Source organism: Pecten maximus, chromosome 19 (genome assembly GCF_902652985.1).
Source record: "Pecten maximus chromosome 19, xPecMax1.1, whole genome shotgun sequence".
In the NCBI taxonomy this organism is placed as follows: domain Eukaryota; kingdom Metazoa; phylum Mollusca; class Bivalvia; order Pectinida; family Pectinidae; genus Pecten; species Pecten maximus.
In genome coordinates, this window is record NC_047033.1 from 9,364,381 (window position 1) to 9,595,824 (window position 231,444).

At 36.9% G+C, this 231,444-nt stretch overlaps 10 protein-coding genes and 2 long non-coding RNA genes across 14 annotated transcripts; 5 read left to right on the plus strand and 7 right to left on the minus strand.

The window, feature by feature from the left end:
* Window positions 1-9,538: 9,538 nt before the first annotated feature.
* Window positions 9,539-24,449, minus strand: LOC117317803 (medium-chain acyl-CoA ligase ACSF2, mitochondrial-like). 2 transcript variants are annotated; one of them, XM_033872738.1, is made up of 2 exons: window positions 24,336-24,449; window positions 9,539-11,293 (listed from the first exon to the last, which is right to left on the minus strand). In XM_033872738.1, the coding sequence occupies exons 1-2, from the start codon at window positions 24,339-24,341 to the stop codon at window positions 9,581-9,583; spliced, it is 1,719 nt and encodes a 572-aa protein (XP_033728629.1). In that variant the 5' UTR covers window positions 24,342-24,449; the 3' UTR covers window positions 9,539-9,580. The 2 variants fall into 2 exon arrangements, with proteins under 2 accessions (XP_033728629.1, XP_033728628.1); XM_033872737.1 differs by lacking the exon at window positions 24,336-24,449 and adding an exon at window positions 18,576-18,676.
* LOC117317804 lies at window positions 22,191-23,767 on the minus strand. Its single transcript, XM_033872739.1, has 2 exons — window positions 23,418-23,767; window positions 22,191-22,929 (listed from the first exon to the last, which is right to left on the minus strand). The coding sequence occupies exons 1-2, from the start codon at window positions 23,653-23,655 to the stop codon at window positions 22,760-22,762; spliced, it is 408 nt and encodes a 135-aa protein (XP_033728630.1). The 5' UTR covers window positions 23,656-23,767; the 3' UTR covers window positions 22,191-22,759.
* A 6,391-nt stretch (window positions 24,450-30,840) lies between the features above and the next one.
* On the plus strand, window positions 30,841-31,938 carry LOC117317909. Its single transcript, XR_004530271.1, has 2 exons — window positions 30,841-30,951; window positions 31,268-31,938. It is a non-coding gene; the product is annotated as an uncharacterized LOC117317909 (long non-coding RNA).
* A 3,800-nt stretch (window positions 31,939-35,738) lies between these two features.
* On the minus strand, window positions 35,739-37,923 carry LOC117318211 (medium-chain acyl-CoA ligase ACSF2, mitochondrial-like). The gene has a single exon (XM_033873244.1). It carries the CDS (start codon window positions 37,875-37,877, stop codon window positions 36,444-36,446), a length of 1,434 nt encoding a protein of 477 aa, XP_033729135.1. The 5' UTR covers window positions 37,878-37,923; the 3' UTR covers window positions 35,739-36,443.
* Window positions 37,924-47,777: 9,854 nt separating this feature from the next.
* LOC117318107 (long-chain-fatty-acid--CoA ligase FadD13-like) lies at window positions 47,778-58,721 on the minus strand. The gene is made up of 2 exons (XM_033873109.1): window positions 58,584-58,721; window positions 47,778-49,493 (listed from the first exon to the last, which is right to left on the minus strand). Exons 1-2 carry the CDS (start codon window positions 58,719-58,721, stop codon window positions 47,778-47,780), a joined length of 1,854 nt encoding a protein of 617 aa, XP_033729000.1.
* A 62-nt stretch (window positions 58,722-58,783) lies between these two features.
* On the minus strand, window positions 58,784-60,055 carry LOC117318108 (acetyl-coenzyme A synthetase-like). The gene has a single exon (XM_033873110.1). The coding sequence runs from the start codon at window positions 60,053-60,055 to the stop codon at window positions 58,784-58,786; it is 1,272 nt and encodes a 423-aa protein (XP_033729001.1).
* Window positions 60,056-71,256: 11,201 nt separating this feature from the next.
* On the plus strand, window positions 71,257-73,680 carry LOC117317912. The gene is made up of 4 exons (XM_033872878.1): window positions 71,257-71,717; window positions 72,002-72,228; window positions 72,457-72,944; window positions 73,111-73,680. Exons 1-4 carry the CDS (start codon window positions 71,671-71,673, stop codon window positions 73,327-73,329), a joined length of 981 nt encoding a protein of 326 aa, XP_033728769.1. The 5' UTR covers window positions 71,257-71,670; the 3' UTR covers window positions 73,330-73,680.
* Window positions 73,681-75,539: 1,859 nt separating this feature from the next.
* Window positions 75,540-183,720, plus strand: LOC117318008 (alsin-like). The gene is given in 35 exon segments (XM_033872980.1): window positions 75,540-75,691; window positions 122,315-122,559; window positions 123,461-124,746; window positions 124,891-125,299; window positions 127,514-127,625; window positions 130,219-130,315; window positions 133,292-133,366; window positions 135,110-135,222; window positions 135,644-135,707; window positions 136,090-136,261; window positions 136,599-136,681; window positions 137,535-137,577; window positions 137,579-137,708; window positions 138,401-138,566; window positions 139,358-139,492; window positions 139,942-140,070; window positions 142,316-142,389; window positions 146,291-146,357; window positions 146,766-146,959; window positions 147,507-147,572; window positions 148,194-148,289; window positions 148,643-148,809; window positions 148,990-149,099; window positions 149,349-149,426; window positions 149,982-150,127; window positions 152,949-153,122; window positions 154,748-154,868; window positions 169,128-169,285; window positions 171,701-171,838; window positions 171,930-172,106; window positions 173,062-173,107; window positions 173,576-173,637; window positions 179,041-179,104; window positions 179,487-179,669; window positions 182,875-183,720. Coding segments are annotated over 35 exon segments (5,445 nt in total). The 5' UTR covers window positions 75,540-75,671; the 3' UTR covers window positions 182,920-183,720.
* LOC117318009 lies at window positions 101,089-103,140 on the minus strand. Its single transcript, XR_004530287.1, has 2 exons — window positions 101,995-103,140; window positions 101,089-101,962 (listed from the first exon to the last, which is right to left on the minus strand). It is a non-coding gene; the product is annotated as an uncharacterized LOC117318009 (long non-coding RNA).
* LOC117318007 lies at window positions 103,420-115,747 on the minus strand. Its single transcript, XM_033872978.1, has 2 exons — window positions 114,998-115,747; window positions 103,420-106,009 (listed from the first exon to the last, which is right to left on the minus strand). Exon 2 carries the CDS (start codon window positions 105,949-105,951, stop codon window positions 104,050-104,052), a length of 1,902 nt encoding a protein of 633 aa, XP_033728869.1. The 5' UTR covers window positions 105,952-106,009; window positions 114,998-115,747; the 3' UTR covers window positions 103,420-104,049.
* A 22,569-nt stretch (window positions 183,721-206,289) lies between the features above and the next one.
* Window positions 206,290-214,237, plus strand: LOC117317878 (phosphonoacetaldehyde hydrolase-like). Of its 2 annotated transcripts, none has more exons than XM_033872847.1 (2): window positions 206,290-206,404; window positions 213,112-214,237. In XM_033872847.1, exon 2 carries the CDS (start codon window positions 213,112-213,114, stop codon window positions 213,949-213,951), a length of 840 nt encoding a protein of 279 aa, XP_033728738.1. In that variant the 5' UTR covers window positions 206,290-206,404; the 3' UTR covers window positions 213,952-214,237. The 2 variants fall into 2 exon arrangements, with proteins under 2 accessions (XP_033728738.1, XP_033728739.1); XM_033872848.1 differs by lacking the exon at window positions 206,290-206,404 and adding an exon at window positions 209,885-209,986.
* A 4,895-nt stretch (window positions 214,238-219,132) lies between these two features.
* Window positions 219,133-227,065, plus strand: LOC117317898 (mitochondrial inner membrane protease ATP23 homolog). Its single transcript, XM_033872867.1, has 6 exons — window positions 219,133-219,376; window positions 220,593-220,638; window positions 222,511-222,586; window positions 223,915-224,046; window positions 225,730-225,816; window positions 226,813-227,065. The coding sequence occupies exons 1-6, from the start codon at window positions 219,199-219,201 to the stop codon at window positions 227,002-227,004; spliced, it is 711 nt and encodes a 236-aa protein (XP_033728758.1). The 5' UTR covers window positions 219,133-219,198; the 3' UTR covers window positions 227,005-227,065.
* The last annotated feature ends 4,379 nt before the right edge of the window (window positions 227,066-231,444 follow it).

Below are 231,444 nucleotides of genomic sequence, written 5' to 3' on the forward strand. Positions count from 1 at the left end.
CTGTGGTAGTGTTAAAATTAGATAATTCAGTTTAATGAGGTATATTGGTTTTAAGAGTTAGTAATCATGTCATGGGTCTAAAGCGAGATTCTCATGTGCTTAACTGTAACATTGTATACACGTGTCACAGTATACGTACTAGGCTAGCTAGTTTTATCACCTTGAAAAGACATTAATTTCAATTAGAACTATCCCCGAATAACATTCCGGGCTAGTGGTGTCAAGATACGTTAAATCAAAACTCGTGACGGTGTACGATGTCAAGGCTACAACTGCACAGTGTATGAAACTTTTCCTACAGCGACATAAATAATATATGTAATTATTGATAAACTATTTGTCAATTTAAGAAATCGGTGAATTGTTAATATTCTTTTTATTTAATTATGTATTATTGATCAGGTAATAAGTAGAGTATAATGTAATAATACAACTACATATACACGTATTTTGGTGAAGTTTGCTAGGTACAATGTACATGCATTTGAACCACATGAAAAGCATTTCCTCCATTTCAAATAACAGCAACAATTTATTAAATTGACATGTGCTTATATGATAAATCACTAGGATATAAATACTGCATTCTTTATTCAATTCAATTTAATGCAAAAAGGCAATTGTGAAGCAAAGCATATTTGGAACTGGTGGTTGGATATTATATACATGTATATAAATTATCAAGACTGTATTGGATCTTTGAACTTTTAAGGATAATTAATATATGCATGTATAATAATCCGTTTTGATGCATCTCTTGTTATTGAATCTAATGTCTTGATTATCTATATAACTTTCATTAAATAGAGCAGTCATTGCCCATTCATTCTTTACAAGTTTGTCATTTCGAATTGGAATTGTGAATTTCTGTTACCATAATTCTGAGTGTTGTTCGGAAGTTTTGTGAAGTTATATCAACAGCTGACGTCATTTTAGTTTTTCCGACCAACAGGCCTTTCAGGCCTTTGCTTTATGTATGCAATGGATACCGAGAAGCAATAATGCTTTAGCAGATTAGTTGTTGAGAACGTAAAATATAAATGTATGTTGGTTTCCGGTTGTTTGTGATAACCCAGTAGGGTTAATACTAGGCCAGTACCTTATGACCCGAATTTAAATTGGACCTTATCTCGGCTCAGAGAAGCGTGTAAAGAACGTGGGATTCATGCTCCTGGTAACGCCTGACGCTTTGACCTCGTTTGTTTGTTACGTACAAATGAAAATGTCCCCGTACGCGCGCGCGTGGCGAGCCTTTCACTGGAAAGAGGTGCGCGATCCCATGATTCTCAGCGCAGCGGAAGTGTCAACCAAGATGGCGGCCCCCATGCCTCGGGTATTAAAAACCTTGAAAACAGCTTTCTGCAAGTATTTAATTCCTAACCTCACAACGAAGCATTTCGACTTTAAACAGTAAAGTGGAGACTAATATGAAACAGGCAATGCCTGAAAAGAGCGAAGCTAGCTACATGTAGTTTGCCAATGTAAAACATAAAAATATAGTGATAAACGTTTCGCCGTTTTATTACGAGAATGTGACCTTATATGACATGACCTTTGACCGTCGTTAACTATCGGTAATTTTCGACATACCGATTCTGCAACCGGGAACTGTCGGTACTTTCCGTCCAAATGCAATCACAACATCTCGGTTAATTTCCGGCAATCTTCGGAAATATGCCGAATGTTCCAAGTTCCGTCCTCGAAACCATAACTCGAGCTATATTTTATTCGCACGCTATTAGAGATACTTTTTTTTTAAATAATTAGTCAGCATTATAAACACACCAACTGGATTGTACGTTATATAGACGTTTATGTTAACAGTTTCTGCAGACATCTGCACCGGGCTCCTAACTGTTTCCGTTTCCGGCAGAAATTTGTCTGGCTGTACCATCCCACAGGACGTTATGCGAAGATGGACTAGAATATTGTACATACGTGCACGTTAACGGTAAAGAGCTTCGATCTTATTAGCCGGGGAACACCTCATTCGTATGCCGTGAGGGGTGATAACACCCCATCAATAGGTCACGTTCCTACAGAACGTCCGAAGAGTTCCACTACTTCCAGTCCCGGGGGGGGGGGGGGGGGGGGGGGGGGGGGGGACGTTCACCCCTGCGTCTGCATATGAGCATTTTCAAGCTGGAACCGCTACTACACCAGCTATCCCCTCGGCTGCTGCGGGGAGCGCAGATCAACTACTTAATTCTGGATTAAGAACACCGGTGACAAACGCCACCTGCACAGCATTCGGATACTCGGCACAGACCGTTCCCTTGATTGAAACAGTAACACCTACCATAAGGAAAATATTTTAGAAGGTAGGGACATAAAATTGCCAAGCCTGATCACAGATTAAACATAGTCCTAACTTTGGGCGAGTTTATTAAGGCGTTTGTCTCGTTCAAACAAATTACGTGTTCCTCCTTTCCGCATAGACTAATTGAACTTGACCTTTATGAAAGGGACGTAATCGAAATGGCCACTTCCTATCAGGATAGTGTGTTTTACGACTATCATTGCCAGTTTTCTTTGCGCGTTGCAGCCAACCTACGTTACAACCTTTGTGTGGACTGGTCTGTTAGGAACAACAACCTATAAAGCCAAATTTTCACCAACAAAACTCCAATTACATGCCAGTACTGCAGCAGTACACTACATCGATCATGTTTCTGCCCACTTTCACCAAATAATACTCCCTTATCAGTCTCAGATTCCTATAAACAGAACCCTTCTGGTCAAAAGGGGAGCCGTGATAAGGCAGTCCCATCGTCAGACACCTACGGTCGTGCACACATTTTTCATGATGGAAAGGAATTATGTAACAATTTTAATGGTGAGAAAGGGTGCTTTTCTACACACTGCAAAAAGCTGCATGTTTGAAATGTAAGGGAGGTCACTCCCAGGGCAAGTGCCCTTTAGGAAAGGCTTCCTACCCAAATCGAAAGACTTAACCATGATCGCTTCTACACCTATCAATGTAGAGATGTTGAGAAAGGAACTTGTGGCCCATCCTAACCGGGTATTTGTTAACGACCTATTTCATGACCTTACAGCCGGCTTTGACACTGGTTTTCAACTCATTCCAGAATCTTCTTTCTGGTGCAAGAACCTAAGGTCAGCGCTTAAGGATGTAGATGCTGTCTCGACACTTATTCAGAAAGAGGTTGATAAAGGGTTTCTACTAGGCCCCTTTTCACAGATTCCTTTCAAGCCAATCCAATTGGTTTAGCAGACCACAAATATACGGGGAAACAACGGTTGATCGTCGATATGTCCGCCCCACATAATGATACTGACAACCCAATCCTTAATAGCCTTATCGTCAAAGACGAATTTTCACTTCAGTATGTGCGATTAGACGATGCTATTCGAATGATTAAGGAATTAGGTGAATGATCTAAGTTAATTAAAACAGACATATCCGGTGCTTTCAAGCTGATTCCTATCAACCCCAACCTTTGGCCTTTTCACGGAATTTCTTGGCAGGACAGTTTTTATTTCTTTGTGAGACTAGTGTTTCCAGCCCTAAAATCTTTGACAATCTTTCTAGTACTATCTGCTGGATTGCTGAGAACAACTACAACATCAAATATTTACTACACCTGCTGGATGATTTTTTAGTTGTCGTGCCACCTGGTGAAGATGCCAATAAAGTTAGGCAGGTTTTTCTGTCAGTCATTATTTCAGAAAATCAACGTGCCCCTAGTTGTACATAAAACTGACGGTCCGTCTACCTGTCTGGAGTATTTAGGTATCTGCCTAGACTCGTTCAAAATGGAGGCAAGACTTCCTGATGTGAAAGTAAAAAGAATATGTGGTATTGTTGTTCTCTAAGAGTTCTCTAAGAAGAAAAAGTGCTCCAAACGTGAACTGCTGAGTTCGTTAGGTCATATGAATTTCGCGTTTCGTGTTATTCGGCCAGGCCGATCTTTCATTTCCCATCCAATTAAACTTTCTACGTGTGCCAAGGAGCTCAATCATTATGTAGCACTAAATGCGGCGGTCCCATCAGATTTGGCCATGTGGTCTATTTTCCTTAGTTCGTGGAATGGTGTTTCTTTACGGATGACAACATAACGAAAGCAGCTGACATGCATTTGTTTACCGATGCTACCCCAAATGCTTTTGGTGGTATTCTTGGCTACAGATGGTTTATTTTCCTTCTGCTATACTGGAGGAGGACCCATCAATTGAACTCTACCCCATTGTGATGGCATGTGTTTTGTGGGGTCATTTGTGGTCGCGAAAGAGGATCTTATTTCACTGTGTTAACCTTTCTACTGTTGACATCATAAGAAAAGTTCGATCTAAGATTCCCAGTATTATGAAACTTATGAGACGTTTAACTTTCCATTCAGCTACATACAATTATATTGTTCATGCTGTTCATATTGAGGGCAAACGTAATAATGCGGCCGATTCACTTTCTCGTTGGCAGATGGACCGATTCCGTGCTCTGGCCCCACACGCTAACCTGCAGCCTACTCCGTGCCTACCAGTCCACCAGGTTATGATGTCATGAACTTTGATTTTTGGTGGGACAATGCCTTGAGTAGCACTACCTTGTCTACCTACAAGTCAGCATTACCTTGCTTCTTGACGTTCCATTAATTACTATGAACTCTCTAGTTATGCCATGGTTGTCGGGAACACTACCTCTTATTCACGAGGACATTCATTTCATTTGTGACCTACATTCAAACAGTGTTGAACTTTCGTTTTGATACCATTTAGCTTTATCTTGCTTCAATTCGCTTTCATTATATTAAGAATTATATTACAGAGCTCTCAAACTACCATATATTTCGAGAGCACTCAAATTTCTATTTTTAGGTCATCTGACCCAAAGGCCATCGTGTTCCGTCCGTCGTCGTCCACCGTCCACCTTGCGCCGTGCGTAAGACTTTTTCTTTCAAAACGCTACTCCTCTTTAACCTTTTGGTGGATTACTTCCAAATTTGGTTTGAAGCATCATTGGGGGAGGGCAATCATATTTTATATAAATGAGGCTGGTCTGGCCCCTGGGGCCCGAGGGGCGGGGCCCCAAAAGGGGAACTTTGGTGAATATTACTATAAAATCCTATTCCTCCTTTACCCTTGGGTGGATTACAACTAAATTTGGTGTGAAACATCATTGGGGGAGGGCGGTCATATTCTATATAAATGATGCTGGTGTGAGCCCTGGGGCCAGAGGGGCGGGGCCCCAAAAAGGGAACTTTCGTGAATTTTTGCTATAAAATCCTACTCCTCCTTTACCCTTGGGTGGATTACTTCCAAATTTGGTTTCAAGCATCATTGGGGGAGGGTAATCATATTTTTAGGTCATCTGACCCAAAGGGTCAGGATGACCTATAGCCATCGTGCTTCGTCCGTCGTCGTCCGCCGTGCGCCGTGCGTAAACTTTTTCTTTCAAAGCGCTACTCCTCCTTAACCCTTGGATGGATTACTTCCAAATTTGGTTTGAAGCATCATCGGGGGAGGGCAATCATATTTTATATAAATGAGGCTGGTTTGATCCCTGGGGCCCGAGGGGTGAGGCCCCAAAAAGGGAACTTTGGTGAATATTTGCTATAAAATCCGACTCCCCCTTTACCCTTGGGTGGATTGCAACTAAATTTGGTGTGAAACATCATTGGAGGAGGGCGGTCATATTTGATATAAATGAGGCTGGTGTGAGCCATGGGGCCAGAGGGGCGGGCCCCAAAAGGGAACGTTTGTGATTTTTTGTTATAAAATCCTACTCCTCTACCCTTGGGTGGATTACAACTAAATTTGGTGTGAAACATCATTGGGGGAGGGCGGTCATATTTGATATAAATGAGGCTGGTGTGAGCCCTGGGGCCAGAGAAGCGGGGCCCCAAAAAGGAAACTTTTGTGAATTTTTGCTATAAAATCCGACTTCTCCTTTACCCTTGGGTGTATTACAACTAAATTTGGTGTGAAACATCATTGGGGGAGGGCGGTCATATTTCATATAAATGAGGCTGGTGTGACTCCTGGGGCCTGAGGGGCTGGGCCCCAAAAGGGGAATTTGGTGAAGTTTTGCTATAAAATTCTACTCCTCTCTAACCCTTGGTTGGATTAATACCAAATATGGTGTGAAACATCCTTTGGGTAGGGCGGTCATATCTTATATAAACGAGGCTAGTGTGACCCCTTGGGCCTGAGGGACGGGGCCCCAAAAGGGGAACTTTGGTGAATATTTGCTATTAAATCCTAATCCTTCTTAACCTTTTGGTGGATTACAACCAAATTTGATGTGAAACATAAGGTGACAGCAATCATATTTTATAATGAGACAGGTCTGACCACTGGGGAAAGAAAGATGAGGCAAAAGGAGCGCTTAGGTTAAACATTTCTTAAAAATGCTATTCCTCCTTAATGCCTTAATTGATAACAACCATATTTAGTATGAAACATCATTGGGGAAGGGCAATCCTAATATAAATGATTCTTGTCTGACCCATTGGGACAGAGGGGCATGCCCCAAAAAAGGGAACTTGGCTAAAATTTTCTTTTATGATGCTGCTCTTCCTGGATAAGCTAAATGGATCAAAACCAAATTTGATCTGAAACATAACTGGCTGCGTATAGATAATTTATGGTAATAATGCTGGATTGAGGGGTGTGTCCCTGCTGTAAGTGTTTGTCAGATGACCGTTAAGGCCCATGGGCCTCTTGTATATAAATGAGGCTGGTCTGACCCTGAGGCCAGAGGGTAGGGGCCCCAAAAGGGGAACTTTGGTGAATTTTTGCTATAAAATCCTACTCCTCCTTTACCCTTGGGTGGATTACAACTAAATTTGGTGTGAAACATCATTTGGGGAGGGCAATCATATTTTATATAAATGAGGCTGGTGTGAGTCCTGGGGCCTGAGGGGAACTTTGGTGAATTTTGCTTTAAAATCCTACTCCCCCTTAATTCTTTTGGTGGATTTCATCCAAATTTGGTGTGAAAAATCATTGGGGGAGGGCAATCATATTTCATATGAATGAGGCTTGTGCACGTGTGAGCCCTGGGGCCACAGTGGCGGTGCCCGGAAAGGAGAACTTTGGTAAATTATTGCTTTAAAACCATACTCTTCTTTAACCCTTGGTTGGATTACATCCAAATTTGGTTTGAATTATTATAAGAGGATGGCAATCATAATTTTTATAAATGATGCTTATGGGGCCCCTTGGGACAGAAGGGCGATCGAGGCCCCAAAAGGAGAACTTACCAAAAAAATTGCTTTAAAATTGTACTCTTCTTAATGCCTTTATTGATTACAACCAAATTTGGTTTGAAACAATTTAAGGGAACAGCAATCATACTTTATATAAATGAAACAGGTCTGAGCCCTGAGGAAAGAAGGATGGGACGCCCAAAAGGAGCACTTAGGTTAAATATTGCTTTTAAATGCTACTACTGTTTAATGCCTTAATTGATTAAAACAATATTTAGTATGAAACATCATTGGGGCGGGAAATCCCTAATTGATATAAATGAGGCTTATTCGACCCATAGGGACAGAGGGACAGGCCCCAAAAATTGAAACTTGGCTGAAATCTTGCTTTTAGATGCTGCTCCTCCTTTAAGCCAAAAAGGATAAAAACCAGATTGGATCTGAAACATAACTGCCTGCATATACATAATTTATGGTAATGATGCTGGATTGAGGGGTGTGTCCCCGCTGTAAGTGTTTCAGATGACCGTTAAGGCCCATGTGCCTCTTGTTATATATAAGATTGAGCAGCCCCAAGAATGCCAAACTTTAGTTATAGTGTATACTACCTGGATAATCTGAACACGTCACTAGTTTTTGAACCTTTAATAATTTTTTATTTACTATATCTACATTTGTTTGTTTTATATCAATGCAACACCTTCTACACTGTGTTCACTATTCAGTGCGTCGTTTCTTTCCCTTTTCCCTGTTGTAATGTCGCAATTATAAAGCATTTTTTAACTTAAACAGTTACGTTGTATGCCAATGGTCCATGTTTGTCTATTTTGATGTTTATGGAGAAGGTGTATTTTGTTGTGACCTGTATTCTATCCTCTGGTCCAGTTTTGACAACTAAATGTTCACTTTTATAACTAGAATCTATGAATGATATACGTTATCAAATGTATCAAAAGTCAAACCCCAAGACAAAGTGTATCAATTTTTGTTACAGATATATTTCCATATTTATATTAGTTTCAAATACAGCAAATATCATTATTACGGTCGAGTATATCGAAACTGGCTGTGACGGACCAATACTAATTACCACATATCATCAGTATTTCCTGCTGATCAAAATATCAATATTTTGTAAAACTTCGAGGATAGACAAAGGTATATATAATGTGCTAATTGAATTTCGCTTGGGTAGTCTACGCTTTACATACGGCATTAAGCAAAATGTATTTATCTACAGGAATTTTATCAAAATAAGTCAATATATCACCATTTTGCAAAATAAAGTCTTCTTCACTCCATCGAGGCTCTAACCAGCGTTACGACTATACACGGGATTTCCTAGTGAAATAGCCTGCATGAATCCGGATAAGTCATACAGATCTGTGTAAATACGTTTGCTAGATTAAATTATATTTCAGAACGAGTCAATCAAATATAAGGGCTGATAAATACCTCAGTTCTCATTACACTAGCTTCAGTGCTTCGTTTGTACGCCGTATAAATACATACGGGTTTATAACCCTATATTTACATTCCTAATGTGGTTTGCTGATATGAACATACCAAGTGAAAACAACAAACATATGACCATGAATACACTATGAAAACCGTATGAAAACATTGTCTCTCGTGCAAATCACCTGATTAATCGGGTCATATTAATACGCCATCAAAAAAATAATCCGCCTTTCAATTATGAAAATATTGTGTTTTTGTTGCAATTTGTTCACATAAAATAAATATGATTTGAATTGAATGATTGTATTTAATATTATTTTTACTTTAATACTTCTTTCTTTTTGTTTTATACAAAATTAAACAAAAATTCCCGGAAAATGCGGAACGACATTAAAACAATGGCGTGGTGCATAGGCGGGATCTCCCGGCTGTTCTAATAATTTGGCGTTTCGTCGTATACATGACAATTTTTTCTTTTTAATAAAATTTCTCGTTTTCTCGATATAAATTTTTTAAATCAAGGTTATGTAATTATATGAATTGAATAGATTTTTTTAATTTTCATTGCGGCTATGAATACCAGTAGCTAGCTACATATCCTCGGAGGCGCGCTACCGCGCGCCACAGGATATGTAGCTAGCTACTGGTATTCATAGCCGCAATGAAAATTAAAAAAAATCTATTCAATCCATATATAACGCCAACTAGATTAGATTGCCAAATTGTGCCGGACAAAAAGTTAATAATAGGTATTCAGAGAGTATCGGTAAAAGCAGCCTATACCAAATTGTGTTGCAATATGTTATGTTTGATACAAGTGAAAATGGGTTACACTCCTTACATCAATTCTTGTTAAAATGATTTAAGGCTAAAAGCTAAACTATAGTTAAAGATCTGAAAAAACGATATACTGTACTGATCTTTACTCAAGTTCATCAGTTTTGAAACAATCAAGCCATGACCTGTTCACGCACTTCAGTTAAACCTAGCCTCAGTGTAGCTTCCATTGCAACAGCTCTTTTGTTTGTTTTTCCGTTGGCTAATTTGGGGAATTCTTCAAACAGCAAGAAATAAGTTGGCATTTCCCCAAGGCTGTCAATGGTGCTTTCTTTGAAAAGGGTCTGCTGACAAAACTGTTGTACATCATCTCTTGTGACTTTCCCAGAGAATGTAAAGCATACACATATCTCCTCGTAAAGTCTCTTGTCTGGGACAGGTACGATGCAAACATCCTTAACCGACTCCATCTGTTTGACCAGTTGCTCCAACATAGCTGGGTAAACTTTGCGCGTTCCTCTAGATATGGCGTCAGATTCCCTTCCATGGATAATGAGGTTACCCATCTTTGAAATTTTACCGACATCGCCTGTTCTAAACCACCTGTCGTCAGTGAATACATCCTTTGTCAACTTTTCGTTGCCAAAGTAACATTTCATCAAGTACGGTGAGCGGACCTGAACCTTACCCACGGTTTCCAAGGGCACAGTCGTTTCTTGAGCGTCGACTACCCGTATTTCTACACCATAATATGGTCGTCCCACGTCTCCAGCTGGTAGATTCTCGCCTTGCGTCACGGGTCCGTTCCAGGCGACAGGGATGCATTCTGTCGTTCCGTACACAACTATGAGTGAGTGACAGAATCGGTTTGTGATTTGTGTATAGAAGTTATCAATTATTTGTCCCCCAGTAGCTACATGTTGGAGTCTGAACCCATCTTCTGTGACAGCCGGTGGTAACCCGAGGAGGTCCTGCATTATGTATGTGAAGAAAAGTGCATCCGTACATCGTTCTTCCTTCACCACTTGCCAAAGAAAATCTGCATTATTTCCGCCCATGGTTATCGCTACATCCATAAAAACCCTTGTCATGCTCCTGAGAATATTTAGGATGGGAGATCCTCCACCCCAACTGAACGGACGGTCGTTGTACATTATGATTTCATAATCCACCGAAGTAGGGGTCCAAGAGAAGGGGTAACTCGAAACATTGAAATTGGAATGGAGAACCGTTTTTGGAAACCCTGTGCTTCCGGAAGTTGTGGATATTATAGCGGGATCGTCTGGATAAGTAATTGGAAGGTCAACCTTTTTCATATCCTGTGATAGTATTGTATGGAGGGTGTCCGTCATCGTGAAACCCTCGACGTCAGTTTTGCGGAGAAAGATCACCTTAATCAGACCATCTTCTTTCCTGTCATCCTTTTGCACATTGCAATTATCAAGCATTGCCTTCACAGGATCAAGAAGAGAGTTATTATTTCCAGGATCCACTAAAATACACTTTGCGTCGGTGAGCTGAAACAGATTCCTCACATCTAAGGCTGTTTTCATATTAATGGTGCAATTCAAGACAACAGCCCCAGCTGTAAGGATTCCTAACATTCCTACAACCATCTCGAGGGTGTTGGGACCCATGATGGCCACTATGTCGCCTTTCTTAATGCCTTGTGACACTAAGTACCTCCCCAGATGGGCAGCCTGTTGATACAAACTGGCATTGGTCAGACTGAAACGTGATCCATCCAGTTCCCGAAGGACAAATATCTCTTGGTTAGGACGTAAACGAGCATTTTCGCTAGCCACCCTGACCACTGTTGTGTAGTTGAAGGTTTCAACAGCCGGGGTATGCAGGTAACTGAGGTCCATATTATCAATTTTGATGCTCTGTAAGGAAAAAAGAAACTTATTTACTACTTGTTTTTAATATATCAAAGTCATTGCCACTGATTGAGTGAAAATTTGCCCCCTGTGAGGAAGGCCTTGGATTCCTTCCCCAGGCCGAGAGTCTTTAAAACGGTAGTTGCTACTCTTGCTTAACGCTCCGCATATTAAAAGGGGAACGACTGGTTCGCCTGTTGTCAGTATAATGTGACCGTGTTGGGTGTCCTGCTGGGTATCTGCGGCAGTATGCTTCAGTGAGGTAGCACTGTAAATCAGCAAAAGTTCCGGACAACCACAAGGAGACATAAGGATCTGCTTTTCTGAGGATTCAGTCACGTTGGCGTCTCTTCGATCTATTATAAAAAGGTTATGTAATGTATAACATTAATGGCGGTCATTTTGAAAATTGCTGTTTCTTGCATTTGGTACAAGGCTCAAATTTCATATTTTTGGACTATTTTGACTGTTTTCACTAAAACATCATTGCATTGGCAATTTTGAATGTTTCTAAATCATTTTTGCTGTAAAAAATTGCAATGTTCAAAACAATGCAAATAGTAACCAACAAAGTGGAAAAAATTACACAGGTTTTGCATTTTATTTTCACATTTAAGTGTAACTGGAGCTTTAGAAATATTTTCCCGAAAAAAACCTGAAAAATAACAGTATAAGAAGAGGACGAAAAAAGAAAGCACGCTGACCCCGGCAATTTTGTTTCAGTTTTAGAAAGTAAAACATTTTTTCATTTGATCTGTAAAATGTGTTAAAAAAATTTCAGCAGAACCTTTTATATTAAGCGTAATATCTAACAAAATTGGTGAAAATTGGGTGTTTTATACTTCAAAAGTTAGGGGTAGGGGTTACATAAATTGGTATTCCGATTAAAGATAATTGGCTAGATCAATTTTAAAAAAATATGCTTGTTTGGTCAATTCCAAGAATATTCATACAAATCTGAAAATACACTTTTAAGGTATTGCTTGGATTTGTTGTGTGTATGGTCAAAACAGCAGAATTCACGTAAAAGCACATATCATGTCAAATTCTACCCTTTGATCAACAAAAGCTTAAAGAACAAGAACACCGACATATGATTTTCTTCTTTTTTTTTTATATATATCTCTGTTTTCTCCCCTTTAAAATAAGGTATAATATTTAAAAAGCTAAGTCTTCAGAAAATTTTGACTTTTCACCAGAGCGGAACTTTAACACACATCGCAGCCTCCAAAATACACATTCGCATTTACCACACGTATTCATGTCACTTGCATTGGAAGCCGTCCTAGGTGACATTGGCTGTTGATAGGACGTTAAACAATAATGAACAAATGTTTTACTTTTTTAACTGGAAATTAACGATTTTGTTATGGTAACTGGTACGCCTTCTGTCCAGTAGCTCTCACTTACTGCATATCTAATCTCTCGGGCGCATGATAAAGGCTTATATAGTATTTAGACTCGAATAACATCGTAATATCACTTCAAAGCTACTTTAGATATAAAAGAGGTACCAACGATCATTTGATTAGACCTTAATAATCTTTGTGTGATATTTCTTTATTAAAATGGAGCACGTCATGCAGTATTTTTTTTATTTGAAAATGGCTTACGACACGGCTTGGGAACACGGCATTATGATCTGCATAACGTATTGTAGGTGTTCAGGCAAAATGCCAAATTTTACGTCAAAGTTCCTATCTGAACATCCATAAACAGGAAATTGGTGTACCACAGGGAAGTATTATCTGTTACAATTTATGGATGGAAATATTTTGAAAAAACGTTACTCCCATTAGTTCGCGATTCTCTATTAGTTGATGACTTCCTTATCTGTAATAGATGGGAACAAACAAAATATGAAATACAATTACAACCCTTCATGAATAGACTCCTTTTGGCTGACGAAAACGATTTCTAAGTATAAGACGGTGTGCATGTTTTTGCCATATACGCAAAACACACGACGAACCAAATATTTCCCTCAATGGACTCCCATTCCTGTAGTTGAACAGAATTAAGTTTCTAGGCATAATATATGACAACATATAACATATAAAGCACATTAAAGCTAAACGCCTTAAACAATTCATATTCTAAAGGTACATATTAGTTGTCCCACACTGACTGGAGTACTAAGAGCAAAGTTATGCTTAGACTTTACGGAATACTCCATCACACCATTTGCGAGTTTCTACGCAGAGGCACACGAATCATCACTATATAAACTGTCCTTGCAATACACATATGTTGGTCAATTATGAGAAAAACTCCAACGAATTTGCGTTTCAGATTGGTTGGGACCATTTTCGTAGAAGAAAATTATATTTTTTTCGCGTTACGCGTATTACGCGAAACTAATGCGTTAAATCGCAAAACTTTTGCGTTATATCGGAAACTAACGCGTATAATTATATGACTGTGATTTCCCCCCTTTCCTGATTCTAAAATTTTTACTTTGCTCAAATATTATATAAACCCCGAATCCGCGCTACATAGATATAACCATCCAACAGCTCGAGTTCGTACCCAAATATAATAACAGGGACTGTACCATTTTTTATTACAGAATGATTCTCATTACCTGTCATAGGATTGAATAAATAATAGTGATCGACTGGAGAAAAGTTCAAAATGACAATTAATAAGTCAAAGTCAGCAATGAATTCAAACTTGCTACAACATTTATGAATTCAGTCTACTTAACTCTGTCCGGGATCACATACCTACATGGACATGTAAGCATACATTTTTTAGTCAGGCATGTGGGTTAATGTTGTATATATAATTAAAAAGAACTAAAATCGTGATGTTTTTAATAAAAAATGTTGCAGTTTTGTCATTTAACAAAGCCGTTATCGACCTGTTTTCGGGTGAATACGATGACCTTCGGCCTCGGGAAATATCATTTTCTCGAGTTTAGAAATCATCATATTCACTTGAAAACAGGTCGATAATTGCATAATATCGCGTTATTTTAGGATTAAAAAACAGAATTATTTTGTCAAAATAGAAGTATTTAGCATATCTGGACTTTCATAAAATACAAGAATTCATTATAAATTTGATAATTTTAACAATTATTCCATGTTTATAACAACAATGTAGAAAAAGTGAAATCGTTCCACGGAAGGATTTGTCTAGATATTCATACGCACTGATCAGTGTTAATCTGGTCAAATTCATGAGCAAATGAAACAGATTAAGTTTGGTAGTTTCACCCAGTCCAACTTGAGTAGAAATTGAAATATTAAGTGTTGAATCGCTTAGAACAACTCTATCTACTATTGCTAAAAAAAATCAAAATTTCAGCTTGGGATAGGCCAAGCTCAAAATAAACTCTCACTAAACTGTCATGTCTTATTTCAAAAGTAGCCGATACTTCTTATATCTCTATATATTGTTTCGTGATATAACGCGAAAGTTTCGCGATATAACGCGAAAGTTTCGCGATATAACGCGAAAGTTTCGCGATTTAACGCGTTTGTTTAAGAAATAATTAACGATGATTCGTGTATTGTTGCAGGATATACAACTCGGACGAGGATATTTTGCAATTAAAATTGCAAAATATCCTCGTCCGAGTTGTATATCCTGCAAGTTCAGAGATCTACCTCTTTCTAATAGAAAAACGCCAAAGAAACCCCGGGAAAACCTTGTAATTTATTTCTGGAGTTTTGCATTATTTCTTGATAAAATATACATTTCTTTATACAGGCACTACAGAACTACGATCAAGAACATCTATCATACGCGTCGTGATAAAAAAACAATGAGAGGCCAACCCATTAGCCCACTCAGGAAAGTAACCGTATTACCAATTGGGTGAATATTAGAAACATAACATTGTAACAGCCTTGACTCACGAGCGTGTATTATTGGAAAATAATACATGGTTTTAAACCAATCAAAATTTTTTTTTTTTGCATAGCAAATATGTTAGAATTCGCGATGTAAATGAAGAATCTGGACAGGCTGAGGGAGCTGTTTGAAAAATGGCGTTCTGAGCGAGGAATTCGGCGATGTTTTCACGGATTATTGTGTTTTGGATGTAACAATTCGTATTGAGTGGCACGGTAGGTTAAAGATGAATGTTTTCTGATGACGGTCGCATATAGTGTGCGCCGTGTTAGTTTGAATAAATGTGTTTTGTAGTCGATTGAAGTGAGATGGGGTGTCGTTTCGCTCGTGGCGTTGTTGCCAACCTTCAGCTTAACAGATTACACATACCACTGTCATATAATCAAAAAAAAATTGAAAGTAATATTTTCTATGCAAGCGCCTGTGGGATAAACAGGACGAGGCAATTAGGGATATGCACCTTAAGTTTACAGAATTATGGGGTAAGCTAGACAAATTCATTGTAGACAGGGAGACAGCGGATCTCTTAAAGGAGGAATCCGTTGATACCAGGTCAATTCCTGGTAAGGTTTTACAATCGGGGACTGTTCAGCTGACTACTCCTAGTGGGATGCAATACATTATTGAGCAGTTACCACCAGAGTCCCAACCCTCGGGACCTACAGTGCCTGACTTTCAGTCATGCGAGAGCATGTCCCTTCAGGGCCTCAACGCTCCCAAGCTCCCCTTCATACCATAAACGGGGAATACAGATGCAACCCCAACAACAGGAATTTAAAACGTCTTGGGGTTTTACAGAAACCCAGAACAACATGAATAGTTCTGTGGACCAGCCAACAGTATCTAGGGATACGATGGGCATTTACAAATCCCATTTAGGGGATAATTTACCAAGTCACGGTATTCAAACCATAGGCAATGACATACCTGTAGGTTATGCATATCAACTAGGTCCCCAAGTACCAGGCAGGCACACAGTATCCGCTGGAGTCCAAGCGTTCGCTGACTTAGACCCTCTGTGTTCCAGGGACCTGGGTGGTAATGGTGGTAACATTACTACCAATCTACCACCAAATGATTATGGGGGGTCTACGCCCATGTCACACCGACAGATACATGAATTAGCCACAGCCCCTGTATGTAGGCCTAAGGTGGAAATCTCCCTTATTAGGGTACATAGATGGCCTCGCAATACCAAATCCTATTAGACGGGATAACTATGGGGATAGTAAACCCCTCCCAATAGGGGAACAGAAACCCACATAGGAGAGACTCCAACTAGGTATACCCATGGGGGATCAGTAGACAGACAGTCAATATACCATAGAGACCCGGAAGGGGGGGGGGGGGGGGGGGGGGGTCACTCATATGAAAGGCATAATCGTGACCACCACGGTTCTCGGCGCGGCTCAACTGATCGAGGGCCCGTTGACAATCGGCATGCCCTCAATCCGCGTCGTGTCCGAGTAGGAAACCGTCGTGCCAACTCATCGGATAGTGAACCATCTGACTTTGATTTCTGGAGTCAGGAGGAGGCTAATGTGGAGTCCTCCAGTGACAACTCCAACCGACATCGGAGAGATGGACACCGCCACCACCGACACCGCAGTAAAAGCCCGCAGCGCCACAAGATGCCAACATTTACTGGTAAGGATAGATGGGAACCCTTCATCCTAAAATTTGACCGCGTCGAAGCGGACAATGCATGGTCAGAACGTAAGACCATTATCAGGTTCTTTGATTGTTTAAGCGGGGACGCGTTAGAATATGCAGACAAACTTCCCGGCGCGCTCTCCCTTTCATCGTCTAAAAAGAAGATGAAGAAAAGGTTTAGTGATAAGGATGTACCGGTAGTAGCTAGGCGCGAGCTCCACTATGCCAAACAAGAGGAATTAGAGAGCTTGGTCGAATACGCGCAGCGCATTCAAACGCTTACCAATGACGGGTATGCTTATGCGGACAAAACTACCCTGGACCAAATCGCGACAGAGTCCTTCTTAAAAGGATGCCTAGAAAAGGTGGCAGCCCAAAAGGCTATGGAGAAGAACCCTAAAACGGTTCATAAGGCCCTTAAATAGATAAAAGCCTCGGTAGCGAATCAGCGCGCTTTGTTTGGTTCGCGCTCGTCCCATTTTCCTTGCAGACAAGTGGAGTTCGTTGAGGGCACCAAAGCTGGAGACGGGGAATCACAGCAGGAGGTTATTGAAATGCTACGTGATGAGGTTAACGATCTCAAACGATCGCTCATGCATGGTGGAACAACCGGAACACCGTAATATCAGCCACAGCCCCCACCTCCGTACCACAAACAGGGTGGAGGTGAGGTGTTTCCTTATTACCCGCCTGCGGGGGACCCACGTTGGTACCCTCCTTATCACGAAGGGAATCGTAACACCGATAGGAGACAGTCGTCAGGTAATGAAGGTCGACAATTTCCCTCTAGGAAACGAGATTGTTTCCCTACTGCTCAACGGAAGACGTGAGACCAAGGACGTAACTCCACGCCACCAGGATGGGGTAATGGTAAGAGCCAGGGCAGCACGGACAACAGCCGCGTCCAGGTGAACAACTCCATGTCCCCAGACCGTCAGAAGGTTTTTCCTAGTCGGTCCTATGACATATGACATGTTGCTCGGCGTGGATTTCCTAGCCAAGAACAGCTGTATCCTGGACATGAACTCTGGGAGGCTACTAATGGGAGATCAAGTAACCCCTCTCGCACCTTCCAGGGAGAACCAACAGGAACCACTCATGGTGCCCACTGCTCGGACAACTATTCCCTCAAGCTACATAGGATTTTGTGATGTCAGCTGGAACGAGACCACCCGGCAGCCGGCCATGGTCCAGCACAACTCCAGTGCAGTGGGGCCAGTATTTGGCAACACATTAGTATCTTCTGGGGTGGATCATGCCATTATGAAGGTGGTCAACGACTTCAAAATTGCAATGGGGAAGGACGTCACGAGACTAGAGACAGTGGAGCCCCGTATGCCCCTTCCTGTCAGGGAACCACACACTGAGCCCCCAGGAGAAGCCCATTCCAACAGAGACGTGTCTTGGAAGACCCAGAATGATCCGAACCCAGGAGGTGGATCAGAGCTTCTTAAGAATGTGACGGTAGTACCCATACGCGTTATACGCGAGAACGCGCTGAAGGGACCGCTGTCCGCAGTGTCGTGGGGTTTCGCGCCAACAGAACCAGGGTCTGCTGAGTATGTCTGTCAAACCATGGAAGGTTGACCCCGGGGGTACCTACTCATGCAGTCTAGGGGAAGAATGGGGGCCCTATGACACTCTTCTATACAGGGAGACAAAAACTCCCCATAAGTTGGACATTAAGGTCCATTGGGAATGGGCTGATACAGGACAAGGGGGTAAGAAAACATCAGATACAAGGGTTAAATCGATTAGTGTTTAGCTCCCTTACACCCGTCAGGCAACATATCTTGATCATCATTCTGTTTCAGCATGGATGTCCAGTAAGAGGGGTTTGACGACCTTCTATGGGAGGTCGAAGGATTGGCCTCATCCTCGCTAGCCAAGGCTTCTGATTACGTTACACTACACGAACCCTTGGCGGATATAGTCGTCAGTTCTGGCCCTCTAGCGGAGATTCAAAATTACCACTCTTTACGTATGGAATTTTCGACCAATCAAAACGAGCGTTACCGATTTACTTCATCTGAGATGTTTACAAACACACATGGAGGCTTGTGTCATTTTGATGAGATATGTGATCAATGACTTAAATAGATTGATCAAACACTGCGAATGTTTCCCTAAAGATAGTTCGTCTCTGTATATAGGTAAAATGCCATGACATAGTCGACTTTGTAGCTCTGTACTAATTTTTGTTTACTGCGAAACCAAGCCTGAACGTAAAACGCGATTTGATTGGGTGCCCTGGGATTCCAGGGCGCGACGGTTTGAACACGACTATATCCGCCAAGGGTTCGTGTAGTGTAACGTAATCAAAAGCCTTGGCTAGCGAAGATGGATTGGCCTCAGCAAACACCAAACCCGATATCCACCTTGCCACCGCTTTCTAGGAGCTAGAGGTGACGGTGGATCCCCTAATATCTAAAATAGAGAAATGCCTTCTAAGGTTCAAAATTATTGGTCTTAAGTCTTGAAGTTTATTTTGTAACCAGTAATGTGCACCGCGGGGAACTTCAAGTCCCTCAAGGGGGCGTGCAATTGGCCAGAGAGATCTCCTCAATTTGTGGATCGGAGAGCCTCTGGGGGTGTGCACGCTGCCACAACACCAACGGATTGATAAGGTGTGAGGTTCTATACCTCCACTGTAAGTTCTCGAGGTCACCGCAGGCTCCTCCCTCGAGTGTTTAGGTGGAAGGGGGAATCTGTGGAGACTTGCTGCATTAACTGGTATATGTATAGCTTGCATGCGAGAACTTCGCCTGAGAACTAATACATAATTAAAAAGCGATCAGGTTATCAGGTAGCCATTGGTCACAGAGACCACACCTCCTAAGAGAGGGGGTGAGGAATGGAGTACACTTCTAGTATAAGTAGTGTTTTTATCAAGAGTGCTCTCCAATAAAAAGGGGGGGGGGGGGGGGGGGGGGCGGGGTGGAGGTAATGGAGTGACTACACTCCTAGTATTTTTATCCTATGAAACTATCAGTTTTGGTTTAATTGGTTAAAATACATATAAAGTATATAGGATCAGTTATGGCTTAAGTGTTGCCCATAGAACCGTCGGGTACTGGGACCTAGCACTTAGTAGTGGAACCCTCATCTAAACTGGGTCTTAACAAGCAACCTAAAGCCTTTCCTCATATAGGGGAATAGTTATTACAAATAGTTATTCCTCATCTCAGCAAATCCAATTTTGTGAAGTAAGTTGCATTAATCCCAATAAAAATCCCTCCACATAAACTTAAATGGTTGTTCAAGGAACCCCTGGTTTTTCTCAGGTTGCGGCCTTCGGAACCCCAACTCCCTTAAGTTTGGATATTGAGATATATACTCAGTTAGGGTTAAATGTTAGGAAGTCTGAGGAGGAAAACCCTCTGACGTCGTCTAACAACAGTTATATACATAACTGCTAATAGGAAAACAAAAAATAGAATTTTAGAAACTAGGATATCGGCTATTCTGAGATAATCATGTGATTAACGGTTCCAAAGTGCACCGTTTCCAGTCATGGGGGGTAGACAACAGAAATAGGATTAGATCTAGCTTAAGGAGGCCCACACCCTCGTCGTCCCTCGGAAGATCATCAACCCTTGAATCTGGAGCCCTCAATGTCATTGGATCCATGAATGCTAGGACGCCCACCAATTCTTCCCAGGGAGTGCAGGAGGGGGGCCTTCATAAAACAGGGAGGAGTGTAGTGAAAATCGGGGGAGTTATCTCCCTTGGTTGGAACTCATTCCGCACATGAGCTAGTATATAATCCCTCGGGGTGTCAGAGAGCGGTCTCTTTGATCCTGAACCCAGCAATGTGTGCGTGCAGCCACTAAACGTGAGTACTTGTCACCGCATTGTTTGGGTTTTGGGATACGGGAGCATTCATTAGTCTTTTAGTGAATGCTGATGAGAACCCACACCAGTTTTCTCTACAATGTTTTCTTTTAAACGCCCTAACAACAGATATGGTCATTCATAGACAGCCTCCCCAGTGTGCGAAATGCATGCTTGTGTTGTACATGTATGTGTATATTTTCTTGCTTTGGGAGAATGCAATATATTCATGTTTATTTTCTTGCGATAGGTCACTGTTGTCATTTGGAGAAAATCTGTTGTCATTTATGAAGCTACTCCCTTTTTTTTTTTAAAGAACTTTGATCAACCTTCATATTTTGAACAAGTATGCGAATATTTCATTTATGTCGCTTATCTTTCAATGTAAAACTTGAGGAAATAATGTAGTTTGTAACAGAATAATCTCTTGTGACCTTGACCACATAACAGTACTCTTATGAATCGCAATAGTTACAGAGGGTGATGTATGCTGGGTTAGTTGTTAACCGAACTTGGAAGTATTTGTTCCGTTAGCGTTGTCGTACTAGAAGTGGACTTAATGTTGATTAAAGGTATTTATTTATTCTCAGATATCTCTTAACCAAATATAACTACTCAGTTCTTTAAAATGTTTAAAACGTTGACATGGGGACAGATTATTTACAATCTAATTAAAATATAGATTTGAATTCTTACTACGTTACATGTAACGTAGTGAGAATGACCATCTCGATTTGAATTAGATTGGATTCTTTACCACAATACAAAAAAGAATACCGACCATTTTGGAGATAAATAAAGGCAAAAACTCCACTTCTGTAGTTTCCCCACCTTTGTCATTGACATAATCGCATAGTTGGATATTATCTCCTAATGTAACTTCAGGGCAAATTTAAGTCCTCTCTTCAGATACAGCGTAATAATCTACGTGCTAGGAACACGGGGGCTTGGCACGATTTTCCAAATGATGGTCCATATATATATGTATTATAGTGTCCTTGTGTCCTGTGGCTAGGAATACATCATAAAATCATTATGAGAAATGAACCCCAACACACCCACCCCATCCCCTCTGTCGAATCTACAAATACATGCCATATCTTTATCATAAGTTACATCTGTAAATAAACTTCTCGACGGACGTTATCGAGAAGATGTATTTTGGTATATTTGCAGCGGTAAATGCAAAATGCAGACGTGCAGTTAAAGACGAAACAAAATTGAGATTGAATGCAAGCTTAATAAGTGGATGTATCTATTCAAATGACACATTAATAGAATCACATTCCTGATTCAAATGCAGTCTTATTATCACCAAAAATGATTCAAACTTATCCGTGCCGAAACTGCGCATTTATTAATTAGTTCGTTAATTTATTTCACCAGCTGTTTTACAGTATAACGACCAGCATTAAAACTATGCCGTTTATCTTTTTTTAAAGATATTTCTTGTTATGTCATATGTAGGATATTCATTAATATATTTTAATGGTCAATAGAGAGAGAGGGATGTTATTCTGCCGAAAGCTAACTCAACATCCCACCCCCCCTCCCAGATAGCATGACTACGTTGGGCCAACGTTGGCCCACAGATGTTGACTACGTAGGGCCAATGTTGGCAAACTACGTTGGCCCAATGTAATTTTGCTCATCGGCCCATCGTTGGCCCAACGTGTTGGCCCATCGTTGGACCAACATTGTATGTCAGATAGCCAATGTTGGCCCATCGTTGGACCAACATTGTATGTCAGATAGCCAATGTTGGCCCATCGTTGAACCAACATTGTATGTCAGATAGCCAACGTTGGCCCATCGTTGGTTTCAAGTGTGTATTTCCAACTATTGGTTTCACCTGCATAGGCCCAACATTGGCCCAACGTAACAAACAGTAGATAAAGTGATGCTTATGTGTAATGCTTGCAACATAAAAATTAATCAGTTGTCATATTGGCAAGTGCTTTACAATTTATTTGTATATGATGACAATACAGTGATTAAATGTACATTATTCTCTTTTACAATCAACAGTTTTAAATACAGTATGTTATGTATCATTATAAAGAGTCAAAACTGATAAATGATTATCAGATGTTAATTTTAGTTATCTGTCCCAGATCAGTCCTGTTAAGCACAGCATTGATAGTTGCAGTAGCTGCCTGTTGTGTCCTTTTTTTGTTCCTCTCTCCTTTTCCTGCCACCATCGCGATCACAAGAAAATCTGAACCAATCTTTTGCAATTGCTGCAATTTCCGAATCTGTTGCTGTCGCACATAGGCGGTTCTTCCTTACTGTAGCTGTTGGAATAAATAAACAATATATCAAATCTACACAGAATGTAAAAATCAAGCGGCACAGATGGCCTGAATCGCTAACCTGGACATTTCTACAGTTATGGCATTATGGCATTAAAGTCATTTACATTATTATATATAGATTATATATATATATGAAATTTGTCAAGTAGTAATAACGACAGTACAGACAAGTATTTTCAAGGCAATCTGCCCCTTTATCAAGAAACAAGGGAATTACAAACGATCTGACATTGAACATGGAACAGCTACACACATTTTGTAGATAAATATACTTAGTATATATGTGTGTGTGTGTGTAAGAAATGAAAAATAAATTCTGAAAACTTTATTACCCCGATATCTAGCAAGCAAAAGTGTGCGTACGGAGTGTACGTACGGCAAGTGGTCTTGTGGAATTAATTAATATACTAAAATTACTTCAGGAATTGAAACATATAATTAAAAAGCAAATCATATAGCCTACTTACATTGTCTTTTGATCAAAGAAATGCTCTCTTTCTTCTTCGTGATTAATCCAAATATCGTCTGTGTAAGTCGAAATAGCACGTGTACAACCAGTTGAACAGCTCGGACAAGGTCCCTGATAAGAATGTAACATCTGCAGGCAGCTTGACCATCCCTAGTATCAGATGTCACGGTTACCAAGGGAACTGGTCCGACCCTTGCTGTGAGAAGCGCTGACCCAGTTTTGTGGGCAGTAAACATGCATAGAAAATGGTATCCTTAAACCGGCCACTAAAATATTTACCAAAACATTAATGTCCTTGTTCCTGTTTTACTACAGTATAAAAGACTTTAATTTATGATTAGTTATTCTCACGCAAACAATAGATTTTATTATATAGTGATTTTGAAAAAAAAAAAAACACTATTAAAAAATCTTATGAAGTGTATTTTTAAAAATGATTGATAATATATATATCAAGTTTGATTACAGATAATCACTTTTGTTTGAATTTGTTGTAAACCTGCTTGGGCTTACAACATCGGGTCAACGTAGGACCAACGTTGGACCAACCTAGGTAATTTAGCACTGAAATGTACTACAGGGGGGCCAATGTTGGGCCAACGTAGTGTTCCCAACTTATCTTCACTTGCTGTCGAGTAAAACAAGTTGTTGTTGGGCCAACGTCGGGCCAACGTTGTATGACCAACGCCAACCATTGGCCAACCGTACAACCATATGCCAACGTTGGCCCAACGTAGTCATGCTATCTGGGCTATACATATTAAAATATACTGTACATATCAGGTAATGTGCAAATATGCAGACTTTAACGAATTCTTTGGTCTTAATATCCATTGTTATTGCAGTATCGATATTTTAAACATGATCTTAGCATACCGCAAATGTTTTGTCTACTATGGCCATTGTTTCCACTTACCTTCATAAGACTGATGTGCAAGGAAATCACTGTTTTCGTTGCAGCTATTCTGTAGCTCGATCAGAAGGCTGTGTACGTAACCACACACGATACGTTGCATCTTGGCTATTGGCTTACTTTTTTAACCTACAGTTTTGTGTAAACATCTACCAAACAAAGTTACGTAAGATCATGTATCTACGATGGCCGATAGCGGCCGCCAAATAACAACTACAGAGTAATAGATTTGTGTACATGTACATTTTCTACACGTACAGTACAACTACTCAATATTGCAAAATGCGTACATGTACATTTTGCAACATGTCATGTACAGTACAACTATTTAATATCCATTAACATTCCTAACATTCGAATCCAACATTCCACGATTTGACAGCATGAAATTGAGGTTAGTTGGTGTTGCAGGCTACGTGTTGTATTGGGTAGAGCACGTGGTGATACGCTTATATTCCGAAGGCCCAATAGTCCAAAGGACCGATAGTCAACGGCCCAATTTTCCGAAGGCCCGATAGTCCGAAGGACCGATAGTGAACGGCCCAATTGTCCGACGGCCCGATAGTCCGAAGGACCGATAGTTAACGGCCCAATTGTCCGAAGGCCCGATAGTCCGAATTATGTAATATCGTTATGAGAATAAATGTTTATATGAATGTATAAATGGTTTCCCGTTGAGTGTAATATGTGTATATGAGTATGTGCATCACGAGTATGACAGAATATATATACGAAAAAGTATAATTAAAGACAAAAATAAGCAAACCAAAAATTTGAATGGACTGGTCAATGCAATTTCAGTGTTTTCTGATAAAAAAAATGCCTCCAAGTGAGCATTGTAGGAAAATATAAACATTGATATTTAAGCAAAATAACCACATCTTTAAGATTTGAATCATTGAATGTTTATCCAAAGTTGTCGTTCCTTATATTCACATGTTGATGACGGTGGTTAGTTATACGGTCATTTGAGATGCGTTAAATTAAGGAGCGATTCTACTGTTGCGTTATCCTTCGTCGAGTTTTTGTGTTTACGCGACAAAAACTCTTTCTGTGCATGCCACGCATGTTTTTTATTCTGATTATTTCTGTTGATTTTTTGGTTCTAAATGTTTATCTGTAAAAGTTTGTTTTGAACCATTTGACATTTAATCCGTAATTACCTAATTTCTGATTTTTAAAAATGAGATTCTGAACAATTTCGAGTAATGCTAACATAAAACTATACATCAACATTACTGTACAATGAGTTATAATTAATTTTTACCTATTTTCGGACTATCGGGCCTTCGGACTATTGACCCTTCGGGCTATTTGGCATTCGGACTATTGGGCCTTCAGACTTTCAGATCTTTGGACTATTGGGCCTTCGGACTAAACGGCCTTCGAAATAAAAGTGAATCATCACGTGTTCTACCCGATACAACACGTAGCTGCCTACATCAACTAACCTCAATGTCATGCTGTCAAATCGTGGAATGTTGGATTCGAATGTTAGGAATGTTAATGGATATTAGGTAGTTGTACTGTACATGACAAGTTGCAAAATGTACATGAACGCATTTTGCAATATTGAGTAGTTGTACTGTACATGACAAGTTGCAAAATGTACATGAACGCATTTTGCAATATTGAGTAGTTGTACTGTACATGACAAGTTGCAAAATGTACATGTACGCATTTTGCAATATTGAGTAGTTGTACTGTACATGACATGTTGCAAAATGTACATGTACGCATTTTGCAATATTGAGTAGTTGTACTGTACATGACAAGTTGCAAAATGTACATGTACGCATTTTGCAATATTGAGTAGTTGTACTGTACATGACATGTTGCAAAATGTACATGTACGCATTTTGCAATATTGAGTAGTTGTACTGTACATGACAAGTTGCAAAATGTACATGTACGCATTTTGCAATATTGAGTAGTTGTACTGTACGTGTAGAAAATGTACATGTACACAAATCTATTACTCTGTAGTTGTAATTTGGCGGCCGCTATCGGCCATCGTATGTATCGGGGTTATCTCGACAAATTACCGGTCTATTAAGCATACTGGCTGACAATTTATCATGTGTTAAACATGCAGGGCACGCTTGATGAAGACAAACCTGTATGGCTGGGTAAAATTAACGTTACATTTATACTATCTCATATTGTTTGGCAGACGAAATCTTTGAACTATGACATAAGGATCTCGAGTAAACATCCTGATAGGATTATGTAACAGTAGCACAAGGTAATAGGCACACGGGGCAGTTAGTGATTGGGTACATGTAGTTGACAAAGGGGATAAGAAGACAGTGGTTATATTGTTCAAAAAGAAAAACAATAGAGGGAGAAGGAGAACCCTTCGGTACACGTATATAGGAGAATAATGTTGAATTTCAAACATAAATAAACATCTACAAATTTGCACAATGATGTTATGCTCAAGACTGTCGATAACACACGATAGGATCATATTTTTGATCGGATTTTAATTGAGGTACGTAACAACACTTATTTTGTTTCTGCAATTAAATGCAAATCGCGGCTGTAAATGAAATTACATAAATATGATATAAAGAGAGGTACTTCCATCTATAATAATGCTCCTATATTATACTTTTCAGACATCTGATCATAGTAAGAAGGATTTTTTAAGACAAACTGTTAAACTGGTAAGTTTGGGGCCTTTTTCAGAAATATGCATCTTTTACCCCGAAAGTCTTCTTGGCACGTCTAGAGGTCTTTATGGCGTATAATAAGACCATTTTAATGTGTGTTTTTTTTTTAAATACATCCTTACAAGCCATGTTTTGTTATTATTTGTCCATCCGAGAAGTGCTGTCACCCGAGGGCGTAACCTCAAGGGTGGGCAAATATTCATGTCAACCCAGATACAGGGCAATAATTGTTTTATTATACCGAAAAAAAAATAAAGAAAGAACTTTATTACATTTTTACCAGTGAAATATCAAAAATTATTTATTCTATAAAAGTGATATTTTTCATATCACTAGTGAAAAATATCACTTTTGCTGATTTGACCAATCAAATTAATGATTAGAAAATACCAAAATAATTGACCAATCAGAAAGCCCGACATATATGTCAGCACCTGGACAGGGGAAACTACTTTTTTTGTATGCAAACTTTCGTTGTAGGCCTAATTAGCATACGGGGTAGGTTTTTCGTTGATTAAAAATGTAATAAACAGAATATCTAACAGTGTCTTCAGTAATACCAAATATATTTCACTCGTGTGGCTAATATTTTGATATTTTTCACTCGTGCTAAGCACTCGTGAAAAATATCAAAATATTAGCCCCACTCGTGAAATATATTTGGTATTATTGAAGACACTGTTAGATATCCTCTATATAATCAGTAACTTACATATTTTATTTAACACAAAATGTAACAAAATAAATTGTCCATGCATATGTCAAAAAGGACAAATGTTTAGAAACTAATAGCTGGTTGTCTATTTTAGTTCAATTCATTTATAATAGTTGTTGAAAAATGATCGTTATATTGCAATTGCCTTCAAACTTTGGATAAAATCTTATGTAGCCCTGATTGTTTTGGTCATTTGCGGGGATATTCAGCATGTGGTTGTGAATATTGGCCGTGTCCAATACATGGCTAGGTTGTGTTACAGACTGCGGTATAGCTTCAATTAACTCAAATGGTTCGTCAAAAACGTCAAAATCTCATTAATCAACGTCACCGGAATTTACATTGTTATTTGAGCTTCCGGTAGGCGTAACTGATTTCTGAGGAGCTACTGGAAGAGGAACATCAAATTTATATTGATATATGTGGCATTGTCTGAAGTAGACGCTGACACAACAGATGGCTCTGTGATAGACAAACGGGGAGGCTTTGCCACTACAGGAAGAAAACGTCTGTAGACATATATATAGAATAAGGTCTATAGTAGCAGGTTTTTGGTTTCAATGGCCGAATGTGAGTAGTGATGAGCAGGATGTACGGATGTGTAACTGGGCCGCTCTCTCCAAAAGCTACCATGATCACTACTAGGCTGTCAACAACAAACAACAGGTCGTGTCATTCCCTGAGACATTGTCAACTTATTACACAATGCTAGCACTTAAAGGTAACATGACTATCGGAGGTGTCCTCCCCTTCCGTCTGTCTGTCCGTCAACTCAGTTTTCTGCACTTTTCACAGCCATGCTTCAAGGTATGTTGGTAAAAGTGTGCATGTAATTTTAGTATCAGGATCAAGCTGCGGGGATTTTGGGTAGAATGTGGCATTCTTATTTTTTTTCCCAATTGATTGAGTTAAAATGAGCAGTATCAATTTTCTTTTTTGAACTTTGACCTTCACGTGACCTTGACCTTATTACCTACTTTCATGTTTTATAGCTAAAACCTTATGCTTTATTTAACTATTGTGTTATAGATTATAATGAACTACAATATTGATTAGAAAACAAAATACAACGAATTTAGTTTCCTTACCCCTATCAATATGATGCAATATTTCTTTGTAAGGGTCATTTCATAAATGAGTAAAAAAAATATTTTCCCCACATTAGATTTTTTTAGATTTTTTTTATGTTGTACAGAACATTTTAAAGGTGACAAAAATGCAAAGATACTTTCTGTTGCTTTTTGTTTGTGGTTTGGCGATTTTTTTGCCAGAATGACTGGTGTTCCTTAACTAAGTAATAATAATAGTATTAAAGGAACAAAAATTAGCCTTCACTGTCACAATCGGTGTCTACCTCGAAAAGTGCCTGTACATTAGAGCAACTGAACCCGTGGCACTCTTTGCATGCCAGTGAACATTCCAGGCCATGTTTCCGACATGTACAACGTTTAGAGTCGCAATTAGTCTTGAAAGTGCAAGGATGATTTTAATCAAGTTTTCTGGCGCAGGTGGCAAATCCGTTTTTGAGGGCGAAAGCATACCATTATGAAGATACCATCCCCTTCCTCGGCTAAAAGTCTATCGTTTCCCATCCATACTTGAGTTTGAAGATATACCCGCTTGCTGTGATACGTTGCGGCCGCTGATGTAACTGGGGGGAGTGTTTGGACCTGTACACAAGATTTACCACAAGTAACCTTCTCTACAAATCGTATCGTAGAGTGTCAAGTCCTTCTGTTGTCTCTCCGTTGTAGAGGGAAACGACTACCCTCTCACCCGCAGAAACAACGTCCTCCGGTAAAGCAGAGCTGTCACAAAACACCAGAATTTGTTGTTTGAAATGTTCGTTATTTCTTAGAGCTTTTTTTAGTGCTACCGATTTACCGATTCCATAATTACGTGACGTTGTGTCGCATCCTGTTACCGCGTGAAGGAACGGAAGATAATAGCATATGTGTGGTCCGAGCAACTGCTTGGTTTTATGTATATCCCAAATTTTCAGTTTTCGATATCCGGATTCAACAGAGTGAAGGAAGACGTTGTAAGACTCCAAACTTGTGTGGGAAATCAGCTTTACAAGAAGGTCGGTGTCTTCTCATAACAATTGTAGTCCTGTTGAGGGCGTTTTCTGTTGACTCTTTCGCAATAAGGAAATCCGCGTCACTCTCTGCATGGATAACCTTGCAACCACTGTCTTCCAATGACTGCGCAAGCATGTAAATGAAGGACTGTTTGTTTTCGTTGTTTAACAGAAATGTCTCCTTTTTTTTATCGAAATATGGATGTTTCGGATACATCAAATCTAGTTCCAGTCGGACCTCCGCTACGGCGAAGATGAGTTACATCGTACATAGACGTCATGTAAAAATAAATATGGTTTTCATAGGTAAATCACCAAAATGCCGCTATCAAATTATATAGTATACATATATACGATATTTTATCATTATGCCAAAAAATGGGATTTTAAAATGGTGGTCATGGCCGCCATCTTGAAAATTGGACTGACTTTTGAAAAATTATTGTACATTTAGACATCATGGTGTAGTTACATTGTTGTTGGCCTTCTGGTTTCTTCTTCTTTTGTCATTCGGCCTCCGTCAAAAAATGACGATTACGGCTAATGGGAGGCGTTGCCAATGCTCTTACAAGAAAAAGTGCAGGGATTTGGGTACAGTGAGACGGGTTTTTTAAAAATTTTTAGTGGAAACTATAAGATAAAAGCATTTGATGGTGTGTTTATGGTGTGTGTTTGAGATCATCAAGGGCTGCATTGTGTATATGTGCCTTGAAGATCTCTAGTGTAGTGCATTGTACTGCTGCCACCGGGAGGAGGTTCCATTGTGTTATTGTGTGTGGGAAAAAGGAGTATTTATATGTGTCATTGGTGGCAGATAGGTGTCTGAATGTGTTTGGATGAAAATGCCCGGAAATTGCATAATATTTTCACTAGATACATTGCAATTATGAACCGACACCACATTCTCAAACACGGGTGTCACATGCCATATCTAGTGTATGTAAGTATTTGTAACTTGTATGTATTTGTTTTAGTCCTTAGTATTGTTTTTAAGAGTTTGAAATTGCGCGCCGTTTCTCAACTGTTGAGACCGCGGCAGGGTGTGTGCACATGAGCAACAGGTAAGCGGGAGTACAGGTGGACCGGTAAACAACCTAGCAGCGGGTATTTGGAACGTGGCCCTGTTCGACGCCCAAACTACAGATTGGGGTAAGTATTTCCATCAAATATAACCCAATATTACCCCATAACGTTATCAATAGGTTGTCTGTTGTTACATATATTTGCCAGTTTGAGTGCGTTTATAGTGTTTTATAGTCGCTAAATGTTACCTGTATTGTTAGGCGTGACCTAGTACTATTGAGGCACGTGCGGTGTATTGTGTGTCGTCGGTAAATGAGTGCGAGTCTCTAGTATGTTTACAAGTATGGTTTTGCTTATATGTAGTGTGGAATAGATAATGTTTAAATAGTTTATTACATAAAATATAACTGTAAAGTAAATTGTAATTACTATATTGTTGTAGCTTGATGGGCCTACACCGTAATTGATGAGACCATGATCACTACCCACCTATTGTATGGAGGCCTAGAGCCGAGGGCCGAATAGCTGTACTGGTTTATGTACTCCGAGATCCTACTCGTCCTATGAACTTTATGCCTATTGTGTACCTTTTCTGGTTTGGAAGGATGGGCTGACATAACCTGCGTGGTATGTCTAAGCGGTGATACACATCGGGGCAGAGATGTGACATAGTTATTGATGACGTCACAGTTGTTGAGATATTCAACGTCTTGGGATCATCATTACAGACGTAGAGATTCTGTTCTACTATAACGTTGATTCCCTGTTGTGGATGCTGACCATGTTCAGCACATGTATATTGAGCACTGCGTGTGTGACTTTGTTCTGCTGTATAAGACGGCACTGATGAGATCCCGAGGGACCTATGACGGAGACATTGTTGTTCATGTTCATCTGGAGCTTAACAACCTAACTGTGTGGACTCGGTGTTCAACTGTGGTGGCCTTTGAGAGACTTGTAGGGAATAGGGTGTCTATGTTCATGTGTTTATGCTTATATATCTATGAATGTATCAGAGTGTGTTGTATGTAAGGTTGTGTGATGAGCGTGTTTATAAATAAATTTTAATATACATGCTTGTACAAATTGTAAATAAATATTGTATCAATTGTAGTCTGTCTTCTCGTGCAAATATCAGCAATCACGCTCAGTTTACGTTACAACGGGAATATGGGCTTCCATAGATTTTATTTTTGGTCAAACTGAGGGTTTTATAGTATCAATACGCCCCCCAACCCGACAAATGCCTCTAATATTAAATACAATAGTTCATTTTTATCATTAGTTTTAATAAACATAACAAGTTATAATCAAATAAACAAAATTACGTATAAAGTATGATACGCGGGAACACACGGTAGTGTCGATAGCAGACGATGAATTGGGAAAGAGTAACATTAAGGCTTTACAACAAGAAATCTTCATTTCAGTATTTCTATGTATCAAGATAAGACCAATGAGTATTTAAGTCGCTTACCATTTCTGATGAAAACCGCCAAATGGAACCAATAAGCTTTGTTTTGATTTCGTCATTTCTGGTTACATTGTGCGGAAATTCGACGTAGTTACCGCCCTTTGAGAGCTCTTTTGTCCTACCTGCAAGGTCAACAGGTAATTACATAAGTAAATCAATACACTTTGGCCAGGTAAGCACAAGGGTCAGACAGCTTATATATTAATCAATTTCACTTATTATACTACTATATGACATAACGCAAGGTCGGGAATAACACTATAATAATCCGAATAGGATCATAGGAAGTGGTACAAGTTAAATATTGATAGTATTGCCAAAGGTTTGTGTTTGGATAAGTAGGTAGAGCAAGTGTACGTCTAAGTTGAGATAGCGAAAACGTGCTTGGAGATAGAAGATTTAATTAATGGATATTTCGTTTAAGTTTTAGATTTTGCATGTGCATAACTACTTCTTCCAAAATTAATCTGACATGAGATATAAAAGAAGATGCATGGGCGAAAGTCAACATAAAGCAGTAATTATTTGCTGATGTTTTGTGTAAAAGGTGAGTTTCACGATATACAATATCTTTAAATAATCGAAAGGAATCCATTAACGAATTTATTTCTTGGCGGTTGGCTTTGACATCAAATCTTGTTGCCTAAATTTTCTTCTACGACATGTTTGATTTTTTGTTGATTGTTAGATACTACACCTATATTGTTTCGAATTGAAGCTAGGTCACTTTCTGAAGTTGCATCAAAAAGAAAACTTAAGACACTGCCAACAAAGGGAAGGATAGATCTTTTGGAAATATGTAAGCATTGCTAGTCTGAGGGGATTGCTTTCAATGAGGAATGTTCCGAATGAAAGAAATCAATTTGTTGTGGAAGATTTCGGGGGCATCGTTTGTTATGTTGTTTTTGAGGGAAGTTTCTATCAGTGTATAAGCATTTAAGATTTCATCATAGACATCATAAAATGTTTCATAATCGTGAAAATGAGGGAATACGTAATTATCCATCTTGATTTTGTAGTTGACAGCGTATTACTGTCTTGAAAAATGACATTTTCGTTTATCTTAATGCCAACTATCATTAAAATTAAACAACATAAACATCTCATTGTGACTTTCTGTGGCTTCTGTAACAAGGAATAAAATAGCATGCTTAGTATTCAAAATTATTAACAAATTAATTGAACAACAGGAATATAACAGTAAAGTGTATTGTATTTTTAACAATTGTTGTAGTGCTGCTTTGTATGATTCTTCTGTCCTGCTGTCATATGTATTAGTTTTGGCATTTTCTGTCTCTTGCATAGTTTGCAATGTTTGTCGTGATATGTATTGTTATCTCCTCGCGACGAAAGTCGGGTAGGGGATATAGCGTTCCGTTCGTACGTAAGTACGTACGTACGTACGTATGTTCACTTTTTGTCAGCGCTTTTGCGACTTCATTTTTGAACGGATTCTGACCAAACTTCATATATGGGTCCAGCATGGGAATACCTCGAACGAGTTCGTGTTTCAGGGTGCCAAGTACAAGGTTAAGGTCACCGTTACTATTTATAGAAAATCTGCATTCTGTATTTTTCTTGAATGGGACTCCATCCAAGAAAATAATCATGCACTTTGCCAATTAAACCTTCTGAACAAAGGAAAATGCTTATATATGCATTTAAATACACACATAATTATAATAACTATCAGGAAATGAAGTTGCTAGTGTGATGCGTAACCAGATACTGTTGGATGCATACCAATATATATCATATTTATCTGGCAATGAGCCCATGCCTGATAATAAGCCCATCCATGTCTATTGCAGTTCAGTGCCAATGACAACTGATGTTATTTCAATGTCCTGCAATAACCCCACCCCCCCATTTTGCGTCAGAGTTCATGTGTAAGCACGCGAGGGGATTTGTATCGTTTGCGATGCCTTGTTGTTTTGGCAATTATCAACCGAGTTTGTGTTTTGAGCGTTTTGTTGTTTTTTGTGTCTGTGACTGCGAAGTTCCATATGAGGGACCGGTTCAGCGTCAGATGAATCATTGCGAGTTTGCCCGGTACGGTTTACAATGTTAGGTTGTGCTTTGCGAATTTCTGTTTTGTACGAGGGTGAGGAGGGGGTGTTGATGCCAACATCTGAAACGCTGTCACTACCATCATCGCTGGATGTTGGACAAGCATAGTGTGTTTTCCGTGTAGGTCTATCTGTAGTGCTTGGTGCGGGAATGTCCCATTCAAGTTGGGGCGGTTGTAGATGACGAGCATGAGTTTTGTGTGTTTTCCCATCTAACTGTTTTTATGATGAATGTGGATGGTGATGTTTGCTCAATGATGCGGTAATGAGGTGTCCATTTCGGTTCCAGTTTTGTGTTGCGTTGGTGATTTCGCAAATATACCGCGTCATTGACTTGCTTGCTTTGTGTATTGGTGTTTGCTTGTTCTTTGCGTTTAGCTTTAACAGCTTTGAGAACTTTAACTACCCTTGTCATGGTGATGTGTTGATTCTGAATGACATGTTTATGGAACTCCTCTTCTAAGTATTTCCTACGCGGTTTCAAAAGTGTGTCAATGGGTAAAACTGGGTCTCTATGATAAATCAGATAAAAAGGACTAAATTTGGAAGTGTCATTCACATGGAATCTCATACTAGCTAAAGCATGAGGTATATTTTCATACCAGTCATTTGGAGTTTCAAGCTTTTCAAGGAGTTTGGAGAGAATTCTATTCAAGGTTCTTTGACTCCTTTCAATCATGGTGTTGTCAGCTGGGTTGTAAAAAGAAGTTTTGATGTGGTTGATTTGAAGTCAAAATGATATGTGCTACATTAATAGCTTCTTTTGTGGGTAATGGGAAAGCTTCAACCCATTTTGTGAGACAACACACAGAGCTTAGAATGTTTTTGGTTGTTGCTGTGTGTTGTATGATGTGGACCTGATATGTCCATTTGTACCTTTGCGAAAGGACATGCTGGTGTATCTGTTTCCTGTTGTGGAACTTATGTTGCTGTCTGTCGACATGGTATACATGCTTTTATATATTTGTCTAGATGTTTGAACAAGTTTGGCCAATAATATTTTCTTTTAATGGCTAGGTACGTTCTGTCAATACCTTGGTGCCTTGTACAATTATGGTACTGAGTAATGACAGCCTTTGTCAAATGTTCAGGATGTAGAGTCTTGAGCTCAGCTTCAGAGTCTGACATTTCAATCTTCATTTGCTAATCATATTGTTATTTAAAAACAGGTTACGCAGTTATATTGTATGTCCATGTTATACGTTTGTCGTGTTTGTCAACTTTACGTGTATGGAGAGGGTGTTGATATGTTGTTATAACTTATATCCAATCCTCTTGTCCTGTTTAGCCACAAGATATGTTCATTTTTGCAACCAGATTATATGTTAAGTACAAGAATGTGATCAAAAACATCAGTCAAACACCTAAGACACAGTCAACTAATTTTAATTATGAGTATTGTTACATATCTATTTCTGTATTTATTTCATAGTACAGCAAACATCCTAGATATTATGCCATCATATCGAAACTGGCTGTGATGGACACATATTAATTCCCTGCTACTTTATTAATATATCAATGTTTTTGCAAAACTTGGAGGATACAAGAACGTGATGATTTTTAACTGGATTTCGCTTGTAAAGTCATTTATATCTATCGAGTGAAGTAAGTATACGCTTTGCATACAGTGTTGGCCCCGATGCATATCTTGACATGGTTTATACTCATATAATCCGATATATCACTATAAAATAAAGCCTTCTCCGCTCCGTCGAGCCACCAACCAGCGTCAGGATACGCTGATTTCCCTAAATAGCAAAGTCTGCATAAATGCGCTTGTAAGAATAAACCGTATGTAGGAACGTGTTAATCAAATATGGGCTGATACAATCTCTCAATCCTCACTACACTAGCTTCGGTGTCGCGTTCGTTTAGCCGCATTTAATACTGGTATACATTGTACAACTAAACACTTTATAACGCCATATAGCTTAGATTGCTGCAATATGTATATGTTTGAACAAAATAATTATTTTCTAAACCGCTTACATCAATTCTTGTTAAAATGTTTAAAAGTTAAAACTAGAGTAAAAATTTGAAAAATCGATATACTGATCTGTTCATACCATGACCTATTCACGCACTTCAGTTAAACCTAACCTCAGAGTAGCTTCCGTTGCAACAGCTATTTTGTTTCTTTTTCCGTTTCCTAATTTGGGGAATTCTTCAAACAGCAAGAAATAAGTTGGCATTTCTCCAAGGCTGTCGACGGTGCTTTCTTTGAAAAGGGTCTGCTGACAAAACTGTTGTACATCATCTCCTGTGACTTTTCCTGAGGATGTAAAGCATACACATATCTCCTCGTAAAGTCTCTTGTCCGGGACAGCTACGATGCAAACATCCTTAACCGACTCCACCTCCACTCCAATCAGATGCTCCAACAAAGCTGGGTAAACTTTGCGTGTTCCTCTAGATATGGCGTCAGTTTCCCTTCCAAGGATAATGAGGTGACCTTTCTTTGAAATTTTACCGACATCGCCTGTTCTGAACCACCTGTCGTCAGTGAATACATCCTTTGTCAACTTTTCGTTGCCAAAGTAACATTTCATCAAGTACGGTGAGCGGACCTGGACCTTACCCACGGTTTCCAAGGGCACAGTCGTTTCTTGAGCGTCGACTACCTGTATTTCCACACCATAATATGGTCGTCCCACGTCTCCAGCTGGTAGATTCTCGCCTTGCGTCACGGGTCCGTTCCAGGCGACAGGGATGCATTCTGTCGTTCCGTACACAACTATGAGTGAGTGACAGAATCGGTTTGTGATTTGTGTATAGAAGTTATCAATTATTTGTCCCCCAGTAGCTACATGTTGGAGTCTGAACCCATCTTCTGTGACAGCCGGTGGTAACCCGAGGAGGTCCTGCATTATGTATGTGAAGAAAAGAGCATCCGTACATCGTTCTTCCTTCACCACTTGCCAAAGAAAATCTGCATTATTTCCGCCCATGGTTATCGCTACATCCATAAAAACCCTTGTCATGCTCCTGAGAATATTTTGGATGGGAGATCCTCCACCCCAACTGAACGGACGGTCGTTGTACATTATGATTTCATAATCCACCGAAGTAGGGGTCCAAGAGAAGGGGTAACTCGAAACATTGAAATTGGAATGGAGAACCGTTTTTGGAAATCCTGTGCTTCCGGAAGTTGTGGATATTATAGCGGGATCGTCTGGATAAGTAATTGGAAGGTCAACCTTTTTCATATCCTGTGATAGTATTGTGTGGAGGGTGTCCGTCATCGTGAAACCCTCGACGTCAGTTTTGCGGAGAAAGATCACCTTAATCAGACCATCTTCTTTCCTGTCATCCTTTTGCACATTGCAATTATCAAGCATTGCCTTCACAGGATCCAGAAGAGAGTTGTTCTTTCCAGGGTCCACTAAAATACACTTGGCGTCGGTGAGCTGAAACAGATTCTTCACATCTAGGGCTGTTTTCATGTTAATGGTGCAATTCAAGACAACAGCCCCAGCTGTAAGGATTCCTAACATTCCTACAACCATCTCGAGGGTGTTCGGACCCACGATGGCCACTATGTCGCCTTTCTTAATTCCTTGTGATACCAAGTACCTCCCCAGATGGGCAGCTTGCTTATACAAATTAGCATTGGTCAGACTGACACGTGACCCATCCAGTTCGCGATGGATAAATATCTCCTGGTCTGGACGTAAACGAGCATTCTCGCTAGCCACCCTGACAACTGTTGTGTAGTTGAAGGGTTCAACAGCCGGGGTATGCAGGTAGCTAAGGTCTGCCGCATTATCCATCTTGATGCTCTGGAAAAAAAATCTTGTTTACTACTTGTCTTGATAATACCAAAATCGTGTAGATTAATAGGTTGCTCTCTCTAATATTTAAACTGAAAATAACCATTTTGTTATGGTAATATGTTACGTCTTCTACCCAATAGCTCACACTACGCTGCATATATGATCTTTCGAGCGCATGATAAACTGCTGTATAGATTGGTATTTAGAATCGCATAACATAATTTAATCATTTGAAAGTTGTTTAGATCTAAAATAGATACCAATGATCATTTGATTAGATTTAAAATCTTTGTGTGTGAGGCTTTTCTATAGAGAATATCTATATAACAGCCTTGTTGCCTCCGACTTGAAATAATCTTACGACGTTACATAGAGATACGACATAATGAAGGATCTGTAAGACATACAATTTAGATATTAGAGGTAATTTGCAAATTTCTATGTCAAACTTCCTATCATATCATTTCAAATACGAAATGTACCATCCATGAACAGGAAATGGGTTAAAACTTTTCGACAGAGAGTAGTCTGAACGGTACGCTCTTGGGAGCTTTCAAAAACCACACTGTGAGTCTCTAAGTAGAGGCAAACGAATCATCAAAATATATACAAGACCAGGGACGTCCAGTTTGTTTATATTTCGTCAACATTTCCCATGTACGTTTGTAAACATATCACTGAAATCGCGGTATCAAATGTTTATGTCACTTGTTATTAGAATTAAGTGTTTCAACTGAAAACGACACAATATTTAGAACATGATATTGAGTTGTTTTCCCCTTAAAAGTAAACTTCAATAATATGGCCAGCCAAGTTGTAATTTATTCACGGAGCAACGTTGGTCCAGGATTTTACCAAATTATATAAGATATCTTATATAGTTATATAAGATATCTTACAAACTCTACAAGATATCTTATATAATAAATGAGAAATCTTACATACTTTTCTTTATAAGATATCTTATATAATATATAAGATATCTTTAAGATATCTCATAAAAGATATGATATATTATATAATATACAAGATATACAAAATATATAAGATATAAATATCTTGTATATCAAATGAGATATATTATATATAATATATAAAGGACATTATATCAGATATATAATTCGATTATAAGGTATCTGAGAAAGAACGAGATTTGAATTTGAGATAATGAACTTTCTTCCACTCGATTAAGGAGCCGAGATGAAGCTGAAACTACGTATAATGGTTTGAAACAGATTTATAATTGCCATATCTGCTCCGTTCCTAGCCAATCGTGATCGCGACAGAGGGTTGATTGTGTATGTTCCGCGAACCTTCCAACAAAACGGAAGCTAACTTACAGAGGGAGCAGTCATTCTCGAACTTTTAGGTTTTGTCGGTCTCACGAGAGTCTCGTTCTATATAAGATATCTTATACACTAATTATATAAGATATCTTATATCTTTTATGAGATATATTATATACTTTATAAGATATTTCATAAAGAAAAGTTTATAAGATATCTTATATATTTTATAAGATATATAATAAAAGATATAAGATATCTTATATCTTTTATGAGATATCTTATATATTATACAAGATATCTTATAAACTTTTTGAAATAAGATATTTAATAAACATAGAAGATATCTTATATAATTTGGTAAAATACTGGATCAACATTGCTCCGCGAATAAATGACAACTTGGCTTGCCATTCAATAATGTCCTTAAAATGACATTCATTAATATTTTGTTTACAAAAGTTTACCGAGTCTATGGAGTGGTATTGTTTCTCAACGCAGTGACTTTGAATGAGATGAAAGTTTGGTTGACTAACGTGCATACTTAAGTTTTAACTATGTTCTCGGTTAAACTAATATATACTGAAGTCGTGGAGAACGAATTTCGCATCCAATGTCCTATTTGGCATTATGTGCAGGATGTCATAGAATATGTGAATTTTATAGCTTGCAGCTAAGAACAAATTTACATGTTTCTTATTTTTCAATCGCCGGTATTCTGTGTCATAATGGTTCATGGACATATCCAATCTGATAAACACCATCTCGTATGCCTACTGAAGAGATGCATTTTGATAAGAATGTTGACATAATCGTCTCTGATAATCCATCCCCTTTATATTAAATACCGTACTTACCAGGGTGTGTGCAGTAAACGAATGCTTTGGTCTGATGATCCAATATGTTTTGCAGTCAATACACCAAGAATACGTGTCTCTAAACATAGGCCTATCACACGAATTAAGCTCTTGTTTCAATTAATTGTTTTATCCTAGTGTGTATAAAGCATGTTAGGGAACTAAAGTTATATAAATTAATTAAATTAGATAGCCAACAGAGATATGAGTGTTATTCTACCGAAAGTTAACCCCCTTTACATAATAAATATATACTGTACATACTAGGTTATGTGCATATGCAGACTAAGCAAATTTTGTGTCTAATGATATAACATGTTATCGCAGTCAATGCACCAAGAAATGCGCCCCTCTAAACATATCACACCGAATACGAGTTAAAGATCTTGTTCCTTTTCCAACAATATTTCAAACACGAGCATAGCATACCGCCAATAATTTCACCTACCTTCATATAACGTCGATAAGTAAAGAAATCGCCCTGTTTTTTGTTTCAGCTATCCTGAAGCTGGATCAGTAGGTCAACGCCACGAAATACATTGTATCTGGGTCACTTTCAAAAATTTCTTTAGTATTGCGTAATCTACCCAACAGTTACGTTGGAGTATGTACAGGGGCTTGTAGCACAAAACATTACCGCTCTATTAATCATACCGACCTACTGACTGATATGTAAACGCCGAATAAGATTTAAAAAGGCAGAATTTATGCAAACAAAGGAAGTGATGCATGGTGGCCCACAGTCCATTCTAATTTTAGGTTTGATATCATGGTAGACTAATATCAAGAACATTTCATTTTAGACACTAAAATGAATCAGCAAACACTATAAAAGCAGCACCACCTGAAAGGTTTCTGTAAAAAAAAAGTGTACTATCTCTGTTAAATCCACAGGGGGTAGGCGCCTCTGTTGAGTATGACCCGTCCCACGACTACATATCCTTGATTGTAGTCGTGGGACGGGCCATACTCGGGATAGGCGATTTTTTTTTTATCTTATTATTTTTTTTATGTTTTTATTTTTTTTCTGACGTAGGTCCGCGCCTTCCCCCTGTGGTAAAATTCAATATATTTCTCGAAAAAGTACTTTATCTCTGTTGTTCTATCTTACAAAAATATGTTTTTATAGTATAAATGCATACAGTTAAAACTGTAAAAATAATAAAACCACCCAAAACGGAAAATATACATAGAGAAATGGAAAATGATTCCTTCCACTTGATCGGGGATATTGTGATGCTTTTGACAACAAATGCTACCAGGGAGAAAATCAGGGTGGGCCGATTCAGCCGTCCAATACACCTTCTCCGTCATATTTAGAGGCAGTAGAATATGTCGGTATAATTATTTTATATTTATCTAGTTGCAGTTAATTTCATTTTCATATCTCAGTCACGCACTTGGGAGACAGTAGTTCATTTGAACGTACAGAAGTTCACCGCATAGTCAGCTTAGTTGAAGTAGGATGCAATATTTTCGAAGTAGGAAAAAGCCCAGTTCCCAGTTTGACTCTATTCGTCCGTAGTATAAAACCGTGAGTGTAAATCGTGATGTGATGTCAGTACAGTCAACTACGACCAAGTAGGGCAAATTACGGTAAGTCCACATACGTATATAAACTATATGTATAGTCACACAAATGTCTTAGCATCCAATCTGACCGTAAAAGGTATTTTGAATATGTAAGGATTTTGATAATACATGTACAACCAACGGCTGTTTATACGTGACGTTTGGATCACAGGCGCTTGCATAGAAAATGTGATTTTTTTATTTATTTTTTTTTATTTGACAGTGGTATGTGTAATCTGTTAAGCTGTTAAGTTGTCAAATAAAAAAAATTGAAAATCACGTTTTCTATGCAAGCGCCTGTGGTTTGGATGACGATTACGGTAATGTACACAGTCACCTTCATCAGACTGTACTAGTCATCGGAACGTCACATACATGTATACAAACATTCATTGGTTTTGTTTCGAAAATCCTTACATAAACCATACTTTCAAACCCGAAGAAACTGTTTTGAGATAGAAATATTTTGAATATGTCGGAAATATTTGGGCGAGCCAAGGTTATATCATTGGTTGTTTGAAGTTCAAACAATGTTTACAACTACGATGGACAACAATTTATGTTTAACGAAAGATTTAATGCTTTGACTAAGATCAACAACGTGCATGCCCGTAAGATGTGTCGACGTATATACGCTTGACAACGAAATAAAAAAAATACATAGAACCAGGTCCATCAACGTTCTATTGCGTCCTCTAATTTTAAAATGTAAAAATAAAGGTTTTGGCTTTAAATTTGATAATGCTACATTATTGGAACTTTAAGTTAACGTTGGTGAAACCCGGGGCCAGACTTTATGAAATCTTAGGACGTACATGTACATTCATTAATTTGGCATACTTTGTAATGTACTATTGATAGGCAAAGCACTTCATCGTGTTCTGTTTTCAAATTTCACATCTTCGATATTAAGTATATTATTAGCTCAACTAGCCCAAATGGTCGGTGAGCTTATGTCATAGCCCGTCGTCCGTTCGTCAACTTTTCCTATAAAACGATACTTGTTATAAACGACTGAGTGGATTTTAATCAAATTTGTTCTGAGGCATCCTTGTGGAAAGGGGACTACATATTGTATAAATGGCGGGTCTGAGACTCCAGAGGCCTTTGAGGATGGGATTCAATAGGGTAGATATAGCAAGATCTTAAAAATCCTTCTTCTATAGGAATGAAATAATTTGGTCTGGAGCATCCTTGGGTAAAGAGGAACCAACTTTGTGTAAGTTTTGGGTCAGACCCTCGTGGGGCTGAATATGGGAAAATGGGTTTAATCCTTTAACCGCTACTCGTCCAGGATATATTTTGATGTTATATAAACAGATGGCGTGGCTCTCCTGGCTTTGAGGGGCGTACCCAATAGGAGAAATATAGCATAAAACTTTTAAATACTTTTTCTTCTTTAAGAATGACAAAAAATTTGGTCCACGTTTCGTTTGTATCATTGTTGAGATGTAGCTCTTTTTTTCTTTTTTTTTTGCATTATAATTTAGATAAGAGTAATCATCCATGCTTACTGAAATAATCAAGGTGAGCGATGCAGGTCCTCTTGGCGTCCCGTTATTTTTATTGTACGTTTTAAAATCACGATTTGTTGAAAAGACTTGATTATAATTGATCAGGTTAGTCGTAGCCCGTTGTCAGTATAATGTGACCGTCATCGCAATAGTCAGGGTCATATGAGAACGGATATCAAACAGAAACCTACAGAAGATAACAAAGCACAGAAAGAAAAAACAGCGTGGAAAGAAAGGAAAGATTAAAGACCCGAAGTGTTGCAATGGGGACAGAAGATACATTTTTGTCTGATTAATGCCCCCTGAATAGAAGACATGGAAAGAAAATCTCCGATTCTTCAGGGGGCCACTTGAAGTCACCTTTTAGACAACATGCAAAGGGATACATCGGGCTCCCAAGGGCTCCCAAATGCCCTATGAACAGAATCCATTGTCGATGTGTTCGCAGGACACCAACATAATTTACAAGAATAAGTAGATGCTGTTTAAGGAAACAATATGGAGTCAAGTAAATACTGTTAGTATAAGCTGTCTTACATGTATAAACACGAACATACCGCAGCCAAAACATACAGACATGCACTATACTCATGTGGTCATAGCTGTTTATAGAACATGCGAACCAAATCTTTAGTTTGAAAGTGTAGTCCCCGAAACTCTGAAAATATGGTATACTGTCAGATGGGTAGTATTATAAAGACTGTGATTAATTTCAATTCCCCATGGGTTCGTCTATGAAATCGCCCGACCCTACACAGGCAAAATGTCTTCATGTCAATTCAGGTTAAATTCAGGTCATTTTCAGGTTAATTTCAGGTCAATATCAGGTCATTTTTTCAGGTCAAATTGATATGAAGACATTTTGCCCGTATACAGGAAGACCTCACATATTTCGAAACAATTCACATATAAATGTTCCACTTAGTCCCTTTACTAATTGTTCCCAACGAATTGTGAGTCTGATAGGGAAATAGAATGGCAGACGGACGGAAATGTTTGATTCTGACAGTCAAACATTGCTATCGCTATTTCTTGAAAAAAATACCCAAAAAATGGAGAGATATCACTCAAACTGCAAATGTTGGTTCCGTTTTATCTCTATGCTAGTTGCGGACAATTAAATTTTGAGTCTGATCGGGAAAACAAAATGGCGGACAGGTGGCAATCTTAGATTCTGACAGTCAAAGTTTGTTGTCGGTATTTCCTGAAAAAGTACGAGAAGGATATTCCTTAAACCTCACATTTAGGATCCCCTTGGTCCCTAGTTGTGCCATTCACTTTTGATTCTGATCGGGACAAGCACCCATATTGGATTATTACAGATGAAATTTGTTTCAGAAAGTTCTTCTTAGATCTTAGATGTACAATGAAGGTCCACATGTTGTCAAATACTTTAGAGATTAAGTGGAATAACGGGTAGAAAGGAAAAGAAGAGAAAAGATGAGTTGTTCATATATAACTGACATGGATTCGTCAATGGACATATAACAAGATATAAAAAATAATGTGCCAAAGATATCCAATGCATGTACATACAGTGGGGGGAAACGAGTGACCTGTAACAGATATGGGAACACTAAAAGTCCGATAATGGCGGAAGAAGGTGCCAGCTTGCGGTAAGTTTGATGCTTTTCAACTCATTTACTGTATCGATATCAACAATATGTCTGTTTTACAAAGGGCCTGTTTCCAGTAATGTTAATTCTCCATATGAGCCTGCCCAATTCTCCATATGAGCCTGCCCCCGTATAATTTCTTATCTAGCTCAACTACAGTTTTTTTCTTTTCCGAAGAATAATTTTACACCTTTCCGACACCCAGATTTCATAATGTCAGTGAAAATGTATTTTTATAAAGTTGTCATTTTGAGTATCAAAGACATAAGGTCGTAAATAAAAGAAGGTTATCTCGAAATTGTAATTCGCAACATAGTATAAATTTCTTTTGATAAATATTTCCAAAACATCGTGTTTATTCATAAAACATAAAACAAAAATTTTCTCGGATGAAAATGCACTTGCAGAGACACAATTATGAAGAAAAATGCCATAAAATTGCAATTTTCTCCCGTTATGTAGTTTTGGATGCAAATTTCCATCACAAAATCGGATAGAGCTTTACTTGTTTCATATGTGTACCAAAAATCAGCTAATTCCATGTGGTGGAACGTTCTCATATCGCCGCCTGAATGTGGTTGTAAATTGAAAGAAAACGGGAAATGAGTAACAACCTTGTCTGAAACCCTATTATATAGCTTATTATATACAAAATTTTATATTGAATATCAGAGCGGATATTTTCATGACAGTTTTATGATATCTAACGACTAAATAAACAGTATCGATATAAAGATTTACACTGAGGACACCCTGATACATGAATACTGTTCTATCTCAAGTTGTCCTCTTTTGAATTTTCTGATCGTGTGGCCTTGTACATTTATCCGTATCTTCTTGTCTTTGTCTATACGTTTACGGAATCATTGACTCGACTCTAGCTATTCTTGTCTCACTTTCCTTGTTTGATTGTCCCGTCTCCAAAGCGTTGTGGCTCTGTTTTGTTTGTTGTTCTGTCTATTTGTCTTCAACCACGGGGACTTGTGAAGTAGCCATCTTGGTTTTTTTGATGAAAAAGTGTTTGTCTCACTTTTTTTCATATCTGTGTACATATTCTCAACATTCCGAGCAAATACTCTCGTGTTTTTGTTAATTATCTAAAGAAAGTCGAAAATCGGCAATTCAACCATAGGCTAATTCAACCCAAGATTTGAAATGTTCCACCACTTACATGTTGATGATTTTTCCTCTCATCAATAGCATATTACGTACTCTTTAATAGGATAAACATTGGTTTGCATCCAACGCCCATAAAAGGGTGTATTCTCTAAAAAACACAGTTTTTGTGTCTAAAATGTTATCATCCAAAATGGAATTTTTGAGATTGTTTCTTCCATAAAACAGCCAAATGGCGCTATGGAAACATGATTTTTTTTGTCACAATCATGCCATGAATGTATTCTTTACGGTGACCATCATTTGATTAGATTTTCATTAATATTTTACATAACATGCACATTTTATCAACACTTAGACAGCTTCTGAAAGGTACAACTTTGAGGAGCCATAAAAAACAAACCAAGTGGCCTAAATCTTTATACTTTATAGATTTGTGACCACAACGGCATGGGCAATGCACCACCAACAGGAAATTTGAATCAGAGAAGGGGCCATTTTGGAAACAGGCCCTTTAAAGGGACAAAATGGTTAGATTGCCATATAAATAATTACCTATATGTAGCTATGCTGCAGCCGAGGCCATCCTTCATCGTGTGTTTCGACCCCTAGCTCGTTACTCTCTCAGGATGGGATGGAGGGGCACTCTCAGGATGGGATTGAGGGGCACTCTCAGGATGGGATTGGGGGGGGGGGGGGGAGGGGGGGGGGGTCCACAGTGATGATCAGTCACTGAGCGTCGGTGGTGGGAGTCCAACTAAATGTTCACTTTTACAAGTAGAATCTATGAATGATATACGTTATCAAATGTATCAAAAGTCAAACCCCAAGACAAAGTGTATCAATTTTAATGATTATTATTGTTACAGATATATTTCCATATTTATATTAGTTTCAAATACAGCAAATATCATTATTATGGTCGAGTATATCAAAACTGGCTGTGACGGACCAATACTAATTACCACATATCATCAGTATTTCCTGCTGACCAAAATATCAATATTTTGCAAAACTTCGAGGATAGAGAAAGGTATATATAATGTGCTAATTGAATTTCGCTTGGGTAGTCTACGCTTAACATACTGAAAATGTATTTATATACAGGAATTTTATCAAAATAAGTCAATATATCACCATTTTACAAAATAAAATCTTCTTCCCTCCATCGAGGCAGCGTTACGATACACGGGATTTCCTAGTAAAATAGCCTGCATGAATCCGGATAAGTCATACAGATCTGTGTAAGTACGTTTGCTAGATTTAATTATATGTCAGAACGAGTCAATCAAATATCAGGGCTGATAAATACATCAGTTCTCATTACACTAGCTTCAGTGCTTCGTTTGTACGCCGTATTAATACATACGGGTTTACAACCCTTTAACGCCAACTAGATTAGATTGCCAAATTGTGCCGGACAAAAAGTTAATAATAGGTTTTCAGCGATTATCGGTAAAAGCAACCTATACCAGATTTTGTTGTAATATGCTTATGGTTGAAACAAGTGAAAATGCGTTACACTTCTTACATCAATACTTGTTAAAATGATTTAAGGCTAAAAGCTAAACTATAGTTAAAGATCTGAGAAAAAAACCGATATACGTACAATACTGATCTTTACTCAAGTTCATCAGTTTTGAATAAACGTCATCACTGGTTATTATAACAATCAAGCCATGACCTGTTCACGCACTTCAGTTAAACCTAACCTCAGAGTAGCTTCCATTGCAACAGCTCTTTTGTTTGTTTTTCCGTTGGCTAATTTGGGGAATTCTTCAAACAGCAAGAAATAAGTTGGCATTTCTCCAAGGCTGTCAACGGTGCTTTCTTTGAAAAGGGTCTGCTGACAAAACTGTTGTACATCATCTCTTGTGACTTTCCCAGAGGATGTAAAGCATACACATATCTCCTCGTAAAGTCTCTTGTCCGGGACAGGTACGATGCAAACATCCTTAACCGACTCCATCTGTTTGACCAGATGCTCCAACAAAGCTGGGTAAACTTTGCGTGTTCCTCTAGATATGGCTTCAGATTCCCTTCCAAGGATAATGAGGTGACCTTTCTTTGAAATTTTACCGACATCGCCTGTTCTGAACCACCTGTCGTCAGTGAATACATCCTTTGTCAACTTTTCGTTGCCAAAGTAACATTTCATCGAGTATGGTGAGCGGACCTGAACCTTACCCACGGTTTCCAAGGGCACAGTCGTCTCTTGAGCGTCGACTACCCGTATTTCCACACCATAATATGGTCGTCCAACGTCTCCAGCTGGTAGATTGTCGCCTTGCGTCACGGGTCCGTTCCAGGCGACAGGGATGCATTCCGTCGTTCCGTACACAACTATGAGTGAGTGACAGAATCGGTTTGTGATTTGTGTATAGAAATCATCAATAATTTGTCCTCCAGTACCTACATGTTGGAGTCTGAAGCCATCTTCTGTGACAGTCGGTGGTAACCCGAGGAGGTCCTGCATTATATAAGTGAAGAATAGGGCATCCGTACATCGTTCTTCTTTTACCACTTGCCAAAGAAAATCTGCATTCTTGCCGCTCATGGTTATCGCTACATCCATAAAAACCCTTGTCATGCTCCTGAGAATATACAGGATGGGAGATCCTCCAACCCAACTGAACGGACGGTCGTTGTACATTATGATTTCATAATCCACCGAAGTAGGGGTCCAAGAGAAGGGGTAACTCGAAACGCTGAAATGGGAATGGAGAACCATTTTTGGAAACCCTGTGCTTCCGGAAGTTGTGAACATTATAGCAGGATCGTCTGGATAAGTAATTGGAAGGTCAACCTTTTTCATATCCTGTGATAGTATTGTATGGAGGGTGTCCGTCATCGTGAAACCCTCCACATCAGTTTTGTGGAGAAAGATCACCTTAATCAGACCATCTTCTTTCCTGTCATCCTTTTGCACATTGCAATTATCAAGCATTGCCTTCACAGGATCCAGAAGAGAGTTGTTCTTTCCAGGGTCCACTAAAATACACTTTGCGTCGGTGAGCTGAAACAGATTCTTCACATCTAGGGCTGTTTTCATGTTAATGGTGCAATTCAAGACAACAGCCCCAGCTGTAAGGATTCCTAACATTCCTACAACCATCTCGAGGGTGTTCGGACCCACGATGGCCACTATGTCGCCTTTCTTAATTCCTTGTGACACTAAGTACCTCCCCAGATGGGCAGCCTGTTGATACAAACTGGCATTGGTCAGACTGAAACGTGATCCATCCAGTTCGCGATGAATAAATATCTCCTGGTCTGGACGTAAACGAGCATTCTCGCTAGCCACCCTGACAACTGTTGTGCAGTTGAAGGGTTCAACAGCCGGGGTATGCAGGTAGCTAAGGTATGCCGCATTATCCATCTTGATGCTCTGGAAAAAAAATATCTTGTTTAGTACTTGTCTTGATAATACCAAAATCGTGTAGATTAATAGGTTGCTCTCTCTAAAATAACCATTTTGTTATGGTAATATGTTACGTCTTCTACCCAATAACTGTATGATCTTTCGAGCGCATGATGAACTCCTGTATAGATTGGTATTTAGAATCGAATAACATAATTTAATCATTTGAAAGTTGTTTAGATCTAAAATAGATACCAATGATCATTTGATTAGATTTAAAATCTTTGTGTGTGAGGCTTTTCTATAGAGAATATCTATATAACAGCCTTGCTGATGCATCCGACTTGAAATAATCTTACGACGTTACATAGAGATACGACATAATGAAGGATCTGTAAGACATACAATTTAGATATTAGAGGTAATTTGCAAATGTCTATGTCAAACTTCCTATCATATCATTTCAAATACGAAATGTACCATCCATGAACAGGAAATGGGTTAAAACTTTTCGAAAGAGAATAGTCTGAACGGTACGCTCTTGGGAGCTTTCAAAAACCACACTGTGAGTCTCTAAGTAGAGGCAAACGAATCATCACAATATATACAAGACCAGGGAGTGAGGGACGTCCAGTTTGTTTATATTTCGTCAACATTTCCCATGTACGTTTGTAAACATATCACTGAAATCGCGGTATAAAATGTTTATGTCACTTGTTATTAGAATTAAGTGTTTCAACTGAAAACGACACAATATTTAGAACATGATATTGAGTTGTTTTCCCCTTAAAAGTTAACTTCAATAATATGGCCAGCCAAGTTGTCATTTATTCACGGAGCAACGTTGGTCCAGGATTTTACCAAACTCTACAAGATATCTTATATAATAAATGAGAAATCTTATATACTTTTCTTTATAAGATATCTTATCTAATATATAATATATCTTTAAGATATCTCATAAAAGATATGATATATTATATAATATACAAGATATACAAAATATATAAGATATAAATATCTTGTATATCAAATGAGATATATTATATATGATATATAAAGGACATTATATCAGATATATAATTCGATTATAAGATATCTGAGAAAGAACGAGATTTGAATTTGAGATAATGAACTTTCTTCCACTCGATTAACGAGCCGAGATGAAGCTGAAACTACGTATAATGGTTTGAAACAGATTTATAATTGCCATATCTGCTCCGTTCCTAGCCAATCGTGATCGCGACAGAGGGTTGATTGTGTATGTTCCGCGTGCCTTCCAACAAAACGGAAGCTACCTTACAGGGGGAGAAGTCGTTCTCGAACTTTTAGGTTTTGTCGGTCTCACGAGAGTCTCGTTCTTTATAAGATATCTTATACACTAATTATATAAGATATCTTATATCTTTTATGAGATATCTTATATACTTTATAAGATATTTCATAAAGAAAAGTTTATAAGATATCTTATACATTTTATAAGATATAATAAAAGATATAAGATATCTTATATATCATACAAGATATCTTATAAACTTTTTGAAATAAGATATTTAATAAACATAGAAGATATCTTATATAATTTGGTAAAATACTGGATCGACATTGCTCCGCGAATAAATGACAACTTGGCTTGCCATACAATAATGTCCTTTAAATGACATTCATTAATATTTTGTTTACAAAATTTTACCGAGTCTATGGAGTGGTATTGTTTCTCAACGCAGTGACTTTGAATGAGATGAAAGTTTGGTTGACTAACGTGCATACTTACGTTTTAACTATGTTCTCGGTTAAATTAATATATACTGAAGTCGTGGAGAACGAATTTCGCATCCAATGTCCTATTTGGCATTATGTGCAGGATGTCATAGAATATGTGAATTTTATAGCTTGCAGCTAAGAACAAATGTTTCTTATTTTTAAATCGCCGGTATCCTGTGTCATAATGGTTCATGGACATATCCAATCTGATGAACACCATCTCATATGCCTACTGAAGAGATGCATTTTAATAAGAATGTTGACATAATCGTCTCTGATAATCCATCCCCTTTATATTAAATACCGTACTTACCAGGGTGTGTGCAGTAAACGAATGCTTTGGTCTGATAATCCAATATGTTTTGCAGTCAATACACCAAGAATGCGTGTCTCTAAACATAGGCCTATCACACGAATTAAGCTCTTGTTTCAATTGTTTTATCCTAGTGTGTATAAAGCATGTTAGGGAATTAAAGTTATGTAAAAGATCTTGTTCCTTTTCCAACAATATTTCAAACACGAGCATAGCATACCGCCAATAATTTCACCTACCTTCCTATAACGTCGATAAGTAAAAAAATCGCCCTGTTTTTTGTTTCAGCTATCCTGAAGCTCGATCAGTAGGTCAATGTCACGAAATACATTGTGTCTGGGTCACTTTCAAAAATTTCTTTAGTATTGCGTAAACTACCCAACAGTTACGTTGGAGTATGTACAGGGGCTTGTAACACAAAACATTACCGCTCTATTAATCATACCGACCTACTGACTGATAGGTAAACGCCGAATAAGATTCAAAAAGGCAGAATTTATGCAAACAAAGGAGGTGATGCATGGTGGCCCACAGTCCATTCTAATTTTAGGTTTGATATCATGGTAGACTAATATCAAGAACATTTCATTTTAGACACTAAAATCTAAAATGAATCAACAAACACTATAACAGCAGCACCACCTGAAAGGTTTCTGTAAAAAAAGTGTACTATCTCTGTTAAATCCAAAGGGTAGGCGCCTATCCCGAGTATGACCCGTCCCACGACTATATATCCTTGATTGTAGTCGTGGGACGGGCCATACTCGGTATAGGCTATTTTTTTTTATCTTATCATTATCTTTTTTATGTTTTTATTTTTTTTTTCTGACGTAGGTCCGTGCCTTCCCCCTGTGGTAAAATTCAATATATTTCTCGAAAAAGTACTTTATAAATTACAAATTGTATTAATGGTCATCTCTGATGTTCTATCTTACAAAAATATGTTTTTATAGTATAAATGCATACAGTTAAAACTGTAAAAATAATAAAACCACCCAAAACGGAAAATATACATAGAGAAATGGAAAATGATTCCTTCCACTTGATCGGGGATATCGTGATGCTTTTGACAACAAATGCTACCAGGGAGAAAATCAGCGTGGGCCGGTTCAGCCGTCCAATACACCTTCTCCGTCATATTTAGAGGCAGTAGAATATGTCGGTATAATTATTTTATATTTATCTAGTTGCAGTTAATTTCATTTTCATATCTCAGTCACGCACTTGGGAGACAGTAGTTCATTTGAACGTACAGAAGTTCACCGCATAGTCAGCTTAGTTGAAGTAGGATGCAATATTTTCGAAGTAGGAAAAAGCCCAGTTCCCAGTTTGACTCTATTCGTCCGTAGTATAAAACCGTGAGTGTAAATCGTGATGTGATGTCAGTACAGTCAACTACGGCAAAGTAGGGCAAATTACGGTAAGTCCACATACGTATATAAACTATATGTATAGTCACACAAATGTCTTAGCATCCAATCTGACCGTAAAAGGTATTTTGAATATGTAAGGATTTTCATAATACATGTACAACCAACGGCTGTTTATACGTGACGTTTGGATCACAGGCGCTTGCATAGAAAATGTGATTTTTTTTATTTATTTTTTTTTATTTGACAGTGGTATGTGTAATCTGTTAAGCTGTTAAGTTGTCAAATAAAAAAAATTGAAAATCACGTTTTCTATGCAAGCGCCTGTGGTTTGGATGACGATTACGGTAATGTACACAGTCACCTTCATCAGACTGTACTAGTCATCGGAACGTCACATACATGTATACAAACATTCATTGGTTTTGTTTCGAAAATCCTTACATAAACCATACTTTCAAACCCGAAGAAACTGTTTTGAGATAGAAATATTTTGAATATGTCGGAAATATTTGGGCGAGCCAAGGTTATATCATGGGTTGCTTGAAGTTCAAACAATGTTTACAACTGCGATGGACAACAATTTATGTTTAACGAAAGATTTAATGCTTTGACTAAGATCAACTACGTGCATGCCCGTAAGATGTGTCGACGTATATACGATTGACAACGAAATAAAAAAAATACATAGAACCAGGTTCCATCAACGTTCTATTGCGTCTTCTAATTTTAAAATATAAAAATGAAGGTTTTGGCTTTGATAATGCTAAATTATTGGAACTTTAAGTTAACGTTGGGGAAGCCCTGGGCCAGACTTTATGAAATCGTAGGACGTACATGTACATTCATTAATTCGACATACAGATGGTGTGGCTCTCCTGGCTTTGAGGGGCGTGCCCAATAGGAGAAATATAGCATAAAACTTTTAAATACCTTTTCTTCTTTAAGAATGACAAAAGATTTGGTCCACGTTTCGTTTGTATCATTGTTGAGATGTAGCTCAAAATGTTGACATTTTTTGCACTATAACTTATATCAAGGTATTATATCAAGGTGGGCGATGCAGGTCCTCTTGGCCTTCCGTTATTTTTATTGTACGTTTTAAAATCACGATTTGTTGAAACGACTTGATTATAATTGATTAGGTTAGTCGTAGCCCGTTGTCAGTATAATGAGGTCATATGAGAACGGATATCAAACAGAAACCTTCAGAAGATAACAAAGCACAGAAAACAGAACAGCGAGGAAAGAAAGGAAAGATTAAAGACCCGAAGTGTTGTATTGGGAACAGAAGATATATTTTTGTCTGATTAATGCCCCCTGAATAGAAGACATGGAAAGAAAATCCCCGATTCTTCAGGGGGCCACTTGAAGTCACCTTTTAGACAACATGCAAAGGGATACATCGGGCTCCCAAGGGCTCCCAAATGCCCTATGAACAGAATCCATTGTCGATGTGTTCGCAGGACACCAACATAATTTACAAGAATAAGTAGATGCTGTTTAAGGAAACAATATGGAGTCAAGTAAATACTGTTAGTATAAGCTGTCTTACATGTATAAACACGAACATACCGCAGCCAAAACATACAGACATGCACTATACTCATGTGGTCATAGCTGTTTATAGAACATGCGAACCAAATCTTTAGTTTGAAAGTGTAGTCCCCGAAACTCTGAACATATGGTATACTGTCAGATGGGTAGTATTATAAAGACTGTGATTAATTTCAATTCCCCATGGGTTCGTCTATGAAATCGCCCGACCCTACACAGGCAAAATGTCTTCATGTCAATTCAGGTTAAATTCAGGTCATTTTCAGGTTAATTTCAGGTCAATATCAGGTCATTTTTTCAGGTCAAATTGATATGAAGACATTTTGCCCGTATACAGGAAGACCTCACATATTTCGAAACAATTCACATATAAATGTTCCACTTAGTCCCTTTACTAATTGTTCCCAACGAATTGTGAGTCTGATAGGGAAATAGAATGGCAGACGGACGGAAATGTTTGATTCTGACAGTCAAACATTGCTATCGCTATTTCTTGAAAAAAAAATACCCAAAAAATGGAGAGATATCACTCAAACTGCAAATGTTGGTTCCGTTTTATCTCTATGCTAGTTGCGGACAATTAAATTTTGAGTCTGATCGGGAAAACAAAATGGCGGACAGGTGGCAATCTTAGATTCTGACAGTCAAAGTTTGTTGTCGGTATTTCCTGAAAAAGTACGAGAAGGATATTCCTTAAACCTCACATTTAGGATCCCCTTGGTCCCTAGTTGTGCCATTCACTTTTGAGTCTGATCGGGACAAGCACCCATATTGGATTATTACAGATGAAATTTGTTTCAGAAAGTTCTTCTTAGATCTTAGATGTACAATGAAGGTCCACATGTTGTCAAATACTTTAGAGATTAAGTGGAATAACGGGTAGAAAGGAAAAGAAGAGAAATGATGAGTTGTTCATATATAACTGACATGGATTCGTCAATGGACATATAACAAGATATAAAAAATAATGTGCCAAAGATATCCAATGCATGTACATACAGTGGGGGGAAACGAGTGACCTGTAACAGATATGGGAACACTAAAAGTCCGATAATGGCGGAAGAAGGTGCCAGCTTGCGGTAAGTTTGATGCTTTTCAACTCATTTACTGTATCGATATCAACAATATGTCTGTTTTACAAAGGGCCTGTTTCCAGTAATGTTAATTCTCCATATGAGCCTGCCCAATTCTCCATATGAGCCTGCCCCCGTATAATTTCTTATCTAGCTCAACTACAGTTTTTTTCTTTTCCGAAGAATAATTTTACACCTTTCCGACACCCAGATTTCATAATGTCAGTGAAAATGTATTTTTATAAAGTTGTCATTTTGAGCATCAAAGACATAAGGTCGTAAATAAAAGAAGGTTATCTCGAAATTGTAATTCGCAACATAGTATAAATTTCTTTTGATAAATATTTCCAAAACATCGTGTTTATTCATTAAACATAAAACAAAAATTTTCTCGGATGAAAATGCACTTGCAGAGACACAATTATGAAGAAAAATGCCATAAAATTGCAATTTTCTCCCGTTATATAGTTTTGGATGCAAATTTCCATCACAAAATCGGATAGAGCTTTACTTGTTTCATATGTGTACCAAAAATCAGCTAATTCCATGTGGTGGAACGTTCTCATATCGCCGCCTGAATGTGGTTGTAAATTGAAAGAAAACGGGGAAATGAGTAACAACCTTGTCTGAAACCCTATTATATAGCTTATTATATACAAAATTTTATATTGAATATCAGAGCGGATATTTTCATGACAGTTTTATGATATCTAACGACTAAATAAACAGTATCGATATAAAGATTTACACTGAGGACACCCTGATACATAAATACTGTTCTATCTCAAGTTGTCCTCTTTTGAATTTCTATCGTGTGGCCTTGTACATTTATCCGTATCTTCTTGTCTTTGTCTATACGTTTACGGAATCATTGACTCGACTCTAGCTATTCTTGTCTCACTTTCCTTGTTTGATTGTCCCGTCTCCAAAGCGTTGTGGCTCTGTTTTGTTTGTTGTTCTGTCTATTTGTCTTCAACCACGGGGACTTGTGAAGTAGCCATCTTGGTTTTTTTTTTGATGAAAAAGTGTTTGTCTCACTTTTTTTCATATCTGTGTACATATTCTCAACATTCCGAGCAAATACTCTCGTGTTTTTGTTAATTATCTAAAGAAAGTCGAAAATCGGCAATTCAACCATAGGCTAATTCAACCCAAGATTTGAAATGTTCCACCACTTACATGTTGATGATTTTTCCTCTCATCAATAGCATATTACGTACTCTTTAATAGGATAAACATTGGTTTGCATCCAACGCCCATAAAAGGGTGTATTCTCTAAAAAAACACAGTTTTTGTGTCTAAAATGTTATCATCCAAAATGGAATTTTTGAGATTGTTTCTTCCATAAAACAGCCAAATGGCGCTATGGAAACATGATTTTTTTTTTGTCACAATCATGCCATCAATGTATTCTTTACGGTGACCATCATTTGATTAGATTTTCATTAATATTTTACATAACATGCACATTTTATCAACACTTAGACAGCTTCTGAAAGGTACAACTTTGAGGAGCCATAAAAAACAAACCAAGTGGCCTAAATCTTTATACTTTATAGATTTGTGACCACAACGGCATGGGCAATGCACCACCAACAGGAAATTTGAATCAGAGAAGGGGCCATTTTGGAAACAGGCCCTTTAAAGGGACAAAATGGTTAGATTGCCATATAAATAATTACCTATATGTAGCTATGCTGCAGCCGAGGCCATCCTTCATCGTGTGTTTCGACCCCTAGCTCGTTACTCTCTCAGGATGGGATGGAGGGGCACTCTCAGGATGGGATTGAGGGGCACTCTCAGGATGGGATTGGGGGGGGGGGGGGGGGGGGGGGGGGTCCACAGTGATGATCAGTCACTGAGCGTCGGTGGTGGGAGTCCAACTAAATGTTCACTTTTACAAGTAGAATCTATGAATGATATACGTTATCAAATGTATCAAAAGTCAAACCCCAAGACAAAGTGTATCAATTTTAATGATTATTATTGTTACAGATATATTTCCATATTTATATTAGTTTCAAATACAGCAAATATCATTATTATGGTCGAGTATATCAAAACTGGCTGTGACGGACCAATACTAATTACCACATATCATCAGTATTTCCTGCTGACCAAAATATCAATATTTTGCAAAACTTCGAGGATAGAGAAAGGTATATATAATGTGCTAATTGAATTTCGCTTGGGTAGTCTACGCTTAACATACTGAAAATGTATTTATATACAGGAATTTTATCAAAATAAGTCAATATATCACCATTTTACAAAATAAAGTCTTCTTCCCTCCATCGAGGCAGCGTTACGATACACGGGATTTCCTAGTAAAATAGCCTGCATGAATCCGGATAAGTCATACAGATCTGTGTAAGTACGTTTGCTAGATTTAATTATATGTCAGAACGAGTCAATCAAATATCAGGGCTGATAAATACATCAGTTCTCATTACACTAGCTTCAGTGCTTCGTTTGTACGCCGTATTAATACATACGGGTTTACAACCCTTTAACGCCAACTAGATTAGATTGCCAAATTGTGCCGGACAAAAAGTTAATAATAGGTTTTCAGCGATTATCGGTAAAAGCAACCTATACCAGATTTTGTTGTAATATGCTTATGGTTGAAACAAGTGAAAATGCGTTACACTTCTTACATCAATACTTGTTAAAATGATTTAAGGCTAAAAGCTAAACTATAGTTAAAGATCTGAGAAAAAAAAACGATATACGTACAATACTGATCTTTACTCAAGTTCATCAGTTTTGAATAAACGTCATCACTGGTTATTATAACAATCAAGCCATGACCTGTTCACGCACTTCAGTTAAACCTAACCTCAGAGTAGCTTCCATTGCAACAGCTCTTTTGTTTGTTTTTCCGTTGGCTAATTTGGGGAATTCTTCAAACAGCAAGAAATAAGTTGGCATTTCTCCAAGGCTATCAGCGGTGCTTGTTTTGAAAAGGGTCTGCTGACAAAACAAACTGTTGTACATCATCTCCTGTAATTTTCCCTGACGATGTAAATCATACACATACTTCCTCGTACAGTCTCTTGTCTGGGACAGTTACGACACAAACATCCTTAACCGACTCCATCTGTTTGACCAGATGCTCCAACATAGCTGGGTAAACTTTGCGCGTTCCTCTAGATATGGCTTCAGATTCCTCTTCCATGGATAACGAGGTGACTCTTCTTTGGAATATTACAGACATCGCCTGTTCTTAACCACCTGTCGTCAATAAATGTATACCTTTGTCAACTTTTCGTTGCCAAAGTAACATTCCATCGAGTACGGTGAGCGGACCTGAACCTTACCCACGGTTTCCAAGGGCATAGTTGTCCCTTGAGCGTCGACTACCCGTATTTCCACACCATAATATGGTCGTCCAACGTCTCCAGCTGGTAGATTGTCGCCTTGCGTCACGGGTCCGTTCCAGGCGACAGGGATGCATTCCGTCGTTCCGTACACAACTATGAGTGAGTGACAGAATCGGTTTGTGATTTGTGTATAGAAATCATCAATAATTTGTCCTCCAGTACCTACATGTTGGAGTCTGAAGCCATCTTCTGTGACAGTCGGTGGTAACCCGAGGAGGTCCTGCATTATATAAGTGAAGAATAGGGCATCCGTACATCGTTCTTCTTTTACCACTTGCCAAAGAAAATCTGCATTCTTGCCGCTCATGGTTATCGCTACATCCATAAAAACCCTTGTCATGCTCCTGAGAATATTTTGGATGGGAGATCCTCCACCCCAACTGAACGGACGGTCGTTGTACATTATGATTTCATAATCCACCGAAGTAGGGGTCCAAGAGAAGGGGTAACTCGAAACGCTGAAATGGGAATGGAGAACCATTTTTGGAAACCCTGTGCTTCCGGACGTTGTGAACATTATAGCAGGATCGTCTGGATAAGTAATTGGAAGGTCAACCTTTTTCATATCCTGTGATAGTATTGTATGGAGGGTGTCCGTCATCGTGAAACCCTCCACATCAGTTTTGTGGAGAAAGATCACCTTAATCAGACCATCTTCTTTCCTGTCATCCTTTTGCACATTGCAAATATCAAGCATTGCCTTCACAGGATCCAGAAGAGAGTTGTTCTTTCCAGGGTCCACTAAAATACACTTTGCGTCGGTGAGCTGAAACAGATTCTTCACATCTAGGGCTGTTTTCATGTTAATGGTGCAATTCAAGACAACAGCCCCAGCTGTAAGGATTCCTAACATTCCTACAACCATCTCGAGGGTGTTCGGACCCACGATGGCCACTATGTCGCCTTTCTTAATTCCTTGTGACACTAAGTACCTCCCCAGATGGGCAGCCTGTTGATACAAACTGGCATTGGTCAGACTGAAACGTGATCCATCCAGTTCGCGATGAATAAATATCTCCTGGTCTGGACGTAAACGAGCATTCTCGCTAGCCACCCTGACAACTGTTGTGCAGTTGAAGGGTTCAACAGCCGGGGTATGCAGGTAGCTAAGGTCTGCCGCATTATCCATCTTGATGCTCTGGAAAAAAATATCTTGTTTAGTACTTGTCTTGATAATACCAAAATCGTGTAGATTGGTATTTAGAATCGAATAACATAATGTAATCATTTGAAAGTTGTTTAGATCTAAAATAGATACCAATGATCATTTGATTAGATTTAAAATCTTTGTGTGTGAGGCTTTTCTATAGAGAATATCTATATAACAGCCTTGTTGATGCATCCGACTTGAAATAATCTTACGACGTTACATAGAGATACGACATAATGAAGGATCTGTAAGACATGCAATTTAGATATTAGAGGTAATTTGCAAATGTCTATGTCAAACTTCCTATCATATCATTTCAAATACGAAATGTACCATCCATGAACAGGAAATGGGTTAAAACTTTTCGATAGAGAATAGTCTGAACGGTACGCTCTTGGGAGCTTTCAAAAACCACACTGTGAGTCTCTAAGTAGAGGCAAGCGAATCATCACAATATATACAAGACCAGGGACGTCCAGTTTGTTTATATTTCGTCAACATTTCCCATGTACGTTTGTAAACATATCACTGAAATCGCGGTATAAAATGTTTATGTCACTTGTTATTAGAATTAAGTGTTTCAACTGAAAACGACACAATATTTAGAACATGATATTGAGTTGTTTTCCCCTTAAAAGTAAACTTCAATAATATGGCCAGCCAAGTTGTCATTTATTCACGGAGCAACGTTGGTCCAGGATTTTACCAAACTCTACAAGATATCTTATATAATAAATGAGAAATCTTATATACTTTTCTTTATAAGATATCTTATCTAATATATAATATATCTTTAAGATATCTCATAAAAGATATGATATATTATATAATATACAAGATATACAAAATATATAAGATATAAATATCTTGTATATCAAATGAGATATATTATATATGATATATAAAGGACATTATATCAGATATATAATTCGATTATAAGATATCTGAGAAAGAACGAGATTTGAATTTGAGATAATGAACTTTCTTCCACTCGATTAACGAGCCGAGATGAAGCTGAAACTACGTATAATGGTTTGAAACAGATTTATAATTGCCATATCTGCTCCGTTCCTAGCCAATCGTGATCGCGACAGAGGGTTGATTGTGTATGTTCCGCGTGCCTTCCAACAAAACGGAAGCTACCTTACAGGGGGAGCAGTCGTTCTCGAACTTTTAGGTTTTGTCGGTCTCACGAGAGTCTCGTTCTTTATAAGATATCTTATACACTAATTATATAAGATATCTTATATCTTTTATGAGATATCTTATATACTTTATAAGATAGTTCATAAAGAAAAGTTTATAAGATATCTTATATATTTTATAAGATATATAATAAAAGATATAAGATATCTTATATATCATACAAGATATCTTATAAACTTTTTGAAATAAGATATTTAATAAACATAGAAGATATCTTATATAATTTGGTAAAATACTGGATCGACATTGCTCCGCGAATAAATGACAACTTGGCTTGCCATACAATAATGTCCTTTAAATGACATTCATTAATATTTTGTTTACAAAAGTTTACCGAGTCTATGGAGTGGTATTGTTTCTCAACGCAGTGACTTTGAATGAGATGAAAGTTTGGTTGACTAACGTGCATACTTACGTTTTAACTATGTTCTCGGTTAAATTAATATATACTGAAGTCGTGGAGAACGAATTTCGCATCCAATGTCCTATTTGGCATTATGTGCAGGATGTCATAGAATATGTGAATTTTATAGCTTGCAGCTAAGAACAAATGTTTCTTATTTTTAAATCGCCGGTATCCTGTGTCATAATGGTTCATGGACATATCCAATCTGATGAACACCATCTCATATGCCTACTGAAGAGATGCATTTTGATAAGAATGTTGACATAATCGTCTCTGATAATCCATCCCCTTTATATTAAATACCGTACTTACCAGGGTGTGTGCAGTAAACGAATGCTTTGGTCTGATAATCCAATATGTTTTGCAGTCAATACACCAAGAATGCGTGTCTCTAAACATAGGCCTATCACACGAATTAAGCTCTTGTTTCAATTGTTTTATCCTAGTGTGTATAAAGCATGTTAGGGAATTAAAGTTATGTAAAAGATCTTGTTCCTTTTCCAACAATATTTCAAACACGAGCATAGCATACCGCCAATAATTTCACCTACCTTCCTTTAACGTCGATAAGTAAAAAAATCGCCCTGTTTTTTGTTTCAGCTATCCTGAAGCTCGATCAGTAGGTCAACGTCACGAAATACATTGTGTCTGGGTCACTTTCAAAAATTTCTTTAGTATTGCGTAAACTACCCAACAGTTACGTTGGAGTATGTACAGGGGCTTGTAACACAAAACATTACCGCTCTATTAATCATACCGACCTACTGACTGATAGGTAAACGCCGAATAAGATTCAAAAAGGCAGAATTTATGCAAACAAAGGAGGTGATGCATGGTGGCCCACAGTCCATTCTAATTTTAGGTTTGATATCATGGTAGACTAATATCAAGAACATTTCATTTTAGACACTAAAATGAATCAGCAAACACTATAAAAGCAGCACCACCTGAAAGGGTTCTGTAATTTTTTTTTTAACTTATCATTATTTTTTTCATGTTTTTATTTTTTTTGTGACGCAGGTCCGCGCCTACCCCCTGTGGTAAAATTCAATCTATTTCTCGAAAAAGTACTTTAAAAATTACAAATTGTATTAATGGTCATCTCTGATGTTCTATCTTACAAAAATATGTTTTTTATAGTATAAATGCATACAGTTAAACTGTAAAAATAATAAAACCACCCAAAACGGAAAATATACATAGAGAAATGGAAAATGATTCCTTCCACTTGATCGGGGATATTGTGATGCTTTTGACAACAAATGCTACCAGGGAGAAAATCAGGGTGGGCCGATTCAGCCGTCCAATACACATTCTCCGTCATATTTAGAGGCAGTAGAATATGTCGGTATAATTATTTTATATTTATCTAGTTGCAGTTAATTTCATTTTCATATCTCAGTCACGCACTTGGGAGACAGTAGTTCATTTGAACGTACAGAAGTTCACCGCATAGTCAGCTTAGTTGAAGTAGGATGCAATATTTTCGAAGTAGGAAAAAGCCCAGTTCCCAGTTTGACTCTATCCGTCCGTAGTATAAAACCGTGAGTGTAAATCGTGATGTGATGTCAGTACAGTCAACTACGGCAAAGTAGGGTCAATTACGGTAAGTCCACATACGTATATAAACTATATGTATAGTCACACAAATGTCTTAGCATCCAATCTGACCGTAAAAGGTATTTTGAATACGTAAGGATTTTCATAATACATGTACAACCAACGGCTGTTTATACGTGACGTTTGGATCACAGGCGCTTGCATAGAAAATGTGATTTTTTTTTTTTTTTTTTTTTTATTTGACAGTGGTATGTGTAATCTTTTAAGCTGTTAAGTTGTCAAATAAAAAAAATTGAAAATCACGTTTTCTATGCAAGCGCCTGTGGTTTGGATGACGATTACGGTAATGTACACAGTCACCTTCATCAGACTGTACTAGTCATCGGAACGTCACATACATGTATACAAACAGTCATTGGTTTTGTTTCGAAAATCCTTACATAAACCATACTTTCAAACCCGAAGAAACTGTTTTGAGATAGAAATATTTTGAATATGTCGGAAATATTTGGGCGAGCCAAGGTTATATCATTGGTTGTTTGAAGTTCAAACAATGTTTACAACTACGATGGACAACAATTTATGTTTAACGAAAGATTTAATGCTTTGACTAAGATCAACTACGTGCATGCCCGTAAGATGTGTCGACGTATATACGCTTGACAACGAAATAAAACCAGGTTCCATCACGTTCTATTGCGTCCTCTAATTTTAAAATGTAAAAATAAAGGTTTTGGCTTTAAATTTGATAATGCTACATTATTGGAACTTTAAGTTAACGTTGGTGAAACCCGGGGCCAGACTTTATGAAATCGTAGGACGTACATGTACATTCATTAATTTGGCATACTTTGTAATGTACTATTGATAGGCAAAGCACTTCATCGTGTTCTGTTTTCAAATTTCACATCTTCGATATTAAGTATATTATTAGCTCAACTAGCCCAAATGGTCGGTGAGCTTATGTCATAGCCCGTCGTCCGTTCGTCAACTTTTCCTATAAAACGGTACTTGTTATAAACGACTGAGTGGATTTTAATCAAATTTGATCTGAGGCATCCTTGTGGAAAGGGGACTACATATTGTATAAATGGCGGGTCTGAGACTCCAGAGGCCTTTGAGGATGGGATTCAATAGGGTAGATATAGCAAGATCTTAAAAATCCTTCTTCTATAGGAATGAAATAATTTGGTCTGGAGCATCCTTGGGTAAAGAGGAACCAATTTTGTGTAAGTTTTGGGTCAGGCCCTCGTGGGGCTGAATATGGGAAAATGGGTTTAATCCTTTAACCGCTACTCGTCCAGGATATATTTTGATGTTATATAAACAGATGGCGTGGCTCTCCTGGCTTTGAGGGGCGTGCCCAATAGGAGGAAATATAGCATAAAACGTTTAAATGCTTTTTCTTCTTAAAGAATGACAAAAAATTTGGTCCACGTTTCGTTTGTATCATTGTTGAGATGTAGCTCAATTTTTTTTGCATTATAATTTAGATAAGAGTAATCATCCATGCTTACTGAAATAATCAAGGTGAGCGATGCAAGTCCTCTTGGCCTCCCGTTATTTTTATTGTACGTTTTTAAATCACGATTTGTTGAAAAGACTTGATTATAATTGATCAGGTTAGTCGTAGCCCGTTGTCAGTATAATGTGACCGTCATCGCAATAGTCAGGGTCATATGAGAACGGATATCAAACAGAAACCTACAGAAGATAACAAAGCACAGAAAGAAAAAACAGCGAGGAAATAAAAGAAAGATTAAAGACCCGAAGTGTTGCAATGGGGACAGAAGATACATTTTTGTCTGATTAATGCCCCCTGAATAGAAGACATGGAAAGAAAATCTCCGATTCTTCAGGGGGCCACTTGAAGTCACCTTTTAGACAACATGCAAAGGGATACATCGGGCTCCCAAGGGCTCCCAAATGCCCTATAAACAGAATCCATTGTCGATGTGTTCGCAGGACACCAACATAATTTACAAGAATAAGTAGATGCTGTTTAAGGAAACAATGTGGAGTCAAGTAAATACTGTTAGTATAAGCTGTCATACATGTATAAACACGAACATACCGCAGCCAAAACATACAGACATGCACTATACCCATGTGGTCATAGCTGTTTATAGAACATGCGAACCAAATCTTTAGTTTGAAAGTGTAGTCCCCGAAACTCTGAAAATATGGTATACTGTCAGATGGGTAGTATTATAAAGACTGTGATTAATATCAATTCCCCATGGGTTCGTCTATGAAATCGCCCGATCCTACACAGGCAAAATTTCTTCAGGTCAATTCAGGTCAAATTCAGGTCATTTTCAGGTCAATTTCAGGTCATTTTTTTTCAGGTCAAATTGACATGAAGACATTTTGCCCGTATACAGGAAGACCTCACATATTTCGAAACAATTCACATATAAATGTTCCCCTTAGTCCCTTTACTACAATTGTAATTGTTCCCAACGAATTGTGAGTCTGATAGGGAAATAGAATGGCAGACGGACGGAAATATTTGATTCTGACAGTCAAACATCGCTATCGCTATTTCTTGAAAAAAATACCCCAAAAATGGAGAGATATCACTCAAACTATTAAATTTATTTAAATTAAATTTTGAGTCTGATCGGGAAACAAAATGGCGGACAGGTGGCAATCTTAAATTCTGACAGTCAAAGTTTGTTGTCGGTATTTCCTGAAAAAGTACGAGAAGGATATTCCTTAAACCTCACATTTAGGATCCCCTTGGTCCCTAGTTGTGCCATTGACTTTTGAGTCTGATCGGGACAAGCACCCATATTGGATTATTACAGTTGAAATTTGTTTCAGAAAGTTCTTCTTAAATCTTAGATGTACAATGAAGGTCCGCATGTTACCAAATACTTAAGAGATTAAGTGGAATAACGGGTAAAAAGGAAAAGAAGAGAAAAGAGGAGTTGTTCATATATAACTGACATGGATTCTTCAATGGACATATAACAAGATATAAAAAATAATGTGCCAAAGATATCCAATGCATGTACATACAGTGGGGGAAAACCCGTGACCTGTAACAGATATGGGAACACTAAAAGTCCGATAATGGCGGAAGAAGGTGCCAGCTTGCGGTAAGCTTGATGCTTTTAAACTCATTTACTGTATCGATATCAACAATATGGTTGTTTTACAAATTCAAAGGGACAAAATGGTTAGATTGCCATATAAATAATTACCTATATGTAGCTATGCTGCAGCCGAGGCCATCTTTCATCGTGTGTTTCGACCCCTAGCTTGGTACTCTCTCAGGATGGGCTGGAGGGGCACTCTCAGGATGGGATTAGGGGAGGGGGGGTCCACAGTGATGATCAGTCACTGAGCGTCGGTGGTGGGCGTCCAGCTACTGGTGTCCTTTTTCATACACACCCAGCATGAAGATCTTTCTGCCTTGGTCATCCTCTGCACCACTGATCTTTTAGTCCTGCCAGGTACAGACTGTGCGGGGAAGCCTCTCCATGTCTACCACCCTCTCTCCATGCAATCCACCAGCAATGCTTCGTACTCGCTCACTTCCTTTGGTGGACACCTTTCCTCCTTTGTCGTTGATGAAAAAAGAACCATACCCAGTCTGAGGTTGGTTGGACCCATGTCCGGAAAAGTTAATCTCTGGTCAAGGTCTACAGTTCTCTCTGAGCTTGGTGTTGATGTTTCACCTTCTTTCATGAACCTGATCTTCGTATGTCTGGACCTTGTTTGGCTGCCCTTGCTCCTCCGTTCTTTTTCCATAGTGTCTGACAGTTCCCCTTAAGACTTGGTTGTGATACCATGTGTATCTCCCCTGTGCTAAGGCCATGCGACAAGAGGTAAGTATGCGCTGAAGGGTTCCTCTCTGTCCACACAGGAGGCGGTCTGATGTTTCTGCAAGGTCCCAATTATAGAGATTTGCTGGTGTTGGTAGCACGTCATACACAGTCTGAAGGAGATACTGCAGTTGGAATTGAGGGTACTTCCAGATTTCCGACCAGGACAGTGCACGCGGTTCTGTGTCCCACCTAGTCCATGCTCCCTGAACTCCCAGTTCAACTGCTTTGGTCTGCATTCTTTCATCCTCACTACTTATTTCCTTCTGGACCATCCTACGCCTGCGTCAGTTTTTGTTCAGAGGGTGCTTTTAGATGTTTCTAAGCCTTGTCTTTCTAATGCAGTTGTTCCGACGATGTCATTGTATTGCAACCTGCTCTCGGCCTCGTCAACTGCTCTTGATGCCGACCACTCCCTGCCAGTTCGCACTTCCACGATGGCTAGCCGAACCTTGTCATTCTTTTAAGGTCATGATGAGCCTTGTCTTGCCTGTCTTGAATTCTTCAACTAGTGACAAAGTTGGAGTTTTGCTGCCCTGCTGTATAGGCCTACTCCAGTGAAACTTTGGGAAACTCCCAGCCATCCCGGAGTCCGTATCTGTTGATTATGCGCTCCATTTTCTCCACAGTTGAAGTCGAAATCTCATAGAGCGTCAAGGGTCAGACTAAGCGTGGAAGGAGACCATGCTGATACGTCTGTCTTTTCTATATTTCTCATTCTCTCTCTGACCTGCTGTTCTATTCTTTGGATGTTGACCTTATCTCCGAGTGATTTGTCAAGTGACTTTCCCATGCATTTGATGGGGTTTCCAATAATTGATGGTATATCCTCCCCCTGTATCTTTAGTTGGAATGGTTGTATGACTCTGCCTTTCCTTATGATAAGGAATCTTGACTTTCTTGGTTTGAAGGTCATTCTTGCCCAGGATGCTGTTTCATCTAGGGCTGTCAGTATCCATCTTGCCTGAATATGGGTGTCAGAAGTGATGGTCAGATTATCCATGAAGCCTCTGTTTGGTGGCTGCCTGATGTTGCTTGATGTCTTTTGGCCTTTTATCTCTCTTTCTCCTGCTTTGACGATCATATTTATACCCATTAAAAGAGGATAACTGAGATGACATCCGGTCACAATACCCTTCTGCAATTCCTGTCAAGATGTTGTAAAAGTATTGGTTGTGAAGCGCAGATATATCCCGCTGAAGTAGCTCTGGATCAGTCTTCTGATCAGATATATCATAATGTTCCAAATCCTTTGGTACGAGCATATGTGAGATGGTTCTATATGCATTCGCTAGACCCAGCCATACTACTGTGAGATCCTTCTTGTTGACCTCGGCTTCCCTGATGAGTTACGATCGATGCTAGTATATTCTACGCATCCTGAGAATCCGGGTATTCCCCCTTTCTGCACTGATGTATCAGCATACTGGTTGTTTGACATATATGTTGTCAACCTCCTTGATATAACCGAGAAGAATATATTTCCTTCTACATTCAGCAGCGAGATGGTACTAAACTGCTTTATGTCCTCTGAGTTCTCCTCTTTTAGTCCGAAGCAGCCCTCTCAGCCTTCTGGCAATAAGGTTGAATGTTTCCTTTCCTCTATATATTTTTAAACAGCTTCCAGAGATGTTTCAGGATCTTCGGACAATTCTTGTAGAACTTATAAGGAATACCATTGGGCACAGGTGCTGATCCAGATCTAGCTTTATTGACAACCTCGTGAACTCCCTTCCATGATGGTTCCTTTTCGTACCCTTGGTTCTGGCTCTGCTTCTATCCTTTCACATGGCCCTAACGGTCTACACTGGTGCTCATCTCCATGTGTTTCTGATAGATAACACCACTTCTGCTTTTGAACTCATTGATCCTGACTTGGATCCTTCAAATGTAGATTTAACATATAAAAAGGATAAACAAAAATGTACATGTATTTGGTATCAGAATGGTTTAAAAGTAAAAGTGATAGAAAAAAACCAACAGGAGTGATTAATAAAGTTATTTCGCAAATACTGTAAAATAAATAAAGTTGATACAGTATCATAACAAAATGTAACATGACGCCCTGACGTATTCCGTAACAAGTGAAAAAATGGATTAAAACATATAATTAGACATATCCTAGAGATCAAAATTTTAAAGTTCAAATTTGATTATTATTATAATATTCTAGAGACAGTGGGCCAGTCTAACACTACAAAAACATCCCATGATTTATTGAAATTAAATAACATAATGTACACAATGCATTTGATTGTTTTAAGCAGTATCATCTTCGTATTGAAATCAACTAGAGAAAACGTTAATTTCTTAAGAATCTTTCTTCGTTTAGCATGGTTAAATGGATTCTTATAAAATTTGGTCGGGAGCATCCGTGGGGAACATGACTATTTCCCACAGGGGAAGAGGGGCTCAGCCCGATAGTACTGTTCAATTTGATTTACTTTGGAACCAGAAAGCTAAATGTTACTTACAGAAAAATGTCGACTCTAATGTACGAGACATGAGGCATATCCAAAGCTATTCGTAAACGGTCGTTTGATTCAGATAAACAACTACATTGTACATGCAAAGTTACAAACCAAGCTAAGAAAAATATATATGCACTGATAGCTTTCATCAGTGCATATGCACTATAGCTCATATTAAACAAGAAATATCTTTTAAAAAAGATAAACGGCATAGTTTTAATGCTGCTGGCTATAATGTAAAACTATTGGTGAAATAAATTAACGAACTAATGTGTTTCAGCACAGGTAACAAAATTATATCAGTTTGAATCATTTTTGGTGATAATAAGACTGCATTTGAATCAGGAATATAATTCTATTAACGTGTCATTTGAAAAGATACATCCACTTATTCAGCTTGCATTCAATCTTAACGTAGCATTTTGCATTTACCGCTACATTTGCCAATCACATACTTCATCTTGACCAGTAACGCCACCTGGCACGTCATATCCGGGGCCAAAAGAGTATTATACGGCTATGCCGAAAAACACTAATGATCACCTGTTTCTACCCGGTTAAAGTTGTTTCAAGGTACAATGGCGTTATTTGAATCACTGTTATTTCAATTTTACAATAATTAATAATTGATTCTGTTCCATCAAAATAAAAGACTGCTAAAAACCACGTAGCATACAAATAAATGAAACGTAGGAAAAGAACACTACGAGACATAAAACAATTTACTTTCTCACACACTGATGGACATATGATTATAAAACCAACATGAACATGGAGGCCTATATATTGCCGTAACGGTTGCAATTAATATTTACCAACAGCTACATTTAATGTCATACAGGTCTTACTGTACAAGGTGGCAACTACGCAATGTATGGTTCTTAAAATGGTAATTGTATAGTCCAAAATGTCATTGCTAAAATAGCATACATGTCTGTAATGTTTGCCGTCCAGTGTAAGAGTGACCAGTGAAATACACAGGTACACGTAATCACGTGGCAATACAATAATCATACATAACAAATCATGAAAACTAATATACACGACACGTGAACCGGTTAGACTAGTACAGAGAAAAATATAAAAATAGAGCATGTACAGAGTCAGAGAGTGTAAATGTAATGAAGTATGAATAAAAGTAAACAACACCAACACACATATATAAACGGCAGACGAAAACAATTCAGTAAAATTTCATATTTATTTTATGTGCATGTGTGTTTACAATCTGAACATTACTTTTACTCACTTCAGGAAAGGTTCGAAAAACATACAAACAAAGTGTGGGAACCGCGAAAATATTACCATGATTGCCTGCGGGAATGCCGCAGGGAGGATGCTGGCTCCCCACTTCATTGTGAAGGGGAAAACGAAACAGGCATTAAAGTCCTGGGACACGGATATGGCCCCGAAGGGATCGTTCATCAGCGTGTCCGATTCTGGTTGGATAAAACAGGTACAAATTAAAGGAAATGTTCTTATTTTCGGTATAACTTTGCACGAGAAAATGTTGCCTCCCTGCAAAAGATATTGCACTATAGTCTCAATTCAAATGATGCAAACATAGCATTGATAATCGTTTATAAAAGGTAACTAACTAAAAGTATCTCTGAATTTCCCTTAACGCAATTTATTCAGCTACGTATTTGAAGTACCGTATTCGACCTAATAATCCCCCCTCCCCCTCCGATGTTCATTTTCACTTGTTACGTAATGTTTTGTTTTAGTATACGTCGATGAGGAAAAGTTCACCATAAAAAACGTAAAATAAGTATAATTTCAATTCACAAAGACAGACAAATATGTTGCATGGAGTCTTGGAAGTTAACGTGATTTATGAATATGGTCAATTTTTCTGACATAGTCTAAATTTTGTCCTGATAAGCGCCCCTCCATTTTCTTAAGATTTTTTAAGCGCTCGGGCGGTTATTGGGTCAAATACGGTACTCTAACTATTCAATTTATTCGCATTTATAGGGACTCTCATCGTTGTGGTTTTTGGAGGTCTTCTTGAAGAACATCGGACCACATCGTCCTCAGATTTTAATTTTTGATGGCCACGATTCGCACCACCACATCGAGCTTATTGAATCGGCTCGTGAAAACAATATAGTTTTGATGGAGATGCCGTCACACTGTTCTCACTGGCTCCAACCCTTAGACAGGTAGAATCAATATCAAATAAGTGGTTCAATTTTTATCCAACCAATTGTTTGTGGACTATACGTTTATCGTTTGTTAATTAATTATCTAATTTCTAAATTGTAAATCACGGCGGTGAAAGGTCACTGTCCAGTTAAGCAGCATGACGTCACAGTCAAATAATTAAATTGTTTTTTTAGTGTCTATACATGCATATCCAATATTGTTACATATCCAGATTTTTTAACGTTACTTACAAAATGAATCTCTTTTTTGGTATTTCTTTTTGTATTTTCAAACTATTCAGAACTGTATTTGGGCCTTTCAAAAAATCTTGGAAAGAGACCACCACCTCATTCCTGGCTCAGACAGCATGCCCTGTCACCCATGCCAACTTTTTTCGGCTTGTAACGAAAGCCTGGAATCAGCTTAAACCAGAATACTTGGTGAACGGTTTTCGGGCAACCGGGATTTACCCCTGTGATGGAACCGTTATCCCTAAAGAGGCATTTCTTCCATCATCAGTGTATGCAGGTGTGTCATTTTATGTTTTCTTTGGCTATTTTACCATCAGCTATCCTTTGTGCACAATACTGCACATATATGACCCGATGCGACCTTAGAACAAGTCCCTGTGTTACTTTTCCGTACGTTTCTTCAAAACGGTATCTAAGTCCCTTTGTTAATTCTTGTCTGTTACATGCGGGGTTTTTTTCTTTTCCTTCTTCCTTTCTTATTCTCTTTATTGTGTTTACCCGATAGATGAAATGGAGAACCAGACACCCAAGCCATGCACACCCGAGCCATGCACTCCCAAGCCATGTACACCTGAGCCATGCACTCATACAGAGCCATTCAGTGACGTACGCGTGTCCGACAACACCGTGTCGTTAACGTTACAGGAACTGCCACAGCTGCATTATGATGAAAGGACAGAGGGTACCCTTGTCGATTTGGGGATCTCCATAACAGACAGTGGGGTAGTGGTGTCATCAGTGCCATTAGACGGCAGTCTCGACAGGGACATGGCAGATATTGCGGACAATATCGGGGCGTCACCACCGGATCCCTTGCTAAACGCGTCCTCATCCGACACGTGTCCCCCGGAGCTGGCATTAGCTGCCATTGAATGCAGTATAAGTCAGGCAAAAAAAGCCCAGTATGAAAAAGCTCTCTCTGCTGGTATTGATGTGGCTGGTGACCGTACGTTCCAGGCTTGGAAGACGTATAAAGTTAAAATGTGTCCACAGGTATTCGTCACGGTTACAGTTAAATAAAGATATAATATAATGTAATGACATTTATATTATGAGATACGTGTGATGGAATTGATAAGTACCTGTATTAGTATGTGTATGTAATCAATGTATTGTGTAATAATTGACTAATTCAACTATATCTTTCCTTTTCGTTTAGATCACACAGTCTTCAGATTCGTGGCTCCTGGAGGTGCCATCTGTACCGCTACATAAGAAACCAACAACCACAACAAAAGGCGGTTACTTTGTAATATCATGCGACAAGGCATTTGAAGAGAAAAAAATCGCGGAAAACAACAAATTGATAAAACTAGAGGAAAAAAAAGCGCGCGCTGCCAAACGGCTTGCGGCAAAGAAATCGACAACAGCAAAATAAATTATGAAATTGGAACCGGATTAAATATGTCTTATCTATTTTTTATGAAACCTAAATATTGATGACACCCTGTCTTTTTACATTATAATACAAACGGTAAAATTAATTTGAAACTTCCAATTATTTTTTTTAAATCGGATATGCATCCAAAATTTAATCATGTGATTATGACAACTTAACTTTAAGGTAAGGTAACTTCATTCAAGTATTCTTTGTGTTTGTAGAATGAGCAATGGTTGCCGATTTTCGTTCTGCTGTGTTTCAGTATATACAAATTTACGTCCCTAGTTTGAGCTTACAGAAGTTCATAAATGTTTTAGTGTGTTATAATACCATTGTTGAGGTGTTAAATTGAATATATTCAAAGAAATAATGGTGTGTCCGGTGTATGGTATCGGACTGTCCGATGTATGGTATGAGACCGTCCGATCCATGGTATACCTAGCGTATATTAGAAATAAGACGTCTTTCGTACACACTCTTGTCTCATTCGGCTTCTATGTAGTAGAAAAGTCATTCGGAACACATTCGCCTTTATTGTGTTGTATTGGAATGGGGTATAACGTACCAGCGAAGGAACGAACGTGCAACATCCGAGAGAGGTGTCCGATGCATGGTGAACTCACCCTATATATACAATCATACTTATCACATTGTAACGGGTTTCCTTGTCGAAGTCCAGATAATGCCAGATTCACGACTTCTCCCAATGTTTTTAAGTAGATAGAAAGCTGGGATACGTAATTTGTTATCTCTAGTTATAACAAATATGTCTCCTTGAGTGAAATTGGGTGCGTTATAGTCTTCCAGAGTGGCATCCCTTTACTGCATACGGAATAGTGTAGGGTTTGAAAGCAATGTTTGCAATTTTTACAAAATGCAATCAAATGAAATCAAATATTGAACCTATGCTTCATCTTTTCGCTAACACGGACTTACGGAAATGTGAAGCTTAAAATTGTGTTATCAGTTATAGTCAGTCTAGTTAATGCTAAATTAAAATATTTTAACCAGGACATCGGATGACCACTTTTTAAGAATAGGATTTCAGTTGTATTTTGTTAAATAGAATTTGAAAAGACATTATATAGGTTGGTCTTCCGATGCGTTCTATGTCAAAAAATGATTTGAAAGCTGGACAGGTTTGTATCCCAAAACTAGTTATCATCATTTATTATTTTATTTTGAAAACGGTCGCTGTTAGGTTGAAATAGGCCAATATGCATCATGTCTCTTTTTCTTGATAATGGTAGAGGAAACCATTATTTCTTTAATACTGGAAACGAGTTTTTGAAAATTTGGAACTTATCTGTGATTCATTTTATTCATGTCTTGATCGATTTTATCAGTTATATATACTCTACCTAGGCGTATACACGATATCTAGGTGGTAGGTGTTGGTTTTTTTTAAATACAATTATGTTAATGGTAGTTTTTTTATAGCCATCATGCTGCTTCGTCGTCGATCGTGAGTCGTGCGCCGTGCGCCGTTCGTAAAATACTCCTCAAGTTCCACCAGTAGGACTGAGCTCTAACTTGCTACTTGAAATTATCCTGGTCAAGTGTTGTTATTTTTCGGGTTGCTCATGATCAGCGATCCAAGATGGCCGCTATGACTGCCATTTTGAGAAAAAAAACACGTTTCAGAATTCAAACTTGCCTGAAATGATTGTGAGATTATGTTCCTAACCAAATGTTGTTATTTTTCGGGTTGTTCAGTAATCTAAGGTGGACGCATATGACCAACATACATTGTACAGTATTGTAAAATCACTGTAGTGAAACGAAGGGGAGTAAATCTGATAGATGAGAATGATGAGTACATTGGACTATATCATTATGTGTAGTAAATACTGAATAAAATTTGAACAAACTCATGCTGCAAGGAAAGGATTTAGGCAATATGTTAAAAATATGCATATCAGTTGAATAGCATTATCTCCCGCCAAATACGTACAGTATAAAAATGTAGTCTAACCAGAGACTCTGGTCTAACATTGTCTTACTTTTGAGATCTCAATTTTGATGTGTTAACCAGCTTATCATGCTTTATCATAATCTTTCGTATGTAATGAAAAGACTTTTTAATCAGTAATTTTATCTATGTGACATCTGCAGGTCCTGATCTGAGGTATAGACTTCCTGTTGTATATATTCCGGATGTGAGATAGGCCTACCGCATGCGTCAACTAAATTTAGAAATGACTTCAAAATATATCAAGTTCAACAACAATGGCGGCGCCCATGACTTGCTCGCCGTCCAAAGTCTCCTGATAAACAGACTTGGTTTTAGTCACACAACTAGTGCTTCCCGTGGTGGTAAAGGTGTCTCCGGACTGAGAATGGAGTTTTCAAAAGAACGGTAAATGCATTTGAAATTATTGAGTGTTGGTTAATAGCCAAATTGTATTCGTTTGACAGCTCATGTCATTGTTTTTGACTAAGTTTTTGACTAAGAAGTTAGAACAGCTGAATTCATGAAAAGTGTTTGATATTATACCTGTAATACGACAGTTCACAAAAAATTTATAGACCTCAAGATAGCTCTATACCATTCCCATACAGTTTCAAAGTATGTAAAACATGTAAATGCATTATAATAATGCCATTACTACTGTTAGACATATACAGATATTTACATACAATTATACGTATAGAACTGCTCATTTTTTGTGTATAGTAAATTCTCCGTGGTTAGCTCAAGACCCCAAAAGTAAGATTTCTGTAATGATATATATTACACTGAGTTTCCAGGTGCAGACAAGTGAGTAGCATGTGTTAACAAAATTCCTATGGATTTGGTTGAATACTAGTTCATCTACTTTCAGTTTCACTTTGTTAAGAGTTTCTGCGATCTTCTTCTTCTTCTTTGGTTATTAAACCCCCGTCAAAAAGGACGATTACGGTTACAGGAAGGATCATTGTATGCTTTTTAAAAGAAGTAAAAAAGTGCAGGGATTTGGGTACAGTGAGAGGGGTTTTTAAAAAAAAAATTTTTAGTGGAAACTATAAGATAAAAACATTATGAGGGTGTGTTTACGGTGTGTGTTTGAGATCATCAAGGGCTGCATTGTGTATATGTGCCTTGAAGATCTCTAGTGTAGTGCATTGTACTGCTGCCACCGGGAGGAGGTTCCATTGTGTTATTGTGTGTGGGAAAAAGGAGTATTTGTATGTGTCATTGGTGGCAGATAGGTGTCTGAAGGTGTAGGGGTGTGTTTGCCTTGTCCTAGGGTCTGCTGGGTGCATGATGCCGTGTGGGTCTATTGGATCATTAAAAGGGCAAACATCAACATTTTTTGTAAGAACAGTTTTTCATTTTTTTATGTTTTTCGTCAGTTCATCCAATTTTCAAATACCTCAGAAATGTTAACTGTACATGTGCATGTAGCGGAACTGGATGGGGTCGATCATGGGCGACCAGGAGGTAGCTTAGCTCAATAGTTTCGGTACCTAAAAAAAGTTGTTTCGGTACTTTTCGGAAGTCGGTTCGGCATTTTTTCAAAGTTGTTTCAGTACTTTAAGAGTTGTTTCGGTATTTCATTGTGATATTAAATAATGATAATTAACTGGTTGTTGGTTGTTTATTTAACGTTTACCTTACCGACTGATTTGTTTATACAATCACGCACATCGCACTTCAAACGTGATCTCGGTTGTTTTCTTAACTGAGTAGATCAGAGTAGCTCGAAATAATTACCAATGCAACTTGTCATAAAAATGAGAGTATCACTCTCAAAATTATCAATTATGTCATCATGGCATCGCCTGACATGTGCACCGAATGTGACACTATTGTTCGGCCAAGGCAAGAGGCCATACAGTGCAACTCTTGCAGCAGATGGCAGCACCGGATCTATGGAAGTGGTGAGTACAATTCGATAAATACGTCCCGATATACTTAGTAACTTGTTTTATTGGTTTTACATGTTATATATACGTCCCGATATACCTAGTAACTTGTTTTATTGGTTTTACATGTTATACATTAGTCCCGATATACCTAGTAACTTGTTTTATTGGTTTTACATGTTATATATACGTCCCAGTAATTTGTTTTACATGTTATATATACGTCCCAGTATTTTGTTTTATTGGTTTTACATGTTATATATACGTCCCAGTATTTTGTTTTATTGGTTTTACATGTTATATATACGTCCCGATATACTTAGTAATTTGTTTTATTGGTTTTACATGTTATAGTAATTTGTTTTATTGGTTTTACATGTTATATATATTAGTCCCGATATACTTAGTAATTTGTTTTATTGGTTTTACATGTTAGATATACGTCCCGATATACTTATTAACTTGTTTTATTGGTTTTACATGTTATATATACGTCCCGATATACTTAGTAATTTGTTTTATTGGTTTTACATGTTATATATACGTCCCGATATACTTAGTAATTTGTTTTATAATTTCAGGGTCTTCCCAATCAGTGATTGGAGCGTGTTCAAGACTAGCATCGGGACCAACAACGACGTGGAAGGGTGGCACCATCGCCTGAACAGTAGAGTCAACACGAAAGGTCTAGTGCCATTCTACCTGTTCATCCAGGAACTCTTCCGGGAGACGGCCTCCATCCCCCTACAACTTCGATTGGTGAACGAAGGGAAACTGAAGCAATTCCAGCGGAAGAGGGCCCAGAAATCACAAAGACGTCTATTCAAGCTTTGGAAAGAATACGAAAGACAGAACCTCTCAACATCGAAGCTTTTGAGGAAGGCCGCTTCCCTTCTTGGCTAGAAGTGCAAATGTGTCAATAGAAGCTATTTCATCTAAACGAAAACAATAGTAGCTAGTACGTATAGAAGATGAATGAGTGTTTACTGTTAACTGTTCTGTATTTATTGTTACATGTTTCTTAATAGGAATATGAAAATAAAAACATAAAATTGAATATTATATCTTTTTTTCATTTATAAAAGACCATTATACACAAAATGAACTGTTGACTATCCATTCTCGCCAGCACTTGCAAGTAACACTGCTCTAAATTTATATTATTTGCAAACAATAATTTGCTCTCATAATTTTCATTGGCAACAATCAAAACTTGTTCAAACAACCGAAATTGGTGGCAATAGACATATCAAATAGCCATGGCGCATGTCTTCAAACCCCTGACATTTATAGGGACTCTAATTGTAGATTGTGATGGATTTAAGATGATGATAATAGGAACCATGAACAATGAAGCAATTCTCTTTAGCTCTAACAGAATAAATAGAGTCATTCATAATACATACGTAGTCTATCTCAGGGACGTTTATTCTGTTTGACTGTTAGTGTTTTCTCCCTTTGTTCATTCAGGATACTTGGTAAAAATAGCATAACAATCGTCAAAACATGGTCTTAAGACGTTCATTATTGGTAAAAAATAAGACTTATATTCAAGTACCGAAACTACTTTTGTAAGTACCGAAACTACTTTTGTAAATACCAAAACGATTTCCGCAAGTACCGAAACAACTTCCGGAAGTACCGAAATGGCCGAGTACCGTAACAACTAGGTACCGATACGACTTGAATTCGAGCATCCTATATATATAGCTAGCTGTAGTGTTTGGAGGTGATCCTGGGTTCGAACCCTAGTCTGACCATGCATTTTTAGCTCATCTGGTCCGAAGGACCAAGGTGAGCTTTTGCCATACCGTTGCCTCCGTCGTCTGTCGTCCGTCGTCAGTCCGTCAACAATTGACTTCTTCTTCATAACCACTGATCAAAATTTGACGAAATTTTGTCAGAAGCATCCCTATGGAGTGTGGACTCAAAATTGTACAAATGGTGGGGCTGACCCCCCCCCCCCCCCCCCCCCCCCGGAGGTCTGAGGGGCGGGGCCAAAACGGGTCAATTTGACTATATTAATATAAACGACTTCTTCTCTGAAACCAAGCAAAGGATATCGCTCCTATTTGCCTGGTAGCATCACTATGGGGTGAGGATTCAAAATTGTACAAATGGTGGGGCTGACCGCTTGGGGGGCCTGAGGGCGGGGCCAAAATGGGTCAATATACCTATATTTATATTAACGACTTCTTCTCTGAAACCAAGCAATGGATATCACTCATATTTGCCTGGAAGCATCACTATGGGGTGGGAATTCAAAATTGTACAAATAATGGGGCTGACCCCATGGGGGACTGAGGGGCGAGGCCAAATGTGGTCAATTGGGCTATATTGATATAAACGACTTCTTCTCTGAAACTGAGCAATGTATATTGCTTATATTTGCCTGGTACCATCACTATTGAGTGGGGATTCAAAATTGTACAAATGACTGGGCTGACCCCCCAGGGGCCTGAGGGGCGGGGCCAAAATTTGGGCAATTGGGCTATATTGATATAAACGACTTCTCCTCTGAAATCAAGCAATGGATATTGCTCGTATTTGACTGTAAGCATCCCTTTGGTGTCAGGGTTCAAAATTGTACAAATGGTGGGGCCGACCTCCCTGGGGCCTGAGTGGCGGGGCCAAAAGGGGTCAATTTGGCTAAATTGATATAAACAACTTCTTCTTTGAAACTCACTCATATTTGCCTGGTACAACCCCAGGGGTAGGGATTCAAAACTGTAAAAATGACAGAGCTGACCCCCGGGGAGCTAAGAGGCGGGGCCAAAAGGGGTTATTTTGGCAGAATTGATATAAACAACTTCTTCTCTGAAACTAAGCAATGGATATCACTCACATTTGTATGGTAGCATCGTCATGGGGTGGGGATTCAAAATTGTACAAATTTTGGGGTTGACTCCCGGGGTGCAGAGGGCGGGGTCAAAAGGGGTCAATTGGTTCAAACAACTTCTTTTCTGAAACTAAGCAATGGATATCGCTCACATTTGTGTGGTAGCATCCGGAGTTGCGCCAAAAGTCAATTTCATTTCATGGATTAATGCATTTTTTGGCATAAAAACCTCATGTACCCATGTAAAATGCCTATGATATATTGACATAGCAATACCAGTGACAAATATACTTAGTCATCATTCTCGTTTCATATCTCATGAAATCCAGGTGTCTAGCGATACAGGCCCTCTGGGCCTCTTGTTTCACTCCTCTTACAACTGTGAATCAAAGTTGCTCCAAAAAATTTCAATAGAAATTAAAGTATATATCCATTCCTTAGTTATCTGGGAATTATTCAGGTTGAACATGAATTTTCATGCAACTAAAAAAATATATAAAAAGATCAGAAAACAACATGTTCCATTTCAGTGGAATGATATACCATTCATCAGTCAGTCATGAACATAGTCATTATTGTTTTCATTTCAAAACTATTTTAATGATTCAGGAAAAGAGTTGCGCAACAGAAAAGAAAAAACTGAAATTTCCTCATCCTGAATTACAATTTTCTGTTTTAAGTGAAATATTTTATTAGCATTTTAATGTTTTTATCTGTTCCTAAAAATTCTCTGCGGTCCGTTAAAACGTCTATATTCACATGGTCTATAATTAATATATACATAAATAATCAGGAAAAAAATAGCATTATACAGACATCCTTTTACATCTACCTATATTATATAAGTACTTAATTGTCTGATCAAACAATAAATCAGATTTTTATTGTTGATTATCTCCCTTGGTTCAATGAGTAGAATTATGACTGATCATGACAGTTAGTTATATAAGTAAAGAGTATTTAAAGATGCTCAATTGCCAACAGCCTACACCACTTCTTGTGAATATATACATAAAATGGGTCTCATAGAAATATATAGATTCTAAGAACACCAACAAATGAAAAAAAAAAAACTGTCTTGATAATGATCACTTGTACATGTATCACAAAGTATAGAGGTGAAACTTAATTGAATTTATTTGGGATGCTATGAATGATTTTTTATCCACTTTAAATCATAAATTGAAAATAAGAATCTCAAACTTTGTTGAGTGGTTATATCAATAGGTATAGAGTAACTTTCAATATGTAATTAGTATTATATAGAAATATATATATATATATGCACACAGCCAGTCTGTTCTTTTTTAATATCAATCATAATTACTCTTTTTCAGAGATGTAGCATATCTCTGAAATAAAGCAGTGTGAATGTGAATGTCTTCAAGCTTAAGGATAAAGACTGATACATCATGGAGAATGGGGCTCTTAGGATTCAAGACTTTTGGCCAACATAAAAACATTGTTTCAAAGAGAACAAGGAAAAGCATATACCGCTATCTGTTTTTTAATAAACTACAATAAGTATTTTCAGACTAAATACCAAAAATGGGGTTAATTTATTGCCCATCAACCATGTTTTTGCAGAAAATCTTATTGAAATTCTCAGAATGTGCTTTATATTTAAGCATTGAACGGCTTTCAGTTGGCATTCATATTGACTATGGATGCCAACTGAAAGCCGTTCAATGCTTATATTTACCATCTGCGATTTTTTATTTGTCGTGCAATTTTTTTTTTTTTATTTTCAAATTCAAATTTCAGTTGGCAGTTCATAAGCTGGTGAAATCGCAACTGAATTGGTAGGGTTATATAGTGGCAGTGCCATACAATGGTAAATATAGACATATACTGTATATGTTTTATCAGTGACTGTCAGTGTCAACGTCATATTAACTCGGTTTCTCCAAACTCTGTGCTTTGGCAATTGAAAATAATTTGGAATATTAAAAACTTCATAGCAAACAAAAGAATGCCTCTATGATAAACATAAATGATTTTAGCTGTAGTTGTCCGCGAGTCCTTAGATCGTATGTCAAATTAGGAACATGTGGATGAAACAGGGATGAATGGCCCCGAATTGAGGTGCTACTATTGTACTGTGTCATGAGTAAGAAACAAGCTGTATATATATATAAGGTTTTAGTATTTTAATACATGTATTTTTATACAATTAGTAATAGTAATCTGTCAATTTGACATCAGTAAAAGCACAAACAAAAACACTGTTTATTAACAATAATAATCACAAACATTTTCATCCAAAATTGACCCAAGTCTGACAACCATTACGAACCAAATCCAAGATGGCAACGTGCATTTCGGCTTATATAGCATAAATCGGTTAATCGGGTAAAAAGCCCCCGAAAAAAGGCAACCCAATTAAGTGGAATGCACTGTACTAGATCTATCCTCAAATAAAATACCGCCCCCAAGTGAACAAATTTTACATTGGGGAGGGCTTATTTGTGATTTACTTTTTGCTTACTACATGTATATATATGAATATATAATCAAATGTTGATGATTCTGCAAAAATGGAGAAAGACGGCTTATTTGTTGGCAGATACAGTTTAACATATTTGAAAAAAACTTTCCCATAAACCTAAAAACAGCACATAGTGTTAATGACCCAGAACTCCTGTGATATTTAAATATATGTATCGGGGAAACAATGGTATACCAGTCACTCATCAATTATTCAACAGTTAATGTTGGTGGACAGGACAATCATTGATTTGTTGGGGAATAAGTTAATGGTTCATATCTATATTATACAAGTCTTGCATTATTATCATAATTTCTATATTCAACCCTTCACAAGATAATTCATTGCCAGAACCCCATGAGACTTGATCTGCTCATTTATGTCAAAACAAAAACAACAGGCCAGTGTCTCCTGGGTTTCTGACAATGAAGCTAGGTTATGTTTTTTACATACCCATTTGCAAAGTCACTTGATAAGCAGCTGGTATATATACCCATAATGATACAGGTATTTTTAAAGCATTTCTATTTTTTTGTTGATAAATATAAAACTTATTCAAGCTAAACTTCATAATTAATCCTTTGTTGATTTATCTTCATTTAATACCATTCAAATATGTTCAGTTACGCCAACAATTCATAAGTAAAATATGTAATAAACATCTAAAATAGACTGTGAACCAACCCTAGACTGTACTTGTGTCCTGAAGCCGAGTTACATTCCCTGATAAAGTGATAATAAACAGAAAAGCATGGGTTTGTTTATTAAATGCAGAGAAGTTTCTTTGCCAATTCATGGTGTCGTTCCATATTTAACCTATCTTTTATACCAGATTCATGTTGACTCTGTAAGTTATAGATGATGTGGCATCACCCCTGCGAAACCATTATGAATAATTCATGAACATTCATGAACTTAAAACTTTATGAACATTTTTTTCAAATTATGTTCATGAATATTCATGAATTATGTAAGAAAGTTTTTCATTCATGAAATCATCATAGTTCATGAATGTTCATGAAATTTTTCATTCATGAAATCATCATAGTTCATGAATGTTCATGAACTTTTTCATTCATGACAATTCATGATTAGTTCATGAATATTCATGAACTTAAAACTATGATGAATACTCATGAACTTTTTCATTCATGACAATTCATGATTAGTTCATGAATATTCATGAACTTAAAACTATGATGAATATTCATGAATGAAATATTTCATGAACATTCATTAATCCTGAAATCAAAATTTTCATTCATAAAATCGTCATTGTTCATGAATATTCATGAACTATTCTATTCATGATAATTCATGATTAATTCATGAGTTATGAACTTATTAAGAAAATGAATTTGCATGTATTTTACCACTTAAATTTCATCAAAATTTTTCATGGACTGTATCACTATGCATCTTTGACAGTATCCTTGTAGTCCTTCCATTAAAGATTGCATTCAAATTGATCCATCACTTGTTTCAAAATTCATAACTGCTTGAAATGAGTATGTGTACACAATCATTTGGATGCAAAATCCTTTTAATATTCTTCAGATAAAAGTGACTTATGTTCATTATTGCATTAATTCTCATTGTACATGTGAGGTGTGTTTGTACAATTTAGTTAAATGGGCAATGCAATTTAAGAAATGCCAAATCTGTTTGAATATTATGCGCACTATATAAATTTAGGTCACATGCATGGTGATTGGTTTTATGTTAATTCTTACCTATAAACAGTTTGACATATTTCCAGAGTTGAATATTTCATTTCCTGGTAGTCTTGTATTGATCATGAACCAGGTATGAAAGATAAATACTTGCCTTCATTTGTAAAATAACATGTTATTTATCTCTGTGAAAAAAGCCTCATGGCTGCCATGTATTGGAACTCTCCTGCTAGAAGTTATTGGGCGGGAAAAATTTGGCGGGAAATTTGAAGTTTTCTTATTGTAAAGGGGTTTAGTAAGCCTGTACAGTTTCCTTATTCTTCTTTATAAGCCAACAACAAAATTGTTATAGACATGGAATTAAATTTAAAAACTTTTTAGATATTAAGTTTGTTATTCAATTTAAAATGTAAGGTATTTTTTTATTCAAGAAAATGTTCAATTTTAAAGTCAAATTATCATTCATTAAAATTCTTCAAAATTCATTACTATTTTATTCATTTTGATGAATTTTAATGAATATCATCAATGCATGAAAATTCATGAATAGTTCATAATCACATAAAATTCTCATTCATTAAAGTTCTTCAAAATTCATTATCAACTGTTCTTACTATTTCATTCACTTTGATGAATTTTAATGAATATCATCTATGCATGAAAGTTCATGAATAGTTCATAATCACATATGATGAACGATCATGAATCTTGATGAATTTGTAAAATTATTCATAAAAGTTCATGAAGAGTTCATGAGAGGTATTTGATGAATATTCATGAACATTTTTTCATGAATCAAAAACTTACAGTATTCTTGAAAGTTCATGAATGATTCATACAGTATTCTTGAAAGTTCATGAATGATTCATGAATACCATCTCGCAGGGGCAACCAGGGCATCTGATCGACCTTGGGCTTCTGGAGTGTGTGACTTTAATTTTCTTTACACTATTAATAGTATGACACATTTAAATTTTCTGGGGCTCATTTACATATAGAGAGTGGAGCACAGCATTAGAGAGTCACTGTAATCAGTGGATAGTTTACCGGTTTAATTGCAGGTAAATTACCAGGCATGAAAAAACATGGTATTGATTCTCACATCATGTCATCTTTAACGTTAGGTTGTATGTAGCCAGAGTTTCCTCTGGCCCTGACACCATGTCTGGTGTAGCCCCAGTTTCCTCTGGCCCTGACACCATGACTGGTGTAGCCTAGCTGAGTTTCCTCTGGCCCAGGCACCATGACTGGTGTAGCCCGAGTTTCCTCTTGCCCTGACACCATGTCTGGTGTAGCCTACTGTTGTCACGCTGTGAGAGGGGTGAATTTGGGCCTATGGGGGGAAAACATAAGGCCAGCTTCAATGTACGTGTCGACCATGTTTATTTTCTTCCTTTCTATCCTCTAAACAACAAAACATAGGCCGGACAGACTAATTCCGGAATCAAGTACAAACTAATAAAATAATAATGAAATGGAACTAAAATATCCGGAAAAAGAGTTATCTACCCTTTGACCGTACATGAAATAGATAGAGATCTCACCGACCAGTATTAGCATAAACATAACATGCCCCTCCCCCCCTTTAAAAAATTGAACCCAGTGAAATTTAAACTGGTCGTGAGAAATCTAACCATTACATGTCATCAATCATAACTGTAGACTATAAAGAAGACAATGTTCATACAATGACAAATCAAAATTTAGAACCTGGAAATGTTCTGATAAATGTACATGATAACTATAAATTGGCAATACATGATGATGAAGCAAAGAAAAATTGCTTTCCCTTGATTCATTGCAAATACAATTTTATCAAAATCAGTAAATGAACATTCAAGAAAAATTTGGAAGGTAGGATTAGAAAAATGTAAAATATTGTATTGAATCCTTTTCATACAATTCTATTTTAATTAGTAAAATATCTAACACTCGCACACCCACTTCCCATTGAGCTCATTATGGATCATACATTTAACTTTTATACAAAATAGCAAATACTGAAAATATCTCTACAAGTTATAGAATGAAAAGACTGGGAATAAGCATATTAAGAAAACATGGAAGTTTGTTTTCTGCATTATAAATGGTATTCATTATTAATATAGCTCACTTGTTCAAATCAATGCTACACCATGTTCTGACAGAGTAAAATAATTATGCATTACATCATTACTTAAGGCATTATATTATCAATTCAAATATGAACCTCACTAAATTACAATTTGTTACCAGCTCAGAACATCATATATGGTAACAACCTATCAAGTTCCAGATTTAATATATGTCAATAAATTTAAACAACAATGGTAAATGTGTTCAGGTAATACTCAACTTAACGCTTATAAAATGAACCGTATCATCATGCTGTGTCAATATGACCATGTGATTGCAATTTATATATGTTGAGTATTAAACCTTCACTAAACTTAGATATAGCTTTACAATGCAAAAATTTACTGCATTTGGATCTCCAAAAATAAATCTTCATTGTAAGACAAAAAAAATGAAATTATTCACTACAAAATTACAAATCAATTATGACATCATACAAACATAACCCTTGATCCATTTGGCAACACTATTCCATTTCCATTACTTGTTCATCAACAGAAACATCAGCAGAGATTGCGCTCTTTATTATTAGTGTATTTCTGACATATTACTCTGAAAAACCTTCTTAAGATTAGGAAAATACTGATGTTTTGCAATGTAACAAGTATAGTTAACCGAAAACATAACTGGAGGATTATAAACAAAGTGCATAAAATATACAATAGTCAACCTCAATACAAAGATTATGCCAAAATATTCCTTATGGAAAACAGTTCAATTCCACAATGATATAAAATTATTATTATTTTAAAAGTACCATCATAGAAAAACATAAATGAAGTTATTGATCAAATGAATGCATGGCAAGTCTGTAACCCCTATGGTAGAACAAGTTATATATTTGAATACATATTATGAGATGAAAGGTGGCGGCTTGCGTTTGATAACCAACTTAGTCTTCGCATCTATTTTCGAAAGTGGAAGCCACAGTGCATTTTGGGCAGGTTCCCCAACAAGATGAACCAAAAATTCACATTTGTTGTCCTGATTACGTTTTGCCAACACCCGCTTTACTTTCTGACAACTCGAGTCTGTTGAAGACAGCAAAGGAGTAATATGGTCGTTGTCCCGAAAACGAACAGGTCGCTGGATAACACGATGTGGACGGTTAAGGTTAGATGGTAAAGTTGGGAAAAAATTCTGAATCCGGCTATGGCCTGGGGGCTCATGGTTGGATTTGGGAATTGAGTTAGTGTGTTCATCCGTAGTCTCGTCGTTGTCTGTGCCATCAACCTCTGTGGTTTTATCAAAGACCGATAATTGATCTTCTACAGAATGGTCCGTTGGTGCCTGGTCAGAGGGTGTTTCAGTATCCAGGACAGTGGAGTTTGCAAAAACGGACTCCTCTTGACCTGTGTCCATCTCTGTAGTAACGTCAAAAAGGTTAGGATCTCCAACTGGATGATTGTCATTTGTAGTAACTGGACCCATGAAATAATCTGTAGGTTCAGGCACACGAATGTATGCCAGCTTAAGGCGATTCAAATGTACAGGGCGATGTAATGTCTTCCCTGAAACTTTGTTCCTAAGGATAACTGTGTGTGGCGTAGGGCAACTATCAATGACAAATGGACCAGTGTATTGATTTTGCAATTTCTGACCCTTGCCGGTAGGTTCAGTTTGTAAGTAAACATAGTCACCTGGTCCAACGTCCAGTGGGTTCAAATTGGTGTTCATCCGTTCCAGCATAGAACGTTTTGCATGTTCTGCATTTTTGGTCACCTCCTGGCGAATCACATCAAGACGTTTGCTGAAGTCCTTGATATATTGGTGAATACATGTAGGAAGTCTTGGATAGTCGGTGTCTTCAACGTGGTTCGAGAGTGGGAACCGAGGTCTGTAACCATACACAATTTCATACGGGGAATACCGTAGGGTTCCGTTCACAGTATTGTTCATCGAGAAGATCACAGATGGTAGGACATCATCCCAGTATGATCCTTTCTGTACGAATGGTGTCATACGTTCTGCCAATGTGCGATGTGTTCTCTCCACTGATCCTAAACAGTGGTGGACAAAACTTGGGGTGTATTGTTGTTTGATGTCAAGCTGTCGACAAACTTCCTGAGTACATCGCGAAATGAATTCCGAACCTTGGTCCGATATTAGGGTTATGCACACTCCATATGTTGTAAACAGTGTATACAGGGCATGTGATACAGTTATTGCATCTTTGTTCGGAATTGGTAATGCAAACAACAATTTGCTGAATTGATCTACTGCAGTGAAAATATATCTATTACCCTTCTTTGTGATGGGTATCGGTCCATATAGATCTACTTGCCAAACATCGAAAGGTTTGGACGGTGTAGGGTATGCCACAATACTGGATTTAGTATGAGCTCGTGTTGTTTTTCTTTCCTGGCATTGAGGGCAAGATCGAACATAATCCGCAACTACAGTGGCCAACCGAGGAAAGTAATAATGATCTTTTATTGAGTCCACCGTATGTTGAATGCCTCCATGACCTCCCATGGGTGTGTCATGATACAGCTCAATGACCGTTTTGATCATTACGTCTGGTAGAACAAGTTGGTAGTTGTTCAAGGACTTGGTTCTTGTAGAATTCGCTTTGCGCGAGTGAAACAACAGCCGGTCAATTATTAGGAAATCAGCACTTTCTATCAAAATCCTTCTCGAGTCTTTTTGAGATTTTGGCAGTAATCCGTGCTCCAGATAGTCAACCATTGATTTACACCGAATATCTGAATGCTGAAGAGCAGAAATGGTTTCTGGATCAAAATGTCCCCGGGAAAACAAATCAATAGATTTTATGTTGGCTTTGGCCGAATCAATTTCAACAGAGCTTGAAGTAGAATCATTAATTTCGGTGTTTGAAACAGTCAAAATAGTCAGCGCTGTGTCCTTTCCATTTTGGGCATCCCCAACAGAAAAGTCATCAGTTGCGAAATCAACTGGTTGTGAAATGGTTTCTGAAGAAATATCTGTTGAACCAAGTTTTGGTGATGACAGCAAAACATCAGATTCCTCATAATTGTTCTGGTCAGAGCTCAGAATTTGTGGTGGTTTAATTGTTAAATCCACAGTTTGGTTCTTGAATGGTGTCTGATCAGCTTTCAATTTGTTGTCCTCATTGAAACAGGAACAATGTTGGTGTCTTGAATGTGAGCGTCTTTTTCGCACTAGCTTTGGTAGTGTTCCGAACATGTCTTCGGAATCACCATCATATCCGTCATCATGATTGTCCAAACGTAACATAGAATTTTGAGATAGATCAGGCAACAAAGAAATAGCAGGACGTTGAAACTGGACATTATTGACTTCCTTAAGAGCAACACAGTCAGATGAAGAGTCTGCAAACACATTTTGTAATGTTTGTTCATCTGGAAGTTTTATAGTGACAGGTTCCTCCTTTGTGTATGGGAAGTAAATGTCGTCTTCATCTGGACTGTGGAAGGTTGTCTTGGAGTTGTCAGGGTTACATCTCGACAAAGCATCTGGTACTACCATTTGTGTCGCTGGTTTATAACGCAGTTCAAAATTAAACTGTTGCAAAATTGCGATCCATCGTTCATAAATGGCACCCTTAAGTTGCTTTTGAAAGAGCGGCCGGAGCGCTTGGTGATCACACTCAACTACAAATGGTCGTCCTTGTAGGTATGTCTTGCAATCTAAAATGGCTGTTACCATACCTAAAAGCTCAAGTTTTGTTGGTCCATAGGACCTCTGGTATCTGCTGAGTGATTTGGACCCGAACCGGACAACTCGTGCAACAGCGTCCATATTGCTGTCATCAGTTTGATGTTTCTGATATAACATATATCCGATCCCATGAGATGATGTATCAACAGCCAAATAAAATGTTTGTTGATAGTTCGGGAATGCCAGTACATCTGAATGCACCAAGAGATGTTTAAGTTTTTGGAAAGAATCTTCCTGATGTTTGGTCCAATGAAAACGTTCACCTTTCCGTGTTAGTCTAATTAACGGTTCGGCAACCGTGCTGAACATGGGAATAAATTTCCTGAACCAATTAAACATTCCAAGTGTCCGTCTCAGTGATTTGAGATCTATAGGAGCAGACATTTCCTCAATAGCTTGAACTCTGTCAGGAGGTGGGGCGATCCCATCTTTGGATATGTGATGGCCTAAGAAAATGCAGGAAGTTTGTGCAAATGCACATGCACTTCTTTGGGCCAAGTTTCAGACCGGCTTTCTCGAGTCGTTGTAGTACCTCTGCAAGATCTGTCATATGTTGCTGAAAACTACTTGAAAAGACTAGAATGTCATCAAGGTAACACAAACATGATGCAAATGTGAGGCCGTGGAGTATCTTGTCCATCAGGAGCTGGAATGTGCTGGGTGAACTACTCAAACCCATAGGTATTCGATGAAATTTGTAAGTCCCAAAACAGGTGTTAAATGCTGTATGTCTTGCTGATTCTGGGTCAATTTTCATTTGAAAAAATCCTGAGCTCAAATCAATAGATGTAAAGTATTTTGGAGAAGATTCCGAAAAATGATTCTGTAAGTTCCTGTAAATTTGGAATCTCATATTGGAAATGTTGTGTCTGCGTGTTGAGGTATCTGAAATCAACGCAGAAACGGAATTGTGATAAACTGGACTCCTTAGTTATAGGCTGGCTAGGTGTACTACTTTGTGACCGCTTTGTTACAAGTACTACAGGGCTAGTAATCAGAATTTCTTCTGCTTCACTAACGGGCGCAATAATGCCTTGACGAAGCAACTCATCAAGTTGGTGACGTAGTACCTCACGTTTATCCGGTGGCATGCGGTATGGGCGTTGATACTTGGGCTTAGCATCATGCTTCAGCAAGATCTTGTGCTGTACTAGATCTGTAAAACCAAGATCAGGATTATCTTTTGTCACAAATAAATTTGCATGTTGAAGTAGCAAAGATTTCAGCGAACCTTGTTCCTCCTCAGTCAAATGGTTTGGGATACTTATGTTTTCAAAGAGAGACTTGTTAGAACTAGAATCCGCTGACTCAGATTGTTTGTTGATGTCCGATTTGAGTTCCACATTTTGTACGAAATAGTCTGAAACATCAGTAGCTTCATGGTCCACAGATGTGTATTCAAACTGGGCTATGTTTCTCCCTGGAAGGATGGTAATTGCAGCATTAGTAGGGTTCAGTAATTTCAGTGGTACAGTGTTCTCGCGCGAGACAGTTACAAGACTCTTGGCGACAAGAAGATGTTGATGTAAGGTGTAACTACTACCAGAACAAATACCTTGTGATCCATATAAAACATGTTTTGGGAGTTTGCCCCAAACAATCTGTTCTGAATTGGCCTGAATGACAGTTCGGTGTGTACATTTCACTCCAATTGATCCAAAAGTATATGAATGATCAGAAAAATTCAGAATCACTTCATTTTCTTTCAGGTATTGAGTTCCTAAAATCAAGGGATGTGAAGTGTTAGGTAAAATATGGACTGGAACTCTATGCGTATTTCCACAAACAGTTATCTTAACAACAGCAGTACCAATAATAGAAATAGTTTGATTATTTGCCAGGACCACTTTTTCATCTGTCAAGCTTTGAAATGAAAATTTTGCAAAATTTGGGACATTTGAATAAAATTCCTCACTTATGATGTTCAATGAACTGCCTGTGTCAATGAGAGCTGATAATTTGGTTGAATGAATCTGTACCAGTAGGAATAGAAATTGTTGTTTACTCTGTTCAATGGCTTTGATCTCTATGTTACCATTTGAAGCAGACCCCGTGTTGATTGAAGTTACTGGTGTCCTGAGGGGAAGGGTCCTTGGCTCCTCAGGTGAAAAGCGTTTCCCTGGTTTGGTGGTGGGTGTTGTGCCAATAAACGGCATGAAAGTGCAGGGTGCCCAAATTGAAAACAAAGCTGGCATTTTAGAAAGGATAGGGATTCGCCAACTCCATTCCAATTACAATCTCTACGCATGTGTCCTTCTGCTCGACAGGAGTGACAGATGATGTTATTATTTTGAACTTGCCTCTGGAAAGGAGGCTGTGCTTGGTACTGAGGTTGCCTTGGCGACTGTTGTTGTCTTTTCCTCGCCTGGGGATTTTGCTGTGAATCTGAGCTGTTTATAATGGTTAACAGATAACCTAGAAACAACATCTGTTAGTTGTTGTATCTGTTGTTTGATGTCAGTAAGTTCAGATTTTTGTGGTTGTGGGTGTAGAGTACTAGTGGCACTAGCACACATCTCGGCGGACTGTTGAGTTGAGAAGGGAACAGTGTCAGTCCGAAAACCATTTGCTTCTCCAATTTTAGCAGCTGTAAGTGCTGTATCGAGATCTCGTGGTAAACCAGCACGTACAAAAAATGATAAGCCACGAGGTAATCCTGCTAAAAACCTTGCCAAGACTTCATGTTCCGCTTTATGTATGAGTTGTCCCTTTTCAACAAGCTGGCAATGATAATCCTCAATTGGCTGGTTTTGCTGAAGAGATATTTTCTGAAAGTTCTCATTCTCTAGCATCATTTGTGGGCTATGCCAGTCAAGGGAGACAAATCGTTCGCAAAATAATTTCTTCAGGCACTCCCAGGTTGTTTTGGCACCAGTGTCTGATATACTGTTGAACCATGTTAATGCCGGTCCTTGAAGATGTAAATGAAAAGCTGCTATTTTTCTGTTATCATTGTCAGCTTTCAGTAAAATTGCATAAGATTCAAATTCTGACAAAAACTTGTGTCCATCTTCATGAGGGTATCCAGAAAACTTTTTACATGTTAATTTTGCCATGGTGTGAAGATCATCAGTGGCTGAATCTGTTAATGGTTCATAATCAGAAATACCAGTACTGGAAAAAATACTTGGGACATCAGGCAGAGTTATATTGTCTGGAAAGTCTGTAAAAGATACTGGAATAGACCTAGAGTTTTTATCTGGTACAAAACTGAATTCATGTAAAGCATTCTTTGCCAAAAAGTGTTCATCAAAAATGTGTAAATCATCATTGTCATCAGAACTTAGGCTGTTATCAGTAATTTCACTCAGAATGTCTATAGAAGTGCTGGTACTAATTTGACGAGTTGACATATGTTGGCCGGGTGGATCAGCAATATAGAATTAGTAGATAGACAGGACATTTCATACATATGTTGGCCGGGGGGCTTTACAACATAAATTGTACATGTATGACCTGTTAATATGACTTGCAGAGTTTGTATACATCCTGTATAATGAAATACAAATATGTCGGCCGGGGGGCTTTACAACATTATTTGTATACATATATATAAACATACTTCACACATTGTTCATAAGTTGCCAACATCCCACATATTATAATTCTCATAACATAAGTTAATGACACTGTAAGATGATAAGATACAAATAAGTCGGCCGGGGGGCTTTACAACAGTATTTGTATACACATATCACAATTAATGTTTATAATACACATGTTAAGCTCATGACAGAGTCATATAACATTTACAAATATGTCGGCCGGGGGGCTTTACAACAATATTTGTATTTTTGTGAACCAGGCCATCTTCAACCTTTGGTCTGGATGAATTCCATCTCCCATCGCACCATAGAAGAAACGAGATGTCCTGCCTCTAGATCTATGTACCCACATGTCTGTGTGGAAAGGAAGATGCTGGCCTGTGTGGGTTTCATTGAAATTGTGAATGAAGTCATTGTTGATTCGCATAACAAATTTTTCAAATGCTTTCTGATGATCAAAAGTAATATTGTTTATGTGTAAATTTGATTTATGAGGAAAGGTGCTTGCACATTCATACAGATGTTTAGGGGCAATTGTTCCAATAACAATGCGAGCAGATGGAGACACAGCAGAAATTAATCTATGAAAATCATTTGTAATTTTTCTATACAGCCGATCTAAAACATGTGGGGGAAGATCGAAAATATTGTCAGGTACATCATTGATTCCAAGGCATATAATACATAATTTAACTGAAAACTGGCTGGTATGATTTGTAATATAAGTCAAATGAGAAGAAATCTTGGATCCTGGTACAATATTGCAAAAAACATTCGGTTTAACAACAGTTTTATTTAGTCCACGAAGACGCGAGTCTCCCAAAATGACTGTAGTCATAACGAGAAAAAAAAATGTCACATGGCATTACATGGCGCGAAAAAAAACGAAAATGGATCAGCTAACACACAAATTAAATTGAAAGAGAATCCAAAGCACCGTAAAGTTACCACTTTCCGTCTCGCTGTCCTCAATTTAGATTCTCCACCATGTTGTCACGCTGTGAGAGGGGTGAATTTGGGCCTATGGGGGGAAACATAAGGCCAGCTTCAATGTACGTGTCGACCATGTTTATTTTCTTCCTTTCTATCCTCTAAACAACAAAACATAGGCCGGACGGACTAATTCCGGAATCAAGTACAAACTAATAAAATAATAATGAAATGGAACTAAAATATCCGGAAAAAGAGTTATCTACCCTTTGACCGTACATGAAATAGATAGAGATCTCACCGACCAGTATTAGCATAAACATAACACTACATCAGACATGGTGTAAGGGCCAGAGGAAACTCGGGCTAGGTTATACAATGTATATATTCCATCATTTAACATATTTTTGTAATTTTGTCACTTTATATGTTATCAAAACATAGAGAGGATTTCAACTATATTTGTTATATACATACATTTGTTATATTTGGTGCAAAACTACCGAGCTAATTTCCCACAGAGGGTGTGGTAAAGGCCCAGGTTTCAAATGTAAAGCTGATCCTGAACTAGACTGAGCTAAACTCCGCAGGCCAGGTATGGATAGTGTAGATAGTTAGAGCTTCCATCTAGAGTCCTGATCATGATCGAGGTCCCAGGATGAGTCCAGGCCTGATTGTTACATGTTTCCTCTTCAGTGTTACATTTACATTTAGTACCCAACAAAACTACGACCCACTGAGTCAATATAGGGTCGTGTGTGTGTATTCAGGGTCACAGACTTTGTTGAAGGAGGGAGGATTGTAGTGGAACTGGACTGGGTTGAACTCCGATGTCCAGGTAGTTCAAATGGTTAAGGTGGCATGGTACTTAAACGGAGTTGGAGTTGGTGACCAAACAGTTCATGGTTATAGAGCAATTGTATGCTGGATAGTTGCTTAATTTTGCAGTGCTGATATATCTTAAAGTATTCTGCTGTGAATATCAGGGGATATTTATATACGATATCAACATTGTGTCCCAACACTTCATCACTATAGCCCTCCAACTCTAGGTTGTGAGTTGGGACAGTTGCCTGGTACCTTTAGGTACTCTGGTTTTTCTACATCTCCAAAACTAGCTGGCTCATCCTAAATGAATCTGTCTGTTAATAGGACATTAAATAAAAGAAACCAAACTAAACCAAAGCTCAAGTTATATATCTAACACCCACACATTATATCTACCATGAATACATGTTATTACCAACTACATTTGTAATAACAATATATATATATGTTAGTATGAGGATCATTTCCTGATCCTGTATTGGAGTCCCAGGCCATTCTATGGCATTTTCCCTTTCCTGTGACCAATTCTAGATCTTGTTTCAAGAAATGTGTGTACTTGACATGGAGATACCTAAAATTTTGCTGTAAATGCCTGAAATGATTTGAGATGGAAACTTAAAAAAGGAGGGAGAAAGCTGAACATAGCAGATCTGTTGGTGGCTCTATAGATCCTGATTAATTTCTTAATGTACATAGAGGAACGGCTTGGCTGATCTCAGATGGATAATTGATTTATATATCCATGTAGTACTTTTTAGTTTTATGTGATAGTCCTACTTTTGTAAAAAAAAAAAAAAAAAAATGGCTGTATAACATGTCCACCATGTGGAAATACAGGTGGAAATTGTATACGATGTATGATGTACATGTAAAAGGCTTAGCAGCTAATTATACATAAATATAAGTAATAGAGTCTGCTTGTACTGAATGTTTTAGTTATATGTAATTAGTAAATGGATTTTTGATGACCAATTAAGGTATTTCTGCAAATGAGGTGTAAAACGATATATGATGGATATGCATTATTAAAGTTGACAACGCAAGCTAGAAAGTTTGCATCCCTTAAATAAATATTTTTGTGTACATGTTGTAACATCGAAGATATGTCAAACATGCTGATTACCCGGGGTAAATGTTCTGAACTTTGGTTTTATTTATAATAATTGCAAGCAAGTTTAAATTCGTTTTGAGGGAAAGCTATTGAAATGTCTTGGGAGACTGCCAGAAATGTGATCTCATTCATGTACATACATTTCGTACATGTTGAGATTTTCTCAGAGGTCCGTCTGAATAATAAATTTTAATTGCTATTACTGTTTGTCTAAGTGTACTGGGGGTTTGTGGATTTAAAATTGTGTAGCATTCTTGTCTACAATGTACAGTATTGTTCCTTTAGAATTCAAAATAGAATATTTAAAAAGTGCAGAGCATTGTTGTGTTTTAGGTTCATTTGGGCTAACAAATCTAAATACTACTATGTATCTAGACCTACAGAAACATCTCTGGATTTTGCCAGGTTCAAATCCAGAAGTCTGCACTGCGAGTTCCAGATTTGAACCTGATAATGTTTTTGAAAGTCTAATCTTTTTGGGGAAAATACAGAACTCACACTGCAGACTTCCAGAAACACTTTCAAGTAGTTGTGCATGGGCAGGTGATTGAAATTAATCGAAAATTAATGAAAAAAAACAACAACAAAAACTGATCGCTGATTATGATTTAAAAATCAGGAGGTCAGACTCCCGATGTTGGACACTAAACCAGGTAATTAATTATCAGTAAAACTTAGTCATATAAATCTGAAAAATGCAATTAAATCGAAAAGAAGAAGAAATGACTAGAGGAAATCAAAGGACACCACCGTGGTTCATATTGTGTGGGGTCCTGTATATAGTGTATGGAGGGTGGCTCAACATGGCCTTTGTAGGGTGATGCAAGGTGGTGTAGGATGATGTAGGATGGTGTAGGGTGGTGTAGGATGGTGTAGGATGGTGTAGGGTGGTGTAGGATGGTGTAGGGTGGTGTAGGATGGTGTAGGGTGGTGTAGGGTGGTGTAGGATGGTGTAGGGTGGTGTAGGATGGTACAGGGTGGTGTAGGGTGGTGTAGGATGGTGTAGGGTGGTGTAGGGTGGTGTAGGATGGTGTAGGGTGGTGTAGGATGATGTAGGATGGTGTAGGGTGGTGTAGGGTGGTGTAGGATGGTACAGGGTGGTGTAGGGTGGTGTAGGGTGGTGTAGGATGGTGTAGGGTGGTGTAGGATGGTGTAGGGTGGTGTAAGAGGTGTAGGACTGGTGTAGGGTGGTGTGGCTGCATGTAGGCTGGTGTGCTGATGTCGGACTGGTGTGCTGGGTGTCAGGAGGTGTCGGCTGCTGTGGGTGGTGTCAGGCTGGTGTACGGTGTGGTGGTCGGTGGGTGTCGGTGGGTGTCGGCTGGTGGGTGGGTGGTGTCGGGTGGTGTCGGCTGGTGTCGGGGTGGTGTAGGCTGCTGTCGGTGGTGTCGGCATGCTGTAGGCTGGTGTCAGGGTGGTGTCGGTGGTGGCGGGGTGGTGTAGGCTGACTGTCAGGTGGTGTCGGCTGGTGTCGGGTGGTGTCGGCTGGTGTCTGGTGGTGTCGGGTGGTGTCAGCTGCTGTCAGGTGGTGTGGTGCTGTCGGCTGAGTGTCGGGTGGTGTCGGCTGGTGTCCGGTGGTGTCGGGTGGTGTCGGCTGGTGTCGGACTGGTCCCAGGGTGGTGTCGACTGACTGTAGGCTGGTGTCGGCTGATGTCGGGGGGAGTGTGGGTGGTGTAAGGCTGGTGTCGGGTGGTGTCGGACTGCTGTACGTGGTGTGGTGGTGTAGGGTGGTGTAGGGTGGTGTAGGGTGGTGTAGGGGTGGTGTAGGGTGGTGTAGGGTGGTGTAGGGTGGTGTAGGGTGGTGTAGGCATGGTACAGGGTGGTGAGGGTGGGTGTAGGTGGTGTCAGGGGTGGTTGTCGGTGCTGTAGGATGGTGCGGCTGGTGTCGGGGTGGTGTCGGCTGGTGTCATGGTGGTGCGGCTGCTGTCGGCACTGTGTCGGTGTTGGTGGTGGGTAGGGTGGTGTCGGCTGGTGTCGGGGGGTGGTCGGGTGGTGTGGCTGGTGGTCCTGGTGGTGTCAGGGTGGTGCGGCTGGTGTCGGCTGGTCCCGGTGGTGTCGGCTGTAGATTAGGACTGGTGTCGGTGCTGTGGCTGGTGTCGGGTGGTGTACGGCTGCTGTCCGGTGGTGTACGGCTGCTGTCGGCTGGTGTCGGCTGCTGTCGGCTGGTCCCGTGTGGTGTCGGGTCGTGTCGGCTGCTGTCGGTGTGTCGGCTGGTGTCGGCTGCTGTCGGCTGTCCCGGGTGGTGTCGGTGGTGTCGGCCGGTGTCGGGTGGTGTCGGCTGGTCCCGGGTGGTGTCGGGTGGTGTCGGGTGTGTCTGGTGGTGTCGGGTGGTGTCGGCTGGTTCCGGTGGTGTCGGGTGGTGTCGGCTGGTGTCGGCTGGTCCCGGGTGGGTGTCGGCTGCTGTCGGCTGGTGTCGGCTGCTGTCGGCTGGTGTCGGGTGGTGTCGGCTGGTGTCGTGTGGTGTCGGGTGTTGTCGGCTGGTGTCGGGTGGTCCCGGGCTGTGTCGGCTGCGTGTGTGTCGTGGTGGTGTCGGTGGTGTCGGCTGGGGTGTCGGCCTGGTGTCGGGTTGGTGGTGTCGCGGTGGTGTCGGCTGGTGTCGGGTGGTGTCGGCGTGGTGTCGTCTGGTGTAGGGTGGTGTGGCTGGTGTCGGGTGGTGTCGTGGTGTCGGCTGACTGTCGGTGGTACAGGGTGGTGTGGTGATGTGGCTTGGTGTAGGATGCTGTAGGGTGGTGTAGGTGGTGTCGGCTGGTACAGGGTGGTGTAGGGTGGTGTAGGATGATGTAGGATGGTACACGGGTGGTGTAGGATGGTGTGTAGTGGTGTTGGTGGTGTAGGGTGGGTGTAGGATGTGTAGGTGGTGTACGGATGCTGTAGGCTGGTGTCGGGTGTGGATGGTGTGCGGTGGTGGTGGGTGGTGTCGGATGGTGTCGGTGGTCCGGGTGGGTGTGGTGATGTAGGCTGGTGGTAGGACTGTGTGGCTGGGTGGGGGTGGTGTCGGCTGGTGTAGGGTGGTGTCGGCTGCTGGTGAGTGGTGTAGGCTGGTGTCGGGTGGTGTCAGGGTGGTGGTAGGATGGTCCCAGGGTGGTGTAGGGTGGTGTCGGGTGGTGTCGGACTGGTGTAGGTGGTGTAGGGTGGTGTCGGTGGTCCCGGGTGGTGTCGGGTGGTGTCAGGCTGGTGTGGTGTGGTGTAGGCTGATGTAGGATGGTGTGGTGGTTGTAGGGTGGTGTAGGCTGGTGTGGGTGGTGTAGGCTGCATGTGGTGGTGTCGGCTGCTGTCGGCTGGTGTCGGGTGGTGTCGGCTGGTGTGGGTGGGTGTAGGTGGTGTCGGCTGGTGTCGGTGGTGTCGGGTGGTGTAGGTGGGTAGGCTGGTACCCGGGTGGTGTCGGCTGACTGTCGGCTGGTGTAGGATGATGTAGGATGGTGTAGGGTGGTGTAGGATGATGTAGGTGGTGTAGGATGATGTAGGATGGTGTAGGATGATGTAGGATGGTACAGGGTGGTGTAGGGTAGTGTAGGATGATGTAGGTGGTGTAGGATGGTGTAGGATGATGTAGGATGGTACAGGGTGGTGTAGGGTGGTGTAGGACGGTGTAGGGTGGTGTAGGATGGTACAGGGTGGTGTAGGGTGGTGTAGGGTGGTGTATGGTGGTGTAGGGTGGTGTAGGGTGGTGTAAGGTGGTGTAGGGTGGTGTAGGATGGTGTAGGATGGTACAGGGTGGTGTAGGATGATGTAGGATGGTGTAGGATGATGTAGGATGGTGTAGGGTGGTGTAGGATGGTGTAGTGTGGTGTAGGGTGGTGTAGGATGGTGTAGGGTGGTACAGGGATGTGTAGGATGGTGTAGTGTGGTGTAGGGTGGTGTAGGATGGTGTAGGATGGTGTAGGGTGGTGTAGGGTGGTGTAGGATGGTGTAGGGTGGTGTAGGGTGGTGTAGGATGGTGTAGGGTGGTGTAGGATGGTGTAGGGTGGTGTAGGATGGTGTAGGATGATGTAGGATGGTACAGGGTGGTGTAGGATGATGTAGGATGGTGTAGGATGATGTAGGGTGGTGTAGGGTGGTGTAGGATGGTACAGGGTGGTGTAGGATGGTGTAGGATGATGTAGGATGGTACAGGGTGGTGTAGGATGGTGTAGGATGGTGTAGGGTGGTGTAGGGTGGTGTAGGATGGTACAGGGTGGTGTAGGGTGGTGTAGGATGGTACAGGGTGGTGTAGGATGATGTAGGATGGTACAGGGTGGTGTAGGGTAGTGTAGGATGGTACAGGGTGGTGTAGGGTGGTGTAGGGCGGTGTAGGATGGTGTAGGATGGTGTAGGGCGGTGTAGGATGGTGTAGGATGATGTAGGATGGTACAGGGTGGCGCATAGCTGCGATAACCTAGCTCTGGACGGACAATTTCTACAGATGCCTGGAGAGAGCAGTGTAGACAGGGTATGAATATTCGTTCCAGGTGGCGCAGTATAATATAAAGCTTCGGTAGTATGTTGCATTAAGAATCCATTGACGTTGGGTCATTTTGTAGTGAGCATGTGATATATTAATCATTAAGATACAATAGAATCAGTCTAATAGCAGAAATGTGGTAGTTATATAACTGGTTACCAACTTTGAGCCAGGATTGTGTGGCCTTTGATGACATAAACTGATCCTACTGATCATTCTTGATGTGCGTGTGTGCTGTAACGAGTTAACATATTGATAAAAGACAAATGACATAATGTGGGATTCATTTTCTTTTATTTGATATGTGCACAGGATAATATAATATACCACGTATGCTTAGAACCAGTTCTGCTCATCTTTGTTATAATATATATAAAATGTGCAAGCTTATATACTTAATTATCAATAATTATTCATATTGAATATGAACATCATACATATACCTATATATGATAGGTGAAATAAAACGAAGTGCTTGTGGAAGGATACAATATCTTTTGAAAGTTACCATTCTATTTTAATAAGATTTGATGTTACTGCAATCATGAAAAAATCTTATGTGTGACAAATAAGCTCAAATAAGCCCTGAACTAATATAATAAGCACTGCACTTTTGCTTATGGTAAGAAAATCAGAAGAGTGCACTTATCATAGTTTAGAACGTTATATAAAAGTTTTGTTTTTATTTCCATGTCTCTAGAACCAGCTTAAAGGGGCATGGTATATTTTTAATAAAAAAAAACAAACCAAACCAAACCTTTCACTTAGGCGGCAAGGATTTGATTCCTTGATCAGACGTGAAAGTTGTACATGTAGGGTCATGCACCTGCCCGATCGTGTGTTTTATCTGGGTTCTTCTGCTTCTTCCCACAGCTAGTAAGACCCCTCAAATGCTTAAATCCGGGCCGACAAGTGCGATTAATATAAGTTGATATACATGTAACTTGTTTTTACAATTGTTAAAATAAATAAAGTTTACATGGTAGTATAATTGCAGCTATAATATCTGTGAGGTAACAATTACTTGACTTTATAGTTAAGCAAAGTGGATATACATGTTTCCTCTCCAAGGTGCATGCAGATCTACATGTTTCCTCTCCGAGGGGCATGCAGATATACATGTTTCCTCTCCGAGGGGCATGCAGATATACCTGTACCCTCTCCGAGGGGCATGCAGATATACATGTACTTGGCACTGTACTGAACACTAGCTTGTACTTGGCATTTGTATGGGAAAAAACAACAAATAACAGTAAAACCTTTCCTTAATAATAAGGTTACACTGCAATTCTTACGTTATAATTGTTTTTCAAACTATTCAGGATTATATGGGAAGAGCACAAGAAGCGTTAGCTAGGTCTAATCTTTCAATTCTGAAATTTCAAACATACAGAAAAACATCAACTACCAATCAAGATTTAAATAATTTCATGTAAATTGTAATCAAAATTAAGGTACATGTGTATATGATCATGATGATATTTATTCATTTAAAGCAGTGGTATAGGCTGCAGGTCTTTCTGGCTAACGCGATAATGGGTGCCATAGATCATGAGTTTGAGGCCCGGTTGGGCATGAGCTAGGGTAGTCTTCCTCCGGTATTTGTGTTACTAATATATGTTATATCTAATTATTAGCACAATGTATCATACACTATGTGTTGTTGATCCAAAGGTAAAGATTTGAATTTACTGTCATAGTTAATATAATGAATATATATCTATATGTATATATATACATGTAATATACTGATTTTAAAAGTTAACTTTATTTAACTGTCAAACATGTATTAATATTTTTGTGTATTACATGGCAGAAAATGTGTCCCTTATATATTATATTTTAACAAGAATTTAGAATGGTGATGATTTGATATTCAGGTGTAGAAAAACACATTTCTTTCTCACGACATGACTATAGATCTACATACAGTACAACTTTCGCAGACTTTGCACAATCCACCCATCCATCACAGCTGTGGACTCTATAAATGTATATAATGCATTCTTGCATAAAGTTAAATTTATTTTCCGCACATTTGTGCAATTTTTGACACTTAATATGAGAAATCCTTTGTAAATTTCACTTATGAAATTGTATCTCGATCATTAAAGGTTCAAGTAAACTTAAATTTAATTATTTAATATATAATCGTTAATATGTAAACTGATACTGATATGTATTCCAATAATAGCACAAGATACCTATGTACTGTTCTACACAAGGGGGATACAGTATATATAAAAAGAGGTTACACAACGAGTGGTTGTTGGATATGGAATTTATTTCACACGAGTAAGTTATTTTTTAAAAGTTACAAAAGACACGAGCTTTAGCGAATGTTTTTTGCAACTTTTAAAAAATAACTTACGAGTGTGAAATAAATTCCATATCCAACAATTTCGAGTCGTGTGACCTGTTTCTACCACAATAATATCGGCTTGAATCAAAGGGAAACGTGGCCAAGTATAATTTCGCGTATGCAAATAAAGTGTACCGGTGACGTCCGGGACTCGGTGATGTGACGTCATTAAATTATTGATGACGTCAATAACAATTGCAGCTTGGGTCAAAGTTCACCGTGTTAGCAAATCGAAATGCGTACAGAGTTTAATTATACCAGGTGTGGTATAAACAGATTGTTAATCAACAGCTGTAATGATTAACTGATGGTCTTAGAGTTGAATAACACAGGGTATTGTGGTAGAATAGCATATATATAATTCTCAATCAGAGGGAAGTTGTAATTATCTTTATATCTTATTCTCTGAATATCCACAGCCAGATGACTATCCGTATAGCTAGTTCATGAAAGTTATCTTGCTCCCCAAATATCCAGAGCAAGATTGATAATAAAACACAATTGTGTGTTGCTATTGATGAACGGTAATCATATTCTTGTTCTTGAATGTCCAGAGCTGTATGCATGCATGATATTATCCGAAAAACTCATTCAAGGATTAAAAGTTATTCAAATGTCTAATGGCCTCTGAGTGTCCATAGTAAGCTATGACTTAAACACATTTCGATTTCTGCATCATAAATAATTTTGACCATGGAAATTTATCATAAAAAAGGTAATATTTTAGTCAGAAATACACATACCCAAGGATTGATTAAGCAAATTTAAGCTCCATTGCACAAGACATCAATGATTGTGTTTGAAAATTTGATAATTTAACACAAAATCCTAGGAAATTCATTAAATATAAATAGGTACAATCTGTATTTAAGCAATTCATATCAAAGTGTTGTCACCCCAACAACAGCAGAATCTACTTGAACATGCTCCATACGAGAACTTGGATGTCACTGGCGGCCCTGACACTGGTCGTTTCTGGACTTTTTGTGCGTCTCCATTGGCTATCCCGTTTGAATGTGGGGAGAAGTGCGGGAATCGAAGTGGTCTGTTGAAGAAGGGAACAGAACTAGTCTTATCTAGGTGTATCGGGTCGGTACACGGACCCAGATTTATTGGGACATACAGCATGAGTTTTCCTCCACATGTCGTAAATTTGACACTCACATTGAGACTGTAGGTGATCGTTACCAGTCGACAACCTGGCATGACACTGGGTAGAAAGTTTGTATGGGTGGGAAGGTGGATTTCATAACAAATAAGGTTACGTTTGTTTGTCTTTGTGATAGTGCCCTCTGGATATTTTTCCTCAACGTTGGCAATGTTGAATTGAGCTTTGGAACGAACTCCTTTGACAGAAACAGTCTGTCGCAGAACACATGTGATCTTTTTAATTCTATTTGCATAGCGGTTTTCTGTCTCCAGGTGAATTTTGATATCATCTCCGGCAAGAAAACAGGAGCGATCAAGAGACATTTGAATATTTGCAGGCTCTCGGATCGAGAAAATTGAACAGGTGATTGGAACATCTTCAACGTGAGATATCGGTGTCATCGCCATGGGAACAGAATGAATGTCAAAAGGTCGTTTCACATGGAAAATCTGTTTACGTGATACTAACACTTTGACGAAATTGTTCATGGAGTGTGTACTTCGTGCTGATGATGATGCTCCAACATCATCACAGATCCTTGCTTTGACAAGATACATAGTTTCCATGTTGAATCCATTGATTTTGTCTTGATAGTTGCAAGATGTTGGAATGCTTTCTGGCAACTGTAACCGGAAATTGGAGACATAGTGGCCTGGTGTAATGAGTGATGTCCAGCGTCCGTCCGGGGTACCAATAATGTATGAACGTTTACTGAGAAACACATCACGTTTCGTAGTAGAGACCCCAGACTCCTGTTGCACCAGAGTTGCAGTAGTCTGGCCAAGTATCAACAGTTCAATAAAACGAACATCCATTTCATTGCTTATGTCAAAGATAATCTTCCCTGTGAGCTCCTCACCAGGTAGAAATCGATGGCGTTCATGTTTATCAAATTCTATGTCAAACTGTGTAACATAATACTCCTTCCGCTCTGGATGATGTCTGCGAAACGCTACAGAGCTACCCTTAGTGTCAGTACTGGGCGTTCTCCGCCGGCTGTGCGTAAGGTGGCCGTTGGCTTTTGAGTAACCACGCACACTTCCCGGAAAGGTTGCACTTGCTTGCCCAGTCACATGCATATTGGTGTGAGGGACTGTTTTTCTGGACCCTGGGGATACAGGCATTCCTCTTACAGACCCCTGTGGTATCTGAATACCTTGTGTGGGGCTTTTATGGGTTCCTATGCCTTTTTGGGTTTCACCATGTGTCTGGCCACTTCTGGGGGTAGACGATTGATATTTTAAATGATTTTGGTCCTCCCCACCTGGGACTGTGATAATCTTGGCAAGTTTTGCCTTGGAGGAAGCTTCATTGCGATATTTAGCACTACGTGGACTATTTATGCCATTAGTATTGTTCTGTATATAATGACGGCGTACTTCTTCCGTATCCTGAAATGTCTTGTTTTGTATGTAATGGTGATGATGCTCCTCCGTGTCAGGAAAATTAAAAGCCAGATTAGTTTGTGAAACAGAGTCAAGATGACTGATTTGATTGTCTTGGTCCTGAAGAAGTTCACTGTTCATAGAGCGTGGACTGTTTGGGTCGTCATGTTCATAAGAATTGTGGGATTGATGATAATGGGCCATTCTGACATGTGCATGAGCAAATGTTTTCACAGGCTGCATTGTTTTTTTTTAATTTTAGTTCTATCGGATAGAGTGGTCACCTTGTCATTGTCAGCAACTGAAAAAAATAAAACAAATTATTGTATTATTTTCTGCATCAGTCTTTAAAATTATGTCTTTTTCTATTGATCATTTTTATTATGAAGAAGTGGAAAGAGGCCATGTTTTTTTCATTAATAGTTTAATATATATAAGTTATGCCATGAGTTCTTTGCTGAAATGATACTTTGTTAAATATGGTGGTTGGAAAAATTTATTTTCTGAGAACATGTATGGACGTACCCACTGTCCATATATATGTACTGATAAGTATGCGTTCATAAATTTATGCCATCCCTCTTGTATGTTATATATGTACATGTATGTATGTACCTATATTGTATGTAATAGTAACACCAGGTTTGTCATGATCAGCACTCTAGGACCATGATATCTTGGACAAATTTGAGTTTTGAGGTTTTTGGGTCAAGTTCAAGGTCACTGCTCCAATTTCTAGGGGGAACTGGTAGGGGACATGTTTTTGCTTTAGCAATAATGCAGTATGCTTGTCTCTCCGCTCCTTGCCTGTAAGTTTTTACTTTAACAATAAGCAGTATGTTTGTCTCTTCATCCCTGCCCTGTAAATTTTTTCTCCGGTTATCATATTGTAGCTATCATTTAAAAAATCCTAGGCTCTGATGTAGTAGAAGATACAATGTGCATGCAGCTTTTATATATATATGTATATGCTGGATCAAAGATCTAGTTTCTAGAATATAATATTGTCTCTTATAGGTTTTTTTAATTACCTATAAATAAATAATTTATGAAAATATTCAGCAGAGCATTACACTCTTTAGAATGCCATGAAATATTAAAAAAAAAAAATATGTAAATGTGTTTTTTGTAATTAGCTGTGGTGGGAAAAAACTATTGTTATGATATAATCACCTACCTTGTACAAATATAATCATTAATACACCATGAACTTCTTGTCATTAATCTTACATGGAACAGTTAAACAACTGAATGATTTCTCCATGATTATCACTGACTATCCCACGCTACACTAGTCCCGCATTATAAGTACAGGTGATTGTTATTGATCTATATGAACACATGCATTGTTAATGACCAGATGGAATGGTAGTTTTCCATAACTCGGGGCGGTATATGACATTGTTATACCCTTTGATAAGGTGGGGGAGGGTTTACATTTGCTGCACCGTGCTGCGTAGTCAATGTAGGATTACGCATAGGGCTGGGAATCGCGTGCCGCAATTACAGTACCGTGATTGCATGTGCTAATATCTGTGAACAACTATACCTAATAATGTTATATAAAAATGTATGTAATTACATGTCGTGGAGCAGGTATACATACAATTTCATGCCTATAGGTTCTGGTTTCATCAACATTCTTTAATATAGCTTCAGGTTTCTTAACTTAGAAATTTCCTTATGAAATCATAATTGGATTTATATAAGCATTTGGGGATCCCCAAGTGTAAAAGTTCAGTACCATATTTATCATCAAACAAGCCTCCTCCCCTAGAGGAAGGGCATGATAGCTGAGTCTATTAGAGCAGAGGCCACGTAAAGCAGCAGGCCTCCCGATATGTTGTTGGGTGAGGTAGTCACCAACTACTACAAGAAGACTCCTCCTTAAAATAACCCTGGCTGTTGATGGCGATAAAACTAATAAACAAACAAAGAAAACTCCTCACCTAGTTTAAAATATAATTCTCGGGAAATTTGGGGAGGGCTTATTTGTGAACTTATCTTTCTACTTATATTTTAATTAGTTTAAATTACAGAGGTTCACACACTTATCATCCATTGTATTTGATTTATTAAATGAATCTCATCTGTAGTCTTACATGTGATACATGTGTGGCCAGGGTTTGATTCACTGATTGGATAAGAAAAGATATGGGGTCACTGGCCCAATTAAGATGGGTTTTCTCTCGGTTTTTCCCCCACAGTAAAGACCCTTTTCTTGCTTCCATCCGGGCCAACAAGCTTAAGACCGATATATCAGTTGGTATAACTTGTTTCACAATTATTGTGAAATACATTAAGTTTTCATTTACATGTGTAAAAGGAGGCGGAAGAACATATTTCTGTCAAGTTCCTTAAATGAAATATGATAAACCTCTGACATCTTATTTATGTAATTTCACTGCTCCAGAGTAAACTGAGACTGCTAAAGGCTGGCTGATGCATATATACAAGTATTTAAAATATTTCAACACATATCTCACAGCAGCCTGCAGCTTAACACACATACACTTGAGTCTATACATTAAATGGTATAATTTATTACAAAATTCTGTAATGGGGAAATTCAAAGATGTCATTGAGAACTGTTTCCTTTTATTAAATAATTGAAATTAGGGCAAATTCCATATATGTCACTATGTTTTTAAAACCGCTTTAGATCTAGAAAATAAGATTTGGCTCCCCCATGCAGCTTGATCATGACCATGTGCTAATGTACTTTTAAGTTAAAAGACTGTAACATATATACAACAAAGATAGATTTTGTGAACTAACTTTTTAGGACCTGAATTCATGTCCTAAAAAGTTAGTTCACACAATCTATCTTTGTTGTATCGAAGGTGTAACATTACCCTGTGAAAATAACCTATAGTACCGACAATTCCCATCCCTAATTTGTATGTGTGCGTTTGTAGGAGTGTTTTGTACAAGTGTTTATCTGATTAAGTGTAATACCCTTCCATTATTTACCGCCGCTATATTTACATTCTCAAGTTTCTTTTGAATTTTAAATGTCAAAGCATTGTTAGGTTGCAGCGATGTGTTATTAATCTTTCCTATTGTCATTTTGCTTTTCGGAAACAAAAATGCAGTATGTTTAAAATTAATTTCATACCGACTAGGGAATATGGATGAAATTCATATATGTGCACTTGTTAAATTTATATCATATAGAGTGTAACTTGTTGCTTAATTTTTTTTTTAATTTCATGGTGAGTTGACAATTCTCAATGAACAGACACCTTTGCCGGATGTTAAATATAACTCATTGAGCAAACCTGTTCTGATATTTTTAGATCTCCTATAGCTTAAGGATATACAGACAATTATCTACTGGTGTTTAAGGAAAGAATTTTTATTTGTTGTTAAGTGTGTCTGACGATTAACAATAGATGTTGGTTTATCAACAGTGTGAATGCCAGAGGGGAATGTGTTTGTTTTCATATTTAGTCGTATTACCTGTACTAACACATTACTATTTGTAAGTTAAGATGTATATATAATTATGTTGAGGATTAATTTTGGCTAGATGGCAATACAAAAGTGGTATATTATAAAACTGCCTTTCATACATCTGTCCGGCCATCTGCCGACCTCCTAAATGACCCTCTATCTCAGACCGTCTGTCTGACATCATGATTAGCATTATATTATTAGTTTTGTTGGTTATATATTAAAGAGGCATTCCTTCATTCAGACATCAGAAATGTGGAAATTTATGTTGATAAAATATATGCCCAAATGAGGATTATATGAGTTTTTGTGCCTACCAGTTATAAAAGTAATGCCAAAATGTACTGAAAAATGGCGTTTCGTACACAAATAGCATCTGCCTTTGCGGTAATTATTGATACTTCGAGTTGAAATGAGAATTTTTTATGATTTAATACTTTAAAACTTTAGTTTCCCTTGAGAGTAACAATGCTATATTAATTCAAAGATTATAACTTTTACTATTTGGAAAAAATACATAGTTCGATTTCCAATTAAGTTTCATTTTGACGACATACACTCTATTCAAATGAAGGAATGTCCCTTTAGCTATACATTAAGCTGTCTCATATCCTAACCAATAATGGTATAATAGCAGGTCCACTGTCAACTTCTTCATTCAAATGACTTCCTCTCAATAACCAAGAGGCCTAGAGTCTTTTTATACGACGACCTTCCTGGGATGCTACCCAGTACAAAGATACAAAAAGACCTTGATCGTGACCCATCCTGGGGTCAGGGTCCTGGATTCGTGCAACTTTGCTAAGAACAATGTACACACAAAAAATTTCTTGTCATTTAAAAGGTTAATCTTCACTCTTAATTTTGCATAATGTGTTTGTGTATAACATGACGTAATTGTGATACAGAACCATTGGACCTCTTTTTAAAATTTTAATACAAATAGATACACAGAGTAAAAATTACAGCAATTTTTAAAGTTAATCTTATCGATTATTAAGCCTGCATCATCAGTCTTCAAAATGTTGAAAACAAGACAGTATTGGCAGTTTCTTAATCTACTTAAAATTTTTGAAATATTTTAACCTTGAACTGGAGTAAGAAATCAATTTGTCTATATAAGCTCTTTAATAATTTTTTTTGGCAGGATCAACTTCAAATATAATTCTATATATCAACTGTTTTAGCCTGATGCTTCCTCATAACATTGGATATAAGTTTTATCAATTTTAAAGCTGCCAAGTTGATTTAATTCAGGTGAAGAAGGACAGAATATCAGACTGGAATATTCAAGGTCTTCAAACAAGACAGCATGAACAGAAGATAATATATAATACACATGTCATGTGACCGGCAAACTACAAGTAATAATAACCAGTAAAACCTCTGTTCATGATATAGCTTGTCTGAGGCGAGGAGATCCGTGACTTTGAGTCATGAAATTACACAGAAATTAAAAGCGAAACTGAAATTTTTAATATAATATATGTTTTACTTAATAGTAAGTAATGGATGGTCAAAGGACATCCATCATTAAAAATTGAAGTTAATTTTTTTTCAGAAGTATAGATAGAATTCACCTAGATAAAGTGTATATACATTTGTACAATATAGTATATTTAATCTAAGAATACCACAGAAAATCTGCATGGATAAAAAGGTCTGACATAAGATCACATCATTTGGTTAAATGAAGATGACTTATCTAAATCCTTATTATTTTTATATGACTGATTTATATAAGAAAGCTTGTGTTTGACTAACCCCAATATGACTGTCTGAGGAGACCCCTGTATGACTGACTGAGGAGACCCCTGTATGACTGACTGAGGGATCCCTGTATGACAGACTGTGGAGACCCCTGTATGACTGACTGAGGAGACCCCTGTATGACTGACTGAGGGATCCCTGTATGACAGACTGTGGAGACCCCTGTATGACTGACTGAGGGGACCCCTGTATGACTGACTGAGGAGACCCCATGATGACTGACTGAGGAGACCCCTGTATGGCTGACTGAGGAGACCCCATGATGACTGACTGAGGAGACCCCATGATGACTGACTGTGGAGACCCCTGTATGACTGACTGAGGAGATCCCTGTATGACAGACTGAGGGATCCCTGTATGGCTGACTGAGGAGACCCCTGTATGACTGACTGAGGATATCCCTGTATGACTGACTGAGAAGACCCCTGTATGTCTGACTGAGGAGATCCCTGTATGACTGACTGAGGGATCCCTGTATGACTGACTGAGGGGACCCCTGTATGACTGACTGAGGAGACCCCCTGTATGACTGACTGAGGATACCCCTGTATGACTGACTGAGAAGACCCCTGTATGTCTGACTGAGGGACCCCTGCATGACTGACTGAGGAGACCCCTGTATGACTGACTGAGGAGACCCCTGTATGACTGACTGAGGATACCCCTGTATGACTGACTGTGGAGACCCCTGTATAACTGACTGAGGAGACCCCTGTATGGCTGACTGAGGAGACCCCTGTATGACTGACTGTGGAGACCCCTGTATGACTGACTGAGGGATCCCTGTATGACTGACTGTGGAGACCCCTGCATGACTGACTGAGGAGACCCCTGTATGACTGACTGAGGAGACCCCTGTATGACTGACTGAGGGATCCCTGTATGACTGACTGAGGAGACCCCTGTATGACTGACTGAGGAGACCCCTGTATGACTGACTGAGGAGACCCCTGTATGACTGACTGAGGGATCCCTGTATGACTGACTGAGGGATCCCTGTATGACTGACTGTGGAGACCCCTGTATGACTGACTGAGGGATCCCTGTATGACTGACTGAGGAGACCCCTGTATGACTGACTGAGTAGACCCCTGTATGACTGACTGAGGAGACCCCTGTATGACAGACTGTGGAGACCCCTGTATGACTGACTGTGGAGACCCCTGCATGACTGACTGAGGAGACCCCTGTATGACTGACTGAGGAGACCCCTGTATGACTGACTGAGGGATCCCTGTATGACTGACTGAGGAGACCCCTGTATGACTGACTGAGGGATCCCTGTATGACTGACTGAGGAGACCCCTGTATGACTGACTGAGGAGACCCCTGTATGACTGACTGAGGGATCCCTGTATGACTGACTGAGGAGACCCCTGTATGACTGACTGAGGAGACCCCTGTATGACTGACTGAGGAGACCCCTGTATGACTGACTGTGGAGACCCCTGCATGACTGACTGAGGAGATCCCTGTATGACTGACTGAGGAGACCCCTGCATGACTGACTGAGGAGACCCCTGTATGACTGACTGAGGGATCCCTGTATGACTGACTGTGGAGACCCCTGTATGACTGACTGAGGAGACCCCTGTATGACTGACTGAGGAGACCCCTGTATGACTGACTGAGGAGACCCCTGTATGACTGACTGAGGAGACCCCCTGTATGACAGACTGAGGAGACCCCTGTATGACTGACTGAGGAGACCCCTGTATGACTGACTGAGGGGACCCCTGTATGACTGACTGAGGAGACCCCTGTATGACTGACTGAGGAGACCCCTGTATGACTGACTGAGGAGACCCCTGTATGACTGACTGAGGAGACCCCTGTATGACTGACTGAGGAGACCCCTGTATGACTGACTGAGGGATCCCTGTATGACTGACTGTGGAGACCCCTGTATGACTGACTGTGGAGACCCCTGTATGACTGACTAAGGAGACCCCTGTATGTCTGACTGAGGGATCCCTGCAACCGTTTGACTAAGAGGATCCCAGTGTCTGACTAGAACTGAGGATATCCCTGTCTAACTTATTGAGGGGATCCCTGTATGACTTATTGAGGATATCCCTATATGACTTATTGAGGGGATCCCTGTATGATTTATTGAGGGGATCTCTGTATGACTTATTGAGGGGATCTCTGTATGACTAATTATTGGGATATCCCTGTATGACTTATTGAGGGGATCCCTGTATGACTTATTGAGGGGATCCCTGTATGACTTATTGAGGATATCCCTGTATGACTTATTGAGGGGATCTCTGTATGACTAATTATTGGGATATCCCTGTATGACTTATTGAGGATATCCCTGTATGACTTATTGAGGGGATCCCTGTATGACTTATTGAGGATATCCCTGTATGACTTATTGAGGGGATATCTGTATGACTAATTATTGGGATATCCCTGTATGACTTATTGAGGATATCCCTGTATGACTTATTGAGGGGATCCCTGTATGATTTATTGAGGATATCCCTGTATGACTTATTGAGGGGATCCCTGTATGACTTATTGAGGATATCCCTGTATGACTTATTGAGGATATCCCTGTATGATTTATTGAGGGGATCTCTGTATGATTTATTGAGGGGATCTCTGTATGATTTATTGAGGATATCCCTGTATGATTTATTGAGGGGATCCCTGTATGACTTATTGAGGGGATCCCTGTATGACTAATTATTGGGATATCCCTGTATGACTTATTGAGGGGATCCCTGACATATTATAACTGAAGGGATCTTTGTATGACTTCTATAAGGGGATCCTAGTCTTACTGACTGAGTGGATCTCTGTATGATGACTATAAGGGGATCCTAGTCTTACTGACTGAGTGGATCTCTGTATGATGACTATAAGGGGATCCTTGTCTTACTGACTGAGTGGATCTCTGTATGATGACTATAAGGGGATCCTAGTCTTACTGACTGAGTGGATCTCTGTATGATGACTATAAGGGGATCCTAGTCTTACTGACTGAGTGGATCTCTGTATGATGACTATAAGGGGATCCTAGTCTTACTGACTGAGTGGATCTCTGTATGATGACTATAAGGGGATCCTAGTCTTACTGACTGAGTGGATCTCTGTATGATGATGACTCATGTGTAGCAGTATCTTTATTTTGTTGAAATGTTTGCTTTCTTGGGTGGTTTTAGAAATACAAGTATTTTGGAATCCACCCATCTTGTATAAATATGCTAATTCATGCAGTATTTGTCAAGTTGTTATTTAATAGCATGTGAAATTTTATCTTAAGTTCTAAAACTGGTGTTTAGTTTTACACTTGAATGGTCATGAACTTAGAGCTTGAATGAAACTAGGAACCTGCCATGTTGTCTGCATATAAAAACATTTACTGAATTTAAATTTTCATGTGATTTATACACAATGCAAGTTTTCATCTGACCTTTCACCTCAGTTGAAGGTAGAGAGTATATCTAACTTTGTAACAATATACAATGTAGGCATACTGCAGTTAAATTTGTCAGCTGTCTGTCTCATTGCTGTCTGTGGTCTGACATATGTCTACTTCAATGATTCTATAGCAATAAACTACGATGATATTATTCCTCACACTTATATCAATGTAAACTTCGTAATATCTGTGAAACCTGAATGAGTTTTAAAGGCTTGTTGAGGTGATACATCTTTGCAATAAATAACCATAAAATCAAATGAAAATCCTATTAATGTTCTTAATTAATATGGCAGAGCGTAACTGTGATGTACACATGTCCTTTAATAGCTGTTCATTTCATTAAATAAAAATGGCGACCATTATCAATATAGTGACAACCAACTTGAATATTAATAATTGTCCAAGCAGTTAAATGTCTGGTAGAAAAATAAACCAAAAAAAATTCATATTTTGATATATTTTCTGAACAGTATATAATAGTTATTACATTTGAAATTTATTTATGAAATGACACTAATTATTTAGATTTGTATCTATAAATGAATGAATCACTTGCAATGTTAACATGGCTTATCCATTTTACAATTGTGACAAACAACTTTACATAAATGGACTGTTTTTACTTACTTCTGCTTGCATGTCGTTTGTCGGTTTGTTGTGTTCCGATGCTTAGCCATCCAGTGGCATATATTGTCGTACATATTGGTATAATTGAATCATGACAGCATTATCCCACTACGACAAAGGGTCCATGTTTTGGTCTGGAATAAAAACTACCACAGCGTCTGTATAACCTGGGTCCACGATGGCTCACCTGTTATAGATGTGGGGTTACCTGTAATATTACCTGTAATTACAGGTATATGTATTAAACTATAAAACACTCCCAGTCATGCGAAACGAGTCAATCCTGGCTTCCAATTCAGTAGAAGCACTTAACAGCACATGGTACTCCTCAGATCAGGTCTATAGCATTAGAGTATTAGAAAATTAATACACATGGATTCTACTGTACACAAGTCCACCACAAATAACTACCTGTGACACTACGAGTATTTCCTTGAGCTCAGTTTTGGTAGCTTCTAAATTTCTACCGCATGAATGTGATACATTGTATCTCCTAGAGTTTCCTCAGAGAACGTCTTCATTGAGTTTACGGTGTGGTTCTTTATATATCTCCTCTCGGGTATAATCGTTGGCACAGATCTGTTTCTACCTGAACATGAACACATTAGTCTTATGACAGATGTGATATACATAAAACGTTTGTCAGTGTGTCCTGTCTGATAGCAGGGATTCAAACCAAGTGCTCCAAAAGCGAAATTTAATTCTCTTCTATTTGTTCAGCGGAGTGCAGCCTTCCAATCAATGGCCATAGCTAGCACCGGGTACTTACAATGGAGGCCGATCACACTGAAGGAAAGATTTGTCAACATTTCAAATTAAAAGGATAAAATTCTGAAACTCAATATTTTTAATTCATTGGCCTTAATTTTAAAGATAATTACATTGACAAGTTATAAAGATGCTAACTTCTATACATGTATGTGATTTTCTAAAGTAAATTATGATACAGGTATACTATATAGGAATATCATTTCTGTTTAAATGAAAACTGTTTCAACTGCGGGATAGTTAAGCTGACAAGGTGATTGAGAAATGAGTTCGAGCTAATTTAGTTTCCTTATCTGGAATAGGTAATGTATTGTCCCCGGGTAGTTTGAATATTATGAAGTTCGCTGGGGCGTGACTCTACAGAAGTATTTCGTCATGCCCAATAGGAATAGACCTCTTATAGACAATCTCAGATCTATGGTATGCCGCGCTTGATGACTACTACACACTAGCTTACACCCCTCAGAAAACAAATAATGGATTCAACCTTCCATGATCTGGACTAATAGATTACCCCAATAGGGTGATTTTTTTGGCTGATTTACATTATTTTTTGTAGTATTTTTTAATTGATTTTCCTGCATGTCAATAAACCATTTCATTAGCAGTTGACTTTCTGTGGACAAGTAAATAATGATGTATATATATATATATTGACTATATCATTGTTTTTTTTTAGACTTTTGTAATGTTTTTAATGTTTAAATTGATAAACATTTTTATGATTGTAGACAGATATTGCTTCATGCCCTGTTGTTTGACCTTTAAGGTAACACACCCTTCATCTGAGAGAGAAACCGGTTTTTCTCTGGCTTTGTAAATCATTAATCTCGTCATTAGGTAGAAGTGTCTATACACACCATTAAACCCTTCTACCTTAAGTAATTACATCCATCCACAGTTGATGGTAATCAGTTTTTCTAGAATTATTAAATTCTATACAATGCTGTTGATGGTGTTTGAGAAAATAAAGCACAATTCGAAAAAAAATTCATTTTCTGTCTTTCTAAAATTTCCATCTTCAATATGTTTTGTGTCTCATGTATGTCTTTGCGCTATCTTGTCAAGACTGTGTGTATCTCCTACTCTACAGTGTCACTGGAACTCCATACTCAATTTGGGGAGATGAGTTCAACAAACATACCTACATTTTGACCTTTGACCTATACATTCAATAAAGAATTTGTCAGCGAGGGCTGTACCTCCTACACTACTTCACCTGCTCTGCTGGTAATTAAGGCGTAAGAATTGTACCCGCTGCCCCCATTGCATGATCGTAAGAGGCAACTAAATTTGGGATCGTATCTTTCCTCTTCTTCCTGAACAACTTGATTCTTCCTATAGTGTCTCCCTTGCTTCACTTTCGACTCTTAGTGGAGCGTTAGCCACTGTGAGGAAGGCTTGGGGTTCTCTCCCATGGCTGAGTCATATCGGAGTCAATAGAAATGGTAGTTGTGCTACTCCTTCTTTTATTATATTGCTCAGAATTTTTGGGAGTGTGACATCTGGGTTGCCTGTTGTCAATATTCATAATGTGACTGGGTGAGGTGTCCTGTTGAATGTCTTCGGCAGTATGCTTCGGTGAGGTAGCACTATAAAGTTGGCATCAGTTCCTTGCTGTCCCAAAGAGACAAAACATGAACATACCACAGCCTCCCAAAACAAACACATGTGTGTCTTTGCTCACAAGGGAGGCCGTCCTTAATAACTGTTGATAGGATGTTACTCTATACTAAACTAAAAAGTACTTCTTGTCATTGGAACCATATCACTCAGGTCATGGGTTCATTTTCATGAGGGTATGCGTCATGTGATCACTGACCTATGACCTTTGATCTACATCAAAGGAAAAGAATGTCCAGGCTCTATCTCCTACACTACTGTAACCTCAGACTTATAGCACGGGATCTTATTGGTGAGGGTGTGTGTCATGTATCAAAATTAGGTCACTGACCTACATTATGACCTTTGACCTACATCAAAGGAAAAGAATGTGCAGGCTCTAGCTAGCTCCTTCATTACTTATCACTGGAACTTTGTTCTTTAGGTATTGGTTCACCTGAAATACCTATCATATTTCTTATATGTCTATATACAGATCTATTTAGGAAAATATACATCATATCAGCACCAGCTTTCAATGCAAATTCCGATTTAGATACAAAAGAGCCGAACATCAATTCAACTGCATCATACAGCTGTTTTGTCATTTTAGGACTCGTCAGTTGTTCAAGAGCCTATAAAATAATGATACCTACTAGGAGACACAGGAAAATCAGAAAGCTTAAAATAAGGTTAAACAGATTTAATGTCAAAATCAGGATTGGGACGGGCATTTATAGTTGTCCCATGATTTGAATTTACAATTTATTAACTGATATTTTTCTGGATATATAGTTTATACCAGAGAATAAATTGATAGATAATGTATTGAATAATAACAGACTGCTTTTGTGTTATTGTATTTCCCACACTGTGGTACCCTGACAAGGTGACCTGATATAGGTCTGACAGGTGTAATATTACTCCAACAGACAGTACCAGGCATTCGTTGAAATTTTTAAAACATTTAAACTGTGCAGAAGACAATGAATACCTATCGCAGTGTTAATTTGTGTAGATATGTATCTACAGTATTGAAAGGACAGCCTGTATACACAGCTAGATATCTACACTGTAGATGTTAACAGGATCTATACACTGCACATGTAGATGTTCATCAGAATATACATTCTGTTGTAACATGTAACATTGTGTGTGTAGAAATATGTTTTAATTGATCTAAACCACTGTGAATAGTTATAATGCCACTATAAGAAAACCATGTCAGAACTTCTAAAATACTTTATTTTTTTGATTTATGTCATCACTTTAATTTTGGGATTCAACATTACCAAGATACCATATTCACTGCAATTACCGCCCTCCCCCTATAAGTACCCCTCCCCCTATAAGTACCCCTCCCCCTATAAGTTCCCCTCCCCTTTCTGGCATAGAAATTGAAATAATTTCAACAGCCCTTCTAATCGTGAAATAACTTCAAAATAAATCATATACTTACATTATATCTATCATGTAGAGACTTAAGTTTGGTGATCAAAGCTCGATTCCTGCTAATTCTTAAATATCTGGTCACAGCTAGTGCATCAAACTTTTTTCTTATCAACTTTCTAGACTTTCTAATTTAGGTCACCTGAAACAAAGTCTCAAGTGACCTATTCTAATCGCCTTTTGTCCATCGTCGTGCGTCGTGATCTGTCTGTAAACAATTTACATTTTCGACTTCATCTCCAAAACCACTGAACCTAATTCAATGAAATTTGGCAGGGAGTTTCTCTGGCTAAAAGTCGATGAAAATTGTGAATTATATGGTCCCGGGTTAATATTAACCCCCAGGGGCCTGAGGGGCGTGCATGACCTAAAAGTGCATGGTCAAATTGACTTTACTATAGTTTATAGTATAGGGAAATCTCATTATTGACTATTAAATTGTTGGATTAAATGTTCATGGGACGATAAATTAAACCCAGCAAACAAGCAAACAAAACAAAGACTAATTTAGACTAGACAGGTTATATTCACTGGTATATTGATAGAACCAGTCTATGAGAGCTTTTTCTGAGGGCTTTTTGGGGCTGTTAATGGGCCCCATTCCCAATAAGAATTATTTCATTTAAAGCCAAATTCCCAAAAATTTCTGTTTACTCCTGAAAAATCTTTCCCAATTCATAAATTTCTTCCCAAAATGAGAAAAAATTACTCCATCCCATACCAGTGAGAAAAAGCCCTGAGACCAATCAAATATATGATAATTAACACAAAATGATTTTACTAAAAGGTTGGAAGTGACAGTCGTAATAATATCATACTGATTACACACTATATATACCTACATGTGTACCTGATATCACTATCACTCCGGAACTTCATGTCATTAAAATTAGACCTCCAAAATATTGTGTAATTGTGAAATATTTTTAGAAGTGTGAATATTCAAGCTACACTTTCCTAACTACATGTACAGGTCTCCCCAAGAGATACGTCAGCCATCATGAATCATGAATATGAAAATATATCAGGCATGTATAGGTAGGTATTACAATGTAACTACATCTCTAAGGTATAATTACTATTAATTCCAAATTCTAGAAATATATTTAAGCTTCTAATGTTGATAAAAAAAGAATTTAATGAATGACTGGATAGATTTAAGAATAACCTATAATATATGTATGTGGATTCATGCATAGACCAAACAAATATATTCAGGAAATAAAATTGTATTTGTACAATGGAAGGGTGATACGCTGTTGGGCTATGTTTTAAACATATAGAGTTACTGCAATATGTAGTCACATGTATATGGTTTTTGTGTTGCCTTGAAAAGGTGTCATATAGGTATTAATTATTACTATGTGTAGTCGTCCGCACAATGGTTTCCGTGCAATAACTTGAGTTTCCTAGCCATTAATTGGCCAATCAAACTCAAACTCCATACAGTCCTTCCTTACCAAAAGTGCTTGCTTGGGATTGCTTTTCAGGTTCAAAGGTCAAAGGTCAAGGTCACTGTTAGTATTAATAGAAAATTGGTTTCCGTGCAATAACTCGAGTTCCCTTCATCCAATCAAATTCAAACTTCACACAGTGCTTCCTTACCAAAAGTGCTTGCTTGGGATTGCTTTTCAGGTTCAAAGGTCCAAGGTCCTTGCTACTATAAATAGAAAATAGGTTTGCTTGCGATATCCTGAGATCCCTTGGGACAATCAAACTCAAACTTGATGCATTGCTTTCTTATAGGAAGTGCTTGCTTGTATGTATTACTTGCCAGTATGCATAGCAGTATGATGACCTGTTCGGGGTAAGAAGTTCTGTACATAAATGTAGTTAAATGTCTTGCAATCAATAAATGCTATCAACGACTTCACTCATCATGTCTACAAAATCTCTTAGATCCACCACTCGAATTGATGTGTGTACATAACGTCTTTAGAATTAGGACTATAGGGTTAAATGTTAGTCATCAGATGAGTTGGCAACAGGTGAGAAATCTGAATACACAATTCACCTGTATATTCATAACACTGGTTTAGGAATAATCACTGCAATAATAATTAATTTACACAGGGTTTTGTGCAAAGATTGTATTTGATATCAATTTATTATTACTACTCAAATTTATTAAATATTGTGCATTTGTTGTTTTTCTGCTTCTAAATGTTTACCAGGGGAAATAAAATCAGATCCTGTGAAATGTTTTTATTTTTACTTAAAACTGATGGATCTATATATTTCCAATTTTTGTGTCACCTTTTTCTGAAAAAGGCGATATTTAGGTATTACTATCTTTCGTGAGTTCATGCATTGTATGGGAATCCATCCGGCAAATCATGCTTGGAATAATAGATACAAGGAATATCCAAGCTGTTTTTTTCAAAATTTGAATCCTAGCTTGCTGTGCAGACGACACATCCACTTCTGTGGAATTCTTGTATTATAAACTAGTCCTTTTATCTTATAATATGTATATTTAACTTATCTAGAGTGTAAATATTCAGGTAAGTGAGTGAAATCCAGTTTATCCATTAATTTATATTTTAAAATTAGTTATATTTAATATTTTAAGGATAGAAATTGTCTTCATTAATTTCTTGTCTTAATTATAATTAACTGACAAATGAACTGGTGAACCTCATATAACATGTCAAGGAATGTATATTCTGTCACCTTGTATGTTTTCTGGAAAAAAAAATTTATTTAGATGAACAATAAAGGTATAAGAGAAAAATAAATGTAAAAATAAAAAACTTGTACTATGAGTGTATATTTAGAATAATTATCAAGAGGCCGAAAATTAAAAATATTTGATTAATTTTTAAGTATTTCTTTTAAAATCTTGTTTTTTTATATTTCTTGTATAATAAATAATTCAAACTTATTATTGAATGGAGCCTACATGAAGGTGACTCATTCACTTCATTTACACAGTACCATAATAAAAAATGATATTTTTTTATGGCAAGTTTCTTATGTGGAAAAAAGCAGAAAATACGTCATATATTACGGTATTTCTGATCTATTAAAGCCGATGTCTGCAGTAATAACCCCTCCCATGTTTATGCAGTTCAGTCAAAAAGATAAATGCTTTTTCAATGTCCTGCAATTAACCCAATCTCAATCATTTGAGTCCAGAAAAAGTACAAAAGTTATGGCTGAACTCCAAAAAATGTTATCAAAAGATACATTGATAAATTCAAAGTTTTCAAAAAGGCACAAAATAGTTATAACTTTTTTGTACCTTTTGAAAAAGGTACTAAAATGGTAAAAAAAAAAAAAATTGTAACTTTTTATAACTTTATTGTAATATTGGTATTGACCTGCATTTATTATTGACCCCTAGCTGGAAAGAATTTACAGAATAAAGATAATGTTCATAGATGAAATTTTATACTGAATTCATGTTATTCTTAATCTGATAAATAATATTACTAAACACATCCAATTTTTCCATTATATTTTGTTTAAATTTCTGGGTTACTTGATATTTTTCAGTGAACAGGAAAAAGATGGAATTCTGAGTGTTTGGCAAGGTTACCAAGGAAACGTGGAATTGGTATCATTCCCAATACTGTCCCAAAAGCAAATCAGGAGAGTTGCGTTAGGGGGAAACCACTCTGTATTTTTGACGAGTGACGGGGAAGTTTTCTCCTGTGGGAAGAATAACTATGGACAGCTGGGTATTGGTAAACTGGATCCAGAATATGCCTTCGACCCAGTACCAGTAACAACTCTGGATGGTAAATATTCTTCCCACTAAAGGAACACTGTTATTCTGTCTACTTGAATCATAGATTAAAAAAAAAATAATAACATTTTCGGTTGAAATTAAAAAAAAAAAATTACTGGTAAGACTTTTTTTTCTTTTTCTTCATTGAAAGGTTTTGATAATTGGTGATGGTATATATTTATTCCATCATCCACATTTGTCTATCTATCGTTTCAAATGTTCAAGATTTCTCAGCTGTCACCCCTAGGGTATGACGTCAATTTCAACAATATATGTATAATGTTGGCAATACAATGACGTTATGGCATTACAATTCAATGATATCATGTCATCATTGTGTTGCAATTTGTTTGTAATATTGGAACAACTTGATCATTCATGTCTGAAATCATCCTCTAGCTATCTATAGGATAATGACAAAAACTCTCAAAGTTTCGGGATTATATCCTTGATTGTATAACCCTCGGCAGAGCCTCAGGTTAAAAACCTAGCTTGAATATCACCCCTCCATTGGAGATTTTTTTACTACACCTTCATAAGAAAATAGAAATCCGAAGATTCTATTAATCTTATAGAACAGATTATGATAATGGTGTAATCATCCTTTTGGGCTTAGGACAGTCTTAATTTGTACGGATATGTATATTATCTGTTCGTTTAATCTGGAATCAGAAATATCCAAGGAGTCCAAAATATAAATCTCAATTTTACATTTAATACATAATATTATAGATCATTTTGATGTAAATATTATTTATTTGATATGAACTAATTAAAGCTTATAATAAATATTTATACTCAAACAGATCGAAGATCATGTAAGATATATTCTAGATACAGGAACCAGTCTAAGAGTTATTTTGATATTAGGAACTTATTGAAGATTTCTCTCCTTAATTTTGGAATTGTAGGTCGTGGTGTGGTGGAGATTGCTTGTGGATCCAATCATTGTGCTGTTGTCACCAACGATGGCATCACTCTCTGTTGGGGGGACTCAACACAGGGTCAGTGTGGGCTTCAGCTGGACAAAGTTACCTCCCCTTATTCAGTTGTCATTCAGCAGGTGTCGGGAAACATTTGTGAACATGGAGTTCAAGCTGAAGCAGACAATATACAGCTTACTAAAGTAGCGTGTGGTGCAAATCATACTCTCGGATTGTCAGTCAACTCAGAATTGTGGGTATGGGGAAGCGGGCCTGGGATAGGAATAGAGGGCGCCACTGATATTACTCCGCCAACTCAGATAGAGGCTCTGTCTGGGAGAAATATCCTTGACATCTCTTGCGGTGATAGCCATTGCCTTGTGCTGGTGGAGAGGAGTACTATCGGGGATAGTGACAGGGATAAACGGCAGAGCACTTCCTCCAATATCGAGTTGAGGGCACATAAGTTTTATCCTTCAACCTGTGCGAAATGCCAGGCTGAAATTTATACCTATATGGAGACTAGTGATACATGCATAATTAGTAATGAACATAGCTGTGAACACTCTCAGCCAATCAAAGGAGATCTTACAGGAGACAGCACTTCAGACAACCAATCAGCAGAAGTGTTACTTAAGAATGTGTCATCAGGTCATGGTGAGGACCAATTGCATGGAAAAAGCAAGGAAAATGCTAAAAAAGAAAATGAAATTGAAAGTGTTGGTTTGATTCAAGAAAGAACAGAAAAAGATAACAACACAATCACGAAAAGTGAAGAAACCTCCAAAAGTCATCCTGATATTGTTTGTGATGATGTCTTTCCTCCCAGTAAATCTGAAGATACTGAATCACAACCCACAGAAGGTGTATCATTTACCGATGATCTACAAGCCAAGAATGATCAGGGCCCAACAGGTGAACCCAAAACACCTATCAATGACCCTCTTCAAGAAGACTCTGAAACATTGGATATCGTTCCCGAAAATAAAAATTCAAAATCAGATGAAAACAGCCTTAAGGTTAAAGAGACAGTTTCCACTGGTGACATGGCTGAAAATAAACTTAGTAGCAACATCCCTTTAGTTGGTAGGTCTACAAGTTTTATGGATGAGAATGAAGCCCTCGAGTTCTTGTCAAAACAGTATGAGGACAAGGATCTCGCTGAGATTCGTCCTAAGACTGTTGAGCAGCGGTCAGCCCTTGGTCATTTGTGGTCAGCCCTGCCTTCTAGTCCGAATAAGGTACTCATGCAGATGTCTGCTGTACAACAACAGGTAAGGGATTTAAAAATTTTAAAAAATTGATAGAATTTCATTCATGGAAATTTTTTTCGTTATATTTAAGTGCAGTGCAATTTTAATGCTGTCAGTAATATTAGATTTGCATGGGTTTAGTTATAATGTTTTTATACCAAATAGGTATCATCGATGACTAGTAAAGCAATCTCCACGGTTACAGACAGACTCCCTTTTACATCCAGCCAGGCTAGTAGGGACCCAGTAACCTGGGACCTTGGCGATGTTGGGAGGGAAGCCGATGTTCAAAATATTAACAAGGAGAGTGGACAGGACATGTCTGAATCTATCAGCTCTTTAGATGATCAGAGTGTGTCAACACCAAGTGGTGATGAAGAACAGGGCACAGAAAATACCTCAGTACAGATGGCGGAGTCCAGTTTTATAGAGAGAATCAATGAGCACACCCCTCTTGTTGATTCCAGTAGTGAAGATTTACGAGAAGGGGAGACAACCTCAGAAAGAAAGTCATTGTCTGTTAGAGCTCTTCAAGTCAAGGAAGAACAACTTGACAGGAGAGCATCTTTCTTAGGTAGATAATGATGTTGTATCTCATATATATGTGTTTTTGAAAATTTTGTTATGTTGAACTGAAAAGCATGTCTTTAGATTAAGAATTTTTTACACTTACAATAACATTTGACATGGGCAAATTGTGGTTAAATACATATGCCAAGCAGAAAACCAAAGAGGGATCTAATTGGGAGAACAAAGCTGTAGCTTGGTACCAAATTTAACTATATATCTAATTGATATATAATTAAAGACATGACATTTGTGTCACTGAAGAACCAAACAACTATATGATGCAGTTTGATTCATTTGTTGCAGTCCTGTATCTAACTTCCAATTTGTATTGAAAGGTGATAACACAAAATGTGCCAAGTGTCTGTTGTTGAGTGTCTGGTATGTTGAGTGTCTGATGTGTCTACTGTCTGGTGTGTCTAGTGTCTGATGTGTCTGGTGTGTCTAGTGTCTGATGTCTTATATGTCTAGTGTGATGTATTTAGGTTCTTGTGAGTCTGTTGTCTGATGTGTCTATAATATCTGGTATGCCTACTGTCTAGTGTCTGATGTTTCTAGTATGTTTAGTGTCTGATGTGATTATTTCTAATGTCTGATGTGTCAGGTGTCTGGTGTGTCTAGTGTCTAGTGCCTGATGTATCCAATGACTGGTGTGTCTAGTGTCTGGTGTGTCTTGTGTCTAGTGTATCTAGTGCCATGCATGTCTAGTGTCTTGTGTGTCTAGTGTCTGGTGTGTCTGGTGTCAGGTGTGTCTACTGTCTAGTGTCTGATGTGCCTTGAGTGTCTTGTATGTCTAGTGTCTGGTGTGTCTAGTGTCTGGTGTGTCTACTGTCTGGTATGTCTAGTGTCTGGTGTGTCTAGTGTCTGGTGTGTCTTGTGTCTGGTGTGTCTAGTGTCTGGTCTGTCTAGTGTCTAATGTGTCCAGTGTCTAGTATGTCTAGCATCTTGTATGTCCAGTGTCTGATGTGTCTGGTGCCTGATGTACCTTATGACTTGTGAGTTTAGTGTCTGACATGTCTAGGTTCTTAAGTGTCTAGTGTCTGGTATGTGTGGTGTCTGGTGTGTCTAGTGTAATGTATGTCTAGTGTCGATGTGTCTACTGTCTTGTATGTCAAGTGTCTGACGTGTCTTGTGTCTTGTGTATCTGTTTGGTTTAGGTTTATTTTTTTTAACGTCCCATTAACAGCAAAGGTCATTTAAGGCCTCCCGTGTGTGCGACATGCATGCGTGTGGTGAGTGCGTATGTGTGTTTTGGGAGGCTGCGGTATGTTTGTGTTAAGTCTTCTTGTCATAGGCTTGAACTTTTGCTGATTTATAGTGCTTTCTCACTGAAGCATACTGCCAAAGACACCCAGCAGGACACCCCACCCGGTCATATTATACTGACAACAGGGAACCAGTCGTCCCACTCCCAATATGCTGAGCGCTAAGCAGGAATAGAAACTACCATTTTTAAAGACTCTGGTATGTCTCGGCCAGGGGACAGAACCCAAACTTTCCTCACAGGGGCGAACGCTCAACTAAAGGCTAAAAGTGAGGCATTGTCAAGGAAGACATAAGGAAGTAAAATGTTGTTAAGAAAGAAGAGAAAAGATAAAATCCCAAATTTAGTCACCTCTTACGATCATGCAATGGGGGCAGCAGGTACAATTCTTACACCCTACCTGTAGGGCAGCTTGTGTGTCTAGTGTCATGTATGTCTAGTGTCTGATGTACCTAGTGTCTGGTGTCTGATGTGTCTAATGTCAGGTGTGTCTAGTGTCTGATATGTCTAGTGTCTTGTCTGTGTAGCATGGTGTATGTCTAGTGTCTTATGTGTCTAGTGTCTGGTATCTGATGTGTCTAGTGTCAGGTGTGTATAGTGTCGGATGTGTCTAGTGTCTTGTCTGTCTTATGTCTGATGTGTCTATAGTGTCTTATGCGTCTAGTGTATTATGTGTCAAGTGTATTATGTGTCTTAAATAAGTGTCAGGTGTGTATAGTGTCGGATGTGTCTAGTGTCTTGTCTGTCTTATGTCTGATGTGTCTATAGTGTCTTATGTGTCTAGTGTCTTATGTGTCTAGTGTCTGATGTGTCTAGTGTCTGGTGCGTCTAGTGTATTATGTGTCAAGTGTTTGGTGTGTCTTTGTATATATGATTATAATGATTGAAATTGAAAAAAAAATGTTTTGAAATATGTTGTTTAATAATTTTAAGGAATTATGAATGATTATTTCGCAGGTAGCAAGTCTGACATCGTTTTGCCTACCAAGGAAATTATACTGGATACAGAGGTGTGGGCGTGGGGGCGGAATTACAGATGCCAGTTAGGGACCGGGGATGCAATTGATCGGTATTTTTATATGTGGCTCTAGTGAAAAAGAAATGTTTAAGAAAATCATAATATGATGATTGTATTTTAAATCTTTATTTAGATATTTTTGGAAATTTATTTTTTCCTTTATTTTGATCATTTTATTGCGAGTCTTTGTGAAGAAAGATTTTATATGTATGAAATATGAAAAAAAAATGGTTTGTACCATGCATGAACATGGTATTTAATGCCTTTATATTTACACGTGTATATTTATTATATAAGCAGTTATATTAATTTGCTTTAATTTCTTATGACCTAGCTTGACTGTAAAAAGAATATGGTATTGGCTGCATTATTAAAAACAAACACAAGAAAAACTCAGTTTAGGGAGATTCTAAATTGTCGAATTACTGGAGAGGTTTTTTTTTATATATTCCACAGAATTTTGGATGTATAACAGGTTAGAAAATTTCCTAAAACCTTTAGATGTACGAATTTGATGTGGCCAATTCACCAAGATGGTTAACACTAGTGGAATGAGATTTTAATGAAAAATTATATAATTGTTTCATCTAAACTGACAAACGGCACCGTAACTGTCTCTTGGAGAAGTATAAAACAGCAGAGTATATAAGCTGTAAAGATAGTTGAGAGACTTATAGTAGAGAACCAACCAATTGTTTTACCATAGACTTTAGTCTTAATATTTTGGAGTATATCATTAAAATTCTTGAATTCAATATGGCAATTATGGTTTATAATGAAAGTTTAGGGTGTCATATTACACTTAATCAAAAAAAAAAAAGTTGGGTCCTTCAGCTCAAATTTTTTCCAGGGAAGCCATTTTGAAAATGGGTGGATTTCAATCAGACTTACGAAATTTATATCAACATTTCCTATGGATAGTTACCTATCAGGATATATTTCTATTTTGTTACTTCATAACATACTGGCCAATCAGTGGCTGCCAGACATTTTATCCCTGGCTCAACTTTCTATACAATACACAGGGGATGTTTCAAAAGTCTATTTTTTTTCAATTTGTTGGTTGTTCCCTATAATTTAAAAATTCATGAAACATGTTCTTCTGGTTTGAATATGAATAGAAAATTACATGCACGCTCAAACTATAACATGGTTGTGATAAACAAATGTCTATGCATGAAAATAATTAAAAAAAATTGTTAGGGGGCTCAGGAGTTGTCTCCCATTGATTTTGTGAAGAGTTACAAGGATATACATTGTACATAATCATGTAATGTGTTCTTATAAATGTAAAGTGTAAAAAAAACTTTCATATGATAACTCTGTCATTAAGGGAAAATACAAATATCATTTTTGAGTCGCTTGAAAAAAGGCAACATATCGGTCGATATCCGCACAATGGTTTCCGTTTGATAACGTGAGTTCCCTTCGGCCAATCAAACTCTAACTTCATACAGTACTTCCTTACCAAAAGTGCTTGCTTAGGATTGCTTATCATGTTCAAAGGTCAAAGGTTAAGGCCACTGTTACTATTGATAGAAAATTGGTTTCCTTGCAATAACTTGAGTTCTCTTGCGCCAATCAAACTCAAACTTTGTAAGTGCTTCCTTATCAAAACTGTTTGCTTGGGATTGCTTTTTGTGTCGCCTTTGAAAAAGGAGACATATAAGTATTACTTTTCGGCGTCTGTGTCGGCGTCGTCCGGAAAATGGTTTTCGTGCGATAACTTTAGTAGTTTAGAACGGATTAATTCGAAACTTCATGGGAAGGTTCATTACCATGATAGCTCGGACAAGTTCGATAACCAAAATTATTCGCACCTTTTTAAAAGAGTTAAAGCCCTTTAATTTTTTTGCGAAAATGGTTTCCACTCAATAACTTGAATAATTATTACAGGATTAATTTGAAACTTCATGGGAAGGTTCGTTACCATAATACTGTGGACAAGTTCGTTAACCAAATTTATTCGCACCATTTTAAAAGAGTTATGGCCCTTTAATTTTTTGCGAAAATGGTTTCCACTCAATAACTTGAATAATTATTACTGGATTAATTTGAAACTGCATGGGAAGGTTCGTTACCATAATACTGTGGACAAGTTCGTTAACCAAATTTATTCGGACCTTTTTAAAAGAGTTATAGCCCTTTAATTTTTTTTGCGAAAATAGAATGTTCGTTACCATAATACTGTGGACAAGTTTGTTATTGTTTTTTTTTATTCAAGTCCTAATTTTAAAGAGTTATCACCCTTTAATTATTCGCATACACAGGCGACACCTCCACTGCCGTGGAATTCTTGTTAGGTTTGAAGGTCAAAGGTCAAAATCACTGTCACTATAAATTGAAAATTTGCTTCCATGTGATAATGCTAAGTTTTTCCTTAGCCAATCAGGCTCAACCTTCAAACAGTGCTTCCTTACCAAAAGTGCTTGCTTTGATTGCTTTTCAGTTTCAAAGATCAAAGGTCATTGTTACTAAGAATAGAAAATAGGTTTTAAGATCCCTTGGGCCAATAAAACTCAAACTTGATGTATTGCTTTCTTACCATACTGTATATAAAGAAATTTATTATTAAAATTGAATTTCAGTCTAACAGCTGAATTATCCAGAATTATCATTAATCAGTATGAATCTCAAATTGCAGAAACAAACCATGCTTGATAAAATTGCTAAATGGAAAACAAGTTGTCAAGGTTACAGCAGGATCCCAGCATTCCCTAGCACTGACAGCAGATTCCCAGGTAAGGTCCCAAATACATATATACTTGGCAAAGTAGCAAACTATTATAAGTCAGCATATTTATATAATGCTACTTTAAGATGTAGTACAAATTTCAATGAGCTTATAATACTGATGTGTTTAGTATGATCACATTATAAATATTGGTAAGTTTAGTGTGCTCCTATAAACTGGTAGGTTAAGTGAGCTCCTGTATACTGGTAGGTTAAGTGAGCTCCTGTATACTGGTAGGTTAAGTGAGTTCCTGTATACTGGTAAGTTTAGTGTGCTCCTATATACTGGTAGGTTAAGTGAGCTCCTGTATACTGGTAGGTTTAGTGAGCTCCTGTATACTGGTAGGTTTAGTGAGCTCCTGTACACTGGTAGTTTTAGTGAACTCCTTTATACTGGTAGGTTTAGTGAGCTCCTGTATACTGGTAGGTTTAGTGAGCTCCTGAAAAACTGGTAGGTTTAGTGAGCTCATGTATACTGGTAGGTTAAGTGACCTCCTGTATACTGGTAAGGTCAGTGAGCTCCTGTATACTGGTAGGTTAAGTGAGCTCCTGTATACTGGTAGGTTTAGTGAGCTACTGTATACTGGTAGGTTAAGTGAGCTCCTGTATACTGGTAGGTTAAGTGAGCTCCTGTATACTAGTAGGTATAGTGAGCTCCTGTATACTGGTAGGTTAAGTGAGCTCCTGTATACTGGTAGGTTTTGTGAGCTCCTGTATACTGGTAGGTTAAGTGAGTTCCTGTATACTGGTAAGTTTAGTGTGCTCCTATATACTGGTAGGTTAAGTGAGCTCCTGTATACTGGTAGGTTTAGTGAGCTCCTGTATACTGGTAGGTTTAGTGAGCTCCTGTATACTGGTAGTTTTAGTGAACTCCTTTATACTGGTAGGTTTAGTGAGCTCCTGTATACTGGTAGGTTTAGTGAGCTCCTGAAAAACTGGTAGGTTTAGTGAGCTCATGTATACTGGTAGGTTAAGTGACCTCCTGTATACTGGTAGGGTCAGTGAGCTCCTGTATACTGGTAGGTTAAGTGAGCTCCTGTATACTGGTAGGTTTAGTGAGCTACTGTATACTGGTAGGTTAAGTGAGCTCCTGTATACTGGTAGGTTAAGTGAGATCCTGTATACTGGTAGGTTAAGTGAGATCCTGTATACTGGTAGTTTTAGTAGGTTTAGTGAGCTCCTGTATACTAGTAGGTATAGTGAGCTCCTGTATACTGGTAGGTTAAGTGAGCTCCTGTATACTGGTAGGTATAGTGAGCTCCTGTATACTGGTAGGTTAAGTGAGCCCCTGTATACTGGTAGGTATAGTGAGCTGTATACTGGTAGGTTTTGTGAGCTCCTGTATACTGGTAGTTTAATTGAGCACCTGTATTCTGGTAGGTTAAGTGAGCTCCTGTATACTGGTAGGTTAAGTGAGCTCCTATATACTGGTAGGTTTAGTGAGCTCCTGAATACTGGTATGTTTATATAATTAGCGAGCTCCTGTATACTGGTAGGTATAGTGAGCTCCTGTATAATGGTAGGTTAAGTGAGCCCCTGTATAATGGTAGGTTAAGTGAGCTCCTGTATACTGGTAGGTTTAGTGAGCCCCTGTATAATGGTAGGTTAAGTGAGCTCCTGTATACTGGTAGGTTTAGTGAGCTCCTGTATACTGGTAGGTATAGTGAGCTCCTGTGTACTGGTAGGTTTAGTGAACTCCTGTATACTGGTAGGTATAGTGAGCTCCTGTATACTGGTAGGTTTAGTGAGCTCCTGTATTCTGGTAGGTATAGTGAGCTCCTGTATACTGGTAGGTATAGTGAGCTCCTGTATACTGGTAGGTTTAGTGAGCTCCTGTATACTGGTAGGTTAAGTGAGCTCCTGTATTCTGGTAGGTACAGTGAGCCCCTGTATAATGGTAGGTATAGTGAGCTCCTGTATACTGGTAGGTTAAGTGAGCCCCTGTATAATGGTAGGTATAGTGAGCTCCTGTATACTGGTAGGTATAGTGAGCTCCTGTATACTGGTAGGTATAGTGAGATCCTGTATACTGGTAGGTTTAGTGACCTCCTGTATACTGGTATGTTTAGTGAGCTCCTGTATACTTGTAGGTTAAGTGAACTCATGTATACTGGTAGGTTTAGTGAGCTCATGTATACTGGTAGGTTCAGTGAGCTCCTGTATACTGGTAGGTTAAGTGACCTCCTGTATACTGGTATGTTTAGTGAGCTCCTGTATACTGGTAGGTATAGTGAGATCCTGTATGATGGTAGGTTAAGTGAGCTCCTGTATACTGGTAGGTTTAGTGAGCTCCTGTATACTGGTAGGTTTAGTGAGCTCCTGTATACTTGTAGGTTAAGTGAGCTTCTGTATACTGGTATGTTTAGTGAGCTCCTGTATACTGGTAGGTTTAGTGAGCTCCTGTATACTGGTATGTTAAATGAGCTCCTGTATAATGGTAGGTTTAGTGAGCTCCTGTATACTGGTAGGTTTAGTGAGCTCCTGTATACTGGTAGGTGAAGTGAGCTCCTGTATACTGGTAGGTTAAGTGAGCTCCTGTTTACTGGTAGGATAAGTGAGCTCCTGTATACTAGTAGGTATAGTGAGCTTCTGTATACTGGTAGGTTTAGTGAGCTCCTATATACTGGTAGGTATAGTGAGCTCCTGTATACTGGTAGGTATAGTAAGCTCCTGTATTCTGGTAGGTTAAGTGAGCTCCTGTATACTAGTAGGTTTAGTGAGCCCTCGTATACTGGTAGGTTTAGTGAGCTCCTGTACATGATTAGTGAGCTCCTGTATATATACTGGAATGGTCAGTGAGCTCCTCGTTCCTGGTATCTTATGTAGTTGTGGGATTGAGTATCTTATATGTACAGGTAAGTTATGGTTAGGTAATTATGCATATATAAAATTCCATTATTACAGTGAGAAAGGAAAATTTGTCTCATAGGTGCGTGTGATCCTTGTGGGTTATGTTTTTGGTTAGAAGTAAGTTTATTTTGTAGGTATACAGCTGGGGATCCAATGTCGCAAAGCAGCTTGGCCACATGGAGGAAAACTCAAAACCCACCAAAATTAAGGTAACTACATGTAATATATCAGTGTCATTATAATAGTATTCTGGAGAACCTAGTTGTGAATTAAACATGAAAATTATTTTAAACTTTACCAATAATCAGACAGATATCATGAGTATGGGAAGCTATTCTGTTGACACCATTTCAAATCCAAAACATGTGTAGTACACAGGATCTTAACACTACTGTATTTGTTTGTGTAATACGTGATGTCTGGATGTCATATTTGTTTGTGTGATAGGTGATGTCTGGATGTCACATTTGTTTGTGTAATAGGTGATGTGTGGATGTCACATTTGTTTGTGTAATAGGTGATGTCTGGATGTCATATTTGTTTGTGTAATAGGTGATGTCTGGATGTCACATTTGTTTGTGTAATAGGTGATGTCTGGATGTCATATTTGTTTGTGTAATAGGTGATGTCTGGATGTCACATTTGTTTGTGTAATAGGTGATGTCTGGATGTCACATTTGTTTGTGTAATAGGTGATGTCTGGATGTCACATTTGTTTGTGTAATAGGTGATGTCTGGATGTCACATTTGCTTGTGTAATAGGTGATGTCTGGATGTCATATTTGTTTGTGTAATAGGTGATGTCTGGATGTCACATTTGTTTGTGTAATAGGTGATGTCTGGATGTCACATTTGTTTGTGTAATAGGTGATGTCTGGATGTCGTATGTGTTTGTGTAATAGGTGATGTCTGGATGTCATATGTTTTTGTGTAATAGGTGATGTCTGGATGTCACATTTGTTTGTGTAATAGGTGATGTGTGGATGTCACATTTGTTTGTATAATAGGTGATGTGTGGATGTCACATTTGTTTGTGTAATAGGTGATGTCTGGATGTCACATTTGTTTGTGTAATAGGTGATGTCTGGATGTCACATTTGTTTGTGTAATAGGTGATGTGTGGATGTCACATTTGTTTGTATAATAGGTGATGTGTGGATGTCACATTTGTTTGTGTAATAGGTGATGTCTGGATGTCACATTTGTTTGTGTAATAGGTGATGTCTGGATGTCACATTTGTTTGTGTAATAGGTGATGTCTGGATGTCACATTTGTTTGTGTAATAGGTGATGTCTGAATGTCACATTTGTTTGTGTAATAGGTGATGTCTGGATGTCACATTTGTTTGTATAATAGGTGATGTCTGGATGTCACATTTGTTTGTGTAATAGGTGATGTCTGGATGTCACATTTGTTTGTGTAATAGGTGATGTCTGGATGTCACATTTGTTTGTGTAATAGGTGATGTCTGAATGTCACATTTGTTTGTGTAATAGGTGATGTCTGGATGTCACATTTGTTTGTGTAATAGGTGATGTGTGGATGTCATATTTGTTTGTGTAATAGGTGATGTCTGGATGTCACCTTTGTTTGTGTAATAGGTGATGTCTGGATGTCACATTTGTTTGTATAATAGGTGATGTCTGGATGTCATATTTGTTTGTGTAATAGGTGATGTGTGGATGTCACCTTTGTTTGTGTAATAGGTGATGTCTGGATGTCACATTTGTTTGTGTAATAGGTGATGTCTGGATGTCACATTTGTTTGTGTAATAGGTGATGTCTGGATGTCACATTTGTTTATGTAATACGTGATGTCTGGATGTCACATTTGTTTGTGTAATAGGTGATGTCTGGATGTCACATTTGTTTGTGTAATAGGTGATGTCTGGATGTCACATTTGTTTATGTAATAGGTGATGTCTGGATGTCACATTTGTTTGTGTAATAGGTGATGTCTGGATGTCACATTTGGGATGTAGCTGCTGGAGAGTGTTTCTCTGTGTTTCTGATGGACCGATCCGGCTTCCAACCCGAGGTTCACTATGTCGGGAAACACCCTTGGTATGAAGTGTAAATCTTACTTCAGTGTTGCTGTATATTAAAAATAAAGCATCATTTCAACACAAAAACACTGTATAAATATACTAATATGAAAAGAGATATCATTTAATATTTAATAAATTGATAATAAATTAGACAAAATATATTGATCATTTAATATTTAATAAATTGATAATAAATTAGACAAAATATATTGACAAGTCCCCTTAAACATTGGCTGAATATTGGAACAGAGAGAAATTGAGGTGTGCCCTTTTATAATGGGTATGTGATAGTTCCTTGAATATGTCCCAGCTGGTGTGGTATCCGTAGTTCATGATTTGGGGAAGCTCCTGTTCTTTATTGTCTGTAACATTCAGTGAATATGATATTTAAACAACATCATCATTATTTTTAAAATTGTAATCTTCTTTTATTACAGCCAGGACCTGTATGTGCCTATATACAAAACAGAGCGGCTGGTTGCTCTTAATTTCCTGAAACAGGTATTTAAAAATGACAGCAAGAATAGTCAAAATCAATATTAAGCAAACTGTGTTTGTGGTTAATAATAAATATAAGAATAAAAAGAAAAAAAAAGATAAATACAAAATATTCAGTAAAATGTAAAGATGATACATATATTTTGACAATTGGTAGTGATTGATGATAAAAAAATATTTACATTTTGATGATAAGAAAATATTTAAAATGTAAAAAACTTACATAAAAATGCACTGTATGACTTATTGTATGCTTTTCATTTTCAGGTAGGTAATTAATTAAATTCCTATCAGTAGTGTTTTTTAATTATCTTTTATGTTCTTAATTGAAAGTTATCCTGTTTACTGCTGTTAATTAAAATGAGAGCTTGTTTTGAAATTAAAGGCAGGATGGATCCGGGCATTATCAGCAGGAGGAGATAACTGTGCATGTCTTTCCTGTTGGAGCTTTTCTGGACACATCGGATCTGTATTTGAACTGCTGTCGCAAGAAAGAAGATTTTTCCACCATCTGACAAGGATACGAAAACTTGTAGTAAACACCCTTCAACGTCATCGTGAGTTGTTAGCAATATTCTGTCTCATTGTAATTAATATGCAAAAGTGTCTCATTGTAATTAATATGCAAAAGTGCCTGTATGTGAAGTTAAAAAAAAAAATAATGAATATTTATTTGAATAAATTAAATTAAATATAGGTGACTCTGATTAGATTTTATTTTAAACTCTAATTTATTTCAAAAGGAAAATTCCTGTTTATGTATGAAGGAAAAACTAGACTCACTTTTTTTGTAAAAAATTGTCAAATTTTTGTACTAAATGGTTTTAAAAAAATATTTGAGAAATGATTTATGAACGATTCATTTGATACAGTACATACATGTACTTGTTTCAGCATTTTATACCTCTCTGGATGTCTATCCGTACAAGTCAACACTACAGAATCTACTCTCCTCATTCCACAAACTCCACGAACAGGTATCATCGCATCAAACAATAGGTTAATTAAAAAATCTTTTTTTAAAGATGCTATGTCTTCAAATCTGTATACACTGCATCTTGCAAAAATACGTGTACAAAAATGGAATTTGAACTTGTGATATATAAAAAATAAATTATTTATTAGTCCTCTACCGGTGGAACAGGGAGGACTATAGGTTTTGCCTGCGTCTGTCCTTCCGGTTAAAGTTTTGGTTAAAGTTTTGGTTAAAGTTTTATAATCATGGCACACCATTCACTTAATAATGGTATAAGGATGCTGATTCTTTGCATAGAGGTTCTTCGGGTGTGTCGCATTACTTTTTGTGTCACCTTGAAAAGGTGACATATAGGTATTACTATGTCGGCCTCAGCGTCTGCGGCAGTGGCAGCGGCGTCGTCGGTGTCCGCACAATGGTTTCCCTGCAATAACTTGAGTTCCCTAGCCTTTGGCCAATCAAACTCAAACTTCATACAGTGCTTCCTTACCAAAAGTGCTTGCTTGGGATTGCTTTTCAGGTTCAAAGGTCAAAGGTCAAGGTCACCGTTACTATTAATAGAAAATTGGTTTCCGTGCAATAACTTGAGTTCCCCTTGGCCAATCAAATACAAACTTCATACAGTGCTTCCTTACCAAAAGTGCTTGCTTGGGAAAAGGTCTTACTACAGCCATCACAAACCAGTATAGATAGCACTATGATGACATGTTCGGGGTAAGAAGTTCTGTTCATACCCATGGAGTTTTTAATAGAAAAAGAAAACTGACAAATATGTTTTAGCTTATAAAAGAGAAAAACTTGAATTAAAACATATTTGAGGTCCCTCCATCAACAAATGTGATGTCCTGTTTCAGGTTGGGCGGTGCTATGTGGAAATGAATCGCATGGTCAGAGATGGTGAAAAGTGTGTTGGATTCTTCGTTTTTTCGTAACTATGGCAACTTGGCTGATGATATACGACGCTACACGATTGCATTTGGGGACATGCTTGGCATAAGTGGCTTTGAGTACTGTGGTAAAACAGGCAGGTATGGAAGATATACAAATTGAATGTACAGGAGTGACAGTGTTCTGTAATAATTCTGAATTCAGTATTACATTGTATGAGAAAAAGTTCTTCCATTGATCATTCTATTGTCAATAATTTTTTCTGGTGATTATTTGCTTTAGTACAATATTTACAACCAGAAGAGAACATTTACAACCAGGAGAGAAAGATCTCCAAATGGAACATTTCATTTCTTAAAGAACCAACTTACTGTTAGGTCCATATGTGTTGTGGTTTATATATTTAGGCTTCACATTGAATTAATGTACTTATGCATGTACATGAACATTGAAGGAATATCCATAACTTGTTCTAGAGCTACATATTCCGCCAAGTTACACATAGTGTACCATATACAATACAAAATCAGACGTGTTTTGTGCACATTGATTTGCCTGGTAGTTATGTTATCACTACCCTGGCTCTTAATTTGAGGAGGTGGCATAACCCAGATTTTATCTACATTTACATGGCAGATGTAGCTGGCGTAACAAAAGATGCTTAAATCTCCTGAACATGCAAGGTCTTAACTTCCTTGTACATACAAAAGTACAATGTTCTCCATGTAATCATTATCTATTTTTATTTGCTATCAATTTTGAGTTAAAATTACAATTACAATTACCTGTCAGTATTTTTTAATTGTCTTTGATGTGTATTTTCCTTTGCCAGTGCTTACTTTGAGAGTATAACTAAAGTGTTCACACTGATCCTTGAGGAAAAGAAAGTTGAGAAAGCCCAGTTTGGTAGCACATTCCGAAAATTAATGACAGCCCCACTCCAGCACATAAAAGAATACAGCAGAATGGCCGACAAATTAGCCGGCAACTATCTAACTGTAAGTGTTAGGGAAAATGGCCGACAAATTAGCCGGCAACTATCAAACTGTAAGTGTTAGGGAGAATGGCCTACAAATTAGCCGGCAACTATCAAACTGTAAGTGTTAGGGAAAATGGCCGACAAATTAGCCGGCAACTATCAAACTGTAAGTGTTAGGGAAAATGGCCGACAAATTAGCTGGCAACTATCAAACTGTAAGTGTTAGGGAAAATGGCCGACAAATTAGCCGGCAACTATCAAACTGTAAGTGTTGGGGATGTATGTTGTCATTATTTCTTTGACTTAAGATGAAGTGTTCCATTGATTTGTTAATTAATTGAATTTTTGATTAATTGATAGGTTAGTAATTACATTGTTAATTGATTTTATTGATTTGTTAATTAATTGAATTTTTAATTGATTTGATTGATTTGTTAATCAATTGAATTTTTAATTGTTTTTATTGATTTGTTAATTAATTGAATTTTTAATTACTAACAAGAAGTAATGGATGATTTATTTGGTAGATGTAATTTGTTAGTTAACTGTTTAGTTGATAAATAATTGATTTGTTTGTAAAGGAATTAGGTAAGTTATTAATTTGGTTAATTAACAATTTGATAACTCATTGATTTATTAATTGATTGATTTATCAATTTGTTAATTAATATTTTAAAAGTATAGAGAGACAGATGTAAGGTTAATTTCAGGAAAATGATATTGTAAGGTGTTCACTAGTATGATATAGTAAAATACCCATTTGGTGAAAATGTTGTTATAAAATGTTTAAATTCCTTTGTTTCCTCTCAGGGTTCTGAGGAATCAGATTTACTAAACAAAATCTCTGTCAAGTGGAACAGTCTACAGCATTTCATAGGAATGGAACAAACAATGGCGATCAATACTGGAGTATTCTGGGAGACCAGCAACCAACAGAAACTTGTGGTATTAAAGCAGTTCCGCCCCAGCTATATATCTATATATATTTCTATGGGCCAGTTGTAGAAAAGTGTTTAGATCTCCATTGAATTGACACTTTTAAACAACACATCTTAAGCTGCTTTTTCTGTGAAATTACATGGAATTTTAGATTTACAAACAAGAAGTAATGGAAGATTTATTTGGTAGATGTAATTTGTCAATAGAAAATTTGAATTTTACGTTTCAGGAGAGGTTGTTTTAGTGTTAAAATTAATAGTACAGTCATGATCAGCAATCCGAGTTATTTTTTCTGAATCACCAAAAAAGAAAAAAAAGAAAGAAAAAGGGAAAAAAAATAGTAAAAGTGATGTTAGCATAAGGATTTGTCTTCTTCCCATTTTCAGATTTTTTTCTCAGAGCAGATAAATGTAAGTGTGTATCCACAGTAACATACAATTTTTTTTTTATACCAGGATTCCCTGAAGATCCCGAGTCGGCGTTTGGTGCGGGACAGTAAAACACATCCACTTACCCTCCAGGGAGCTGGTCGATTCTCTGTCAATCATTTTATCCTCTTCAATGATTTGTTTGTCCATTCACAGGTGAGTGTTGCATGCTGGGTAGAATGGAATGACAACTCTGGAGAATTTGGTTTCTTATCAAATGTTCAGCTCTTAAAATATGAGTTTTTAGGTCACCTGAGACAAAGTCTCAGTTGACCTATTGCAATCGCATTTTGTCCGGCGTCGTGCGTCGTGCGGTGTGCGTCGTCCGTCATGCGTCGTAAACAATTTACATTTTCAACTTCTTCTTAAAAACTGCTGAACTAAATTCAATGAAATTTTACAGGAAGCTTCCATGGCTGAGGGTGAACCAAAATTGTGAATTATATGGTCCCCACCCCCCAGGGGCCTGAGAGGCGGGGCCAAAAAGGGTCAAATTGACTAAAACTTCAAAAATCTTCTTCTCTACTCTCAGATAAGGTGGAATCAAACACTCTTCATAGATGAAAAGGTCTTAAGGTGCTTTACCAAAATTGTGAATTTCATGACCCTGGGGTCTCATGTTCGCCCCTGGGGAGGGGGTAAACTTTACTATAGTTTATATAGGGAAATCACATTTTTGACTATTATTTGTTGGATTTGTATTGGAATTCATTCTAACTTGTATCAAATTATCAGCATGGGATGACACTTTGATGGTATGTACATGTTGGCCCTAGTTGACCCCCAGGGGCTGGTGGGCGGGGCCAAAAAGGGTCAAATTGACAAAAATTTCAAAAATCTTCTTGTCTACTCTCAGATATGGTAGAATCAAATACTCTTCATAGATGGAAGGATCTTAAGGTGCTTTACCAAAATTGTGAATTTCATGACCCTGGGGTCTCATGTTTGCCCCTGGGGAGGGGGTAAACTTTACTATAGTTTATATAGGGAAATCAATTTTTGACTATTATTTGTTGGATTTGTATTGGAATTCATTCTAACTTGTATCAAATTATCAGCATGGGATGACACTTTGATGGTATGTACATGTTGGCCCTAGTTGACCCCCAGGGGCTGGTGGGCGGGGCCAAAAAGGGTCAAATTTACAAAAATTTCAAAAATCTTCTTCTCTATTCTTAGATATGGTAGAATCAAATACTCTTTCATAGATGGAAGGATCTTAAGGTGCTTTACCAAAATTGTGAATTTCATGACCCTGGGGTCTCACGTTTGCCCCTGGGGAGGGGGTAAACTTTACTATAGTTTATATAGGGAAATCACATTTTTGACTATTATTTGTTGGATTTGTATTGGAATTCATTCTAACTTGTATCAAATTATCAGCATGGGATGACACTTTGATGGTATGTACATGTTGGCCCTAGTTGACCCCCAGGGGCTGATGGGCGGGGCCAAAAAGGGTCAAATTGACTAAAATTTCAAAAATCTTCTTGTCTACTCTCAGATATGGTAGAATCAAATACTGTAAATAAATGGAAGGATCTTAAGGTGCTTTACCAAAATTGTGAATTTCATGACCCTAGGGTCTCATGTTTGCCCCTGGGGAGGGGGTAAACTTTACTATAGTTTATATAGGGAAATCACATTTTTGACTATTATTTGTTGAATTTTTATTGGAATTCATTCTAACTTCGTTAACATTATCAGCTTGGGATGACAGTTTGATGGTATGTACATGTTGGCCCTGACTGACCCCCAGGGGCTGATGGGCGGGGCCAAAAAGGGTCAAATTAACAGAAATTTTAAAAATCTTCTTCTTACAGCCCAAATAAGGTAGAATTAAATACTCTTCACAGATCGAAGGGTCTTAAGGTGCTTTACCATAATTGTGAATTTCCTAGCCCTGGGGTCTTGCGTTTGCCCAATGGGAGGGGATAAACTTTACTATAGTTATAGGGAAATCACATTTTTGACTATCATTTGTTTTATTTGTTTTGAAATTCATTCTTTCATTCAAATTTACTGAAATATTTCAAAAATCAGGTGACCGTTAAGGCCCATGGGCCTCTTGTATAAATTAGTGAGTGGGTTACCATAAACAAAATAAATTACATGCATGGTTATATCATTAATGATTTATTTTCAGCTTATTTTATTATTTTTTATTGATTTTTGATAGTCTTACTTTAATGGTAATCTTAATTTAGTGGTATAATCTTATTTTAGTGATTTTTTGTTGGGATCCATTACACTAAATTCTCATTGCACTAATTACACATTTTTATGCTCTTTTTATAGCAAATATATATACAATGTAATGTGTTTTTACTGATTTGTGAATGTGCTTAAATTTTAGTATGCCAAAATTAGTATGTAGTAAGAAGTAACTTGTGTTTTTCAGTATTCAAACTTCCAAGTGTTCAAGTTAGAGACCCTGTGGGTTGAGGCACCATCTAACGACAGTGACAAAAAACAGTAAGTTCACTAACTCCTCACCAATCTGTCCTCATGGAATTATTAGTCCCCTTCACCGTTTTGAAAAACGGGGGGACTATAGGTTTACCCTCCCTCCGTCCGTCTGTCCGTCCATACAACTCCTCCTAAAGTACCACTCCGATCTTAACGAAACTTGGTATACATGATCAGTATAACATGTAGTTGTGCATCTCACATTTGGTTTTTTTTTTTCGAAAAACTATTTTTCAAAAAAAAATTGGAAATGAATAGGTGCACTTCTAGCTCAGGCAGGGGACTTTGTATTGCTGTTGCAATACTATCCATCCTTGTTGAATTGACCATTAATAATAGCTTTAGATTTCACACTTGTGTGATGATGAATTCGTTCTATAGATAATGAAATACATCATTAAATGTATCAAATCCTATTATAATAAATACATTAAATCTCATAAATATATTAATTTCGGTAAATGTATAATCAAGCCCAATAAATGTATGAAACCCCATTGAATGTATTACACCTGATAAATGTATTAAGCCAATTAAATATATCAAACCCATTGATTTTATTAAACCCATTAAATATATTAAACTTTGTTGAATATATTAACTCCATTGAATATACTACACCATTAAATGTATCAAACCCCATTAAATGTATCAAAACCAATTTAATGTATCAAAACCCATTAAATGTATCAAAACCCATTAAATGTATCAAAACCAATTAAATGTATCAAACTCCTTTAAATGTACAGTCAAACCTGTATTAAGCAGCCACCCATGGGACCGACAGATATTGGCTGTTTAAGACAGGTGGCTGCTTAAACCAGGTTGGCCAGAAACGGCCTGTTGCCCAATTCTATTTTCAAAAGTTTATTGAATTTATCATATTATAATGCACTTATTGATATTGATGACAATATACCATGTACAGTGTATTTTGAAATGAAAACCAACAAAGATCAAAGTTTTGATGAATTTGATAAAAATACCTGGTCATGTGATCATCACGGATGTCTACTTCCGGACAAAATGGCCACTTAATACAAGACGATACAACGACTTGGGTGCAAATTTTTGTGGCTGTTGGCCGCGTTAGACAGGTGACCGCTTATTTAAGGTTCATTGTATAGTGTTTTCCATTGGGAGGACCACAGACTGGCCACTTAAGGGAGGTGGCTACTTATTCAAGGTGGCTGTTAGAGCAGGTTTGACTGTATTAAACCAATGTAATGTATAAAACCCCATTAAATAGATAAATCCCATTAAATGTATAAAACCCCATTAAATACATAAATCCCATTAAATGTATAATACCCCATGAAATATATGAAACTAATTTAATGTATCAAACTAATTTAATGTATCAAACACCATCAAGTGTATCAAACCCCATTAAATGTATGAATTTAATTTAATGTATCAAACCCCATTAAATACATAAACCCCATTAAATACATAAACACGATTAAATGTATCAAATTCCATTAAATGTATCAAATTCCATTAAATGTATCAAACCCCATTCAATACATCAACCCCATTAAATGTATCAAACCCCATTAAATGTATCAAACCCAGTAAATGTATCAAACCCATTAAATGTATCAAAACACCATTAAATGTATCAAACACCATTAAATACATAAACCCCATTTAATGTATCAAACCCAGTAAATGTATCAAACCCATTAAATGTATCAAAACACCATTAAATGTATCAAACACCATTAAATACATAAACCCCATTAAATACATAAACCCCATTTAATGTATCAAACTCCATTAAATGTATCAAACACCATCAAGTGTATCAACCACCATCAAGTGTATCAAACCCCATTAAATGTATGAATTAAATGTAATGTATCAAACCCCATTTAATACGTAAACCCCATTAAATACATAAACCCCATTAAATACATAAACCCCATCAAGTGTATCAAAACCCATTGAATGTAACAAACCCCATTAAATGTATCAAACCCCATTAAATGTATCAAACCCCATTAAATGTAATTACCAATCCCTAGTGTTTTACATATACTTCCGGTATCACAATGATGTCACATTAGCTGGAGGTTTATAAATGTTTGAAGTTTGCCAAGCACATTTTTCTCTCCTTGCAGAAACTTTTTAGTCCCCCACCGGAATCCGGGGGGGACTATAGGTTTGCGTTGTGTCCGTCCGTCTGTCCGTCCGTCCGTCCGTCCCTCCGGCCGTCTGTCCGTCCGTCCTTCCGCACACTATTTGTCCGGGCTCTATCTCCCATACTATAAGACACTGGAACTTCATACTTAGTGTGTGGGTTCCCTGTGGGAAGGCGGTGTGTCGCATGTAAAAACCGGGTCACTGTGACCTATATTTTGACCTCTGACCTACATTAAAGAAAAAGCTTGTCCGGGCTCTATCTCCTACACTATAAAGCACTAGAACTTAATACTTAGTAGTATTGTTCTCTGTGGGAAGGCAGTGTGTCGCGTACAAAAACCGGGTCAATGTGACCTATATTTTGCTATTTTTTGACCTCTGACCTACATTAAAGTAAAAGTTTGTCCGGGCTCTATCTCCTACACTATAAAGGACTAGAACTTAATACTTGGTAGTATGGTTCCTTGTGGGAAGGCGGTGTATCGCGTACCAAAACCGGGTCACTGTGACCTTTATTTTGCTATATTTTGACCTCTGACCTACATTAAAGTAAAAGTTTGTCCGGGCTCTATCTCCTACACTATAAAGGACTAGAACTTAATACTTGGTAGTATGGTTCCTTGTGGGAAGGCGGTGTGTCGCGTACAAAAACCGGGTCACTGTGACCTATATTTTGACCTCTGACCTACATTAAAGAAAAAGCTTGTCCGGGCTCTATCTCCTACACTATAAAGCACTAGAACTTAATACTTGGTAGTATGGTTCCCCGTGGGAAGGCGGTGTGTCGCGTACCAAAACCGGGTCACTGTGACCTATATTTTGACCTCTGACCTACATTAAAGAAAGAAAAATTTGTCCAGGTTCTATCTCCTACACTATTAAGGATTAGAACTTTATACTTGGTAGTATAGTTCCCTGTGGGAAGGCGGTGTGTCGCGTACCAAAACTGTGTCATCTACTCTGCAATTCCCATCCAAACCATATTGGAAATCAACATACCACAAATAGAAGCAGTTGGAATCATCACTGGCAATTTGCTGCTTGGATGCATATATATACCTCCTAACACATCTTATAACCATTTAAATTCAGCTATATTACAGTTATTCAAGCTATGCACAACACAAGCAAAGTTACATAAGTGTACAAACATTCTTGTTGTTGGAGATTTCAACATGGACTTCGCAAAGATGGACAGCCTTCAAAAATCTTGTAAACTTCACCAACTACTGACCACGCCTACCCATTGCCTTGGAGGAATTCTTGACTTGGTCTTCTCATCCAAATTATTCCCAGTGACAAACAAACCTGTGTTCTTCTCAGATCACCATTTAATCAATATACAGTACTGTTGAATTCAATGTAAGCATAACAAACAACATCTTGTTATTATTATTACAATTTCATGTCTATTGCAGTAAAACCTGTCTATAAAGGATACCCAATAGAAAAACTAAAGGTGTCCTTCATAGACTTGTGTCCTTTATATAGAGATCATTTATAGAGTATACCTACAGTGTACATGTATTTAGTGAGAATGGGATGGTTCCTGTATAGAAGCGGGTCTCTGTAAACTACATCTTCACCTTTCAATACATTGAAGAAAATACATGACCTTATTGCATCTCGAGATTCACACTCATTGCTATTGGATCTCGAGATAACAACCCGGTGGGGGACTGTAATTCGTTGAATTATCTTGTTTTTTTTATTTTGTCTACAATGATGATGTTAATGTTATTTTTTTATTTCCACTAAACAGACATCTGATAACCATAACAGCTCCAGAAGACAAGTTGTTCCTCCTGGCGCCATCTACCGCCATCAAGGTATATTCTACTACACAGAGAGTATATCATGTCCAAACCATTCTCCAAAAGAAATTCTTTGTTACTGTAAAAATCTCTGTTTCACAGTTTGGACTTGGTGAAGCAGTTATTAAATATTCCCTGAAAATAGACAAGAATTCACCTTTTCTTTTCAACTTTAAAAATGAGGATGATAAATTAAAATGAGGCTTTAGCATTTATAACAGACAAGAAACACTGATGTGATGATTGTGTTTTACATGTTCACAATAGGCGAAGCATGTCGAAAGTTTCAATAAATATTTCGGATTATAAGGTTGATAAAAAATCGTTCAATTTGCTAATACATATTGTAGAGTTAACCTTATGATTAATTAGTTTCAGACAGGAAGTGACATATAAAGAGAAGGTAACTCTAATTTTTTGTAGACTGAGTGGATTATGGCCCTTAACTCAACTATAAACAAAGTGATCACAAGTCAGAAGTCTGTGACAAGACGCGGAAGTATGGAACGCATGTCGCCCCCTGGTGTTAGACAGGCAACACACGTGTTTAATAAACATAGTATTTATAAAGATGCCTGTTACACTGGTACATTTCTCAACGGTCTCGTCCACGGACAGTAAGTGTTTAAAAACTGTGCATTTTCAATACGCATATAATGCATTGTAATTATTATTCGTAACATTTGGTTTTCTTTTCATCTTTTATTTGAACAAAATTTTCCTGATGAATTAATTTTAACAAAGATTGGTAATGAAAACTAGAATAATTTTATTTCATCGGAAATTAGTTTTATACAACATCTGGATTTTATTTATTTCAACATTTGATAAAATCTTAAGACTAGTTTACATGTACATGCAGGCCAGATTGGAGAATTCTGGATTAAGGAGAGGCTAGTTTACATGCAGGCCAGATCGGAGAATTCTGATTTAAGGGGAGGCTTGTTCTGAGAGATTAAACTTAAATAATCCCACATTGAGTTATGAAGTGATAAATGTATTTAGAACCTAATACCTTATTTAACATATGAAATGTTTTGGGTCACCATTTAGTACAAAGTATGGCCATGAAAAAAGATGAGCTTATTTGCCTGATTATAATAAGTATATGTTACGGAGATGTTGTCTGTGTTAGTAATACTGACCTGTCTCATCACATTTCAGTGGAGAGATGAAATGGAGCGATGGAAGGAAATACACAGGAAGCTTCAAGGAGGGAAAACAACATGGGTAGGATATACAATCTAAACATCATTAATATATACAATCACTTGTTCCTCTACTTTATTTACTCTATACATATAATATACACTTTAGACATCTACTTTATATACTCTATACATATAATATACACTTTAGACATCTACTTTATATACTCTATACATATAATATACACTTTAAACATCTTTATTTACTCTATACATATAATATACACTTTAGACATCTTTATTTACTCTATATCAAGTAACTGGCTAAATATTTTTCAATTGTATCCCTCAGCTTCGCTTAATTAGCTGTGTTTTATTCCTGTGTGTTAGTCTGAGAACTAAAACACCCCTGCTGAGCTAAAACACACCTATACACTAGTCATATGTTTCTGCTGGGCCACAACAATCATGTAGCATATAGTTACAAACAGCTGTTCAGCTGTCCTGTGTTGCTGCAAATGTATATTGAAAGGTGTAGACAACCTTATTTCAGAATCTGTAATCTTAAATGCCATTGGACAGTGCTGTAAAGTATAGTTCTCTTTATTTCCAATATATTGAATTTTAACTGAAAAAAATCCATTGGTTACAAACTCTCAATTTTATACATAACTGATGTCTGTTGATTATTGTTGTTTTTCAGACATGGGCGTTTGTTGATTCTCCAAGATGATGGTAGGGAGCGTTGTCAAGAAGGATACTGGAGAGATGGCCGGCTGCATGGAATCGGCAAAGTCAAGTACGGGAACAAAACTACAGTCTCTTTCAAATAAACTGATATATGTATGATAAAAAAGTAAGATGAACTAATAACTAAAAGTAGTGGAGAGCTCATAGAGAGGGTAAAACAAGTTTTATACAACAATACCCTGTGTTATTCAACTCTCAGACCATCAGTTAATCATTACAGCTGTTGATTAACAATCTGTTTATACCACACGTGGTATAAACTCTGTACGCATTTTGATTGGCTAACACGGTGAACTTTGACCCAAGCTGCAATTGTTATTGACGTCATCAATAATTTAATGACGTCACATCATAGTATCTAAAGGTCATATCATTTCTAAAGATCAATATTTCCTATTATAGATATTCCAACGGGGATATATATGAGGGCTACTTTAAGGAAGGAATGCGCCACGGACATGGAACGTATCGTCATGGAGGACACAACAGTAACTCGGCCAGTATATATATCGGGGAGTGGAACATTGACCAGAAACAGGGATATGGGGTCATTGATGATGTTCTCAAAGGTGAGTACTGGTTAGAAGGTCAAGGTCATGGCAATGATAACTTATCTAAAGTTATATCTTTGATAAGTTCGGATTTGACCTGTTTAGGAGTCTTGTTTTAGAACCATCAGGTGGTCTACTTATATATTCAAGATAGGAAGTTATTACAACTGTAACAATATTGTTTATTATTTTATACAGGAGAGAAGTACATGGGAATGTGGAATGATGGGAATCGTCATGGAAACGGAATAGTTGTAACTTTGGATGGCATGTACTTTGAGGGAAACTTCACTGCAGGAAAAATGACTGTAAGAATTAATGTATAGAAGATTACAAGTATAAATATAAAGTAGACTTTTGATAATTTTCACACAGTGTGTTTAGTGACCCTGATCACACATCAATATTCTTTGTTAATGATGAAAAATTGAGTGCAATGCTAGTGATAGACTATTGTGACTATATCCTTCTGAATACCTGAAAGTGGAAATTAATTATCTTATTCAATTTCATGTGTAGGAATAGTACGTGTATCATGTCCAATTTTGTTTCCACAGGGATTTGGTCTGATGTTGACTGACGACAATAGTTGTTATGAGGGAGAATTCTCAGGCATCACACAGCTGCAAGGAAAGGTCAGCATCAGTATCAGAAAACTACGGGAATTTTTGACAATCTTGTTCTTTACCTTTACATAGTAATTCAGGGGCAGTATGAAACAATTGTAAGGGCATTTAAGTGTAAAATGGTGTCTTTATTCTATATTATGATTCTAAACATGACTGCTATAAATGAGCTAATTTTGGCGTCAATACTCAAATTTTAACACATAACAAAGTTTATCAGATTTCTACAATGATGAATTGTCTAGTGCATTATAGTATACAGGAACTGACCAGTCTATATCAAAGAAAGTAAAATTAGTACAGTTATAAATTGGTGAAATGCCTTTAACATGAAAAGTGATAATAATAAGATGACTATTGAATCATCAATTACAATATGCACATTCATGGTTAACGAGAGAAGTTCTGATAAAAATATCACTATTTTAAGACTTCAACTTCTGTATTTTGTTGATGCAAACATTAAGTTGGTTCTTTGAAAAATATTTTCTAATGCGGAAATAATTTTAGAATGAAGATACTGGTAGCTGTTCTAAAGTAGGTGATGTGGTTTAATTACTGTAGGGGGTGCTGACTTTACCAACTGGTGACAAGATTGACGGCACATTTAACGGGAGCTGGAACGAGGGACTGAAAATAAACGGCACATTCCATAAAACGGTGACACCAGATGACCGCCGATCCAATCATACCATTGGTCTTAACTCCAGGTAAAGTACTCTGTTAAGTGTTAGACAAAGTTCTATATTGTGTATATGAAAATAAATGAAGTGTCACTACTGCATACCCAAGCCCTTAAAATGGCCATTAAAAACCCCATTAAAATTTCCCATCATAAAACCATCAATCATGCTATTAATTTTGTACCTTTAATTGCTATTAATTGAAAAATTTTAATACAAGTTTGATAGTCTTTAAATGTGACAGTTTTCAATTTTAATGATCATCAAAGGGTTGAAACAAATCAATTAGTTCATGGTACTTAATTAATACATTTTAATGGCTATTAACAAAACATTTATAATGATCATTAATTATTTTAATAATGGCTTTTAATCTAACATTAATGACTATTAAAGGTACAAAATTAATGGGTCTGAAAAAAAACAATAAAATTTAAATGCATTTTAAGGATTTTAATGGTTTGACAAAAACATTAATAGTCATTAACTCTTATCACTAATGTCAAATTGCCCATTACAAACCCATTAAAGTTTTCACTAAGTAATTGCCATTACAATGTAATAGGGCCATCAATAATTAGTTTTCAATGTAATGGGCATCAAACCTTATGGTGTAATGGGCATTAAACATTTTTGTGTAATGTAATGGCCATTAGGTTTGGAGCAAAACCATTTTTGTAATGCCCATTAACGGTGTCATTACTTTCTGAAGTGTACTCTGTAATGGCCATTACATTTCGTCAGAAAAGGTGTAATGGCCATTAAAGGTGTACAAAACTAAAAGACCATTACAAGAAAATACACTTTAATGGCCATAATTTTTACAAATATAATGACCATTACTTTTAAAGTACAAAAACTGTTTAAAGATCAACACAATGGTAATGGCCATTACGTTTTTACAAACAAAAGTGTAATGGCCATTATATATATAAAGGTATACAAAATTAATGGACCTACATGTGACCATTACATTAGACGCATTCAGAAAATTTAGAAAATGCATTTTACCACTTAATTTCATCAAAGTTCATCATGAACTGTATCACTATGCATGTTTGACAATATCGTTGTACATGTAGTCCTTCCATTAAAAATTGCATTCAAAGTGATCCATCATTTGTTTCAAATTGATAACTGCTTCACAAATGGATATTCACAGTACACAATCATGTGGACCCAAAATCCTTTTAATATTCTTCAGATACATGTAAGAGTGATTTATGTTCATTATTGCATTAATTCTCAATGTACATATGATGTGTGTTTGTACAATTTGGTTGAATAGGCAATACAATTTAAGAAATGCCAAAGCTGTTTGAATATAATGTACACTATGTAAATTTAGGTCACATGCATGGTGATTGGTTTTAAGTTATTTCTTACCTATAAACAGGTTGACATACTTCCAGAGTTGAATATTTCATTTCCTGGTAGTCTTGTATTAATCATGAACCAGGTATTAAAGATAAATACTTCCCTTCATTTGTAAAATAACATGTTGTTCATATGTGTGAGAAAAGCCTCATGGCTGCCATGTATTGGAACTCTCCTGCTTGAAGTTATTGGGCGGGAAAAATTTGGCGGGAAAATTTGGCGGGAAATTTGAAGTTTTTTTTATTGTGAAGGGGTTTAGTAAGCCTGTACAGTTTCCTTATTCTTCTTTAAGCCAACAACAAAATTGTAATATAGACATGGAATTCAACAATAACAATATAATGAAAAATAAGATACTGAAATAATACATTAATTTAAGGTCAACAATTCATGGTAGTATATTAAACATTGTCATATATACATGTATTACAATATGATGTGATGATATTTGTAATATTTGTAATGGCCATTACAAGAAAAAAAATGTCACTTATGAGGAATTGCACATCGGAATAAAAAAATGTAATGGCATTACATAAAGGTACCATTAAGTAATGGCTATTGTATTGTGATCATAATTTGTTATGGCCATTAAATGGAAAGTGTAATGGGCATTACATGAAGGTACCAATAAGTAATGGCCATTGCATTGTGATCATAATTTGTTATGGCCATTAAATGGAAAATGTAATGGGCATTACATGAAGTTACCAATAAATAATTGCCATTACATTGTGATCATAATTTGTTGTGGCCATTAAATGGAAAATGTTATGGGAGTACATAAAATCCACAGTTAGTAATGGCCATAACATTATGATGACTCCACTCTAATGGCCATTACAAACAGAATAAAGGCCATTAAGAAAAATACAAAACATGAAGTAATGGCCATTATTTTGTTAATGACCATTACAAAGAAAATATTAATAGGAAAGTAACTGAAATTTAGAAAAATAATGCCCATTACATTACTTAACTCCAGGTTTGTCCCAAAAATGGAAACGAAAAATAATGGCCAATTTTAATGGAATCAGTGTTTTTAATGGTTTTGTAATGGGTTTGTAATATATTTGTAATGACTTTGCTGGGCAGTAGTGTGTATGGTGAATTACCTCTCATTTCTATCAAATACTGTTAATTAAGGTAATTGTCAAGGTGTTGTATTTTTCACTACTTTTAAAGAAAGAACAGATTCAGAAAAAGAAATTATTTAATTAATTATTAATTAATTAGAGACATTTATATAAATGTCTATTTTATAATTTCCATTAAAATACACCTTCTTAGCTTCAAACTTTTGATAAAACTGGGAAAATTTGAAACATCAGAAAACAACGACGACCTATAAAGTGTTTCTGATCCCATAATCCCAAAAATACATTTGATGTTGAACTGATTGTATGACATATTGTAGTATTTCTTTAAATTTGAATATATCCTTATGTAATTGAAAATGTTGTATTTGTAGCAATTTTACAAAGCTGTGTGTTCCTCCAGACAAGCGTTGGACCGATATGTTCCATCATTGTTCCTCAATCCTGGGGTTCAAAGGTCGAGGGAAGCCTGATACTGCTAAGGCCTGGGAGGCGGTGGCTGTCATGGTAACAAGGGGTCGTGAATCTCTGTGGGAGGCAAAACAAAGGTATGATATCGGTTCACAGGTGTGGAGATGTCTATAAGTTTGAATCTACTTTCAAGCGGTTTTTTTCAGAAGTATGAAGGGAAAAACACCATTTCTCTCTCATGTCCAAAATCTTACTGAAAAATTCAGTGTTCTTTTTGTATGTTGGCCATGACAGTGTATAACTTTTGCATTTATTTATCGAATTAAAATTAATTTATGGCAAGGTTTTCAGTGACCTATACATTTTGTATTAAGGATATTATGAAGTAAGAAGGCAGTGCCCCAACATGAATGATTAACTCACTTTACACCATTTAGTGACAACTTTATTCACTTAACACAATTTAGTGACAACTTTATTCACTTCATTCACACAATTTAGTGACAACTTTATTAACTTCACACAATTATTGACAACTTTGTTCACTTTACAGAATTTAGTGACAACTTTATTCACTTTACACAATTTAGTGACAACTTTATTCACTTTACACAATTTAGTGACAACTTTATTTACTTTACACAATTTATTGACAACTTTGTTCACTTTACACAATTTATTGACAACTTTGGTCACTTTACACAATTTATTGACAACTTTATTCACTTTACACAATTTAGTGATAACTTTATTAATTTTACACAATTTAATGACAACTTTATTCAATTTACACAATTTAGTGACAACTTTATTCACTTCATTCACACAATTTAGTGACAACTTTATTCAATTTACACAATTTAGTGACAACTGTATTCAATTTACACAATTTAGTGACAACTGTATTCAATTTACACAATTTAGTGACAACTTTATTCAATTTACACAATTTAGTGACAACTTTATTCAATTTACACAATTTAGTGACAACTTTATTAACTTTACAGAATTTAGTGACAACTGTATTCAATTTACAGAATTTAGTGACAACTTTATTCAATTTACACAATTTAGTGACAACTTTATTCAATTTACACAATTTAGTGACATCTGTATTCAATTTACATAATTTAGTGACAACTTTATTCACTTCATTCACACAATTTAGTGACAACTTTATTCAATTTACACAATTTAGTGATAACTTTATTCAATTTACACAATTTAGTGACAACTTTATTCAATTTACACAATTTAGTGACAACTTTATTCACTTCATTCACACAATTTAGTGACAACTTTATACACTTTACACAATTTAGTGACAACTTTATTCACTTAACACAATTTAGTGACAACTTTATTCACTTAACACAATTTAGTCACTGTGACAACTTAATTCACTTCACACAATTTAGTGGCAATTTCATTCACTTAACACAATTTAGTGACAACTTTATTCACTTAACACAATTTAGTCACTGTGACAACTTAATTCACTTCACACAATTTAGTGGCAATTTCATTCACTTAACACAATTTAGTGACAACTTTATTCACTTCACACAATTTAGTGACAACTTTATTCACTTCACACAATTTAGTGACAACTTTATACACTTTGCACAATTTAGTGACTTCTTTGTTAACTTTACACTATTTAACGACAACTTTATTCACTTCATTCACACAATTTAATGACAACTTAATTCAATTTACACAATTTAGTGACAACTTTATAATGTACAATATTTCTTTGTAGGGGTACACTACGGCGAGGAACCAAGATGGAACAGTTAGAGGATCTGGAGAAAATACCTCCTTTTAACACGGGAAAGATGACCATTGAAGTTTACACACAGATCAAGGTTTACCTCCAGAAGGTATTCACTAACTATCAACGACAATAGTCCAGGCTATATCCCTTAAACCAGTGATAGTTGAGTTATCTCCCTTGTTAAAATCATTTATTAGGGGAGGTTGGGATTTATGCATGTATGTCTCCTTGTGATAGCTTGAATCTGATGTCGACTTTACAGTGCTGCCTCACTGAAGCTTACTGCCGTTGACACCCTGCAAAACACCAAATTCGGTCACATCATACTGACAATAGTCAAACGCTTCGTCCCACGCCCGAAAACACTGATCACTAAGCATCAGTACAAAACAAACTGTTGGCATCTTTTAGATATTATACTGTTAAGGTGTTTATAACTTGTTATATATTATACTGTTAATGTGTTTGTAACTTGTTATATATTATACTGTTAAGGTGTTTATAACTTGTTATATATTATATTGTTAATGTGTTTGTAACTTGTTATATATTATACTGTTTAGGTGTTTATAACTTGTTATATATTATACTGTTAAGGTGTTTGTAACTTGTTATAATTTATACTGTTAAGGTGTTTGTAACTTGTTATATATTATACTGTTAAGGTGTATATAACTTGTTATATATTATACTGTAATGGTGTTTATAACTTGTTATATATTATACTGTTAATGTGTTTGTAACGTGTTATATATTATACTGTTAAGGTGTTTATAACTTGTTATATATTATACTGTTAATGTGTTTATAACTTGTTATATATTATACTGTTAAGGTGTTTATAACTTGTTATATATTATACTGTTAAGGTGTTTATAACTTGTTATATATTATACTGTTAAGGTGTTTGTAACTTGTTATATATTATACTGTTAATGTGTTTGTAACGTGTTATATATTATACTGTTAAGGTGTTTATAACTTGTTATATATTATACTGTTAAGGTGTTTATAACTTGTTATATATTATACTGTTAAGGTGTTTGTAACTTGTTATATATTATACTGTTAATGTGTTTATAACTTGTTATATATTATACTGTTAATGTGTTTGTAACTTGTTATATATTATACTGTTAAGGTGTTTATAACTTGTTATATATTATACTGTTAATGTGTTTGTAACTTGTTATATATTATACTGTTTAGGTGTTTGTAACTTGTTATATATAATACTGTTAATGTGTTTATAACTTGTTATATATTATACTGTTTAGGTGTTTGTAACTTGTTATATATTATACTGTTAAGGTGTTTATAACTTGTTATATATTATACTGCTAAGGTGTTTGTAACTTGTTATATATTATACTGTTAAGGTGTTTATAACTTGTTGTATATTATACTGTTAATGTGTTTGTAACGTGTTATATATTATACTGTTAATGTGTTTGTAACTTGTTATATATTATACTGTTAAGGTGTTTGTAACTTGTTATATATTATACTGTTTAGGTGTTTGTAACTTGTTATATATTATACTGTTAAGGTGTTTATAACTTGTTATATATTATACTGTTAAGGTGTTTATAACTTGTTATATATTATACTGTTAATGTGTTTATAACTTGTTATATATTATACTGTTAAGGTGTTTGTAACTTGTTATATATTATACTGTTAAGGTGTTTGTAACTTGTTATATATTATACTGTTAAGGTGTTTATAACTTGTTATATATTATACTGTTAAGGTGTTTGTAACTTGTTATATATTATACTGTTAAGGTGTTTATAACTTGTTATATATTATACTGTAAAGGTGTTTGTAACTTGTTATATATTATACTGTTAAGGTGTTTGTAACTTGTTATATATTATACTGTTTAGGTGTTTGTAAATTGTTATATATTATACTGTTAAGGTGTTTGTAACTTGTTATATATTATACTGTTAAGGTGTTTGTAACTTGTTATATATTATACTGTTAAGGTGTTTATAACTTGTTATATATTATATTGTTAATGTGTTTGTAACTTGTTATATATTATACTGTTAAGGTGTTTGTAACTTGTTATATATTATACTGTTAAGGTGTTGTAACTTGTTATAATTTATACTGTTAAGGTGTTTGTAACTTGTTATATATATTATACTGTTAAGGTGTTTATAACTTGTTATATATTATACTGTTAAGGTGTTTGTAACTTGTTATATATTATACTGTTAAGGTGTTTGTAACTTGTTATATATTATACTGTTAAGGTGTTTGTAACTTGTTATATATTATACTGTAATGGTGTTTGTAACTTGTTATATATTATACTGTAATGGTGTTTGTAACTTGTTATATATTATACTGTTAAGGTGTTTATAACTTGTTATATATTATACTGTTAAGGTGTTTGTAACTTGTTATATAATATACTGTTAAGGTGTTTATAACTTGTTATATATTATACTGTTAAGGTGTTTATAACTTGTTACATATTATACTGTTAAGGTGTTTATAACTTGTTATATATTATACTGTTAAGGTGTTTATAACTTGTTATAATTTATACTGTTAAGGTGTTTGTAACTTGTTATATATTATACTGTTAATGTGTTTGTAACTTGTTATATATTATACTGTTAATGTGTTTGTAACTTGTTATATATTATACTGTTAATGTGTTTGTAAATTGTTATATATTATACTGTTAAGGTGTTTGTAACTTGTTATATATTATACTGCTAAGGTGTTTGTAACTTGTTATATATTATACTGTTAATGTGTTTGTAACTTGTTATATATTATACTGTAATGGTGTTTATAACTTGTTATATATTATACTGTTAAGGTGTTTATAACTTGTTATATATTATACTGTTAAGGTGTTTGTAAATTGTTATATATTATACTGTTAAGGTGTTTATAACTTGTTATATGTTATACTGTTAATGTGTTTGTAACTTGTTATATATTATACTGCTAAGGTGTTTGTAACTTGTTATATATTATACTGCTAAGGTGTTTATAACTTGTTATATATTATACTGTTAATGTGTTTATAACTTGTTATATATTATACTGTTAAGGTGTTTGTAACTTGTTATATATTATACTGTTTATGTGTTTGTAAATTGTTATATATTATACTGTTAAGGTGTTTATAACTTGTTATATATTATACTGTTTATGTGTTTGTAAATTGTTATATATTATACTGTTAATGTGTTTATAACTTGTTATATATTATACTGTTAAGGTGTTTATAACTTGTTATATATTATACTGTTAAGGTGTATATAACTTGTTATATATTATACTGTTAAGGTGTTTGTAACTTGTTATATATTATACTGTTAATGTGTTTGTAACTTGTTATATATTATACTGTTAAGGTGTTTGTAACTTGTTATATATTATACTGTTAAGGTGTTTATAACTTGTTATATATTATACTGTAATGGTGTTTATAACTTGTTATATATTATACTGTTAATGTGTTTGTAAATTGTTATATATTATACTGTTTAGGTGTTTGTAACTTGTTATATATTATACTGTTAATGTGTTTGTAAATTGTTATATATTATACTGTTAAGGTGTTTGTAACTTGTTATATATTATACTGTTAAGGTGTTTGTAACTTGTTATATATTATACTGTAATGGTGTTTATAACTTGTTATATATTATACTGTTAAGGTGTTTATAACTTGTTATATATTATACTGTTAATGTGTTTGTAACTTGTTATATATTATACTGTTAATGTGTTTATAACTTGTTATATATTATACTGTTAAGGTGTTTGTAACTTGTTATATATTATACTGTTAATGTGTTTGTAACTTGTTATATATTATACTGTTAATGTGTTTGTAAATTGTTATATATTATACTGTTAATGTGTTTGTAAATTGTTATATATTATACTGTTAATGTGTTTGTAAATTGTTATATATTATACTGTTAATGTGTTTGTAAATTGTTATATATTATACTGTTAAGGTGTTTATAACTTGTTATATATTATACTGTTAAGGTGTTTGTAACTTGTTATATATTATACTGTTAAGGTGTTTGTAACTTGTTATATATTATACTGTTAATGTGTTTGTAACTTGTTATATATTATACTGTTAATGTGTTTATAACTTGTTATATATTATACTGTTAATGTGTTTGTAACTTGTTATATATTATACTGTTAAGGTGTTTATAACTTGTTATATATTATACTGTTAAGGTGTTTGTAACTTGTTATACATTATACTGTTAATGTGTTTGTAACGTGTTATATATTATACTGTTAATGTGTTTGTAACTTGTTATATATTATACTGTTAATGTGTTTGTAAATTGTTATATATTATACTGTTAAGGTGTTTGTAACTTGTTATATATTATACTGTTAATGTGTTTGTAAATTGTTATATATTATACTGTTAATGTGTTTGTAAATTGTTATATATAATACTGTTTAGGTGTTTGTAACTTGTTATATATTATACTGTTAATGTGTTTGTAAATTGTTATATATTATACTGTTAAGGTGTTTATAACTTGTTATATATTATACTGTTAATGTGTTTGTAAATTGTTATATATTATACTGTTAATGTGTTTGTAAATTGTTATATATTATACTGTTTAGGTGTTTGTAACTTGTTATATATTATACTGTTAATGTGTTTGTAAATTGTTATATATTATACTGTTAATGTGTTTGTAACTTGTTATATATTATACTGTTAAGGTGTTTGTAACTTGTTATATATTATACTGTTAATGTGTTTATAACTTGTTATATATTATACTGTTAAGGTGTTTGTAACTTGTTAAATGTTATACTGTTAATGTGTTTGTAAATTGTTATATATTATACTGTTAATGTGTTTGTAAATTGTTATATATTATACTGTTAAGGTGTTTGTAACTTGTTATATATTATACTGTTAATGTGTTTGTAAATTGTTATATATTATACTGTTAATGTGTTTGTAAATTGTTATATATTATACTGTTAAGGTGTTTGTAACTTGTTATATATTATACTGTTAAGGTGTTTATAACTTGTTATATTTTATACTGTTATGGTGTTTATAACTTGTTATATATAATACTGTTAAATGTGTTTGTAACTTGTTATATATTATACTGTTAAGGTGTTTATAACTTGTTATATATTATACTGTTAAGGTGTTTATAACTTGTTATATATAATACTGTTAAGGTGTTTATAACTTGTTATATATTATACTGTTAAGGTGTTTATAACTTGTTATATATTATACTGTTAAGGTGTTTGTAACTTGTTATATATTATACTGTTAAGGTGTTTGTAACTTGTCATATATTATACTGTTTAGGTGTTTGTAACTTGTTATATATTATACTGTTAAGGTGTTTATAACTTGTTATATATTATACTGTTTAGGTGTTTGTAACTTGTTATATATAATACTGTTAAATGTGTTTGTAACTTGTTATATATTATACTGTTTAGGTGTTTGTAACTTGTTATATATTATACTGTTAAGGTCTTTATAACTTGTTATATATTATACTGTTAAGGTCTTTATAACTTGTTATATATTATACTGTTCAGGTGTTTGTAACTTGTTATATATTATACTGTTAAGGTGTTTATAACTTGTTATATATTGTACTGTTAAGGTGTTTATAACTTGTTATATATTATACTGTTAATGTGTTTGTAACGTGTTATATATTATACTGTTAAGGTGTTTGTAACTTGTTATATATTATACTGTTAAGGTGTTTGTAACTTGTTATATATTATACTGTTAATGTGTTTGTAACTTGTTATATATTATACTGTTAAGGTGTTTGTAACTTGTTATATATTATACTGTTAAGGTGTTTATAACTTGTTATATATTATACTGTTAATGTGTTTGTAACTTGTTATATATTATACTGTTAAGGTGTTTGTAACTTGTTATATATTATACTGTTAAGGTGTTTATAACTTGTTATATATTATACTGTTAATGTGTTTGTAACGTGTTATATATTATACTGCTAAGGTGTTTGTAACTTGTTATATATTATACTGTTAAGGTGTTTGTAACTTGTTATATATTATACTGTTAAGGTGTATATAACTTGTTATATATTATACTGTTAAGGTGTTTGTAACTTGTTATATATTATACTGTTAATGTGTTTGTAAATTGTTATATATTATACTGTAATGGTGTTTGTAACTTGTTATATATTATACCGTTAAGGTGTTTATAACTTGTTATATATTATACTGTTTAGGTGTTTATAACTTGTTATATATTATACTGTAATGGTGTTTGTAACATGTTATATATTATACTGTTAAGGTGTTTATAACTTGTTATATATTATATTGTTAAGGTGTTTATAACTTGTTATATATTATACTGTTAATGTGTTTGTAACTTGTTATATATTATACTGTTAATGTGTTTGTAACTTGTTATATATTATACTGTTAAGGTGTTTGTAACTTGTTATATATTATACTGTTAAGGTGTTTGTAACTTGTTATATATTATACTGTTAAGGTGTTTATAACGTGTTATATATTATACTGTTAAGGTGTTTGTAACTTGTTATATATTATACTGTTAAGGTGTTTATAACTTGTTATATATTATACTGTTAATGTGTTTATAACGTGTTATATATTATACTGTTAATGTGTTTGTAGCTTGTTATATATTATACTGTTAAGGTGTTTGTAACTTGTTATATATTATACTGTAATGGTGTTTGTAACTTGTTATATATTATACTGTTAAGGTGTTTGTAACTTGTTATATATTATACTGTAATGGTGTTTATAACTTGTTATATATTATACTGTTAATGTGTTTGTAACTTGTTATATATTATACCGTTAAGGTGTTTATAACTTGTTATATATTATACTGTTAAGGTGTTTATAACTTGTTATAATTTATACTGTTAAGGTGTTTGTAACTTGTTATATATAATACCGTTAAGGTGTTTATAACTTGTTATATATTATACTGTTAAGGTGTTTGTAACTTGTTATATATTATACTGTAATGGTGTTTATAACTTGTTATATATTATACTGTTAATGTGTTTGTAACTTGTTATATATTATACCGTTAAGGTGTTTATAACTTGTTATATATTATACTGTTTAGGTGTTTATAACTTGTTATATATTATACTGTTAAGGTGTTTGTAACTTGTTATATATTATACTGTTAAGGTGTTTGTAACTTGTTATATATTATACTGTTAAGGTGTTTATAACTTGTTATATATTATACTGTTAATGTGTTTGTAACTTGTTATATATTATACTGTTAAGGTGTTTGTAACTTGTTATATATTATACTGTTAGTGTGTTTGTAACTTGTTATATATTATACTGTTAAGGTGTTTGTAACTTGTTATATATTATACTGTTAAGGTGTTTGTAACTTGTTATATATTATACTGTTAAGGTGTTTATAACTTGTTATATATTATACTGTTAAGGTGTTTGTAACTTGTTATATATTATACTGTAATGGTGTTTGTAACTTGTTATATATTATACTGTAATGGTGTTTGTAACATGTTATATATTATACTGTTACGGTGTTTGTAACTTGTTATATATTATACTGTTAAGGTGTTTATAACTTGTTATATATTATACTGTTAAGGTGTTTGTAACTTGTTATATATTATACTGTTAGTGTGTTTGTAACGTGTTATATATTATACTGTTAAGGTGTTTGTAACTTGTTATATATTATACTGTTAAGGTGTTTGTAACTTGTTATATATTATACTGTTAAGGTGTTTGTAACTTGTTATATATTATACTGTGAAGGTGTTTATAACTTGTTATATATTATACTGTGAAGGTGTTTGTAACTTGTTATATATTATACTGTTAAGGTGTTTGTAACTTGTTATATATTATACTGTTAAGGTGTTTATAACTTGTTATATATTATACTGTAATGGTGTTTGTAAATTGTTATATATTATATTGTTAATGTGTTTGTAACTTGTTATATATTATACTGTTAAGGTGTTTGTAACTTGTTATATATTATACTGTTAAGGTGTTTATAACTTGTTATATATTATACTGTGAAGGTGTTTGTAACTTGTTATATATTATACTGTTAAGGTGTTTGTAACTTGTTATATATTATACTGTTAATGTGTTTATAACTTGTTATATATTATACTGTAATGGTGTTTGTAACTTGTTATATATTATACTGTTAATGTGTTTGTAACTTGTTATAATTTATACTGTTAAGGTGTTTGTAACTTGTTATATATTATACTGTTAAGGTGTTTGTAACTTGTTATATATTATACTGTTAAGGTGTTTATAACTTGTTATATATTATACTGTTAATGTGTTTGTAACTTGTTATAATTTATACTGTTAAGGTGTTTGTAACTTGTTATATATTATACTGTTAAGGTGTTTATAACTTGTTATATATTATACTGTTAAAGTGTTTGTAACTTGTTATATATTATACTGTTAATGTGTTTGTAACTTGTTATATATTATACTGTTAAGGTGTTTGTAACTTGTTATATATTATACTGTTAATGTGTTTGTAACTTGTTATATATTATACTGTTAAGGTGTTTGTAACTTGTTATATATTATACTGTTAAGGTGTTTATAACTTGTTATATATTATACTGTTAAAGTGTTTGTAACTTGTTATATATTATACTGTTAATGTGTTTGTAACTTGTTATATATTATACTGTTAAGGTGTTTGTAACTTGTTATATATTATACTGTTAATGTGTTTGTAACTTGTTATATATTATACTGTTAAGGTGTTTGTAACTTGTTATATATTATACTGTTAAGGTGTTTGTAACTTGTTATATATTATACTGTTAAGGTGTTTATAAATTGTTATATATTATACTGTTAAGGTGTTTGTAACTTGTTATATATTATACTGTTAAGGTGTTTGTAACTTGTTATATATTATACTGTTCAAGTGTTTGTTTAGGTGTTTGTAACTTGTTATATATTATACTGTTAAGGTGTTTGTAACTTGTTATATATTATACTGTTAAGGTGTTTGTAACTTGTTATATATTATACTGTTAATGTGTTTATAACTTGTTATATATTATACTGTTAAGGTGTTTATAAATTGTTATATATTATACTGTTAAGGTGTTTGTAACTTGTTATATATTATACTGTTAAGGTGTTTGTAACTTGTTATATATTATACTGTTAAAGTGTTTGTAAATTGTTATATATTATACTGTTAAGGTGTTTGTAACATGTTATATATTATACTGTTAATGTGTTTATAACTTGTTATATATTATACTGTTAAGGTGTTTGTAACATGTTATATATTATACTGTTAAGGTGTTTGTAACTTGTTATATATTATACTGTTAAAGTGTTTGTAACTTGTTATATATTATACTGTTAAGGTGTTTATAACTTGTTATATATTATACTGTTAATGTGTTTGTAACTTGTTATATATTATACTGTTAAGGTGTTTGTAACTTGTTATATATTATACTGTTAATGTGTTTATAACTTGTTATATATTATACTGTTAAGGTGTTTGTAACTTGTTATATATATTATACTGTTAAGGTGTTTGTAACTTGTTATATATTATACTGTTAATGTGTTTGTAAATTGTTATATATTATACTGTAATGGTGTTGTAACTTGTTATATATTATACTGTTAAGGTGTTTGTAACTTGTTATATATATTATACTGTTAAGGTGTTTGTAACTTGTTATATATTATACTGTTAATGTGTTTGTAACTTGTTATATATTATACTGTTCAGGTGTTTATAACTTGTTATATATTATACTGTTAAGGTGTTTGTAACTTGTTATATATTATACTGTAATGGTGTTTGTAACTTGTTATATATTATACTGTTAAGGTGTTTGTAACGTGTTATATATTATACTGTTAATGTGTTTGTAACTTGTTATATATTATACTGTAATGGTGTTTGTAACTTGTTATATATTATACTGTTAAGGTGTTTGTAACTTGTTATATATTATACTGTTAAGGTGTTTGTAACTTGTTATATATTATACTGTTAAAGTGTTTGTAACTTGTTATATATTATACTGTTAAGGTGTTTATAACTTGTTATATATTATACTGTTAAGGTGTTTGTAACTTGTTATATATTATACTGTTAATGTGTTTGTAACTTGTTATATATTATACTGTTAAGGTGTTTGTAACTTGTTATATATTATATTGTTAAGGTGTTTGTAACGTGTTATATATTATATTGTTAAGGTGTTTGTAACTTGTTATATATTATACTGTTAATGTGTTTGTAACTTGTTATATATTATACTGTTAAGGTGTTTGTAACTTGTTATATATATTATACTGTTAATGTGTTTATAACTTGTTATATATTATACTGTTAAGGTGTTTGTAACTTGTTATATATTATACTGTTAAGGTGTTTGTAACTTGTTATATATTATACTGTTAATGTGTTTGTAACTTGTTACATATTATACTGTTAAGGTGTTTGTAAATTGTTATATATTATACTGTTAATGTGTTTGTAACTTGTTATATATTATACTGTTAAGGTGTTTATAACTTGTTATATATTATATTGTTAAGGTGTTTGTAACTTGTTATATATTATACTGTTTAGGTGTTTGTAACTTGTTATATATTATACTGTTAATGTGTTTATAACTTGTTATATATTATACTGTTAATGTGTTTGTAACTTGTTATATATTATACTGTTAATGTGTTTGTAACTTGTTATATATTATACTGTTAATGTGTTTATAACTTGTTATATATTATACTGTTAAGGTGTTTGTAACTTGTTATATATTATATTGTTAAGGTGTTTGTAACTTGTTATATATTATATTGTTAAGGTGTTTGTAACTTGTTATATATTATACTGTTAATGTGTTTGTAACTTGTTATATATTATACTGTTAATGTGTTTATAACTTGTTATATATTATACTGTTAAGGTGTTTGTAAATTGTTATATATTATACTGTTAATGTGTTTGTAACTTGTTATATATTATACTGTTAAGGTGTTTATAACTTGTTATATATTATACTGTTAAGGTGTTTATCACTTGTTATATATTATACTGTTAATGTGTTTGTAACTTGTTATATATTATACTGTTAATGTGTTTGTAACTTGTTATATATTATACTGTTAAGGTGTTTATAACTTGTTATATATTATACTGTTAATGTGTTTGTAACTTGTTATATATTATACTGTTAAGGTGTTTGTAACTTGTTATATATTATACTGTTAAGGTGTTTGTAACTTGTTATATATTATACTGTTAAGGTGTTTGTAACTTGTTTTATATTATACTGTTAATGTGTTTATAACTTGTTATATATTATACTGTTACGGTGTTTGTAACTTGTTATATATTATACTGTTAATGTGTTTGTAACTTGTTATATATTATACTGTTAATGTGTTTGTAACTTGTTATATATTATACTGTTACGGTGTTTGTAACTTGTTATATATTATACTGTTAAGGTGTTTGTAACTTGTTATATATTATACTGTTACGGTGTTTGTAAATTGTTATATATTATACTGTTAAGGTGTTTGTAACTTGTTATATATTACACTGTTAAGGTGTTTGTAACTTGTTATATATTATACTGTTAAGGTGTTTGTAACTTGTTATATATTATATTGTTAATGTGTTTATAACTTGTTATATATTATACTGTTAAGGTGTTTATAACTTGTTATATATTATACTGTTAATGTGTTTGTAACTTGTTATATATTATACTGTTAATGTGTTTGTAACTTGTTATATATTATACTGTTAAGGTGTTTATAAATTGTTATATATTATACTGTTAATGTGTTTGTAACTTGTTATATATTATACTGTTAAGGTGTTTATAACTTGTTATATATTATACTGTTTATGTGTTTGTAACGTGTTATATATTATACTGTTAAGGTGTTTATAACTTGTTATATATTATACTGTTAAGGTGTTTGTAACTTGTTATATATTATACTGTTAAGGTGTTTGTAACTTGTTATATATTATACTGTTTATGTGTTTGTAACGTGTTATATATTATACTGTTAAGGTGTTTATAACTTGTTATATATTATACTGTTAATGTGTTTATAACTTGTTATATTTTATACTGTTAAGGTGTTTGTAACTTGTTATATATTATACTGTAATGGTGTTTGTAAATTGTTATATATTATATTGTTAATGTGTTTGTAACTTGTTATATATTATACTGTTAAGGTGTTTGTAACTTGTTATATATTATACTGTTAATGTGTTTGTAACTTGTTATATATTATACTGTTAATGTGTTTGTAAATTGTTATATATTATACTGTAATGGTGTTTGTAACGTGTTATATATTATACTGTTAATGTGTTTGTAACGTGTTATATATTATACTGTTAAGGTGTTTGTAACTTGTTATATATTATACTGTTAATGTGTTTGTAACTTGTTATATATTATACTGTTAAGGTGTTTATAACTTGTTATATATTATACTGTTAAGGTGTTTGTAACTTGTTATATATTATACTGTTAATGTGTTTATAACTTGTTATATATTATACTGTTAAGGTGTTTATAACTTGTTATATTTTATACTGTTAAGGTGTTTGTAACTTGTTATATATTATACTGTTAAAGTGTTTGTAACTTGTTATATATTATACTGTTAAGGTGTTTATAACTTGTTATATATTATACTGTTAATGTGTTTGTAACTTGTTATAATTTATACTGTTAAGGTGTTTATAACTTGTTATATATTATACTGTTAAGGTGTTTATAACTTGTTATATATTATACTGTTTAGGTGTTTGTAACTTGTTATATATTATACTGTTAAGGTGTTTGTAACTTGTTATATATTATACTGTTAAGGTGTTTGTAACTTGTTAAATGTTATACTGTTAAGGTGTTTGTAACTTGTTATATATTATACTGTTAAGGTGTTTGTAACTTGTTATATATTATACTGTTAAGGTGTTTGTAACTTGTTATATATTATACTGTTAAGGTGTTTATAACTTGTTAAATGTTATACTGTTAAGGTGTTTGTAACTTGTTATATATTATACTGTTAAGGTGTTTGTAACTTGTTATATATTATACTGTTAAGGTGTTTGTAACTTGTTATATATTATACTGTTAAGGTGTTTGTAACTTGTTATATATTATACTGTTAAGGTGTTTGTAACTTGTTATATATTATACTGTAATGGTGTTTGTAACTTGTTATATATTATACTGTTAAGGTGTTTGTAACTTGTTATATATTATACTGTTAATGTGTTTGTAACTTGTTATATATTATACTGTTAAGGTGTTTGTAACTTGTTATATATTATACTGTTAATGTGTTTGTAACTTGTTATATATTATACTGTTAAGGTGTTTATAACTTGTTATATATTATACTGTTAAGGTGTTTATAACTTGTTATATATTATACTGCTAAGGTGTTTGTAACTTGTTATATATTATACTGATAAGGTGTTTATAACTTGTTATATATTATACTGTTAAGGTGTTTGTAACTTGTTATATATTATACTGTTAAGGTGTTTATAACTTGTTATATATTATACTGTAATGGTGTTTATAACTTGTTACATATTATACTGTTAAGATGTTTGTAAATTGTTATATATTATACTGTTAAGGTGTTTGTAACTTGTTATATATTATACTGTCGAGGTGTTTGTAACGTGTTATATATTATACTGTTAAGGTGTTTGTAACTTGTTATATATTATACTGTTAATGTGTTTGTAACTTGTTATATATTATACTGTTAAGGTGTTTGTAACTTGTTATATATTATACTGTTAATGTGTTTGTAACTTGTTATATATTATACTGTTAAGGTGTTTATAACTTGTTATATATTATACTTTTAAGGTGTTTATAACTTGTTATATATTATACTGTTAATGTGTTTGTAACTTGTTATATATTATACTGTTAAGGTGTTTATAACTTGTTATATATTATACTGTTAAGGTGTTTATAACTTGTTATATATTATACTGTTAAGGTGTTTGTAACTTGTTATATATTATACTGTTAAGGTGTTTATAACTTGTTATATATTATACTGTAATGGTGTTTGTAACTTGTTATATATTATACTGTTAAGGTGTTTGTAACTTGTTATATATTATACTGTAATGGTGTTTGTAACTTGTTATAATTTATACTGTTAAGGTGTTTGTAACTTGTTATAATTTATACTGTTCAGGCCTTTGTTTAGGTGTTTGTAACTTGTTATAATTTATACTGTTCAGGCCTTTGACACAAACTTTCACCCACTCGGACAACTAATGGAGGGACTTGTTGATGTGTTCCGTGCCGCCTACATTGGAGTTGGTGCGCATCCAAGACTACTCACTCACGCTGTACAGGAAGTGATGTCATTCATCAAAAGACTTTTCAAGATAGTCCGGTATTCATATTTATGTTTCTTTACTTAATGAACATAAATTACAGTTATAATTATCACTTATTTTGCAATAACTACATTTAACTGCAAATAAGTCCTATCCACAAATACGCCATGTCCACAAATACATGTAAGTCCCTGTCCACAAATAAGCCATGTCCACAAATAAGCCATGTCCACAAATACATGTACGTCCCTGTCAACAAATAAGCCATGTCAACATATACTATTAGCAGGGCTCCGATAAACCACTCGTCCACTCGTCTTGCCCGGGTCAAAACAGTCAAGTGCCGAGTGAACTGTTGGGTCAGACTCGTCCTAGTGCCGAGCAAAAGTTTAGAACACACAGTAATAACACTGTGTCGAATTGTTACTAATCCAAAGACATTTTTTAAAAAGATTTTAATATCATAATATGTCGATAAGATGAACCATACACATACCTTAGGCTAACGTGACATGTGTTTACAAATGACTTCACTAGTACGGGCCGGGTCGTTCAAACGCTTGTAATTTACTAAAGCATGCGTCTGATAATAAAGCATCAAAGAGATGCTGTTAACAAACCAGTGCGCATGCGGGCGTTTCTTCACAACTTCCTTTACAACAACGAGCGAGCGGCTCGTTGATTTCTTTTTCAAAACAATCACTGACGAACGTTAAATGACGGTAATGAGGAAGTCCGGCAAACTAGAGATCGAAATGACACAAGTGTTTGGTTTAGTTTGGTTTGATTCATTTAACATATGGACTGTCTCCTGTGCGTGCGATATGCACGATTGTGTGTGGCGAGTGCGTATGTGTTTTTTGAGGTTGCAGCGTATTCCTGTTTAGTTTCTTTACGACTGAAGTGAGGGTGAAAGGTGAAGGGTAATTCCATAAAGAATGGATGACGAAATCCGACATTTAATATATCATGTCATGAACTGTACTTCTATAATATAAGAGGCTGCTGGTCGGCCCTTTTTCTATCGGAAATGATTTTGCCGACTGCGCTGTGTACATGTAAAACCTATAACATTGTTGGAGTATCACGAACTGTTAATATTGTACAGAGTGCCCCAATCTTGCAGATACTTAGTTGACACTTTTTATAGGTACTGGTTCTATGAGATTAAAAACTTACAAAAGATAATTTTGTGATGTTTTCTTTCTTCTATAACTAAATATATTATTAAGACATGATAAGATGTATGCACTCACACAAGGACATACAATATAAAAGTCTTAACTTAAAACAAGATGAAATCACAAGTTAGCTATTTGGTGCCAAGTGGATTTCAAATAGTGCCGAGTGCTTGTACTATTGTTACTAGGCACAGTGCCTAGTTGTTCTAAAAATTCTATCTGAGCCCTGATATACATGTAAGTCCCTGTCAACAAATAAGCCATGTCCACAAATAAGACATGTCCACAAATAAGACATGTCAACAAATAAGTCATGTCCACAAATAAGCCATGTCAACAAATAAGACATGTCAACAAATACACCATGTCCACAAATAAGACATGTCAACAAATAAGCCATGTCCACAAATAAGCCATGTCAACAAATAAGCCATGTCCACAAATAAGTCCCTGCCCACAAATAAGCCATGTCCACAAATAAGCCATGTCCACAAATAAGCCATGTCAACAAATACACCATGTCAACAAATACACCATGTCAATATATACATGTAAGTCCCTGTCCACAAATAAGCCATGTCCACAAATAAGCCATGTCCACAAATAAGCCCCTGTCCATAAATAAGCCATGTCCACAAATAAGCAATTTCCACAAATAAGCCATGTCAACAAATAAGCCATGTCCACACATACATGTAAGTCCATGTCCACAAATAAGCCCCTGTCCATAAATAAGCCCTGTCCACAAATAAGCCATGTCCACAAATAAGCAATTTCCACAAATAAGCCATGTCCACAAATAAGCCATGTCCACAAATATGCCATGTCCACAAATAAGCCCCCACCAACAAATAAGTACCTGTCCATATGTCCCCCCTTCTTCAATTAATTTTGAAAAGTAAGTCCAAAAGTGGTTCCTTAAGAAGCCCTCTACAAAATATGATACTGAAGTTTCAGTGGATAGAGGCTTATCTGAGGGTAGATATGGTATTTACATATACCTCATTTAACTACATTAGACTTCTAATTACCATATCACCATATCAAATGAACCAAAAGAAGTATCTGAACCCTCCACCCTTTCCCCCTCCACCCTCCCCAACAATTATCTGGCGTTAGATATTTTCTAGATTTAATCTTTTGATAATTGATGACCTTGACTTGTAAACTGCTGTAGATTCATTGATTTCTTAATCACAAAAGAAAATGTTTTTTGCTGTGATGAAATAAATTCAATGTATGATACGTATACTTTTCAGTAAAGCAATCATTACCCTTTCTATTATACAGAATCCTATTTCCTGACCTGCCCGTAAATGGAGGACCATTACAAATTGTGTCAGAGGATGTGCTGGCAAGGCGGAAAGATTCCCCGCGTAGCGATACAGAGTCTGTTGATAGTGGTCTTCTGGACAGTGACGAGCAAATGTATGTATAACAAAAGGATTCATTTCAAAATTAGGAATATGATTGAATGGAATTTAATAAACATATATTATATTATGAATTTTATTTACAGAGAAATCGTGACAGCTGGAAGTCTATTACAACCGTTACTACTACCCAAGATTTATCCCCCTTTGTTTGACCTGTACGCCCTCTACAATGACAAGGAGGACGAGCGGTACTGGGAGAGAGTCCAGAAACTCAACAGACAGGGTGACATGGCGTTAATGGCGTACCTTGGTATAGATCAGTACGTTATCAGGCATCGAATGCCAATACATATTTACATAACTTGTTAAGGTATCGGACTTCAGTGGGTTGGTAGAGGTCATGTCTACAGAAGAGCATGACAAATTGTCAGTATGAAAAATCTTACCCTGTTTCCTTCTTTTGACTGATGTATCTGGGGCTATGGCCAAGTGTGAGAATATCTTGATCAAGTTCTTATTTCATGGTGCCAAGGTCAAGCTCACAATTATTATTTAACAAGAAATATCTTTCAAAGAAGATAAACGGCATAGTTTTAATGCTGGTGGTTATAATGTAAAACTGCTGGTGAAATAGATTAACGAACTAATCAATGTATGCGTTTTAGCACGGATAACAAAATTATATCAGTTTGAATCATTTTTGGTGATAAAAAGACTGCATTTGAATCAGGAATATAATTTTATTAATGTGTCATTTGAAAGATACATCCACTTATTCAGCTTGCATTCAATCTTAATTTTGTTTCGTCTTAAACTGCATATCTGCATTTTGCATTTACCGCTACATTGACCAATCACATACTTCATCTTGACCAGTAACGCCACCTGTCGCGTCATATCTGGGGCCAAAAGAAAATTATACAGCTATGCCGAAAAAAAAATCTTTGTCATCACTCCAGTGTCTTCATTTTTAAACAGAATTTGGTCACACATGTTGGTCCAGAATGCATGAGGATACCTAGAATGAGTTCATGTAGGCATGCCCGGGAATTTTATCTATTGTGATGTCTTGTTCATTATCTGACGCGAATTATTAGAAATATCTACGATGCAGCTATATATGGACCTAGTTTGTATTTCTATCATCAATAACGTGGCCCTGTATTGCTTTATTGCTGTTAATATTGCCATAAATTATCGAGAACTTCTTCATACTTATTGAATACAAGGGAGACAATTTGGTCCTCAACTTGGTCTTTTTTTTTATTCTCTCAGGAGATTCTGGTTGATAGAGGAGACCATGTTCCAAGATAAACGAAAGGTAATCCCAAGGCTTATTCTGGCTTTAAAAAATAAAAAGTAATCAATTATGATATTTTACAAAACTATGTCTTATTTTTTTATGGAAAAATCTAGATGAGTTCCTGAAAACTTGTACAATATATATCTGGATTATAATTTCTTTAATATTTAAATTTCTATAAATCGAAGCTGGATTTCTTTTTCATTTTCATTTTCTTTTGTTTCTTTCTTTATTTATTTATTTATTTATTTATTTTTTTTTTTTTGAAAGTTATGTTTGGTCTTATAGGCTTAACTGATCGAGATAGTTTTCTATAATAGAGCGGTTCGATTTGACTAGTACAGTGTATTTACCAGGGTTACAAAGTACATGTATATACAATATTTCAGAATAGAGAATCAGTAACTTAATGATATATAATGTAATTACAAATGCCTGATAATTAAACGCTATGGACTGATAGTAATTTTTTTATGTATATGACAGAGATTGTCCAGCCTCCGTGATCACTGCTACTTGTCTTCTGTGGACACTCTACAACAGATCAGGTAATTATACAATCCGACATTTGTATTGATGTAACTCAGATCTTGACAGTTTTCTGTCCTGCATTAAGGTCTTCCATCATCGTAAGTTGTAAGTGTTTGGGGTTATAAATCTAATGATATAAGTTTGAAATGTTGTTGTCAATGCATGACGGAGTTTAAATAATTTTGTGTTCTACTAGTATCAAACTCACAATTCTTTTTTAAATGTTTAGATGTCTTGAGTGTCTTTTGTGCAATACTTTCACCAAAAACACTTTATGAACATCTTTTTAGCTCACCTGCCCGAAGGGCAAGTGAGCTTATGCCGTGGCGCGGCGTCCGTCGTCCGTCCGCCGTCCGTCCACCGTCAACTTTTCCATTCAAGCAACTTCTTCTCAATAACCAAAAGGCCCAAAGACCTAATATTGGGCCTGTAGCATGCTGGGGTGAAGGGCTACCAAGTTTGTTCAAATGAATAAAGTTGACCTTCATTCAAGGTCACAGGGGTCAAAAAGGCTAAAATCTTAATCTTTAAACGACTTCTTCTCAATAACCAAGAGTCCCAGGGAGTTGATATTGGGTCTGTAGCATGCTGGGGTGAAGGGCTACCAAGTTTGTTCAAATGAATGACCTTGACCTTCATTCAAGGTCACAGGAGCCAAAAAGGCTAAAATATTTAAACGACTTCTTCTCAATAACCAAGAGTCCCAGGGAGTTGATATTGAGTCTGTAGCATGCTGGGGTTAAGGGCTACCAATTTTGTTCAAATGAATGACCTTGACCTTCATTCAAGGTCACAGGAGTCAAAAAGGCTAAAATCTTTAAACGACTTCTTCTCAATAACCAAGAGTCCCAGAGACCTAATATTTGGCCTGTAGCATGCTGGGGTAAAGGGCTACTAAGTTTGTTCAAATGAATGACCTTGACCTTCATTCAAGGTCACAGGAGTCAAAAAGGCTAAAATTTTTAAACGACTTCTTCTCAATAACCAAGAGTCCCAGGGAGTTGATATTGGGTCTGTAGCATGCTGGGGTGAAGGGCTACCAAGTTTGTTCAAATGAATGACCTTGACCTTCATTCTAGGTCACAGGAGTCAAAAAGGCTAAAATATTTAAACGACTTCTTCTCAATAACCAAGAGTCCCAGGGAGTTGATATTGGGTCTGTAGCATGCCGGGGTTAAGGGCTACCAAGTTTGTTCAAATGAATGACCTTGACCTTCATTCAAGGTCACAAGAGTCAAAAAGGCTAAAATTTTTAAACGACTTCTTCTCAATAACCAAGAGTCCCAGGGAGTTGATATTTGGTCTGTAGCATGCTGGGGTGAAGGGCTACCAAGTTTGTTCAAATGAATGACCTTGACCTTCATTCAAGGTCACAGGAGTCAAAAAGGCTAAAATCTTTAAACGACTTCTTGTCAATAACCAAGAGTCCCAGAGACCTAATATTTGGCCTGTAGCATGCTGGGGTGAAGGGCTACCAAGTTTGTTCAAATGAATGGCCTTGACCTTCATTCAAGGTCACAGGAGTCAAAAAGGCTAAAATTTTAAACGGCTTCTTCTCAATAACCAAGAGTCCAAGAGACCTAATATTTAGCCTGTAGCATGCTGGGTTGAAGGGCTCCCAAGTTTGTTCAAATGAATGACCTTGACCTTCATTCAAGGTCACAGGAGTCAAAAAGGCTAAAATCTTTAAACAACTTCTTCCCAATAACCAAGAGTCCCAGGGAGTTGATATTGGGTCTGTAGCATGCTGGGGTGAAGGGCTACCAAGTTTGTTCAAATGAATGACCTTGACCTTCATTCAAGGTCACAGGAGTCAAAAGGGCTAAAATCTTTAAACGACTTCTTCTCAATAACCAAGAGTCCCAGGGAGTTGTTATTGGGTCTGTAGAATACTGGGGTAAAGGGCTATCAAGTTTGTTCAAATGAATGACCTTGACCTTCATTCAAGGTCACAGGAGTCAAAAAGGCTAAAATCTTTAAACGACTTCTTCTCAATAACCAAGAGTCCCAGAGACCGAATTTTTGGCCTGTAGCATGCTGGGGTAAAGGGCTCTCAAGTTTGTTGAAATGAATGACCTTGCCCTTCATTCAAGGTCACAGCAGTCAAAAAGGCTAAAATCTTTAAACGACTTCCTCTCAATAACCAAGCGTCCAAGGGAGTTGATATTTGGTCTGTAGCATGCTGGGGTGAAGGGCTACCAACTTTGTTCAAATGAATGACCCTGACTCACATTCAAGGTCACGTCGATCAAGTATGCTTTAATCTTTAAATGACTTTTAGTGAATAGCTTAAGTGCCGAGAGACATTATATTGGTCATGTAGCATGCTTTCAAATAACTGCAGGATCCATATATGAAAAGATCACTGCATTGCGGGTGAGCGATTTGGGCCCATTGGGCCCTTGTTTAATTAATGTTTTGAATTTTTAGCCCACCATCATCAGATGGTGGGCTATTCAAATCGCCCTGCGTCCGTGGTCCGTCGTCCGTCCGTCCGTCCGTCCGTCCGTCCCTCCCTCCGTCCGTCAGTCCGTCCGTCCGTCCGTCCGTCCGTCCGTCCGTAAACAATTCTTGTTATCGCTAATCCTCAGAAAGTACTGAAGGGATCTTTCTCAAATTTCATACGTAGGTTCCCCTTGGTGCCTAGTTATGCATATTGCATTTTGGGACCGATCGGAAAACAACATGGCCGACAGGCAGCCATCTTGGATTTTGACCATTGAAGTTTGTTATCGCTATTTCTGAGAAAGAGCTGAAGGGATCTTTCTCAAATTTCATATGTTGGTTTCCCTTGGTGCCTAGTTATGCATATTGCATTTTGGGACCGATCGGAAAACAACATGGCCGACAGGCAGCCATCTTGGATTTTGACCATTGAAGTTTGTTATCGCTATTTCTAAGAAAGTACTGAAGGGATCTTTCTCAAATTTCATATGTAGGTTCCCCTTGGTGCCTAGTTATGCATATTGCATTTTGAGACCAATCGGAAAACAACATGGCCGACAGGCAGCCATCTTGGATTTTGACAATTGAAGATTGTTATCGCTATTTCTCAAAAAGCACAGAAGGGATCTTTCTCAAATTTCATATGTAGGTTCCCCTTAGTGCCTAGTTATGCATATTGCATTTTGAGACCGATCTGAAAACAACATGGCCGACAGGCAGCCATCTTGGATTTTGACAATTGAAGTTTGTTATCGCTATTTCTGTGAAAGTACGAAAGGGATCTTTTTCATATTTGTTATGTAGGATCCCCTTGGTGCTTAGTTATGCATATAGCATTTTGAGACCAATCGGAAAACAACATGGCCGACAGGCAGCCATCTTGGATTTTGACCATTAAAGTTTGTTATTGCCATTTCTGAGAAAGTACTGAAGGGATCTTTCTCAAATTTCATATGTAGGTTCCCCTTGGTGCCTAGTAATGCATATCGCATTTTGGGACTGATCGGAAAACAACATGGCCGAAAGGCAGCCATCTTGGATTTTGACCATAGAAGTTTGTTATCGCTATTTCTGAGAAAGTTTTGATTGGATCTTTCTCCAATTTCATATGTAGGTTCCCCTTGGTGCCTAGTTATGCATATTGCATTTTGAGACCAATCAGAAAACAATATGGCCGACAGGCAGCCATCTTGGATTTCGAAAATTGAAACTGGTTATCACTATTACTAAGAAACTAATGAAGGGATCTTCCTGAAATTTCATATGTAGGTTCCCCCAGGTGCCTAGTTATGCATATTGCATTTTGAGACCAATCGGAAAACAACATGGCCGACAAGCAGCCATCTTGGATTTTGACAATTGAAGTTTGTTATCACTATTTCTCAGAAAGCACTGAAGGAATCTTTCTCAAATTCCATATATGTAGGTTCCCCTTGGTGCCTAAATCTTAAATTTTATATATAGGTTTCCCTTGTTTGAAAAGTACTAGAGGTTTCTTCTGAGTTTACACAGATTAGTAAGACTTAGAAGAAGAGAAAAGTAGAGAAAAGATCAATCTGACATGGAACCTATGAAGAACATTCAATGGTGGGCGCCAAGATCCCTCTGGGATCTCTTGTTTTAATTTTAATTAATTCAAAATTGGGAATTTGACTAAATCAATTCTATTCATTTTTAGCTCACCTGGACCGAAGGTCCGGTGAGCTTATGTCATGGCGCAGCGTCCGTCGTCCGTCGTCCGTCCATCCGTCCGGCCGTCCGTCCTTCCGTCAACATTTGCTTCAAATCGCTACTAGTCATAAAGTTATGAATGGATTTGAACCCAATTTGGTCAGAAACATGTTTGGGGGAAGGGGAACGGAACAGATTTTGCATAAATGGTGACTCTGACCACAAAGGGGCCAAAGGGGTGGGGCCGAATAGGGGAAATAGAGGTAATTCCTTTAAATCGCTACTGGTCATTAAGTTATGAATGGATTTGAACCCAATTTGGTCAGAAACATCCTTGAGGGAAGGGGAACAGATTTTGCATAAATGGTGACTCTGACCCCAATGGGGCCAAAGGGGCGGGCCCAATAGGGGAAATAGAGGTAATTCCTTTAAATCGCTACTAGTCATAAAGTTATGAATGCATGTTCTAAAAACAATTCTTGAGGTTTTTCAGACCTTAGAGAGTCTGGACTTCATTAATCTTTAAAGCAGTTCGGATTCCCACACTATAACCATATATAGCATTGTTAGAGATTTACAAATAAACAAATTGAATATGAACATTATTTTGACATTTGGTCTAATCCAACCAGGTGAGCGATACAGGCCCCATGGGCCTCTTGTTTGATCCCAGAAACAGATTAGTTTTCTCAGCATTGGTAGTGGTAGCTATGTGTCACAATTAATTATTTAGTCAAAAATCATGTTTTGATGTCCCCTTCATGTTCAGGTAACATAAAATGAGAGCATGCAATCTGGTTGATGCCCTGCCCTGCAGATTTGATTTAGGAAAATATTTCAGCAGTATGATAGTGTATACTTGTTGCTGATGTGTTCCAGCGCTGGGCCAGATAGTTTTCCAATATGTTTTGTGTTCCAGCACTGGGCATATCGTTTGTCAAGGGCCGCGGTGGCCAAGTGGTTAAGGTGTCCCGACACTTTAACACTAGCCCTCCACCTCTGGGTCGCGAGTTAGAAACCTACATGGGGCAGTTGCCAGGTACTGACCGTAGGCCAGTGGTTTTTCTCCGGGTACTCCGGCTTTCCTCCACCTCCAAAACCTGGCACGTCCTTAGATGACCCTGGCTGTTAATAGGACGTTAAACAAAACAAACCAAAATAGTTTGTCAATATTTTTGTTCCTCCCGTTGGCCGGGTAGTTTATTGTCAATATTTTGAATTCTAGCTGTTGGCAAGACAGTCTGTCATAACTATGAGTTCCAACAGTGGGCAGCATAGTTTATTGTCAATATTTTGTGTTTCAGCACTGCATTCAGCCCAAAAGAGAAATTGATGGTGATACAACAGACATTCCTAGAAATATCAAAGGTAAGTTTTTTTTTTAAATGTTTACCGAGGAAAATATGTTGTTGAAAAAGTATAGTTCGAAAAAAATACTGAAGTTTTAGTGAGTTTTTGCTGTACTATACAGATAAACTGAAAGACTATACTTATATGTACTAATTAATATATAATTCAGTTTGTCGTCTAATGTTCATATGTAGGACTTTGCATTTCTGGCAGCTTCTCTAAATACTGATATTTGCATGCATACAGTTGTAGTACATACTTTTCAGAAGGAGGAATTTATGAAAATGAAGTGATGCAATTTTCAGCATGCCCTAAATGAGGACCTTCGATAAAATCCATTTTTGTTTTGTCACTTTGGATAAAAATCACTGTGATCATACACTTATTCTTTCAATTTCAGACAGTTCAGCAGGCACTGAATGAGGACCACATGTGGTGTATGGATGAACTGTTTCCTGTGTTCCAGTATGTTGTAGTCCGCTCAAAAATCCGACATTTGGGGGCGGAGGTTCACTTGATAGAAGACCTAATGGAACATCACCTTGAAAATGGAGAATTAGGAATCATGTTTACTACCCTCCATGTAAGTAGGAATATATCGGAGGTTAACAGGGGAAGACTTTACTACCCTCCATGTAAGTAGGAATATATCCGAGGTTAACAGGGGAAGACTTTACTACCCTCCATGTAAGTAGGAATATATCGGAGGTTAACAGGGGAAGACTTTACTACCCTCCATGTAAGTAGGAATATATCCGAGGTTAACAGGGGAAGACTTTACTACCCTCCATGTAAGTAGGAATATATCCGAGGTTAACAGGGGAAGACTTTACTACCCTCCATGTAAGTAGGAATATATCGGAGGTTAACAGGGGAAGACTTTACTACCCTCCATGTAAGTAGGAATATATCTGAGGTTAACAGGGGAAGACTTTACTACCCTCCATGTAAGTAGGAATATATCCGAGGTTAACAGTGGAAGACTTTACTACCCTCCATGTAAGTAGGAATATATCGGAGGTTAACAGGGGAAGACTTTACTACCCTCCATGTAAGTAGGAATATATCGGAGGTTAACAGGGGAAGACTTTACTACCCTCCATGTAAGTAGGAATATATCCGAGGTTAACAGGGGAAGACTTTACTACCCTCCATGTAAGTAGGAATATATCCGAGGTTAACAGGGGAAGACTTTACTACCCTCCATGTAAGTAGGAATATATCCGAGGTTAACAGGGGAAGACTTTACTACCCTCCATGTAAGTAGGAATATATCCGAGGTTAACAGGGGAAGACTTTACTACCCTCCATGTAAGTAGGAATATATCGGAGGTTAACAGGGGAAGACTTTACTACCCTCCATGTAAGTAGGAATATATCCGAGGTTAACAGGGGAAGACTTTACTACCCTCCATGTAAGTAGGAATATATCCGGAGGTTAACAGGGGAAGACTTTACTACCCTCCATGTAAGTAGGAATATATCCGAGGTTAACAGGGGAAGACTTTACTACCCTCCATGTAAGTAGGAATATATCCGAGGTTAACAGGGGAAGACTTTACTACCCTCCATGTAAGTAGGAATATATCCGAGGTTAACAGGGGAAGACTTTACTACCCTCCATGTAAGTAGGAATATATCCGAGGTTAACAGGGGAAGACTTTACTACCCTCCATGTAAGTAGGAATATATCCGAGGTTAACAGGGGAAGACTTTACTACCCTCCATGTAAGTAGGAATATATCCGAGGTTAACAGGGGAAGACTTTACTACCCTCCATGTAAGTAGGAATATATCGGAGGTTAACAGGGGAAGACTTTACTACCCTCCATGTAAGTAGGAATATATCCGAGGTTAACAGGGGAAGACTTTACTACCCTCCATGTAAGTAGGAATATATCCGAGGTTAACAGGGGAAGACTTTACTACCCTCCATGTAAGTAGGAATATATCCGAGGTTAACAGGGGAAGACTTTACTACCCTCCATGTAAGTAGGAATATATCCGAGGTTAACAGGGGAAGACTTTACTACCCTCCATGTAAGTAGGAATATATCGAGGTTAACAGGGGAAGACTTTACTACCCTCCATGTAAGTAGGAATATATCTGAGGTTAACAGGGGAAGACTTTACTACCCTCCATGTAAGTAGGAATATATCTGAGGTTAACAGGGGAAGACTTTACTACCCTCCATGTAAGTAGGAATATATCCGAGGTTAACAGGGGAAGACTTTACTACCCTCCATGTAAGTAGGAATATATCCGAGGTTAACAGGGGAAGACTTTACTACCCTCCATGTAGTAGGAATATATCTGAGGTTAACAGGGGAAGACTTTACTACCCTCCATGTAAGTAGGAAATTATCCGAGGTTAACAGGGGAAGACTTTACTACCCTCCATGTAAGTAGGAATATATCCGAGGTTAACAGGGGAAGACTTTACTACCCTCCATGTAAGTAGGAATATATCCGAGGTTAACAGGGGAAGACTTTACTACCCTCCATGTAAGTAGGAATATATCCGAGGTTAACAGGGGAAGACTTTACTACCCTCCATGTAAGTAGGAATATATCCGAGGTTAACAGGGGAAGACTTTACTACCCTCCATGTAAGTAGGAATATATCCGAGGTTAACAGGGGAAGACTTTACTACCCTCCATGTAAGTAGGAATATATCCGAGGTTAACAGGGGAAGACTTTACTACCCTCCATGTAAGTAGGAATATATCCGAGGTTAACAGGGGAAGACTTTACTACCCTCCATGTAAGTAGGAATATATCTGAGGTTAACAGGGGAAGACTTTACTACCCTCCATGTAAGTAGGAATATATCTGAGGTTAACAGGGGAAGACTTTACTACCCTCCATGTAAGTAGGAATATATCGGAGGTTAACAGGGGAAGACTTTGTCAAACCTCAACATGTAGAAGGCGTTAGGATCATGTTCAATACTCTCGACGAAACCTTGTCAAACCTCAACATCTAAAAGGAGTTAGGATCATGTTCAATACTCTCGACGAAACCTTGTAAAACCTCAACATGTAAAAGGAGTTAGGATCATGTTCAATACTCTCGACGAAACCTGATAAAACCTCAACATGTAAAAGGCGTTAGGATCATTTTCAATACTCTCGACGAAACCTGATAAAACCTCAACATGTAAAAGGCATTAGGATCATTTTCAATACTCTCGACGAAACCTGATAAAACCTCAACATGTAAAAGGCGTTAGGATCATTTTCAATACTCTCGACGAAACCTGATAAAACCTCAACATGTAAAAGGCGTTAGGATCACATTCAATACTCTCGATGAAACCTTGTAAAACCTCAACATGTAAAAGGAGTTCGGATCACATTCAATACTCTCGATGAAACCTTGTAAAACTTCAACATGTAAAAGGAGTTAGGATCATGTTCAATACTCTCGATGAAACCTTGTAAAACCTCAACATATAATGCCTTCATCATGAAATAGGTGAGGTGGGGGTGGGAGTTGGGAATATAGTGTCAGTTCTGTCCCGTCGCATTCCATCCCAATGCAATGTAACTAGCGAATCTCAGGGACTGCAAACACTGCAAACTGTGTTTTGGGGCATCAAGTGGTAGCTAGCAGGGGCATTTATGTCTAAAAGACTTTCTGTATTTTTTTTTTTTTTTTTACATGTTATTTGGCCTTTTTTCATAAATGGGAAATTGTGGTACCAAATTTGGTATGGTATGACAGTAGGCTGGTAGAATGGTATCCTGTATCAGAAATATGAATTCAATTTATCTTATGTTTCAGGCTTGTTACTATCAGATACAGAATGAGAAGCTACCAAGTCACTGAGAACTTCACCACCTTTTACCAATACCCGTCGCCGTAAAATAAAATCCATTTAATCCACAGCTGTGATAAAATGCAACACCAATGTGATATTTAAGTCTATTGTTCATTTGTCCAATGGAAACCTCTCAATTAGGAGAACTTGCACATTAAGGACATTGAACTTCATAATGGCAGTTTTAAACAGTAGATATTGGCATAATCTTACGCATGTATAATTATGCATCTTGGCAATATACCGTTTAAGCATTTGAATTATTTTCATTTTAGTTAAGGAGTCTTGAATTCTGTTAATGTGTCTCTAAAGGTCCATTATTGTCCCTATGGCATGCTGTAGTAATTAAATTAATATAATGTATGGAAAATGAGATACAGCCGTCAACAAAATTGTAAAATTATTGCTTTGGAAAAATAAGATTTAGGATATCACTAGACATCCATTTATTACATTGTATATCAATCTTTTGTAATGTTGGCGTCAGAAATACCATGAGGCTTAGAATTCTGATGTTTTGTTTTCATATTTTTGAAAGCCTCCCGATAAACTTCTGATGTTTATACCAATACTACCGGTAACTACCATTAACATATATATGAAATGTATGAAACAAACAAATGGATCACGGGTCTTTGTTCAGCTGAATCAGGTGAGGACCCGAGGTTAATAATTGTAAAATAATATTGTGTAACAGTATTAGAGGCCACAGTGGCCGAGTGGTCAAGGTGTCCCGACACTTTACCACTAGCCCTCCAACTCTGTGTTGCGAGCTCAAAACCCACATGGGGCAGTTGCCTAGTACTGGCAGTAGGTCGGTGGTTTTCCTCCGGCTTTCCTCCACCTCCAAAACCTGGCACGTCCTTTAATGACCCTGGCTGTTAATAGGATGTTAAACAAAATAAACCAAGTGTAACAGTATGCACTAGTGAAGTCAGTGTGGATCAGTTGGAGTGTAGATCTCCAGACTTCGTTTGTTAGTTACCTTTATGAATGAAGCTGAATGGGTTGTGTGGAATTTGTATATACAAATGTACATATATATAATGATTATGCTGTTGATGTAAAATTGTTTCAGTTAATGTGTTCATGCTGTTTTTAGTTTATGTGTCTAAACATTAATATCTACTGTAAACTTATTAAGTGATTTAAAACAGTATCTTTTCAATGTAATTTGCATAATATACAAGTCATTAGGGGAAACCTTTGAAACGTCTATATTTAATGTGATACAGTGATGAACGGCCAATTGTGATGTTACTAAGTTGTCATAATACAACTGTTTCCAATATATTATTTTTTAATTTTCTGAATAATAGATACCGGGTATGTATTGTTTATTTTTCCATTGCATGTTTAATTTTTCATCAATGTTATCATGAGAATGTTCATTGTTTCATTTAAAGCTGATGATATTGATGGACTTGAGAAAAAACACATTTCTTAATTCTTTTCAGCTGTTGCATCTTCTTATATTGAATACAATATATTTCCTGAACAAGTACATATACATGTATCTAAATATCAGTTAATCCAATGCCATTGTAGCTACTTGGCAAATAAATCAATTCTGATGTACATGTAATCATGCATATCCTTAAAAGCCTATCAACACTGCATTCAAAAGTATGGCATTTCAGTATGATGACACTATAAAGTGTTCGTCAATGGACTCATCATTTGAAAAAACCAGCTTGTGATGACCTTACTATATTAAAAAGACTTAAACAATATAAAACAAATTTATGTTTTTTTGCAGTCACAGTTTTTAAGTTCAGTATTCGGTAATTTATTTTTTTAGTTACTTCGGTTTTGAGTTTGATTTTGTATGCAGTATTTTGACGATGTTGTATGTTTCTTTTTATTATCTAATAAATAAATATATACTGCTGACTATTTCATTGATACACACAAAAGATACATACCTGATTGAAAATATGTCGGAGAACAATAACATACCATGTGCACTGAATAAACCTTAATACGTATACAGTATTTGACAAGTTATTAAAAGTCCGAAACAGCTGAACAATGTGATTTAATGTCCATATTTAAAAGATTATATTTACTCGTGATCATTTTACTGTCCAAATATTTTGTGTTCACGATCTTCCAAATGTATGCAAGGAAACATTAGGTAATATATATCCAAGTATCTTGTGTTATTACAATATTCGGAATATTTACTAATATTTGATGTATGTCATGATTTACATATCGGTATAAAATTTTGATATAGTACGATGACGTAATTTGAAGAGAGCGATTCACATTTTTCACCTTTAACACTAAGTTTGGTTTCCAGCGTTTTTAATATTTGTACTAATATATAGATTCTATTTAAGTATTTCAAAAGTTCGTTTGAAATCAGATGATCCATATGTCATTTTGGATATGTGATCCAATTAACAGCAGAGACATATATAGATATCTATATATGTCTCTTTTAACAGTCATATTTATAATATCAAGTTGGTGCAAGTGCATTAATTAGCATATGATTCACTAATCACAAATTATCTTGTGTTCAAATTAAAATGTAAGATATTATTTTATGAGATAATTTTGGAAGTCAATTATAATTATTCTGCTATTAGTCCCTTGATTTGTTCCATATAAACAATGATGACCAATTTCTTACATCACTGTACCAAACTTAACAAACCTTGCCTTAATGCTACCTTGTGGCTTCTGTATCTTGATCACAGCTATTATGCTTCCATAACAGATTCCAGAGTAGTCAACGTGTACTTTCTGCATGGTGCCATATCTTTTGATTTGCCTTGGAAAGCTTATACACTTAAATTATTATACCTTTTTTATATTTAAATTACAGGACATTAACTTGACCCTTGACTTCAGAAGTCAAATCACTATCTCTCAGAAATGTTAAGGGTCAAAACATTATGTAAAATAGACATGTTCCTTCAATCCCAAGAGTCAATTCGATTTTGGGAGATCAAAAACATACTATCAAGGGTTGACAGGATGCCGTGAAATTATTAAAAAAAATTATTGGAAATTGATTAATTTATGGGGATAAAGCACCCTTCTGGATTTGAAGATCTGTTCAGTTTCTTTTTACTGGGTTACTAAAGACGAAATCTCTTATGACGTATTGTGATCGCCTTTTGTCCTACGTCTTTCGTCATAAACAATTTACTTCTTCACAATAACCAAGATGCCTAGGGTCATGGTATTGGGCCAAATAGCATGTTGGGATGAAGGCTACAAAGTTTGTTCAAATCAATGACCTTGACCTTCTTTCAAGGTCACAGGGGTCAAATGTGTTAAGATCTTTAAACAACTCTCTTTCAATAACCAAGAGGACCAGGAGTCATGATATTGGACCACCAGCATGCTGGGATAAATGCCTACCAAGTTTGTTAAAATGAATGACCTTGGCCTACCTTCAAGGTCAAAGGGTTGAGATGTGTTTAATGTTGGTTTAAAATGCAGTTTTTAGCCCACCATCATCAGATGGTGGGCTGTTCAAATCGCCCTGCGTCCGTGGTCCGTCGTCCGTCCGTCCCTCCGTCCGTCCGTCCGTCCGTCCCTCCGTCCGTAAACAATTCTTGTTATCGCTATTTCTGAGAAAGTACTGAAGGGATCTTTCTCAAATTTCATATGAAGGTTCCCCTTGGTGCCTAGTTATGCATATTGCATTTTGAGACCAATCGGATAACAACATGGCCGACAGGCAGCCATCTTGGATTTTGACAATTGAAGTTTGTTATCGCTATTTCTGAGAAAGTACTGAAGGAATCTTTCTCAAATTTCATATGTAGGTTCCCCTTGGTGCCTAGTTATGCATATTGCGATTTGAGACCAATCAGAAAACAAAATGGCCGACAGGCAGCCATCTTGGATTTTGACGATTGAAATTTGTTATCGCTATTTCTGAGAAAGTACTGAAGGGATCTTTCTCAAATTTCATATGAAGGTTCCCCTTGGTGCCTAGTTATGCATATTGCATTTTGAGACCAATCGGATAACAACATGGCCGACAGGCAGCCATCTTGGATTTTGACAATTGAAGTTTGTTATCGCTATTTCTGAGAAAGTACTGAAGGGATCTTTCTCAAATTTCATATGTAGGTTCCCCTTGGTGCCTAGTTATGCATATTGCGATTTGAGACCAATCGGAAAACAACATGGCCGACAGGCAGCCATCTTGGATTTTGACAATTGAAGTTTGTTATCACTATTTCTGAGAAAGTACTGAATGGATCTTTCTGAAATTTCATATGTAGGTTTCCCTTGGTGCCTAGTTATGCATATTGCTTTTTGTGACCAATCCGAAAACAAAATGGCCGACAGGCAGCCATCTTGGATTTTGACAATTGAAGTTTGTTATCGCTATTTCTGAGAATGTACTGAATGGATCTTTCTGAAATTTCATATGTAGGTTTCCCTTGGTGCCTAGTTATGCATATTGCGTTTTGAGACCAATCGGAAAACAAGATGGCCGACAGGCAGCCATCTTGGATTTTGACAATTGAAGTTTGTTATCGCTATTTCTGAGAAAGTACTGAATGGATCTTTCTCAAATTTCATATGGAGGTTCCCCTTGGTGCGTCGTTATGCTAATTGCATTTTGAGATCAATTGGAAAACAATATGGCCGACAGACCGCCATCTTGGATTTTGACAATTGAAGTTTGTTATCTCTATTTCTCAAAGTACTGAATGGATCTTTCTCAAATTTCATAAGTAGGTTCCCCTTGGTCCCTTGTATTGCATTTTTGGACCAGTCTGTCCTGAAAACAACCTGGCAAACAAACAGCCATTATCGTTAAATCTCAAATTTCTTATATAGCTAGGATTCCCTTATTTGAAAAGTACTGGAGGGATGTCTCAATTTGCACAGATTAGTAAAATGAAGGGAAAAGTAGAGAAAAGATCAATCTGACATGGAACCTATGAAGATCATTCAATGGTGGGCGCCAAGATCCCTCTGGGATCTCTTGTATATTTATGATTCGGTATATACTGTAATCTATTTGAAGGTGCTACCCACTTGTGTGTCTTTTTATACAGTCCTTTGATGCCGTGGTGGCCGAGTGGTTAAGGTGTCCCGACACTTTAATACTAGCCCTCCACCTCTGGGTTGCGAGTTCAAAACCTACGTGGGGCAGTTGCCAGGTACTGACCGTAGGCCGGTGGTTTTTAGCCCACCATCATCAGATGGTGGCCTATTCAAATCGCCCTGCGTCCGTGGTCCGTCCGTGGTCCGTCCGTCCGTCCGTCCGTCCCTCCGTGTCCGTCCCTCCGTCCGTCCGTAAACAATTCTTGTTATCGCTAATCCTCAGAAAGTACTGAAGGGATCTTTCTCAAATTTCATATGTGGGTTCCCCTTGGTGCCTAGTTATGCATATTGCATTTTGAGACCAATCGGAAAACAACATGGCCGACAGGCAGCCATCTTGGATTTTGACAATTGAAGTTTGTTATCGCTATTTCTGAGAAAGTGCTGAAGAGATCTTTCTCAAATTTCATATGTAGGCTCCCCTTGGTGCCTAGTTATGCATATTGCATTTTGAGACCAATCGGAAAACAACATGGCCGACAGGCAGCCATCTTGGATTTTGACAATTGAAGTTTGTTATCGCTATTTCTGAGAAAGTACTGAAGGGATCTTTCTCAAATTTCATATGTAGGCTCCCCTTGGTGCTTAGTTATGCATATTGCATTTTGAGGCCAATCGGAAAACAACATGGCCGAAAGGCAGCCATCTTGGATTTTGATAATTGAAGTTTGTTATCGCTATTTCTGAGAAAGTACTGAAGGGATCTTTCTCAAATTTTATATGTAGGCTCCCCTTGGTGCCTAGCTATGCGTATTACATTTTGAGACCAATCGGAAAACAACATGGCCGACAGGTAGCCATCTTGGATTTTGATAATTGAAATTTGTTATCGCTATTTCTGAGAAAGTACTGAAGGGATCTTTCTCAAATTTCATATATAGGTTCCCCTTGGTGCCTAGTTATGCATATTGCATTTTGAGACCAATCGGAAAACAACATGGCCGACAGGCAGCCATCTTGGATTTTGACAATTGAAGTTTATTATCGCTATTTCTGAGGAAGTACTGAAGGGATCTTTCTCAAATTTCATATGTAGATTCCCCTTGGTGCTTAGTTATGCATATTGCATTTTAAGACCAATCGGAAAACAACATGGCTGACAGGCAGCCATCTTGGATTTTGACAATTGAAGTTTGTTATCGCTATTTCTGAGAAAGTACTGAAGGGATCTTTCTCAAATTTCATATGTATGTTTCCCTTGGTGCCTAGTTATGCATATTGCATTTTGAGACCTATCGGAAAACAACATGGCCGACAGGCAGCCATCTTGGATTTTGACAATTGAAGTTTAATATCACTATTTCTCAGAAAGTACTGAAGGGATCTTTCTCAAATTTCATATGTAGATTGCCCTTGGTGCCTAGTTATGCATATTGCATATTGAGACCGATCGGAAAACAAACATGGCCGACAGGCAGCCATCTTGGATTTAGACAATTGAAGTTTGTTATCGCTATTTCTCAGAAAGTACTGAAGGGATCTTTCTCAAATTTTCGTATTTAGGTCCAATTGAAGTTTGTTATCGCTATTTCTCAGAAAGTACTGAAGGGATCTTTCTCAAATTTCATATGTAGGTTCCCCTTGGTCCCTGGTGTTGCATTTTGGGACCAATCCGAAAACAACAGACAGCCATTATCGCAAAATCTTAAATTTTATATATAGGTTCCCCTTGTTTGAAAAGTACTAGAGGGCTGTTTCTGAATTTACACAGATTAGTAAGACTTAGAGGAAGGGAAAAGTAGAGAAAAGATCAATCTGACATGGAACCTATAAAGATCATTCAATGGTGGGCGCCAAGATCCCTCTGGGATCTCTTGTTCTCTGGGTACTCCGGCTTTCCTCCACCTCCAAAACCTGGCACGTCCTTAAATGACCCTGGCTGTTAATAGGACGTTAAACAAAAACAAACCAAACAAACCAAACCTTTGATGCCCAATATATCTAGACGTGAAGAAGAAAGATTTCTATGTTAAAACATGATTTTTAACTCGCTGGGACAAAGTCCAGGGGAGTCACAACTGTATGTGCATCTCATGGCTATACCCCCAGCGTTGAGATTTTAGTTTTTAGGTCACCTGAGACAAAGTCTCAAGTGACCTATTCTTATCGCCTTTTGTCCGTCGCCGTGCGTCGGCCGTCCGTAAACCATTTACATTTTCGACTTCTTCTCCAAAACCCCTAAACCAAATTCAATGAAATTTGGTTGGAAGCTTCTATGGCTAAAGGTCAACCAAAATTGTGAATTATACGGTCCCCACCCTCCAGGGGCATGAGGGGCGGTGCTAAAATGGGTCAAATTGACTAAAACTTCAAAAATCATCTCTCTTCTCAGATATGGTGGAATCAAACACTCTTCATAGATGGAAGGGTCTTAGGTGCTTTACCAAAATTGTGAATTTCATGACCCTGGGGTCTCACGTTTGCCCCTGGGGAGGGGGTAACCTTTACTATAGTTTATATAGGGAAATCACATTTTTGACTCTAATTTGTTTGATTTCGATTGGAATTCATTTTAACTTGGTTAATATTATCAACATGTGATGACAGTTTGATGGCATGCACATGTTGGTCCTGACTGACCCCCAGGGGCTGATGGGTGGGGCCAAAAAGGGTCAATTAAATTAACTAAAATATTTCAAATCTCAGGTGACCATTAAGGCCCATGGGCCTTTTGTTATAAAACAGTGTTGTGGCAATACTAATGAGGATACAGATGATGTATATGTATTTCACATGTGTGATCCTTGTGACAAGAACTTTACATCAGTAATACATTTGCGGACCTGCTGACCTTGACAGTGACCTTTGACCTCCTTTTAAAAAAACTAAATCTGAATTTCAACCCACTCTACATGCTTTTTTGTCTTTTGACATCTCGTTTTGAAAATAAAATGAACAAATGAATTAACATGTGAATGAGTTGGTCAGTTGTAATATATAACGTTTATCTCCTGTGTATTTTTATAATAAATCTGAAACAAAAGAAAACCCTTACGTTGTTTTAAACTTTCTCTATACATGTATCTAACCATGTATTTGGTTAATTAATATGTAGTGGTACTTGCTGTATCTTAACTTTCAATGTTCTATTCCTGAATCTTGAAAGTAAAGTTTACAATAATAAATAAACATTCAAATTAATTTGGTGTATATGTTAATTATTGCTACATTTATGCTGCCATATTTACCAACATTATATAAGCTTGTTTAACAATAAATTATTTGAAATATATCTTCCAACTTTTTGTTTTATTTTCCACATGATTTTTGTTAAATAAATATATATATATACTGTCGCGTAGCTGCCATGTACAAGCACATAAGCCGGTGTTTCCTAAAAATTATTAATTTTCAATAAGTCAAGAATGCTCACACTAGACATTTGTTCTGAATTCTTTGACCATTTTGCGTCATCTTACTTACTGACCAGTACCTTACACGTGTTACGTGTCTGCATATACATTGACTTATCCAAATGATTTTGTCTTATCAGATGTTTAAATAGTCCAAATACAACCAAATGGCACAATTTGATTTTAAAATATAAAACAAAACAAAATTGAAAATCCCCAGACCCCTGTTGCCAGTGCAATGTACTAACACAGTAAATATGGCCCAGCTATATGCCCCCCGATACAGTATTTTGTATTTAATACATACATCATTAATACTTTTAACATGTTTATCCACAATATACTGCTTTTCTACCCCATTCCTTTATATATAGCCAAGTTCAGTGTAACCTGATTCGCACGACTATAATTATAATGATTTTCAAGTTATATGTGTAAATATGTCGGTACCACCCTGTTCATAAAATAAACTACACTCCAAACACATCAATCATATACAAATGTTAAAATTGTCTTTTATTAATGCAGCAATATTTTAAACACGGTTCCATGTTTAGTTCACCATACCCATCTTTATCAAACCATTGGCACAGATGGCATTCATCTTCTTCCATCTAAAGCTATCCGCAAAGTGCAGCTTCACACCACATTCATACCTTTAAATGTTACAGTGACCAAACAGTCATTGGTCAGATCATTCATCCCGATATCTCATCATACACTCAAGGACATACAATTGTTACGCCATGTTGTAGAATCGGTTACGGGTACTCACAAAAATGTTAGAGGATTGCACGGTGAGAAGCTTGTGACTCGTTAGGGCCAAGTATCAAATCTCGCACTCTCGACCTTTGGTCGAAAAACACGAGAACATGAAAACACGACGGCAAGGGAGCGAAAATGCGAGAATGCGAAAACTTGACAGCGACAATGCGACAGCGCGTATTCGACCTAAGGTAGAGAATGCGAGATTAGGCCTTAACGGCCGTCCTCGCACTCTCGCGTAAAGAAGTTCGCGTATTAGGGGCATACATGATGTTGGATATATATATAAATATATATATGCGAGGAAGCGAGAGTGCGAGGACGGCCGTTAAGGCCTAATCTCGCATTCTCGCACTCTCGACCTCAGGTCAAAAACGTGAGAATGCGAAAACTCGACGACGAGAAATCGCGACGACGAGAAATCGCGACGGCGAGAGTGCGAGATTAATCTCGCGTTTTCGCATTCTCGCCGTCGAGTTTTCGCATTTTCGCTCTTTCGCATTTTCACATTTTCGCTCCCTCGCCGTCGAGTTTTCGCATTATTGCGTTTTCAACCTAAGGTCGAGAGTGCGAGAATGTGAGATTTGATACTTGACCCTAACGAGCAACCATACATACGCCCCATGTAGGTTGGCGTTGGAACTAAAAAAAATAGCCAGAGACCTTTAGCTACCTGAAGTACGGTTAAGGGCTATTGCACCACCAGCTTGCTGAAGTACGGTTAAGGGCTATTGCACCGCCATCTGTTCTGTTCTGTTCTTCTCAAATTCCTCTATTGACTTGTCAGAGCATCCAGAGCATAAGCTCTGGTTATAGGATTGGTGTGGCGTTGATTAAAGATACTTGGATAAAATCAAAAAGTTATCTATATAGACTGGAAATGTAATTTAAAACACATACGTGTCTCCATCTGGCGATGAAAATCAGGGGTAAGGGGAGATAATTCTTCTTCGCAGTTATCACAACATCTTAGAGAGGATTTGGACTCTGTTGGCATGTAGCGATTGTAGAAGTTCTCTGGTGTACAGTTCAAAGATTTCTATACTCTGTTGATCTGGTTGAAGAGTTGCAGGAACGTCGGGAAGTGTGCAGTCGAGAATAAGCTGTGTATATATGGGGTTCAATATCCGCAATGTCCTTTATTTTGAGCCCAAGATGGTTTGCTATTTTGACGTTGTATATGCTGCATATGTGATTGAGTTTGGTGCATACTGCAATAAAGTGTTCTCTAGTTTCTGGATTTAAGTTGCAGAGTTTGCAAGTTGGCTCTGTTAGACTAGTATTTATGTTCCTGTAAGGAGTCTAGCTTTGGTCTCAGCTCGTTGGACATAATAGATGTTTGGTCAATGAAGGTTTGGTTTTTGGTTTTTATTTCGTTTCACCAGTCCTCCTATACTTTACAGTTTATCGCTTCTCTTAGTAGTGTTTTCCATTCTGTTTCTGACGGAGTGGTTGAGATAAGTGTATTTATTACATTTTTACCAGTGAAATATCAAAAATTATTCATTCTATAAAATCACTTTTGCTGATTTGACCAATCAAATAAATGATTAGAAAATACCAAAATAATTGACCAATCAGAAAGCCCGACATATATGTCAGCACCTGGACATGTGTACAGGGGAAACTACTTTTTTTGTTTACAAATTATCGCTGTTGGCCTAGTTAGCATACGGGGTAGGTTTTTCGTTGATAAAAAATGTAATAAACAGAATATCTAACAGTGTCTTCAGTAATAACAAATATATTTCACTCGTGTGGCTAATATTTTGATATTTTTCACGAGTGCGCAGTGTGGTATGTGTGCCTTGAAGCCCTCTAGTGTGGTGCACTGTGCATGTACTGCTGCTACCGGGAGGAGGTTCCATTGTGTAATTGTGTGAGGAAAGATTTATGTGTCCTTGGTAGCAGATATGTGTTTGTAAGTGTAGGGGTGTGCATGTCTGGTTCAGTATATAGGTCTCTGATTCTATGGATACATGTTGGTGTATGATTTTGTAGAACAGAATGAGTCTTGTTTGTAGTCTTCTTGTTTGTGGTGATGGCCCATTTAAGTTGTCTAGCATGTCTTGTACCGAGCTTGTGTTGTGGTATCTGTTTTGTACGTATCGTGCTGCTCTGCGTTGTATCTTTTTTTTACTGGTTTATTTGACTTGTGTGGTGAGGGTCCCATATATGGAGGAGCAGTATTCCAGTTTGGGTCTAACAATGACCTTGAAATCATGTTCTTTGATGTGTTGTGAGTTTATTTTTAGGTTCCGTTTCAAAAATCCTAGGGATTTGTTTGCGTTTGATGTCATATTGTTTATATGCGTGTCCCATTTAAGGTTGTTCAGTAATGTTATGCCTAAGTACTTGCTGGAATCTACTTGTAATGTGTGGTTGTGGAGTTTGTATGGGTATTTAATTTTTGTGCGTTTATTGGATGTGGATATGATATTGCATTTGTCGGGGTGAAAGGTCATCAGCCAATCGTGTTCCTATTTGCCTGCTGTGTCTATGTCTTGTTCTAGATTGGTTGCGTCATTGATGTTGTGTATTGTTTTGTAAATGATGCTGTCATCTGCAAAAATTCTGAGGGTGCTGTGTTTAATGTAATCTGCTAAGTCATTTATGTAGATGAGGAAGAGGATGGGTCCCAAACAGGTTCCTTGGGGTACTCCTGATGTAACTGGTATTTTGTCCGAGTGTTTCCAATCAAGTACTACTGTTTGGGTGCGGTGTGTCAAGAAGTCTGTTATCCATGCGAGTGTGTTCCCTGTAATCCCATAGAATTTAAGTTTGTACTGAAGTCTTTTGTGTGGTACTTTGTCGAAGGCTTTGGCAAAGTCCATAATGATGATGTCTGTTTGTGTGTTTGTGTTAGCGTTTTGGGCAAGGGCATGGATGAATGTAGTAAGTTGTGTTTCACAAGATCTTGAAAAACGAAATCCGTGTTGTAGGTTGTAGGTTGACATGCTTCGGAGAATATACTGCTATCATGATGGAGCTTGACCGCGGCCTGTCTCGTTGTTACTTCGTATTCTATAGAGTTTGGTTTGAAGTAGTGCGCATGTGGCTACATTTGCTGTCCTATCAGGGAGATGTACGTTGTACTTGTTTGAGACATTTCGTTTGGAATTTGTCTTGGTCAGTCTCGTTCTTTAATGCTAATATTATTGTCTCAAGTCCATATATCAGTCTAGGAACTACATATGTTGACCATATGTGTGCTTTTATAGACTGAGCGAGTCTAGTTTTGCCGTGACATCCCGTTCTCATTAAGGAGTATACTGTATACTGTTCTTCTGCCTTGTGATATTTTCCCTCCGTGTTGGTCTTTCCATCTGCTGACCTTGTAATTCCCAGGTGGATAGTCCTTTGTTCTTTTGTAATCTTCTTTTCTTGTAATATTTGCGGTATTTCGAATGGAACTGGATGATTAAGCTCTTGGTTGGGTTAATCTTATGCCTATTTTCATTGCTGTACTGCTCTACTGATCTTATCATGTTTCCCATCTAAATTGTAGAGTTTGAGACCAAGGCCAAGTGATATGCACAAGTTACGTGTTGTATTCTTGTGGTACCTATCATCACTCCATCATGGTCATCCTTCAGCTGTAGTAGTAAGGGATTGTTATATCTTTGATAGTGATCAGTTGAGAGAATTCCTCCATGTCTTACTCCTTGCTGCAGGTCTATGGTATCTTAAATGTATCCTGACTAGCGTACGACTGAGGTCATCTCGTGGTACAGATCTTTTATGAGTGATCAGTCTTTGCCCTGAATGCCGTCAAAATACAGCTGTTGTAGAAGCAAGTCATGGTCAACCACATCAAATGTCCTCTGGGTATCCAATATGGTAATGAGCATTGTACCTCGTTTGGATTAGATTCTAGCTGGCACTCAGTCAGTAGGAAGGGCTGAGACAAAAGGTTATGTCCCTTTGGTGAACCCTGTTTGTAGTTTGGATTGTGTCTTTTACGGGTGATCTGCTCAAAAGTTTTGAGGATGATTGGAGTGAGATATGCCACAGTAGTTTCCAGGGTTGTCAGGTGTTCCCTTTTTTGTAGATAGGTGTGAGAATACCTCTTTTTATTGCTGGTGGAATTGTCTGGGTTTTGATAAATCTGTTAAGACAATTAATGTATAGGGCTGCTATCAGTGAAGCCTCTTTAATTTCTTTGTTGGTGGTTTTATGTTCTAGGTTTCTTTCTATTGCCTTGTTGCTTTTTTTCAGTTGGGAACGTTGTTGTTCAGCTGTCTTCAATACAGATGTAATCTGATCAATGACGTTGTCTATGGGGATGGTTGTAGAGACTGCTTCTAGATCCGAATTGTTTCTATATTTTTTTTTTAGTTGTACAATTTTCTGGTTGGTTTCAAGTCGGGAGATTCTCATTTCTAAGTGGAGATTTTGAATCTTCTCAGCTAAGTTTTCATTGTTAGAGTTGTAATTGCCGTGATGAAATTGTGGTGGACGATGGTGTACTACATCTTCACTGCATTTGCATTGACTTTGGTTTTTACGTATTAGGCTGTTTGTTTTTTCAAGCGCGATGACTTTCTACAATAATTAAGCGATCAAAGTGGTAGAATATTCAACTTTTTGCTTCAACTCCTCCGAATCAAGAATAGGGGCCGAGGTGGCCGAGTGGTTAAGGTGTCCCGACACTTTAACACTAGCCCTCCACCACTGGGTTGCGAGTTCGAAACCTACGTGGGGCAGTTGCCAGGTACTGACCGTAGGCCGGTGGTTTTTCTCCGGGTACTCCCGCTTTCCTCCACCTCCAAAACCTGGCACGTCCTTAAATGACCAAGACAAACTAAACCAATCAAGAATAGGTTCCTTTGTATACGTCCCTTTTTTGTTTTGTAGTTGTACTTGCTCGTTTCGTTGTTTCTCTTATGTTGTTAGAGAAAGGAAAAATCTCTTGCTATTTGATGAGCACGATCTGGGTTTTGAACCGCTATTTGATGGTCCTGGTCTGAAGCTAGGTCTGTATTGACAGAGTTAAGTGGGCTCAATAGTACTGATGGTTTGTCATTATAGGGGCTTGCGGAGCTGATTTTGGTATATAGACTTGCAGACTAATAATTCAAGGTTGTCGCTATAGCGTATAGTTCATCATTGTGTGGATTCAGGAGAGAATCAATATGGCGTGAAGAAGTAGAGTGCTGTTGAATACCCGAGAGAGTTTAGGTGACGGAATGCCAAACAGCTATAAGGTGCATCGTCATTGTAGAAGTCCACGAGTCTATATCTTCGCATACGTAGTGGAACTATCTATTACATACGTCGCATTGTATCCCTTCAGAGTTTACTACTACTTGGCAATGGGTACATATGTCATGATTGACTAGATCACCATCCATTTCACAGGGAGGGGGCCTGATCTATCATGCTTTGATTCCCTATCATGCTTGTGCATGCTGTTGGATTCTCTACACTCTTATGCTATGTGTCTATCTGGTTTACTCTTGTTTGGATTTCTCTGTATTGCCTCAATAATATCAGGTAGGATGTCATCTTGGAAGAGGGAAGCATTTCTTCCATTTATTAAGAGGGAGCAAGGAGTGTGGTACATATTGATAGTAAAGAGCCGCGTCCCCTTAGCTCCTGATGCTAACTTATTATAGGCCCTTATGATGTGTTCGGGTTTATTTCCTTTCATATCCTCGATATGCAGTTCCTCCAGAAGGCACCATCCTGGTTTAAAAAAAGGTCTGATCATAGCGGGCGAATCAAGATGGCGGGCGGGATAAAATGGCAAAACACATAAAAAAGTTCAAAAATCACAAATATCTCGCTTGCTAGCGAAGTTATGGTAAAATTGATGGAGATGGAGACACATGTAGATAATATCACTATCGGGAAGTATTAAATGTAACCTTCACCAAATGTTTACCAAACACCGTAAAATAAAAGTTAAGCTGTAAAAGACACGTCCTGCCTCTTCCGTCACCGTGCTAACATCATTGTATCCTTGCATCTTGTATGAGTGTAGTATACTCTGATCACCATGTCATGACGTCGGTGCATGAAAAATAGCAAATTTAACCGTGGCATTTCACAAATTCCTTATGTACTGTGTTAGCCTTTGGACATATTTACAAAAAAGTTTTGGTCAGAGTACATATGAAAATAAAGTTTTAATATGCCATTAGGCCAACTCGAGAAATATTCGCCTTCAAAGTCATTAGTCACTAAATTCCTGAAAACAACAGTTCATATGTTACCATCCATGAATAAACAATTACTTTTTGAATTGTTTTCACATTTCGATGCTTACGGGTCATTTCCTTCCCGTTCTGGTGTTGACTCCATTATTTCGGATATTTTTATCCACGGAGTCTCGCAGTCATCACCTGCCTTTCCTTCACCCTATAACTCTTCTTCGAATGATGACATTTTGAGCTTAAGTTTTTCCGATGTGCTATAAAGACAGACAGTTGTGAAACTACGCAGCGCTCTAAGCCACATACACAGGGACTTCTTGATTGCTCTCTCCAAATTTAAGTTCCCGCTGTTGTGGTAACTCGTACAATGTGAGAGGCCATGTCAGTCGAGGTAGTGCTACGCCATGAACTTCCCTTGTAGTAAGATCTTGTCAACTTTCTCCAGTTCTTCATGTACTTAATTGTGCTTGTAATCTCTTGGTGTTTGCATCGTTCAAACTTGATTACTGCTTTCCCAAACACTTTATCAGGTTATTCTCTATGGGTGGAATGTCATTTCCCTGGATCTTCATTTTGAACTTCTCTGTTACCTTGCCTCTTTTTATGACCTAGCTCCTTGACTTCCGAGGTTTGAACTGCATTCTTGCCCACCGAACAACATCTTCCATGGTTGTTAATATCCACCGCGCCCGGACAGGTGTTGTAGTCGTCACTGTAAAGTCATCCATGTGAAGACCCTGTTGGGAGGAAGCTGGTTCTCGGACCTCTTGTTTCTGTCTGCTGCCCTGATGATTAGATTCGTCCTCATCACAAGGAGTATCACAGAAATGGTACTTTCGGTGAAAAGTTCCAATTTTTACATGGTAACAATTCAAAACAGACAGGATAAAAAAAATCAACAACTGTCCATGATCAGATGTCTGATGAATCATCATTCCGGTTTCAAGCTTTATCGTTTTGATGCAAGTAATGTTAAAATTAGATGTTTCATGAACGTCTTTGCTCTCTTGTAAAGAAAGCTTTCGGCGAACGGCGAATAAGTATTGTGTTGTTTTATGACCATTTGAGTAATTTAGGGTCCAGCAATGCCAAATAAGAAGGACACCCGGAGAAACACATCAAAGTCAAACTGAAATTTTAGAAGATAAAAATTTGAAAATCACTGTTATTAATATGCAAGACAAATTGCATTACCTGATCAGATTGTACTGTCAGCAATTGCCGACACAGCCAGAAGGGTGTTCATTTTGATTGTTTGTCACACTAGAAACAGATTCATCCAAAATAAAATAATCTAATTCTAATTCTAAAAAGTCATTTGTATTATTATTACATTCTTAACGGCCTACCATATCAGAGAAATCACAAGAGCCAAAAATGGCGAATAGAATAAGGTATGAAACGAAATATAATCTAAAATGTTGATACACTAACGTTAACAGCTTTAAAATGATATGTGACTATGGCTACTCAAGACTTGTTTTGTTTAGGAACTCTCTTGCAGTTTGTAGATCAATACAATCTACTCAAATGTCCCATAGAAGATGATATTGATGTTTATACGTATTTTCATTAAAACTGAATACACAATAGTGAAATTATTTATAACATTTTTGCTCACACGGTGAAGAATTATGTGTTCAATTTGTGATATATCATATTGTTGATACCTTTGTAACTGACTTATATTACAGTTCCAGGGCTGGCTGATCCTAGCGGGTGTGGTCCAATGCCTGATTGGATGACGGGTACAGTTGGCTTCCTTCTCCAATTCGTGGGCCCGATCACCATAGTACCGACTATTTTACTCAGCGGTATATTTCTGTTCAAGCCGACTTACAAAATTGGCAAAAGTTCACTGGGGTTTATCGAGTGTGTAAGTGAATTTTAATGAATTTTGATTGAAATATTTAATGCATCATCATAACCCAATTCAACTACAACATAAAGAATTAATAATTGAAAAGTTTTTGATTTTAAAGGTACATTTAGAATTATTATTTAAGATGTTCTTGTGTTTGTTGTACAATTCTTCTGTGACTGTAAGGACGGTTAGAACAGCAATTCTGTTATCGCATTAAAAACACAAAAACCTTGGACACAAGAGATGCCGTGCCCAGCCTGGTCCAGACGGAGAGGTTTCTACTGGTGCTGGTATCCGTTTCATCAAGTCTTCTCGGTAAAGACTTATTAATTTTGGTAAAAATTCTTGTCCTCACATTGTTTACAAAAATAATTCGATTATGGTATCAAACCTAAACCATAAATAATCGACAGCATATACAGCAGGTTCATTTTTCGTTGTTACAGCTCAATATCTTCTCTCCGATTCATTTTACTCGCTTGCTACTGTGGTTTTCCGCTTTTGCATAACTACTTGTTATTTTCTATTGTCAATTTCATAAAAGTTTTCAGGAATAGTTTATTATGTTTTAATTTGGTTGCCTATAAGTTTCTTCACGCTTTCCTGGACTAATTGTTTTTTAAATACCTGGTCAAAACTCTATTGTTGTATGACGACAATAGAGTAAAAAGTTTTGATCAATAATTGCATTCATGAAATGAAATCAACGCTTTGTTAAAAAGCGAATATACCATGTTATATGCCATCCTAAAAGATTTACAATCATGGTACAATCTATTCCTTTTAGCCGTTAGATACTTAATCATTTCATTAAGTTGTTTTTGTGAAAGTGTCCCGAGTCGTTAAACTCATCAAACTCCTACTATGAAATATGTGTGACAAATATGAATAAACATAAAAGGTAAAATATGTGAAAAAGCTGTAAGTTTCAATATATATTACAAGTGTATTCACTAAAATTTGAGACTGTGGATTAAAGTTGTAGTGTCGTCGATGATTTAGAAGACCCTTATCTTCAGGAGCACCTGTTCTTATTCTCCAGGTACTTTGTCATGAGTCGCCATGTGGATCTATATATTTTGCCGCTCTTTAATCTATTTTTAGTTTGAATTGGTTTCGTTATTATGCCCGTATTCTTTTTAGGTTATCGGAATGGTCAGAATGACCTTTAGTCATCGCGCTTTGTCCGTCGTCATCCACCGTGCGAAAACTATTCACATTTCAAACTTCTTAAGTTGTACCAAAGGGATTCAGTTTTTTCGGGTCGGCTGTCCTGCTTGTAGGGCGAAAGAATTGTACCTGGTGCCCCCATTGCATGATCGTAAGAGGCGGCTAAATTTGGGATCTTATCTTTTCTCTTCTTTCTTAACAACTTTCTTCTTTTCCAAATTTTGTTGGAATGACCGGTACAATGTGGAGGTGTGCCTCCTGGAAAGATTTTGCATTTTTACCCCGTTTTCCGTGAGTTATGCCCCTTTTATGTAAAAAATTGATTACTCTCCGTAGACAAATTTAACTTTGTCCGGCTGTGCATTCGCTCAGTTTTCAACGGATCTTTTTCAACATTTTTAGGAATGACCAGTACAATGTGGAGATTTTCAATCTTTCCACTATCTCAAACTTTAAGTTCCATTTCCCAAATAAAGACACATACATAATTATATTTGATACCCACTTTACAGAGGTCTTCCTCCACAAAATATATTAAGTCAAAACAAACCTACCGTAGCAACGCGTGAACTTGCCACTCACATTTTGCCCATTTTGTGTGAAAATGCCATTGTACTCATGGCGTGGAGTATTCGTCAGACATCCTGGCGACAGTTTTAGTTTAAGGACGGCAACCCCTGTCTGCGAGATACATGCGTGATGTGTAGGCGAATGTTTGACTCTTTGTGATAGCACGGAACTGATACCTCACTAAATTATACTGCCGAAGACACGCAGCAGGCCACCCCACCCGGTCACATTATACTTAGCCCACTCCCATAAGGCCTAGCGCTAAGCAGGAGTAGCAGCTACCATTTTACATAGTCTGGTATGTCTCGGCCAAGGAACAGAATCAACCAAATGCCATGAATGAGGTAGTGTAAAGGAATACTTGCTGGCGACCAATTCTCGTCAACATTGTACAGAAATATCGTAAACTGACCCCGTGTGGCACCTCTTTATTTTGAATTATATCCTTAGTATCTTCATCTCTATGAAAAAAAATTCTGTGCGCCTGCGCTGGTAGGGGATACACCAAGGCAATTCCAGACCACAATTAAAATCAGTATGTCGTATTACTTACCATTCTGTTGTTAAATTTAAGTTAAAAATATCCTCCAAATTTCGCAACGTCCCCGCTAATCGACAAACAAGTGCATGCGGAACATTGCCATTGCTGATTTAAACCAACGGAATGTCTTGTCAAAAGCAGTCTAATCAAGGTTCCTACAGTAAAATGATATTGAAAAGTGTTAGGGTTTATGTTCAAAATTGGAATTAGCTGTATATACAGTATTACATTAAATGAAAGTATGCAGTTAATTAGGGTCAAAATTATTCCTCTCCTGCCTCCAAGCAAATGTTGCACTTATTAAACGAGCTCTCGCCTTCCCAATCTTCGGGAGACAGACCAACACATTCAGAGTGGAACCATCTTTCACAGATTTCACATTGGACCCGAAGTTGTCTCCGCTTTCATTGCCATCACACATTTACATATTTTGCATTTATATGGTTTTGACCTCCACATCCATCTTCTCCCTCATCTTTGCTTTCCTCTATTGCTGTTCTTCTGTATTTTTTTCCTCGTTTCTTCCCTTTCTAGTTTTCTTTTGAGGGTGGCCCCCTTTTTCAAAATATCATTCTCTAAAGGCTGAAAAATATGAAGTGCATTACATTGATTTTACTGCAACGTTCATGTATTTTCTTTCCTAGGTTATGCATTTCATTGGGTACACGTGCACTAGACTTTAAAGGTTAAAACAAATACTGATGAATTGTGCTAATTTGTTATCATAATGTGATATTTAAACTTGCATATCCAATTATCAATTATGGACCTTTGGTAAAATTAAATATGGTGTTATACTGACTGTGTGGAATCCAATTTTGACCGAAGGTGTCATTTTTTAAATTTTGGTTCTACCAGGTATATGATGGCTTAAAGATGACAGGTCGATGATGATAACCAAATTGAGTGTGAGCGAGTATGAAAGTTGTTTTATGTCCTTGATATCTATCATGTAAAATGTTCAGAAAAAAAGTTCTGTCGAATGAGTTGAGGCTTTTTTATACTCGTTTTTCAGAAACTGTACTTATACAATTAATTATACAGACATCTGGGTCATTACCCCTGGCTAATATGATTTTTTTCTATTTTGGAGTCAAATATGAAATCAATCGCTAAAATACATATCTTAATCCTGATTACCATAATCCTGACGAGATCTAATCATATATGAGGATCCAGTGAGCTTGCACCTGCCAATTCAGTGCACTACAGACTGCTTTTATCTGTTTTCATTTATCTCATGGGTGTCCTACTGGGTGTCTTCGTCAATATTGCCCTGCAGGTAGGGCGTAAGAATTGTACCTGCCGCATTGCATGATCGTAAGAGGCGACTTAATTTGGATCTTATCTCTTCTCTCTTAACACCTTTTTTCTCCCTAATGTCTCCCTTGCCAATGCCTCACAATTGACCTTTAGTTGAGCGTTCGCCCCTGTGAGGAAGGCTTTGCATGTGGGCTCTGTCCCCTGAGCGAGACATACCAGAGTCTTTAAAACGGTACTTGCTACTCCTGCTTAGCGCTCAACATACAAGGAGTGGGGCGACTGGCTCGCCCGTTGTGAGTATAATGTGACCTGGTGGGGTGTCCTGCTAGGTGTTTTCGGCAGTATGATTCAGTGAGGTAGCACTTTAAATCGGCAAAAGTTCCCGCCTATCACAAGGAGACTTAACACAAACATACCGCAGCCTCCCAAAACACGCATACGCACTCGCCACACGCATGCATATCGCACGCACGACAGGCCGACCTTAAATGACCTAAGCTGTTGATAGGACGTTAAACAAATAAAACCAAACCAAACATCTTCGTCAATATGCTTCAGTGAGGTAGCAGTATAAATCATCAAAAGTTCCGGACTATCACAAGGAGAGTTAACACGAACATACCGCAGCTTCCCCCAAAAACATAAAGGCACTCACAACACGCATGCATATCGCATGCACGCACGTGCGCACGTCGATAGGACATTAAACAAATAAAACCGAACCAAACCAATTGTACCATATGCATGTGCCATTCTACTTAGCATATACCAAGGAACAGTTCAATTTGCATATACAATTCTGCTTAATAAAGGTCAGAGCCTGAGGTGAGACAGGACAGTGACAAGGGAGACATTAGGAAAACTAAATTTGTTAAAAAGATAAGATTAGCTTAGTCGCTTCTTACGATGATGCAATGGTTACAGCAGTTACGCCCTGCCTACAACTATAGCGAAGTCAAATGGGGGGTATTGGCCTCCGATATGTATCTACATATCCGGAGAGACCAGCTGTTGGAAGGACTTCAAATTTATGCAGGCAAGCGAGTACGTATTGTGTGATATTCAGTGAAATCGTCGTATCCTTACTATATTATACATGCTATTCTGCACTGCGGCCTGTCTTTGCATATATGTATCCACATGTCCTTTATAAACGTATCACACTTCACACTTGATCTAATCCAAACATCACACATATTTACACTACGCGGTCATGTAGATTCACGCCAGTCAACAGATTAGCATCAAGGCCGACTTATTTGGTCATGCTATGTAAGGCAGCTCAGTACCTGCTTTTACCAACTAGTGTCATATGCAGAAACATATACGGTTTTTACAGAGAAAAATACCTACCATAGCCCTTTTAACAACAGACAATTTCTCTGGGCCAGAGATCAATTTGATGATTGCTTGTAATATTCCTAAATTTTCATGAGATATAATTACAGTTATAACTTTATTTTTTATTAATTGTGGAATGATACTTGAATTATATGTAAAATAATTTTCTATATCAAGTCTAGGTCAAATCTGGGTTAAATAACATTCGCAAAATCAGAACTAGGAGGTGACAACGGAACCCTTAGGAATATCGGCAAGAACACGTCTGGCTTCATATCGCATAAGGAATTTGGTTTGTTTGGTTTGTTTTTGTTTAACGTCCTATTAACAGCCAGGGTCATTTAAGGACGTGCCAGGTTTTGGAGGTGGGGGAAAGCCGGAGTACCCGGAGAAAAACCACCAGCCTACGGTCAGTACCTGGCAACTGCCCCACGTAATTTCGAACTCGCAACCCAGAGGTGGAGGGCTAGTGTTAAGGTGTCGGGATACCTTAACCACTCGGCCACCGCGGCCCCTCGCATAAGGAAATATAAGGGAATATTTCCAAATGAGATCGTGATATCGACTAAAAACTCTCCAAGTGAAGCCATGTTTTGATTCAATCAATATACAATATGTATATAAATAAGTTTATTTTATCCCATTCAGATTACATTTTGATTATCCTGAGTAGATTGATAAAGTTAAATTCTTTAACAGCTATATTTACTGATATGACACTACTGCCCAACGGTAAAGTTAAGTCGCGATACAGAACTAGTGGAGATAGCTGTCACTTTCTTTTCCGGTCAAAGTGCTTGTTTCCGGTTTAGGCGCTGGCGGAAAGACGCATACGTCTTTGAGAATTAGTCAAATCTGAACCATAAACAAGTATTCCATTAACCGTCAACCCCTTCTTCGGCTTCCCGTGTAACAGTTACTCATAACATGGCCACCCATGTAACCTTGTGAAATAGAAACAGAAACCTACCCATTGAACACTTGACATCAATAACAACTTGCATTTTTTCCGTCGTGTGCTGTTTTCCAACACAGCAATCTTTAATTAAAAGATCCGGCCTATCACAAGGAGACTTATCACAAACATACCACAGCCTCCCAAAATACACATACGCACTCGCCACACGCATGCATACGCACGGGAGGCCGTCCTTAAATGACCTAAGCTGTTGATAGGAAGTTAAGCAAATAAAAGCCAACCAAAAGACCCCAAACTAAAGCGAGCAAATGCTAGCTGAAGTATACTGCTGAAGTAATGATATGGCGATTATCAAGTGACCCCTCTGGGCTACCATATTGTTTAACCAGTACAGTCTATCCTGGGCAGCATACTAGACAAGAATTAGCCGAGGTATCGCAGAGGCCAGCAAGCGACACACAGTAAGTAATCAAATGATAGTTCATCTCAACGCAGGAAATAACACATCATTGTATATGGAAGATGTTTTATGGTAATAACTTTGATTTTTGTCTTATGCTTTTCAGTAAACACGTACATAGCTCGCAAACATATATAACGCATTTTGCTTATTGAAGCGCAAGTACCAGCTTCCTTGCATCTAATACAATGAACAACATGCAGTTAAACACAGTTCATTGGGTTACATTTATGTGCATGTAATAGTATAACAAGTCTTGTACTTCTTTTCGAAACTGTTAATGTATATGTATACAAAAAATCTGGTGTCTGTCTCTACCACAAGATATAAGTAACGCTGCCTCATTTATATTTTGAACTATATACATGTACGCGAGTGTAACAAAAAATATATATATAAATTTACATTTTTGGTTTGTTTGTAGTTTCGTTTAATGCCAATTTTATTTCTACATGTGTTTGTCCCTAATGACATTTAACGTGTTGATGGGCCGTTAACAATGTAATAACTAACTTGTCGCAGCAGGTCGGCATACATACACATGCGATGAATTTCCTATGATTCATAAATATATATGGAACAATGTACATTGTATGTACATCGTAGTGTATTAATTGACTCCCATAAAGCGCTTGATCATAGTGAAAAACGTTCGTATGTAGATAACTTCCCAACGCTATTGTAGTACCTGCAGAGTTTAAGCTAGCAAGTCATCCCACCTGGTCGCATTGTGAGCTATTTGGATCTCTATTCTTAACAACGTTTTCTTTCCTTCGGCTTTTCATGACAATGCCTCGCTTTCAGTTTAAGGGTTGAATCTTTTCTTTTTGACTGTCTGTCCCCTGCACACCTGTCATCTAAGGCAGCTGGTCACATAAGTACATTTTCATGATATTTTTTTTAATAAAGATAATCCTCGAGGATAAAATAATCCTGTTATTTGATCATCAGGTAGAATCTTACTTTTCGATAATGAAATATACATGTTTGAAACATTGAACACCTATCGCTCTCGCTCTCGGGGGAAGGTTATTTCGTTTTGTGTTTGTATTGTTTCATGGCCCATCGAGGTGAATTGGGGAGGGGGGGGGGGGGGGGGGGGGGTGAAAATATCGATTCGCTTGGAGAATTATGGATTTGTCGCCATGAGAAATGATGAAATAGCTATTTCCGTCAGCAAATTCAAATATTCTATTTCAGATACATACTGAAAATTTGCATTATCGAAAACGTGAATATTCATGTAATTAATACATGCCAGACAAGTATTCACACTTAAAATCTTTGTGTTAGCTTTAAATCCTCGCAACGGACGTTGGGGTTAATATTCAAGGGTCAGCTCAAAGTGTCATCACTCTTAAACTGACCCAATTTAAGTAGTCACCGTAAGTAAATAAACATATTATTTTGATGGGACCTAAGCAGTATCACCTAAATGATATCAGGATAACTTGGACACAACATACTGCATCCAACAAAAGTCGATTCTAAGGATGTACAATGAGTAGGATTTTCTTTAATGTATACTGAAATGTCAACCTTGTTTCAACACAGGCTGATAATTACTCCTTTCAAGGGAGGCTATGAGGTCAATGACCGAAATTCCATAAAAGTATCTCATTGTTGGACAGATAATTTAGTGATAATAAAGACCGCACCGAAATAACTCAATTCCATACAACTTTCTCGTTGTTTGACAATTCATCATGAAATGTGGTGGTGATTGCTGGTTAAGTTTCAGTATGGTCGGGTGGCATAGTGGTAATACACTTGCCTTTCTTCTAGGTGTCCAGGGTTCGAGGCCCTTTACAAGTTGCAATGTTAACATAAGAGCCCAAGTAGCGCTCCATTCTATCGTGTTTAAGTTACTGTTCATATTGGAAACATTATTAATCGGTCAACTATCATCCGTGAATAGTTTTCATGTCACCGTATCCGTATCAAGAAGGAATTGGCCACATCAAATGTAAACGGCTAAAATCAAGGATTTCTAATGTAAATAAATATGATGGTGTAGTGAGATAGGCCTTGACATACACGTAGATAAGATGCTATATCGGTCGATATTTGTCTTTTATCTAGAACATCTCGATATGGTTTTATCTTACCAAATACTAAGTGTCACAATGTCAAGGTGAAGATTTGACTGAAAGTCTCGTCCACAATGCCAGAAAGACTAAACGTGAATCAGGGACGGTAGGAACGTCGATATGAGCTCTGATATAATCACTAAACAATAAATATAATATATAGCATACAGATTTAAGACTGGAGAGCATTTGATTATCGCATGTCTTTACCTAAACAATAAAATCGAGGATTTAGCAGCACTTCTCCCCCAGCCTCTGGCATATACAATGCAAATCAACCTTTTTGGAATTTGCAGATCAGCAAAAATAAATGAACCCAACCTTATCTCAAAGCGAACCGGCAAATTCCATATCCTCGTTCACCCCATCCCTGAGAGGGGCATTTAGTTTAATTTACAAATTTAAAATCATCTTTAAAGTGTATATGAGCCCAGCACATTGTAAAGTATGCGGTGGCTGATTTGTGCCATTTCGTTATTTCGTCTTTTCGCCCCGAAAAGACGAAAATAAACTATCTAAATTCTCGTTCTTTAACAAACCTTAATTCTCGTCTTTTCGTGTTTCGGGGCGAAAAGACGAAAAGACGAGAATGGAAGTTTGTTAAATTTCGTCTTTTCGGGGCGAAAAGACGAGAATTAAGGTTTGTTAAATTTCGTCTTTTCGGAGCGAAAAGACGAAGAGACGAGACTTTTAAACCCGAAAAGACGAGAATTAGGGTCGCTAATTAGCGTGCATTAATTACGTCTTTTCGCGTATGACTTGTCGTCTTTTCGGGGCGAGAAGACGAAAATTAAAGTTTGTTAATTCTCGTCTTTTCGGGGCGAAAAGACGAAAGAACGAGAATTTAGATATTTCATTTCCGTCTTTTCGCCCCGAAAAGACGAAATAACGAAATGGCACAAATCAGCCACCGTAGTAGCATGAGAATAATTTCTAATTTTACGTATGATGAAAACTTGCTAACGAACATTTTGTTTTCCAAATCTTACTATTGTTTTTCCTCTGAAAGTCCGTCCAAGGTCACAGGACCAATCGCCTGACCGAAATAAGTCCATTTAACAGGGACGTAATGGTTGTTTGGCAGTTCGCCATGAAACTGTTAGCAATAATGGATGGTTATCCCGTTCTCATGATAACCAGGGTGGATGTCATATCATGTCCAGGCTACAATATTTTGTACTGGTTATAATTTTAATGTAGTCCGATCATCCATGTACAAATTTTACATCACCATCGCGGTGGCAAGAAGATAAAAATTAAAACAAAACATCAACATGATGTTGAAAAAAAAGCCTTGACATACGATGTACTAATAGATAAGCTTTATCGGTCAACAATTGGCAGTTAGGTAGAATGTCTTCACATAGTTTTATCTGATAAAATAGCGAGATGTCGCTATGTCAAGATAAAACCATGCAGACGTTTACTCAGTTAAGCTCCTATAACTAGTCTTAACGCAACTTCTCGACCTGAAAAGCGTGAAGCAGACAGCAGTAAGTACTGACTTTTGATCTCTGGTTTGTCTTTTGTCAGAATGATTCCTGCTGATTCCAATTAACATTTTGGGTGACCGTACACTGTATGCACTCGCAAATTATTCAGTTTGGTGTGTGGTTTAGAACAATTAAGCAATACTCGTTACGGATCGGATCAAACAGAATACCTGTGTACTTATTACCGAATCGAAACCATAGATGTATCAGTGTCAGCCTGCTAGGAAAGGTCTCTTGACATTAGCTGTTTTTGAAATACTATCTGAACCGGCGTTAAAGAGTCCTTAATTACACATATCACTAATTACGATGAATTTCTAACATAGATAATGATATCGGCTGATAATATGATTCGAAGCGAGACCGTAAACGTTATTGTAAACGGATATGTTTTTGTATTTTTTTTCCTTGTATGATCTTTGTAAACCCCAAGCGAAGAAATAACTTGACTTGAGTAGGCTTTATTTTCGTCAAAATGAAACGGATAATGCGATTTCTGACACGTTTGTGAGAGTATCCCTGTACTGGCAGTCCCACATTCATATGCATTTCGTGGTGTAATCAACCTGAACAACTTCACGTTTCAATGATCATTGAATTGAATGGGCGAGGCGTGACGATATTGTTGGGGCACCAGAAGGGGAAACTCTATTTGTATCATATCGACGGGAATTGTGAATCAACTTTCTTGATACTGTATAGGTAACAATGACCACATTGTATGAAATGTTCCATGGATTCCGTGCAGAGAAAAATATCTTTGATTGAGCCGTTATTTTTCTACTAAGCCATAGGACTGGTTGGTACGATAAAACAAATACCAGGTTGTGATTACATATGAAATGTATGTGTATACATTTTGTATAATAAGGTCTACGAGATATTTCGTGAAATAGAAAAATTATCATTGCATTACGGATGATCTGTTATGAGATGGTTGCTTTCAACATCGAACGTCGAATATGTTGTCAACAAAATTCTTGTTAGGTAGTCCCATAAGAATAAAATCGACAATATATTACTAAGTATATTCCCACCCAGAAAGCGTGGCGCCATTTTTTTACGTAACAGATGAAACATCTTCCCTAAATGTGTAAAAGTTATCACCATGTAAACATTGCAATCGTGCCACATGTCAATCAAGAGGCTATTAAGTTATCAATTTATTTCATCTGAGGTTCATATTTAAAAACACATTGGATAGGAGTTTTATACGCATGGTGTAACCCGCATACAAAATTATGTGATCGATATTCAGTCAGATTCATTCGATAAAGACACAATTAACATTTTTATGATTATTTATATAATGGTATGATTTCCAAAACCAGTCAAAACCAGTCAACCTTCGGTTGAAATAAGCAATTTTATAGCTTCGTTGACCTAACTATATAAATGATAAGATAAATTGCAATATGACTATGAATTTCTAACAGAGCAAATTAGGCATTTATTTCTTACTGCACTAGGGATACGGAGAATGACTTTGTCACTAACCTGAGTTGCACGAGTTAATATGATGCATGAACATACATGTGAGGACAATTATTTAATCAAATATACATATTGATATATTATGATATTCTTTAAAATTAAATTAATTTGGATATCAGTATGCTTCGGAGAGGTACCACTATAAAGTCAGTGTCTGTTCCGTGCTATTACAAGGAGACAAACACGAACTTGTCATGGCCTCCCATAACACGCCATTGATCGCATGCAAGCATCTCGCGCAAGGGATGTCGTATTCAAGTGACCTTAGATTTTGATAGGAGGTTTAACAATACAAAACATGCCTTGGCGAGAGAACTACGGGCGACAGGACTGGTACATCTATGCAGTGACATGTGTGTACATATCTCCTTGACGTAATTTTACCTTAACATATTTTATCCGCGAGACGCTACATATCACTGCATATCTACAGATATGTCTAATTGCGAACGCTCTATGCAGGATCGGTGTGGTTTCTTCTGTATCGAGTACTCTAATTTGGCCTACATCTCAACGATGGTGATCGTAGGAGGCCACTTGGGCCTGTACAGATAAGCTTCTTTTTCTTCTATAAAGGAGTGGGGCTTCAAAACACTAAATCATCAACATATCGTTCATGCTTCGTCCTGTGGACAGTGCATAGGAATCGTTCTTGCTGCCCCCATCGTTCGATTCGTTGGTGACTGATTGTGGGACCTTATCATTTTTCTTCTAATGATCGTACAAAAGACATACATGATATCAGCGCCTTCTAACATTTAGTGTTAGGTACTATTTGTTGTCTTAACGACCCATCACACTGAAAGGTTCATTATGGCCAAAAAATGTTTCCTACACTGACAGCTGACAGCTTTCATATAGTTCTAAATTGTGTTCATGTTAGCTGTTTTGAATGCAAATGTTATGCTTTCTCCTATAGGGTTCCAATTTAATTATGTCGGCATCAGGAGACAAACACGCCCATGCACCTCGCACACAGTGGAGATATTGTATTGTTTAACGGTCCAGCAGTAATTGGTCAGATATCAGATTACCATACTTGTTGATACAGTGACATAACGCAAAGTGAATGCGTTGGAATTGAAATATGACGGTCATTGATGGCCAGCTCAACGGCAAGCAATGGGCATCATATGTCAGGTTTACTTGCGGAGAAAGGAGTGATTAAATGTTTGTACAAAAAGCATATCAACCTTTAAAACAAGATAACAAAATTGACATGTAGGTAAATTGAAATCGCAGGTAAATAGAAACCATCCAAGAATGAGGGTTTTATTTTAAAATGGTACATGTAGTTGCTACTCCTACTTAACGCACAGCGTTTTTGGAGTGGTGCGGCTGGTTTGCCCGTTGTCAGTGTAATGTGACCTGGTGGCATATCCTGCTGGGTAAGCAGTATGCTTCATCGATGTATCACTATAAATCAGCAAACGTTCCGGACTCGCAAGGAGACTTAACACGAACATACTGCAACCCCCAAAACACACATCTGCACGCACCACACACATGCATGTCGCGCGCACGGGAGGCCGTCCTTAAATGACGGTAGCGGTTGAAAAAACGTTGAACAATAGTAAACAAAATCAAAAATGATGGTTATATTTAATGGTTTTCGTTTTATCTCTTTTCAGATGGCATACCGTTTCCTACGCTCATACCGAGGGCCAGTAAAGGGAGTCATTCTGGACTGGAGTGGTACTACGGCTGACAAGTATGTCTTGGCGCCAGCTGTCGTCTTTGTGGAGGTGTTCAATAAACACAAGGTACCGATTACAATGCCCGAGGCACGAGGACCGATGGGACTTCGAAAGGACCTTCATATCAAGGCCATCACAGAAAACGATGACGTGAGAAAAAGATGGTTCGATGTTTACGGAAAGTTTCCAGACCAAGGTGACGTAGACAACATGTTCAAAGACTTTGTCCCTATGCAGTTAGCATGCTTGAAAAAGTACACAACATTGATACCAGGAACAGCAGAAGCCTGCAAAACCTTGAAGAATGAATTCGGCGTTAAGATCGGGAGTACAACTGGATTTTTGCGCTCAATGGTGGATATACTATTGGAGGAAGGGCGAAAACAAGGATATCATCCGGATGTGACAGTTGCTGGAGATGAGGTTCAAAATGGCGCCCGTCCCAAGCCCCATATGGTGTATAAAAATATGGACCTTTTGGACCTTAATCCCATAGAAGCCGTTGTCAAAGTAGATGATACGATTTCTGGTGTCGGTGAGGCACTCGAAGCCGGATGCTGGGGAGTAGGTGTAGCCAAGTACAGTAACTACATGGGTGTCGATAGCTTGGAAGAAGCCGATGATCTAACACCCGAGGAGGAAGAAAAGCGATGTAAAGTCTCGCGAGATTTGCTTATCAAATCTGGTGCTCATTACGTGATTGACACTATCGCTGAATTACCAGAAGTAATAGAGGATGTAAACAGGCGATTAGCAAGGGGAGAAAAGCCGTAACTTAGTGAAATAATTCAAATTATTTTGATAAAAAGCTTGATATATATAATTGTAGATTGATATGCAGTTCTTTAAAATTGCAATATAGTACTCCCAATCATATTTCAACTGACTAATATTACAAAAACTCAAGTCAGAGCTTCATATATACTACATATTCAGATTTTTCCGACTGGCTAGATGATGTAACATTACTATTATAGTTTGTTCTGATGAACATAGCTATGTCACCACATGTATTCACTGTATTTAAGTGTTGAGTCAGGGATTAAAATCACAAAATTTGTAGGTTGTTGTGTGTTGTCATACTAAGTGCAATGGATGTGACAAATTCGAAATAAAAATAAAAATATATTTTATTTTCGTTCCTCTGAACTTTCAGGCCAGGATGACATATAGTCATCGTGTTTCGTCTGTCGTCATCTATGTAACGTTGCTGGTTATGTGACAGTATACAAGCTTTGAGTTACATGACCTCACTCAGTCACAGTCAACAAGTAACATGTCTTGAAGATAACGAGTACGTCAAGCATAAACAAGTATAACAGTTATCCCTAACCTACCAGGCTATACAAGGCCTCTGTATTATCACATTCAAAGATAACACTTATAAAGTACAGATCATTATAGATATTAATGAATATCCTTATCATGAAAACGAAATCTTTACGACCTGGCTACGTCAAGGACATGGACGTCCCTTGCTATGCTATCTTTGTTTCAGACAATTTGACTTAAATTTGTCCTTTACGTCTCTAATGTACGGAAATCCCAACTTCTACTATAATTTGGCGTAGACAGTTAGACTGTGACCGGGTGGGGTGTCCTGCTGGGTGTCTTCGGCAGTATACTTCAGTGAGGTAGCACTATACAGTCGACATCAGTTTCGCGGTATCACCGGGAGACAAACACGATTATACCACATCATCTCAAAACACATACACCACACCATTTTGTTGGTGTGTTTTATCATTTGCTAGAAACTTAACCTTGATTTTACATTCGTTAGGTTTTCGAATAATTAAAAGCTAATACCGCGTCACAGCGAATCAAATTTGAAGAAAGTTCTATTAAAACAGTCTTAAATATGTAGCAGTCATTCCTGTACGCAAATGACATGTCCCTGTTCTAAGCAAATGTGCTCTCTTTGGCGGCACCGATGCAATGCCCTCAAGTCCTACCATCCTTCCCTGTTCTTTCTGAACAACTTTCTAGGGTCTCCCTTGGCACTGCCTTATTTTTTGGCCTTTAGTTGAGTGGTCTCACCTGTGAGAGAGACTTTGGGTTCTGTCCCGTGGCCGACATACATTTTTGTATCAAAGTTTATCAAAATGGTAGCTTCTATTCTTGCTTGACGCTCAGCATTTTGGGAGTGGGACGACTGGTTTACCCGTTGTCATTATAATGTGACCGGATGTGGTATCCTGCTGGGTGTCTTCAGTGAGGTAGCACTATAAAGTCGGCACCAGTTCCACGCAATAACAAACACATACAGCAGCTTCCTAAAACACACACACCTTTAATAATTCATATTTCATTACTATGATTCACTAAAAGAAGATTTTTGTAGATTCTTCAAGGATCCTGCATTCAATAAGATGTAATACAGCACTGATTAGTTGATATTGTTAACTGTATATCTTTTTCAGATTGATGTTACCCATGTGATGATGCCTATTAAACTAGAAACTCTCCCTCAATTTATCAATAGCTTTGTTTCATCCAAATATACAAAATGAAGAATAAAAAGTAACTTCTTGTTTAAGTTATTAGAAAAGTTAAAGTGTAAAGTACATGTACTGAACAGGCCATGTTTTAATCTTAATTAAGTAAAATAATTACCAAGAAGCGATCGCAAGCAACTCGTCAATGACGATGCATCCAACCGGAAGTTGCTTAAACTGCTGTCCCCAATGGATATCCCCTAGCAAGGATTCGGTTGATGCAAAGATGAGGTCTACATCGCCAATTCAGATCTTCACATGTTTGTGGGTTGTTATCTAAGCTTATATAAAAAGTATGACCTTTTTTGAGACCTCATCAATAAAACAATAATGTTAATCATCATCGTATACGTAAACACACATGCTCTGCAGGTACGTAAGAATTGTGGTTGTTGTCCTCTTTGCATGATCGTAGGAGGGGACTAAATTTTGGATCTTATCTTTTCTCCGTTTTTTGTGGAACTTCATTCTGCCTAATGCCTCCCTGGACACAATGCCTCACTTTCGGCCTTTAGTCGAGTGTTCGCCCCCGTGAGGAAGGCTTTGGGTTGTGTCCCCTGCCAGAGAAAAACCAGAGTCTTTAAAAAGGTTGTTGCTACTCGGGACCGCGCAGCACTTTTGGAGTGGAATGACTGGTTCGCCCGTTGTCAGAATGTGACCGGGTGGGATGTCCTGTTTGGTGTGTTCGGCAGTAAGCTTCAGTGAGGCAGCACTACAATGTCTACATCAATTCCGCGCTAAACACATTTGTTCAAACCCTGGCCACATCCCGAATGAAACATATTATACCTTTACATTCAGCTGTTACGTCGTCAATATTTTGGGCACCTTGGTCTCCACCAGTCCTACCAATGACGAACATGTCAAAACTGTGTACACCTCCTGTCCAACTTTAATATCCTCGCTCTTCGATCACCGAAGGAAACATCTGGTATGGTAAATATTTAAGGGAACCATTCGGTAAAATTGCCATCTAGTCTCTCATTCAACAGACAGGAATCCAGTATTTCTCTTTGTTCATTCTTCAAATTCACAACAGAAGCCGTCCATGCTTAAATGATAATAGATGTCGAAAGGACGTTAAATGATAAAAATGCAGGCTTAACCATGTGCTGTTATTTATCGGGTCGGTACTTAATCCAATTTGGAAAAAAAAATACTTCCCGAGTTCCACTAGTCAGCTGCTAGTGCAATTGAGGTAAACATTGGTAGGGATTTGGGGAATATAATATTTCAGCCTTGTCAGAATACGGCCTCTGTAAGTTAAAAGTTAAAGCTTCTGAAGTTAGTTTCCGGTGTCGTCAACGCCCCTCTACACTGGACAAAAAAATTACAATAGCTAAATTCCATTGTAACACAAATCTGTCTTATTATTATTATTCATTCTTCATTCTTCCAAAGTTTATCTATTTATTCTTAACTGTATTCTTCCTCTGAAAGATTTGTTCCTGGTTTTGACTGTTCGGTATGTTAATAGTTTCTCCTCGGGAATGTTGTTGGTACTATTTATGAATGTTTCATCATTCCAAAGCTTAACAGAAGACATGGCAACGGTGCCATTTATTTTGTTACCTGATTGTTCATAAATAATATGTTTCAATATTCTTCAGTTCATGCCCTGGGACTAGTAAATTGCGTTTTATAGTAAAATGACCGTTAAACCATGCGGACCTCTATTTTTGTACAGCAGAGATAATGAAAATAAAGTTAGAGGAAGTAGGAATGGACATCTGGAGACAAAATTATTTATGTGTGAAAGGGTTAGTTATTCCTATATTTCATTACATGAGTGATAGCTATCTCTAACGTGGCCTGTTGTACATTACAGTATGATGACACTACAAGGTATGTGCGCATTGTGGACAGCGTTCCAAAATAACCTTCTTGTGTTAATATGACGTAATTAGATAAAGCGATACCAAACCAAGTCAAACCTCTGGGCACGCGATCAATGTGTGACTTCCATCACTAAAAAATTTCGGCTGTGAATATGGACTGGGATCGATGTCCCATCAGATGAAACTGGTTGAATTGTGGCTAGTGTCCAGCGGTATCTGGCAAGATCTTTACACTATACGTAGTAGTACATTTTAGTAACTTGTGAACAACCGTATATGTACATGTGTTTTCATATCTTTGATCTCGCACTCTTCTGCATGAAGTTGAATCCCACACTTTCCCTGTTGAAGCTACATGTATATATAACGTGCAATCTTATCAAAATCGAACACATTTTATTAACAATTTTTAAAATATCTTTTTCCTACTTGGTAATACGTATCCTGAATTGATAGGTCCCTATATCCATATCGCAGGCTTTCTAGAGTAGTACACTAACTTTGTATGATGACCCTTACTAAGCTGATATCTCGTCATCGAATTACATGTATTTACCTTATATTTCCCCGTTAGAAAACTATATATGTTTATGATCAATATGAGAATAGATAAAGGCGTCAGACCACAAATACAAACATAAGTGAATTTCAGGTCTAGATATATGTTAATAATTTTTCTAGTAATGTCACTTTGTTTTGACGTGCTTTCTATGCTTGATTGTGCTGCAGGACAGAGTGAGTTATAAAAAACGTTCAGCAGTAATATTGTAATTTTCCGCAATTTCCCATAAAGGTGGTACGTGGTGACATGTACCTTGTATCTGATTTGTATAAATATATCTCTCTTAAATGCAGGTCATGAGGCATTTTCCATACCATTGTAAATTCAATTTGAATAGTTATACAGCATGAAATGAAAACTAGATTTGTTCTGTAAAGTTATGAAATATTATTATTTTTATTTATCATGTGTTGACCAGAATGTGCATTTATTGTGTTTTAGGCCACGAGCTTGAGGTCTCATACAACTAATTCAGCCAATCAGCTGGTGAACCACGCCCCTGAAGAAAATGTGTTTCTTGGGTTTGTAGCTATTTCCTTAGTAAATAACACATGCAATGGATACTTTCTATATACGAGAATAAAGAGTAGGGTCTTGAGATTTTGAAAATCAAAAATATACACTCCTGGTATAAATAAAAAGATGTAGGAATCCAGGTGTAAAAAGGCGGGAATTCCCCAGGTGGGGGTTCCCCTGTCCACTGTAATGATATGAATTTCACAACATTTGAACTTCAAATGAGCGATTGAGGGGATTGAGTCATTGGTAATAACATACAGTGAAATAATTAGTTGTGTGAGACCTTGATCTAATATGGATTACTTCCCTTCGATGTAGCTCTTTTATCAACTCGCCCTAATATAAATTTTGGGCGAGTTCGTTTGACAAGGACATTTAACAGAGATAATCAATTAAATTTACCGTTTCCTTATTTTATTATAACTATGCTTAATGTGCTATAACAAAATTACACCAATATTAAATACAAAAATTGCATCATGTCTGTATTTTAGTTTTATATCTGGATATTATATCATGGCCGAGTTAGTGTCGTTGACTCCTAGAGTGGGGCGAATTGTCTTATTCTGCACATGTACCGGCAACTACAAGTTGAAGGTTGACGATGACAGATCAAAAGGAAAGTTCAAGTCTGCAGGAAAATGAACAAGACAAAACAGACCCCAATTATGGTTACAAATGGTTTCCAGAAAGAGGGAAAGAGCGGACCGCATACGAAAAAATTCGATACGGTGCGAAAACTAGGAAATGTGAACAGAGAATTTATAACTGTCTACACAAAGGTGAGAATCAGCTGATGTAACAAGTCATTGACTTAAATGCTACAGTATAGGCCTATATCTCTGATGTAATTTATTTGCGCATGTCACACTTATTTCAAATAAATACATTTTGTGCTTATATGTTCGTCACATTAATGACCTATTCACTTAATTTAATTAATTTAATTAATCAATGTTTGACTTGCTGAAGTTTTGTTATTTCTGGCCCATCACCAGACTGACACGTATATACACGCTGTACGTACATGTACAATATGCAATAAGATTTCAATTGAACGATAATTTAACCCAGCATGGTAATGAGAGGTGGATCGTAAAATGATCCAAAAATATGTGTAATATACCTTTCATTATGAGTGTTTTGCATAATTTTTATCTGAAATTATTCAGAGTATTATTTTATAATCAGGTACACATGTAGGGGAAAACAGCCAACAGATACAGTTAAAAAGTTGGATTATGAATTTGAAAAATTGAAAAAATTGTCAAGTGGACAAAACTATTTAAAAAGTTAACTTCAGCTGAGTGATTTTGGCTATTTTTAGTAACAAAACTAACTGGTATACTTTGTATAATAGCTTATAGGCAAGGTTGCATAAATTCCAGCGCTAACAATGTTAGATACATATGTTTCGCCGATCTGGACTGTTGCGAGTCCCAGTCTGGAGTGTCTGTTGGCGGGTAGAAACACAGGGCTTAGGGCGGGTAGGAAGGGAGTGTTGAGTAAAGTCTGTGGCAAGTCATACAGTCCGTTCGTCACTGTTCAAGCCTGAGATATACTCGGGACATGCACACTACACACATGACCACATACACCATTCTACCACACTCACACAATAACAGGTACAAAGGCCCAGATATGTTAACCTGGGCTACATATATTATACTTATATATAGTGGTTTTTCCCAACATGATAATTATTTGCGCATTGTAGGCCCTGCCTCTTTTATGATATGGATATCATGATAGGCACATTACACTTTGTAGTTTGTACATCTCCTAACTACATTTAAATTAGTGTGGCATACAGCAATTGATTATAACTGTATATTTCTAGATGTAGTTGGATTTAAGCCCATCACCAATTCTATTACTGACATGCTTAGATATAAAGGTTTTGTAACCTGTTGCTAAAAGGAGCTAACACTAAACTTATATTTAGTTCAATTCATGGGTAAATTAATTAATATGTTGTGTTTATTTCTAATTTTTCAGATATGACGATAACCATGATATTGAATGCTTTAAAAAGCTATGGATGGTAAGAATTAGTGAATACACCAAGTCATAAAATTGTCATACATCAAACCTGTAATTTTAGCCATTCCTGTAATTTAACTTATTCAAATGTATTTAAGAGATGTAATGCCACCCAAGGGACCAACATAAAATGGCTGTTTAAGACAGGTGGCTGCTAAAACCAGGTTCATCAGAAACTCGCAACAAATAAACTAAGTTTTTTTATAAATTTATCGCTTCTGAAAAAATCTCCAGTTGTAGTTTTTTGCTACATTTCACATGAAGTTTTTCACTATCTAATGAAAATATAGATGTTCAATCTCACTACGTTACATAAACATCTAACAACATTGCATAAGGGGTCACATTCTGGTGACCTTTATTATCTCGATATTTCACTTTCAGGTGGAATTGTCAATTTTTCGCTGTCATCGATCTCACCCATTCATCGCATCATGTATCTGAAGCTAACCACTTCTATACAGCATGTATTATTATTTGTTAGACAAAATGACTTTAATTAGATTGACAGATTATGCAAGCTATCACTATAGTCATGCTATTTCGCACATAGGAAAATTCACTTCCAAGATTCTGTAAGTAGTAAATTGATTGGTTTATACAAAAGGTCATCCTGACCATATGAAAATTACATGCATCCTGATGGTTTGCGTGATAACACTTAATCATGCAAAGACTCGACAAGTGTGAAGGGTCCGAGTATGAAAATCATCGTAAATAAAACAAATCATGTGACAATTGATAATAAACTCTGGTCATGTGATCATCTTGGCTGTATACCTCCGGACTCGATGACGGGCTTATTAGACAGGTGATCGCTTATTTAATTGAAATATTTCTATTTGGCAGACCACAGACTGGCCACATAATGGAGTCGCCAGCTTATTCAGTGTGACTGATCAAGCATGTTTGACTGTGCATTGTAATATTACATTATATTTACAATCAGTATGCTTGAAAGCATTGGCCACAATTTTACTTATTTTTCATAACAACTTTAGCCTCATAACACGGTGTGTAGTATTGTCAGGGACAGCAATACCACAGGAAGTACTATCCGCCGTCTTCATGTGTCCTTTTTAATAAATACGATCTATGTAATATTTACATAAATCTAATGTTATGGCCGCCTTGATGATCAAAACATAAAAATCTCATAGAATAAGTGTTGTAGATGGAACTACATTTTGTTTGTGTTGCTATTATGAAGGGAACTAAGAGTGTGCTTAGAACTGTCCGACACTTTCCTGCAGGGCCGCGGTGGTCGAGTGGTTAAGGTGTCCCGACACTTAAACACTAGCCCTCCACCTCTGGGTTGCGAGTTCGAAACCTACGTGGGGCAGTTGCCAGGTACTGACCATAGGCCGGTGGTTTTTCTCCGGGTACTCCGGCTTTCCTCCACCTTCAAAACCTGGCACGTCCTTAAATGATCCTGGCTGTTAATAGGACGTTAAGCAAAAACAAACTAACAAACAAACACTTTCCTGCAAAAAATGACTGTTCTCTCTCTCTGACGTCACTCCCAGGTAAAATACATGTACATGTATTGGATCATTGGACGCTTAAACAGATCAAATCAAAAATAATTATAATGTAAATATGGTATAAGGAATGAAATTTATTTTTTTCAACATTATGAGGTCATAACAACATTGGCTTTATGGACATATTAACCATTATTCATGTTGTCCAGAAGCCAATGTTATGACCTCATGAATCTTGAAAAAGCAAATTTCATTCCTTAAATGAGTAATTTCTGTTTTCTGTTTAGTCTGCTGTTGCAACCATCTGACAAGATATACATCTACATTTATTTGATCCGAAGATACAGATTCATACGTTAACTCATAAAATGTATAAAAATTTCTTTCAGCAAATTTCAAAAACGACACTATACCTGTGAAAACTGTACGGAGGGACAAGCAGCGTATGATTTTCGGTCGAGACAGGTAAGTATAGAACAAGCACATCAATTACTTATAATACAAGAAAGTCACAGATGGTTGTTCTCTTGAAACCCTCCTTAGTTGAAAATTTACAGGCATTCTGTATAGAAAATGAATGTTTCTGTTAACTTTAACTTAAATGTGAGTCCCTGTACATCCATCTGTCGGCCATCGACAATGTGTTTCTCTTTCTCTTGATCTAATTGTTTGTATGGATCTAAAATTGTGCAGATCCAAGCCACCCTGAAGGATGGGTCAAATATGAAGGTTCATTACTTTCAGTGGCTGTGGGCAGGAGTCATTTAAGCATTGAACGGCTTTCAGTTGGCATTCATATAGTCAATATGAATGCCAACTGGACAGAGGCAAATTCCATGAAGCGCTTCATGTTGAATTTGCCTCTGTCCAGTTGGCATTCATATTGACTATGAATGCCAACTGAAAGCCGTTCAATGCTTATATTTACCATCTGCGATTTTTTATTTGTCATGCGATTTTTTTTTGAAATTTCAAATTCAAATTTCAGTTGGCAGTTCATAAGCTGGTGAACTCGCAACTGAATTGGTAGGGTTATATAGTGGCAGTGCCATACAATGGTAAATATATACATGTATATATCAAAGCAGTGAATTATAGGGGCAGATCCTCCAGCGGGCTGAGGGGTTGGTTCAGATGATAATTATAGGGAGCAGATCCTCCAGCGGGCTGAGGGGTTGGTTCAGATGATAATTATAGGGAGCAGATCCTCAGTGGTGAGGGTCAAATATATCTGGGCAGATTCTCCAGAGGACTGAGGGGAGGGGTCAGATATATAAAGGGACAGATTCTCTAGTGGGCAGATCCTCCAGAGGACTGAGGGAAGGAGTAATGCAGATATATAATGTATATAGGGACAGATTCACTAGTGGGAAAAGGCAATAAAGGGTCAAATAAATTTGGACAGCAAGATTCTCCAGAGGCCGGAGGAAGAGAATCGAAGTCAGATATGTATAAGGGCAGATCCTCCAATGACTGAAGAGGAGGGATCAAATATGTAAGGGCAGGTCATCCAGGGGGGAAGGGGGTCAAAGTACTTTCGTAACTGCTTGTCAAATTTCAACATAATTCCTCTCAATGTAGTCCCAGTGGATGAAATTTTTATATAGATAATTTTTAAGTTTGAACCTCCTGGAGGCTGATTAGTGGCATCAAAAGGGATCAATCAGAACAAGTTATTATTCAAGAGAGGTAAAACTATTCTATATCGTCTGGTATATATATATCTGTTGACAATAATGTAGTAAAACTGGTGCCACACAAAAAGTTATAATGTCTCATTTTCTTTTTGACAGGTTGTGTTTTGCCAAAACAAAGTGAAGTCTAGTGGTTACTGTAATATACTGGCACATGAACTGATACATGCATTTGATGACTGCAGGGCTAAAGTAGATTACAAGAATATTGATCATATAGCATGTACAGAGGTGAGTCACATAATATAGCAAATACCAAGGTGAGTCACATGATATACCATGTACCGAGGTGAGTCACATGATATACCATGTACCGAGGTGAGTCACATGATAAACCATGTACCGAGGTGAGTCACCAGTCACATGATATACCATGTACCGAGGTGAGTCACATGATATAACATGTACCGGGGTGAGTCACATGATATACCATATACTGAGGTGAGTCACATGATATACCATGTACCGAGGTGAGTCACATGATAAACCATGTACCGAGGTGAGTCACCAGTCACATGATATACCATGTGCTGAGGTGAGTCACATGATATACCATGTACTGATGTGAGTCAAATGATATAACATGTACCGAGGTGAGTCACATGATATACCATGTACCGAGCTAGGTCACATGATATACCATTTACCGAGCTGAGTCACATGATATACCATGTACCGAGGTGAGCCACGAGTCACATGATATACCATGTACCGAGGTGAGTCACATGATATAGCCTGTACCGAGGTGAGTCGCATGATATACCATGTGCTGAGGTGAGTCACATGATATACCATGTACTGAGGTGAGTCACATGATATACCATGTACCGAGGTGAGTCACATGATATACCATGTACCGAGCTGAGTCACTTGATATACCATGTACTGAGGTGAGTCACATGATATACCATGTACCGAGGTGAGTCACATGATATAACATGTACCGAGGTGAGTCACATGATATACCATGTACCGAACTGAGTCACATATGTACTGTCGCCAGCTTATTTTCATGACAGTTTTGTTTTAATGCTTTTAACAATAGGACTCCATAGCACCACATTAATGCCCTGTCATTTCATGGAGGGAAGGGTGGAGCATATAGTGTTACATTCATATTCATCCATACCATCTTGTTTTGAATCAATAACATATATTGAAAGCCCCTAACAGGGTTTTTTTCTGAGGGATTTTGGGGCTTTTAATGGGCCCCATTGACAATTGAAATTATTTGATAATTGTAAAGTCAAATTCACCTAATTGGCAGTTTACTCCTGAAAACTCTTGCCCAATTCACCAATCTTCTTCCCAAAATAAGACAAAAATATCCCATCCCAAACCAGTGAGAAAAAGCCCTGTCTCAACTTTTGTTCATAATATGAGGTATTACATGTACACTGTAATAGATTAGTATCCTAACATCTATAAAGTTTTAATGAGATCTCTAAAATAACACTGTATCATTTCAAAGCTGTATCAATGTTTTTATACCTTAATTTTCATACATGTTGATATTTTCTCACTTTGTAGAGATACTATCAGATTTTGATAACATTTGGTAGATAGGTAAAATGTGGCACAAGGAATAATATGGGTACGTAAGAATGTCTTCTGATTGGTCAAATGAGTTTAAGATTTTAAGTAAATATGATCAAAAATAAACCGACTTCATTTTGCAGAATCAGCAATTTTAAAATAGTCAGCCAAAAATGGTTCACAAATACTCCCTCCCCAAACTTTGATACTAACCCTTTACACTAGGGGAGGGGCTTATTTGAGGACTATAAATACATCATAGTACAAACAAAACTACTACTATAATAATGTACAACTTAAAGGTGGTTGAAAGGATAATAGGCACCATTTCAATAAGAACTTAATTTCATTGATGTGAGACTCTGTTCAAATTTTCAGATACGTGCTGCTAACCTTACGCAGTGTGATTTCTTCCATGGCGTCATGTGTGGTGTAACCAGCCAGGGCCTGGATAACAGTCAAAAGGTATTGTATCATTATAGGTTGTCTGGTGGTGCGTTGGTAACACTTGTCTTTCACCTAGGTGGCCAGGATTTGATTCCCCGATCAGACGTGACAAGATATGAAGTCGACTGCCCATTTGTTTGGTTTATTTTTGTTTAGCTTCCTATTAACAGCCAGGGTCATTTAAGGACGTGCCTGGTTTTCGAGGTAGAGGAAAGCCAGAGTACCCAGAGAAAAACCACAGGCCTACGGTCAGAACCTGGCAACTGCCCCACGTAGGTTTCGAAGTTGCAACCAAGAGGTGGAGGGCTAGTGATAAAGTGTCGGGACACTTAATCACTTGGCCACCACGGTTGACTGCCCAACCACATGGGTTTTCCCCTAAAACTCCTTTATTCTCCCACACTAAGACTCTTCGTCTCCATCCAGGCCAACAACGATAAATATAAGTAATAACTTGCTTTGCAATTGTTTTAAAATAAAGTTTATTTATGTTGTTTCATAATAGGTGTCCTCTTGACAGTAATGTACATTACCTGTATTTGGTATTCACCCTAGACTTAGTTAGTTTAGTTGTTACTTTTGTCACCAGCAAAGCAAGGCAAACACTTGGAGATATCGTTGTCAGTCACTTAAGATTTCCAGAATATCTTTTGCAACCACTTTCTAGATCAATTTGTAACTTAGTATGTGGTTTGATCATAATGAATTACTATTCAAATTTTGACTGGAATTGTAGCTCTTTGCACATAAGTAATACAGATTTGTTTTTCACTACCTCTTGTCAGATCAATTTGATTTTGTATGTAGCTTTATCATAATGAATTACATATTGAGTTCAAACCTCATATCAGTATTCCGTTTTTGTTAGAGTTTTGACCCTTTGCACACACAGGAATTTGTCATGATTACGTAACTTCCACTACTGCCTGCCACAGACGCTATCATGATGAGAGAATTAATTGACTAATTGATACCTATGTGTTGTAATACTTCCTTTTTTTTTATGTTTGACAGGAATGTGTTCGCGGCCACGCCATGTACTCCCTAATGATGAGTCGAAATCTATCCAAGGAAAAAGCATTAGAAGCCATTGAGAGAGTCTGGGACCGCTGTTATAATGATTTAGAGCCTATTGGGCGAAGATTTAGACGAAATGAAACAGACAGAACATTAGCCTCTGAAGAAGGCAGAAAGTTTGAATTTTGATAAAGGGTGTTTTATATAGGGAAGGATTTTTTTTAGTAAATTTTCTATCTGTGATCCACTACATTTGTGTTTTTGTTTATTTTACTTATAGTCAAAGAGCTTGTAGGCTATTACTATACACTATATCAGTTGTTAGGTTACCTGAGATGCCTACCTCATAAGACAAAGTTTCAAGTGACCTATTGGAATCACCTGTTGTGAGGCATCCTCTGTTAGGCTGTAAGCAATTGAAAATTTTCATTTCTCAAAACTCCTGACCCAGTTTTTAATGAAAGCAAATCCTCCCATATGTATATGGTCCGGTCCCCTCCCCAGGGGTTTGATAGATGGGGGTCATCATTAAACCAAGGACATAGGATAGAGAGTGAACGATCATCATTAAACAAAAGTCTTTGAATAGAGGTCATTAGTATATACATGATTGAATTTCAGACCGTCATTACACACCACATACAATCATCATTTGACACTACACATACATAGCGTTCTGTATAGTTTGGAATGTTTGCGGGATTTAGTTTTGCTGTATCCGCTGTCACTAAAGAGGCTTACCCGCAGACGGACCGGTAAACGGCACATCTCCGATCACTAAATAAACTTCAGTACACGTTTCTATGTGACAAAATTAGAGGCTTTCCGACTTTAATTCTTGAAACAATTACAGAATATGTATTTAAAAGACATTTTAAAACTGAACCTGAGAGGGAAATGTATGGAATATAACGGCAAATCTTCTTTGTAAATCGCCGCTGCCTTTGAAGTTATCACTGTGCGGCACTGTGCACGTGCTTGTTTCTTTGATGTGTCAATCAAATTAGACTCCACTTTATAGCGGGGACTTATTGCGGGTTGCGATTAAATAAATAATATTTAAAAAATGAGGTTTTGATATCACTTTTCAGCGTTTTATAAGGAAAATAAAATGAAAAACTCAACAATTCCAACAATCTGTCATGTGTAAAAAAATCTTTTTCTATTAGCCAATTTTTCTGATCTCTCTGCGGGCAAGCCTCTTTAAGTACAGCAGGAAAATAAATATCTGGCAAGTATTGATATATACAGATGTATTGAAGGTGTGGTTGCGCAAAATTTGATAACCGCAAAGAAGGGACATCCGCGAAAGTATGTATTTTAAACAGGTTGTCTTGGAAATTTACTTTATAATATGACATAGCAAATTCAAAATGTGCACTATTTGAAGTCAAAATTCACTGACCTGGATTTGCGTACGAGATGTTTTGGCCGACAAGAACTCTTGAGCACAAAGTCTACACAGCACATCTCGCTGAACGAGAAGGAAGAACAAAGATGATAGTGCTGTGCCAATGAAATTATTTGATTGATATAGTGTTAAAAAACGATTAGGGGGAGTACTTAGTCCAACATCTTCATAAGATGGTGGGCACCACAGGGACCTGAGAATTTGTTACGGTCTACATGAATTTGGGCTTTTCTAGTGTGAATAACACACTCCTTATAATGTACACCGGGGGTGTCATTTTTACCAAATTTTAATCTAGACCCCCCCAAAACGTCTCAAAATGTGCTATACACACAAGGACATGTCCAAATCTAAATGCATGTAGACTAACAAATTTCCAGGTCCCTATGGTGGTGGATGAGGTGATAGTTCAGTCGGTTTGATTGCCGGCAAGTACCCTCAGGTGAAGGTCCGAGCACAGGTGCCTGACTCGTTTTTATAAAATAATAACATATAGAGTACATATATATGTACTCTATATGTTATTATTTTATAAAAACGAGTCAGGCACCTGTGGTCCGAGGCTCATAGTTCCTACGCTCCCTACCCGGAAGGCAGTATTTAATGGAGAAATATCGAAAATTGAATTTTTTGCGCGTTCATATTGTTAGAAAATCCTTACAGCTCTCTAGTCATTTTTGGTGGATAGTTTTCAGGCGCGGTTCCAGGAAAGGGGGGGGGGGGGGTCCAGTAATTTAGTGGTAATGTGAGCGCCACAGACGCTAGCCGAATTTTTTTTTTTACCGAGGGGTCTGGGGGCCAAAATTTTGGAAAATGAATTTCGATAAGATAAGCTGGGGGGGGGGCATATAAATTTCCTCATCCGAAAACATCAAACTACCTGAATTGATCTACTGGTTCGTGTCATCGACTTTAGTCAGTGTTTGGGCGAGTCATCACTATTACGAGGACGTTAAAGGCCATGCAGTTTGTACGTGATAATGGCTTAATAAAAGCTTTATAAGAGTTTAGTGATGTATTTCAATCATCCGACCGCAGGCGTCTGCTTCTGGTTTGTATTTTTTATATAAATACTAGCTAGAAGTCAGCCGCCTGTGATCCGACTACAAACTCCATTGTCGGATACACACGGTTCAGCGTATTGTAATGCAGAATATGACTCGATCACAACTATACACCCACAAAAACTGCAATGGAACTCGTGCTCTAAATTGTTTCAGAATCAAAATGAGCATTTTGTCCAAATGCACTCTTTTGGTTTGTTTTTGTTTAACGTCCCATTAACAGCCAGGGTCATTTAAGGACGTGCCAGGTTTTGAGGGTGGAGGAAAACCGGAGTACCCGAGAAAAACCACCGGCCTACGGTCAGTACCTGGCAACTGCCCCACTTAGGTTTCGAACTCGCAACCCAGAGGTGGAGGGCTATAGTGATAAAGTGTCGGTACACCTTAACCACTCGGCCACTGCGACCCCAAATGCACTCTGGGTTAGATGACCTCTGATTCGTATTATGTATGTCCATAATTAAACTTAATCTTGTTCAAGTTGACGTTATTATGTCGGATCAATTAAAGATATCAATTAAAGCTACGATTTGACCTTTCCTTTTGTCCAATGACCTTCAGTTTTGTTCATATGACTTTTCAGTTTGTCTGTGACAAAGCTTTCTTCCTTCTGTCATAAATACGATACAAAACAAAATTTGACCTTGTTATACTTGATGACCTTGACCTGACATAACGCCTTAATTCACTACCACTAAAGCAAATGACAATTTTCTGTTAAGAATGAACAAAGTGCATATTAAGGTATCCCTAACTAAATTCCACGTTAAGCTGGATCCCGAATTAATGAGTAAGTACATATATAAGTACACATGGAAACTCTCCTCTGTTTCCAATCTCAAACATCTGGCCCTGGAATCATATAATTATTCTGTGATATGACAATGTAAAAATGTGTTAAATGTAAACAAAATGACCAAATAAATGAAGGAAAACAGCGGAATTCCTTCTGCAGGTTGGTCAAGCTGGACTTTATGCCGTCTTATAAAGTCAGAAAGTGGAAATAGTGGCAAAATATGAAATTTGATAGTTTGTGGATATATCATTACTTTAAAGCCCCCTTTCACGTTAAGTTAATGATGCAACAGCTACACAAATACATTGCCATGACATCATTGCCTTGCATGAATGTCACGTCAATAGATGAGATACCCGTATCATTGAGAAAATAATGTAAGAGAAAAATAACCATTCATCCCTTGGAATGAGAAAAGCACTCGGATTGAGATCCCCAGTATCAACCGAAGGTTTTGAAAGATTAATATTATATTCTCATCCCAAAACGGAGACGGGTGATTCCTCTTTCAAAACAAGTTAATGGCGTTACGACAACACTATTTGCAAATATGTGTAAATAAAATATGTTTAAAGTCACAACACTTCGTCAACATGAAGTCATTATTTTCGCGCCAAAAATGTACCTCACGGAGAGGATCACGTGGCTGTAAGGGATGTGGTAAATCAATCTCACGCGCGGGTACGGGGGGAAGATAGCTGGCATGCGCTACGATGCTACTTTATTAATAGCGAAACGTCATCATGCTATGTAACGTCATCAATTTCGACGCACAATTATCGAAATAGCTTACAATTTGTTACTTGAAAAATCATCAAACATGGGCCTGTACCGTGGACAAGATTGTCTAAACCTGAGTGTAAGAGTTTTGCTGCTCAGCACGAGGCTCGGGCCTTATATTAGTCTCTCATGCCCAACAATGGTGAAAGATTATATTACTTACTTTAGGATGGGAGACAGGAAATATACCTTTTTTCAAAATAATTAAATAACGTCACGGCAACAATACAACGGTATTAACTATGTCCCAAATATGTTCCCCTTTAAAGAGGCTTACCCGCAGACGGACCGGTAAACGGCACATCTCCGATCACTAAATAAACTTCAGTACACGTTTCAATGTGACAAAATAAGAGGCTTTCCGACTTTTTTTCTTGAAAACAATTAAAGAATATGTATTTAAAAGACGTTTTAAAACTCAACCTGAGAGGGAAATGTATGGAATATAACGGCAAATCTTCTTTGTAAATCGCCGCTGCCTTTGAAGTTATCACTGTGCGGCACTGTGCACGTGCTTGTTTCTTTGATGTGTCAATCAAATTAGACTTATTGCGGGTTGCGATTAAATAAATAATATT

Bases quoted from the DNA above. Each gene is read 5' to 3' on its own strand.
- LOC117317803 (XM_033872737.1), bottom strand. From the start codon at position 18,605: ATGATGATCAAGATATGTTGCCTGACGGGT. The intron at 11,294-18,575 runs GTAAGGGAGCTA...TTTTCCTTACAG, and splicing joins AGATATGTTGCCTGACGGGT to AGCATCAAAATTGATAATAT.
- LOC117317804 (XM_033872739.1), bottom strand. From the start codon at position 23,655: ATGTTTACTGCCCACAAAACTGGGTCAGCGCTTCTCACAGCAAGGGTC. The intron at 22,930-23,417 runs GTAAGTAGGCTA...TTATTCCAACAG, and splicing joins TTCTTTGATCAAAAGACAAT to CTACAGTAAGGAAGAACCGC.
- LOC117318211 (XM_033873244.1), bottom strand. From the start codon at position 37,877: ATGGTTGTAGGAATGTTAGGAATCCTTACAGCTGGGGCTGTTGTCTTG.
- LOC117318107 (XM_033873109.1), bottom strand. From the start codon at position 58,721: ATGGAAGAGGAATCTGAAGCCATATCTAGAGGAACGCGCAAAGTTTAC. The intron at 49,494-58,583 runs GTATGTGTATGA...TTTTTTTTCCAG, and splicing joins ACAAGAGACTGTACGAGGAA to AGCATCAAGATGGATAATGC.
- LOC117318108 (XM_033873110.1), bottom strand. From the start codon at position 60,055: ATGGATAATGCGGCAGACCTTAGCTACCTGCATACCCCGGCTGTTGAA.
- LOC117317912 (XM_033872878.1), top strand. From the start codon at position 71,671: ATGGAGATGCCGTCACACTGTTCTCACTGGCTCCAACCCTTAGACAG. The intron at 71,718-72,001 runs GTAGAATCAATA...CAAACTATTCAG, and splicing joins TGGCTCCAACCCTTAGACAG to AACTGTATTTGGGCCTTTCA. The intron at 72,229-72,456 runs GTGTGTCATTTT...TTTACCCGATAG, and splicing joins TCCATCATCAGTGTATGCAG to ATGAAATGGAGAACCAGACA.
- LOC117318007 (XM_033872978.1), bottom strand. From the start codon at position 105,951: ATGCAGCCTGTGAAAACATTTGCTCATGCACATGTCAGAATGGCCCAT.
- LOC117317878 (XM_033872847.1), top strand. From the start codon at position 213,112: ATGGCATACCGTTTCCTACGCTCATACCGAGGGCCAGTAAAGGGAGTC.
- LOC117317898 (XM_033872867.1), top strand. From the start codon at position 219,199: ATGACAGATCAAAAGGAAAGTTCAAGTCTGCAGGAAAATGAACAAGAC. The intron at 224,047-225,729 runs GTGAGTCACATA...TCAAATTTTCAG, and splicing joins ATCATATAGCATGTACAGAG to ATACGTGCTGCTAACCTTAC. The intron at 225,817-226,812 runs GTATTGTATCAT...TATGTTTGACAG, and splicing joins GCCTGGATAACAGTCAAAAG to GAATGTGTTCGCGGCCACGC.